Here is a 275515-nt window from a genome sequence, read left to right as displayed (position 1 = left end):
AAAAAAAAAAAATGCCATCTTGCCATGGAAAGACAACACATACAGGGCTGCCAACATTGGAAACTAGTTGAGAGTGGGACTCCCATAAAGGCCAATGCTATTTAGGACAGGAGTCAAAATGAGTGAGATGCAAATGAAATAAAGTTATAGAGTGAGAAAGGACCAAAATGAGTGAGAGTTGGCAGCCCTGCATGCACATGCCATCGTGAAATATTATAACATGAAATTAAGAAAAAATAGGTGAACGATGAAAATTCGTTTGTAAAATCATAAATCAAAGGTGATTTCTTATGAAGCAACCAAGATGTACAACAGCTTTGATAATGAAGCAAGTGAAATCTGAAAACTTTCATGGAAACAATTGATATTGATAAGGAATTTTGACAAAAACTTACTCCATTTCATAATGTTCGAATTTGCCTCTTTTTTTAACGGATAAGATTATAAAATCATAAACGCCACCGATAAAATGGCAGTCACAATTACAGTCTATTAAACATGCAGGGGCTGTAGGTACCGTAGTACCGTAGGCCCATACAACTCGATCCGCAACAGCTGATTACGTAAATGCATCTTATCCATGGGTATAACTGCAAGAAGGCGCATGGAATTTAGACTTGATTCAAGAACTGTACATATTATTATTTTTTTAATCCGAAACAAGATTTCTTAGACTGAAAAAAAACCCACAAAATATATTGTAAATGTATGAAGTGGTTTTATTTGTGATTTTATGAAGAATAAGAATTAAATATGAAATATAGAATATAAAATATAAAATACGAGAAGGGCTTTAATAAAGGCAAATTTCGCCCCAAGAATCTGCAGCACACCGTGGTGCATTCCTAACGTTCTTGCCTCATTTGGTATACTGCATAGATGTAGGTGTATAGGGTAAGGGACCGTTCTTCATGCGTGCAGTATACACACTACTGTTGTATGGGTAGCTATCTCACCGATCACATTCCTTATCTCGTGCGAGGAAAACTTACAAAGTAGAGAATTTCTTCTCAAAACTCGGTCAAACATGAGCTTGGAATATACTCATTACATTAAAGTGTCAATACCATTTCAGTGGTGGAGTTTGATTTCGCCATTTGTTTGTTTTAGCTCTTGAATGTACGACTTCGTATGTCCAATTTGTTTGTGCCTTGGTACCATTAAAAGTCACGTGCTGCGCCGTACATACAGTAGTACACACCGTAGAGCTGAATACTAGTAACATATCGGTAATACAGCTCTATGGTACACACACACCGTACCATCGCGATCGAACTTTTAGTGATAGCGAAAACACGTGCAGAGCAGACAACTTCATGCGGATTACAGTACAGGTTGAATGAGTAGTTAAACGTATCACGATTGAATGTCAAATCTTTTTCTATGTCTCTGCAAATTTAGGTTATCTAAGCATAAATAGATTATGATGCATCATAAAATAGATTAGCCGTAGCAAGAACTTGCTTACACGAGAGTTAATAGTTGACAACGTTGCAAAATAAAAACCCCGTCATTGAATGGAATGTCCCAGAGCCCATTTCCGCTAGAGGACAATGTGGACGCTTCGATTTGCGTGTGGGTAAGATGTGTGAACAAATGGGTTGGAATGAAAAGGATAGCCTGTGAACAACATTTTTGTTTCACTGCTTGCTGCACAAGCATATTGCATGCCAATACTAGTATACAGTTCATAAAACAACAATCACAGCTTTAGTCTCCTGCATTTGTCGAAAGGGAATAAAAAGCTTTTTCAGAAAGTAAATCTTATTTTATTTCCCGAAACTGAACATATTTCGTGTACTATAATGTTATCACTTCGATTTATTTCTGTCATATAAACATACTCCATGATATTCATGATACACATAGTAGCGTTACGTGTTAAGATGCGTACATTTTGTAAAACTGGCTGTGGTGAAGAAGAATGCACTCTACCGCGATTTACCGTATCCTAATTTCGGTACGCGCATCGGATACTAGTATTCTGCTACAAAAAGTCCCCGAGTTCCAATGTGTATAGACGCTCTGGACATAGCGTCCGGAACAATAGAAATTAAAACTAGATAGATCACCTAACACACACACACACACACACACACACACACGAAAAAAAAAAATCACCAACCCCCGAGGAATGAAAGAAACATCAACATGAAGAACAAGCATGCCATAAAAATGAAACTTAAGCTGAAGAAATTCAGCACCGACAGGCAAAAGAAGGGCAAGTCAGCGCCGTGGAAACGTGTTTGTTCGTTACGTTTTTGTGATTTAACGCGGTTGTATGCGTTCGGAATGATAGAAATTAAAACAAAAAAGGTCACCTCACACACACACACACAAAAATCACAAACCCTCAAGGAATGAAAGAAACAACAACATGTAGAATTAGCATGCCATAAAAATGAAACTCAAGCTGAAGAGATTCAGCACCGACTTGTAAAAATGAGCAAGTCAACGCCGAAAATACGTGTTTATTCATTACGTGTTTTTTTTTTTTTTTTTTTTTTTGGGGGGGGGTGATTTTACGCGGTTGTATGCGTTTGGAACGATAATAATTCAAACAAAATACATGTAGGTCACCTCACACCAACAACAAAAAGAATCACCAACCTCCATGGAATGAAAGAAACATCAACATGAAGAACAAGCATACCATAAAAATGAAACTCAAGCTGAAGAAATTCAGCACCGACAGGTAAAAATGAACAAGTCAACGCCGAAAAAAGGTGTTTATTCATTATGGGTTTTTTGGGTGATTTAACGTGGTTGTATGCGTTCGGAACGAGTAGGAATTAAAACAAAAGATGTCACCTCACACGAAAAAAAAAAATCACCAACCCCCAAGGAATGAAAGAAACATCAACATGAAGAACAAGCATACCATAAAAATGAAACTCAAGCTGAAGAAATTCAGCACCGACAGGCAAAATGACTCTGAGCAAGGCAGCGCTGTGAAAACGTGTTTATTCATTACGTTTTTGTGATTTAACGCGGTTGTATGCGTTCGGAACGACAGGCGGAATTAAAACAAAATGGGTCACCTCACACGAAAAAAAAAGAAAATCGCCAACCCCAAAGGAATGAAAGAAACATCAACATGAAGAACAAGCATACCATAAAAATGAAACTCAAGCTAAATAAATTTAGCACCGACAGGCAAAAGAAGGGCAAGTCAGCGCCGTGAAAACGTGTTTGTTCGTTACGTTTTTGTGATTTAACGCGGTTGTATGCGTTCGGAACGATAAGAATTAAAACAAAATAGGTCACCTCACACGAAAAAAAAACAACAACAAAAACAACACGAATCCCCAAGGAATGAAAGAGACATCAACATGAAGAACAAGCATACCATAAAAATGAAATGAAAGCTGAAGAAATTCAGCATCGACAGGCAAAACTGACTCTGAGCAAGGCAGCGCCGTGAAAACGTGTTTATTCATTACGGTTTTTTTTTCTTTTAAATTTAACGCGGTTGTATGCGTTTCGGAACGATAAGAATTAAAACAGAATAGGTCAACTCACACGAAAAGAAAATCACCAATCCCCAAGGAATGAAAGAAACATCAACATGAAGAACAAGCATACCATAAAAATGAAACTCAAGCTGAAGAAATTCAGCACCGACAGGCAAAAGAAGGGCAAGTCAGCGCCGTGAAAACGTGTTTGTTCGTTACGTTTTTGTGATTTAACGCGGTTGTATGCGTTCGGAACGACAGGCGGAATTAAAACAAAATGGGTCACCTCACACGAAAAAAAAAAGAAAAAAAAGAAAGAAAATCGCCAACCCAAAAGGAAAGAAAGAAACATCAACATGAAGAACAAGCATACCATAAAAATGAAACTCAAGCTAAATAAATTCAGCACCGACAGGCAAAAGAAGGGCAAGTCAGCGCCGTGAAAACGTGTTTGTTCGTTACGTTTTTGTGATTTAACGCGGTTGTACGCGTTCGGAAAGATAAGAATTAAAAAAAAAACACGAATCCCCAAGGAATTAAATAGACATCAACATGAAGAACAAGCATACCATAAAAATGAAACTCAAGCTGAAGAAATTCAGCACCGACAGGCAAAATGACTCTGAGCAAGGCAGCGCCGTGAAAACGTGTTTATTCATTACGTTTTTGTGATTTAACGCGGTTGTATGCGTTCGGAACGACAGGCGGAATTAAAACAAAATGGGTCACCTCACACGAAAAAAAAAGAAAATCGCCAACCCCAAAGGAATGAAAGAAACATCAACATGAAGAACAAGCATACCATAAAAATGAAACTCAAGCTAAATAAATTTAGCACCGACAGGCAAAAGAAGGGCAAGTCAGCGCCGTGAAAACGTGTTTGTTCGTTACGTTTTTGTGATTTAACGCGGTTGTATGCGTTCGGAACGATAAGAATTAAAACAAAATAGGTCACCTCACACGAAAAAAAAACAACAACAAAAACAACACGAATCCCCAAGGAATGAAAGAGACATCAACATGAAGAACAAGCATACCATAAAAATGAAATGAAAGCTGAAGAAATTCAGCATCGACAGGCAAAACTGACTCTGAGCAAGGCAGCGCCGTGAAAACGTGTTTATTCATTACGGTTTTTTTTTCTTTTAAATTTAACGCGGTTGTATGCGTTTCGGAACGATAAGAATTAAAACAGAATAGGTCAACTCACACGAAAAGAAAATCACCAATCCCCAAGGAATGAAAGAAACATCAACATGAAGAACAAGCATACCATAAAAATGAAACTCAAGCTGAAGAAATTCAGCACCGACAGGCAAAAGAAGGGCAAGTCAGCGCCGTGAAAACGTGTTTGTTCGTTACGTTTTTGTGATTTAACGCGGTTGTATGCGTTCGGAACGACAGGCGGAATTAAAACAAAATGGGTCACCTCACACGAAAAAAAAAAGAAAAAAAAGAAAGAAAATCGCCAACCCAAAAGGAAAGAAAGAAACATCAACATGAAGAACAAGCATACCATAAAAATGAAACTCAAGCTAAATAAATTCAGCACCGACAGGCAAAAGAAGGGCAAGTCAGCGCCGTGAAAACGTGTTTGTTCGTTACGTTTTTGTGATTTAACGCGGTTGTACGCGTTCGGAAAGATAAGAATTAAAAAAAAAACACGAATCCCCAAGGAATTAAATAGACATCAACATGAAGAACAAGCATACCATAAAAATGAAACTCAAGCTGAAGAAATTCAGCACCGACAGGCAAAATGACTCTGAGCAAGGCAGCGCCGTGAAAACGTGTTTATTCATTACGTTTTTGTGATTTAACGCGGTTGTATGCGTTCGGAACGACAGGCGGAATTAAAACAAAATGGGTCACCTCACACGAAAAAAAAAGAAAATCGCCAACCCCAAAGGAATGAAAGAAACATCAACATGAAGAACAAGCATACCATAAAAATGAAACTCAAGCTAAATAAATTTAGCACCGACAGGCAAAAGAAGGGCAAGTCAGCGCCGTGAAAACGTGTTTGTTCGTTACGTTTTTGTGATTTAACGCGGTTGTATGCGTTCGGAACGATAAGAATTAAAACAAAATAGGTCACCTCACACGAAAAAAAACAACAACAAAAACAACACGAATCCCCAAGGAATGAAAGAGACATCAACATGAAGAACAAGCATACCATAAAAATGAAATGAAAGCTGAAGAAATTCAGCATCGCCAGGCAAAACTGACTCTGAGCAAGGCAGCGCCGTGAAAACGTGTTTATTCATTACGGTTTTTTTTTCTTTTAAATTTAACGCGGTTGTATGCGTTTCGGAACGATAAGAATTAAAACAGAATAGGTCAACTCACACGAAAAGAAAATCACCAATCCCCAAGGAATGAAAGAAACATCAACATGAAGAACAAGCATACCATAAAAATGAAACTCAAGCTGAAGAAATTCAGCACCGACAGGCAAAATTACTCTGAGCAAGGCTGCGCCGTGAAAACGTCTTTATTCATTACGTTTTTGTGATTTAACGCGGTTGTATGCGTTCGGAACGACAGGCGGAATTAAAACAAAATGGGTCGCCTCACACGAAAAAAAAAAAAGAAAAAAAAAGAAAGAAAATCGCCAACCCAAAAGGAATGAAAGAAACATCAACATGAAGAACAAGCATACCATAAAAATGAAACTCAAGCTGAAGAAATTCAGCACCGACAGGCAAAATTACTCTGAGCAAGGCTGCGCCGTGAAAACGTCTTTATTCATTACGTTTTTGTGATTTCATGCGGTTGTATGCGTTCGGAACGACAGGCGGAATTAAAACAAAATGGGTCGCCTCACACGAAAAAAAAAAAGAAAAAAAAGAAAGAAAATCGCCAACCCAAAAGGAATGAAAGAAACATCAACATGAAGAACAAGCATACCATAAAAATGAAACTCAAGCTAAATAAATTCAGCACCGACAGGCAAAAGAAGGGCAAGTCAGCGCCGTGAAAACGTGTTTGTTCGTTACGTTTTTGTGATTTAACGCGGTTGTACGCGTTCGGAAAGATAAGAATTAAAAAAAAAACACGAATCCCCAAGGAATTAAATAGACATCAACATGAAGAACAAGCATGCCATAAAAATGAAACTGAAGCTGAAGAAATTCAGCATCGACAGGCAAAAATGACTCTGATCGTGAGCAAGGCAGCGCCGTGAAAACGTGTTTATTCATTACGTTTCTGTGATTTAACGCGATTGTATGCGTTCGGAACGATAGGAATTACTGTACGAGCTGAAATTTTCGCGTAGATATTTTTGCAAATTGCTATTTGGGGGACGTTTTCGCGTGTTATTAATTTCGCGGTTGCGAGGGTCTAAGTAAACTAAACTTAGTTATTCGCGCGTTGTTATTTTCGCGTGTTGTTATTTTCGCGGTTCAAAGGCGATTCGCGAAATTCGCGGAATTCGCGAAAATAAATCCACCGCGAAAATTTCAGCTCGTACACTAAAACAAAATAGGTCACCTCACAGAAGAAAAAAAAAACTAACACCAACCACCAAGGAATGAAAGAAACATCAATATGAAGAACAAGCATGCCATAAAAATGAAACTCAAGCTAAAGCAATATTCAGTACCGACAGGTAAAAATGAGCAAGTCAACGCCGGAAATACGTGTTTATTCATTTTTGAATACATCACCCCTTCTCAGTGACACATAAAAACTATAAAAGCACATGTGTTTTCTTCTTTTTCTTCAATTTACAGTCAGTTATAAAGCCCTTGAAATCACTTTGAGTCAATATCATGGCGCGGCCCGATGTGGATCGCATTGCGGTGGGAGCGCGGGCGCGAACACAAGTACATCACAGATAATGAAATGTTGCCCGCAAGATGGCGCTATTCCACAATAGTGAAAGGGAGGGGAATATTTTGCTGTACAATGTGTACGCGTTGCGATCGCGTATGGCGAAACGCAACGCGGAAGTACACGTACCGACGCGTTTTTGGGGTAACGCGTAGGTAAGTTTAACGCGATCAGCACTGTACACCTTCATGTCAAATTTGAAGAATCTCTGCGGCGGTAGCGCGGCTGGCTGTGGCGGCTGGCGGCAGCGGACGCGGCCGACGTGGCGCGACGAGGCCAAATCCATAGTATCCGAAGAACTCTGTTCGGGGATACAATTAGCGAGTGTACTTGTGGTTCAAAATTCTCACCCATATAATAACTAAGAACACTACGGGGCTCCCTCCCTCATATGAAAGGAGCCATCCTCCATCTTAAAGTGAAAACATACTTTTCGTATGGCTGCAGGACCGTCGATTTCTGATTGAAGATGCCCTCAAATTATGCATAATAAAAAATGTGTGCAATCATGCCGTAATAACATAATTTCACTTGGGCAACAACGAAAATGTGAAATATTAGCCAAAAAGTTTCACTGGAAGTACTACAATCTTGGATCTTGGTTGCTACGTGTGTTTTTCATATTCCATTACATCAATTAAAATACTGTAAAATGCGGAATGTTCGCATGCACTTTAATTTCGTGAATTTCGCGAGAGCCTAGATTCGCGAAATTAAAATGCACATGAAAGTTTTTGTCTACACTATATGCATTGAATGTTAGAGGCAACTTGCCAAAAATTTCACGCCGCGAAAAAGGCGGTTGGCTCCAATTCTGGAAAATGTTGTGCGGCAAAAATATCATGTTTTACAGCATATTGGGCCACAAAGGTATCCATTGCATGCAAGAGTGCATTGCCTACTGCTTGTTTAGCATGCGATTCAATACTACTGCTTTGACACGCTTTGATCATCACATACTAGCAGCAATCTGCATATCAGCTATAGAGTGGGGAGGTCGCTTCAGGAATAAAAGTTGTTAGACCGGCTTTTATTATTTCACTATTTTGATCTCAAAATACAACAAAAAATGGCTCATAATTTGTAAATCTTTGCAAATTGCATCAGACGGACAAATTTCTTGGTAGAGCTTCCCAATATATTGCCAGCAAATTTAAATCGGTGAAAGATGAATTTTTAGCCCTTACAAGTACAATGTTTCAACTTTAATCTGGGCAAAAAGTGCCCACACGAGATTAATCACATACAATAACACACATACTCATTCACTGCATAACGTCTGTTTATGTGTAAAGACTCTGTATAATGTGTATGCATGTGAAAGGAAGAGAGAAAAAGAAACTGTACGTGTGTGAGAGACTGTAGCCTACATGAGTTATAAATACTGAAGGTAGGGTATATATACAGGGGATATTAAAAAAAAAGGTAATCCAATTTGGAGGGCTACCATTTCACAATTGTGAGCTCTGGAGAGTGCAATGTTGCTTGTGTGGAAAGAGGAACTCTTCCTCTTTCCACTGATACCTAATTATGTTGACAAATGTCATGCATGAATGAGCAAATGAACTTCAAAGACAACAATGCCAAATTACATTTTTTTTCAAGTTTGAGTGTTATCGTGAAGGAACAATGCATGTCTATCTGAATAGATGGGATCTCTCAATGAAAGTGGTAACATTAACAGGCCAGCCTGCATGACTGCAGGTATGTGTTAAGGTTTAGTGTTTAGGGTTTCTTCTAACATTTTATGGTTCATAACTTTAAAGGCAGCCGATCGCCATCTCTAATGGTACGTAAACTCCGAACGACCGAAGTTTGTGCATGCAATTGCGCAATGCCAGACTCGGTGCTATATCCATAAACGTGTGGAACAATGCTGCCACTGAGACACGTGTGTGTGTGTGTGCGTGTGTGTACGCATCATACACAAACATTGTCACCGCGAGCTGCGGTGATTGGAGGAGAGAGGCCAGAAGACGCGCGCGCGCGCGTGTGTGTGTGTGTACGCATCATACACAAATATTGTCACCGCGAGCTGCGGTGATTGGAGGAGAGAGGTCAGAAGCCGCGTGGCTCTTTTGGCCTCTCTTCATGCGCATGCGCACTGTTTTATTGTGCGTTTATTCGGAAGCTCCCGTGGCTCGCTCGGACAGCCATTTTCGGTTAGGAGATTAGCACAGAGAGCTCTCTTGTAGCCCACAGAACTCTTACGTTTTGTTCGCTGACCCATTGAGCCAGCACTATTCTCATTCGGGGTCACTACATTTGATACAGAATGAGGGAGGCAGCGTGTTGCGTTCGTCTCCGTGCTGCACAAACCACTCGCCACGACTGAGTGTCTTTAAAGGACAAGTTCACCTTCATAAACATAAGGATTGAGAAAATGGAACAATATTAGTAGAACACATCAGTGAAAGTTTGAGGAAAATTGGACAATCGATGCAGAAGTTATGAATTTTTTAAATTTTTGTGTTGGAACCGCTGGATGAGGAGACTACTACAGCTTGTGAGTCATATGCGTACAACAGTATAAGGAAAATGTAAAAGAAAATTCAACATATTTTCACTTTTTCGTATAATAAAAGAGCACTTGACTTGCCTCTTTCTAAAGGCAGGGGGAATAATATTACACATAACATTTGTCGGTAGCGAGTCAGGGGAATGTGTACTTTTTTCAAAAGATGGAATTTTGTGAAATTCTCTTTATATTTTCCTTATATTGTTGTACGCATGTGACATCTAAGTTATTCATACACTGCAGTAGTCTTCTCATCCAGCGGGTACTGCACAAAAACTTCAAAAATTCATAACTTTTGAATGGATTGTCTGATTTTCCTCAAACTTTCAATGATGTGTTCTACTAATATTGCTACATTCTCTCAATCCTTATGTTTATGAAGGTGAACTTGTCCTTTAACATGGCCACCTGTCTGATAACGTGGTCACTCCTACTAAGGCAAATCCACACAGTCCTTTTTTTCCCTGTCCATATTCAACACATAGCTCGCAGCGCCAAACGAAGTTTTGAATGCGAAGAGAGAAAATGGATAATGGTTTAGCCTTTGTGGGAGTGACAAAGTTATCAACAAAGGTGGCCATATTGAAGATTACGGACCATAAAAGGTTAGAAGAAGCCCTAAACACAAACCTGCAGTCATGCGGGCTGCCCTGTTAGCGTTACCATTGGTTACTGCTTTCATTGAGAGATTCAATCCATTCAGTGAGACATGCATTGTTTCTTCATGATAACTCTCAAACTTGAAAAAAATGTAATTTGGCATTGTTGTCTTTGAAGTTCATTTGCTCATTCATGCATGACATTTGTCAACATAATTAGGTATCAGTGGAAAGAGGAAGAGTTCCTCTTTCCACACAACCAACATTGCACTCTCCAGAGCTCACAATTATGAAATGGTAGCCCTCCAAATTTGGATTACCTTTTTTTAATATCCTCTGTATATATACCCTACCCTCAGTATTTATAACTCATGTAGGCTACAGTCTCTCACACACATACAGTTTCTTTTTCTCTCTTCCTTTCACATGCATACACATTCTACAGAGTCTTTACAAAATTATATAAAATTATGAAATTTCACTACTGTATATGCTATATATTTCGCGGGGGGTTTATTTTCACAAATTTCGCGAGTCGGGAGCTATTCGTGAAATTAACAACACGCGAAAATATCACCTTCCAAAATGAATCCCTTGCCTTGATGATACGAACATTTCAAGGCCCTATTTTATCAAGATAAAGTTAGCGTTGATTTTGAAATCAACGCTAACTTTATCCAACTTGAAGTCCGCTTTAACTTTAAATCAACTGCAAGTTTCCGTTTTACGAAGAGACTTAACACTCGATTATAGTTATAGGTGATCACCATGACTTAATTATTGATTTAGTCAAAACAAAAAACACGGGACGAGGCTGGTTTCCGGTACTGTCTACTTAAAAACAATACAATACTTTAAGCAAAACAAACCACAAAAACATGATTATTTGCCATGGCCACGGAAGCGTAGTCTGCTAGTGCGACGCAGTAGCGCTACAGCCGCTGAATTAAAAGTATAAAGTTTGCAACAGAACCACAAAATACGCCGTTTTGTGTTGTATTGAAGAAAGTAGGTCGATAGATCTAGCACATCTCGAGCTCAACAAAATCTGCGTACGCGTGTACCGTAAAGATTACGCACACTACGTAGGAATAAACACTCACGTATTCATTGACATGGATCTAAACGTACAGTAACTTAAACGTAACTGACTGTCCAAGGTGAAGGTCGTGTAGGCCTATATGCATTGTTTCAAGTCTTACAATAGGCTGAAGTCCTGTGTGTTTACATGTAGGATTATGGAAACTTGTGAGAGTGTGGTGACTACAGTAGCTTGTTTTTACCTCTACGGCGCAGATCGGCTTTGTAAAGAATAGATCGCGAGTCTACATCAACATACATGTCGAAATTCTAGACTCCAATAGACGCTCTAATCTGCAGTATGTGTTACGGTAAGTACTAACTGCGACCAGCCCCAACACGCAGTGTTGCTGTGTACACGGAGCGTCCCGGGGTTAGGTAAGTACAAACGACTCGCTGAACGTTACTTAGGCCTAACGTTAAGCCTATTACTGGTTAGCCTAACTTAGATCTCAATTTACTGTTGTACTCTGTGCTATAGAATTAAACTCTTTATTTTCTGTAGATCTATAGGCCTACTAAACTCTTAATTAGTATCTATTGACGAACTAGATCTACGTAGGCCTACGCACGTCAGAAATCACTGGTTTCCTTGCATATGGGTTCTTTGGCAAGATATGCATTGCGCACAAACGCGGTTCCAGTTACAGTACCGTACTCGGTTACTTGCCCTTGCTGGCGATGGCTTGATTGGAGGGCGGGCGGGCCGAGGCGCCGGGCGCGCAGGCTGGGATTGAGACTGCTGTCTAGGGTGTTTGCATGCAGCAGTCGCGTTAACTGCGACCAGCGCGGTCTCCGGGCCGGCTACAGTCGCGTAAGCAATGCGTGCCGATCGTGAATTTCATGCCAGGAAAAAACCATAATTACATGAAAGAAACGCAACAAAATGTTAGAGAAAGGTGAGCAGTTAACAGACAAACATTTGTGACAAGACCCGAGCTAGACTAGGAAAGTGTGACAGTCATCTTTCTTCTGTAAATTTCCTTACAATTGAGTCTACCTAGACTGTTTCTACTTAAAGTTGATATTTATCAACTGTTAAGTTAATCATGGATTTGGAGCGGTTGAGAAAACTTATATGTTGATTTTGGAGGAAGTTAAATTTTTTTACAACTGTGGGTGTCTTGATAAAACGGACTTCAAGTTAACTTCGAAGTTAATCATAGATTAAGTGGACTTAGAGTTGATATGAGAGGTTAATCATAGATTATTTTGACTGAACGTTAAATTTATCTTTTGATAAAACAGGGCCCAGTAGTAGTATACCATGTCATGACTTACCCAACAGACCATACTTGCTAAGCTTGTTTACGTACATATAGCACATCCACGTCTACTTACGAATACTGTAGAGAGCCAATCCATTATCGCAAGGGGACCACTCGTCAGATATCTAGCACGATGGACTTAACCACTTCAAAAATGTTGAATTCTAACTTACTAGTTCGCAGAGTTTGGTAAGTTTATTTCATGCAGTGTATAACTAGTATCATTCTTAATTGCTAGTAAGTTGAAATTCACACCTTCTTTGCCACTTCATAGTTTCTCTGGTCCCCAATCGCGAATTTAACACTCGCGAAAATGTTTGACAGCAGCAATTCGCGAAAATTTATGTACACGAAAATTATAGTGCATACAGTAATTTCTGCAGAACAGTCCTCCTACAGTTGATATGATAAGCAAATGAGTGAGTTCATGTCATTGTTTCACAATTTTCTCTCGACTGTGAACAAAAAAGTGATTAAAATTAATTGGAAGTTTCTATTAAAAGATGTTTTCAAGACTCAACAGTGAATTCAGTTCAATTCAATTCAGCAACATTTTTCAGGGACCATTTTCAATTTCAATTCAAATGAATTTATCAAAAATTTTCTGCATTGAATATATATACAAATGAAATACAGTCATTTCTTCTTCTTTTTTCCACACAATTAAGCATACAGTGTGTACATCCGAACATAATTGGAATTTAAGTGTACAGAAGAAGAAAAGAATAAGAAAACATGTAGATAGGGAACTACTTGGGATATAGTGAAACAAATGATCTGACTGAATTATGGCGCATCCATTGCGAGTGTGAATGCAGAAGACTATCATCAAATAAGCATATAGCGTGAAGATACGACAGCCTTAAAAGATAGGGAGAAAAAAAAGGGGGCAAAACATACATTATGTATTTATATTTAAAAAAATAGAAGAGAAGAGATGGAGAGAGAGAGAGAGAGAGAGAGAATAAAAAAGGCCAGAGTGTCATTCTGGCATCACATTGCGACACCAAAAATTGTACAATGTACTAGAAAAAATAGTACAATGTACTAGAAAGTAACCTTAATGAGGCGAGTGCTAGTCCAAGTGAATTTGCCTAGCGGGCACGTGGTACGAGGTGTCTTTTACGATAATAAAGACTTATATATGTTTATTAGATAGTGTGATGTAAAAGACTGGGGAGGGGGATACCAAAACATTCAAAAACTTAACCATTTTATAGTTACAATAATCAGATATCGGCTAATCCCCATAATTTGATATAATGTGCTTTTTCATATATCTTTGCTTTGAAAGAAAAGTGATATACATGATTTGATTCGTTCAGGCAGAGAATTCCATATATCCGGTCTGTGGTGTCAGAAAGATCTATGGGCGACACATACACAGTAACCTCAGGTTATTTAAATAATGTCATTGCAATGACGAGTGGGATAAGAGTGTACTTTACTATATGAGTAAATTTTTGATGTATTTGAACATAAAAATGGCAGATTGATAAGTATGAAAATCATTTGACTTGATGATTTGCCCCTTGAAACATCCCGGAGTACGTCTTTTAAAATGTCTTCAAATGTAAATGAAAGTCCTTCTTAAGTGATTAAAGTACACACTCACTATATGCAGTCATACTGCCCCACTTTGACAGTGGGTGACAAATCATTCAAATCTGAATTATTGATGTTATATACTGGAAAATTATGAAGTAGACATCAATACTTTCGAGATATATGTAAGTTTAGATGATACTATTTCATTGATGCTATTTCAGTTGACAGCATAGCACAAGAAACAAGAGACCCTGGGGTCTTGTGCTCACCTGAGTATTGCAATTTAACTTTCCATGCATTCTTGCAGACAAGTTCCTGACAACATTGAAAATTTGGTAGGGAATGGTGCCCATTTGTACAAATATAATTCTAACACCCAAGGGATTAAACCTGCCTAGTTTGAAGAAAATTTGACTACACATTTTTAAGAAGAAGTTAAAATGTAAAGTTAAGGACTCCAATGGCTCAAGGGGGGGGGGGGGTACCCCTGGATGAGCAACAAACAAATTTGAAACCACAGCCATCCATGCACGTACTCATAGTAGTAACTTAGCTCTATCACTTCTGGTTCCATAGAAGATTTTTCAAGAATCCTTCCCCTTCCTCCCAGGGTGGGGGAGTTGGGATTCCCTTCTAGTGCCCATTTGAACAAATGAGATCCTTGTAATGTCCTGTTGTTTTATGGGTTTTGTTACGGTTAACAGAGACATCAAACTCAGTCCGACACGTTATACTGGATGTGTGTTTCCATTTATTCTCGGGAGTCTTATCGCTCCATGACTGCTCAGAATGGTTCAACGATGGTACAACGAAACAGAGACTAGCGCCCTCATAGTTCAAGACACTACATCCCTCCTCTTCTTTTTAGCCGGAGGCTTCGTTATACATGTAAAACAAATATTTGTCATTTAACCATTTCCAGTTTAACAACAACAGTTTAACCTCCTAGACCACATCCATATTCATAACTCTGTAACTCAAAAAAACCCTTAACACTTACCCTACACTATACGAACAAAGTATGAACATGTAATTATTTTGACCTGTTCACCCCTTCCTTTTTTCAAAAAGTTCAAACAACACTACTTACATAGGAAATGAAAAAAAAAAAACACATTCCAAGATTAGTGAGTCTATGTCCAAACTTTGGTTAATATGTAGAATAATAAACAAATGAATCAAAACCTTAAAACAGGGAAATAAATTATGCAAAAATAACCTGAAGTGGTACATGAATCAATCTACAAGTGTCTTTGTGACAAGGCAAGGAGCGAATAAAACATAATTGTCATTTACACAATAAACGTTCTGTCAAAAAGTTCACTCGCGAAATGAAGAACTTCTCATTTGGTCAAACCCATACCTGCAAATTGCTTGGCATGAAAAATACTATGCGAGTAAGACATAATGTCTTTTGTTGTTGTTGTTGTTTTTTGTCACTGTTATCATTTTTGTTTTGTCCTTTAAAAAAAATAATAACACTTGAGAAAACAAATCTCATTTCAATGCGTCAAAAGCTATTTTATGAAATTTACTAATAAAAAAAAAAGGTTCACCACATAAGTCTAATAAAATCATGTTTGAAGTAATCAGCAGGTATGTACTGTATCAAATAAATCCAGTGAATGTTACACAAAAATGAAAAACAGGCACTTGGAGATATCTATGGTATAATATCATCAATCAACCTAACAACTTTTTTTTAAAAATCCATAAATCATTGAGCAGACTATGAAGCACAATGAACACATGAGAAAAATATCACTTGGCATAAACCTAAAACTGGTACACAGCCTGAACTTAGTATTAAAAATAACTTTGACTTATTATTGAGATGTAGTGTGGGAGAAAATCAGTTTGCATAAGAAATCCTGAAAACTTACAAGTTCAAAAATAATGTGAAATATTACATAAACATGTGACATTAACACCTCTGTAACACTGAATCCTTTAACACCAAAACCTGTTTAAGAAAAGGATGACAATGGAAACAACCATACCATTGCATATCATTCAAAATGTCAGTGAACAACATTCATTTGAACAGTATTAGTTGAAGCCAGCAAAACAGTTTGAGTTGCCTGACATCATTTTATAATAATTTAGTTATCTAAATTTACATCATATTCAATACACGAACAAATGTAAATGTGAAAATGATTAAAAAATGGAGCATGTATCCTATGCCCTTATGGAATAAGAATATTACATGAATCTTTATGGGCTCCTATGTCATTAAATAAAAACATAATAATAAAAGTCTCCTGTTTATATTTTTCTTCTTGGTTATTTTATCATAAAACATTAAAATACTTTTTATCATTATTTTTTTTTTTGGTGTCATAAATACACAAAAATATATCTCAAAATGTTAAAATACATGTACTCATGTGCATTCAAACCACAATAACATTGTGTGTTGAACTCAACAAAATATTCGGCACTTTGTTTCAACACCTTTGATATGCAAAATAATAAAAGTTTACAAACGATTGGGGGGGGGGGCAAACAAACTAATAATGAAAAAAGTTTTGCTTGGGGTCAAATTTAAAGTTTCAAACTTGTGAAAAGTTTGACTGTCACCAATCATAATGTCATACAGTTAATGTTTATTTTGTGACAGTATTGGTGACATAATCTTTGAGATATTTGGGAGGACGATGGTGCCTTTGTGTGCGTCGTGTGGGTGGTGAGTTGCATGCAGCTGTGGGAGGGTTAGGCATCTGCTGCATAGGAGGCATGGCACTGTCGTCGTTGTCGACATCATTAGCTAAGCGATCATCTGTGTCGCGAGAGGTGTCATCGATGGGGACTCACTTGAAGAACGAAATGTTTCGCGTGACAACATGGTTTTTTCCTTTCGCTGTGATCATGTTCCCTTTCCTTGCGACGATCATGGAGAATGGGTGGAATGTCGAGGTCAATTTGTTTGCATGCGAATCGCGGTGAAGCATGACATGGTCACCGATGTCGAGACTGCGAATGCGTGCTTTGTTGTGTTGGTCAGCGTATGACTTCTGCTAATGCATCGCGTTTGGTTGCATGCTCGTGATCGCGATGGTGGTCGACGACTTCGCTCATTTGCGGAAGACGCGTAATGGGATCACGACCAAACAGTAGGCGATGTGGGCTGACGCTAGTTGAAGTGTGTGGCATACATCTGTATTGGTGGAGGAACGCGAATATTTCTTGCTTCCAATTCTTTCCTTCGAGATGGGCTGCGCGAATGGATTTCATCAATGGCTTATTGAACGATTCCGCCTGTGAATTCGCTCTGGGCCAGTGCGATGTGATTCGTCGGTGTACAAATCCACAATGTTTCGCGTATTGTGCAAACTGTGCTGAATTGAATGGGCTGCCATTGTCAGATTTCAAAACTTTTGGAAACCCAAACATGGAAAGCACTTTGTCGAGTACCGGCAAGACTGCTGCAGCTGAAACAGATTTCACGATCTCAACAATTGGATATCGCGAATATTCATCGACTAGGACGAGTAGGTAGTCACCGGATGGTAGAGGACCACAAAAGTTCATACTAACGTGCTGCCATGGGCCAGGAGGCATGGGAGACATGCGTAGTGGTTCTATGGGTGTGGGCGTGTCTTGAACCGCTTGACAAATGACACACCGTTTGATCATGGATTCGACAGCTGCATTGATTCCTGGAAACCAAACCGAACGCAACAGTGCTTTCGTTCGCGCCATACCTTGATGACCTTCGTGGGCCAGTGTTACTACTCGGCCGCATAAACGTGCTGGTATGATGACGAGAGTACCATGGAGCGATACGCCGGCTGTGTGAAATGTCAACTCATCTTTGACATTTTTGTACTCAAGAAGCTCACGTTTATTGATGTCGGGGTCGTCGAGGTTTGCGATTTCATGCCATCTGCCCGATTGCAAGAGGTCTATGGCTTTCATGAGCGTGTGATCTTTGCTCAATTCGTCAGCGATCTCTGTCAGTGACAATGCTTTGGGTGTAGATGTTGTGGCTATGAAATGTACATATTGCTCAGCGAAATCCTGCGATAGCGACTTTGCAGAGTGTGCGATTGGGCGTCGAGACATGTAATCGGCTGGATTGTCGCGACCTGGGCGGTACTTGATCACCATTTTGTAGGGTTGTAGGCGTAGATCCCATCTTTCTATACGTAGTAATGGTGGTGGTTTTGCCCAAATCGTGACTAGGGGCTTGTGATCAGTGATAACGTCGAATAAGGTTGCACCACGAAGGTAAATATCAAAGTGCTCACAGGCCCATACAACCGCGAGTGCCTCGCGTTCGGTCTGGCTGTAGTGCGATTCAACATTACTGAGCGCTCTTCTGGCATATGCTACGACTTTGTTGTTCTGGGCGAGAATCGCTCCTAGTCCAACGGGACTAGCATCTGTCAGGACTTCGATGGGGGCATGCGGATCATAATACCCTATGGTGGTGCGGTCTGTCAATCTGTCCTTCAGTGTATTGAATGTGGTTGACTGCTCAGGACCCCATACCCATTGGGCATCCCTTACAGTGAGTTTGCGTAGTGGTTCACTGATCGTTGCAAAGTCCCGAATAAACCTTGTGCTGTATGTGAGCATGCCAAGAAAGCTGCGGACCTGTGATGCGTTGGTTGGAGGGTCAGTGTTGTGAACTGCCTGTACTTTCGACCAATTCACTGTTAGGTCGCTGTCTTTGAGCTTTGTGAGGGTTTCTTTGACTGCTCTGTCATGATCAGCTGGTGCGTTTGGTCCGCGTCCAAAGCAGATGTCATTGCTGATGTTCTTGGCACCCTTGACATCGCGAATGACCTCGTGGATTGCATATTGGAATATTTCACCAGCTGAACATATTCCAAAGTTGAGCCGCATGTATCTGTAGAGTCCTTTATGCATGGCAAAGGTCGTGACATAGCGTGACTGTGGTGCAAGTTCTAACTGATGGTATCCGGCTCTCAAATCAACCTTGGAAAAGACTGTAGCGCCGTTCAGGTCTTGGATATGTTTGTCAGTTGTTGGCATGCAATGGCGCTCGCATTGGATTGCTTTATTCGGCTCTCGCATATCCACTCATAGTCTGATGGAACCATCTTTTTTGGGGGGGGCGGGACTATGGGTGAAACCCAAGGTGTTGGTTCACCATTGACTTCCTCGATGATGTCCTCTTGCAAAAGCTTAGCAAGCTCGTCTTCCACCTTTTTGCATAGGTGAAAGGGTGTGCGACGGTTTGTAATTGCAACAGGTGGCACATCTTTGTCAATGTGCAATTCGAATGTTCTGCCTTTGAGTTTACCAATGCCTTGTGACAGTTTAGGGAAGGACTTCTGCCAATCACTAATCTCACGAATGACATGTACAAGGCAAAGGGAGTTTGAAGTGTCATATCCCAAGAGGCATCCCTGAGATCCAGCTACGACATGGTAATCGACAAGCACTGATTCATGGTCAGCTAGGCGCGTCGGTAAACAGCAAGATCCAAGGACCTGTATCGGTGTTGACCTGCCATATGGGAACAATGGGGACAGACGTGTATCGCGAAACGGCAGTTTGCCAAGGCGTTCGGATGTGCTTTCGTCAATGATATTGACCGAAGCACCCATGTCGATGAGGAAGTTGACCGGAACATCCTGCACATAGAGTTCAATCTTAGGAGAAACAGCAGCGATAGATGGACCACTGGATACAGGAAAACAATAGTCATCGTTATCATCGGACTGTGTTGGATCGATTGGATCGGTGTCTTCAACAACATTGAGCTGTTGCTTAGCTCTTGCTTTGGAGCGACAAACTGCTTCGAAATAGTTCATTTTGAGACAGGATTTGCATGTTTTCCCTGCTGCTGGGCATGGACCATCATGGGGGTAGCGGCCACCGCAGTTGCTACAAATTTGAGAGCAACAAACTGAAGCAAAATGATTTGGCTTGTGACATGAATTACAAAATTTTCCTGCTGCTGGGCACTGTCCGTTGTGGGGATAACGACCACCACAATTGCCACAAGTAGTAGAGGTAGAGCGAGTGGCTTTGTGTGCTTGAGCTTTTGCATCACTGGAACGGTGGGGAGGCTTAGAATATCCCTTCTCGTGATGTGTTTGTCCCGGTGAAGAGTATGTTTGGCGTGGGAGGGCATTCACCTCGTCCTTCTCCATGGCTCGGGCTTGCTGGTCAGCCTGTTCAAGCATACGACCGATTGTGACGATCTCATTCAAACTCTTGTCTGGTTCGCGTAGGGCTCGTCTACGCAAGCGTTCTGATGAGCAGTGTTGGATGACTTGACTCAGGATTTCTTTTTCAGTGTCCGGAAAAGAACAGGTAAGAGCTAGGTGGAGAAGTTCTGTCACATACGCCTCAAGCGTTTGATCTGGTTTTTGTTTACATGATCGGAAGACATAGATTTCCATCTGAACATTGCGTTTTGGCGCAAAATATGTGTTCAAAATTGTCTTAGCGCCTTCAAAAGTGGAGCAGTCTGGGCTTCGAGATGCAGCAGCAGTTGAGGATGAGCTGCTGGTGTCAGTGGCTGAAGCAGAGGTGGACGTGGTTGGGGTAGAGGTCGTGTAAGCTGAGCTTTCAGCATCAAAAATGTCGTGCACTTGTTCCCAGGCATAGTGGAGAAGCAAAGCACGTTTGCGCTTGTTATTGTCAATGTTCATGGCAATGAATAAGTTCTCTAGTCTGGAGAGCCAGTTTCTGCAACGAGCAGCGACGTCCGCCTTGTCGAGCTCGGGGTCGAAAGGGGGGAACGCAGGTAAGTGTCCATCCATTGTCACTAGCTCACACGTATACGATATCGGATATGGTGATGATGAAAACGGTACGGTGTACCTACCACTGCACGCAAAATCAATATGTGGGACTGTGTTGCTGTGAAGGAATCCCTGGCGGCCAGTGGCGTCACAAAGGTAAGAATAACATCAAAATCAGACCCATCCTTGTAGCCATTATGTAATATCCTGTTATTTTATGGGTTTTGTTACGGTTAACAGAGACATCAAACTCAGTCCGACACGTTATACTGGATGTGTGTTTCCATTTATTCTCGGGAGTCTTATTGCTCCATGACTGCTCAGAATGGTTCAACGATGGTACAACGAAACAGAGACTAGCGCCCTCATAGTTCAAGACACTACAATCCTATTCCTGTAGGGATGCTACCTGCCAAGTTTGGTGAAAATCGGTCATGGGGTTTCTAAGAAGAAGATGAATATGTAAAAAGTTTATGCACAACAAATGCTGGATGATGAGTGATCACAATACCTAGATCTTGATCCTTTGGCCCAGGTGAGCAAATGCAATTATAAGTTGGGGCTGCAGAAGGGGGGGGTTGGGGGTGTACAGCTCCCATCCCCCACTTTTTTTTTTGCTCATTAAAAAAAAAAGAAAAAAAAAAGAGGAAAATCACAACACCCATAAATTTTCAAAGGTCAACATGCCCTTAGATTCTTCCCTTCTGAAAGGTGTGTGTGTGTGTGGGGGGGGGGGGGGTTTCAGGGTGGGTACTATTGACCTTGAACCCCAGATCTGCAGCCCCCTCCCCCTCCCCCCCCCCCCCCCCCCCCAAAAAAAAAAAAATTCTGTGGCCCCTGTAAGTAGTATATCAGTGGCACAAAATATCAGCATACATGTGAATGAAAGCATACATTGTATCTCTTGACAACAATCAATGTGTTTTAATTTAGCCAAAAGTAGTAGATGGGGCTAAAGCCTCTCTGCCCCCAATAAGCCAGTTCAGAGTTCTAATTTGCACATGTGTAGTAAAAGATCACTTGTACTAACAGGCACGATGGTTTTTAAATATACTGAGAAAAGCATCTTTGATATAAAGATTATTCACGGTCCAACTGAGATTCGCAAAAATTAAACCCTCGTGAAAATAACAGCTTATACAGTATAAAATGTACAGAAAAATGGGAAAATATGACAAGATACATAAAAAGAAATATATTGAGAGGCAGAGAGACATAAATAAAGAAGGATAAAGATTAACCATAGCACAACTCTGTGTAGACATTCTGTTTATCTCACTTAGCTCTATAAGATGCAAACAAATAAAAACTTCTCGATAAGATGGAGGAATATTTTATTGGTATTTTGAATCTTACAATTTTCATTCATAGAGGGAGATAAATTGAAGAAAAACACATGGTAACATAATATCGTCGGCGTTTTCACGAACCGACGCTATTTCGTTTTTGAGCGAAAATGCAGTTCTGAGAAAATCGCGTTTAAAGATCTCACAAGTTTTAGACAACGTTATCAATGACTTTTCCTGTCTTGTGTGTGAAAATTTTGACAGGGTGATGAGAGTGGAAGTTGTTCTTCATATCCATAGTGTAATTTTAGTGTGAATTCAAAAAATCTACGAGATTTCTGTCTTCAAACTCACTGCGTCGGTTCGTAAATCCATCGTTTCTTGCGCGCACCATAGGCTATGTACTTAAGCGCGGGTCTCACGAACCGACGTAAGTTGTATTACGCCGGTTCATGAGACCCGCGCTGTAGGGCCCGTACAATAGGTAACGTGCAATACACGTGTATTTACGAACCGTCGCTATTTCATTTTCGTATGTGTTTACATACAAATACTATTGGGGCTACACCTGCTTATCAACAATAACCTTATTAATTGAAATTAATTGCCATGTAATGATTGTTGTGATGATTACAATACATTTAGTGATAATTAAGATGATAATACAAGCCAGTTTCTCTTAATTGTTCTAAAAAGAGTGTTATTGTTTTCATCTTCATTTAGTACACGCATGTATTGTTATTATAGCTGTGGTTGATCGTTCCAAAGATTTCTTTGCCCCCCCCCCCCCCCCCCTTTTTGTGGATATATTATTTAACACTTTTGCACGTGGACATCTATCATTTGGTAATACATGTACTCGGTATACCGTGTTTCATATTTTTTTTACTTTTTACTTTTTTTTAACCTTTTTTAACTTACTTTTTTATTTTTTCACATTATTTTTAATTCAAATTCAGTTCACTTCTTTCATAATAATTATGAATGTTTGTTCTAAGATGAAGGATACCGCTAAATCTTGGGAAAAAGACGTGCCAGTCAGTAATAATTACTTGTATTTACTCATCTTTCATACTCATGCATGCACTCTGTTATTTCTTTCTCTGAAATAATCTATTAATTTCTTTGTTTCTTATTATTCCACATATTTGTGACATTTACTTTGTCACAATTTTTATCAGTGTCATTATTGTCATTTGGCTCGCATGCGAATTCACTCATAATTCCTCATTTTCCATCTTTCTCTTTCCTGCTCAACAGATTCTATGATAGCTGCACCTGATCATATAAAAACATAAAACTCATCCTGCATGCACTCTTCGAAACTGATAAACTCCTAAAAATACATAAATATCAACACTATCAGAATTTCAAGCTTCATTTTAAATATTTAATAATAGTCATGTTTAATTATGCCTTGTGCAGCAATATATTGAAGAGGTACATTATGTAATCGAAGAAACATAGGTCCTCAATAAAATATCAAATTTGAATTATTCAGAAATGAGTAATGACAATGGGAAGGATAACAATTGTGGAAGAGCTCCATAAATCAATACATATCTAATGGCAAATGGAGATGGAATCAAGATTCAAGAATATGTGTAATTCAAGTTCATTATTATGTCAGTTCTTGTGTGTTCACAAAAAGAGGAACACAGTTCAAACATGCACACCAAATCTTACATCGTACATTTACATCTATAGAGTGCGGACGGAACATATACAAGAGAAAGAATAACATTCTCAAATCAATATATCAAGCATAACTATGTATATGAACACAAAAAGATGTTGCTGCGTATGCATGAAGCTTGAGAGTGCTGCAACACCCATATGCTCAGATAAAAACTTGATGTATATCATACAAAAGAGAAGAGGTACTGCATGTACATGTAGTTACACTATTCACAGGACAGTAGAGAAAAAGCACGAGAGAGAGAAGGAAATGGGTGTCTAAAATAGGTCGATGTAAGGAGTGCCAAGCCATTTAAGTCTCTAATAGAAGTCATACATATATAAGGAAACAAATTAATCACAACATAAATGATCGTGCTCATGTTAACCAATAATTAGCATCTAAAAATGTGTGTAGAAAGCCCATAATATCAGCCTTTCGCCCCGTAGGCTTGTCACATATGAGAAAAGAGAAATTTTGGCCGACCCCCCCTCCCTGTGAATCCTTGATCCACCAGTACTACATGTATAAACACATTCTGAGAATGTGTTTTAGTACATGTACTAGCAAATTCACCAGAGGGGTGGGGAAATTCGGCCAAAATTGTGTGTGGCTAAAATAATTAAAAAGAAAGGTCATTAGCAAAACTACGGGGTGGATGCAGACGAATTTTCATGTGATGATGAAAAAAAATGCAGCTAAAGGAAAAAAAAAAGACGGCGGAGAGGGGCCAAGGCTAATTTGACTCCCCTCCCCCCCCCCCACCAAAAAACAAACAAACAAACAATCACCACTGTTTTACAGCACCTTTAAAGGACTCTTAATTTTTTTGTTTGTGAAAAACAAACGTCTCGAAGTAAAGAATTCCATATTGTAGGCAAAATGTAGACCGATACAGTGTATAAAGTGTACATCCCAAGCTATTAAAGAAAAAAAAAAAACAGATTATGAATATCATTTAAAGTAAGAATTTCAGTGTTTAATCATCTTTAGTTGAGTTGCAAATGACATGTACATATTTAATAAGAGCAGTAAACTTCGAAGCGCCCCCAAGCCCTTCTATACTTAATTATTCATGTGTAAAGGTAGCGCCAGGGCACTTCGGTGGTCTAGTGGTTATGACGCTGGTCTAGTAATCCAGAGGTCGTGGGTTCGAATCCTGCTTGGGCTGCCTGTGATTTTTTTTTTCACAGCAGCCTACAAACTGCACACTGCAGTTGCGTGCGTTACTACGGATGGAGACAAATGAATAATCTATTATTTTAATATACAATGTTTGACATCCTTATTGCAATCACTTTCTTTAATTGTAAATTTAGAGACATAATGAATTATTATTAAAAGAAATCATATTTCTGTATTTTGTTGTGAGTTTGCATGGGAACATACACGTATCATAATTTACAATTTTAGTTAAATAAAGAACATCTTATAACAGAACTGTCTAGTGATGGTTGAATAATTATGTCAATTTGTTATAAGTCCTATCAGTTACATGGAGTGCATGTTCCCATGTTTATAAGAATCATACGTGACACATTCAAAGTGGGTTGAAGACAACAAAATAATAAATAAAAGAATAAAGGAGAATAGAACTTAATCTGATTACAGCATCATCTAAATATTGCCAATGTGCACTTAGAAATCTATCAAGATTTATCACAAGGTTATGATTACCACACAAAACCTTCAAGATTTATTATCATGAAATACATACCAATGAACACTTTAAAAAATCTAACATTCCATATCCACATGAAGCTTTCCTTGATATAAATGTCTCTCTGTAGTGTTATTAAAGTGTAGCAAAATTGTAATTACGACATCACAGAATGGAATGCATTGTTTTCACCTTCAATCTTAGGATCTCCTTTCATGTTTCCACTTTACAATCACATTTCACTATAGATATACCGTCCTTATGTTGTCGCCCTTCATCCCAATTTCTCCCTTCTATCCTATCTGTAGATTGTCTTCTTTCCTAAGCCATTGTATTCACATTCCTTGATGATCAGCACGATGCTGTACTTTTTTCTTCTTCTCTGAAACAGTCCAGCTCTTCGCTACTGCATGGCATCAGTCATCTGAAAGAAAAGACAGAAATTAAGAACTTTCGATTAAAATCAAACATCATGATACAAGATACAACTGTCATTTTGAGAAAAAGAAGTCAGCCAACTAAACTGTAGTTGAAATTATTTTGCTCTATTTATATTAAACATAAAACAAAACGGTATACAGGATCAAAGAATGTCAAAAAAATACTGCTGTTCGTCTTTGATGCATATTCAAATTGTCTCGTCTTTTACATATTTTAATGATGCAAGATCTTATGTCTAGCACTTAGTAAGTTTCATGTAGAATTTAAATTATTATTCATATGAATAAATCTACATGTCCTTGTAAACAAAGCATTGCTTTGAAAAAGCTGAATATTACTAACTGCATTTGGGAAACAGTCTACGACAATCAAACTTGTTTATTATCAGAGACTTTAACATCTTAATTAGACCTAGACTCTACATTACCATTGTATTCACATCCGTTGGTGATGTACACGACCCTGTACTTTTCCTTTTCTTTTCTGAGACAGTCCAGTTCTTCGCTACTACATGGCACCAGTCATCTGAAAGAAAAGAAAGAAATTAAGAACTTTTGATTAAAATCAAACATCATGGTACAAGATACAACTTTAATTTTGAGAAGAAAAAAAGAATCAGCCAACAAAACTGAAGTTGAAATGATTTTGCTCTATTTATATTAAACATAAAACAAAATGGTAGGCCTATGCAGGATCAAAGAATGTCAAAAAATGCTGCTGTTCGTATTTGATGCATATTCAAATTGTCTCGTCATTTACACATTTTACTGATGCAAGATATTATGTTTAGCACTTAGTAAGTCTCATGTAGAAATTGAATTATCATTCACATGAATATAAATCTACATGTATTTGTAAACACGGCATTGCATTGAAATAGCTGAATATAACTACATGTACCTGCATTTGGGAAACAGTCTATGACAATCAAACCTGTTTCTTATCAGAGACTGTAACATCTTAATTAGACCTAGACTCTACATTATCATTCAGCTTTTAAAGGTATTAACCATTCACCTATAAAACACTGGCATTGTCATGTGCATCATATTTCTTTGATACTGCACATATTTTCATGAAGTCTGTGCAAGAATGCAAATGAAACACGTCTGCTGTTTGGTATTTATGAAAAAAAAAAATATCACTAACCCGGAAGTCCTTGGCCTTAGGAATAACACGTGGCGAGTTAGTAGGAATTGACGTTAAAATAGAATAAGAATAGATCTACTAAATAGGCCTTTGCCTCATGAATGTCTGGTCTAATTATAGACTAAGTGAAGTCTAGACCTTTCACTTTTAAGTTACCAGTGGCACAGAGAATTTATATTATAGATCTAGACTACATCTAGATTTAGACATCTAATACTATTAGATCTTGGCAACTTTTGTCTTTGTGACACGAAATTAACACGTCACGGATGATATTGCGGCGATATCCAACAGGATGACAGTACCACTATTACTGAATCAGTAAGTTGACATAGATAACTAACATCAACTTGTTAACGTACGTTAGAGATGGCACCATTATACAATAACCGGTGACACTGACACTGACAGATCTAACGACTACGTTTAGACTAACGTTAAAGAGTTAGACTCGCCATCTCAGTAAGTCGGCCAAAGACAAAGTCAATACAGGGCTAAGTCAGTGTTACTGTTATGTTAGGCCTAACAAACGTTAACGGTTGCTCGGTTAGGTTAGGTTTACCAGGACTCAAGAGTCCTGGTTAAATCAGTCGAGGGACATTTCTTAGAAGTCCTTCGATTCCAACAATAAAAAGGGTGAAAGAACAAAGGGAAAAAAGGAAAGAAGAAAGGACAAAAGATTATGTATGGCGGCTGTGGAAATCGACAGCGCTACTGTATCACTATCAATCACGCGTAAATATGTAAACGCCATTTGGTTGGGCCGCATTCACAAGTTTTAGGGAAAAAAAGCCCCACCGCTGTGCTTCAAAGGTACTCCATTCGAACTAACGTTAGACATAATGTCACATATCTACACACAGTACGGTACTAGGGCTGAATTCACAAGTATACTAACACTGCACTGTACAGGAAAGCCACCTAACCTGTAAACTACTCGTAGTGTTTAGGTAGTATCACTAGACCACATACTGTCATAGATGACATCTACACCAACGCTGCACACTGGCACTGGTCCGACGGTCCCTGACCAGGAAAAATCACTGTTGGACACTGACCAGTAACTTTTTCAGGAATGGACCAGTAAAAATTGGGGGGAAAAATGGGTGGACTCTACCTACTATTACCACTAGTCTAGATGTAGATCTAGAGCTAGACTATAGACTCTGTGTTAATTTGACTTGGTCTTAGACTTCAGCTGATCTTAGTTTTAGTAACTGGTATTACAAGTAAAGTCTTAACTTAGACTTAATAGTTAAACTTGAAAGTTAAAGTCTAACATGTCTAACTTTATTCTTTACTCTTCCTTTGAGTTTTACTTTTAGACTTTTTACTTTTTGTTTAGTTTAGTAGGCCTACTTAGTCAATCTCATGATTTCATTTTCAACTCAAGTCAAGGCATAGCCATGAGTGTCTTCGAGACTTTGACATCTTGCATGTCTTGCACACAGACGTTACGACTACAGTACTCAGTAGTCTCAGAAGTAACGACATAAGTTGAAAAGAAACTATAAATACCTGTAATATGATTTGGGATCTAATTTGAAATTGGATGGCGTTTACAGACTAGGCTTCATAAGCATCACGCGATTGAATACATGGGACTACACTCTACCGCAATTAATGGTTATGGTAGTCCAACTGAAACTGTTATTTTGAGCATGATTTTAATAGGATTATAGCTTACCATTCACTTCACTCGTGGACAGTGGGCTGGCTTAGGTCGTCATTCATCTTTCAGAAGGTTTGGTTCTCACTCTGAGATCTGGATTAGGGCCAAAACCTAATTCTAGGCCAGTAAGTTGAACAAAGCTCAAAATAATGCAACTGCGACGGTTCGTAAAACCCGCATTGCTCTTCACCCTAGCAATTCGGGTTTCACGAACCGGCGTATCTTTCCTGCGTCGGTTCGTGAAACCCCTTTTTCTCAATTTCTCGATATTTCGAGTACCGTCGTTTTTTTCTTTCTTTGATAAAATTAAGAATAATTAATTTTGTGATCTAAAATTTTGGGATTTGGTAGAGTTTTGAAAGCACTTTCATTTGGTACCAATATCTCGATTTTGAAAATTTTGACCAAAATCGAAATAGCGTCGGTTCGTGAAAACACCGACGATATGTTGTACAAAAATTGCACTTGAATGCAAATGTAAAACTAATAATAACTTCAATATCAAAAGAAATATCAGAGTTGTCACAAAACACATTTATAAGGAAATGAACAGAGACACTATATTGAGTACAAGAATACAATCAGAAAAGCAGAATGGTAAAAGTAACTAGAAATGTCGCTATGGCAACTGGTATGCTTCTGCCATAATGCATGATTCTCCAAATAGGTCTATGGTATGTCTTGACAATGTGTGAAGACAGTTTCATATAGTTAGCAAAATATCAAAATGACATGTTTGTCACAAATGTGTTGAATGTTCACTTTCTTTGAACTAAGTTTTATTGGATGAATGGCTATAATGTCTGAGAGCAGGTATTTGGGGATTTGAGGGTTTTTACAAGTTTGTGACCCATTTGTAAGTTTATCCGAAATATATTGAGTTTATTTCCAAGGTATGGAGAAAACAGCTAACTTCCGAGATTCAACATATATAGATGTGTAGAGGAAGAAGTGAAATTTAGCATTTTCACTTGACATTTGACCTTTTGGCAAAAAACTTTCCCAGAGAATCTCTATTGGGTAATATACATGTACACTAAGTTTAAAGAAAAATCCCGCAGGCAATGCATAGATATTAGGGAAATAGTGAAGTTTTGAGGAGTTGACCTTGACCTTTGACCCCTGACCTTCAAACCCATGACCCCAAAATTCCCTAGATAATCACTGCCTATCAGTATGCATATGTACTAAGTTCAATGAAGATACCTTGAATCATTTCTGAGATATATGGAGCAAAAGTGAAATTTTAACATTTTTACTTGATATATGACCTCATGGCCCAAAACTCTCTAAAGAATCTCTACTGGGTAGTACATGTATAGACTAAGTTTCAAGAAAATACCATCAGGCATTGCATAAATATGAAGGAAATAGTGAAATTTTGAGCATTTGACCTTGACCTTTGACCTTGAGCATGTGCACCCAAAAGTTGATAAGCACAACTTTGTCCACTCATACATACATGCCACATTTCATGAGGATACCTCAAACAGTTTTTTAGTTATGCTGTCCACAAAATTAATTACGGACAGAAGGAACGGAGGGACAGACCGACCGACGGACGGACAACCCAAAAACATAATTGCCTCCGGTGACACTTCGTGGTAGAGGCATGAAAAAAAAAATAGTCAAAAATGTGGGAAAGAAAGATTATGAATAAATATAACAAATCTCTTGTTATCAACATTTTTTAGATGCAAAGTTTATAATGTACAGCCCCTTTGTTCACTTTGAATCATGATTTTTTATGTCAGCCAGAGGGAAAAAACATTGCATCTTCATAACAGATACGAGTCATTCATGAAGTCTACAAATGGGAATTGGATCTTCATGCGTGACATAACATATCTTTGAAACATCTCTGTCGCATTGCCAAAACAAGGACCCTCATATCATTTGCGACCTTCATCTTAATCTCACAGTTAATGAATTCATTATTTGTGAAATTCATACTCTTTGTTTGAGTGATTCCTCTTGAATTTCCATTTTCTGCTGTTTAATACTTACACCACTTTTCTTTGAATGGGTTAAATCATCTTTCTCCAAAAACATTACCCACGTAATGTTTTGATAAATGGCATATGATCGTAGAAGGCTGGTAATGGATATGGATGCTTTTTTTGAATGTGTTTTCTTGAAGACACCATGAAGCTTTTTTTGGTTATTTTCGGCTCAGCAAGTCGCGCCGCGCCACGCCACGCTGCAACCTGACTGTTTAGCATTCATAAGCCTAACCAACTGACAAAAAGAAAGGTCATTTGTACCAATGTGTACATGATGTAGCAAAAAAAGCTGCTGAAACTGCTTATCCAATAGTGTGTACATGAGCTAACTCTGAACTGGCTTATTCTACTCCCACTCCACAGCATGATCACACCAAACCTATAGTAGCTCACACACATTACTCTCTCACAAAAACACCTAGATATTTTTTCTCTACTCACCACTCTTTCCCACCCATCATGCAACATTTTCTACTCTCATTAAACCAGAACTCACCTGCTGTGTAATCGAGGGTATCCTAAATGGTCACACTCAGAATGGGATGCTGGTCCAAGTCAAAGCGCCTGCTGGATGCTAACTTCAGGACTCTCCTGCTATGCAGAGTATTCTCTGCCCATATCACCATTCCATGAAGCCATGGTAAAAATAGCACTTTCAAATCAGAGAAGAGCATTCAACCGACGCTATTACACTTAAGTGTAATCTATATCCACTGTCACGCTTGAAGTATGGGGTGTTGCATCAGTCCCATTAGTTCCCAGATTTTTCTGATTCCACATCTTTCCCACTGATCTCATCATCGAGGTACAAATTGTACCTTCAGTTTCATCCAATGGAAGCAATATCCTGCAAATGTGAATCCTGTTAAGGAAGAAACAGTCAGGTAGCTGCGTGCTATACAGGGTGGTCCAGAAAGAATGGAACACCTAAGATTTTTAATTTCAGCAATATTGTTGCAAATACAGTGCACTCCCGTTACAACAAACACGGTTATAACGAAATTTCGTTATAACGAAGTAACTCTTCTGGTCCCAAAATTATCACCATTAAAGTCTATGGTACAAAATTCGCTTATAACGAACACGGTTATAGCAAAATTTCCGTTATAACGAAGTCTTTTCCGAGCGCCACAGACAAAGAAAGACAAAAGAAATGTGCTCTGTTATAACGAAATGCGAATTGCTTTCGAAAATACGTAGCGGAACAAGCATTTATAGCGTCTCTGCATGGGTGAACGCTTCACACCACTGTGTGTTCGCTCCTTGTGTCATGCACAGTTTCTGAGGGGAACTTGCGTTTATTATTGTAATACAGTTATTCCATCACATTTTAGATAGCTTTCCAGTGTATGATGAATATTCAGCAAAAATAATATGATATATATACGTGGTTCCTTGTTTTCGTTATATATTGTATTTGTTCGGTTATAACGAAATTTCGTTATAACGAAAGAAAACTGCCGGTCCCGAGCATTTCGTTATAACGGGAGTGCACTGTATGTCATTATTTTGCATACTATTGGAAAGGCCATTCTTTTTCCAATAGAATGACACCAACTTCTTTAATTTTGGTTAATGCATTATGATTTTAGGACCATTTTCATGAAGCGTTGAGATTTTCAAAATGTGATCATTTTGCACTCTCAGAGATAAAGAAACCTGCGAGATTTCGGCTTTCCATAGAACCAGTAGCATTCACAATGTGTGCAATGTGGACAGCAGCCCTTCACTTTGGCAGTGATATGAGTCACTCCCAATTATGCCTTTGAATAAACCTCGCTATTTTCCTGCTAAATTTAGCATCTCAGAGCCCAACGGGTCGTCTCATTCACAATGATAACGGACAATGACAATCACACCATCCCCCCCCCCCACATTCCACACATTGTGAACGCTACTGGTTCTATGGCAAGCCAAATTCTCGCTGGTTTCGGTATCGCTGAGAGTGCAAGATGATCACATTTTGAAAATTGCAAGGGTTTGCAAAAATGGCCCTAAAATCATAACGCATTAACCAAATTAAAGTACTTGGTGTCATTCTCTTGGAAAAAGAATGGTCTTTCCAATAGTATGCAAAATAATGACATATTTGCAACAATATTGCTGAAATTAAAGATCTTAGGTGTTCCGTTCTTTCTGGGCCACCCTGTATAAGCATTTTCTACATTGCTGCAAGAAAGTCTTATCTCAGGCCAATAAGAGTATCACGTAGGTCATAGGTACATGTATTTCAGATGTCACATAGGTAATTCAAATATCTGTTGACTCGAAAACACTGTAAAAATGCCTTTAATACTAATGTAGAATATCACATGCTGTGTATGATAAGCGTTATATTGTGAAGACTATGACATTATCATGCAAAGACAATTTTAAATGACTTTACAAAATACTCAGTCGCCACGTCTGCACTCAAGCATTGCCGCGCCGCCGCGCCTGGCGACACTCGCGCCAGTAATCGCTCGCATTTCAGCATTCGCATGGGTCGTTTGACATCGCATTTAAATCCATGATTTTAGATATGATGCTTCAAACCGATTTTGCTCAAATTTCGTGAGTAACTAGGAAACTTGTGAAGCTTTATGGACATAATCAAGCGAATTGCCGCAGTCCTTTCATTTTCGCGTTGCATTGCAAAAAAGCGTGGAGACTCCTTATAAGGGGTGCCCCGGGGGTTACTTATAAGGGGGACGGGGTTACTTATAAGGGGGACGGGTTACTTATAAGGAGGGGCCCCCCTTGTGAGTGGGTTTCCCGAACTGATATAGTGACGTACCCGCACCTTGTCAGGGGCCTTAATATCATCACTCTGGGTATTCACTGAGCACAAGTGCACTGAACAAAAATTATTTATGCCCTGAATGTGTTCAGTTCAGTAAACTTTGCAGGGTTATTACCATAACCAAGCAAACTGACATGAAAACCGAAGTTTTTCTTGAAAATCTTAAATTCATATCTAGGAATACGTGTTATCAGTATCATCACGGTCGCCAGCACATGTCTTCTGTAACCGTGCTTTGTCTTTCGGGAAAGCGGGGTGGCGAGGTGCGGGCCCCTTCCTTATACTTATAGGCCTAATGCACACCTTATTCCGCATCGTGTACATTTGACACTAGCTGCAAATTTCCAGTATCAATCATTGAGCTTGCAAGTTCCATTGGAATTTTCAGCACTTTCCTTTAGGCCTATGTGAGTGGGATTTCATAGAATTTCAGTGTCGCAGTGACGTAATATTATAAATTTAAACAAGTATAGCCGCAAGGGCCTCCAAGCATTGGATACAACAAGGAGCAGGTCACTCGTGTCAAGAAGATCTATGCTTGCCAGCAAAAGGTTTTGCTGGCAAGTAATTGCTAGTAAATACATATGGCCCAGTGCACAACTCAGTGAATACAGTAATCTGGGGGGTGTTTCATCAACGTTAGTCAGCGCAAAAAGATGTCATCGCTGACAATCACCATAGTACCAGTCAGTGACCAGAGCATCTCATCCAATCAAAACCAAGGATTTTGCTGAAATTGTCAGCGCAATAAACGTTGATGAAACACCCCCCCCCCCCCCGTTCTTTTTAGACACTGTTGGATGACCCGAACTACAGCGCGCCCGGGGTTACAAAACCCTCACCCCCACCCCCCCCCCTCCCCCCCCCCCCCCCCCCCCCCCCTTGACCAACGTAATGTACATTGTATCACCAATCGCGGCAATGATGTTGCTTCTTCGTTGGACTGAATGTCAGCTTCAATTCCACTCACCAAATGTGTGAAAGACGATGTCCAAGCATATTGAACCCTTGCATGCAAACTGAGTGTTAGAGATTTCAGCAGGATATGTCAGTACCCGAAGACTGGCGTAGATTCTTCGAAAGCGGGAAGATTATCCGACCTCATGATTGCTGACGAACGAATGAGAATCAGTACAAGTCGAGTACTAGTAGAGCACCGCACCATCGGTACCTACCTGAGGCTGGCCCGGCCTTCCAGTCCGCCGCCGAACAACAGCTGTGCACTCGCGGAACATCGAACAGGGAGCTGAGCGAGCAAGGTGGTGGTTCGGGCACTGATACCTGCGTACAATACTGCACAGCAATCACTGAGTTGGTTGGGATCCATGTGTGTTTACGTATGAAGGGTATTGTATGTAGAGTACGCATTCAACTCGATGCGCACGCAGAACTAATTCCGGACTCCGCCCCTTCACGAACTTATGTCCAATGAGAGAGCTCTTTTTTTCTTTTTTTTTCTTGGATTACGAATTCTTTGAATCGACCAGCTGGAACCCCTTACGATCTACCGCTATTCATGAAAATATGAAGTTTCAGAGCATCAACTGAATACTGTACTAGACTCTACTGGTACATTTAAAGGGATTATATAGTTTTGGTCAGATGGTTGAGACCTAATTTCAGGTTTCCAACATTTTTTGGTGAGATAATGAGAAACCTCTTATGAAATATGAAAGAGCATGTAATTCTATGAGGAATTCACCGTTTATTCGATGAAAATTGGTTTGATATGGCTGAGATATCCCAAAAAGAGCGATTCTAATAAAGTGTGGGACCCACACTTTATTGCGATCGCTTTGTTTCACTTTGTTTTTTGATGTTTCAGTCATTCCAAACCCGGTTTTCATCAAATAAACTTTGAATTACTCTTAAAATGGTATCTCGCAAAACGTTAAAAGCCCAATTTTCATCTCCACCAATACTGTACCATCCCTTAAGCTTCTTCATCATTGACTACTGATATGTGAATTGTCCACAGTTTCACGATGGCTGAATACGGCCATCACCATATAAATTTTCCACTACGTGACTCAATTGACTGTCGTTTTCAGCATTGATACAGCGCTACAAAAAAGAAGAAGAAAAAAAAAAGAAATCCTTGCTGTGATTAGTCAAACGGAATGGTTTTAGTAGGCCTATTTTCCTTATTGGTGTGCAGGCCTACATATTGTATCACGCCTATAGGCCTATGTAATATCAACCGTAATAACAACCCTAAATGTAATATATTTCAAAGCTAAATGTAATAACCGGAGACAACCCTAAATGTAATACATTTTAACCCTAAATGTAATAATTGGAGACAACCCTAAATGTAATACATGTCAACCCTAAATGTAATGCATGTTAACCCTAAGTGTAATATTGACCCTAAATGTGATAATTTTTAACCCCAAATGTAATATCCACCTTAGATGTAATACATCTTAACCCTAAATGTAATATCCACCCTAAATATGATATATCATAACCACATCTTTTGAGAGCAGCAATATAGTTGCTTAGATTTGTTTTTGTTGTTTACCCAGATAATCACACAAAGTCTTATTGTTCCTTTGATTACTACAAAGTTAATTAGGTCCATGTGACATAGCGGTTAATTCTATTACCTCTATCATACAATCACACAAACATTTTGTGTTTCAAATCAATCGTCATTTTGTGTTCATGATTGTTTACAATTTTTGTTTAAAATGAAAAAAAAATGAAGGGTAAAAATGCTTTCCAAGGACAATCTGAATCTGAATGATACTGAAAAAAACCCAAACACATATGCCTAGTCCTACTGATGAAACGGGATGATAGGTAGAGCGACTAGATCGAGAAAATCAGAAATTAGATTTAGAAAGATTTCGCGAACTCTTTATGAACCATAATTATCTATATCGTGTTTCAATAACGAAATATCTGTCCCACATTGACAGGGCAGCAAATCACTTTCAGAAATATTAGCCTCGTGTTCATTACTCCTCGCAGTCACTTGATTACACTTAGTGACACGATACTGGGGCAATCGGTCGTGGGGAGGGTACATGAAATAAAGGCAACAGTGCCCGTAAAGCAAAAGGAACCATGTCTTTTTATGAACTACAGTATATCAGTAAATCTAGTCAACTGGACTTACTCGTAATTTGGAGTAGCGACGTTTCACGTCTTCTCCGGGACGCTTCAGCAGGCCGACTGATCTTTCGGCCTGATAAAGCATCCTGGAGAGGACGTGAAACGTCGCTATTCCAAATTACAAGTAAGTCCAGTTGACTAGATTTACTGAATACTTTACCTGGATGACTGAGAACATTCACTGATATGTCTTTTTATCTTTGAGTCACCATTTGTATCATTGACTTTCCTATGAGATACGAATGTATGAGTACGGCAAACTGACTTTAAGCGAAGTCTGAATTGTTGACTCGATAATAAAATCAATATTGCAGAACATGAAGCAATAGATACATGTTATGCTGCACCAGTCCTTGGAAGGCCGTACAAGCTGCACGAGAAAACCAAGAATAAATTCCAAACGCTCGTGCCATTGCCTATTGCATGATAAGACTGGCGACTGCTAAAACGTCTTTAATACAAATCATTTAAAAACCTAGAGTCTAATACAAAAAAGGGGTGGATATTAAATTGAGGGGTCAAAAAGTATTACATTTAGGGTTAGCATGCATTACATTTATGGTTGTCTCCGGTTATTACAGTTCACTCGATTATTACACTTAGCATTAGAATGTATTACATTTAGGGGTGTTATGTCATTTTAATAGGGTTAAGGTGTATTACATTTTTGGTCGTAATTACATTCAACGATAAAATGTACAATGTATTACATTTAGGGTCGATATTACATCTAGGGTTGTTATTACATTTAGGGTTAAAGCATATCACATTTAGAGTCGTTATTATATTTAGCGTTAAAATGTATTACATTACATGGGTCGATATTACATTTAGGGTTGAGATAAGTTACATTTAAAGTGGATATTACAATTAGGGCTAAATATTATTACATTTAGGGTCGATATTACATTTAGCGTTGATATTACATTTAGGTGTGATACACATATCACGGCCAGAGACATCGACAAAGGGTATGAGGTTCGAATCATCCTATTAGTAGATTTTATGGTCGGGGTGGGGTGCGTTATTGCTCCCGTCTCACCCCGTCTTTACTAAATCATCGGATACACAAAATGTACAAATAATAGATGAAGACACATTATGTCCTTATGATAGCACTGAACTGTAGGGGCCTACAAAAATTGTGTGATATCATTACAGCTTATATGCAATAGAAATGATAGCAATGATAACGATAACGAGGTTACTTTTAATATAAATATACTAACCTGGACATTATGAGAAAAAAACATAAGAAGATGTATAGATCGTTTAAATTCGCCACTTCGGATACCTTGCTTCCTACAGTAATAAAAAGTTTATCAATTATTCTACATAAAGTTTAGGGACAATTTAATCCCTCTTACTGCCTTCATCCTTGACTATGCATTTAATTGTTGCAGAAAAAGGATTTTTGTAGGTGAAATTATAACTCTTCAAAACATGAACTTGGGGAAGTCCCTGGGGGTAATGTACCCTCTCATTCTCTTTTACTGAATGATAGTGGATTTAATGACTGCAAATGTTTCAATCACACTGACTGCACATTATCAATGTTGCTATCGATTCCCTCTGCACCCCTACCCATCCATTACTTTGTATGGCTCCTCCATCAATCTGAATATCCTCGTGTTCCTGCCTTTCAAGTTCTATACGAAACTTAAAGACAAATTAGATTTAAGTTAAGTATATTGCGATTGCGTGTATGTGAGCATGTATATGTACATGTGTTTATGTTTGTGTTTTTTTATTTGTGTGTTTGAGGTATGAGGTTTGATTTAACATATTATTATGTATTGTTTTTTGATACTGCTTTGTGCATATCAATTAATCAGAAGGTCGTAGGTTCGAATCCTGCTCGAGTATGTATAACCATGATTTCTTTTGTCATGGTTACTACTGATACCAGGAATTCCCACCTCCCTGCTTCCCACCTCCCTGCTACCACTAAACTTTCATCAATTCAGAGCTTATTTACGTCTATATAGGGAAATTTGTTACTCAGTTGCAATAGGACCATATTACTTAACATAACGAGTCCGTACATTAAAAGGTTGTAATTGGTTTTGATTTGTTTGACCCTAAAGCAACAAAACACACATCTTCTAATGCGTGACTAGTAGAACATAAACCTTCCTGAGGGAGACTTTAGACTTCATTGTCGCTACAGAAAGTCCCAGTGCTGCTTTAATACGCTTTGATTAAGTCTTTTGTAATCATCTAGTTCGCTAATAGAAGAAGAATTTCAATTCGTAGAGTTAATCAAGAATACATCGTCGTTGCTCAACTACGAATTCCAGAAAGAAATTTGACGTATCAATGTACGCAGTACACCATGTACTATACAACTTTTTGTTTCATTTCTGGTGGTAGTCGGTAAAGAATGATAATCATTCTTTTGCACGTGAAACTCCCTAAATGAATGTGAATTCGAAGTGGTCCTTACCCGTGCCTGAGTATTCAAAACCACCTAATTTAGGGTCTTATATGATTATAAACAATAACTAAATTGCAGCAACAAAATCAGTCTTTTTTTTCTTTTTTCTTTTTTTTTTACTATTGTGTATTATTATCAGGATGAGTTTAACTCTTAAAACTGCTTATGAAAATCTAATTGATGTGCGCAACATCATACAAGAGCTACCCGGAGCATCAAGGTGGATTATGGGTAGGGTTCAGTCGGATAAGCGATTATGTTCACTTTCTAACCGTTGCAGATTGGATGATCTATGGTTTCATTTCAGTATTAGTTTGATTTCATTCCTGCATTTTCCATGAAACATATATCTAAACGAATGCGATAAATTCAAAGAAGTCGACAATATAATCCATGTATTTCCAGTTCAAGAGAGAAAACTGTAATCAAGTGAAATAATTTCTGGTTAACATATACATACTGTCGTATATCGACATATAATTTATATATGTTTGGAAGTCATGTTTTATTTCAGACACTCTTGAAACTCTGACTTGTTCTCACAAGATCTGAATCTAACATCTGATTTGAGGTTCCATTTTAACAAAGCCTTTCAAGCTATAGGGCGACAACGTCGGGGTAGCGTCCGGGTAATCATTTTCTTTCTTCTCGTTTTTCCTACCCTGCCTTTTAAAAATTTAATTTCTTTAAAGTTAACTCCTTTACTTGGTTTATCGCGCAAAATCTATTATTCCAATCTAATTGAACAAAATAAAGGGCATTTGAATGATATTTAGCAAACAATAATTATCTCGTGATAAAAGAAAAACTTCCCTGATTTTATCGACAAGATGGGATTGGAGTAAAGGACCCATAAGAAATTGTATCTTGAACAATTACTTCACCAATATTGGTCCTGAATTAGCTGCATTAATATGACTCTAACGTTGGCTGTTTCACTGATTATATTTTTTGAACATTTTGAATCATCTTTATTTCTTACTCCAACCAATGAAAATGAAATCTTGAAAACTGTGCAATCCTTTGAGCCCAGTAAATCTTGCATGGTTTCAAGTTTCTTTATTTCACCAAAGCAAAGAAGATATAAAAACAAACAAACACAAACAACAACATTAGAATACATTACAATTGCAAACATACCAGTTAAACAGTGTAAACGGAATTGCTATGGTAGGCAGCAGCCAGAAAGGAAATGTCCCTTATTTTCGGCTGACCTACAAATATTCGTTAAATTTCTGTTACCAAGTAAAACATAAGAACAGGACAAGACTAAGACATGACAATCAACATACAATGACAAATAACAAAATACCTAATGTCTCATAACATAAAGGATAAAAACTGATGCTCTTAACTTAAATGAATTTGGTTGTAATTATTGAGGAGAATTTTTTTTTCAACCAGATTTAAATATATTCAAAAAGTTAGCATTGCGTATTACAAAGGGGAGAGAATTCCACAGAATAGGACCACTGTAAAGAATAGATCGTTGATAAAAAGATGTACGAAATAAAGGTAGGTGAAAATCACTCGCGGTTCGCGTATTGTAATTATGACTTTGATTATTGTATGTGAAAAAAGTCCAAGAGAGTTTTTGGTAATAAAAGATTCTTACATAAATACACAAAAACATAATATCCCCACTTGATATTTATACATATCAGTCAATTGCAATATTTTCAGGGAAAAAACAAGTGGTGGGGCGTGGGCAAGATAAGAGGCATGGGAAATAATTCGCATTGCACGTTTTTGAAGTACTAAAAGTCTATGAATATGACATTCATGAGCATTACCCCAAGGAGTTATTCCATAATACAAAGGAGGTAAAATCATAGCATTATAGATTGATTTCAAATCAGACTTCGGAAGAAAACTAAGTTCGTACATTACACCAATATTTTTTGATAGTTTATTACAAATATAATTAATATGATTAGACCAATTCAACTTATTGTCTACAAAAAGTCAGAGAAATTTCAGTGAAGAAACTTGCATGATTTGAGAACCACACATGTTAATAGATACAGTGTCAATGTTACATATTTTCTTTGTAAATATAAAATTAGTTTTTGATATATTAATTGATAATTTATTCATTCGTAGCCAACTTGTAACATATTGCAATTCCTTATTAAAAACCTCTTGTAAAGAAAGCATATCATCATGAGACAAAAATATGCTTGTGTCATTGGCAAATAAAATGTATTGTAAAATATTAGAAACATTTGGCAAATCATTTATATATAACAGAAATAAAATAAGGCCCAAGGATCGATCCCAGGGGAACTCCACATCTTATGTTTTTATATTCAGAAACATTCTTATCAATTGATACAAACTGCCTACGATTACTCAAATAACTTTTAAACCGATTTGAAATAACTCCACGAATACCATACTGATCTAATTTAGCTAAAAGAATATTATGATCAAGCGTGTCAAATGCTTTGCTCAGGTCTAAAAATAAGCCCAGGTTTAAAAATAAGCCCAGTAAAATTTTCCCGCTGTCTGATTTTTCTTGATAATATTGCACTTTGTCAGAAATTCAATAAGCCTAGTGGAAATACATTTTTCAAAAACTTTGGAGAAAACGGATAAAACTGATATCGGGCGATAATTTGTCATCAAATCAGGGGAACCACTTTTAAAAACTGGTACAACTCTTGCTATCTTCAGTTTATCTGGAAAAATACCAGATTCGATGCACTGATTAAATATTGCACATACAGGTTTACATATCAAATGAATAGCTCTTTTCACAATTCGCATATCAATCTTATCGTATCCAGCACTGACATCATTCTTAAAACTGGTTACAACATCAATTATTTCTTTCCAAGTAATTGGTTTTAAAAATGCAGTTGACTCAACTTTTGTAACATATTGAAGATAATCATACTCATCTGAATCATCAAAAGATGGAATTAACAAATATGTATTCAACAAATTACAAATCTCTTTCTCATTTATAATCGTTTCATTGTTACACTTGATAGATTTAATGGTTGTTTTCTTATTGCATTTTTTCCTGAAGACATTTTTTTATCACATCCCATGTCTTTTTATTATTCCCAGTACTATCAGCTAACTTTTTCTCATATTTCTTTTTAGCTAATTTTGTCATATTAGTCACTTTATTTGGATTCTTCTTATACAATTTATACATTTTAAATTTTTTCCTTATTAATTTACGAATATCATTTGTACACCATACATTATCATTTTTCCTTCGTTTACAACAAGTTGAAATCAACGGAAATGATCATTATATTTGTCAGTGATTAAATCAAAAAAATTATCAAAACTAATATTACCATCGTCTTTATCATATTCCCATGAACGTGGATTCCAGTAACCGTAAAAAATATACATATTATTTTCATTTGTATCTCTCTTCATTTGTCTTTGCTGACTTTTAAACGATGAAATTACACTTTTAAAATACAATATATCGGGAAATGATCTGATATATCAGTTAAAATAATTCCAGAGTGGATCTGACAAGAATCATTAGGAAAAATAATGTAATGAGGCGGAAGAGTCAGTTACACGTGTGGGATAATGAACCAAAGGTAACATAGAATTCATTGACAGCAAAATCCAAAAAAAATCAGTTACATATTGCACACACCCTATTTTAAGCAAATCGATATTAAAATCGCCCATTAAAACATTTCTTTTCGTTTTAACAATATCTAAAATATCATTCAAAGACTCACAAAATTCATTAACTGAACTTATTGGGTGGTCTATACACAACACATATCAAAGTAGAAGTATTGCAATTTGTTATTTCTATGAATATACTCTCAAAAAAAAATCAGTGTTAATATCAAGATCACATCGGCGATTAAAAGAGATATCTTTATGTACATAAAACCCAACACCTCCCCCGCATTTAGTTTTGTGACTGTTACCAACGAACTCATAATTGTTAATATTGCACAGTGATAAAGGTGAATTATCATTTAGCCATGTCTCACTAATACCAACAATTTTGATTTGCATAGACAAGGAAGAGAGAAAAAGCGATAAAGCATCAAAATTGCGACATAAACTTCTCACATTAATATGAATACAGGACAGATATTTACTCAAATCTTCATTGAAATATTCATTTTCTATAAAATCATTGAACTCCTCCGGTGAAAAATTTGTTTGAAGTATATCATTGTTAATTACAGATTCAGGTGGTGGTAAAAAATCATTCAGAGTATTGAAATCAATATCATTGAGACATCCTAGAAATCTATGCTTACACGACATTACATGCACACTATTGCACACAGAACACACATATGACACTGGAACATAATGACTAAGAATCATACTATAATTCGAGCAACGTCTGTCTGTTTGTCTGTCTGTCTGTTTGTTCCTCTACTCCTCCCAGGTCCTTGGTCCGATCTCCATCAAACTTCATGGGCGTCACCGGGGGGGGGGGGGGGGGGGTGCACCCCCTTCAGACCCTAATAAAAAATATAAAAAATCACCATTTCAGTCTGCGAGCGACTTCAACGCTGGACGCTACATAATTATTCTTGTTTTTTTATTGTTTTATTTTTTTCATTTTGCACCAGGGACAAAAATTCGTGGGCAAAAACAATTCGCACCCTGGGTTCTGGCAGCACTGATTTTATACATACTACTAGTATTCTACAGTATTTATTATTTATCGACCGTACGGTACGGAGCACGTACACGTTTGCAAGTATGTAGGGTCTATGTACAGCACGTTACTTCTGACCAATCCATATTGACAATGCGAGCCCAAGTGCGAGCCTTAGCCTCATTAAAAAAAAATGGAGGAGCAAGTATATCATTTTGCCTACCCCCTCCCATGATTCCAGAGACGAGAAGATTTTCTCTTGCTTTTTTTGACAGAAAAAAAAGTTGCCCCCATAAAAACATTGGAGGGGTAAGCATATTATGATTTTGCCCCTCCCCCATAATGAATAATTCCCAAGATGAAAAGATTTTTCTTGCTTTTTGACAGAAAAAAAGTTGCCCCTATAATATTGGAGGGGCAAGTGCACCATTTGCCACACCCCACATAATTATAATTCCCAAGATGAAAAGATTTTCTTGCTTTTTTGTTAGAAATCTGTCCAATATTTTCATCCAAAGTGTGCACCAGGTGGCAGGTTGCTGAATTTCAATTCTACAACAGCAAAGTCTCTCTCGTGTGGGAGGGGACACCCCTGCCCACACCCTCCCCCGTTCGGTCTATTTTCCACGGACTTAATACACCTATAGTAATACACTATACTTTGTACACACACAGAGATGATGCACACTCGGAATAAGAGCCATTAACACCTCAATGAAAAAAAAAGAAAACCTTTTTGTTTAAATTATTATTTTTGGGAGGGGGCTGGAAAGAAAAATCAAGTAATGCACCAAAAGTTTGCACAAGATCGCTGAATTTCAGGTCTGAAAATACAAAATCACCTTCGTGTGAGAGGAGAAATGCCCCTTATGTACAACCCTCGTGTGCATGCTTTTTCTGTTTGATTGCTCTAATAACAGACAGCTTTCATAATATTCATTGTAAGAATTAATACAAGAAGTTTATTTAAATTATACCATTTTATAGGCAAATTGTTCAATAATAATAATTTACCTTAAACAAGTGGGACTGTTTAAAGTCGATAAAACAAGCAAAAACATGCATCAAATTGCACCATTTACAACATCAAAATGCAAAAATGTCTATACCATGGGAGGGGGACACACCCTCCCCCCCCCCCCCCCCCCCCCGCTCACTCCGCTCGCTCTTGCTTGGTCGTGTTCATGATATTCAGTGTAAATATTAAAATAGGAAGTTTATTTGGATGATACTATTTTATACACAAATTGTTCAATAATAATCTACATCAAAATATACTGCTACCTTAAACAAGTGAGACTGTTTCAAGACGATAAAACAAGCAAATACAGGTATCAAATTGCGCCATTTACAACATCAAAATGCAAAAGTTCTCACCGTGGTAGGGGGACAACACCCTCCCCACTCGCTCGCTCCGCTTGCTCGGGCTCGGTCGCGTTCATGACATCAGTGTAAGAATTAATACAAGAAGCTTATTTGAATGATATCATAATGGGCACATTGTTCAATAACAATTTACATCAAAATGTACTCCTACCTTAAACAAGTGGGCCTATTTCAAGTCGATAAAACAAGCAAAAACATGCACCAAATTGCACCATTTACAACATCAAAATGCAAAAAGTTCTCACCATGGGAGGGGGACACCCCCTCCCACACCCACCCCTTCGCTCGCTCCGCTTGCTCCTGCTTGGTCGCGTTCATGATATTCATTATGAATATTAAAACAGGAAGTTTATTTGGATGATAGATACTATTAATTTTTATAGACAAATTGTTCAATAATAATCTACATGAAAATATACTGCTACCTTAAACAAGTGGGACTGTTTCAAGTCGATAAAACAAGCAAAAACATGCATCAAATTGCACCATTTATAACATCAAAATGCAAAAAGTTCTCACCGTGGGAGGGGGACACACCCTCCCCCTCGCTCACTCCGCTCCCTCTTGCTTGGTCGTGTTCATGATATTCAGTATGAATATTAAAACAGGAAGTTTATTTGAATGTTACTATTTCATAGGCAAAATATTCAATAATTACATCAAAGTATAGTGATATCTTAAACAGGTGGGACTGTTTCAAGTCGATAAAACAAGCAAAAACACGCACCAAATTGCACCATTTACAACATCAAAATGCAAAAAGTTCTCACCGTGGGAGGGGGACACACCCTCCCCCTCGCTCACTCCACTCCCTCTTGCTTGGTCGTGTTCATGATATTCAGTATGAATATTAAAAACAGGAAGTTTATTTGAATGTTACTATTTCATAGGCAAATTGTTCAATTACATCAAAGTATACTGATACCTTAAACAGGTGGGACTGTTTCAAGTCGATAAAACAAGCAAAAACACGCACCAAATTGCACCATTTACAACATCAAAATGCAAAAAGTTCTCACCATGGGATGGGGAAACCCCCTCCCCCTCGCTCACTCCACTCGTCCCTGCTTGGTCGCGTTCATGATATTCATTATAAATATTAAAACAGGAAGTTTATTTGAATGATACTATTTTATACACAAATTGTTCAATAATAATCTACATCAAAATATGCTGCTACCGTAAACAAGTGGGACTGTTTCAAGTCGATAAAACAAGCAAAAACATGCATCAAATTGCACCATTTATAACATCAAAATGCAAAAAGTTCTCACCGTGGGAGGGGCACACCCCCTCTCACACCTTCCCCCCTCGCTCACTCCGCTCGCTCTTGCTTGGTCGCGTTCATGATATTCAGTATGAATATTAAAAAAGGAAGTTTATTGGGATGATACTATTTTACAGGCAAAATTGTTCAATAATAATCAACATCAAAATATACTGCTACCTTAAACGACTGGGACTGTTTCAAGTTAATAAAGCAAGCAAAAACATGCACAAAATTGCACCATTTACAACATCAAAATGCAAAAAGTTCTCACCATGGGAGGGGACACCCTCTCCCACACCCTCCCCCTCGTTCACTCCGCTCGCTCTTGCTTGGTCGCGTTCACGATATTCAGTGTAAATATTAAAAACAGGAAGTTTATTTGAAAGATACTATTCCATAGGCAAATTGTTGAATAATTACATCAAAGTATACTGTTACCTTAAACAAGTGGGACTGTTTCAAGTCGATTAAACAAGCAAAAACATGTACCAAATTGCACCATTTACAACATCAAAATGCAAAAGGTTCTCACGTGGGAGGGGGACACCCCCTTCCACACCCTCCCCCCTTGCTCGCTCGGGCTCGGTCGCTTCGCTCCCTTGCATACTAACACCCCCCTCCCCCCACTTGATTTCCCTTAAAACACTAAAAGTCTGGGGATTGAGAACTTCCTGAATTCCAAATGTCTGTCCAAAAAACTCGTTACATTAATGTCAAAGCGCACCCCCCTTGAAAAAAAGCTGGTGACGCCCCTGAACTTAGTGGGTGGATGCAGGTTGACAGCAAAATTGCCCTTGAGGGGTTCATTTTTGGAAAGGTCAAGGTCACTGGGGTCAAAGGTCAAATAACTTCAAATCTTCGTCAGCTGCAATCAGACACCCGATAGAGGACGGTATGTAGGCCTACTCAGAGCGGGTTGATGGGCCTACTTATTTGGGGATTCCAAGGTGTACGCCTACTTATGCTTCCAGCAAGTTTGGCCAAGATCGGACTAAGGAGTAGCGCAAAACAGTTATTTGACCTCCGTTGACCCAGTGACCTTGACCATTTCTGGGGGAATCCCCATAGAGGATTTCTGGCACTCACGGGTACATTGACTAGTTTACAAAATGCAGGTACCAAAATTAATATAAAATGAAGTAAATCTGTAACTCAATACAAAATGATAAACATAAACGGAGAACTGGATTAAGATACAATCATATACTCTACAGCTGTACTTTACTTGTTTGGTGGTCGCAAATTCGTAGATGCAGGACGTTTGACATGTGTTTAAATGACAATCATTTTGTATTTAATTTCTTCAGGTCTTCTTCACATGTAATCAGTTTTTTGATGTTCTTTCCCCCAGATGCACCAAGAAGGGCGATGACACGGCCATCAGATGACCACGCTGTCGACGCTGATATCACCCTGTGGGTATTGCGGGTCAGCGACAGAAATTTTTGGTTTTTCAACGTCAGATCCTCCACGATGACGATTCTGCTTCCTTATAACTTTTTACGATTTTCGATGATCTCTCTTTTCTTCCGGTAGCTGGTCAACTTGACGATGATGGGACGCGGGCGTGACTGGAACGATGAAGCCTCATTGGTCGAACGAGGAGACTGAACAGGCCGCGCAGTCTCACGCGGGCTCCCAGTACGATGAGACCGATCAATGTCCTTGGCCGGGTCCAAGGTCACTCCAAGCTTTGTCTTGATGATGTCTGCTGCTAACATGTTCGTCTTCTCTCCTCTTTTCTCTTGCAGACCAAAGATACTGATGCATGATCGCCGGGAGTACCGTTCTTGATTGTTTATGGAGTTTTCCACTCTTGTGTTGCTTTGTTCAAGTTTGATGACCTTCTGCTGAAGATTCTTCACTTCTTTGTCCTTCTTCTCCAGTCTCTTTGCAGGTCCAACACTTCCCCTTGCAGAACTTCAACATTCTTCATGAAATCTCCAAGTTTCTTTTCAATGGCGTTCCCAACAATTGACTCAAGAAGGCCAACAAATTCCCGATTTTTTAACAGGTCTGTCATCACCTGACTTGCTACTGCAGCTGATTGGTATTCAAGGGAGTTGCCATTATACTGGACGAGGTGATTCGAACAATGGAGCGGTAACAAGGAGCAACGGCGTAAATCCGTACTGAGGAGTGGGGGGATGGTTACCATCACCACGATTACAAGCCCACCGGACCGGCGCAGCCTTGGGGAGGGGGAAGAAGCTTGGTGCCCCCCCCCCCCCCGCACGCACACACACACACACACACATACTTTATACAGGATCGGATGTCCTACTCTTTTGCATGAAATATAAAGTGGGAGGAAAGTGGCAGCAAAAATATGAAGACTTTTTATTCTTGTTGCCTTTTTTTTTTTTTGCTTATCAGATGACTTTCTGCGGAAAATCAGACCTTAAAAGTATGAAAACATTTTTTTTTTTTAAATATATGTGAGAGGGAGCGGAACGACCGAACGGGGGGAGGGTGTGTATGGGGGTGGTAGCCTTCTCCCACACGGGAAGATTTTGCATTTTCAGCCCTGAAATTCAGCGATCTGGTGCACACCTTTGGTGAAAATTTTGTTTTCTTTTCTTTAAAAAAATAAGAAAATGAAATATTCACAATATATTATTGAATGACTAAATCGTGGTATTTCAGCTCTTGCTCCGCATGTGCGACATCACTGTGAAGGCCTACTAAATAGTGGGGCCTATCACCGGCGTAGACAGGATTTGATCTAAGGAGGAGCGGTTATGTGAGAGAGCGAAGCAAGCGAGCTTGAAAATTTTGACATTTTACAGTCTAAAAACTGCCGTTTGTAGCTATACATTTCCGCTTTGGAAATTAAGGGGGACCGCACCGGGCGCAACTGCTGTCAATCACTGGCAGCAACATCAGGAGAATGGCATAGCGGTTAAATGCGAGGGAGCGGAGCGAGCGAGCTTGAAATTTTTGACATTTTACAGTCCAAAGACTGCCATTTGTGGCTGTATTTTTTCGCTTTGGAAATTAAGGGGGGCACATCGGGCGCAACGGCCGGCAATTACTGGCAGCAACAACAGGAGAATGGTATAACGATTAAATGCGAGCGAGCGAAGCGAGTGAGCTTGAAAATTTTGATATTTACAGTCCAAAAAACTGTCCTTTGTGGCTACATTTTTCGCTTTGGAAATTAAGGGGGGCGCACCGGGCAAAAACTGCTGGCAATTGACTGGCAGCAACATCAAGAGAATGGCATAATGATTAAATGCGAGGGAGCGAAGCGAGTGAGTTTGAAAATTTTGACATTTTACAGTCCCAAAAACTGCCGTTTGTAGCTATACTTTTTCGCTTTGGAAATTAAGGGGGGGGGGGCGCACCGAGCGAAAACTGCTGGCAATTACTTGCAGCAAAATCAGGAGAATGGAATAATGATCAAAATAATGCGAGCGAAGCGAGCGAGCTTCAAATTTTTGACATTTTACAGTCCAAAGACTGCCGTTTGTCGCTGTATTTTTTTCGCTTTGGAAATTAAGGGGGGCACACCGGGCGCAGCTGCCGGCAATTACTGGCAGCAACATCAGGAGAATGGCATAACGATTAAATGCCAACGAGCGAAGCGAGTGAGGCTGTATTTTTTTTTTTTCGCTTTGGAAATTAAGGGGGGCGCACCGGGCGAAAATTGCTGGCAATTACTGGCAGCAACATCAGGAGAATGGCATAATGATTAAATGCGAGCGAGCGAAGCGCGTGGGCTTAAAAAATTAACATTTTACAGTCCCAAAAACCGTCGTTTGTGGCTGTTTTTAGCTCACCTGAGCCGAAGGCGCAAGTGAGCTATTGCGATCGCTCTTCGTCCGGCGTCCGTCGTGCGTCGTGCGTCGTCCGTCGTGCGTTGTGCGTCGTGCGTCGTGCGTAAACTTTTTACATTTTCATCTTCTTCTTGAGAACCCCATGACCGATTTTCACCAAACTTGGCAGGTAGCATCCCTAGGGGGATAGGATCTCAATTTGTTCAAATGGGCACCATGGCCCACCTGGGCGCCCGGGGGGGGGGGGGGGGGGCAAACCCCCTAAAATTAAGGAAATTTTAAAAATCTTCTTCTCTAAAATCAGAAGTGATGGGGCTTAGTTAATACTATGAGTTAGTACATTGATGACTGTAGTTTCAAGTTTGTTCATGGGGGAATCAGGGGTGCCCCCCTTGGGACCCAGGGAGGGGGGGTTTGGAGGGGTCCTAATGGGGCCTTAATTGTACATTTTCAACTTCACTTTGAGATCCCCATGTCTGATTTTCACCAAACTTGGTAGGTAGCATACCTAGGGGGATAGGATCTCAATTACTTCAAATGGGCACCATGGCCCACCTGGGGAGCCCCCAGCGGGCCCCAAACCCCCTAAAATTAAGGAATATTTAAAAATCTTCTCTAGAACCAGAAGTGATAGGGCTTAGATAATACTATGAGTTAGTACATTGATGACTGTAATTTCAAGTTTGTTCATGGGATTGGAGGAATCAGGGGTACCCCCCCCCCCCCTTGGGACCCAGGAGAGGGGAGTGGGAGGGGTCCTAATGGGGCCTAAATTGTACATTTTCATCTTCACTTTGAGGTCCCCATGTCTAATTTTCACCAAACTTAGCAGGTAGCATCCCTAGGGGGATAGAATCTCAATTACTTCAAATGGACACCATGTCCCTCTTGGGGCCCCTAGAGGCCCCCCCCCCCCCCCCACATTAAGGAATATTTGAAATCTTCTACTCTAGAACAAGAAATGATAAAGCAAAGTTAATAACATGAGTTTGTACATTGATGACTTTAGTTCCAAGTTTGTTCATTGCAGATCCAGGGCTGCCTGCCCCCCCCCCCCACACACTCCCTGGAGTTGAGGGGAGGGGGGGGGGAAATCCATATGCAGACCTAAGTTTTCAATGTTCTCAGGTAAGAATGTGCAAGAATGCATGGAAGGTGAAATTGCGATACTAAGGTCACTAAGGTGAGCCCGTGACCCCCGGGTCTCTTGTTGTTGTTTTTTTTTCGCTTTGGAAATTAAATTGATTTTCATGCACCGTTGAACTATAAGGCTGTTTTGTGAATGACATTAGAATGTTATTCATACATGCATTTCAACTGCATGTACATTGCATACTGCATTCTTTGTGAGTTTTGATAAACATCTCTCTTGAGAGGCCTACTCCTTTCTTCCCTTTCCCCATTTCTCTTCTTTCCCTCGGATCCTGTGCTCTTTTCTTCATAGTTCATGCTTTTTCTGGGCACTTTTTGAGTGTAATTAATGCAATATTATTATTATAGGATAACACTGTTGTATTGACAGGTTTTCAAGACAGCTCACCATGTATAAGTGTGCAATTCTATGTGCTTTTATTGATATGTCTCATTATGCAAGTTATTTACAGCCCTTTGTGAATTGACTAATGGAATCTTGATATATGTATTTATGTAAAGCATAGCACATTAGGCGTTTTCACACCAGCCCGATAAAAATCCAAGCTCGAGATATTTTTCGCAGAAAATAGCAAAATAGCGCGCTATTTCGAAACATCGGGCTGATGTGAAAACGCCTAATGTATGTGTGCCCACATAGGCAGCTTTTCCCTCCCCCCCCCCCTCCCGTCTATCTTCTGCTTCTTTCCCTCTATCCTTTCTATTTTGCTTCCTGGGCACACATGGACTGTGATTTACATTTACATTATGCAGCATTCATTGTTGCACTCTGCTATTTTATTGGAATGATCACGGAATGTTTTCGCACACGTGTGCATGCATATTTGCATAACAACACTATATTACAATGTGTGCCCATAGAGGCAGCTGTTCTATGGAACCCTCTCCATCCTTTTCCACCTCTATTCTTTTCTTCTTATTCCTGCTCTTCTTGGGCACACATGTGACATGTGATCCCTGGGTTTCTGTATAATGTACATTATGTACATCACACATGTTTCACTCCCAACATATTTTTAGGGCCTGTGCAATTTTATATTTATGACTTCGCATTTTTGATATTATATATTTGTCATAGTCAGACGTCAGCATGTTGAAAGATTCAATGCATCAATAGTATATTTTAATGTTCTATTCTGTAGTCTCAAACATACCTCTTCATTTTATTAGTATTTCAGTTTAATTAGTTACGATGTATCGTTTGATGATGTATCGAATTGTTAATTGATTATCAGTCATTTCTTTTTTTTATGTGATCTGTTTGTTATTCTTGTCGTGTTATGCTCTGTTATCTTGCCAGTGGAGGAAGATTTTCTGTATTTTTAAAATCAGACAATAAATGATTGAATTGAATTGAATTGAATTAAAGAGGCGCACCGGGCGAAAACTGCTGGCAATTACTGGCAGCAACATCAGGAGAATGGCATAATAATTAAATGCAAGCGAGCAAAGCGAGCGAGCTTCAAAATTTTGACATTTTACAGTCCCAAAACTGCCGTTTGTAGCTATATTTTTCGCTTTGGAAATTAGGGGGGACGCACCGGGCGAAAACTGCTGGCAATTACTGGCAGCAAAATCAGGAGAATGGAATAATGATCAAATGCGAGCGAGTGAAGCGAGTGAGCTTGAAACTTTTGATATTTTACAGTCCCAACAAATGTCCTTTGTGGCTGTATTTTTTTTTTTTTTGCTTTGGAAATTAAGGGGGCGCACCGGGCGAAAACTGCTGGCATTTACTGGCAGCAACATCAGGAGAATGGCATAATGATTAAATGCGAGCGAGCGAAGCCAGTGAGCTTAAAAATTTTGACATTTTACAGTCCCAAAAACTGTCGATTGTGGCTGTTTTGTTTTGTTTTTTTCGCTTTGGAAATTAAGGGGGCGCACCGGGCGCAACTGCTGTCAGTCACTGGCAGCAACATTAGGAGAACGGCATAGCGGTTAAATGCGAGCGAGCGGAGCGAGCGAGCTTTTAAATTTTGACATTTGACACTAAAAAAACTGCCGTTTGTAGCTATATTTTTCGCTTTTGTTTGTCCCACTTTTATGGGACGCCTCTGCATATGAGGGTGCTTTTGTTAAGTGAAAGATCTGCTACACACCCTTTGATAAATTAGGGAAATATACGTCAATGTCACAAGTGTACAAAGTTTATCGAAAGGGATCCTGTAAAGCGGAGCTTTTGCATGTTTATGATTGCAATACAACGATCTGGTGCATAGTTCTGTCAATATTTGGACAATTTTCCATTTAGAAAGTTCGAGATTTGTCCTCATCTCGGGAATTGCTTGGGGGATAAATGATTTGTCTGCCTAAACGCTTCCGTAGGGGCGGGGGCAAATGCCCCTTTGCCCCCCCCCCCCCCATAGATTCGACGCCCCTGATCTTCCCTGGGTATGCCCATATGTATCCTGACTGAGTCATCAGTCACTGTCGTTTCTCAGGAATGATTCAGGAAATGGAGGGGGTTCAATTATGGCGATATAGTTTTTTGTTATTGTTTTTTGTTTGTTTTCGTACATATTTTGCAGATGGTCCCCAGTTACTCGCGTCATAGCTTGTTTACATGTAGGCCTATACTATTTGACGTTGTCAACGTCTGAGCCATACCTTACAGTGCATGTCGATGTTACTTTCTTCGCGAGCGAGCGAAGCGAGCGAGCGCTTGAGAAACTACGTCTGTTACCTGTTTGAAGGCCGGCGTACAAACGTCATGCAATATGCCAAAATTGATACAATCACATTTCTGCTTCCTCCATTTTTTCCTCAAAATTCAGGGGGGATGATTGTACAGGCCATCCCCCCCCCTCCTCCATTTCGGGGGGGGGGTATATCCCCCCATCTCCCCCCCCCCCCCGGGACTTACGCCCATGCAAAGGAGTGACAAACGCTGCTCTAGGCCTCTAGGCACAAAAGGGGGTCTTGGCATCCCACCAAGGCAATGAAATGTTACTGAAGATGAGTCACGGCGAAGTACATCAAAAGGTTCAATGTGTGGGACCGGCACAAAAATGGGTTTACAACTTGCAAATGCTCATCTCATTTTCGGAGGGAGAATCTCACATTTCAAAATCCAACATTGCTCCAGGACAGTAGGTGGACAATCCTCACAAAGTTTGGTTATCAGATAGTTGAATCCAGGAGCAGAAATATGAAGAAAAAGCTCGCACACTGAGGGGCATTCACTGACAAGATGATGGATCGCGTTAACTCTAGAATAAGTTGTCATTGAACGTTGATAAGACCTGTTTTATGCATATTTAAGAGCCCTCAACTCCGTACCAATCACAAAATTGATATCTTTATTGATAGTGTACTTATTAGTGAAAAGAAATCCACCAAGTTCTTACGCGTTTTTCTGGATTCAACTTTGACTTGGAATGAACATATTTAAAAAATATGTACTTCGATTTTAAAAGCGATTGGTATACTGTATAGGTTGAAACCAATTTTGACAAAGAACTTTCTTTTAATTTTGTATAATTCTTTTGTTTCACCGCATATCAAGAATTGTAATATTGTATGGGGCAACTGTAATAAATCCAAAAATTATTTGTTATTTCATTTGCAGTAAAAAGCTGTCCGAATTGGTACACATTCACCTTACTTAGCCCATACCAATCCTCTATTTAAACAACTGAAAATATTAAAAGTAAATGATTTTCATATCTATCAATCCGCTATTTCTATGTTCTAATACATCAACAATTTACTACCGTTCTTCCATGATACTTTCATCTCAAATAGTAAAGTACTTATCCCACTCGTCATTGCAATGACATTCATTTAAATAACCCGAAGCTACTTGTCGCCAATAGATCTATTCTCTGTACATATATAGTGTCTACTAAGTATTCAATTTTTGTTGTCACAATGTGATGCCAGAATGACTCTGTTTCTTTTCTTCTCTTTTTTGCTTTTCTTCTTGTTTTCGATAAGTATACATGATGTATGTTTGGCCCAATTTTTCTTCTTATTTTCTCTCTTTTAAGGCTGCCATACTGATCTTCAAGCTATACGCTTATTTGCCGACAGTCTTCTGCATTCACACTCCCAAAACATGCGCCATAGTTTAGTCAGATCGTTTGATTCACTGTATCCCGAGTGGTTCCCAATTGACGTGTTTTCTTACTCTTTTCTTCAGTTTGTACACATATATATCTCAATAATGTTTTGATGAACACATTGTATAATTCATTGTCTTGAAAATAAAAAGAAATGACTGTTTTTCATTTATGATATTCGATGCGAAAAAAAAATCCTAATAAATTCATTTCAATTGAAATTGAAAACAATCCCGCATAATGTTGCTGGGACGTTGTCGCATCAACTTTTGCCAACACTATACCCTAGCCAGCTAGGTATTACCCAACATTACCCCAGCATTACCCCTTCCATTAGAACGCTCCCACCGCGAACTATAGGAGGCGATGGCCGGTGGGCGGGGGAATCGCATCAGTAGACACAGCCCCTGCGTGGAAGCCTACCCGAAGAATATTTTCGGTGTGTGTCTATTAACTCGCTCTCTCCTGCTGTTTTATTGCCCGAGGTGAGGCGAGGAATTTTGTTCTCCGGAAGTTGTCCTGACGTTGTCGGGGTTACGTCTGTCAAATACGGAAGCTTAAAAGTGCCAACCAGATGACGAGATAAGAAGACGAGAAGACAGGTTAAATACCGAGAAGTCGAGTTATTGGAACTCGGCAAGTCGACTTGTTTAGGTCAAGAAGACAAGAAGCCGAGTTGTTGAGTCGATTTGTATTGGACGAGAAGATGAGATGATGAGCTGTCGAAACACGGCAAGTCGAGTTGCTATGGACAAAAATACAAGATGACTAGTTCTTGGAGATCGGCAAGTCGACTTGTGTGGGACAAGAAGACATGATAACGAGTTGTTGAAACTCGGAATATCGACTTGCTTGGGACAAGAAATCAAGCTGACAAGTTGTTGAAACTTGGCAAGTCGACTTGTTTGGGACGAAAAGACATGATAACGAGTTGTTGAAACTCGGCAAGTCGACTTGTTTGGGACAAAAAGACATGATAACGAGTTGTTGAAACTCGGGAAATCGACTTGTTTGGGACAAGAAGGCATGATAAAGAGTTGTTGGAACTCGGAATGTCGACTTGCTTGAGACAAGAAGTCAAGATGACAAGTTGTTGAAACTCGGCAAGTCGACTTGTTTGGGACAAGAAGACATGAGAACGAGTTGTTGAAACTCGGAATATCGACTTGCTTGGGACAAGAAGTCAAGATGACAAGTTGTTGAAACTCGGCAAGTCGACTTGTTTTGGACAAGAAGACATAACGAGTTGTTGAAACTCGGAATGTCGACTTGCTTGGGACAAGAAGTCAAGATGACAAGTTGTTGAAACTCGGCAAGTCGATTTGTTTAGAACAAGAAGATTAGATAATGAGTTGTTGGAACTCGACAAGTCGACTTGTATGGGACAAGAAGACAAAATGACGAGTTGTCAAAACTCGACAAATCGACTTGTTTTGGACACGAAGACAAAGTGACGAGTTGTTGGAACTCGACAAATTGACTTATATGGGACAAGAAGACAAATGCCGAGTTGTCAAAACACGACAAGTCGACATGTTTTGGATAAGAAGGCGAATTGATGAGTTGTTGGAACTTAACTAGTCGACTTGTTTGGGACAAGAAGACAAATTGACGAGTTGTTGGAACATGGAAAGTCGACTTGTTTGGAACAAGACGACATGATAACAAGTTGTTGAAAATCAGAAAGTCAAATTGTTTGGGACATAAAGACAAGATAACGACTTGTTGAAACTCGGAAAGTTGACTTTTGGGGGGATAAGAAGACAAGATGATGAGCTGCTGGAACTCTGCAAGTCGACATGCTTAGGACAAGAAATCAAGATGACAAGTTGTTTTACGACATTTGCAACCTCATTGCGTCGTGAATTTTGCATTCTGAGTTTCTCTGGAGTCTGGAGTACCGAAATCAATTCAGAATGAGGATTGTCATGGTTGTTAGTATGCATTTAACAATATTCATCCATACTGCATGTTCGTCCTTTGTTATTTTAAGCTTAGACTGTCGTGAAGTACTTTGGCCAGCTTAAATCATGTTAATGGTCCTGTTGAGTTCTGGATAAGTGAACTGAAAATAGAAGGGCAATCTTTAGAAAATATCATTTTTCAATTTTCTCTATTATATCTGTTGTTTTATGCATTTGTCATATAAAAACAAAGGAAATAATAAAAAAAAAATCCAGGACCATAATTACTTCAAATTTGTCTCCTTCAACAAATTTCAGCCAAGAAACACCTATTTCATACACTGTAATGCTGTTAAATGAAATGGGAACAGAAAGAAAAATGCAACATCTGACTGACATGGTTGTAAGTTTATGGTTTCCATGGCAACAAGCAACATCAAATATAGCTAAATTATATATCAAAATGTTTGCAATAAGATTTTAGGAAAAGTCACCAAATTTGGTTGAAATTGGATTAAGGGCCAAGGAGTGGCAAATGAAAATCTGGTAGGGGGCACAATGTGCCCCCCCCCCCCCCCGGCCTTGGGCTTTATAGGGTTAAACGCAGAGGGTATCCGTGAGAAAAAAAATGCAGGAAAGTGTAGGGGAGACCGGGAAGAAATGGGACATTTTCGCATCATCATGAAAGATTCCTTGTAACTTTTAAAATATTTTGTCAAATTAGGTCATAATCATAATTATGTAGTATAGGTTCTGAAGTTTATAGTAGAGTATTTAGTGATGCCCCTATCTATATAACACATTTTCGGGTAATTATTGATTTGTTTAACCCCTAATATTGGGGGAAATGTGACATCAAGCGGGGAGAAATGAGAGAACCTGTCATGGAGAGAAATTGGACAACCATAATGACCAAAGTAGGATTTACATGTGCCGCGGGGAGAAATGTATCACTGTCCTACTCAATTTCTCCCAGTGGTAACAAAAACAATAAAAGATCCCTGCCAATTTTTCATACCTGCATGGCTGTTATCAAGCAATCCTATTTTCAGAAGTTTGCACACTTTGATATCAAAATACCTATTAACATAGCATAGGACCTACCAGATCTATAGTTAGTTTGATATTTTACTGACAAGATACCTGTAGAGCCGTATAGTGGTTAATATGTCCATTTTCAGGTGTACCGAGGCTCATCTTTTTACTGATATAATTCTATTGTTGACTGGCCGAGCATTTTTCAAGTTACATGAGTGTATATTTCTCCCCGTGTCCCATTTCTCCCCGGTCTGCCCCGTGTTTCATTTCAGGAGAAGGCACGAAAAGCGCGTATTGCGAGAAAGGTGTCAAAAACATGAAGAAAAAAATCTCTGTCACTTTTACCTCGTCCTCTTGCATTTCTACGACTAGATTTTTATCAATGATATTTTATATCTGGCATTTTGACCACTGACATTTCGACCACTGACAACTTTACCTCTGACATTTTTACCACTGACATAATTATTTACCTCTGACATTTTTACCTCTGCTATTTTTACCTCTGCCATTTTTACCTCTGCAATTTTTACCTCTGACATTATTACACCGAACCGTTTTTTTAGCACTTGACGTGAGATGTGGCACATGTGAACAATATACATTTACAACTGTATTTACTGTTGAACAGTGCATTACCATGGTAACTTTTTTTCCCATGAAAAGGTGAAAAAAAAATCCTGGTTGAGCTTATTGCCTCAATAACTGTAGATGGGGGTACAAATCACAATGTGTGATAGATCTAGTTTTTGATTCATTTACAAATTTTCCATCTGTTTCAACCTTTTTCTTGGTATTTTTGCTGATTTTGCTGCTTGTAACATGTACAACATTTTGTAGCAACCACCAAACCAAGGGGTGTTTTACGAAGATTTCAGTTCGATTTATAGTTGTGCTTAAGCAGAAATATGTACCTGTATGTTACATGTAATTTAACGTGGTTGTTGTTGTTTTTTTTTGGTTTTGCTCAATAGAGCACATTTTCCGATAATTATCTGAACAATGATGGGATACATGTGATACAGCACTCAATAGGAGTTAAAGTGCAATTAGTTACACTTATTTTCTGCATATTAAGCAGGACGTCTCTGTGTACATGTTAGAAGTACACCATAACCTGTATTCATTAAAACCAATTATTTTTCTTAGATTTTCACCCATACATTTGTCAGTTGTTAAAATCTTTATACTTTTGTTGGTTCTTTGCATTGCTTTGTGATGTTTTACTATGAAGCAAATAAAAAGGTGACAAAATATAATTTTTTATGTATACCATTGCAGTTGCAGACCATCATGATTCTTGGCTTGTAATGTAGAGTATGATATTTATTCTAAAGAGTTTGTGTGCATGTGTTTATTGACATATAAAGTTATGGGATTACTTACAATTTGAAAAAAAAAGAAGATATTTATTATTCATAATAGCGGATATGTGAATAATATCATGTATGCAATATACTTGTCTTTCTCGATCACTGCTACATTGTGATTAGTTGAAAACATTTTTCATGTAACGGGGCCCTAGTCTGGTAGATTTGCAATGACTGTAGGCTACCGTGTTGTGCCATTTCATTATTTTTGTAAGAGATATATTCCTGTGCAGTAGAATCTTGGATAGAGCACTGACGTATTCTTCCAGACCTGTTCTATGGAGTGCTATTATAAGAATCAACTTGCTTTACCCTTTTCCATGCCTTTATATTTTTAGGTATCTTGTGGTGCTAGTGTAAAATGTACATGTAGATCTTATGCCTTTATAAATCTTATGATTCACTTATGTCAATGTCACTTCTGCGAACAGTATAATACTTCTTCTCAAATTAAACTTGATTTTTTTTCATTGTAGATATGAATTCAAAATGATTCTTAATGTGCTCATTGAAACTCCATTCCGTCAGATCGATTCAAGGGTTGAGCGCCAGAATGTCAGTACTTGAAAGGCGTAGAACAGTCATAGCCTCTTTCTTCTTGTCACGTGAGTGACTTTTTTTTTCTCTGCTACTCTGACACCGAAATAATGGAAATTCAAACTGTTCGTATACAGTTATGTTCGAGTTTAATCTTTCAAGTCTTTGTAGCTTTCTCGTTCATAACAATACATTGAGCATAAAAGATAGTATGAAACAAATCACAAATAGATAACTTAGGTTATCTTGGATGACCTGAACTGGTGATCCCCTCAGCTTGGCTCAGTCGCCATCAATGCCGGATACACTCGTCGTCGACCTCGGCACAGTCGCTTGACTTGTCTCTCGGAAGCACCCCTTGACTTGGCCACTCAGCTAGACGCTACCCTATCGGCGGTCCTTTCAGCTCCTCGGCCTTCACTAGTCCCTGCTACCACGCAGACTCATGCCTTGACCTGCGATGCCCGAGCTCAAACGACGGCGAGCAGGCAAATGGAGATTGAGCTCCGTTCCAAAGTTCGGATCATAACTGTCCGAGTTCAGTTTTATCGGCAGCTGGAGCTCGCATCTCACCGACGTGGAAAACCCCCAGACGAACGACTGCTGCCTAAGCGGAGATCTATGCTGGATGTCTGATTAAAGTGTTTCTCCCCGATCATCTACATTACTCAGCTCTTTATTAGCTTCCCTAACCATAGACGTTCACACTAAAGTCCCTTACACTCCCATACACTTGCCTTTTCATGCCTTTCCTACACTAAAGAAATCATCCAATCATCATGCTTAAATATAGCCCTATTGAAACTCTACACAATATGTCTAGCCATCGTCTAGACTGCTGTTACATAACATATTTACTCATGAACTTGTGAACAATAAACTACAACCAACACCCTAGTGACACTGACATAGCTGAGTCTCGACTGAGCTAGAGAACATTCCTAGCCACCACCTGGATGGGAGCTATTACATAACACCTCTATTCACTCAATTTCTATAGTCTGAGTTAATACATAATATTGCAAACCGGGGATGCTGTTGCCATGCTATTTCTTTAACTTTTGCTTTGTCTCATTTCATATGACTGCTCTGTCTGAATTTGACTGATCTAGACATGCTATTACTATGCCAGTTTATTCTTTTACTTTTACTTTGTCTCATTTAATGTAAATTTCCAGACAGTCTTTTACAGTTTGACCTAGTGGCTTTCTAGGACAACTTTAAAGCTCTATATCTTTACAAACTCAAACAAATGCGATTTTACTTCACTGGCAAAATCGAAGATAAATTTCTCTCCTGACACTTCTCAATCCTCAATTTAGTTGAAGAAGACATTATAATTTTTCTTTATGGAAAATGGAATTTTAGGCGTAATAGAGATAGTAAAGATTGTGTGTTATGCTGAAGTAAAAATGGAAGGAAAAATTGCCCTGAGAGAATAAATATTTCTGAAAGAGAGAGAGAGAGACACACACACACACACAAAGAAAGAACAAGTGGAAGAGAGAGAGGGGGAAAGAATGTGAGAGAGAGGGATAGTGACGGGAAAGAAAGAATAAACAGAGCTTGTGTTGTACAAATTCAACTTTGCCACATAGAATTCGTAAATGTACTTCTTTTGAGAGAGAAGGGGGGGGGGAGAAAAACAAAATAGAGAACAGAGACTTTTATTATGCTAAAGTAAAAATTCAACTCTTTCTGGAAAGAAGATGGTTTTTGTTTTTGTTTTTAGATAGAGGGAAAGAGAAAGTGGAGGAAAGGAAAATGAGAGAAAAACAAAACAAACAAAAAATATGTTGTGTTATGGTAAATAGAAACAATTTTGCCCTGACTCTGACAGAGGAAAAGGGATAGAAGGAAATCGGGATAGCGATAGGAGAGTCCAGTGTTTACAGTGAAGAAGGGCTTCCACTTTTTCTGATTTTCAGGAATTTCCAGTAAATTTCCAGGAATTTTGAGATTTTCTGGATTTGTAGGGAATTTTCCAGTATTCTAAAGTTGTTTTTTTTTTTTAAATCTGATGACCAAATAACAAATTAGCCCTTACTTGAAGGGAGATCGCAGGACTCTTTCTGTTCATATACGGCACATGCTTGCTTTATTTTCTTTATTTCTCACTCATCTGTGCGACGTGATCGTTACCATAGGCGACCAATCCAGGAAAAGGCACGGGAAGGGGCGGGATGCCCCCTCATTTTTTTTTAATGGGGGATTGCCCCCCCCCCCCTCGATTTTGAAAATTATGTTTTTATTTATTTCAATTATAAATGCCAAATTTAGATCAATCATTTCACTATTTTATAGGTCGAAAGTCTATGTTGATGGCAAATTTTCGCCAAACCTTTCAGCTAGCTCGCTCGCATAATTATCATTCATTATCATGCATTGACCCCCCACCCCGCCCCACTCCCAAGCTCACAATCGCGCCCGCGTAACCTGTTTGAAAAGAAATCCAGGAGTTTTTATTGCTCATTTCAGGGGGATTGACTTTCAAAGAGTAAGCACTGATATGAAGCAATAAGACAGACGCAGGATCTGGCCTGCTTTTGCTAAGAAACTGAATGACTAGACCTAACTCCTGGCGAGTATAATGCCTAAATTCAAGTCTTCATTGATGAAAGACTTAAGTTATTTACCGTACATGTAATTCTTCATTTAATAAAGCAATCTAGAAACTAAAAAAAAAAGTATATATATGTTATTGACCTAGACTAGCTCTGGACCCTTTTTATCGATTCTGTTTTTGCGCCGACTATAAACGTTAAGCCGAGTGAGGGCCCTATCCCGAGAACTGACCTAGCAAGATGGCGACGCAACATGGTGCTCTTTGTTGCCATTCCACATTGTTCGATGGGTCCAACCCAACAACTCATCGTCTTGTCCCAAACTACGGAAGCTTTAAAGTGCCATTCGACTTGGAGACATGGCGAGATAATTTATCTTGTCAAGTCAACATAATAGCTCTATCATGTAGACTTATCAACTTTATAAGTTGACATGGAGACAAAAATTATCATGTCAAGTCGACATCTAAAAAGTTACATGTCGTCATGGTGAGATAAGGTATCTTGCCAAGTCAACATCGAAAAAAGTTACATGTCATCATGGTGACATAATGTATCTTGCCAAGTCGACATCTAAAAAGTTACATGTCATCTGGTGCATAAGGTATCTTGCCAAGTCGACATCTGAAAAAGTTACATGTCGTCATGCCTACATAACGTATCTTGCCAAGTCGACATCTGAAAAGTTACATGTCATCATGGCTACATAAGTTATCTATCCAAGCTGATATCTAAAAAAGTTACATGTCGTCATGATGACATGAGGTATCTTGCCAAGACGACTTCTAAAAAGTTACATGTCGTCATGGTGACATAAGGTATCTTGCCAAGTTGACTTACAAAAAATTACATGTCGTCATGGTGCATGGGTCATCAAGTCTCCATTGCATTCTCTGTACATAAGAATTTCCCATTTTCTAAATTTTCTTGAAAGCTACATTTTTTCTACCCTATACTCTAAGGAGTTGTTTGACAAAGAGTGACAACTGTGCTAAATATACTCAGAGTTTAAGATGTGAAAATACATATTCTGGAAAATGAGAAATTTTGTGTAAAATGTGAATGGAGAACTACTCCTAAAAATACCGTGATTTCATCAGCATTGCCATTTTGCATAACTGACAATGAAGTACTAGATAATGTTAACGAATGTAGTTTCCTTATTCACTCATGATTGGATCAATTTTTTTTTTTTTAAATTCATCGTCTTCCACACTGTATGTTCCTAAAAAGGAAAGGCAATACTGAACAATACATAGGCTTTTTTTTTCTTGTAATTTGTATAATGGAATAAAAAGTAGCTCTCCAGCTTTAATTTGACACCTTGCTTGCGTCAACGTTGACATGCGTTATAGAGTTAGGGTTCTTTGAAACTTAGAAGTAGATGTTGTATCATTTTCCTTCAAAGAAACCTTACTCGATCTGTAACAAAACCCATAACAATGTTGACGCAAGCAAGGTGTCAAATTTAACTTAATGAGCTACTTTTTAATCCAGCACACAAATTACAAAAAAAAAAACCTATGCATTTGTGATATTATTTACCTTTGAGGTTTGGTTTCCCTGTTTTTAGGAACACACTGTAGAAACACTGGACTGACTTGGGTGGAATTCCCCTTTTATCGAGGACTGCCACATAGGCATGAACTGGGAGATCATTATGCATTAATGCACCCCTTTCAGACACAAACTAAGGGTCTAAGGTAGCTAATAATACAAACTGCGAACAGACTGTATTTTCTGCTTGCAAAATGGGCAATCTCTTCCTTCATTCTCTTCAAGGAATGTGCTGCATGGAAGGTAGAGTGTGTGCCCACATGGAAGGAAAAAGCTGTCTTTCTTTCTATTACAGCATATCCCACACAATCCTTGTGATTCTTGCTTGATCATGACCTATAAAAAGGGTGAGAGAAGATGAGGAAGATGATCAAAATTAATACCATTACCATGGTACATATTTTACCCAAAAAAAAAATGAAATCAAAATCATCAAACATAACAAGTGAATGCGTGTGTGTGTGTGTGTCCGTCCATGCGTTCGTGCGTCTGTCCGTGTGTGCTCAAATGTTAGAAAATGCTACTTCTCCGTCATTTCATGGCCGATTTTGATTTTGATTGTTATATCTGATAGGGCTTGGTGAGGGCTTCCAAATTTCACGTAATAGTGAAATTCATTAATTATGCAAATTCATGCAAATTTATTCAGCTTGGATAGATAACATATGTCACCGTGACGACATGTAACTTTTCAGATGTCGACTTGGCAAGATACGTTATGTAGGCATGACGACATGTAACTTTTTCAGATGTCGACTTGGCAAGATACCTTATGCACCATGATGACATGTAACTTTTTAGATGTCGACTTGGCAAGATACATTATGTCACCATGACGACATGTATCTCTTTTCGATGTTGACTTGGCAAGATACCTTATCTCACCATGACGACATGTAACTTTTTAGAAATCGACTTGACATGATAACTTTTGTCTCCATGTCAACTTATAAAGTTGATAAGTCGACATGATATGTTGACTTGACAAGATAAATTATCTCGCCATGTCTCCAAGTCGAATGGCACTTTAAAGCTTCCGTATGTTTTGAACAAGAAGGCAAATTGATGAGTTGTTGGAACTTAGCAAGTCGACTTGTTTGGGACAAGAAGACAAGTTAACGAGTTGTTGGAACTTGGAAAGTCGCAGGCGAAAAAAAAAATGTAAATGTTTGATGCCTTTCAAACTTAGCTGTTGCTCCAAAGTCAGATTCCATTATGTTTAATGTAATACATTTATCAACATGGTGTGTTGCTAAAGATTGGTATATAGATTCGGCCTCCAAAAATGACGTTGTTCCCTCATTATACAACAACAGTACGAAACTTCACTAAAAAGTAATACGAATCTTTCAGCTGAAATTACAAAAGGGGAGAAACAAAAATATACAGGCTCAAGATTCGTTAATATTTGTCAGCAAAAGTATAGATACACTTATAAGCTTCCGTAATATACCCAGGTGTCAAACTAAGAGTTTACCATTCTGATCGTTAAAAACATTTCATGAGATTCAAAAACATATATTTTTTTTTTTCGGGAAGGGTGGGGTAGTTAAGTAGCATGTAGCGCAAAGTGTAGGAACATTTGGGGCTCGTGATTGACTTCCATTTTTTTTTTTTTTTTTTATAATGTATGCATTCAACAACTTTTTTTTTTCAAATTTTGATATTTACGTGACTATACAGATTGCACCATGTCAGTTTAAAGGTGAGAACTAATGCTACTCGTTTTCATGGGAAGTCTCTGAATTTAGCAGAATTTGTACTGTATAGGGCCATACACTTGCTTGGAAAGACCACAATGCTACGAAAACTGTGGCACTTTGATGATTAGATGCAAATAGATAAACGACAATAACAATATTACGGTGAGGTTGCACTATACAGGGTGGCCCCAAAAATGGAACAGCAGGTTTCTAGGATTTTGGTGGGATAAAATGTGATGGTATTTTAGCTTGTTGGGTGAAGCATCCATTCTTCATTGAAATAACATCAGAATCAATTTGGTGGAGAACTCTCTATTTTATTAGCACACAATACTATAAGGTGGGAGATTTGGTCCTTTCCATAGCATTAAACGCAGAGGGTGTCCGTGAGGAAAAAAAAAAGATACAGGAAAGTGTAGGGGAGACCGGGAAGAAATAGGACATTTTTGCATCATCATGAAAGATTCCTTTCTTTCATTCTTTCAAAGTTGATTTAATTTTTCGACAAAAACATATGTTTCACTTCATTTAATAACAGAGAATAAGGTAAGTAGAACATAGTGACATGAAAAAGACTACATCGTATAATAAGAAAGAAACAGAAGTGATCAAAGTGAAGTACATGTATACCGTTGCTTTAAGTGCGAAAAATGGAGGGATCCACTAAAAAGACAGAGCTTGTAGTATGTGGGCCCCTCTGGAGAAGAACATCGATGAAAAGATAAATTGAATCATCGTAGATATAAAAAAATAACAAAGTGGAAGAAGTCTGGAAGCCCACTAAGAATTAGATTAACAAATAAATACATTTACATAGACGCGAACAAACATGAAACAGGACTAGACAACAAGACAACTTCTGAAGAAAAGGTTGTACAGGACAAAACATGATGGACAAGACTGACGAACTGAAGACAAAATAGCAGACAAGAACGCAAAACAGAAACAGAAACAACAGAAACATCGATCTTCGGCAGAAGCATGCCAAGAGAAACAGAAGATAGTTGTGGGGAAAGTAATATTTTGACGCCTGAAAGAAAGACAAGAAAATAGAAAATAGAGGGACATATAAACAGGAGTAACATACGGAAAGTCAACTTCTAGACGCTATGGGCAAAATGGCAAAGATGACAACATTGCAAACATCCAGGGAAAAAAATACAATTAATTCTTCGAAGAGGGGACAAAGTGAGCAGGTCAGTATATAAGAAAAAAGGCCAAAAGGTTAATTCAGTATTGTAGAGTCATACGATTGCAATAAAAAAGACTTCAGTCTCCTCTTGAAAGGATATATGGATGGAGCATTTTTTATGTGGTGATTCAAAGAATTCCATAATTTGGGCCTAATAAATAAGTGTGTTTTTAGCAAAAATCGTTCTTAAAGGGTGTGTACAGTTCTGGTCGAGGTGAGGATTTAGCTTTTAATATTTTGCGTGATATTCAGAAACCACTCTATGAGATGTCAAAGAGCATGCAATTTTAAGGGGTATCAAAAGTTTATTTGATGAAAATCGGTTTTGAAGTGGCCGAGATATCCAAAAACAGGGTGAAACAAAGAATTCCTAATAAAGTTGTGGCCTGTCGTCTTTATTATTATCAATTCTTTGGACATCTCAGCCATTTGAAAACCAATTTTTATCAAATAAATGTTGAATCCTTCTTAAAATTACATGCTCTGTCATATTTCATGAGATGTTTCTCATTATCTCACTTAGGAATGTAAAAAAACATGAATCAGTACCCCACCCAGTACTGTACACCCCCTTTAAAAGAGATAAATGAAATTCACTGGAACGCCTAGTGGAATATTTATGAAATGATTGATCTTTGAGGAACATAGAATCAAAAACAGACGGAAGAAAGTTATTGCAATACTTGTACATAAATTGCGCTAAATTAAACAAAAACAAATCTGTCATTTTTAAGAGCTTGTTAGAGGCAAACAACATACGTGTATTTGTATGAGAACATACAGGGGAATTACAGATAACACGGAGAGCTTTCTTTTGTAAAAGGAACACTTTCCCTAATAGATTCTGATGCGTGTTGCCCCAAACTAATACTCCATAATTGAGATGAGGCAATATCAACGACGAATATAACATAAGTAATGATTTTTTTTTTAGGAATATGACATTTCAATCTATTTATACTGCCTATATTACGTGAAATTATATAGCAAACATTATCAACATGTGATTTCCACATGTGATTTCCTTGTAACTTTTAAAATATTTTGTCAAAATAGGTCATAATCATAATTATGTAGTATAGGTTCTGAAGTTTATAGTAGAGTATTTAGTGATGCCCCTATATATATAAAACATTTTCGTGTAATTAATGCTTTGTTTTACAACTAATTTTTGGGGAAATGGGACATCAAGCGGGGAGAAATGAGACATAGTATAGGACCTACCAGATGTATAGTTAGTTTGATATTTTACTGATAAGATACCTGTAGAGCTGTATAGTGGTTATTATGTCCATTTTCAGGTGTAACGAGGCTCATCTGTTTTCAATTCGATTGTTGACTGGCCGAGCATTTTTCAATTTACATGAGTGTCCCATGTTTCTCCCCGTGTCCCCTCTCCCCGGTCTCTACCGTGCTTCATTTCAGGAGAAGGCACGAAAAGCGCGTATTGTCAGAAAGGTGTCAAAAACATGAAGAAAAAAATCTCTGTCACTTTTACCTCGTCCTCTTGCATTTCTACGACTAAATTTTTATCAATGACATTTTTATCTCTGGCATTTTGACCACTGACATTTCGACCACTGACAACTTTACCTCTGACATTTTTACCACTGACATAATTATTTACCTCTGACATTTTTACCTCTGCTGTTTTTACCTCTGCCATTTTTGCCTCTGCCATTTTAAACTCTGCCGTTTTTATCTCTGCCATTTTTACCTCTGATATATTTACCTCTGCCATTTTTACCTCTGCCATTTTTACCTCTGACATTTTTACCTCTGACATTTTTACCTCTGACATTATTACACCGAACCATTTTTTAGCACTTGACGTGAGATGTGGCACACGTGAACAATATACATTTACAACTGTATTTACTGTTGAACAGTGCATTACCATGGTAACTTTTTACCCATTAAAAGGTAAAAAAAAAATCCTGGTTGAGCTTATTGCCTCAATTGTAGATGGGGGTACAAATCACAATGTGTGATAAATCTAGTTTTTGATTAACTTACAAATTTTCCACCTGTTTCAACCTTTTTGTTGGTATTTTTGCTGCTTTTGCTGCTTGTAATATGTACAACATTCTGTGGCCACCACTAAACCAAGGGGTGTTTTACAAAGATTTCAGTTCGACTTAGAGTTGGGCTTAAGCAGAAATATGTGCCTGTATGATACATGTAATCTAACGTGATTGTTTTTTTTTTCTTTTGGTTTTGCTCAATAGAGCACGTCTACCGATAATTATCTGAACAATGATGGGATACATGTTAAAGTGCAATTACTTAAACTTATTTTCTGCATATCATGTATGACGTCTCTGTGTACATGCTAAAAGTACACCATAACCTGTATTTATTAAAACAAATTATTTTCTTAGATTTTTACTCATACACTTGTCAGTTATTAAAATCTTTATACTTTTGTTGGTTCTTTGCATTGCTTTGTGATGTTTTACTATGAAGCAAATAAAAAGGTGACAAAATATAATTTGTTATGTATACCGTTGCTGTTGCAACCCATCATGATGATTGACTTGTAATGTAGAGTACAGGTGTATGATATGTATTCTAAAGAGTTTGTGTGCATGTATTTATTGACATATAAAGTTCAGGGATTACTTACAATTTGAAAAAAAAAGATACTTCTTATTTATAATAGCGGATATGTGAATAATATCATGCATGCAATAGACTTGTCTTTCTCGACCACTGCTACATTGTGATTAGTTGAAAAAAAAATCATGTAACGGGGCCCTAGTCTGGTAGATTTGCAATGATTGTAGGCTACCGTGTTATGCCATTTCATTATTTTTTTTGAGAGATCTATTCCTGTGCAGTAGAATCTTGTAAAGGGCACTGACATATTCTTCCAGACCTGTTCTATGGAGTGCTATTCAAAGAATCAACTTGCTGTACCCTTTTCCATGCCTTTATATGTTTAGGTATCTTGTGGTGCTATATAGTGTAAAATGTACATGTAGATCTTATGCTTTTATAAATCTTTTGATTCTACTTATGTCAATGTCACTTCTGCGAACAGCATAATACTTCTCAAATTAAACTTGATTTTTTTTTTTCATTGTAGATATGAATTCAAAATTATTCTTAATGTGCTCATTGAAACTCCATTCCGTCAGATCGATTCAAGGGTTTAGCGCCAGAATGTCAGTGCTTGAAAGGCATAGAACAGTCATAGCCTCTTTCTTCTCAACCCTCAATCCAGTTGAAGAAGACATTTTTTTTTTGATGGAAAATGGAATTTTAGGCGTAAGAGAGATAGTAAAGATTGTTTGTTATGCTGAAGTAAAAATGAAAGGAAAATTGCCCTGAGAGAATATATATCTTTCTGAAAGAGAGATAGACACACACACACACACACACACACACACACAAAGAAAGAACAAGGGGAAGAGAGAGGGGGAAAGAATGTGAGAGAGAGAGGGAGAGCGATGGGAAAGAAAGAATCGACAGAGCTTGTGTTGCACAAATTCAACTTTCCCAGATAGAATTCGTAAATGTACTTCTTTTGAGAGAGAAGGGGGGGGGGGGAGAAAAACAAAATAGAGAATAGAGACTTTCATTATGCTAAAGTAGAAATTCAACTATTTCTGGAGAGAAGAGGGGTTTTGTTTTTGTTTTTAGATAGAGGGAAAGAGAAAGTGGAGGAAGGGAAAAGGAGAGAAAAACAAAATAAACAAAAAAGATCCAGTGTTATGGTAAATAGAAACAACTTTGCCCTGACTCTGACAGAGGAAAAGGGATAGCGATAGGAGGGTCCAGTGTTTACAGTGAAGAAGGACTTCCACTTTTTCTGATTTTCAGGAATTTCCAGTAAATTTCCACGAACTTTGAGATTTTCTGGATTTGTAAGGCATTTTCCAGTATTCTAAAGTTCTTTTTAATCTGATGACCAAATAACAAATTAGCCCTTACTTGAAGGGAGACCGCAGGACTCTTTCTGTTCATATACAGTATATGCATGCTTTATTTTCTTTATTTCTCACTCTTCTGTGCGACGTGACTGTTACCATAGGCGTCCAACACAGGAGAAGGCGCGGGAAGGGGCGGGATGCCCTCTCATTTTTTTTTCTGGGGGATTGCCCCCCCCCCCCCTCGATTTCGAATATTTTGTTTTAATTCATTTCAATTATAAATGCCAAATTTAGATCAATCATTTCGCTATTTTATAGGTCGAAAGTCTATGTTGATGGCAAATTTTCGCCACACCTTTCAGCTAGCTCGCTCGCATAATTATCATTCATTAATATGCATTGACCCCCCCCCCCCCCGCCCCACTCACAAGCTCACAATCGCGTCCACGTAACATGTTTGAAAAGAAATCCAGGAGTTTTTATTGCTCATTTCAGGAGGACTGACTTTGAAAGAGTAAGCACTGATATGAAGCAATAAAACAGACGCAGGATCTGGCCTGCTTTTGCTAAATAACTGAATGACTAGGCCTAACTCCTGGCGAGTATAATGCCTAAATTCAAGTGTTCATTGATGAAAGACTTAAGTTATTTACCATATATGTAATTCTTGATTTAATAAAGTAATCTAGAAACTAAAAAAAAAAAACACCATAAATATGTTTAAAGAAATTATTTGAGTCCTCCGCATAGCCGCATCCCCTATGCAAACATTGACCTTGTCTAGCTCTGGACCCTTTTTATCGAGTAATTCTGATGTATTATGTTGTTCTGTAATTCTGTGAGGGCCCTATCCCGAGAACTGACCTAGCAAGATGGCGACGCAACATGGTGCTCTTTGTTGCCATTCCACGTTGTTTGATGTTCGTTGTTCGATGTTCGTTGTTTGATGTTAGTGAAACACTGTTTTCCATCATTGTGATTATTTACTATTTTTGTTGCCATGACAAAGTGCATTGTTTCTTTTTTACGACATCATTCGAGTATAATATACTTTATATTGTATTAAAAAAAATCCTTTATCAGACGAGTGTAAGAGAAATGAAAAAAAAATTGTATCACTTTGGATTATGTCAACTTTTTCTTTTTTTCTTTGTGATGATGGAAATAAATAAACTATTGAATTGAATTGAAAATTGAATTGAATTGAATGTGTCCAACCCAACAACTCATCATCTTGTCCCAAACAAGTTGACTTAACGAGTTTTAACAACTCGGCTTCTTGTCCTCTTGACTTCTTGTCCTTAACAAGTCAACTTGCCGCGTTCCAACAACTCATCATCTTGACTTCTTGTTCCAACCAAGTCCACTTGCCAAGTTCCAAGAAATCGACATCTTTGTCTTCTTGTCCCCAGAAAGTAAACTTTCCAGCCAAACAAGTCGACTTTCTGATCGAGTTCTAACAACTCTTCATCTGTTTCTGAACAAGTCGACTTGCCGAGTTTCAACAACAAATTGTCATCTTGACATCTTGTCCCAAACAAGTTGACCATCTCAGTTTTAACAACTCGGCATCTCGTTTTCTTGTCCCATATAAATCGACTTGCAGAGTTCAAACTACTCGTTATTTTGTCTTCTTGTTCTAAACAAAGCGACTTGCCGAGTTTTAACAACTTGTCATCTTGACTTCTTGTCCCAAACAAGTCGACTTTCCGAGTTTCAACAACTTGTCATCTTGATTTTCGTCCCAAGCAAGTCGACTTGCCAAGTTCCAACACTGAACTCGGCATTTTGTCTTCTTGTCCAAAACAAGTCGACTTGTCGAGTTCCAACAACTCATCATCTTGGCTTCTTGTTCTAAACAAGTCGACTTGCCGAGTTTCAACAACTTGTCATCTTGACTTTTTGTCCTAAGCAAGTCGACTTTCCGAGTTTAAAAAACTTATTATCATGTTTTCTTGTCCCAAACAAGTCGACATTCAGAGTTTCAACAACTCGTTATCATGTCTTCTTGTCCAAAACAAGTCGACTTGCCGAGTTTCAACAACTCGTTATCATGTCTTTTTGTCCCAAACAAGTCGACTTGCCGACCTTCAACAACTAGTCATCTTGACTTCTTGTCCCAGTCAAGTCGATATTCTGAGTTTCAACAACTCGTTATCATGTCTTCTTGTCCCAAACAAGTCGACCTGCCGAGCTCCAAGAACTCGTCATCTTGTATTTTTGTCCATAGCAACTCGACTTGCCGAGTTTCGACAGCTCACCATCTCGTCTTCTCGTCCAATACAAATCGACTTAACAACTTGGCTTCTTGTCTTCTTGACCTAAACAAGTCAACTTGCCGAGCTCCAAGAACTCGTCATCTTGTATTTTTGTCCAAAGCAACTCGACTCGCCGAGTTTCGACAGCTCATCATCTCGTCTTCTCGTCCAATACAAATCGACTTAACAACTTGGCTTCTTGTCTTCTTGACCTAAACAAGTCGACTTGCCGAGTTCCAATAACTCGGCTTCGCGGTATTTCACCTGTCTTCTCGTCTTCTTATCTCGTCATCTGGTTGGCACTTATAAGCTTCCGTAGTTAAAACAGGGCATGAAATGTGTTATTGGATGCTCGAACTTTGGTCGGAGGAAGCGATGTATGTCACAACTCAATGAAGTTTGAAACAACATATTGTTTCTGTGCATGATTATGATGATGACTAATAACCAATATCATAGCAATGATGATGACAAAAATAATGATGATGATAACTCTTACTTCTTCTTCTTTGCTTATTCTTCATATAGCACAATGTGCCTAGTTGAATACACCGTTTGCTGGTTATTGCCAGTCACCAGGGACGAACCACAATGGGTCGGCATGCATTACTAATACTCAACCATTTTCTGATGTGGGTGCTTGGATGGACCACTTCACCGGGTAAGCACTCTGCTCTTTGTGATGAATGTAGTGGGATCTCTTACGTGCGTGAGTCGTGATTTCCTCATGCACACTCAAAAACATGAATGGTGAATCCAACATTTTAAATGCCGTTACTCCAAAATGTTAGATTTTTTAATTCATTTTCTAGTGTGCACATGACCTCCGATTAATGTCGTATCCATCCTAGCGACGTATTTTCTTTTTTTTTCTACTCTGTATAAGATTGAGGGGACGGCATGATTATACACAACATTGTATGTGTGTGTGTGGGGGGGCAAACTAATGATGCACTTTAAACTCCTTTTTGAAAACCCTTTGACAGATTTTCATCAAACTTGGCAGGTAGCATCCCTATAAGTAATAGAATCTCATTTTGTTTGAAGAGACAATAAGGGGGATGGAGAGGGGGGCAAAGGCCCCAATATAAGGGATTGTTTAATAAAAAATCTTATGTGTTGTTTGAAAAAAAAACAAACACTTCTCTACAACCAGGAACCAGGAACAACAGGAATTTTCAGCTTCTTCTCCAAAACCTCACTAGGAATTTTCACCTAGCTTGGCAGATAGCATCCTTAGGTTTATAAGATCTCAATACACTGTGTGATTAAATGAGGACACGAGGTGGGGGATGGATGTGGAGCCTCAAAGTCCCTGTTATGATAATGGTAGAAATGATTTGTATTGCTATATATTAGTAAATTTATTGTATATACGCCTAGTTTGGTGAAAATTCTGTCATCCGTTCTTGAGTTTGGTATTGGGATATTAAGCTTATTATAATGTCTTTTGTGACTCTCTATGACCTTTGACGTTTGACCTCTTGACTCCTAAACTAAATTCTTTCCTTCTTACTTCATTACGAATACAGTCAGCAAAGTGTGGTGAAAATCGGATCATCCGTTCTTGAGTTATTTGGAGATTAAGCGTATTGTTCTTCATGACCCTATAACTTTTCACCTTTGAACTCTTGACTAACAAAGTAAATAGGATAGTTTCTTTCGTACTTCAATCGAATATATCCTTCAGGTTTGGTGAAAATATGATAATTAATTTTTTTTCTTGATTTATTAATCAATTAAGCTAATTTCATGTATACTTTATGACACTTATGAACTTTGACCTCATGACCCCAAAACTTAATGCCCCCCCCCCCCCCCCCCCTTGTAAATACGCGCTGCAAGTTTGGTGAAAATTTGTTCATTCGTTCTTGGGTTAGCCTACCTTGTACATAAACAGACGGACAAAGTTACGGAACCGAAAACATAACCTCCACATGCCGAATGTTTACCTAATGGCGGAGGTAAAATGGTAGAGGTTCATGCGCAGTTTTGATACACAGTTTATATAACCAGTTATTGTTAAAAGTAAAACCAAAGAGATTATACCACGAGAGGGCGTAGTCCAGTAGCGGAGGCCAGTGCTGTATATACGGCACTGGCGGAGGCGGCTCACCGAACTCGGTGAGGCGGCTGCGTAGGGCTCACACGGGTAAATAATTCCCCATAGAAACGTGTGTTAAAATTCAAAATTCAAAAAATTCTGTAAAATAGCTGGGAGAAATGAGGTGTTTCATCTTCACTAACCTGGATAAGTGAGCTATACCCTGTCATCCATCAAATTTCCAAGGCAGTTTGTTCGGCTCAAACTCTTCCACCTCCCTGGTCCAAGGGTCCGCAAGCCAGACTATGAGTTTTCACTCAAAAAATCACCTATTTTCCGTACATGCACCCAATGAAATATATAGTCCCTTCAAATTCCATGAGAAAAGCTTGCATCTTCAAACCAAAATGCAGTTTGTAGAGGAATCCATACTCAATATCTGCAGCTATTCAGTTTTATGCCAAACTGCATCACTTTTTTTTAATCATTTTTTTTTCTTCATTTATTTTGGGTCTGGGACATTCAATTTTATTTACAGGTGTGAGCCCAGTAAACAGGGAGCTGCCATTTCGCATTGTGGGAGCTGCCATTTCGCATTATTGAACAGTAGATGGCAGCATACTGTTAAATGCGCTCGAAGTTAAAGGGACATTCCAGACGATTTTTATAATTTCACATCATCATAAATCGACAACTCCATGTATAGATTTGTGGAATTTATTGTGGTTCTCGAGCAGAGAAACAATACTTTGAAAAGCCTGAAACAAATCACACTGAACAAGGATGATGACATAGGAGGTTCACATATTTTAGAAATGTAGCAGTGTAATTCCATCACAATACCACTTGCTTGCGAGTTCACCTGTGTATAATCTATGCATGCCTTCTTCTTTTGTTCTGCTTCCTTAAGCCCCAACTCATGCATTCTTATGATGACTCTGCCATGTCATCATCCTTGTTCATTGCAATTCGTTCTAAATTTTGAAAATATTCTTATTCTTCATCCCAATTATCACAAATTCTGAAACTCTGTCCTCAGTGTAACTAATTCATGGTTGTTAAATGTAAAAATCTGAAAATCATCCGGAGGTCTTCTTTAATCACATCTCGTGTTTCGATTTGTGGTGTTTCCTGTCTACAGCCACCGCGTCATGATAATGAAATACTTATTGTCCATTGGTTCTTTTTTTTAAAAGCATAACATGAAAGCTCAACGAAGAGCTCAAGGAAGGACAAAAAGAAGGGAAAACTTAAGTAGAAAGAGGAGGGACAATAATAAGAGAAATAAAAGGATTCGTATGGAGAGGACATAATTTGTGCGAAAGAAGTAATGTATGTCTATGAAATTTAATTTGTTCCCATAAATTTATCGACACATACATTATTGTACAGGATATGCTATTTATTTCCTAAAAAGCTCATTTGTATTAAAAAAAATCACATGTTCCCATGCACATTTTGTATATGTTACTACGAGGGAGCTCATAATCAACATCATCTGTGAATAGTGATGCCCATAGGAAAACCGCACGAAAGGAAGTGAAGAAGTACTCGAAGGTGTCGAAACCATGATATAAAGCATAAATACCTACGTATTCATTGTTGTTGTACTTTTTGTGTTGATGCTGAACTATATTCAAAGCAATCTTATTGACCGATTCGGGTTCGTTGAGGGCAGCAGACATTTTACGGCACAGGGCGCAGCCATGGTGTGTATCAGCCGACCCCCCTGCTCTCCCCCACCCCGGGGCAATATGTTTATCACGCACTTGTAACAAAGGTTCGCGCACTAGCAAGCATTCGCGCACTCAGTACGAGACGCCCATTGGCTGAAGCAGTTTTTCATTCTGCGCGCGTGCTAATGTAGGGAGAGGGGTGGGGGAGTGCGGAGGGGGGTCGGCTGATACACCCAGTATGGCGCTGCCCATGCCAAAAATACACATAGCGCGTCACAGAATCGGTCAATAGATAATGCGTAATCAGATGAAAAAGCATTCCAACATAAATTCGGGGAAAGTCTCTGAGGTTACTCAGTAAAGGTTGACGAGAACCACGCAACAATATTCCCATCAGATACTGTACTCGAGAACTGAACTATCCGAGGACAGTAAAGAGCTGGAATTCCCTGTCGCCGGAAACTGTTGCAGCGCCATCTGTGGGAGCATTCCGTAACCGACTAACGGTTGATCACAGTGGCTAGTCTTGCAAGCGCGCCGGAACGCTTCTGTTGTTGTCGTTCATGTTTTGTTTTGTTTTGTTTTTTTGCTTTGTTGTGTTTCTGTTTTTGTTTTGTTGTTGTTGTTGTTGTTGTTTTTTCGGGGGGGGGGGGCAAAATCTCGACGGGGGCACATTGTGACGGTGTGAGATCCTGTCGGCGGGAGAGCAAAGCGACCGACCGGGGGAGGGTGCATGTAATAGGAGGGGGATACCCCCTCCCACTGTAGGGACTTTTTGTAAAAACAGAGTACAAAAGTCGCGTTTATAGAGCATTTAAAGGTAATTTTCAAGGGAATTAAACATAGCGACAAGAAAAGAATCAGTGCGAGGGACTATGATTATGACATACGGGGGTACATTATGTGGCGGGAGGGGGATACCCCCCCCCCCCCCTGCCACGGTAAGGACTTTTTCTAAAAACAGAGTATAAAAATCGCGTTTATAAAGCACATAAAAGCAAATTTCCATGGAATTAAACATAGTAACAACAACAAAAAAATCCATGCGAAGGACTATGATCATAACACACGGGGGGGGGGGGGATTTCTGTGACGGTGTGAGATCTTCGGCGATGGAGGGTGTGGGATACCAACTCCCACGATATATAGGGACTTTTTGTAAAAACAGAGTACAACAGTCGCGTTTATAGAGCATTTTAAATCAATCTTCCGAAGAATTAAACATAGTAAAAAAATCACTGCGGAGGACTATAATTATAACATTCGGGGGCACGTTGTGACGGCGTGAGTTCCTCGGGCGAGGGTGCGGGAGGGGGTATCCCACGATAAGGACTTTTTGTAAAAACAGAGTACAAAAGTCGCATTTATCGAGCATTTTGAATCAAATTTGTAGGGAATTATACCGCCAAAAAAAATCACTGCGAAGTACTATGATCATAACCTATGAAAACTATTTACTATATGCGGGGTGAGCCACCTACACTTTGCCATTCGTCTGAAATGTAGGGTTAATCTATTCATTAAAAGCTTAAACGTGATCGCATTGTTTGAGCAATGAAAATTATTCGTATATTGAAAGAAGACAAAAGAGGGAAAAAAAGATGAAAAGAAAAAATGAAAGGTTACCTAAAGGTATGTTTTCAGGGGCTCACTGGAGGACGCGAGGCTACCATCTATGCACTTAATTTACTTATAAGTAGATATTAGTGTATAGATATAATGATAATTAATAATATGATAATAGAGAGACTCTTATAAAGCGCTCATTCTACCTAAAAAGATACTCATGGCGCTATAGAACAGAGTACATATCGTATCACGTTACAACATTATCACAGAAAATAATAAGAACAATATACAAACAAACAATATATACGTACACATATACATACGGGTAAACAATTATCTATTCAAATAAAAAAGGTAGGTCTTAAGATTCTTTTTAAAACCATCAATAGAAGATGCTTGTCTAAGAGATTTTGGTATGCTATTCCATAGTTTTGGGCCCATGTATGAAAAAGCACGATCCCCCAATTATAAACCATGCTTGATTCGAGGTACCTGTAATTTTAGCGAGTTTGATGAACGGAGATTTCGTGGTGGTTGGTGAAGATGAAGAGTATTTTGAAAGTAGGTAGGGGCAAATTTGTGCAATGTACGGTAAACAAGAAGAAGAATTTTGAAGTTAATACGTTTGATGATATAATAATGTATATCATTAGTGCATTATAATTTTTTTCCCGTTAGGGACAAAAATTTCGCATTTTCTGTTATGAAATTGACAACTTTTAGACAAGAAAAGTGCTTATTGTTCATGTTAGTCTTTAAATAATTGATTAATTATTTGTTACAGGGGCACTTGGGGGGGGGGGGGGGGGGAGGGAAAGAGCCCCCTCTGTCCGTCCCCCCCCCCCCCCCGCTTCCGGCGCCCTTGTTAAGTTATGTTCTTTATATTTGTTTTGTGCTTGTATTATCTGTAAACAAACTGTATATAATGTAAACAACATAGTCTGCAAGTATCTTCAGCTTATTGAAGGAGGCAGACTTAACCAGAAGAAGAAGAAAGTGTGGTGATCACCGGCATAGCCGGGGGGGGGGGGGGGGGGGGAGCGACTGCGGGGAAAAAACAAACAAAAGAAAATTGCGTGTATACTGTATGCACGTGCATAAAGCCGCTCTCTTTTAACCTTTTATCAAGTAAGATTATAATTTTGTCTCTTCGCTCCCTCGCATACTAACCGCCCCCTACGCCGGTGGGGGTAATACAATACGGACCATCCCCTCTAACTGCTATGAGCGGGGCTGATCATTGGTATCCGATGATTGCACATAGTCTTGCAAGGAGGTCCACAAAAGTTTCAACACAGCAGAACGTTGAACTCCGAGAAAAATACAAGCCGTAATAGTTCTACGCACCCCCTAGCTGAAGTAAGGCAAGTAGGGACTAAAATGCACTCCATAAGGGATCATACACATAATTATGTGCAGCCGGAGAAATTGTTTCATTTTATCAGCGTTAATGGGTAGTATTATGAGGTCAAAACATATACACTAAAGAAGATTTCCAAGGCCCTCTAGGTTAAGAACGATGTGCATTTATAGTTGAAGGGGAAATCTAATCCAAATATAAGTTTTTCTGACAAGAAAGAGAAAAATATTCCGAGTTCAACGGTAAAATTTTGATCAAAATCGGGTGAAAAATAAGAAAGTTATGACATTTTGAAGTTTCGCAAAATTTTCAGGAAATAGCTCTTGAACAGTCAATATGAATATGTTAACGAAGTGAGCATGTCATACCCTCACAACTTACCGTATAGTTTGTATATCAAATTGTGGGATTTCCAGTTTTTCATTCAAACGCAATTATGCCCGAGGCTCAAATCCTGATATATCTAACTGATCACTGTTCAGAAGTTATTCAACCAGGAATAACATCATGTTTTAAGCTTCAATGACAGAAACATTGAATTTTCGTCATTTTTTGTACACGATCAATGAAAAATTTTGAGGGTATGACATGGCAGCTCACTCATTTGCATATTCATATCCACTGTACGAGAACTGTTTTGCAGAAATAAGCAAAACCTTAAGATTTCATAACTTCCTTATTTTTCATCCAATTTCAGTTACATTTTACCCTTGAATTCGTAAGATTTTACTCTTTTTTATCAGACAAACTTATTTTTGGACTGGATTTCCCCTTTAAGGGGACCGTCTTAACCCACTTTCACCTACATGTTCGGTGCAACTTCTTTAGACATGCCCTCCTATTCAGATCACTGTTTGTTAGATATCGTGTACTCTGAAAATGTATTGATGTATTTAATTGATCTAAGTGGAATGAGACATCTCGAATTGAAATTGAAAACAAGAGGCCGAATTGAAATTGAAAACAAGAGGAGGTATATGAAATAGTGGGCGCGATGGCGGTCAGATGGATGTGGTGGTTGCAGTCAGGTTGACGCGAAGTGAGAGATGCAGCGATGAAAGTTTGATTGAGTCTGCACTATAATGGAAACAAAATTCCACGGGTAGGGGTCTGTCTTAATACTTATTCATTTCGTCTCTTTGAAAGGGTAAACCAGGACGCCTTTTGATTGCTCAAAAACCACAAACTTCACTTGATGATACGGATTCAAACAAAGAAATATGTTCATTCACTCATACCATTACATCACTGATTATATCAAGCCTGCCTAATATCCAAAGACGTCTTTTCGCCAAGTTCCGAAAGACGAACTTTCATGTAGAGCCTTGACGAAGCGTCATCTTTGATAAGATATTATGCCATATATTCCTATTTAACCTCGTTTGATGCCTTCCAAGTAAACAAGGTCAAGATACAGTTGCTGTCGATAGTGTAAAAATTGTCCTTAAAATAATACTCTCGAAATATTAATAGGAAGGAAATGACGTCTTCTTGCCCGTCCAACAACCTTCTCTTCCTGCCTATATTTCTTCATCCGCTTCCGTTTCTTTTCGCTGTGTTCCTCCCTTCAATTCTCACTGGCGTCATCGTACGCTGACGATCTGATGGCGGAGTTTAAGGATCGTTGATCGTCATGTTGCGTGAGGCGATGCGCGAGTGAGCACCGCATGATGCTGGGAAATAGATTTGCCTCACAAGTCGAGACCCATTTTGAAGGCAGACACCAAGAAACGTTGCTGTTGGGCAGTGTGCTTCCAGAGGTCTTCAGGGAAAGACACATTTATTCGGTGATTCGTCGGACTGTCAGTCATTAGATCTTAGGAGAAAATGCAGACACTCAGTGTTCTCATCCTGGTGATGGCAGCGGCGGTGGCAATGGCGGCTGCTGGCGCGACCAACGAGAAGGAGAAGAGAGTTGGTGGAATTAAACCGGTTCCTGATGCCAGAAACGTTCCGGAGAAGGTGATAGAGGTGGCCATGGACAAATTTGACAGTGTGCGCGACGACCTGGAAAAAGAAAACAAGGAAATGTCGGAGTACTGGCTGAGTGATGCGGCTGTTGGACAAATAAACTATCAGGTATATAATTATGTCATTGAGCAGCATATGCCAACATTCCCTGTAAATGCCCGTAGTCCTCATGTAAAAATATATTCGCAGTTTGTTGGAATCCATTTGTTTTATTATGTATAGCTATCTATGACAGAGAACGATTAATCCATTAATGATATTTCTAACATAATTGGGGGATTTTGGTTTGGTTCAGGCATCGAAAAATTATACCTCTCTAACACGTACAGTGTACATTGTATGCAACATAATATGAACACGCATTATATAAAAATATGTGAGTGTGAGTGTGTATATATTATGTAAATATATGTATCAATTCGATTCAATTTATTTCCACAGGGTAAATATGTAAGAAATACAAGCGTTACAATGAGCGCAACTTACATCATGCAGTATATGCAATAAATATATAAAACGTGGGGGAATCAACAATAAAGGCTGATCCCTGTCAATCAAAAATGGACAATATAAATACCGCACATAATAAAACATTACAGAATACATTGGACTATACAGATGACAATTACATTACGATAAACAAGTGATTAGGCAAGTAATATATCTAACTCGTTCATGCGTGTGTCAAGCGAGATTACTGAATCAAAAGAAAATGTTGATACTTCCTTTTAAAGGACGAAAGACTAATGGTATATTTAATGTTGTCTAGTAAGCTATTCCACAAAAGAGGACCAGCATAACTTATAGAATACGTCTCGAAGCATTGTATTTATAAAATGGACTATATAACTTATTACTTTGACGAGTACTGTATACAACTCTATCATCATACATTTATTACGTGAATTTGAGTTATGACCTTCAAGTAATGATTACTGCTACAAAAATGATTGGCAACCTAAACGTAGAAGTGAAGGAATGTGACCAAATAAAATAGGGGCTACTTGTACAGGACAGTACAGGACTGATACAAAACAAAATCACACCAACTAACGTACGGGATTCATGCTAGTATAAAATGTGCATATTCATTGAAAATATTGTGTATAACAACTGGCAAGTCAAGGGGGGGGGGGCTGTGTACAGTTTAATTTATTTTTACGTTTGTCTGTAGTTTGTCCTTTGCAGTTATGGCCTTGTACGTAAAAGAAACGAGTATTATTGAAGTGATCACTGAATGTCCGCGTACATTACACAATATAGTCACACTTAACAAACATAGTCAGAATTATATAACTTTAAAAAGCACTGTACTCAAACTCGCTCTCTACAGACCCTCCCTTACTTGCTCGTACTTCTTTTAATCGATGGTAATTTTCCTGATTCTTTTCTTAATATTTCTTGTTCGTCGAGCATTTATAAAACGTTGGTACATGTTTCAATTTCCTTTCAGATGTCTCCATTAAGAGCAACCAAAAGCTGAAAATACTAGTTTCCTGCTTATCTTGACTGCCTAGTCAGATTCCTTTCATCGATATTACAATACTATTTCTTTGTATTATTTAAGCGCGAAAATGCACGTTTCAGTCTTCGCACTTTCACAAATTAGATTAATGTATGTTTCAAAAGAATTATCTTTGAATGTAGAATGTAGTGTTGTTATAATTCTATTGAATTTGAGATGCTGACTAATAAATGGTGATTAATCAGTGATGATTACAGTGATCATTATCACATAATGATTGTTTGCAAATTTAAGATAATATGATAAAAACTTCCACACTAAACTTATTGTCTTTATGATATGGATAGAGAAGCAAAATTCATTTTAAAATATAACAGTCGATTTCCCTTGCACAATTTTGTGGGTTTGAATATTACCCGAATAACTGAAAAATGATAATCCAAAATATTTTTTTCTTTAATTGGTACGTGTTGTGTTATTTATTACATCAGTTTACGACTCAACTTAGGCCAATAAAGTGACTGAATGTTTGTCCTTGCACTTTCTTCTTCTTTTTTTTTTCTGGTAAAAGAAATACATGTACATTATCTTTCTACATAATTTCAGTACGTTCTTCAGCTGTACTCAACATGAAATGAAGGCATATCAATTTATTGAATGCAAATGCGAACATCCTCTCTAAAAAAATGGAGTGAAAATATTCACTCTTAAAGGAGTAAATACAAAAAAGAGTGAATTTAGAGTGAAATTGGAGTTAATTTTGAGTGAAAATGTTCATTTTCACTCGTTTTAGAGTGACCTCACGGATCACTCCAAAATCTTCGAGTGATCCTTCAGGTCACTCCAAAATGAGTGAAAATGATCATTTTTCACTCAAAACTAACTCCAATTTCACTCTAAATTCACTCTTTTTCGTATTCACTCCTTTAAGAGTGAATATTTTTACTCGATTTTATTTAGAGAGTGACGTCACGCTAAAAGCCAGTTTTATACTTACAAAGTGTGTCTGAGAACTGCTATGTACTGCCTAATAGTAATTGTTCTGAATAAGATCACAGATTACAGACTTTACTTCATATCTAAAGAATACGAAATCTGACGCTCATTGCAGTTATAACATACCATAACTCTGGTAAATTTCAGGTGAGAAGATTATTATGATACTTTTGGAATTATCCATGAGGAATTTATAACGTTAATAATGATGATGGTGACGTTGGTGGAGGTTACAATGATGATTGTACTGATGACAGTTGGGATGGTGTTGATAATGGTTATGATTCGATCTCTTTATCATCTTCTTAGTTTTTAATTTAAAGGAAACGAATTGATCAATTCTGCAGAAATCACATATCAATTAATACACTTTTAGGCTATGGTTTTGCAATCTTGACTCATTTTCTTAACAGAGTACACTGCCATTCTCATTACCAGAGCATTACCAGGTACCCATTTAAATGGGTCAGGTGGGTCATTGTGTGTAAAACATCTTAGTTCAACTTTTTTATCCACGGTTACAGTTCGTTATTCCAAAGAATCTTAATTAATTTACGAAATAGAAATATTTAATAGGAATATAATATAGGAATATTGAACTTTATCATTATTCTTTTTTGACTAACGTGCCTTCGGAATAACGCCAGAAATGTTTCACTTTCGGATTAACGAACATCTACATAGGCCCAGGTATAAGGATTTTTTGTTTTTGTTTCAGAATGTCAAACTTTTGGAAAAACAAATCTTCTTAATCAAAACTTACTTCATTTTTGGATTAACAAACCTGAATAATAACTAACATCACCCGTGCGGACCGGGTAGGTCTATATGGAATTCGAACTCAGAATCTCCTGTTCGTGGGGTCAAGGAGTTTACCCTTTTACACCATAGTTTCCACACATGCTGCCCACTTTCCTTATGCTTGTTGTTTTGAGCGGCTATAGAGGATTGCACATGAAGCAAAATGCAAGCATGAATATCTGTATAAATTCCTCAACAGATTGTCAGTGGTGTCCTTTACTACGTCACAGTCTTGGTTGGTGAATCTAGCTGTAGCTACAACGCCCCCATCGACCTATCGGAATGCTCACTCTCACCATCTCCTGGCGCCAGGGTTTGTACTTTCGATAATACCACCTATTTATATGTTTGCTTGTCTGTCTATTTATGTTTTTTATATATATATTTATTCGTCACTTACAAAGCGGAAAGCCCTTTTAGCATGTTGCTAAGGTTTTAGGTGTTTTTTCCTTTAAATCGTCTGGTTCCACAAATTGTAGCAAACGACTAAAAGCAACAAGGCCTATTTCTCCACCGTGGTTACAGATGTTAAAGGAATTCTTGTCTATTGCGAATGATTTAAATTGATTTTATGATTGCTATGCTTTATCATAATATGGAACCTTGGGAATAAAACAGACTCTTCGTCGAGAGATTCAAGGAGCGTTCTAAATGTTTATTATTCCACTTTTCCATAATTCATATACAAGTGTTTTTTTTAAATGTAAATCGATAGATTATCCAGTGTATGCCCATGTTTATAGCAATAATCATTTTCTTCATTATATTTGTCACTGCAATTCATTAACCCTAACCAGGCCGGGCTTTTTTGGGTGTTCTGTGGCCGGGGAGGGGTTGATTCAATCCCCCCCCCCCCGAGATCTTGATCGCGCAATCGCCATGAAATGTGGCACGTGCATTACCTGCATCTACCAAGCTATACAAAAAGAAATTGAAATTTTCGTCATAATAATTAATTATGCTAATATATGCAAAAAATCATACATTTTGCTCTAAATCAGAAATTAAAGCTCCAAGAATCCTACTTTTGGTGAAAACATTCTTTGTAGCATTCCTAACAATGTACTTGAAAAACAATTGGTATCAAAATCAATTTCTCATGTATGTTATTGTTTTATGAATTTCTTATGTATTTCATTGTTTTTTCGACCTTTTGTTTTATCATTTTTTTCCACAAAATTTATGACAGAACCTATTTCAAGCATTTTTATGCTAAAATTAATCATTTTCAGCCTATGAAAGTGAAAATAATCATATCTTTATGAATAAGAAGAGAAAACTCCATTTGCATAGACTTTATACACAAAATCACGTTTTTGAGCCATTTTCGGTCTGACAGGCATGTATAAAACATTATGCAGCACCGTAACGGTATGCACGATTTCGCGAAAATAGTGTCAAAAGATGCGCGAGACTTGAAAGTAAAAAGTCAGCGAACGGCGCAGTCAAAAAATTTCGCGCGGCGGAGTAGTCGCGAAAAATGTCGGGGGGGGGGGGTGGGTTGATTCAACCCCCACCCCGGCCTTTTTAGGGTTAAGCCTTCTATATAACAATTAGCATGATTAGAGTTACTTTGAAGTGTTGTGTGTTAGACACCACATACTGTGATGAATATATATAAATATATACATTTATACATGTATATATATATAAACTTTATAATTATTCATTTATTCACAATGTATATTCTATGCATGTCTTCAGCGGATGAACGAAAGAGTACCTTCTCGTGGGTTTAGATTGTCTGAATTTCATTTTTGTTCGAAAGGTTCATAATTTCATCCCCCGTTTCATTTCTATTTGAGTGCAGTGCATTTTTGCTTCATTTGACGTATAGGCCTTACAAGAATTGGGCAACACACAACAAAGATTATATATATATATATATATGGATACTACTATGTAAATGCCATAATTCATGTATTTTTGTGTGTTTGTGACTGGAAGCTTGAACAAATGCATTTGGGGAAAATGATTGTACAACAGTAATGCCATCGTGTCCACAGGCCGTATTTGAGTGCAAAGTGAGGGTGTGGTTCCAGCCATGGGTACCGTTCTTGGAAGCAGTGGACTTAGACAAGGACTGTCAACACTCAGAAATGCGGGTAAGTCAGTGGGCACTCTGATGATGTTGACTAAAATCACAGTTCAAACTACTACCCTCCCGCCTACTCCTTACCCTCCCCCAGACTTGTGACATGCACGATATGCCGTTTCAACATACTACGAATTTATGAGGACAATTGGAATTGTGAGAATCATCTCGAATAAAGTTCTTCATATCAAAGATTCAATTCTTATCACAATAGTATCACGGGTACAGATCTCGATATTAGGATTTGCCATTATGTTAACTAGAAGAAATAATTTCATTAATACATGTAATTCAATGGATATACCATGGTTTGTTGTTATAACGAAATTAACATTTGTATATTTTTGTTATCTTAATATCATTTCTTGGTCAAAAACTTAAATAGAAATGATGTAAAAAATGTCTTCGTACACAGAATTCGATAGGACCTATCTGATGCAGATGATTAAATTTTGGATATCAAAAAAATGGGCGCTTGAATGCTAAAAGCTTATAGCTGGTATCACAATTGGAAATGAACATGTTGAGACAGTGTGACACATGTGACCTCTCCGTAATAAGTAAAGAATTGTTCACATCATAATTTTCGTACAAAGGCCTTGGTTTTACGGCGAAAGTCAAGGTGAGAGTGAAAGGTTGGCAAATCTCAGGTTACCCACAAGTTTTTCGAGTGTCTTTTACATGTCAGTTTTATTGACATACAGTCTTCACTGATATATTATATGTATGTATATATATATATATATATATATATATATATATATAAATATATATATAAAGATAAGTAACAAAGCTGCAACAAAGTTCATGCTGTATTCACCAACGGTTTATTTCTTCACACAAATTTTCGAGCGTCTCGCCGCCCTTTCTCAAGTGTTGATACACTTGAGAAAGGATTAACATGGCCGGAATAAAGTGACAGGCCGATGTGGATGTTATTCCCCAAAAGATGTGTATCGTGTTCTCCTGTGACTGTGTCGCGTGAATGAGAGTGATTGTTGTTGGTATCAACACTTGAGAAAGGGCGGCGAGACGCTCGAAAATTTGTGTGAAGAAATAAACCGTTGGTGAATACAGCATGAACTTTGTTGCAGCTTTGTTACTTATCTTTTTATCTTGCCAACACGTGGACTACCTTATCAACATATATATATATATATACACATACATGCATCTCGCAGGGAGAGAGAAAGAGAGAGCAGACAGAGAGATAGGTACGATGTGTTGTAAGGTAGGTTTGCGTATATTTGGCATAAAACTTGGTTCTTAAGGCAACTTGGAACTGTTTACGATCTGATTTTTTTTAAATTTTTTTGGTGGTGTGTGTGTGATTGTTTTTCATCGTAATTCAATGCCGACGTTCAGATCTCAGCGTTTATATCTTGTGTTAAGAGCATATTTTCTTTCTTTTTATCTTTTCGCAAAATTTACGAATAAATTTTCAAATTAGTTTTGCCGAAAAAAATCACAAATCTAGTGCAACTAGTCAACAAAACTAATTTAAAAACTTAATATTTGTAAGGTCAAAGCAATCTATAAGCTATGAATATCTCAAAAACTGGACATGATTTGTACGTTTAGAGTCTATAATTTAAGTCTATAATGTGTACATGTGTCAAATAACACAACCACACCATAATCGTGACCATTATTACTGTGCACTAAAGATTGCAACGATATATTAGCTCAAATTTGAGTAAATGCTAATTTTGTAATGGAAAATAAGAGAGACATTATACTTCTATGGACCTTTTAGCTAAAAATGCTTGCTCTTCACCATTGATTGCAACGATATATTAGCTCAGTAATTTACGTTGGGTAATATTACAATACTGCCTGGGCTATGGAAGTGCGACATCAATGGTGTAAAAACAAAATTTGAATAAAATACAAAAATTGGCTTTTTCATATAGATTGGCATTAAATAACGTGTATTTGCTGTGAGGGAGAACAAATTTCAAATTTGAGTAAATGCTAATTTTGTAATGGAAAATGAGAGAGACATATACTTCTATGGACCTTTTAGCTAAAAATGCTTGCTGTTCACCATAGAATGTAACACAATCTTTCCCAATAAACATCTTTATGTGATTACTTTCATATAGTGATTGATACTACATATATATTCTTTTTGAAGAAGAAAACAACATAGAGCAATAATTGTTCACATTTTGTATTCATTCTTATTTACGAGAATTCATGAAGTCATGTAACATTCATTCTCCGCTTTTTAATGACACCAAAGATTCTTAAATCGTTTATATTATTTACTGAAATAACGAGTTGAATTTCTCAATGAATTTTAGATACACATTGTGGAAGCTCATCTAATGAAAAATCATAAAGATATCAAATGAAGTTTCCCTAACACCATTGTGTTCATTATGGACGGACAAGGAAGAAATTTTAGAATTTCAAACAATGTGCCCTGTACTTCTTCAGTATTTTTTTTCAACCTTCTCCCTGACTGTACCTTGTTCCATGGATTCCTTTCAAGAAATAAACTTTAAAACAAAAAAAAAAAATCATTTGCATAAATTACATGCACCATGTAGAAGTACCATATGCAACATTTGCATTACGACTTGGACACCAAGGATCATGAATTTCACATATGAAAAGTGAAAAAAAAAACATCCAAAGATTTGTAACTCCATGAACATGTTTTGGATCAGCACATTGGATTTCATAGTCTTGCAAATTTCTAGAATACCCATTCTCAAAATTCATGTTTTTCATATAACATTTTACGTGTCCGTAACATATAATTGGAAACTGCTGGATTTGAAACACAAAATTCATTTCATTTATCTCTACTGCATATTATTTGCAGTATGACAGGATGAAATCATTACCACAGTATGCTCAATTATTCGTATATTTGAATCTGAAATATTCGTGGAGAAATCTTTCTAGTATCATAGTGTACCCATACAGGATATCCCTGTAGGTAGGGCATATATATATATATATATATATATATATAGTTTGTAAAGAAATAGATATATACATATATATATATAGTTTGTAAAGAAAGAGAGGACGGAGAAGAAGAGGCTACGAAAAATGTGAGAAGTAAAGAGGAGGGAGAATGGAGGAGGACGAGGACGATGATGATGATAATGAAGGAGAGGAAATGAAGCGGCGGTCAAACGCAGTGGCCGTGAGCGGTAGTCACGAATGTGTGGGTTTGTTCGGTGGAGCGATCTCCTCGACCGTGACAAGCCAATCAGCGAGTGCTAATTTGAGACTCTTGAAAGATATGGGACATTCATCGCCACTCAATAGAATCTGAAAAATAAGAATATTAATATACGCATGACGAACTCGGTGTTGTCGATGACAACAAAAACAGGAAATCTATTAGCGATTTGTGAGCAATTGTGCTTGAAAAAGAATTGCTTCAATTTCGATTTCAATGTTGAATGTTGCACGCGGATGAACGGTTGGTCAACTATCCCTGGTATTCTGGGGCAATAGAATAAAGGATAAACAATGCGAATGGAGGTAAAATTCATCAATTTCAGAATACGCCTACTCGTAGCATCCAAACTGTTATTCATACACCACTGTACTCGGTATGCTAACGCTTGAAAAAAAAAAAGCCTAGTTATTTTAGGAGGCAACTCGAGCGCCTAGTGCAGGTCCAGATTTTGACTTGATCATACTGAGCTAGCCAGAGAATGAGAAAATGAGAGATTTCCATTTTGGTATTAATTTCAAGCTCGACTTAAGTCCTAACTGATAGATTACTTCACTGAGTCGTAGCACGTGAAATGCGTTTACCAGAAATAGCTTGATAGACAAGGTTGGCGGGTTTTGATCACGCGGGTACTTTTACGTGGTACCCTCAGACAGGAGCCCTAACACAGCGTGGGGTCTAATCAAGTTTAATTATTTTTTTTCCCCCGTGGACGGAAGCTAAGCGTTGTACTTTTGCGAAGTAGTTTGACGCAATAGAATGAACTTTGTTCCTGAATGTCCAGCTTAATGAGCAGCTTTTAATATACAATTCCTATAAAAATAAAGGTTTATATTTATTCTTTCTTAATCTCAAATTTCCTCTAACAAATATACTGCGTTGAACTACGCAACATCCCGCAACCATAAGTCCTCTTGTTACTTAGTCAAACATTCTTATTTAGGAAAAAATAAATTTAGCCTTCAAATGTCTTCGATTTATAATCCGATTGAAAACATTCATTTTTATACAATCTATCACATTTTACATGATGAACACCTTATGCGTTAGTAAATGAATGCAGTAACGTTTGTGTACAGTACTTACATGTACAAATGATTGCTATTATAGAATTGTCATTATCATCTTGCCTTATGTAGCCACATAAAATATATTTTATACACACATCAAAAAGTTTAGAGCAAAATCATTTGGGAGGGATTTTCCTATATGATTCTTCACTAACTTCTGTGTGAAATGAGAATGTTGATTGAGTGAGCATACATAGTTTGGTGAGCACAATTATTAGGGAACAGTGGCTTTGTTCAACCCTCCTATAACCGCAAAATCCATTCACTTCATTAAAATTAATTTACATTAGTTATTGCTATCTGGCCAACATGTCTTACCACATCTTGTGTGACCATACAAGGGAGTCGTTGTGTAGTAGTTGGGTAAGCATGCTGAAAAGATGAAGCAAGAAATGCAATAATGTAGGCCAAAATGTTAATATGTAAGGGGTCCAACTATGGATTATAAAACAACAGCAGCACTTGAAGCTGGGTTCACATAAACGGTCCGACGCGCCGTCGATGGGATTTCGATGGATTTTTTTTTTTCTTTTTGGTGGGGGGGGGGGGGGGGGGTGATCGACAGGGGCACATTCGGCGGCAAGTCTGAGATGCTTCGTCGATCAGTCGGGTTTTCCGCCGACAGAAACGACTACAGTATTTTTGGTGATCGACGGCCTGTCGGTCATTTTTAAATGCGAGTTAAAATTTTGCAATCGATCGGCGAAGAAAGCCCTGGCGGCACCCGTCGCCGACTTTTCGGCGGCTGTCGGCGTGCAATCATACACGAAACGCCGCCGATTAGTCATTGTTCCCCGGCCGATTACAGCATGTCAGCGTACCTGGGCAGTCATTTTTTTCATGTTCATTTATCGCCGACTGATCGCCGACATTTCGGCGGTTGTCGGCGTGCAATCGTAGATTAATCGACGAAACGCCGCCGATTAGTCATTGTTCCCCGGCCGATTATAGCATGTCGGTGACACATCCAAGACTCTACGGTGATTAGTCAACGACTAGCCACCGGCGCGTCGCAGGTATATCGGGGGCATGTCAATGATTATGAAGATGGGGTATATGAGTGAGGAAAATTGTTCAAAATGCAGTTGTACAAAGCACACGTAATCGACGATACATTGGCGACCACCGGCGGCTAGTCTTTTGACTCGGCCGGGGGACCATTGACTAATCGGCGGCGTATCGTTTTATCTTCGATTTCATTGACTCGGCCGGGGACCATTGACTAATCGTTGGCGTATCGTCGTCTTATCTCCGACTGAACGCTGACGTATTACTCCCCCCCCCCCCCTTCCCATCGACGATGTTCAAAGGAAACCGTCGGGGGACGTCGTGTTTGTTTTGTTTTGTTTTTTTGAATGCTCGATGGCACAAGCGTTACTGGATCCCCCGACATCGGATCGCAACGTCAATCTCGTCGACGCCTATGAAATTTAACAAATCGCCGAAGTATCGGTACCGCCGATTTTTATCTGAACCCAGCTTAAGCATTCACCAGGAACAGAATGTTTCACAGACCCAGCCCCCCCCCCCATGATCTACGTGACTTTTGAGAAATGGCCATTTGTCATTAATGTGTGCTTACTCACGCATGACTCAAGATCATTTTCATTTTCACACAGAAGTTAGTCGGTGAGTTTAGGAATACCCCTACTGAATAATTTTGCTAAAGTGTTTGCTATTTTATCCATTTTGATTAAGGAGGCAGTTACTCTTTTTCGTACAGGTACATAATCACATAGCAACAAATGGTTATCATTATAGCTCGCACACACTATAAAATTATGCGTCTCAATTTCTCTTCAGATACCGTCGTAATGTCTGCAACCAAAGAATTTGACGTTTCTTGGCTTTGATTCACCGAATCCATCACCTTTCGTCTACACTTAATGAACAAGAAGTTTTGAGTGATGACTACCAAACTCGTGAAAGAGTGCACCTTCTTACTTGTAGCCAATCATTTCTGGAGTAGGAAATGGCAAATACATATTATGAAGCATTCCCTTATGTATACGTCATTATAAATTTCTGATAGACATGGTGATTTTTTTTTCTCGTCATATGGTATTTTAACGGGGAATTCCGGATTTTTTTTCTAACTTCTACATTAGAACAGGGAGGTGTTAGAAAAGGAGAGACAACTCCTGCTCTCCTTTGAAGTCATGCGCGGCACCACCGAGAAGTTATGCGCTTAAGTACAGGTGGAAATCAGGTGCTTTGACAAAAGAGAGCATCAATAATCGGGACTAGCGCTCTCACATCTAGAAATACTTGCCCCTACTGCATTTCGCTCTCTCTCTCTTTCAATGTAATGGCAACAATGAATTTGTGTACCTTGAATTGGAGAAGCGAATCAAAATGCAGTGTAAAACTGACAATTTTAACAGCAAATAGTTTAAAAGCACGCTGGTGCACGCTTTAGTGGAGTACTTTATTTGAAAGATCAAAATATCCTAGATTAAAGGATAGAAAATTAACATGCGGAAATGTGCACATTATAGAAAAATATTAGGTTTTTAAGATGGCCTAATTTTCATTTCAATTCAATTTGCGCATTGCGAAGAAACTAGAAATACATGTTTACAATATTGAATTCTTTCCTAAGTAATCAATTCGAGTATTTCAGTCAAAATTTTACGGGGAAATAAAGCTTGTAATTCAACGAAAGGTGAAATGCGTTCTTCGTCTCCGAACTTCGCCTTGCAACTTAAGCGGTGCAGCGCATGACTTCAAAGCGTATAGTGGAATGCTAGACATCCCATTGTAACGCTTTGAACCAAAACATGTGTTTGCATGAATTACGAAGAGTTGTCTCTCCTTTTCTAACACCTCCCTGATTATACTGGGTACAGAGTTTCAGAATGTGCAATGATTGGGATTAGGCATAAGAAAGTTTTCAAAGTTTATTACAAATCACAGTGAACAAGGATGATGACATAGCAGCTGCACCAAAGGAATGCATGAGTGGGGGCTCAAGGAAGCAGAACAAAAGAAGAAAGCGTGCATAAAATCTACACAGGTGACCCTGATTGTAATCGAATTGCACTGCTACATTTCTGAAATATGTGAGCCTCCTACTCATGCATTCTTAGATGAGCCCCCAATCATACATTCTTACCGTGAAGCTGCTATGTCATCCTTTTTTAAGTGTAATTTGTTTTGGGTGTTCAGAGTATTGGACCCCGTTTACAGTGCAGGGCTGGGCCGAGCTGCGGCCGAGCCCAGCCTCAACTGCGCGGCCGAGCCCCATAATTTTGTCCGTTTACACTGCCGGGCTCGGCCGCACTTTTAATTCAAACCTTTTAATATTTTGTGGTAGTGGCGCTCTGCTTGTAAACAAACGCAATTTGGTATAGTCTGGTTTTCAGACCATTTGCCAACTGGATTCCGTGGCGACGAAGTCGTCGTTCGGGAAAAGGCCTTTGCCGAAGAAAAAAAATCCTTTGCAGGACAAAATTACCTTAAACTATACTAGTTTTCGACGTTGAGGGAGTTAATATCCTGAATGACAAAATAGTACGGGCAGAGCGTTTGGAAGCCAGACTAAAATTGGCCGCGCATTTAGCCCAGTTTGCGTTTACACTGAGAAAAGGCCGAGACCACCTCCAGAGCGTGGCCAAATGCGCGGCCAATTTTGGCCCCGCATTTGGCCTTTTGCGCGTTTACACCGAAATGAAGGCGGGCTCGGCTGCGGCTCGGCCGCGGCCGAGCCTCGCACTATAAACGGGGTCCTCGATTCTCTGGTTAAGGACTACAATTGATTCCACAATTCTAAACATGGGGCTGTCGATTTATGTAGTAGGGCCCTATATGATGTGAAATTATGCAAATCGCCTTTACTTCCCCGTAAATGTGAAATTCTAAATTTTTCAATGTTGTGATACGCTATAATTTGGCTTTTTATTCACGTACACATATAATTCTCACGATGATGCATGTGACAATCTCGGTTCTCTATCAAATGAAGTAATAAACCATTACCCATTCAACCTTACACTCAACGAGACTTTATTGCCTTTCCAACTCCAAGCAGCGACTGAAAGCAAACAAAAAGACGAATATAAGGTAATCTACTGTCTTGAAAAACAAGGAAAAAAAAACCAACCCTGTAAATTTCAAAGAGACGTCGATAAATCATGGCACCCCTATGAGCTACCGTCTTTGTGTTCTGGAAACATTGATTGAGCGTGTGACGTTAAGGACACTGCTCGGAAAATCAACAACTGTATATGCAGTATAACATAACCCTAACTATTTGCGGTGCCATTGTTGTGCAACATGATGAATGATGTAAAATCAACAAAATTTTACAATTTACAGAAGTCAATGCAAATATTTTTTCACATACTCACAAATAAGACATGGAGACTATCAAACCAATCACTTTTCGATCAGTAGGCCCTATAATATTTTTGATAGGACAATGGTTAATGTTTTGTACAGACTTCACATGGCATGGTGAAGGATGGAAATTGGAGCAGATGTACACGCCGAAGGGCATTATTTTCAATACAATATTACTACATGTATGTTAAACATGATCCCTATCGCTGTGCAGCTACTATACCAAGTAGATGCTTTAACCAACGTTATAGCCATTTATTTTTCGTACCCTTTTACACACCCATTACATGTGAATTATTGTCAAGGTGTTGATACATGATGTTATTTGTCCAGTTATGCTAGGTGTACTGTCTCACGAATTCACTGCCGTTTCATTAAAAATTACTTTGACAGCATCTTTATAGGAGCCTAGGACGTGGCAGTTAGCTACAATATACTACTGTACATTTTATCCCGTTCCGTTATGCCACATCTGGGATCATGCTAAATGCACTTTACAGACAGAAAGACATCGACCATATGTTGTTATTTTTTCAACGATCACAGGACGGAAGGAGTCACCAGGCCGATTTCAGACGGACTGCATGCCCAGACTCCGTTATTGTTGTTGTTGTGGGGTTTTTTTTGGGTTGTTTTTCGTAAAGCAATGACGTCACAGTCTCATTCAAGCTGAAAAGTACATGTATGTACTGAGCAGGAATTAAACCGGAACTACTTAGGTCAGAGTGATTGGCAAATTGTTAAAGATGTATTGCATACAATGTATCATGATTCAGTGTGAAAAGTGAACAATATAATTGGGGTCATGTTACTGATGAATTCTAGTGATTGTTTTATCCTAAGAAGAACAGCAAATCTGAATGACACGTCCAAATAAAGAAAAATCAATGAACTGTGGTGACAGTGTCACAATATACCGCAGCCTTATTTAGTGTGTGCTCGACAATGTTCAGAGAGATCTTGACTTCATTTGGCGGTATTCAAAGGACTGGTGAGAAAACCAGATACGAGTAACTTAAATCATAAAATTATATTACTACAAAAGTTGAGGTGATCATAATGATTCATAAACGTCTTGTTTTATGTAGGAGTTTGTCATTTCCATGTGGTAGAGTTGAAGTCAAGCAAGTGCTATGAATAATAAGGGTCTTCCATTTGACGATACAAAGCAGCTCATAGTTTACCTTTCATCTAAATTTCTTTGTTTTCATTTACCTTTAGCCGTCTTTTCACCGTGATAGCGATTATAAACGCAAGTTCTACTAAGTTATTCTCCGTGATCACTGCATGGTGACTGTGTCGTACTTGATACTCTCAGTATAGGCATCTTTCTTCCTTTCGAGATTCATCTATCAACAGAGTCTTCCTGTGATGTTGCCATATACCAGTAGTATGCGTACATGAATTTTATGTGTTATTAATCAAGTTATGAAATAATTATGTACATCTCTCTTTATAATAGTGTGATAAATAGAGGTTGGTGTTTTTTTTTACATCCATTTCATCACCACAAATTGAAATACAGCGCTACTTCAGCATGTCAATATCAAAGTGTTTTGTCTGTGTCATGTAATTTATCTAAGACGTACGTCTATTATATCGAGATGGCAGAATAAAGCGAACTGGAAAGAACAAGTGTGTTGTTTTTTTTTGTCTTATTTGCCAGTCCGTGTTTCCTATATAGCTAGATACACAGTAGCAAAATGACGGTGAAAATGTCAGGAAAAATTGTGGTTGGTAAATAATTTTTGCTACTCAAAGTTGTCCGATATAATATACAGAGGGAGGTCCCATGCAATTTTTGGTCGTTCTAATTGTCTGACGCATTACAGCACCTTTGTCGTCGTCCAGTTTAAACAGACTATACAGGATCAACTACACTGTAACATCTAAAGGAGGAGTTATCATTTCTGTTCGGTAACTAGTGGAGACTGGATTTCAGTTACAATGCTTTTGTTTGTTCGTTTGATTCTTCAGTATTTAGGGGTTTCAGGTAAACCTATACATGCTTCAAGGGAAAGAGGAGTACAGCTCTTTCTATAGGCGTTTCACATCAGCCCGATGTTTCGAAATAGCGCGCTATTTTCTGACATGGGAAATTAACCCGATCACGAAATAGCGCGCTATTTGATAATGTGAATACAAATTAGCGCGCTAATCTTATCGCTCTGATCAGGCGTGTCTTCATCAGCCCGAAGTTTCAAAATAGCGCGCTATCTTGCGGTTACCAAACTAGTCCGATGTCAAAATAGCGCGCTATCTGTGTAGTGAAGACGCAGATAGCGCGCTATTTGATCGGGAAAATTTCCCCCAAAATCTTGGTCTAGTTCGTCAACTAGAGCGCTAATTCGTGAAATAGCGCGCTATCTTGGGTGCGTCTCCATCAGCCCGAAATGTTCTCGATCCCTCCACGCTTCTGGTTAGCCAGCTGGCAATGGAAAGCGCATGTACAAGCAGCTAGTGATTGTGTCTAGTACATTACACGCACGGTGTATTCAAGGATCACATGTGTGTATACTATAGGCCTACTGTTTTTGTCATCTTTAAAACCAGGGAGGTGATTTCACTCACCTCCCTATTAAAACTCAGTGCCGTGCATGCTAGCTGTTTTTTTGTAAACTTCTTCTTCTGGTCCACTCTACCTTAGCTGAAGATTCTTGCAGATTGTGTGCATTTTGGATTTGTTTAAACATTGCAATTCGTTAATTTCATATAAGATGCCTCACTGGACAGAAGAAAGAGTAGCGTTATCAATATCCCTTTGGAGAGAATTTGCTGTACTGCTCACCTCTCTGGTTGTAGAATCGTACATACGGTGATATAGGAGATTTTGAGCGGGGGAATCCACTTTCGAACCGCGAGCCAGGCAGAGTAATATTGTAAAGTGCGCATGCGTCAATTTTCGGACTAATTTCCCGAAGCAGGCTGTTCGAGCTGATGAAGACGCACATTTGCTGTATCGGGCTATTTTCTAAGACCGCAAAATGTCCCGCTAGTTTGAACTTCGGGCTGATGAAGACACGCCTAATGAGAAAATTTCTGAAATAGCGGGATAATTTGCGAACTAGCTCGCTATTTGACAATGTGAAATCGCCTCAAGAAATAGCGCGATGCATCCCATCATGCCTAGCGAGCCTAGTGAGACGGGGGAATCGCAGTTCTCCCGCTGGAAACAACGTGAACACCATGGCAGTGAGCAGAAGAAATGAACGGTTCCTTCTCTTCACAAATTCGAAGAATCGTTCACGATTCCTCTCCTCAGGCGTCTTCTCTTTCGCGTCATAATATTAAGCAGGGTTTCGTCAACTTCCATGACCGATGAATGAATACAATAAAACACAAAACTGAACAAATCTAGAGCAGGAAATCAGCGAGATCGGAACAACTAATAAACAAAACGTGCGTGTAGTGTAATCGATCAATCGGTTGAGGCAACCCGCACACAAAAATGGCGATCACGCGGGTAATTTTTTTTGAAAGAGCGCGCTCTACTGGTATACCCGACACTGTTTGCGCATGCTCAGCTGTCGAATTAGCTCGGGAAAAAAAAACAATTCGGGCTGATGTGAATAGGAAATGAAATAGCGCGCTAATTTGCGATCGCGAAGAATATCTCGAGCTTGGATTTTTATCTGGCTGATGTGAAAACGCCTTTTGTAACAAGTCTTGCTCGCTTAATCACCTGCGACTATACATAAGGAGATCCACTTCAGCTTCAAGGTTTGTCTCTATGCTGCGATGGGGTCAGCACATATCGTCTCCTTGCACAAAGCACCATGTTTTAAAAATACGCTACCAGCTAGTCAGCATTCGTCTTCCTCATCGTCTTCATAAACCAAGCTCCAAACATCACTAGAAGATATCATATACTCGGCTCTGTGTCCCCGAAGCAACAACGGACTCTTACAAATTCTCCCTTTACCCCTGAAAAACTCGCACCTGGAACCAGCAGCCATGCATGAAAAAAAAAAAAGAGAGAAGAAAGTAAGCACTTTTTCGAGTTCATATTTTTCATAGATTTTGATGAAAATCAATGTATTATATACAATATTTACGGTAATGTAATTGGCTCTCTACCTAGTTGGTCAACATAAAAGGGAAACTTTACGCATGAGTGAACTCATTCGTTTTTGTCCTCCAAGGCACAAAAGTAACTAGAAATGTCGCTAAGGCGACTGGTATGCCTCCGCCATAATGCATGATTCTCCTAATAGGTCTATAGTACATGTGGACAATGTGTGATTACATTTTCACAAAATTGGCAAAATATTAAAATGACAAGTTTGTCACAAATGTGTTGAATGTTCACCTTCCTTGACCTAGATTTAACTGGATGAAAAGGAGAGCATGTATTTGGGAATTTAAGGACTTTAACTTGACTTTGCCCATTCATAAGTTTATGCATTGAGTAGTTTTCAAGGTATGAAGAAAAAGTGCAATTTCTGTATTGAAAAGTACATTGTTACCATTTCATCTGACCTTTGACCCTAAAATTCATACGATAATCATAGTCAGGCAGAACATGCATAAATATGTAGAAAGTTTCAAGATAACTTGAGCCAATTCTGAGATATGGAGGAAAAGGTTTGTTCAGCACTTTCCCTTGATCTTTGACCTTTTGACCTTTAGGCAAAAAACAAAAAACAAACAAACGAAAAAAAAAAAGTTTCCAGACAATCTCTATTAGGTTAGACATGCATACACCAAGTGTAAAAAAAAATAATCCTGCTGGCAATAGTGGCATTGCATAAATATGAGGGAAATAGTAAAATGTTAAAGTGTTGCCCTTGACCTTTGACCCCATGAACCCTAAATTCTCTAGATAATCACTGCCGGTCAGTACATGTATATATACTATATGAAGATACCCTGTACCTTGAACAATTTCCAAGTTACGGAGAAGAAAGTGAAGTTTTAATAATATTGTTATTTGACCTTTTGACCTTTGACCTCATGACCACAAACTTTCACCAGAGAATCTTAATTGGGTAATACATGTATACACTAAGTTTTAAGAAAATATCTTCAGGCATTGCATAGATATGGTGGAAATAGAGAAATTTTACGTATTTGACCTTGACCTTTGACCTTGATCATGTGCAACTAAAAGTTGATAGGCACAACTTCACTCCCTAATACACATACATGCCAAGTTTCATTAGGATACCTCAAAAGGTTTTTTAGTTATGCTGTCCACAAAATTCATTACGGATGGAAGGACGGACGGACGGACAACCCGAAAACATAATGCCTCCGGCACCACTTCGTGGCGGAGGCATAAAAACTGTAAAAATTGACATGCTATCTTTCATTCGCAAATGCCCTTAAATATAACAAAAGACCAGTTTAACACAATGAGAGACATGAATGAATTACAGTAGCAAAAGTAAGTTTTCATTGTCTTTATCTCTTTATAACCTAAAAAAAAGTGGAGAATCTTCTGTGAACTCAAACTTCAAATGACATAGGGAGTGAGGGTACAAATATGACTAAATGAAGCAGAATATCTTTATTTTATTCTTTTAATTTAGTAATTCAAGAATTCGTGAGACAAATTCAAGAACCAAATATAATTTACAAGTTTCCTAATTTGAGAAATAAATTCAAATTCCTGCCACTTTTTGTTAATATTGCTTCTCTCATGTCATTTGAATTTAGATTTGAGGGAAGATTCTTCATTTTCCTCCATTATTTTTGGTCTTTATTGATCTTTTAGGCTTCGAAGATATTATCGTGATCATACATTTATTTTTGCAATTCATGTTTTCCATTGTGTTGAATTTGTCTTTTGTTCTTATTGTTACATGAGCACTTACGCATGGATGACAACTTGTTCATTTTTGAAATTTTTACTTTTGTGCCTTTTAAGGGAAAAATATAGATGTTCACTCATGTGTAAAGTTTCCCTTTTTATTGACCTAATAGGTTGATACGAATCAAACTACGATTCATATGGAATATAGATAAATACATTAACTTTTAGCAAAATATTCTATGAGAAACTTGAAAAAGTGTTTACTTCCTTTTTTTGCTTAGTGTATATGTGATTTAAATCATTACACACTGAAACACTGGAAATTGACCGTGACTTTAACGCTTTTGTCATTCCTTTTCATTGGCCTGATTACCTGTCCTACTTATATCCCTGTAGCATGCCTAATGTAAATTTGGTTAAAAAATGTTTGAGGCCTAGCACCAATGAAAATCCACAAAGACTGACAAGCATGAATATCGCACCACATAGGAATTTGTGGTTAAAGTACATGTACATGACTTTAAATATCACAAATACAATTAATGTCATATGACCCCCATCCAAGCAATCACAAATCACAAATCAAAAGAAAAACAAAAACATGACATACAGACATACAAGACGAAGGTGTCTCCCCTCAAACCGAAAACAACAAAAATTACTGTGACTGCTTATCCCTACGGTAAGGTCTGCTGGCCTTGGGATTGATAAACAGTATATGTATTACACATCATGAAGCAAAACCACATGATTTGTCAAACAGCAATTAGAAAAGTATGTAAAAAGGATTTTATTGAATACAGGTACATGAAACATACATTGCATATATATATATATATATATATACTTTTTCTTCTTTTTAAGTGACATTATAATACATTCTTCCTATGCCATTATTTTACACATTAAATGTCATCTACACATCAAGTGTTGCCATACTGTAAAAATAAAACATAACTTTATACTCGTAAATTTTCTTACCACAATGGCTTGAATTGTAAAGGACAATGCACTAAAATTCCTTTGTTACAAAAATCACATACATTATTACATGCCTGGTTTGCAACAGGGATTACATTGTATTTCATACTATAAAGGAGAAATATTTGAGCTAGTAATTTTTTTGTGCTTGGCTGGGTAAGAAGATTTTCACGTGTTTGTAATTCCACAGAATCCAAACATTCAGTAGTGGTTAATATAACAAGCAAAAATATTTGCATGCTTTTAGTTCTGTGCTGGTTTGTAAATGCGTTTTTCCAACATTAAAATTTCCACTTTTACAGAAGTTCAGTTCAATTCAATTCAATTGTGTATTTATTTCCATCATCAAAAAGAAAAGAAAAAGTTGACATAATCCAAAGTGATAAAATTTTTTCATTTTTCTTACACTCGTCTGATAAAGGATTTTTTTTTCAAATACAATATAAAGTATATGCATGAATGATGTCATAAAAAAGAAACAATGCACTTTGCCATGGCAACAAAAATAGTAAATAATCACAATGATGGAAAACAGTGTTCCACTACGAAAGCCAAGCTTGTAAGACGTGGAACACTGGAACAAAACAACAACAGCACCAATTTGTTATACCAATTCTTCTATATACTATTGTACATTTACTCATTGATATATGATGCTGATAGTATGAACATTACTTACTAAAATTTTAGAATGCAAACATATAAACTATATAACATATCACAATTGTGGCACAGACACTATGGGGCCAGGTATACCAGGAAAATTGAACGGAAAGGAAGATATGCAATCGGCCACAAAAAACATAACGACAACAATAACAACACAAAACACAGAAATAACAGAACTTGAGGAAACGCACTCAGACAGATACTGGACAACGAAGAATGAGGAAAGAGGAGCAGGGAAGAATAGGCAAGGAAAAGGAGAGGGAAAAGGAGAGGGATGGAAAAGGTCTGTGGACACGCTACAAAATCTCAAGTTGTGTCACACATGTTTGTCAATTTTGTTATTGTACTTAGAAATCAATTTGAATTAAATCAAATGATAGGCTGTACATGTATTCATTATTTCATCATTTTATAAATGATATCTTGGAACTACATGTACCTTGTGTGACTTCTGTTTTCTCATAATAATCACATTTGACTTGACTTGCTTGATTTCATTATGTTTTTACTATTTAATTATTTTATGAAATGATATCTTGGTACTACAATACTACATGTACCTTGTTTGATTTCTGTTTTCTCAAAATACTCACATTTTACTTGACTTGCTTGATCTTATTTCTACATTCATTACAACAATATTCATTGTACACACATGCAAACACAAAAACACCCTTGGTCACCTAATTCACTAACCTTTCTCTCGTGAAATCAGCAGTTGCTGGTAACAATCTCATTACAATGTTTATACTAATTTCTCACTAATCACACACTATCCTTGATTAGAAGGTACATGTTGTAACAAATTATATATAGTGAAATTTTGTACATACTCCCAAGTCCTGATTGAAATTATCTGTATCTGCATAGAATGGAAATCTTTGTTTGTTACAACAAATTATCAAAACATTTTAAGAACAAGGTACTGCTTCATCACACATTGTCATGATCACTAAAATGAAAATTGGTCGATAATGGCACAAGTGCATATAATAGTGCAGCTATACCACAAATCAATGTCAGCAAGCTTTATTTTATGTTGGTGGACTTGTCTCTATTTGCCTGAGTCTGATAGAATTTCCCTTGTCTACACACTTGTTAAGCAAGAGTATGCACTGCAGCTTTAATGGGTATGACAGCTTTGGCTAAATGACACTCTTTAAGTCACAAGGTATAATGTAACTTCAAAGTAGATGCTGGTACAACGTATAGTCAAAATCATTTTCAGTAGGTGTGAGGTATGTTTGGGGTGAAAGTTGCAGGATCCTGGCTGCCAACAAACACATCATACTTTGGCTGACAGTGGTTATCTATCACACCAATGTAAATGTTAAGGGAACTATATCCATGATGCTGATTTGTTTGTTTGTTTTTATTTAATCATCTTTCATAACTTTTAAAAGAATGACATTCAAGCATTAAAGGAAATCAAAGCCCATGTATTAATGTTGACTTAGTGAAAGCAGCAATATTAGTCCAACACATCAATGAAAGTTAAAAAAAAAAATATGGACAATCCATTCCAGAAGTTAAGAATTTTTAAAGTTTCAGAGCTGTCATTGCTTGTCAAGAAGTCTACTACAGCTCATGACATCATTTTGGACATCAAAATAATATAATAAGGCTTCCACAAAATTTCATTTACTATGAAAAGCATACAATCCATTGACTTGTAACTGACATTTGATTAGGGTACATTCCCCCCCCCCTGCTTCCTGAAAGAGGTATAAAGTCAAAGTGTTCTTTAATCATTCTAGAAAAGTGTAAATACTTCGAATTTTCTTAAAGGGGAAATCCAGTCCAACTATAAGTTAGACTGATCAAAAAAAAAGAGTAAAATCTTATGAGTTCAGCCGTAAAGATTTCACTGAAATCGGATGAAAAATAAGGAAGTTATGACATTTTGAAGCTGTGCTAATCTCTGCAAAACAGTTCTTGTACAGTGGATATGAATATGCAAATGAGTGAGCTACCCATGTCATACCCTCACAATTTTCCATTGATCGTGTACATAAAAATGACGAAAACTCAATGTGTTTGTCATTGAAGTCTGAAACATGATGTTATTCCTGATTGAATAACTTCAGAATAGTGATGAGTTAGATATACCAGGATTTGAGCGTCGGGCATAATTGCATTTGAATGAAAAACTGGAAATTTCATAATTTTATGTTCAAACTATATGGCAAGTTGTGAGGGAATGACATGCTCACTTTGCCATTTGCATATTCATATTGACTGTTCAAGAATTGTTCCCCACCCCCCAATAACAAAACTTCAAAATGTCATAACTTTCTTATTTTTCATCAGATTTCGAACAAAATTATACCGTTGAACTCGTATATTTTACTCTTTCTTATCAGACTAAGTTATATTTGAACTGGATTTGCCCTTTAATTCAATGGTCTCTTAATATGATATCCTGGCAGTGCCTACAGTGTGTGCTCCCTGCTGCCTCCCAGCCTCTAGGGTTCAAACAAACACTTCACTGTGTGGTCCTTCTTATGACACAATACATGATGTGTTATCCAAGTTGAGGCCGCACGTTCCATCTCCACGGTACACAAGATAGTAACCCTGGCATCAAATGATGTTAGAAAAATGTGTGTAAAGAACTCTCGCAATTAATGCTTGATTCTATACGTTAATCTAGTAAAACTATATATCAACTGATGTTATGGCACCCATGAAATTTGCCAATTAAAACATAAGGAGAAGAATCAGATCATTCAAATGTGCACTACTACCTCTTAAACTCTAGCAACTGCAATGTATGCACTGTACAAAATTCTCTAAACATGGTTTACAAGTTATAATGGCTTACATTGCAGTCTAACTGTGAAAGACATTGTAATTTCCAAACTACATATCAGTTTCTGTCTTGTTCTTTTAAGCACTGCTAAACGAATTACTCGAGGCACACTTAAATGGCTATTACCATATGAACCACAGATGGAAGAGCTTACAAAGAAACTCTCGTATGCAGTCAAAGCAAAGTCACTTTACAAGAAGAGGACAGCTGTACAAAAAGAAGACTGACAATTTGAGTACACTTGGATAACAAAAAGACAGCTATGGAATTTTAGGTATGCTAGTTTTCTTTACAGACCAATCATATTGATCACAAGGCAAGTGTCGTAATGTGTCTTGCCCACAAACGTACAACACCTTTCTTTTTTTTGTTTGTTCACAAATAGACCTATGGATCATAAGTTAGGAGTCATAATTAAATCAAATGCACAGTACATTGGTCCCTAAAAGTTCATTGACTGCTGACTGTGACCTTTGACCTTGTGGTGACCATCAACTCCCCAAGGTACATCTACCATCCAAGTTTGGTCACAAATAGACTTACGGATCAAAAGTTATGACCCATAATAAAAATGTGCCCTAAAAACTTAACATTGGGCCCTAAAAGTTCATTGACCCCAGTCTGTGACCTTTGACCTTGTGGTGACCATCTACTCCCCAAGGTATATCTACCATCCAAGTTTGGTCACAAATAGACTTACGGATCAAAAGTTATGACCTATAATTAAAACGCGCCCTAAAAACTTAACATTGGGCCCAAAAGGTTCATTGACCCCGGTCTGTGACCTTTGACCTTGTGGTGACCATCAACTCCCCAAGGTACATCTACCATCCAAGTTTGGTCACAAATAGACTTACAGATCAAAAGTTATGGTCCATAATCAAAATGCACCCTAAAAACTTAACATTGGGCCCTAAAAGTTCATTGACCTCTGCCTGTGACCTTTGACTTTGTGGTGACCATCAACTCCCCAAGGGACATCTACCACCCAAGTATAGTCACAAACGGACTTATGGATCACAAGTTATGACCTATAATCGAAACGCGCCCTAAAAACTTGACATTGGGCCCTAAAAGCTCATTAACCCCTGCCTGTGACCTTTGACCTTGTGGTGACCATCAACTTCCCATGGTACATCTACCATCCAAGTTTGGTCACATATACACTTACGGATCAAAAGTTATGGCCCATAATCGAAACGCGCCCTACAAACTTAACATTGGGCCCTAAAAGTTCATTGACCCCTATCTGTGACCTTTAACCTTGAGATGACCTTCATACTTGGTAAAAGGTAAAAACTTTGTATGACCTCTCTTCCCTCCAAGTTTGATTCAAAATGAAGCCCAGAGTACAGAGTTATTCAAGTTTTTATAGCGTTACGGACAGACGACGGACGGACAGACGCCGCAGGCGATCCCTTAAGGTGCGATCACACATCGCCGTTTAAATGGCGGTTCATGGCGTTTCTCAAACCACCGTGAACCGTGTCCCAATGATGGCGGAAAGCACTTTGACTACGTTTTCAACACGTTTTGAACACGTTTTGAACACGGAGCAAACGCGGATTGATGCGGGTAGTAACACGGATTGACGCGGTAGTAACACGGATCGCCCCGGCAGGTGGAGGAGTCCTACCAAGCCCATGTAGTTGGATGCAATCATAGCCCTTTACTTGTCCTCAATAGGTTTCAACAAGGAGCGTTTTGCTTTGTTAGGTGAACACAATTTTAAAGAAATTATGAAATGTTGTAGCCCCCTGTGTTTTACAGATTGATATAAGTGATGCAACAATTTATCTTCAAGTTTCAACATGCTTTTTCTCTTTCTCTTTCAATTTTCAGAATATCTATATTAACTGTCATTAAAAAGACATACATATCAAAGCAGAATCCAACATAGTTTCCAAAGTCTCCTGTTCATTTGCAGGTTTATTTATCAAGTGATGTACAAGTACTTGCTTGTTTCAACAATTCTCTTTTTTTATTAAGTTTTCACATTATCATTTCGCGTATTGAATTTAAGATCTTGTTGCTTGTTTATCCATGTTTTCACAAAATTGCTCCTTCTTACCTTTCACAGCTCCTTGTGAAATAATTATGAGCCTATGAGAGTTCCTAAATCGTAAGGGGAATCTGTATGTGATGCCCTCGATCCATTACAACAAACTGCTCTGGCAAACATGGTTTATGCCGTCCCAGAACTGTGGAACAGCACCCCAAGTGATAAAACATGCAAGTGGGCCATCAATAAGTCTAAAATGTTTTTAAAAACCTATCTGTTAAAATAGTTACATAGTGATTGTAGATGATGATTTATGCAGCATGTTGATGTTTCTGAAATTACCTTTTCCTGTTTATTTTTTTGTTCCCCCTCTAAAGCGCATAGAGACCTTGCCCAAGGTATTATGCGCTACATAAGAACGGCAATGATGATAATATAATAATATCTTTAACAACAGTCAATAAAAAGACATAGCACATTAATCAATGTATTATCAAAGAAGCATTATATACAGTATGTGTGCATAGTTTCCTCTTTACTTACAGGTTCACGTAACATAATAACGGTGGGGTTTTTTTTTTTCAAGTTTCAACATTGCTTTTTCCCTCTACTCTCTTAAGTTTCAACATATCTGTATCAAAAAAGGCATACATATAATCACGGAAGCAGAACCCAACATATTTACATAAGTTTTCTGTGTATAACTTATCAGGTTCACGTTGCTGGCCATCTTAAAAGCTGTTAAGCTTTAATAAAATTATGAACTTACCTTTTAATGTAAATAATGTAGTATTCAACATACGTAACAACTTTTTGAACATGAAACTTTATTTGTTACTGTATATGTGTTAAAGAAATAAGGAAACTATAGCATTCAATATATTTACCCGATCTTGCATTATGGGTTCATCTTTGCTTTTTTTTCTCCATTCTTTATTGCTCCGCCACGAAGTGTCGCCGGAGCCATTATTCTCTGTTAAGTTCATTGTTTCTTTTCGCTTGAAAATTATGACAGTGTTAACACGGTATTATCACGGATCTTGCCGTGCAAACACGGAGGATGCCGTTCTGTACACGATGAACGGCGATGTGAACACGGTCCATTTCAAACCGCCAAGACCGCCACGAAAAATTAAACATGTTTAATTTTTCTGGCAGTTCCCCGCGGTTTCCCGCAGTTCTCAGGGTTCATGGCGGATGAGTGACGGATGACCAGGGTTTGTGTACGGTGTAAACACGGTCTTTGGCGGAGCACGGCGATTTGCTGAACCGCCATGAACCGCCATGTGTGATTGCACCTTTAGTCTCCCCTCACCTCCGGTGGGCTTGACAAAAACTACATATTCTATGCATATTAGATTAGGTGAAGAGATCACTGCCTCGCCGCTCTCCCATTGGTATGTAAATGCACAATATAACAATTCTAGTTTCTGTCAAGACATTTTCACATCAGCCCGATGAAAATCCAGGCTTGAGATTTACTTTGTAATCACAAATTAGTGCACTATTTCATTTCCTATTCACATCAGCCAGAAGAGAATTAACCCGAAATTTTTTTTGAGCTAATTTGATAGCTGAGCATGCACACACAACATTGGTAGAGCGCACGTCTTCAAAATTTTATCCACGATTTGTGTCCAGGTTGCCTTGATTGATTGGGTCACACACGCTAGGCATGATGGGATGCATCACGATAATTTCTTGAGGTGGATTCACATTATGATAATAGCACACTAGTTTGCTAATCATCCCGCTTTTTCAGAAATTTCCCAAGTTAGGGTCGAGAAATTTTCTCAAGCTAAGCTTTCATATTTGTGCGCTAATTTAAATTAACGTTATCAGGTAGCACGCTATTTTGTCATCTGGTTACGAAAATCCAAGCTCAAGATTCTGAAAATAGCGTGCTATTTCAAAACATTGGGCTGAGGTAAAAATGCCTAATGATTTGGAAACCTTCTAAAACGTCATCAATGCTAAAGCATGAAAGTTATAGAATACCTTTATGTTGAAGACTGATATCTCCTCTCTAAATCAATTTGTGAAGATTTGTGAAAAAGCAAATGAACTCTGATTGCTTCTTTTATGTAAATGTAATTTCTGCGCATTTCACTTGTTTTAAAGAAACTTTTATTGTTCAGAATGTTTGATTTCACTCTCATAGAAAAGTTAATTACACATACTCTGGTTTTGTCTCAGGATGGAAAGAAAGTAGAAATTATGAGGATACTGCCTATTTTCATGGTATCATTTAAATCAATGGACAGGACAATTGAATATCATGCTACTGAAAGACAATACTGTAAAAGTGGAAATTTTCATGGTGCTGAAATTTTTGCGCATTTCGCGCAACCAGAAACTAGCGCAAAAATAAAAGCACGCAATTACTTTTGCTTGCCATATGTTCCTTTTCTTACTGTCTTGATTCTGCAGAATTAAAAACACGCAAAACTCTTCTTACCGGATCAAGTGCAAAAAATTAGTCGTGCGAAAATATCCACTTTTACAGTAGATATAATGCCTTTGCTTGCCATAATAGACATCAATACTTTGTTTCAATGTATTAGTTAGAACATCATACTGGATCATTTATTCAATGCTTTGATCGAATATTATAGCAAAAGCAATTCATGTACAGCTATCAGATACCCATATTTCCTATGACTTAAATGGAAATTTGAACTTTGTTGAACTGTGTTGGACATGTAATACTTAAAATCTTTTTAATCAAAAAACCCACTATATATATATATATATATATATATATATACATCTTTTTTGATTTTTTTTTTTATTAAATTTTTTTATTAATTAGTATTATTTTTTCAAAACATGTAACCTTACATCTAGTAGTTTAAAAAAATGCTTCCTCCAGTTATGGCATGGAAGGAAATTTGTAACAAATCGTCAGGCAGCTAAGGATGGTGACCAAAAACAACAAAAAGTTGATGTCATCTTACCTCTTCACCCCAGTTTTTGCCCCAGCTGTTTTTGACAATCCAGAATGGCTCTCCATCTGCTTTCATCCCACACACCACACACAGAAATGAAGGCAGAAGAAACAAAGAAATATAAAATTATGTCTGTGGGTTGTGTGGTGCACTTCATTACTAGCATATTCATATTTCACACATACCTCTGACAAAAACAAAACAAAACAAACAAACAAACAAACAAACAAAACTCCCCAAACTAGACTAGACTAGGTGATCCAATTTGTGATCAGGGGCAATTGGCCATGCAATTTCTGATTTATATGTTTATTAGAGAAGAGATATTAAAGCTTGGCATCTTGTGGATGATCATCTTGTGGACAATTAGCTTCATGATCTGCTCATTCACAAAAAGTATTGCACAAAATCCTGTAATTTGAAACCTGAGTTTCAAATTCAATCACATTCTAAAGGCATTGTCACACCTTTCCGGGCGAGCCTTGCGTGTGCGACTTGCGAAGAACAATTTTTGCTACCCAGAGGTCCCCGCAGATGACCCGCACATGACAGTACCTAACACGTATCTCACCTGTAGACTTGGAGTTGCGCATAGCAAGTCCTCTTTACCCACAGCCAAGTTTTGGTCCTGTCACACCTTTCCAGCAAGATACGCAGGCTTGATGTGTGTAGTGGATTTTCCAGCACTCAGGACAATTTTTGCAGGTGGACAAGGATTTGGGCGAGTTTCACATGTGTCTTACTTGCTTACGTGCTAGTTATGTTCTACTTACGTCCATTCCTTTTTGACCTGCGCGTAGGTGCATGGGTGGTGAGTGAGGGCTGACAACTTGGTGAAGAAATTCCTCTGAAGGAATTTGAAATGGCAGATGTCCCACAGAATGTCATGCAGATGACACGCGCTCCAGTGCAAAAGCATAAATCCATGGGCAATGTACGTACTTCAAGCGGGTCAACTGCCTGTGACTTGCGGCAGCTACAGGCCTCCTACTGTGTGGACCTCTGCAGGTAATCCCCGCGACTCACCCGGAAAAGTTTTGGTCATGCTCAAACCTTGGCTGCTGGTAAATCGGACTTGCGTGCACACCTCCGGGCAACTACGGGCGAGATGCGCGCTATGTACTGTCAGGTGCGGGCCAACTGCTGGGAGGTCCGGGTAGCAAAAATGTTTTCCTGCAAATCAACCCGCAATGCCCTCCCAGACATGGTGTGACAAGGCCTTGAGCATGCTCAAATCTCATTCCAGGTAAGTCGCGGGGGTTTGCCCGCAGAGGTACACGTAGAACACCAGTAGGAGGCCCATAGCGGCAGCACCTCGCAGGCAACTCATACGAGGGTACTTCGCGGCTGTAACGCAGGTACTTCACAGCCTCTGTATGTCGCTCATAACAGAAAATGGATTGGTTTCAAAGCTCTTACGCAGGTCACTAAGAATACACACTAAGTAGCAGGTAAGTAGCACACATCTAGCACGTAAGACGCAAGCACGGAAATCACCAACATCCTTGTCTGCCCACAGAAAATTTCCCTATGTGCTGGAAACACCCTACTTACAACAAGCCCGCGTAGCTTACCTGGAAAGGTGTGACAGGGCCTTTAGAAATGATTGCAACATGTGATTAACAAGCAATGGCCACATGATGATATCCCAGAGCATTGAAATCTGGCAGAAATCCAACCAGGAATAAGTGAGCTATTGCTATATGAATAAAGTCATGTCAACTTGTGTTCCATTAAAAAAACAAGAGCCCCAGGGGTCTCGCCCTCACCTGAGTATCGCAAGTTCACCTTTCACGCAGTCACTAATCTAAATTACACACAGCTCTACTAAAATTTGACCAGGCATTCTCAAGTAGAAGATGAAATTGTACAATGAAGGCCCAAATTAAGACTTGATCCAGACATTTACTCAAATATCAAAACAATTATCACAAATACCCAAAGTGTAAGCTACAACACATCAAAGTGTGGGAGATATTCACGGAAGGATAAGTGAGCTAATGCTAGATGAACACAGGTCATGGCAATTGGCATTTCGAGAAAAAAAGGACTGTAATACAGATAACACGTAAAAAAGTCAAATTTTGCAAAAGGTAACTTCAATCAATTTTTTCACAATGATGTTGTCACAACACTGAATAATAATTACAATTTCAGCTACAACATGCTGAATTTGGGTACAAAATTGACAAAGGATAAGAGAGATGAGCTTGAATGAATTGGAAATCTGATGACATCATTATGAAATTTTATAATTTTCATTTCATGCAGAAAATTCAAAAGCTTTAATCATTTTGCCAACCTTCAAGTCCAATTAGCTCACATCTACCACTCATCAGCTTTCAGAATGTGTAAAAAATTGTTGAAGGTCACTGTCCATCCTAACGAGCTACAATGGATTTAATATTTACATTTTCCCACATATTTGCACTGTAAATCCAATTGACGAATGCACAAAATTTTAAATTTGATAGGCATGTGTGACTTCATGTCAAGTCTGATAGACTTGATAGACCTGAAATTTAATGAAAATATTCTTTATCAAATTAAAAACCGATTCCATGCAAGAATATTCATTTTTGCCTTATGGATGCGCAAATACACATAACTTACGCGCCTGCAGATGAGTACACATGTAATTTGGAAATGCTCAAAATGGTCTGAAACGTATGCAAAATGATTTCTAGCTTGATGGAACATTTTGAAATTTTTACGTATTGAAAATATAGATCACTACATGAATTATACATCTGCCAATTTTTATTGAAAAATAAAGTTTAGAAATGGAGCTTGAAACATTTAGAAAATGATGTCATAATGACTTCACAGTTGAGCAATCACACAGAAAAAAAAAAAATGTTATAGCGTCCTGAGCTCATAGCTGTGGGACGAGAGGCTGAAAATAGTTTATTTTCAAGTTTTGTTGCAACGCCATGATGCATTATAATAATAATAATAATAATAATAATAGAGAGACTCTTATAAAGCGCTCATTCTACCTAAAAAGATACTCATGGCGCTATAGAACAGAGTGATATCGTATCACGTTACAACAGTATCACAGAAAATAATAAGAATATACAAACAAACAATATATACGTACACATATACATACGGGGTAAACAATTATCAATTCAAATTAAAAAGGTAGGTCTTAAGATTCTTTTTAAAACCATCAATAGAAGATGCTTGTCTAAGAAATTTTGGTAGGCTATTTAATAGTTTTGGGCCCATGTATGAAAAAGCACATTATACAATATTACCGTAAATATACATTCTTTCCAAATCTATTTTCATTCAACTTGCACATGATATATGAGAAATTTGTGGATAAATCTGTCCCTTCACTGCTCGTAAAGCTATGGAGACATGTGGAACAAACTGGCAGCTCTACCAGCGGCACATGATTTCCCAAGCACTTATCTCTGTGTTACTCACGCGTACGCTTACATGTTATATCCACTGCATACCTGCACGCATGCATACCAACAGCATGCTGATGCTGTATTGCCGTTTGAACGTACGCATACTGATTGCAATGGCATGCTGAGGTATGGCTATGTGTTTATCAATACTCCACTGCACTGAGATCGCACAATAGGATAGAGGTCTAATGAATTTTACAGCTGGGCTGTAATGGCTGATGACACATTGATTAAAAACAACACAATTACATACCATTTTAGGCCTACTTATTTGCAACCAAATAAGCAATATAAAACAAACTTGTTGGTGAATAAAGACTCACAAGAAATAGACATATCTGAGTGTGGATATGTTCTATGGGTCTATATGCATTTGTTTGTCCGAGTGTGTGCATACAAAACAAATTAAAGGAAATACATTTCATCCCATTTGTTTTTCTTTACATTAAAATGTAAGTGTGCCTGTGAGCTGTATGTATGTGTGTGTGTGTGTGTGTTTGTGTGAAAAAAAAGAGATCTTGTTTCACTCCAGATTCAAAAGGTTTTATGTAAAAGCCTTTGCTGAATCTCATGCCACAAGAGAACACGGGTGGTTACACCAAGGAGATTGAAGAGATGGAGTAACAACAGAGTTATTCCCTTTGATCTATGTTTGAAGCCGCCGCTCAAAAATATTTGAAGCATGTGACAAACAGGATCTGCAGCACCGATACGAAGACAATTGACTTGTGTCTCATTGCATAATCACCAGCCACTTTCAAAGGAAGATATGTCTTTGTGATGTTAATTACTTTTCGCTATTCCTTCTTATAAAAGCTGGGTGGTACAGACAAGAGGATGCGTGAACAGAAATTGAGGAAAAAATGCTAAAATGAAAATGAAAATTACTCGACTGGGCATACGCGGGCACTAATCTGATATATCTATCAATAAAGAATAATACTTGAAGATTATTACATGTTAGTTTCATTTGGGGGAAATTAAGTCGAAAAGTGATAAAACCAGCTTTCCAGGATGGTACAGTTTTAAACATTTTCACATAATACAGCTCTGATTTACACTTTTGCGCAAATTTCTGAACGAAATTGACTTTTCTTTTACATGCTTTATTATTAAGTGAAATTTCATTTCATTTAAAAAATAGATAAGCTTAGCAAAATATGGCCAACATTATGATAACGTTCAAAATTAATCTTCAGATTGCTCAGCAAGAAGGCGGCTTGGAACATCAATCATCAAAGGCACAAGTGCACCTGTGGAATTCTTTTGTACATCAATAGAAATCTGACAACTGTTTGAATAAGTTACAGCCAGTTGGAACTCCATGTATAAAACCTCCTTGGTTACACATTCTGTATAATTCCTACTACATGTACTGATAATTTCACTATTTACTGGTATGTATATGTGTTCATGACAATGTGAACATACATATGGTTACACACACACACACACACACTGCCACAAAAACATACACATTGATTTCTTTAGATCAATGGCATGATGAAAATCATAACACACATATATATAGCAATGTTGCACACTGGCACTGGTCCAACGGTCCAAAACCAATAACAAGGCAAGTGCCAAAATGTGTCTCGCCCATTCGTGTAGAAGAAATTAATGTTTTTCTATATCCTGGAAGTTCACTGACCCCACCTATGACATTTGACCTTGTGGTAACCTTCAACTCCCAAAGGGACATTTACCAGCCAAGTTTGGTCACAAACGGACATATATGGATCAAAAGTTATAACCATACTCAAAATGCCCCATAAAATGTAACATTGGGTCCTAAAAGTTTGTTGACCCATGTCTGTGACCTTTGACCTTGTGGTAACCTTCAACTCCTCAAGGGACATCTACCATCCAAGTTTGGTCACAAATGGAAATAGGGATCAAAAGTTATGAGCCATAATCGAAACGCACCGTAAAAACATTGGGCCCTAAGAGTTCGTTGACCCCTGTCTGTGACCTGTAACCTTGTGGTGACCTTCAACTCCCCAAGGGACATCTACCATCCAAGTTTGGTCACAAATGGACATATACATCAAAAGTTATGAGCCATAATCAAAACGCGTCATAAAAACTTAACATTGGGCCCTAAAGTTCATTGACCCTGCCTGTGACCTTTGACCTTGAGGTGAACTTCATGTTTGGTAAATTGAGTAACTTTGTATAACCATTCTTCTCTCCAAGTTTGATTGAAATTAAAGTCCTCATCACCAGTAGAGAGTTATTCAAGTTTTTGTAGTGTTATGGATGGACGACGGACAACGGACGGACAGACGTCGCAGGCGACTCCTTAGTCTCCCTGCACCTCTGGTGGGCTCGACAAAAATCACTGTCGGACCAGTAACTTTTGCAGGAATGGACCAGTAGTGAAAAAGGGTTTGTGTACAGCCCTGCATATAGTATTTCAACTCATAATTGGAGTTTCACAACTGTTTCGCATTCATTCTCCACCTCTGAGATATTGACTGCCTTGCCAGATACAAACTAGAAATGTTGCTACGGCGACTGGTATGCCTCCGCCATGATGCATGGTTCTCCTAATAGGTGTATAGTATAATGTCTTCACAATGTGTGATGACAGTTTCACTTAACTGGGAAAATATTGATATGACAGGTTTGTCACAAATGACCTATGACCTTTTGGCAAGAAACTTCCCACAGAATATATATTGGGTTATACATGCATACATCAAGTTTTTAAAAAAATCCTTCAGGCATTGCATAAATATACGGAAAGTAGTGATATTTTGAGGAGTTGACCTTGACCTTTGACCCCCTGACCTTTGACCCATGACCCCCAACTTCCCTAGATAATCACTGCCCATCCGTACATGCATATATACTAAGTTCCATGAAGATACCTTGAACCATTTGCGAGATATGGAGAAAAACATGAAATTTCAACCTTTTTTTCACAAAATAATCTATGACCTTTGACCTTTGACCCCATGACCCTAAAATCCAAACAAAGTATTATCCCCCCAGGATATACCCTCATACCAAGTTTGATGCAAAACCACCTCACGGTTCTTGAGATATCGACAAAACAAAACGGGACGGACGTACGGACGTACGGACGGACGGACGACGACCGAAAACATAATGCCTCCGGCCACTTCGTTGGCACAGGCATAAAAAAATGCCAGTGTGAAATGAAGCCCTGTGCATACACATTTACTACACACATACAGTGTACACATGCACAAGCACATGTTTGCATCCTGGTAACTGTCTTATCACAATCAGATGAAGCAAGCGTTACCCACCTTTCACTCCATAGCCAACTATGAGGACACCATGATCCAGTGATTCTGGGTCACAGAAGATCTTCCAGGGGTGTGAAATGCCTCCCATGTAGAACTGCATGGCAAAAGCATTGATACCTATGGAGATTGGGCCATTGACTGCTAACCAGGATGCCATTTCTGTTGGGAACACAGGAAATCGGTAACAACTATAACCATCTTTCCCTTTTTGTGTTAGTTTTGTACAAGCTTTGTGAACTACAATGCATGTGATGACTCCCAAGAGCAAAAATATAAAGATTCAAATCTATTGATATCACTCATTACAAAAACAACCACAGCAAACAAACAATACACAAGAGACCTGGGGGTCTCGCGCTCACGTGAGTATTGCAAGTTCACCTTCCATGCATTCTGGCAGACTCTTACCTAAGAGCATTGGAAACTTGTGATGGGGTAGCTTTGAGAGCTGGGGGCATGGTGTCCATTTGCATCCATCACACTGGTAAAAACACCTGCAAGGTACACTGTACTTAGAATGTTGGACTATGCAGTTTTGAAAAAAAAAAAAAGACTTAAGGCCTTATCACTTTTGATTCTAGAGAACAATATCATTGAATATTCCTTATTTCGGAGGTGCGTTTGCCTCCCCCCCCCCCCCAAGTTTTTTTTTTTTTTTTTTGGGGGGGGGGGCACTGCACTGAACAAACTTGGAACTACAGTCATCAACGTACAATTACAAAGTAACTTTGCTTTATCAAGTCTGGTTCTAGAGAAGAATTGTAAATATTCCTTAATGTTGGGGGCGGGGGATTAGCTCCCCTAGGGTCCCCAAAGGGGAGCATGGTGCCCTGTTGAACAAATTGAGATCTTAACTCCCTGGCATGCAACCTGTCAATTTTGGTGAGTATTCATCAAGGGGTTTTTCAACGATTATGAACATGTGCAATTTACACCACTATTTGGACCCATTCCACCCCACTCCCTTGGGTCTCGGGAGGGGGGGGGGGTCCCAAGGGGGGAAGGTGATTCCCCCATGACCAACTTGAAACAACAGTCATCAATATACTGACTCATTGTATTAACGTATCCTTCTGGTTCTAGAGAAAATCTTTAAAGATTCCTTACTGCGGGGGGGGGGGGGGGGGGGGGGGGAGGGTGGGGGCCCCCAGGTGGGGCATGGTGCCCATTTGATGGAATTGAGATTCTTTCTCCCCTAGGGATGCTACCTGCCAAGCTTGGTGAAAATTCATAAAGGGGTTTTCAAGAAAAAGATGAAAAAATACAATTTAGGCCCCAATTTAGACCCCCTGGGGCCCCCCAGGTGGGGCATGGTGCCCATTTGATGGAATTGCGATTCTATCCCCCTAGGGATGCTACCTACCAAGTTTGGTGAAAATTCATAAAGGGGTTTTCAAGAATAAAGATGAAAAATTACAATTTAGGCCCCAATTTGGGCCCCCTGGGGCCCCCCAGGTGGGGCATGGTGCCCATTTGATGGGAATGATATTCTATCCCCCTAGGGATGCTACCTGCCAAGCTTGGTGAAAATTCATGATGGCATTTTCGAGAAAAGATGAAAATGTACAATTTGGGCCCCATTAGGACCCCTCCCCATCCCCATCCCCTGGGTCCCAAGGGGGACACCCCTGATTTTGCCATGAACAAACTTGAAACTACAGTCATCAATGTACTATAAACTCATAATACTAACTTAGCTCTATCACTTCTGGTTCTAGAGAATAAGATTTTTAAAGATTTCTTAATTTTGGGGAGTTTGGACCCCCCCCCCTCTGGGGGCCCCCCAGGTGGGGCATGGAGCCCATTTGAACAAATTGAGATCCTATCCCCCTAGGGATGCTACCTGCCAAGTTTGGTGAAAATCGGTCTTGGATTCTCAAGAAGGAGATGAAAATGTAAAAAGTTTACGCACAACGGACGACGAACGACGCACGCTGGATGAAGAGCAATCGCAATAGCTCCAGGTGAGCTAATAATCATACACCTCCATAAAAATGTATTGTTAAACCAACTACCTGTTGAAATTTCTGAAATACGGCAAATCATACATCAATAGAAAGCTAAGAGCATGAGCGATGTCATTATATCAGTTTGGATACCTGAAGACTAACTGTAATACAATCAGACGGAATCAAAAAACTGTATTCTTTTTGCTTTCCTGAGCAAAAGACAGCTACGATTTCAGCTCTCTTTTGGATGACGTCAGCTTTTGAACGAAGAACAGTAGCACTGACAGCCAAGTGGCTGGGCAAACTGTGAAACAAAGTTGACAGTGCGTCGCAGAGCGTTGCGAAGCTCTGCTCTAAACCATCTTTGCTGTGAAATATCTTGCACGGCGTGCCTGCAATTTGGTTTTTGTGCAGAAATCAACCCAAAGATCAGGCGGCATATCGCTAGACAATATCAATAGTATCTGTAAAGGCCATGTCATACCTTTCTGGGCAAGCCTTGCATGTGACTTGCGAAGAACTTTTTTTACTACCTGGAGGTTCCCGCAGATGACCTGCACATGACATTACCTAGCATGTATCTCATCCGTAGTCGCCCGGAGGTGCGCACACAATCTTTTTACCCGCAACCATGTTTAGGCCCTGTCACACCTTTCCGGGCAAGCTACGCAGGCTTGTTGCATGTGGGGATTTTCCAGCATACTGGACAATTTCTGAGGGCGGACAAGGATTTGGGCGAGTCAGTGCATGTGTCTTACTTGCTGGACGCATTCTACTTAAGTTCTACTTGCGGGCATTCTGTGTGACCTGCGTGGCAGGCGCATGGGGGCTGACAACTCAGAGAAGGAATTCCTCCGAAGGAATGGGAGAAGTAACACAGAATGTCATTATCTTGGCTGCTTGCAGGAACTGCGAAATACCTGCATGGGAGTTGCCTGCGAGGTGCTGCCGCTAAGGGCATCCTACTGGCGTTCTGCATGGACCTCTGCAGGAAATCCCCACAACTCCCCTGGAAAAAGTTTTGGTCACGCTCAAAACTTGGCTGCAGGTAAATCAGACTTGTGCGCGCACCTCTGGGCAACTACGGGCGAGATAAGCGATAAGTACTGTCAGGTGCGGACCAACTGCGGACAGCTCCTGGTAGCAAATTTGTTTCCCTGCAAGTCAACCCGTAAAACATCCCAAGATACGGTATGACAAGGCCTTGAGCATGCTCAAAACTTGTTCCTAGTGAGTCGCGGGGCTTCACCCGCAGAGGTACACGCAGAACACCAGTAGGAGACCCTTACCGGCAGCACCTTGCAGGCAACTCCAACACTGGTACTTCGCAGTACCCATAAGTCTCTTGTGACCGAACGCTCTCGCGCAGGTCACACGGAATACATGCAGGTAGAAGGTAAGTAGCACGTGTCTAGCGGGTAAGACACAAGTGCGAAACTGGCAAACATTCTTGTCTGCCCACAGAAAATTCTCCTGCGTGCTGGAAAATCCCTACTCGCAACAAGCCCGCGTAGCTTGCCCGGTAAGGTGTGACACGGCCTTAAGTGTTTTGCCTCTGTGATATTGAGCGTTGCCAGAATTTGTCAATTATTGCCATCTACAATATGTGCTGACTGCAACTAGAAGTATCACCAAAGGTGATTAATACCCCCACTCCCGCAGTCAAAATTCCTATGAAAAAGAATTGAACCAGGGTTTGATAAAAGGTTATGTGTGTGTGTGTGTGTATGTGAGTAGTACCTTGTGAGTACCTAGTGAGTTTGACTGCTTCACAATTGTATTAATTCACTCCACAAGATTTTCAAGAATCTAATATGTCATTACCATGGCAACACCCTTGTCAGGTACAAACACAAAAAGTGTCTTGCATAACTCTACCTATAGATCATTATAGGCCCTACATACCAAATTTGAAATAATTTGTTAAATACTGTGGAAGTAGCTCACTCCACAAGGTTTTGGAAAATTTGTGGTTACCATGGCAACACTTCCTCTGACAAACACACAAAAAAACATGTCTTGCACATCTTCACCTCAATGTCATCATGTACCCCTAGTTTCAACAACATTGATGTAGAAGGAGTTTGCAATGCAAGATTTGCAACGGACCGCCCAACTGCCTGACCGACCACATGCTGATTCCTGTATATTCCTATAATAGGGAGTTTTCGATTGGGTGAACGAGAAGGTTGTGATGCCGAGCGCAAGCGTATGTCAAGGCGTCACGTCTGTATGTTGACCTGCTGCTGAAATACATTTCGATTTCGGGCGTCGCGTCTCGTGGCGTGTGCAGGAGGCTATCTGTGCCTTGAGTGCATAGTTATGTGGAATTTGTGACTTGTTTTTTTTACCTGTAATATATATTTTGTCTTTGACTAGATGCCAAATAAGTATCCTGGGATGAATTATGTGGATTTTAAAACATGATGCATGGTAAGGCTGCAAAGTAAAATGCGCTGCACTAGGCAAAGCACTGAGATGTGATTGTTTACCGCATTACGTGCAAATGCATGTGTGGGACTACGGTATGTAGTTGCAAATTGCGAAACAGTGAAAGCGGGCAAATAAAGTAGGTAGCAAAGGCTGTAGTTTGTATGTCAGCGCTGCTGCTGTGACGTATCAAGATCATAAGCTTTCATGTAATCAAATTATTAATATTTTCTCGAAAGAAATAGCAAAACAGGTGAACTGAGCACAGATTTCCTGAGAAGTCATCATGCTTTCTCGCACAATTTTGTCTATTGCGCGAGAGAGTGTGACGTCATAGATAAGGCGGCTTGAGCGCGGCGCGAGTGAAGTGGGTGGACGGTGATAACCGGGGTGAACGCGTTCGAAAATTTGGTGATGAGCTGAGGGTCGACACTCACGCATGCGCAGTGCGTAAAAAATATGTCATAGCATGGTGACGCCGGGCTCAACGTGCAAATTGAAAAGTGCCTTATGATGCATTTGTTGACACCGGCAATGTCAAAGACATAACGCAAGGTGGGACGGAGGTGTATGGTGTTTGAGTATATTGTGCACGCTATGCCGGAGAAGATCGGGACAAAAAGGTTCATGCCGAACCAACGGGCATGGGTGAATTTCAATGGAACATGTCGTAAGTTTGATGTCATAATTGCAAGGTTTGTTTCTCTTTACTATAGGCCCTACGAATGGTTTTAAAAACATGGCGTAGGTCTATCTGTTTCTACTCGTTGGGCTTCTCATGTAACGTTAGTAGATGTAACAGAGCCATGGTCAGCCCCGAGTAGGCCCCTTACACTAGAGATAACGTTAGTACAGTAATGTTAGAGAGATCTTCTTGTATCGCGTTGCTATCGTGTACTTATCAGCCCCGATCCGTAAAATTGTCAGCTAAAACATCCTTACAAGGGCATTTTATCCTCACTGAATCAGCTCTAGTGGAATGTCTAAGCCTCATTTACTGTTTAGCTTACCAATTTTACGAGATAATCCGAAAAAAATCCTGTTTTCTTTTCTTGCACAGATCCCGCATCTGCCTTCCAAATCAGCACTGTTCCAATCAACTAGTGTGGTCGCCGACGTGCATGGACCTACGCATAGCCTATGCTGTGCTCTTTAGCTTCCTCTATACTCTAGGCTTGACACTAGCAGGTTGTAAGCATGGTAAGCAGTTGATTTGAACAGCACTGTTTTTTTTTTTAAATAATTCATAAAATCGGTAAGCCAAACATCAATTAGGTAGGCTTAGATGTTCAACTAGAGCTGATTCAGTGAGGCTGAAGTGCTTTTTTTAGGGTGTTTTGGCTAGGTAGTTCTGCATGGCAATAAATACTAGAAGATCTGTCTCTACTCTAGTTACCTTCTTATCTGACGTTGGGAAATCTATGGTCAGGTATATACTTTTGCTACTCGGATATGACCATGTTTACTCTATTGTTAGGCCTACCATCGTTAGATAAAGAAGCCAAACGAGAAAAGACAGATAAGGCCTACCATTCGTCTATCTACTAAGATGACAAATTAATTTTGTATTTCAACCAACAGTCGCGGTATCACTCACACAGTCAGCAGAACAGGCGTAATATTAGAGATAGTGGGGGCGCTGTGGCACAGTGGATGAGACTCCCGATCGGGGGACCCGAGTTCGAATCCCGCCCAGTGCTTTCGTCCTTGGACAAGATGTTTTTACCCGCTATGTCCCTCTCGACCCAGGTATATAAATGGGTACCTGGCAATGCTAGGGTAATAATAATAGCAGGGCCCTCTGGTAGAGCAGTGGCAACACTGAAGAGGCTACCCTGGGTAAATAAGACCTTATTAGGTGATACGCTATCAGCGTATCACCTATTGTGATTGTCAAAATCTCTCTTTATTAGGTGATATGCTATCAGCGTATTACCTATTGTGATTGTCAAAATTTCTCTTTTTTTTTTATTCTTCTTTCTTTCTGCCACATTTTGTGTCGTGAATATCTCGAAAATGACATTACGGAATGACATGACATTTTCAGTCAACATGTCTCATAACAATATCTAGCCACAATAAGGTTTTCATGACAGTAACATATCTATGACGTCATCTAGGCGCCATTTTGTGATTTTCGGACCTTGTCACATGATCGATCATAACTTCATAACTAGATGTCATTTCTGTATCATTTTCGGTGGACATAAAGTTCAGGTCACGGTCTATCTTACTTTTTAACGCTAGTTACCCAGGTCATCATTACGCGCGCGCGTAAGCGCGCGTTAAAAGTTTTTTAAGTCTCAAAACGACTTCCCAATGGGAAATCTCGAAGTTTCAGACAATTTCAAGCGTTTCAAACATTTTCTCGCGTGCGCTTCCGTCCACGCAATTTCGCGCAAAGAGCGCGTAAGCAACATGAAAATGCAATTTTTTTGACTGATTTGGATTCCTGATACTTTGAGTAATAATATCCATTGATTTCCGATCGATTTTGACCTATAACAAAGGAAGGCACTGGCGTCAAAGTTGAAATTCTGCGCATCATATCGTCATTTTAAATAAAAAAAGTGGAATTGATTTTTTGAGGTACTGTTCATTCATTTGCTCGTATCTCTGTTGTTTAAGCTCAATATTATCCCAAATTCAGATATGTTGTACTTTGAACATTTGCCTTTCAAGTCCATGTCATGGTTTTGAAATTTGATGACATCATCATACTTTAAATTGTGATTAAATATAAAGACACAAAATCGGACAAGTTTACGTGTTATGTCTATGGGAGGTGATTTTTTTTTTTAAGACCATGCATTGACTTGACAACGTTTAAGCACCTTTATCTCAGCTGATTTTGCTCATTTCCTCTGAAACTTAAGTATGTTGTAGCTCAGACAATAAGCTGCAGTCATCATGCATTTTATATTTTCAAATCTCCTCATCAGGTCGACAATTTTGTAGTTAAAAACTGAAAATGAGAATGCAATCTGTACGGAACGATTGCCGATTGTTCTTTGCAACTGTATATTGGTCGAATCCACGCAGCCACTTGTGGGAAGTTGAATAGCGCCATCTCAGTTAACAGAGTCATGATAGTATTATTATACATTTAAGTTTCGCATTCGATCTTCAGGACAGCCGTGTGGCGTAATCGATTAGCTTGCTGGGTGTTCATAACGCCATACCGGAAGGCGAGAAGTTCGACTCCCGCAGGACTTTTCCCTTTCTTTCTTTTTCTTGTTTTTTTCGGCAGTTCAGCTTTACTCTGTCATTTATCATATTATTTTATCAAGTATACGTAACCCGTGAACACGGCTGCTCTATTTCCCTTGTTTTGTATTGGAGTTTGGAGATTGGGTTTGCTTCATTAATTTTGTCACACTTAATGTTGTAAATTGCCCCTTGTTACAGTGTCCCGCTTGCCCCCTTTCGTTTGCTCTTTCCTTTTCTCTTCATTGGTTATTGTTATACTGTAACAGGATAGGTAGGAACATGTACGTTTAGATAACTGGCAGGAATGGGAGCTGAATTGATTAACTCTAGTCCAGGTGTATAGCGTCTCGCTCATCTCTTTGAAATTCCAGGTTGTTATTGTTTGACCCAATATCGGAGTTGTAGACAGGTTTTATGTTGCTATAGAGGTATCTTGTGCCACATGAGTGGAAGGCATCACTGTTTAGTAGTAGTAATGAACTTTTTCATGTTGTAAATGATATAAAGATATGAATTTCACATCCAATCTTCGGGACAGCCGTGTGGCTTTATAGTCGCTTAGCGCGCTGCATGGTCCTTATGCACTACCTTAGGACGAGATGTTCGCGACCCGCAGGACGCTATTATTTTTTTTTCTCTCTCTTTCTTTGTTTTTCTTTGGGCAGTTCAGCTTCATTCCGATGTCATTTATCGTATTATCTTATCAAGTTTACTACCCCACGACACACAGTCACTCAAGTTCCCTTTTTTTTCGGAGGCTGGAGGTTGGATTTGCTTCATTTATCCTACGAAATGTTATAAATTGCCCTTGGTATACAGTGCCCTGCTTGCCACCTTTCGTTTTCTCTTTCCTTTTCTCCAGGTTTGTTCCTGTTACACTGCACAAGACAGGTCGGAAAATAATTTACATAACTAAACTGGAGCAGGAATGGCAACTGAATGAATTAACTCTAGGCCAGGTGTATGGCGTCTCGCTCATCTCTTTGAAATTCCAGGTTGTTATTGTTTGACCCAATAAAGGAATTGTAGACAGGTTTTATGTTGCTATAGAGGTATCTTGTGCCACATGAGTAGTAGGCATCACTGTTTAGTAGTAGTAATGAACTTTTTCATGTCCCTCCATATCAATTATAGTGTGTTTAAAGGGGTTGTGTGTCCATCTGCCAAAGAAAAGGAAAAATTTATTTTCGTCATGGCTGTTTCTCTATACGTAGCCGTAGGTGATGAGTGTTGTTGGTATCTGAGCAGTGAATAACAGAGCATCAGGCTAAAATCCCCCTTAGTTATACGCGCTAAGCGTTCAATTTGATATACCTTTATTTATGTTGTCAATCACTGCTAATGGAGTTACAGTATTATGTTATGACACGTTTCACTGAAAGTTTGTAAAGCAAAGTTTATGGACAAGGCAAGCAATTGTACATGAAAAATACCATTGATTTCAGAGGGAAATTATGGTATACCTAAATGTAAGGGTATCATTGCTTTGGAATTGCTGAGACAATATGTCTGGCACGAGGGCTTCCACTTCTAATAACTGATCCCTTTGAAGATGAGTCGGTCACGGGTGATCGTCATGATTCATCTTTCACGTAGAAGCTTACGTTCCACACTTTTAGTTCGAGAAGACTTACCATCATACTTCAAATTGTGATTAAAGGTAAAGACTCAAAATCAGACAAGTTGACGTGATATGTCTATGGGAGGTGATTTTTTTTAAAACCATGCATTGACTTGACAACGTTTAAGCACCTTTATCTCAGCTGATTTTGCTCCATTTCCTCTGACACTTAAGTATGTGGCAACTGAGACAATAAGCTGCAGTAATCATGCATTCTATTTTTTTCAAATCTCCTCATCAGGTTGATAATTTTGCAGCTAAAAACTGAAAATGAGAATGGAATGTGGACCAAACGATTCCTGAATCATCTTTCACATACCTTTAAGCTTACGTTCCTCACATTTTCTCGTCAAGACGTACATGGCCGAGAGGATAAAGGCGACGTCACAAGAGACGTGAAGTTGCACACGTACGGATTCAAACCCCATAAGAGCACGAAACAAAATACTTTATCTTTTGCTTTTTTTCTTTTATGGAGTATTCACCTTCGTCCATGTAGAAATCACGTTTTCGTGTAAACGTACACACACACAGGCACACACACACACACACACACACACAATATCCCTTTGTTTTGTGTTGGAGACCACATTGCTTTGACTGGCAACTTGGACTTGAAATTACAAATGTTAAAGTGAAGATGACTCTTAAAAGACCGCATGGCCATGTTTGATTTTTTTTTTTTACAATATAAAGACCTATTGGTAAATATTCATTCACATATCCTTTCCAATCAACTTACTTGGACACGCCGACACCACACGAAATTTTCAATTAGTTGCATGACAGAAACAATTTCATCTGAATTATGTAGGACTGTATAAAGAATTGGACTTCACGAATATTTCTCAATATTACTTCAAGTCGCTACTTAACATTATTTTCGTTGTCGATCACTGAAAATGAAAATGGAATCTGGTCAAAACGATTCCCGATTTATCTTTGTAACTGTATTTGATCGAATCCACGCGGCCACTCGTGGGAAGTTGAAAAGCGCTATCAGTCACTTTACGTATATAGCCAAAAAACTGAATATCAATGTAAATTTGTGTTGTGTATAGCATACATAGATAGATTTAAGTTTCGCACAAGATCTTCGGATCTTCCGTGTGGCAGAATCGCTTAGCACGCTGCATGTTTATAATGCCCGACCGGAAGGAGAGAAGTTAATCGAGTCCCGCAGGACTTTTTCCTTTTATTTCTTTTTTCTTTTTTTTTCTGCAGTTCAGCTTCACTCTGATGTCATGAACACAGCTACTCTATTTCCCTTGTTTTGTATTAGAGTTTGGAGGTTGGGTTTGCTTCATTAATTTTGTCACACGTAATGTTGTAAATTGCCCCTTGAAACAGTACCCCGCTTGCCACCATTCGTTTTCTCTTTCCTTTTCTCTTCATTTGTTCTTGTTATACTGTAGCAGGATATTTAGGAACGTGTACGTTTACATAACTAACAGGAATGGGAACTGAATTAATTAACTCTAGTCCAGGTGCATGGCGTCTCGCTTATCTCTTTGGAATTCCAGGTTATTGTTTGACCAAATAACGGAGTTAAAGACAGGCAGGGAAGGAAGTGACTTGATATTGCTTCATAATGAGGAATTTCGGGCAACACCTTTCCAAGTGTAGTGATTATGACGGGGTTCTCTGTCGTTTATTTTCGTCATGGCTGTTTCACTAGTTTAGCCATAGGCGATATATGTTGTTGGCATCTGGGAGAATAGAACAGATCAGTACCAAACAGGAATAGCCCTATAAGCAATGTGGTAAGCGTTCAATTTTTTGCTTTATCTTTCTTCTTTAAAGTCAATCACTACTGATCGAAATACACAATGTAATATGACACGTTCCACTGGTAGTTTAGGAAAAGGGAGTTAATGCACGATGCAATGATAAATGTGCTACCATTGATTTTAGAGACGTCATTGTGGTGTGGTACTGGTGATGGTAATGCTAGGAGTCCACTGGGCCGGCGCCAGTTGGTGCCAGTTCGCGCCAAAGATTATGTGATTGGCGCGTAGTGGCTCGCTGTGGCGCCGAATTAATGTTCGCTCGGAATGTATGTCGCCAAGTGGAATAAACTGGGTGTTATATGGCGTGCGCCAAAAGCCACCTGCCTTGCTTCAAAATGGTGCGCCAGTTCGCGCCATTACACGGCTATTTGATTCCAAATTTCACCATGTTGGCGCCATTTGCGCCGATGGACGGCTACTTTGCGCCACTTAGTGATTAGTTTGTGCCAAACGGTCGCAAAATTGGTTTAAACTTGCCGCCACTTTGCGCTACTTGCCGACTATATAAAATATCGGCCATCGACTACCTGGTTCAGAACCTCCTCAGCTGCTGTATTAACAAATTCTCTACTAAATATTTACAATTTCGATATGTCCGAGGCTTTTGATAATGTTGGAGTGATGATGCTGCTCCATCAGAAGATCATGAGCGATGTTGACGTGGCCACGCCTATCAACTTATGGTGGCCAATCCTGAAAAAGAAGAGCCTCGTAAGAAGAAAAGGAAGCACAAGTGGCGGTTTAGACTCATGCTCCACCCTCAGCTGAGGGCCGAACGTGGACAGTACCATACCCTCATGAATGAGCTGAGGGAGAATGACAAGAGGAAGTTCAAGAACTACACCAGGTTGTCCCCAGAGATGTTTGATGAGCTGTTGATCAGGCTTGCACTCCATCTGCAGAAGAAGGACACCCACTGTGCGTCTTCCTGCGCCATCTCGCCACTGGGGCCACCTATGCCGAGCTGGGTTACAACTTCCGAGTGGGCAAGGAAACCATCCAGAAGTTTGTCCCTGACATAGCCAGAGCAATAGCTATGGATGAGTATGCTGCAGAAGTCATCTCCATCCCCACAACCAATGAAATCATTCTTTTATTGCTCATGTCACATAAAATGACATTATGTTACACATTGATGTTGTTTAGAACTGGAGAACATGTTGAATTTAAAGAAATTTCAAAATATATAACCATGTTGGCAAAGTAGCAACACAGAAAAGCATATATGGGACTGTAATGAAAGAATAATATTTGCCGAGTGCCGAACACAAAAAATACGCCATCTTTTAACTTCGAATTCTACAAATATTCAGCACATTTTAGTTGAATTATTTTCATGTAACAACATTAACATAAGATGCTTTTAGGAGGGAAGCAAACAGATGGGAACTCTTTTGAAAGATTTTTCACCCATTACCGATACTCCAGATTACCTGTAACATAGTGCTCTTTGTCATATAGTATTGTTGTATGAATATTTATGTCATATTAAATTGTGTTATGAAAAACTTAACTTTATTACATTGCAATAAAGCTCAACACTCATGACAATTATTTCTTGTGTCAATATGTCCTATAAATGATAAAGGTCTAGTACTGACATGTTATTTGTAGAAAGTAAAATTTATTCATGTTTACCAGTTAAAAAATAGAATGTATATCAAATATTCCTAAACTACTAAAGTACTTTTGCTGTTTTGGTAAATTATTAAATAGCAAAAGTAAATAGTAATTTAAGGAAAAAACACATGCATTAATACTTGGCAGTATTTATTATTTCACAGTTAAACATTGAAACCATTCTACCAATTGGCCCCAAACAATATATCATTCACAACCACTTTGTAACAAGACAATATGTATCACAAATGACATTTTTATGGAACTTTAATGACATAAGGAAAATATGAATACATCACAAACAAAAGCAATCATCCAACTGTCCAATGATATCCATAGATATATTAAAGCTCCATGAAAAAGTGTCAACCATAGTAAAAACGCAATGCTCATTAAGTGTCAAAAATAGTGACAAACGCAATGCTCCATAACCGTCAATAAAAACACTGCTATCCCTGTTCTATAAGTCCCTACCGGAAGGATCTGCCTGTGTGGCTGTGTACTCTATTATTCACAACACCTTTGCAACAAGACAACTATAAATCACAAATGGCATTTTTATGGAATTTTAATGACATAGGGAAAATATGCATACTGGCATCACACACTTACAAAAACAATCACCCAACTATCCAATCACATCCATGAACACATTAAAGCTCCATGAATAAGTGTCAGTCATAGTAAGAAACACAATGCTCTTTAAGTGTCAAAAATAGTGACAAACGCAATGCTCCACAGCCGTCAATAAAAACACTGGTCGGCCAGCCTCTTCCAGGCCTAATCTTTCTTGTCAGGTTCGGCCCACATGGCATCCCGCTTGTTGTAGAGGCCCGGGCACCCCAGCAAGTACTCTTTTGCCTCTTCCTCCCGAGCATCACTGAGCTTAACGGTCCTCCGCCTCGCTCCAGAACCGCCCCTATTCCTCTGCCTCCTGTTTGTGGGTTCTTCCTCATTCTCCTCGGGAGAGGAAGGCCCAGCTATACATAGAAAACAAATACCCATATTTGAAATAACATAAATTATATGGTACTGCCGTAAGAAATAAGTAATAACATATTACCGAGACCACTCTAAATAGTACATTTTTATCAACAAAACCATCAACCAAGATGCACCGATGAAAAAAAAGACCATTTATGCTCCCACTAAGTTTTTGACATAACAAATGACAACACAGTATAGCGCAAACACAATACAATTACAGTCCACAACTTAAGTCTATAAAGTTACACATAGGAGGCAGTGGATAATCTGGACCTATATGATTACTTACCAGGACTTGCTTGTGCAACCTCCTCTTCAGCTTCACTTGCATGGAGACTGGGAGGGGATGTAGGTGAAGCTGGGGAGGGCTGGTCTTGTTCTTGGGCCTGGGGTGGAAGGTCTGGAGCAACATCTTGGACAGGGGTAGCAGGTCTTGGAGCGGAGCCTCTATCAGCTTGAGCCAGCGCCACCACGCGAAGATCTTCATCCTCTTCGTCATCTTTGCTGCTTGCAGGGGGCCTGGAGCTCAATTTGAGCTTCTTGGGTTGGGGGTCCTTCTTCTTGGACTGCTCAAGTTTGTCATTCTTCCCCTTGCTACTGCCTTTGTTGCCTTTTGGGGGCATCTTCTTTGAAAATTATGTGAAATCTTGTAGAAATTGTGAAGGCAAAAGTGCGTCTACAGAGGTGTTGTCGAGTCGAATACTGAAAGTTGTGTGAGAAAGTCCTGCGATGCAGTCATGCTTCCATAGGCGGCAAGTGGCGCCGAATGGCGGAAACAAAGTGGTATTTGGCGGAAACCAAGTGGTATTTGGCGCGAAATAGTCACCAATCAGGTGCCGTTTGGCTCGTGCCACTGTTGATTTGGAGCGCTTTGGCGCGGACTATCCGCCTTTGCAGCGCCAAGTGGCGCCACGTGGTGCAAAATCTCATTGGCGCAACGTGGCGCGCGCCATTACATTCCAGTGGATTCCAATAGGCGGATTGTTTGCGACATTTGGTGCCACTTGGTGGACGCTGAAAGTGGCGCGACGAAGATTTCAAACATTTTGAAATTTTCTTGCCGCCAAACTCAATTTATGCCGCCGTTACGGGCCACCGCGCGCCAGTTGGGAGGCAGTTTGAGCCACTGCACGCCACTAAGCACCTTATTGGCGACACTAGGCGCCACAGCAAATTGCATTGGCGCGAACTGGTGCGAACTGGCGCCGGCCCAGTGGACTCCTAGCATAAGGGAACCATAGATTGCTTTTAAAGTAATGAGACAATTATTGGACCTTTGCATCAAGACCGTATTACCATCTAGAATATAATGCATGTTTGTGCGGCGTTTTTTAAAAATCCTGACGTGGACATTTTCTTTTTCTTGTTTTTAATTTAAGAATGTTATATCTAAATTTGTTTCTTTCCCCTAACATTTTTTTTGTTGTTGTTGAATATAAAGTTGGACGTTCCGTGACCGAGTAGAAGAGCAGCGATTTAGTTATTTCAATGCATCTTGTTTACCATCTTCTCTGACATTAAATTGATGGTTTTTATATTTCACATTGTCTGTCTATTTGCCTGTTTATGCTCATAAAACACTGCTATAACAACTAATACATTTGCTTCACTTGTCACACGCAATGATATGGATTGCAGTTGTGCATGCAGTTTTCCTTTTGCCACCTCTCATTTTTCTCTCCCCTTTTCCCTCACTTTGGTTTTGTTATACTGCAGATGGGAATGATTACAATAACATAACCCAACTTGAAGTAGGAATGAGAACTGAATAAATTAACTCTAGGCCAGGTGTATATAGCGTCTCGCTCATCTCTTTGAAATTTCAGGTTGTCATTGTTCGACCAACGGAGTTGAAGACAGGCTTTATGTTGCTATAGAGGCAGCGTCCTCGCCAGAAAATGAAGTACGCGTGGCGGAAAAGGGCCGTCAGGTAGTTTGAAATATTTACGCGTGGTGGCTCAAACTGAACACGTGGTCGGGTCGTCGGGAGAAGAAACGGCGCTTACACACCGACATGCGCGTGCGCGAGAAGCATGCAAAAACAAAACAAAACAGAAAGAGAGAAAAAAGGACAAAATTGGTGCGATATCGCACTGTCGACTCTGCGTTATAACGTTACAGCTTCGTAGCTAAAAAAATGGTACTAAAAGTGTCCGAAATCATCCCTCCGTTTGTAACAGATTTTATATAATATGCTGGGCTCGACACTAACGGTTCCCCGGGGTCACCAAAAAAGTCGGATGTTTGCCTTTGCTTTTGGAAATGAAAAGCGGTAACAATCGGCTCCATACGATGCCAAGATAACTGTCGGATGTTTGCTTTTAAATTTCGAAATGAATAACAGTAACATTTAGTTGCGTTCGATGGTAAATTTTATGTTTGATGTTTGCTTTGACATTCGGAAATGAATAGCAATAGTATTCAACTCCGTACGATGATAAAATGAATGCCGGAAGTTTGTTCTTACGTTCGAAAGTAAATAACAATAAAATTTAGCTCCGGAAGATACTAAAATAAATATCGAATGATCCCTTTGACGTTCGGAAATGAATAACAATTCTATTCAACTCCGTACGATGATGAAATAAACGTCTGATGTTTGCTTTTATGTTCGAAAGTAAATAACACTAACTTTCAGCTCCGGAAGATGGTAAAATAAATGTCAGATGAGTGCTTTTACGTTCGGAAATGAACAGCGGTAACAATCGGCTCCATACAATGCAAAGATAACTGTCGGATGTTTGCTTTTAAATTTCGAAACGAATACAGTAATATTTAGTTGCGTTCGGTGGTAAATTTAATGTTTGATGTTTGCTTTGACGTTCGGAAATGAATAACAATAGTATTCAACTCTGTACGATGATAAAATGAATGCCGGAAATTTGTTTTTACGTTCGAAGGTATAAATAACAATAAAATTTAGCTCCGGAAGAAGCTAAAATATATGTCAGATGAGTGTTTTACGTTCGGAAGTGAATAGCAGTAATATTCTGCTCCATACGATGCTAAAATAACTGTCGGATGTTTGCTTTTAAATTTCGAAATGAATAACAGTAACGTTCAGCTGCGTTTGATGATAAAGTAAATATCTGATGTCTGCCTTGACATTGATAAATCAAAAACAGTATAACATTCGGCTCCGTACGATAATAAGATAAATGTCGGATGTTTGCCTTTGCTTTTGGAAATGAACAGCGGTAACAATCGGCTCCATACGATGCTAAGATAACTGTTGGATGTTTGCTTTTAAATTTCGAAATGAATAACAGTAACATTTTAGTTGCGTTCGATGGTAAATTTAATGTTTGATGTTTGCTTTGAAATTCGGAAATGAATTACAATACACTTTTGCAGTATTCAACTCCGTACGATGATAAAATGAATGCTGGAAGTTTGTTTTTACGTTCGAAAGTAAATAACAATAACATTTAGCTCCGGAAGATACTAAAATAAATATCGAATGATCCCTTTGACGTTCGGAAATGAATAACAATTCTATTCAACTCCGTACGATGATGAAATAAACGTCTGATGTTTGCTTTTATGTTCGAAAGTAAATAACAATAACTTTCAGCTCCGGAAGATGGTAAAATAAATGTCAGATGAGTGCTTTTACGTTCCGAAATGAACAGCGGTAACAATCGGCTCCATACGATGCAAAGATAACTGTCGGATGTTTGCTTTTAAATTTCGAAACGAATACAGTAATATTTAGTTGCGTTCGGTGGTAAATTTAATGTTTGATGTTTGCTTTGACGTTCGGAAATGAATAACAATAGTATTCAACTCCGTACGATGATAAAATGAATGCCGGAAATTTGTTTTTACGTTCGAAGGTATAAATAACAATAAAATTTAGCTCCGGAAGAAGCTAAAATAAATGTCAGATGAGTGTTTTACGTTCGGAAGTGAATAGCAGTAATATTCTGCTCCATACGATGCTAAAATAACTGTCGGATGTTTGCTTTTAAATTTCGAAATGAATAACAGTAACGTTCAGCTGCGTTTGATGATAAAGTAAATATCTGATATCTGCCTTGACGTTCAAAAATAAAAAATAGTGTAACATTCGGCTCCGTACGATAATAAAATAATTTCCAGATGATTCATTTCACTTTTGGAAATGGACAGCAGTAACATTCGGCTCAGTACGATAATAAAATAATGTCGGATGTTTGCTTTTAAATTTGGAAATGAAAAACGTTAATATTCTGCTCCGTACGATGCTAAAATAAATAACAGATTGTAATTGCTTTTACACTTGGAAATGATTAACGGTATCAATCGGCTCAGTTAGATGCTAAAATAAATAGCGGATGTGTTTTTGCTTTCACGTTCGGAACTGAATAGATAAGGATTTAACATTCATGAAGCTCCGTAAGATGCTAAAATGAATGTCGGTTGTTTGCTTTTAAATGTAAAAATCATTTACGGTATTATTCGGCTCCGTAAGGTGCTAAAATATTAGTAAATGTTGGATGATTGCTTCTACAATCACAAATGAATAACAGTAACTTTCGGCTCTTTACAATGCTAAAAGAAATGTCGGATGTTTACAAAGGTCTGCAAATGATCCCAATTTCTCATTTCAAACGTAAGTTTTGATCACCTAAATATAGGCATTAACTTTTATAGTAATCTATAAGCCTATTTGCTAAATCTTAGAACTCTGAATAACGGTAAGATGATTGATTTTTTTATTCATTTATTTCAGACATGGTATACCTGTATCACTTCAGTCATACTTTCTTTTTATTTGTCTAACGGACCGGTATCACACTGCAACGCTGCGTTAAGCTTAGCTCCGCGTCGCTGAAAATGTGACTTATAGTCTGCGAAATCATCTTTTCTTTTATGACAATAGTGGATACGTATATAACTTAGTAAAGTATCGGTTTGCATCATTTTTTTACACTTTATTTTGCGTTTCTTTTTCATTTTAAGGATTGCACTGATTTGAAGAAAAAAAGAAAAAGGAAGAAAATATTGGTGCTACTAGTCTATAACGAAGCGTCAACCCACCATAAAAGCTGCGTTTACGTTAACTTTGCGTTGCTGAAAATGTGACTAAAAGTCTTCGTAATTATCTTTCCTTTAATGCAATATTGTTGATACTTGTCACGTAATAAAGTGCAAGTTTGCATCGCTTTCATCCTTTATTTTGGTGCGTTTCTTTCTCTATTTCAAGTTTTACACGATTAAGAAGAAAAAATGAGCAAAGGAAGAAGTTTTGAAAAAGAAAAGAAAAAGAAGAAAATATTGATGCAAGTATAACAAAACGGCATCGCGGTATCAAAGCTGCGTTAGCTTAACTTTGCGGTGCTGAAAATGTGACTTCCAGTGTCCGAAATTATGTTTTCTTTTATCATACAATGACATAATTGTTGTTATTCATCATGTAACTAAAGTGAAGGTTTGCATCTTTTCACTATTTCCTTTCGTCTCATTTTTTTTGTTCTGTTCTTAAAAAATCACGCTATTTAGAAGAATGTGGAAAGAAAACGAAGATGATGAAGAAGAAAAAAATAGTGCAACTGTCGTAACGAAGCAGCATCCATGCTCTATCAACTCTGCATTTAGTTTAACTAAACGTCTCTGTGAAGTGACTTAAGTGTCCGAAATTCTTTTCTTTCATGACATGATTGTTGATATTTATTACGTGACTAAGAAAAGATTAAAAGAAGAAAGTATTAGTGGAACAAACTGAGCGCAGAGTCAGCGTCCTCGCACTAAATGTGACTTCAAAAAATCTCCGAAATTATCTATTCTTTTATGACAATATTGTAGATACTTATCACTTAATGAAGTGAGAGTTTGCATTGCTTTCATACTTTCTTTTGCGCTATATTAAGTTCTTTTTTTTTATTTCAAGGATTACACTGATTTGAAGAAAAATGGAATAAGAAGAAAATATCGGTGCAACAAGATAACAGAAGCCCGGCATCCCGCCATCTGAAAGCTGCGTTTTATCAAAGCTTTCTTGCGTCGCTGAGAATGTGACTTATCTAGAGTTCATTTTATTTTATCATTCAAGAATCGCGAAATTTAAGAGAAAAAAAAAAGAGAAAATAATTTAAAAGAAGAAAGGATGAATGGAACGAACTGATCGCAGAGTCCGTGACATCACACTATATCAACGCTTTATGTCACTAAAATGTGGCATTTATAGAGTCCGAACGAAATCATGATTTCGTTTATAATTGTTAGTACTTATCAAGTAATACAGTGAAGGTTTGCATCACATTTTATTCTTTCGTCTATTTTTCCATTATATTATAATATACTTCAAAGATCACGCAATTTAGGAGAACATGCATACGTCTTCGTCTTATTTCATGTCTCCCTCTTTTGCTGTATTTCCCCTCCAATGAATGATGAAAATAAAAATTATGTACATGTCTCCCTCACAACAAAAAGAACCACGTGCTAGCAACCTTCGTAAAGTTGAATCTAACTGCTAATTGCTAGCAAAGAATAGCCACCGTGGGGAAATACGACAACAAATAGAAGCGAAAGATAAGCATGCATTCTCTTGGGATCGAAGACGCTTGACATCCTCCCACCCCCATCCCCCTTTTGCAGAAATTTCCACAAAACCAGGGGGGCGTTTCATCAACGAGTTCGTCGGAGTTTTCACTGACAAATTTACTATCAGCCAATCAGGCCAAGGATTTCATTAGCTTTTAACAGTTGTCAGTGTAAATCCTTGCGTCTGATTGGCTGATAGCAAATTTGTCGGTGAAAACTCTGACGAACTCGTTGATGAAACGCCCCCCAGGTGCCAGACGCAGGTGCCAGACGAAAGAATGCGCGCACTAGAATTCTGTTAATAAACAGAGTGTAAATAGCCTGGAAATATCGATCGAAGAACTAGCTTGAGAATAGAATTAAAGGAATCATTACAAGGATCATGATTCTATTAATTTAGTCTTTCTTTTGGCCTATAGTAGAAACATCGAACAGTCGATCATAATCCGGGATAATAGTGTATACTTGATTATTTTAGATGTTCCTGAACTATAGAAAGGGATTGATTAATCACTCGATTTATTGAATCACAGAAAGACAGTAATTATGAAAGGACACGTCTCGATTGCAGACAGAAATTCACTACGAGTATGTGATATGCAGCCACTACCCGATTAGACAATTTCAGGCTCATTAAGACTGCGTATTACTTTTCAAAGCTTGAAAGAATTTCACCTGTGAACTGTGACGGTCCACTATATACGGAGATGATTTGGCTATCAACATTCGTTTGTTTCTCGTTTTGTTATGTCTTGTCTGTTTGTTTGCTTGCTTGCTTTTGTTTGGTTTTGTTTTTGCTCGTACAAGACATGACGATTTCTTCGTATCGAATGTAAACTGTTACCGCAATCAAGCCATAAAGCGCAGCTGCGGCGCATTCGATTCATTGAACTTGAAGTAGCCTCAAACAAGGCAAGAGCACATGGCACGTGTTTCGCACATCGGCACATCGACACACAGCGAGACATTTAGCAATCATCGTTATGGCAGACAATCTGATTTCAATCATGGGAAAAGAAACTGGAATACTTGGGAAAATGATGATGTTTAAAATCAAATCAAATAAAAAAAAGCCTATATATAAAAACACATGGCTTATTCTGAGTTCTAAGATTCAACATAGGTTTATAGATTGTTATAAAAGTTGATGCCTATTTAGGTGGTCAAAACTTACGTTTGAAATGAGAAAGTGGGAGCATTATTTTGTAGACATTAAAATGTAAACATCCGACATTTGTTTTAGCATTGTAAATAGCCGAAAGTTACCGTTATTCATTTCTGATTGTAAAAGCAATCATCCAACATTTACAAGTATTTTAGCACCTTACAGAGCCGAATGTTATACCGTTAATCATTTTCAAATGTAAAAGCAAACAACCGACATTCATTTTAGCATCTTACAGAGCAGAATGTTATCCCTATTCAGTTCCAAACGTGAAAGGAAACATCCGTTATTTATTTTAGTGTCTAACTGAGCAGATTGATACGGTTAATCATTTCCAAATGTAAAAGCAACAATCTGTTATTTATCTTTGTACGGAGCAGAATATTTCCGTTATATTCATTTCCAAATTTAAAAGTAAACATCCGACATTATTTTATTTCATCATCGTACGGAGCCGAATGTTACTGTTGCCCGCATCCGAAAGTGAAATGAATCATCTGACAATTATTTCAGCATCCTACAGAGCCAAATGTTACTGCTATTCACTTCCAAACGTAAAAGCAGTCATCTGACATTTATTTTGGCATCATATCCGGATCCGAATGTTATTGCTATTTACTTTCGAAAGTAAAAGCAAACATCCGACATTTATTTAATCATCATACGGAGTTAAATATTATTGCTATTCATTTCCGAACGTCAAATGGATCATTCAACATTTATTTTAGCATCTTCCGGAGCTGAATGTTATTGCTATTTACTTTCGAACGTAAAAGCAAACATCCGGCATTTATTTTATCATCGTACGGAGTTGAATATTATTGTTATTCATTTCCGAACGTCAAAGCAAACATGCGACATTCATTTTAGCATCTTCCGGAGCTGAATGTTATTGCTATCTACTTTCGAACATGAGAGCAAACATCATACATGTGTTTTATTATCGTACGGAGTTGAATATTATTGTTATTCATTTCTGAACGACAAAGAGGTCATCCGACATTGATTTTAGCATCTTACGGAGCCGATTGTTTGATAACGCTGTTCATTTCCAAAAGTAAAGGCAAATAACCGAAAAAAAGGAGGTTGAAATGTATGAAATAAAAAAAAAATACAAATTTTAGAGCTGCTGAGTACAACACTAGTTTGTGCTTCCAAACATTGGCAGCTTTGCTTGCTGGATCACTCGCACATGGCTCGATCTGCGATCTGCTGCTCCGGGGATTGCGCGCGTTCACGTGTAGTAACAGTGGCATGCAACTCACAGTGATCGGAGAGAAGCGCCGGTAAATTTTCTGCACCGGAATCTCGGTGAACGTGGTGCGCTCACTTGTGCACCTGCGTATGCTGGCAAGCAAAGTGGAATCGGTAGTAGGTCGACCGCGTGCGATGCGGGTACATCGCACACGATCGACGATCTTGCCGCTAAAGCGAGCGCCGAGCAAGTAACTGTCGAGCATGCGTTCGAAGGAAACTGCAAAAGATTTATTTTTTTTTTAAATGGGTAACATGAAAAAATGGGAAAGGAAGATTACAAAAACTCTGAAGATTACGCGTGGTAGTCCAAATTTACGCGTGGCGCAAAATTGGTCGCCACAATTTACGCGTGGCGCAAAATTGGTCGCCACAATTCACGCGTGGCGCAAAATTGGCTGCCACAATTCACGCGTGGCGCACCCGCCACGCGTAAAACGCCTGGCGAGGTGGCGAGGACGTTGTATAGAGGTATCTCGCGCCACATGAATGAAATGCATACGCTGTTTAGTATTAGTACTGAACTTGAAATTTCATGTCCATCCCTACCAATAAAAGTGTGTTTGACGGGGTTCTGTGTCATTCTGCCTATGAGAAAGCAAAGTTTTATTTTCGCCATGGTTGTTTCTCTATGCGCAGCCGTGGGTGATGGGTGTTGTTGGCATCTGGGCAGTAAAGAACCGAGTATCGTGCTATAATCCCCCCCCCCCCCCCCCGTTAGGTTCTAAGTGTTCAATACGGTGATATATCTTTCTTCTTTATTATGTCAATCACTGCTGATGGAATTACAGAATTATGTTATGACACGTTTCACTCAAAGCTTAAAAAATGCAGTTTATGCACGATACAAGTAATGGTGCATGAGTCCTATAGGCTATTGATTTTAGATGAGAAATTATGATATGCCTATAGTAGGGGTGTCATTGATTAGGAATTAATGACACGATTAAGCACTCCTTCCACTTCTAACTGTCCCCTTTGAATGTGTGTCGATCACGTGAGATCGTCATAAATTATCATTCACGTATAAGCTTACGTTCAAAGTGTATTCTTAGTTGGAGGAGACCTATAGTTACATGGTTAAAGGTGATGTCTCTTTCGCTGGAGCCGTACGTTTGGCCCGTTTTTCTTTTGCCCTTTTCTCTTTAATTGAGGTATCACTTTCGTCCAGGATGAATCACATTCTCATGTAAACAGACTCACTTGCTCTATATCCCTTGTTTTGTATCGGAGGCTTCATTGGTTTTACTGCTGGTAAATCTCACAGGCTTGTATATAGCTGTAAGAGCTCTATGAACTGATCATTGTGATAGCAAGATTAGAGGGAGTCATATTGGTTATTAATATGTAAATAATGGTCAAAGTTCATGTTTTAAAAGGCCACTGTTAAAGCCAGGATGGTTATAAACACTTAATTGTCATGTTTTATTTGTACGTGCCGAGGATCACTTGGACCCTTTTACAGTGTGAGGCTCGGCCGCGGCTTGGCCGCGCCGAGCCCACCTTCATTTCGGTGTAAACGCGCAAAAGGCCAAATGCAAGGCCAACGCATTAGGCCATGCTCTGGAGGTGGTCTCGGCCGCGCCCGGCCTTTTTCTCAGTGTAAACGCAAACTGGGCTAAATGCGCGACCAATTTTAGTCTGGCTTCCAAACCCTCGCAGTGCGCGTAAGCAACATGAAAATGCACATTTTTTGACAGATGTGGATTCCTGATACATTAAGTAACACTATCCATTGATTTCCGATCAATTTTGACCCATAACAAAGGAATGCACTGGCGTCAAAGTTGAAATTTCGTTTGCGCCTCTATGTGCAAAAATAGCGAAAAACATGTCTTTGTTTATTTCGTCATAGCTCTTTAAAACGTCCGGTGACCCTATGTTTTTATAGCATATTAAAAAAGCATATGAATTGGAAATAACATTTCAAGTACCAATATTTCCATAAATACATTATGATGTCATCATATCATCTGAAATAAAAAAAGTGGAATTAATTTTTTGAGGTACTGTTTCTGACATTCATTTGCACGTATCTCTATAGTTTAAGCTTAATATTATCCCAAATTCAGATATGTTGTACTTTGAACATTTGCCTCTCAAGTCCATGTGATGGTTTTGAAATTTGATGACGTCATCATACTTTAAATTGTGATTAAAAGTAAAGACACAAAATCAGACAAGTTTACGTGTTATGTCTACGGGAGGTGATTTTTTTTAAAACCATGCATTGACTTGACAACGTTTAAGCACCTTTATCTCAGCTGATTTTGCTCCATTTCCTCTGTAACTTAAGTATGTTGTAGCTCAAACAATAAGCTGCAGTCATCATGCATTTTATATTTTCAAATCTCCTCATCAGGTCGACAATTTTGTAGTTAAAAACTGAAAATGACAATGCACTCTGTACGGAACGATTGCCGATTGTTCTTTGCAACTGTATATTGGTCGAGTCAACGCGGCCACTAAGTGGGAAGTTGAATAGCGCCATCACAGTCAACACAGTTACGACACTATTATTATACATTTAAGTTTCGCATACGATCTTCAGGACAGCCGTGTGGCGTAATCGCTTAGCGAGCTAGGTGTCCATAACGCCATACCGGAAGGCCAGAAGTTTGACTCCCGCAGGACTTTTCCCGTTCTTTCTTTTTCTTTTTTTTTCGGCAGTTCAGCTTTGCTCCAATGTCATTTATCGTATTATTTTATCATGTGTACATAATCCGTGAACACGGCTGCTCTATTTCCCTTGTTTTGTATTGGAGTTTGGAGATTGGGTTTGCCTCATTAATTTTGTCACACTTAAAGGGACGCAGTCCTCACGAAATTAAAAAAAATATGTTGTTGTTGGTACCTCCAATGAACTACTTTCATCAAAAACAAACTTTCAAATCACCAAATAAGCTCGAACATTTCGGTTAAAAAAAGTGTGACTCTGCAAATGAGCAAGTCTTGGCGGAGAGTCATACGTCATTGAAGCACAACTCTTTCCAGCGGTGTTTTGCTCGTCATCCCTAGTTATTTATAAATACATGTTTACTATTTATTTTTATATTAATTGTATATATAAATAAGCTTGAAATATTTTGTTTGAAATAATAAAACCACATATTGTCACATTTTATGAAAAAATCAGATATGATCATTTTGAACACTTAAATTGGTTTTCTGAGGCACGGCTGTCAACTTGAGAGTAGGGCATCAATGACGTTGCACCTTTTGGCAGGCTCTTACACGATCACTTGCTGGAATTATTTTTTTAAAATCGCGTATGGAGACAATTTTTGATGTCCACGCGTAGAAATTGGTGAAAGGTTATATTTTTTACTCTTCTTAATTATCAGTACAGTGAAAATCTCAGGACTGCTTCCCTTTAATGTAAATTGCCCCTTGTTACAGTGTCCCGCTTGCCACCTTTTGTTTGCTCTTTCCTTTTCTCTTCATTGGTTATTGTTATACTGTAAAAGGATAGGCAGGAACATGTACGTTTAGATAACTGGCAGGAATGGGAGCTGAATTGATTAACTCTAGTCCAGGTGTACGGCGTCTCGCTCATCTCTTTGAAATTCCAGGTTGTTATTGTTTGACCCAATAACAGAGTTGTAGACAGGTTTGATGTTGCTATAGAGGTATCTTGTGCCACATGAGTGGAAGGCATCACTGTTTAGTAGTAGTAATGAACTTACAGTAAATGGGATAAAGATATAAATTTCACATCCAATCTTCGGGACAGCCGTGTGGCTTTATAGTCGCTTAGCGCGCTGCATGGTCATTATGCACTACCTTAGGACGAGATGTTCGAGACCCCGCAGGACGCTATTATTTTTTGCTCTCTCTCTTTCTTTGTTTTTCTTTGGGCAGTTCAGCTTCATTCCGATGTCATTTATCGTATTATCTTATCAAGTATACACACCTCACGACACACAGTCACTCAAGTTCCCTTTTTTTTTTTGTCGGAGGCTGGAGGTTGGATTTGCTTCATTTATCATACGTAATGTTGTAAATTGCCCTTGGTACAGTGCCCCGCTTGCCACCTTTCCTTTTCTCTACGTTTGTTCCTGTTACACTGTTACAAGACAGGTCGGAAAATAATTTACATAACTAAACTGGAGCAGGAATGGCAACTGAATGAATTAACTCTACGCCAGGTGTATGGCGTCTCGCTCATCTCTTTGAAATTCCAGGTTGTTATTGTTTGACCCAATAACGGAATTGTAGACAGGTTTTATGTTGCTATAGAGGTATCTTGTGCCACATGAGTATAGGCATCACTGTTTAGTAGTAGCAATGAACTTTTTCATGTCCCTCCATGTCAATTATAATGTGTTTAAAGGGTTTGTGTGTCTATCTGCCAAAGAAAAGGAAAAACTTTTATTTTCGTCATGGCTGTTTCTCTATACGTAGCCATAGGTGATGAGTGTTGTTGGTATCTGAGCAGTCAAGAACAGAGCATCATGCTACAATCCCCCTTAGTTATACGCGCTACGCGTTCAATTTGATATATCTTTATTTATGTACTCAATCACTGCTAATGGAGTTACAGAATTATGATATGACACGTTTCACTGAAAGTTTGTAAAGCAAAGTTTATGGACAAGTCAAGCAATTGTACATGAATAATACCATTGATTTCAGAGGGAAATTATGGTATGCCTAAATGTAAGGGTATCATTGCTTTGGAATTGCTGAGACAATTATGCTTGGCACGAGGGCTTCTACTTCTAATAACTGATCCCTTTGAAGATGTGTCGGTCACGGGTGATCGTCATGATTAATCTTTTACGCAGAAGCTTACGTTCCACACTCTTAGTTCGAGAAGACTTACCATCATACTTCAAATTGTGATTAAAGGTAAAGACTCAAAATCAGACAAGTTGACGTGTTATGTCTATGGGAGAGGATTTTTTTAAACCATGCATTGACTTGACAACGTTCAAGCACCTTTATCTCAGCTGATTTTGCTCCATTTCCTACGTAACCTAAGTATGTGGTAACTGAGACAATAAGCTGCAGTAACCATGCATTTTATTTTTTCAAATCTCCTCATCAGGTTGATAATTTTGCAGCTAAAAACTGAAAATGAGAATGGAATGTGGACCAAACGATTCCTGAATCATCTTTCACATATAAGCTTATGTTCCTCATATTTTCTCGTCAAGACGTACATGGCCGAGAGGATAAAGGTGACGTCACCAGGGACGTGAGGTTGCACACGTATGGGTTCGAACCCCATAAGAGCACGAAACAAAATACTTACATCTTTTACTTTTTTTCTTCTATGGAGTACATGTATTACACCTTCATCCTAGTAGAAATCACGTTCTCATGTAAATGTACACACACACAGGCACACACAAACACACATACACACACACAATATCCCTTTGTTTTGTGTTGGAGACAACATTGCTTTGACTGGCAACTTGGACTTGAAATTACAAACGTTAAAGTGAAGATGACTCTTAAAAGACCACATGTTCATGTTTGTTTGTTTTTTTACAATATAAAGACCTATTTGTTAATATTCATTTACATATCCTGTCCAATCGACTTACTTGCACACGCCGACACACGCACGAAATTTTCACTTGGTTGCATGACAGAAACAATTTCATCTGAATTATGTGGGACTGTATATAGTATTGGACTTCACGAATGTTTCTCAATATTACTTCAAGTCGCTACTTAACATTATTTTCGTTGTCGATCACTGAAAATGAGAATGAAATCTGGTCGAAACGATTCCCGATTTATCTTTGCAACTGTATATTGATCGAATCCTCGCGGCCACTTGTGGGAAGTTGAATAGCGCTATCAGTCACTTGACGTATATCGCCAAAAAATTGAATATCAAAGTAAATTTGTGCTGTGTATAGTAGATAGATTTAAGTTTCGCACAAGATCTTCGGGAGAGCCGTGTGGCAGAATCGCTTAGCGCGCTGCGTGTTTATAATGCCCGACGGGAAGGAGAGAAGTAAATCGAGTCCCGCAGGACTTCTCCTTTTATTTCTTTTTTTTTCTGCAGTTCAGCTTCACTCCGATGTCATGAACACAGCTACTCTATTTCCCTTGTTTTGTATTGGAGTTTGAAGGTTGGGTTTGCTTCATTAATTTTGTCACACGTAATGTTGTAAATTGCCCCTTGAAACAGTGCCCCGTTCCCTACCATTCGTTTTCTCTTTCCTTTTCTCTTCATTTTTTTCTTGTTAAACTGGAGCAGGATAGGTAGGAACGTGTACGTTTACATAACTAACAGGAATGGGAACTGAATTAATTAACTCTAGTCCTGGTGGCGTCTCGCTTATCTCTTTGGAATTCCAGGGTGTTATTGTTTGACCAAATAACTGAGTTAAAGACAGGCAGGGAAGGAAGTGACTTGATATTGCTTCATATTACATGAGGAATTTCGGGCAACACCTTTCCAATTAGTGTAGTGATTATGACAGGGTTCTCTGTCGTTTATTTTCGTCATGGCTGTTCCACTAGTTTAGCCATAGGTGATATGTGTTGTTGGCATCTGGGAAAAGAGATCAGATCAGTACCAAACTGGAATGGCCCTATAAGCAATGTGGTAAGCATTCAATTTGTTGCATTATCTTTCTTCTTTAAAGTCAATCACTACTGATCGAATTACACAATAAAATTATAATATGGTACGCTCCACTGGTAGTTTAGGAAAAGGGAGTTAATTCAATGCACGATGCAATGATATGTGCTACCATTGATTTTAGAGACGTCATTGTGTTGTGGTACTGGTGGTGGTAAGGGAATCATTGCTTTTAAATTAATGAGACAATCCTTTGCATGAATACCATATTCCCATCTAGAATATAATGCATGTTCGTGCGGCATTTTTTTTTTATCCTGACGTGGACATTTTATTTTCTTGTTTTTAATTCAAGAATGTTAGATTTAAATTTGTTTCTTTCCCCCAACACTCTTTTGTTAGATAGAAAGTTGGACGTTCCGTGGGCGAGTATCAAGAGCAGCGATTTAGTTACGGTTTAAATGCATCTTCTTTACCATCTTCTCTGACATTAAATTTATGGTTTTTAAATTTGACATTATCTCTCTATTTGTCTGTAAGAAATACTGCTATAACATGGAATACCTTTGCTATCCACTTGTAACAGGTAGGGTTATAGATTGCAGTTGTCAAGTTTTCCTCTTGTCACCTCTCGTTTTCTCTTCCCTTTTCACTCCATTTGTTTTTGTTATACTGCAGATGGGAATGATTACATTAACATAATCCAACTTGAAGTAGGAATGAAAATTGAATTAATGAACTCTACGCCTGGTGTATAGCGTCTCGCTCATCTCTTTGAAATTTTAGGTTGTCATTGTTCGACCAACGGAGTTGTAGACAGGCTTTATGTTGCTATAGAGGTATCTCACGCCATATGAGTGGAATGCATATGCTGCTTAGTATTAGTAATGAACTTTTTCTTGTCACTCCCTGCCAATTATAGTGTGTTTGAAGGGGTTGTGTGTCGTTCTGCCAAAGAAAAGGCAAAACTTTTATTTTCAGCATGGCTGTTTCTCTATACGTAGCCGTAGGTGATGAGTGCTGTTGGTATCTGGGCAGTGAAGAACAGAATATCAGGCTAAAATTTCCCTGGGTTATACGTGCTAAGCGTTCAATTTGATATATCTTTCTTTATGTAGTCAATCACTGCAAACGGAGTTACAGAATTATTTTTTGAAAAGTTTTACTGAAAGTTTGTAAAGCAAAGTTTATGGAATATGAAGCAATGGTGCATGATTCATACCATTGATTTCAGAGGCGAAATTATGGTATGCCTAAATGTAAGGGTGACATTGCTTGGAATTGCTGAGACAATATGCTTGGCACTCCTTCCACTTCTAATTATCCCCTTTGAAGATGTGTCGGTCACGGGTGATCGTCATGATTCATCTTTCACGTAGAAGCTTGCGTTCCACAATCTTGGTTCGAGGAGACTTACCATTTAGTTATGTGGTTAGAAGCAATGTCTCTTTCTTTATTTTAATAGAGGTAATACCGCTTTTGTCCAGGTACAATTCACATTGTCATGTAAACAAACACACACTCTACTTGCCTTTGTTTTGTATTGAACGCTTCATCGCTTTTACTGCTGGAAAATTTCACAGGCTTGTAGCTGTAAGGGCTTTCATTATTTTTCTTTATTCTTAGGTAGTTCAGCTTCACTCCGATGTCATTTATTTTACTATTTCATCAAGTATACGCACCCCACGAACATAAACACGCAATTTTCCCTTGTTTTGTATCAGCGGTTAGAGTGTTTCTATTGCTCTTGGGAATTTTGGGTTATCGCCAAATAACAATTCATTTAGCTGAACATAGATATTCAAGCAGCAGAGCCCTTAAAATGGGTCAGTAAGTAGTTACAATATATATAGCACCATATTTCGTCCAGGTATAAACCTCATTGTCATGTAAAGACACACATACTGTACTGTAATATGATGTAACAGGATAGGTAGGTATGTGAACGTTTACATGACTAGCAGGAATCGGTACTCAATTACTGAACTCTATATATAGTCCAGGTGTATGGCGTCTCGCTCATCTCTTTAAGTTGTTATTGTTTGACCTAATAACAGAGTTGTAGACAGGTAGGAAAGGAATGGGCTTTATATTGCTTCATTACGAGGTATTTCGTGCTACAATATGCCAAGTTTGGTGCGTATGACGGGGGTCTATGTCCTTTATTTTCGTCATGGCTGTTTTCATTAGTATCCGTAGGTGATAATTATGTATTGTTGACATCTGGGGCAGTAGAACAGATCAGTATCAAACTGGAATCACCCTGAGTAATGAGGTAAGCATTCAATTTGATACATTATAATTTCTTCTTTAAAGTCAATCACTACTGATCGAAATACACAATATTATGATATGGCACGTTCGACTGGTAGTTTAGGAAAACGAAAGTTAATGCACCATGAAATCACATGTGCATGAGTGCTGCCATTGATTTCAAAGACGTCATTGTTGCGTGGTAATGGTGGTGGTGGTAAAGGAATCATTGCTTTTAAATCAATGAGACAATCATCAATACCATGCATGTTCTTGCGGACACGTTTGTTATCCTGATGCGAACATTTTTCCTTTTTCTTTTCCTTTTTTGAATTGAATTGAATTGAACAGGTTTTATTAAAAATCATGTCTGGCAGCCAAAGGCTGAATTGCACATGTTTTACAATCATAGTTATAAAAACAGACAGATTATTTCGGTGCTCTGTAAAAACAATGATATAGCGACATGACATAAAAAAGAACAAATATTACAGTGGTCACATGTGGTAAATCACAAGAAGTGATCAATCTATGAGGGTACCAGCCCAATCAATTCTGAAATTGCTTTTACAAAAACAAAAAGAAAAAGGAGATAAAAAATATCCTGTCCACATGGCAACACTGCTCAACACTGAATAAAAAAAATCATTACTATTACAACTGATAATGAATCATTACTATTACAACTGATAATGAGATCAGTGAGGGTACCAGCCCATCAATACTCAGATTACTTTTTTCAAAAAGAAAAGAAAAAAGAAAAGAAAAAAGAAATGAGAAAAAAGGGAAAAAAATTCACTGTCAACATATCATTACACAACTAGTCATTAAAAAAAAATCCATTACTATTTCATCCACATATATTAATTTTGTTTAAAAAAAAATCACACCTACACATCACATTAATCATGTGATTATCAAAAAATGGTTATATCTAAAGTTGTTTCTTTCCCTTAACATGTGTGTGTGTCTGTGTGTCTTGTGCATGTGTTTGTGTGGATGTTCCTAGGCAGAGTGGTAGACCAGCGATTTATGCTACGGTTTACTGCATTTTTAATTGTAAGTTAGTTTCTTCTCTGACATTAAGTGTATGGTTTTTAAATTTGACATTGCCTATTTGTCAGTTTATGCTTAAGATTATGCCATGACATCTGAAACATTTCCTTCACTTGTATCACGCAAGGATATAAATTGCAGTTGTGCAGTTTTCCTCTTCCCACTTCTTTTTTCCCTTTCCTCTACGTTTATATAAGTTATACTGCAGATGTGAATGTTTCTACTAACATAATCCAACTTGAGTATTTGGAATGAAAACTGAAATTAATTAACTCTTGGCCAGGTGTATAGCGTCTCGCTCATCTCTTTGAAATTTCAGGTTGTTATTGCTCGTCTATTGGAGTTGTAGACTGGCTTTCTGTGCCACATGAGTGGAAGGTATACACTGTTTAGTATTAGTTAAAGAGCTCTTTCATGACACACACAGCCAAGTACAGTGTGTTTGAAGGGGTTGTGTGTCATTCTGCCTATAAAAAAGCAAATCTTTATTTTCACCATGGCTGCTTCTCTGTTCGTAGCCATGGGTGATGGGTGTTGTTGGCATCTGGGCAGTAAAGAATCGAGTATGATGCTATAATCCCCCTGGTTAGGTTCTAGGCGTTCAATTTGATATATCTTTCTTCTTTATTATGTTAATCATTGCTGATGGAATTACAGAATTATGTTACGACACGTTTTACTCAAAGCTTAAAAAGCAAAGTTTATGTACTATACAAGTAATGGTGCATGAGGCCTATACCATTGATTTTAGATGCGAAATTATGGTATGCCTGTATGTAGGGGTGTCATTGATTAGGAATTAATGAGATGATTAAGCACTCCTTCCACTTCTAATTGTCCCCTTTGAATGTGTGTCGATCACGTGGGATCGTCAAATAAATTATCATTAACGTATTAGCTTACGTTCACTAATCTTGGTTGAAGGAGATCTACAGTTACATGGTTAAAGGCGCTGTCTCTTTCGCAGGAGCCGTACGTTTTGGCACGTGAAAATTAAAATAACCTCATAGGATGATAAGCAAGAATAGTTGAAGAGTTTGTTTTGCAAAAAACCGATAAGTCCATATTTGCCAAATGGAGATATTTACGATTAAAGGTAAAGAAAAATAAGGATAATAAAGTTTTTTACTTCTTCTGACCATTACTTCAAAAATGTACCTTTATTATGCAGTGACCAATGTATCATTCAAAAGGTATTATTTTGTACTCTATGACAGAGACCGCACTTCAAAATCGTCAAAAAATGGACTTATCGGTTTTTGCGAACAAAACTCTTCAGTTTTTTCTTTTTGCCCTTTTTACTTCAATTGAGGTAATGCCATTTGATTTTCGTCCAGGTATAAATCACATTCTCATGTAAAACAGACACACTTGCTCTACATGCCTTTGTTTTTGTATGGGAGGCTTCATTGCTTGTACTGCTGGTAAAATCTCACAGGCTTGTATATAGCTGTAAGAGCTCTCTGAACTGATCATATTAAAATTATGGTAACAAGATTAGAGGGAATCATATTGGTTATGTGAATAAGTGTCAAAGGTGATGTTTTAAAAAGGCCAATGTTAAAAACACTTACTTTCATGTTTGTTCGTGTCATTTTGTTCGTGTCGAGGATCACTGGGTAAATGCACTGTATGTACTAAAAAAGCCTGTAAATCGACTTAGTCGCACACGCACAGAATTTCTAATTAGTTTGTGTGACAGAAAAAAAAATGTGATCTGAATAATGTAGGTCCAATAAAAGTTCAACTAAATATCTCAATATAAATTCAAGGTGCTATATCACATTCGTTTTCTTTGTTGATCACAGATGACCGACGTCTGATGACCCCAAGCGTATCACCTAACTCGTCCTCACGGTGACGAGTTTCATATCTCGTTATTATTATCATAGTCCGTGCAAATCGCTGAGATAGTCAGTGCAAATCGCTGTGTAGGCCTATGTTACAGCTTACATATTATTTATTAGATCATAGTAAAATTACAATACACAGCAGGAACTACCCATGTGGATATCTTAAAATTCCAGAAACCTGTATTTCACCATAATCACAGGATATCCATAGTTAATCACTCATGTAAATTTGTAGCATATCCTTCATTGGGGAGCATCAATATCCATGTGACTCTCATGTCGTCGCTCAATTTTCCCCTAAAACAACTTGTTCTTCCCAAGCGATTGCGACGCATACATACGTTGCATGCAAAATATGAAACTGAAGTTAGCTGATACAGCCGGGCTGCAACACCACCACCTACTTCTGCCACTTGCGCGCCGTCTTCCACATCCCCTAACTCCCCCAAATCTCCATCATATTTGTCGCTGTCATCACTCATGGTTTCAAGATCACTCTTGTCTTCATCCTCATCGACTTCAAAACTGAGGTCAAGACTGTCTTAGGCCACTTTTGGTCAATAAAAGTATCAGACTGCTTGAACTTCATTCATCGTGACTAAAAAAAATGCACGCAAACTCATATGCAAGGCACGGCGCATTTACGGCAGCAGAATGCGTCGACATTCAAAGGATGACGTCATCAAGTCAGTAGCGAAATTCTAGACAAATTCTGAGGCCACAAGTGAGGGGAAATTTACACATTTTGCAGCCTTTCTAGAACAATTTTTGTTAGATGTAAGACTAAAAAACATAAAAATTCCTATTCAGTATAACTTCTTGTCTTGATTCATTAAAAAATTGGTCTGGTAAAAAGTCAAGTTTGAATGAAACATGTGTACATTGTGGATGGGAATAAGAGACAGGGTCATCTAGTCAGCTGGAATTGATATCACAAACTGGTACATAGTGATGTCATGTGAAATGTGCTATAAGATCATGTACAATTCCTCACATACCACTTTCATTTTTGGAGATGCTCACTGAGCCGCTGATGTTTACACAGATGTCTGAAGTGTTCAACTTGCACTTCTCATCACGTCCAACATAAGGGTATTTAGCCTCAGGCACAGCTCCCCCTGCATAATGATATTGTTAGAGGAACATTTTTTGGATGTGTAAGATTCTCTGCAAATTTCATTTAAAGCATATTTCCCTGTTTACATATGAACACAACAGTGAATTTTTACTGCTGAATAATTTGCAGATTTGTGTACATAGTATGCTTCAATAGTATATATAAATATATATATGTACTAAGGTGATATTTGTATTTAGGTACTATGATCATGGGTTGGTTACACAGAGTTCAAGACTTCGTAAACTGTTCTGTTAACAAAACCATAAAAATGTAACAGTTAGATATCTCCTTCAGCCCTCTATCAAAACTATATGTGAACATTTTCCATCACTGCATGAACAGGGCATGGCCAGCATGAAGATTATAAACAGTACATTCAAGGATATTAAACATGAATAATATTTCATGATAACGCAAATAGAGTTTAAGTCAGCCCCAGTTGTTACAATTATCAACCTCATGGAAAGGTTTGTGAAACATAAAGGAGAATACCATTCTCCTTCCTACGTCAAAAATGTAAAGAAACTCCCCAAACATGCCTGATATTTGTGATGTCACTGACTGGAATCAGCAAGCAATAGCAGACTACGTCCCATGGACAATACATAGGTTCAAAGGTGCAGCTGTTTTCCTATGTGAGCATTTTATTGACCGTATTTAGCCATGATTAGTGTCATACCAATGTAAAGTGAGTCTAAAGCTTTCATTATGTCACTTTAATGATCTGCTTTTAATAAAAACATCAACAATCTTTCAAAGAGAAGGTAAAATTCTATGTCTCTCATGCACTTGCCCGCCCCGAAAACTTTGGCAAAAGTCATTGTCAGCATTTGCTTGGCCTTGCTACTGTTTTGAGTTATGCATGCAGCCACACTGCCTGGTTTGCTGTTCATTAACATTCACAATTGTTAGACAGGCTTTTCTAACTTAAAAATGAGATGGCCCTTGCATTCTAAAATCTTTAAAAATTAAAAAATCTTTCTATTGATGGTTTCTAAAAGCTGGGCACTGGTATAGTAGTGTTCTGCGCCACCTTTTCTTGCGAAGAATATCACAATTAGCTTATGATTCGAAGTAATTTAACGTCTTCTTCAGTAGCAATGAATGTATTTATGATTTGCGTTTAAACTGTGACACATTGTCTCCTGGTGTTAGATTGGTCCATTATATGACACAGCAAAATCCTTGTCCAAATTTTCCAAAATTCATCCGGAGTGCTTGCATTGCCTTTTCTTTGAATGTTCACTCTAAACTGATTTGGTCACTGGTTGAAATAACCACACAAAACAGAAATCTAGGAAACTCTCTTCCTCATTATTTGAACACTTAGAGAATCTTCCAGGGTTTCATTCATCAGTACTATACTGTACGTGATTGTTACATTGTGAGTTTAAATGGTTCACTGACATAATTTCTATGATGCCAAAACTTGTCAATTACATGAGTTAGCATGATGATATTATTTGAAATTCCCAATGAGGTTACGGTAGGAATGGTTTACTTTTTTGTGTGAATTTTTGATTTCCTATTTGCTTTGCAATGGAAGTAGTAGGTGGTTTTTCAATGCACTATATAGACTCACCCATCTTCATGATGGCCTTGTATGCATCTGACATTTCACCTCCATTACAGCCATCATCAACTTTGTCACAGTCCACAAGTTCTGAAGGATGAGGAACCGACATATGATGATATGAACACATAAAGAACAACAACCTTGTGCCCAGACATCTGCAGAAATGGCTCTCCAAATCGCACCAAATGCAATATAGATTTATGGAAAATTTGCACATTACATGCCAACTGTTGCTATTCTTCATTCTATTCAGACCTCAAGAGCTACAAGGTGCCAACAAATTTGACATCTTGTAGTTCCTCTCCAATTTCAAGTCGTGATTTTGCTGGTCTACACGGCCAATTTCATAAATTTGCCATTCATTTTCACTTTATGTGCATTCATTATTTGAATGGTTGAAGCAGTGGAGTGACTTTGATCAAACAATTTCATGTTTAGTGCCTTCAAATTCATTTTCAGGCACCCAATCAATGGTCACGAGTTCAAATTTATATGTAAGTAATCAATTTGTGTTTGGGCATGAATTTCCAAATTTGTGCATTCAAATTAGTGCAACGGGCTGGGTAAGCACTTTCAATTTTGTTTATAAGTCATCAATTTTCAAAGCTGAGTATTCAATTTTGTAATACAAATTATACACGTATAGAGGCCTAAGCAAGAGTGATTTTGTCCAGTTATTCATTGAATGTGACTTTCACTTTTTAAATACATAATATCATCATGATCAGCATTTATTTACTTGAACATCCAGATTTTTTCTTTTGCTCAAAGCTTAATGTGAACATGGCCATTACATGTGGGTTTTTTTTTAATTATCTTTAATTTACATCTTTATTTTCATGATATATTGCTTTTGTGGTCACCCTTTTACATATTTATTTTCATCACCATGCAAGATCCATATAAAGACGTTTTTGATATTCAATCTAAAATACAGTACAAGTCATATACCGGTACTTTATAATGATTATGGTGCAGGTTTAATTTGAATGCTCCTTTTATGAACTTGTTTGCCAAAATGCAAATGAAGAGGAAAATGGGTTTCCCTTGATGATTTAAGTTAGAACTATTTTCAGTTCCAACAATCAAAGCACCAACAATTTCACGTTCTACACAACAAACTCTTTCCATCGCCAAGCAGTGTCGCGGTGAGCCCTGGTATTGCTTCAAGCTCAACTGTAGCTGAGCCAGATGAAGCCGACTAAGGATCGAGGTCTTGCGGTCGGTTGTAAACGTGCCAGTTCCACAGGAGCATATCTCAAAAGAGAAAAAGCAAGGGTATGTACAATGTATACACAGATAGTATCTGTCTACTCTTGTTTGGTTTCTTATCTCATATATTCTGATCTCATATAGCTGCTTTTTCTCTTTTGAGATATGCTTCTTTGGAATTGGACCGTTTATGACCGCAAAACCTCAATCTTGAGTCACCCTCATCAGGGTCAGCTGCAGTTGAGCACCAAGCAGTACCAGGGCGTACGGCTTCACTGATAGTAGTACCTCCTTGGTAGAACCGAGCTCGGCAATGGAAAGAGTTAGTTGTGTAGAACGTGAAATTGTTGGTGCTTTGATTGTTGGAACTGAAAATGCAGTGGACTCCCATTACAACAAAGTCCTCAGGACCGGCAGTTTTCTTTCGTTATATCGAAATTTCGATATAACTGAACAAATAAACAATAAAAAAAAAAGAGTCGATAATTTTGCGACCTGGATTTTTATTTCATTGTAACCATGTTTGTTATAAGGGGAGTGCACTGTAGTTCTAACTTAAATTGACAAGGGAAACCTCTTTCCTTCTTTATGGCCACAGATTCATCAATACATTCATCTTTGATATGTGAAGAGCATACCTAAGAATACTTCAGTAGTTCTATCACCTCTGCTTCTAAAGAAGATTTTAAAATATTCTTTAATTTGGAGGGCATGGTGCCAATTTGAATAAATTGAGATCCTACCCCCCTAGGGATGCTACTTGCCAAATTTGGTGAAAATCCATCATGGGGTTTACAAGCAGAATGAAAATGTAAAAAGTTTATGCATGAGGCATGATGCGCAAAGGACGCCGGACACTGTTTGATGAGTGATCACAATAGCTCACCTGAGCTAAAAATGACAATAAGAGAAGAAAGCCTACATCGAGCTTTCCCCTCCCTCAGACAGACAACCATAGTCTGTTGATACTCACGTTGCTCAGAGAGAGAGATGAGCTCTCCCTTCTCGATCTGCCACTGGCCCTCGATGTTCCCGATGGCAGAGAAGGCCCAGCACGACCCACACATACCCTGGTCCTTGACCTTCGTGACTGCTCCATGAGTACGCCAGTCAAATTCCTCAGGAGGAGGAGTGGTGGGGATGGGAGCCTGCTTGGCAGGGGTTGTAGCTGCCATGGGTCCACTCAAATAACGCTTGAACTCTTCTCCTTTGGATTTCAGACATACATAGCACCAAAAAAGCAAGTCTTAGTGATGGTCAAGCATTATACAGTTGTCTCCTCATAATTGGGCAACACTTATTCGGTTGCTCCGTTTCATGACTGTACAGACTGAAGAAACAGTTCATATGTGTTCTATACAGTGTAGTTACTGGATAAATGGGTGGCATTTCGGTTAAACGGGTGAACATATTCTAGATTTCAATTTCAATTTCAATGTCGATGTCAATTTCAATATTATTCTCATATTTATTGATGGAAAATACACAAAATATAACAAAATATGACAATACAGAATGTTCAGCTTGGATATATACCCCAAAAATCAACAACAAACAAACATAGTAAATAGCTGTCAATGTGCCATTTTCAATCGACGAGTGTTGCGTCGATCTCCCAAGCACTTTACACTAGAGATCAACGGTAAGAGGGAGACCGTCACTATCGACCGCCTAAAGGCCGCCTTCTTAGAGGCCGCACCGGTCCAGCAACCTCCACCTGTCCCCGCCAGAACTCCGGCGACCACACCGAGCACCCCGCTCACTACACCACGGCGGCAGCAGCAGCAGCAGCAGCCTACGCCAACACAGCCAACGCAACCGCAGCAGCCGACACGGACGACTCGCATCAGTAGGCAAGTACGTTGGCCGGCACGCTACGTTCAATACATGTATTTTGATATCTGAAATTTTCAACCTCTACTTTGTTTACCTTTCATTCATATCGATCGCTTGTTTTTAGTCTTCACTTAATTGACCTTTCTACTAGCGATCTGGAAGGGGGCTAAATGTAGCGGTTTTCTATATCTATGTATCATATTGTCTAGCATTCTGGCTGTTGTAAATTATGCAGTCTGGCGACCCCAGTATTTTGTCAACATCCACGCGAACTTTCTTTGTGCGCCGACACATGACAGGTGCGCACTACATTCTCCGTCTTTGTCATCGTGCCGAGGTACGCGTATTTCACATTCCAACAGTAGTCGGATTTTCATAAACACACCTCTTGTTTTGCTGTCACGGAAACAAGCTACCAATTAGTGGCGAGCTGCACATCTTCATCAGCCAATTACCACTTTCAAAGCTCCTGTCCTTGACAAGTTTTCTCCGACCACGCTGTTTCATTTTCCACGCTTCCTCACTTCACGATTAGCTTTCATCCTGAGAGCACGTCCTAATCGTTGGAGTCACTCACGTCCGTATATCACGTCCGTACATTACATTACTTTCCACGTCTTTTCTCGCGGACGAGACCTCGCGCCGTGGACTGTCACTTCTTACGGATTTATATACTCAATGCGGAATATTACACTTCCTCGGACTTTATACCACGCGATATTCGCTCCTTTTTGTATCACGACTCGCCCTTTCTTCAGGCTCTACGCTCCAACCTGGGGATTTTCTACATCGCTGCATTCAACGCGATTCGCGTCCCGTTACATCGCTGCATCGGTCCTGCTAGCGTGCTGCCGGTGGTGTGCAGACTCTATCAGGGACCTCGCAGTTCTTCGACCCAGCGCTCCAGCGGTGGATTCTACCCTCGCTTGTGCTAGCCGCAGCATCCGGAGGCTACTCCACGCTGCCGCTGGATCTTTTGTACATATTTATATGGGACACTGTCGTCTTCGGACACCCAAAGTGCATTCGGAGTAAGTCCATATTATTTCATATTAGTTCGGGAAGTGCAATACCCATTACAAGGACACTGTTCACCTCTTCTGGTGCCCTGGTGCATTCTACACTACTGTCATAAGGTCGGCTACCATTCCTGCTGGTGGTGCCTTCAGCCCCGTTGTCCTGTTTGCCATTCGGTGAGTTGTTAGGTATTACAATATAGGCCCGTACCATAATACCTACAAAAGTAAAAGAATGCTATAGACAAATACGATGGAACCTACTAAAAAGCAAAGCTTGTCGAAAGACGGAACACTGGGGCGGCACATCCAAAATCTTTCGACTTGTAGTTCATATCATGGTAGACCTTCCAGCCAAATTTGAAGAAAATCTGTTAAGAAATGTAGCCTATTGACCGATTTGGGTTCGTTGAGGGCAGCAGACAGTTTACGGCACAGGGCGCAGCCATAGTGGGTGTATCAGCGACCCCCCCCCTGCTCTCCCCCACCCCGGGGCAACATGTTTATCACGCACTTGTAACAAAGGTTCGCGCACTAAGCAAGCATTCGCGCACTCAGTACGAGACGCCCATTGGCTAAAGCAGTTTTTCATTGTGCGCGCGTGCTAATATAGGGAGAGGGGTGGGGGAGTGCGGAGGGGGGGTGCGGAGGGGGGGTCTGCTGATACACCCACCATGGCTGCGCCTATGCTAAAAATACACATAGCGCGTCACAGAATCGGTCAATAGAGCGCACACAAACCATCTAACAATATGACCTTTGACCCTATAAAAGACCGAACACAGGGGTAGCAGATCCAAAATCCATAGGCTTGTAGATAATATCAGGGTAGACCTTCATACCAAATCTGAACAAAATCTGTTCAGAATTGTAGCCTATAGAGTGCACACAAACCATCTACCAACAACGTGACCTATGACCTTTGACTCTATAAAAGACGGAACACTGGGGGCAGCACAATGTAGCCTATAGAGTGCAAACAAATCATCCATCAACAATATGACCTTTGACCCTATAAAAATCGGAACACTGGGGGCGGCACATCCAAAATCTTTTGACTTGTAGCTCATCTCATGGTAGACCTTCATACCAAATTTGAACAAAATCCTTTCACAAATGTAGCCTATACAGCGCATACAAACCATCCATCAACAATATGACCTTTAACCCTATGAAAAAACAGAACACTGGGGGCGGCACATCCAAAATCTTTCGACTTGTAGCTCATATCATGTGAGACCTTCATACCAAATTTGAACAGAATTCGTTGAGAAATTTGTAGCCTATAGAGCGCACACAACCATCCACCAACAATATGACCTTTGACCCTATAAAAGATGGAACACCGGGGGCAGCACATCCAAAATCCATAAGCTTGTAGATTATATCATGGTAGACCTTCATACCAAATTTGAACAAAATCTGTTGAGAAATGTAGCCTATAGAGCACAAAAATCCCCATCAACAATATGACCTTTGACCCTATAAGAAAAACAGAACACTGGGGGCGGCACATACAAAATCTTTCGACTTGTAGCTCAAATCATGGTAGACCTTCATAACAAATTTGAACAAAATCTGTTAAGAAATGTAGCCTAAAGAGCGCACATAAACCACCCACCAACAATATGCCCTTTGATCCTATTAAAGACAGAACACTGGCGGCAGCACATCCAAAATCTACAGGCTCGTAGATTACAACATGATAAACCTCTGTACCAAATTTGAACAAATCCATTAACAAATGTGACCTCTAGAGCGCACAGAAACTATGCACAAAAATATGGCATTTTACCCTATAAAAGACAGAACACTGGGGGCAGCATCACCCAAAGTTATAGGTGTGGAGATATTACCAATATGAACCTCCATACAAAATTTCAAATAAATCCGTCAAGGTTTGTGGCCGCTAGAGTGCACACAAGAATGTGATGCAGCAGCGGTGGAGACGGCGGCATAACGCTGCTGAATCCAAAGTATCTTCCGGCATACATGCTGGGGAATACAATGAGAGAGTAGTTCGATCCAAAACATTTGGTGTAATTTTTTTCTTTTAATGTACTGTTGTCATGGCAATGCATTATGCAATACTAACAAAAAAAGGTATTATGCACATTTTCCTTTGATAGCAGTCACACATGCCAAATTTGGGGAAAATAGCTCAAAAAATGAGAAAGTAGTTCGATTCACAATACTTGGTAAGATTTTTTTTTTTTAATTTGCTATTGCCATAGCAACACATCATCCAATATGAACCAAAAAAAAGGTATCTTGCACATTTTCCCTTGCTAGTGGTCACAAATGCCAAATTTGGGGTTAATTGCTCAAAAAATGAGAGTAGTTCGAGTCACAGTTTTTAATAAAAATTTGCCGTTGCCATGGCAATGTATTATTTGATACTGATGAAAAAGGTGTCTTGCACATCTACCTTTCATAGCAGTCACACACGCCAAATTTGGGGTCAATTGCTCAAAAAATGAGAGAGTAGTTCAATCCACAAGATTGTTTGCACACTATGTGTGGATGGGGGTATAACTAAATAACTTGTTCAGAAAATTCAAGAAATCCGACTTGTGGCTGCTTTTGACTTGACAGGCCACATATGTGACCGTGCACCTCAAAACGAACATAAAGTCGCACACACTGATTTTGCGTGAGGACTGAAAATAAATGAAATGGGTCAACCTAGCTGAACTTGACTTTTTCATATTTTCTGAAAGAGCGGGTCTTCTTTTACATTATGCTAAAATTTTATATCATAAAACGGGCAGGAAAGTGTGTTTTTTTGCAGTTTATCTCGAACAGTTTTGGTAGAATAGTGTGATTAGGTGTGCCTTTAGAATCCCTTTTTCATTTCTGAAAAACCTTGTCCACACTCTTCACTTTCAACTCTAATAACTTTTGAAAGGATAGTGCTACTGCTTTGAAAGTTGGCACTGATTATGGACAGAATGTGTTAATGAGGCATGCTTAATTTCAGTTTAATCTGATAATCCCTTCATTGTTGTTACTCTGGTGGTTTACTTCCTGTTTTTTGTCCCATTCATCGCACAGCCAGCACGGTTTGGTAAAAGATTAAGCGCTTGAATAGACACTGTACTTCAGAGCCTCTTTTCTCAGTTCACACTTTTCCCGAGTTTGTGCTTTCTTTCCAATATTTAGATAGGTTAGGAGAGTCCATTTGATTTGAGTTATACATCATTTTAAAGCTTAAAGTCTGTTCTTTCAGAATGTGGTCTTAACTAAAAATTCATGTCTGGCGACTTTTTGTTTGTTTTGAGGTGCAGGGTCACATATGTGAAAAAGAAATCAAGAATTATTTCATCTGGATTCCATTTGCATTTTCACTTTTAAACTGCAAAATTAGGACATATGAAAACAATAAAACGCAAGATTACTAAAGTTTATTGTCTCAGCTACAACATACTTTAAGTAACAAGAACAAGAAAAATAGCTCGATATTCATTAATACGGTGAATTATACATTTCTGGGAAGTTTAGGTCTCTAGGAATATGAATAATTAAGTTTCACAACGTGAAAACGTCTCTAGAACCATGGAGAGATGGTGTTTTGAGACCCTTTTCTGACCACCAGAACCTGATCTGGCGGCAAAATTTTGGGGACCGAAATTATGACATCACGCAAGTAACGAATCAGCCCTGTGCTGATGCGCTGTTGCTGTAGAGCGCCGTGGTTCAAAGCGTGAATTCTTAGTATTTCAGCATGATCCATAGGCACATTTCAGGGAGGTATCTTCCTAAAAAAAGGAGGTATGCGAACTTTGTTATATACCGGTATAATTTTCATAGATTTTTACTTATTAAATCTATCTTGCTTAGAACTAAAAATACAGCTGCTGTCTTTTTAGACCATTACTTGTGCTTTCGTGCCTTAATCTCGACTCTCGAACAGTCGGTACCTGGGCCCCATTTTATCAAAAGATAAATTTAGCATTAAGTCGAGATAATCTATGATTAACTTCTCATATCAACTCTAAGTCCACTTAATCTATGATTAACTTCCAAATTAACTTGAAGTCCGTTTTATCAAGACACCCACAGTTGGAAAAAACTTTAACTTCCTCCAAAATCAAAATAAAAGTTTTCTCAACCGCTCCAAATCCATGATAACTTAATAGTTGATAAAATATTAACTTTAAGTAGAGACAGTCTAGGTAGACTCGATTGTAATTCAATTTACAGAAGAAAGATGACTGTCACACTTTCCTAGTCTAGCTGGGGTCTTGTCACAAATGTTTGTCTGTTAGCTGCTCACTTTCTCTAATATTTACTTGCATTTCTTTCACGTAATTATGGTCTTTTCCTTGCATGAAATTCACGATCGGCACGCATTGCTTACGCGACTGCTGCACGTAAACACCCTAGACAGCAGTCTCAATCCCAGCCTGCGCGCCCGGCGCCTCGGCCCGCCCGCCAATCAAGCCATCGCCATCAAGGGCAAGTAACTGAGTAACTGGAACCGCGTCTGTGTGCAATGCATAACTTGCCAAAGAACCCATATGCGAGGAAAACAGTGATTTCTGACGTGCGTAGGCCTACATAGAGCTAGTTCGTCAATATACGAATAATTTATGAGTTGTGAGTACATCAGGGCACGAATATTGCACGAGGCGCGAGATAAGCCACTGGTCTATTCAACAAGGCGCGTAGCGCCGCGTTGAATAGACCAGTGGCGAATCTCGCGCCAAGTGCGATATTACGTGCCCCGATGCACGAACAAAATCATAAATTATTCGTTTTATACAACACCTTGTCCACAATCACAGTACTAAATTAGAGACCGCCAACTCAGGAAGGCCCAAAAATAAATGTAACAATTAGGCTGAGAATTGTAAACCACCTAGTGTACTGCTTTCAAACACTCGTCATGATTCGACCACACAGTCACAGGAATCACAAACTCTGCAGGGTCTATACCCATTCTACACTAATGTTAGATCGAGTCAGGCCTGACTGTTAGGCTGATCTGAGATGTCGGTAGATCTAGTAGTAGGTCTAGACTTTGTCTATTTCCGAAATTGATTCTGTATAAAAACACAGAAAAATAATCAAATTACGATTTCTCAACTTGAAATGAAGTCTTGATTTTGGGATCACTGTCGTCCACATAGCAGATCAGAGTCAAAAGTAAAAACACAGCAGTAGGTAAGGCCGCAATACATGCAACTAGCTAGGTAAAGTAGCTGCGCGTACATGTTAACGTTGCAGTACTCCGCTGGTAAGGTCTGTGAACTTACCGGCAGCGCAGCCTAGCCGGCCATGCGCCAGCACGTAGTTTGCTGGCGCTTTGCTAGTGTGAGCGGCCGTGCATTAGTAGCCCCCCGCGAAGCCGTGCTATAGTACCTTCGAGCCGTGCAATAGGCCCATGTTATTGAACAGTTACTTCAGACACATAAAGCAACAGTAGTTCTTCTACAGGAAACTCATGCTAAGGACAGCTCTTATCTCAATATCCCTGGTTTCACTCTGGCCGCACATACAGTAAGCGAAATTCATGGGATTGCAACTTTTGTCATTGGCATTGGTTTCATGTCCATCAGACTCACCAGTGGAGTGGACGGCAACGTTAGTTGAAGAGGTTACCATTATAAATATCTACAAGCCACCCTCATTTTGACTCCAGCCAAGTACCCTTCCTATCTTCAGTGCTCCTTGCATCTATGCTGGAGATTTCAACAGTCACAGTACTTCATGGGGCTACTCATCCACTAATCCAGATGGTTTTGCACTAGAAGATTGGTCCTCAACAGCTGGTGTCCAATTACTGTTTGACCCAAAACAGCCAGACAGCTTCCACTCTTGCAGATGGAATACAACGTCAAATCCTGACTTAGCCTTTGTCAACTTTCAAGGCCCATCACCTCACCGGATTATCTTAGACCCCTTTCCCAAGTCACAATACAGGCCATCACTGCTCATACCAGTAAAACCCAGTCTGACCAGTCACAACGAAGCCTGTTAAGCGTTGGAATTTCCGCAAGGCCGACTGGAAAAAATTCTCGAACTTGGTAGATGAAGCCGTATGCAATCTCCCTCCACCAACTCCCCGTGGCATCGACCAAGCCTACTCAGACTTCTGCAATATACTTATCAAGGCAGCAACGAATTCCATCCCGCATGGTTTTCGCCGACACTACATCCCCACCTGGGACGAAGAATGTGATGCTATCTACAACCAGTTCTTGCGATCTGAACCTAAAGACTTGGCTTCCACCAAAGCCTCAGAACTGACTGATTGTCTAGACAGGAAGCGTCGTAAAAGTTGGGAAGAAACCGTGCAAGGGATAGACTTCACTCACTCTAGCAGAGTTGCTTGGAAGACTCTCAAACGCCTCACTGGAAACAGTACCAAACCTAGAACATGTCCTGTGTCAGCCAACTCCATCGCGGAACAACTTGCTAGCAATGGGCGATTCAAGGACTGTGACAAGGCCCACACTCGATCTGTGAAACAGGAGACTACCAACCTATGGCAGGCCCCGGGAGTGGATGGATGGTTGTCGGCCCCCTTCTCTCAGGAGGAGTTAGCTAATGCTTTAGCCCTACTTAGGAGTGGAAAGGCCCAAGGTCCGGACAACATCCCACCGGAATTCCTTATTCATTGCGGGGTCAAATGTCAGAAGTGGTTAACAGATTTCTATTCTTGCTGTTTCACCAACCACGTCATCCCTAAGATATGGAGAAAAGCCACTGTAATTGCTCTCCCAAAACCAAACAAACCAGTCGATGACCCCAAGAGCTACAGACCAATCTCCCTTCTCTGTGTCCCTTACAAGCTTCTGGAACGTCTCCTTCTGGCGAGGATAGAACCTGTGGTTGACCCACAATTACCAGATGAACAAGCGGGCTTCCGCCATGGTTGGAGTACAGTCCACCAAATTGTCAAGCTGACCAATGACATCGAAGACAGCTTTGAGAAGAATCACAAAGCTGGCGCCATCTTTGTCGACTTCACTGCAGCCTACGACACTGTGTGGCACCAGGGTCTGACTCTGAAATTATTAAAGACAATCCCTGATCGCCACATGGTGAGGTTCCTCTGCAACATTCTAGCCAACAGGAGGTTTGTTCTGAAGACTAGTGATGGACAGTCCAGCAGACCACGCCAACTGCGGAATGGAGTTCCTCAAGGCTCTGTACTATCCCCCTTGCTCTTCAACATATACATCAGTGACATCCCCTCCACAACCTCACGACAGTATGGCTATGCAGATGACCTTGCCCTTCTTCACTCTGACAGAGCCTGGTCAAATGTAGAGAATACCCTCATGCAGATATGTCGCAAATCGCGAAGTACTTCAGGATCTGGAGACTCAAGATTAGCATGTCCAAGACAACGGTAACAGCCTTCCACCTGAACACCAAGGAGGCTAATCGGCACCTCAGTGTCATTCTTGATGGAACACCTCTTCCATACAATGCTACACCAACCTACCTTGGAGTGAAGTTGGATAGGCAGCTGACCTACAAGGAACAACTCAAGGCCATAAGTGCAAAAGTGTCTTCAAGGAACAACCTCCTTCACCGACTTGCAGGCTCAAAATGGGGTGCCAGTGCAACCACTCTCCGCACTAGTGCGCTAGCACTGGTATACAGTGCCGCGGAATACGCCTCCCCTGCGTGGTGTAGGAGCTCTCACACCAAGAAACTTGACTCAGTTCTGAATGACACCATGAGATTAATAACAGGATGTCTCCGGCCTACACCAACAGAATTCCTACCTGTTCTCTCAGGCATCGCTCCTGCCCCCATGCGCCGAGAACATCACACACATAGGCTGGTAACCAAGGCCTCCAGCAACCCGGACGACCTCCTCCACGACGTAGTTGAGGGCTCTGTAACTCTGGGTCAGTGGCATCAGTGACTGAAGTCTCGCCGCCCTTTCTCCCGCCATGCAGCAACGCTGAGAGGATCAGACTTCAACATCTGCCAGACATGGAGAACAAGCTGGGAAGACACCCAACGACCTGCCCAACTCGTTGTCATGCCCAATACATCTGTCCCCCCAGGAGCAAACCTTCCAAGGAGTGAGTGGGTGTCTCTAAATCGGATTCGAACGGGAGTTGGGCGTTTCAATGCAGCCATGCATCGTTGGGGGCTACGCCCGTCAGCAGCTTGCCAGTGTGGTGCACCAGAACAGACTGCTCAACACATCTTGAGTGAGTGCCCTGATCTCCGCCCTCCTGACAACATGGACCTGACACACCCTACTCCACAGACTGTAACTTGGCTACAACAATTGAGGGATATTATTTAGCTGCTGCTGCCTCATAAGCAAGCAAGAAGAAGGCCCATGCCAGGGGCCTATTGCATGGCTGTCACTCTCAATGAGTTTGATAGGTATTTTCTATTGAATGTCATGTGACATGTTCTTGGCCAATCACAATTCGACATCATTCTGAGGTGTTGTATAATAGATACTAATTAAGAGTTTAGTAGGCCTATACAGAAAATAAAGAGTTTAATTCTATAGCACCGAGTACGATAGTAAGATCTAACGTTAGGCCTAAGTAACGTTACAGCGAGTCGTTTGTACTTACCGTATTTACACTGCAGACTAACGTAGAGCATCTACTAGGTCTAGAATTTCGACATGTAGACTCGCGATCTATTCTTTACAAAGCTGATTTGCGTCGTAGAGGTAAAAACAAGCTACTGTAGTCACCACACTCTCACAAGTTTCCATAATCCTACACGTAAACACACAAGACTTGAAACAATGCATACACGACCTTCACCTTGGACAGTCGGTTACTGTACGTTTCATGTCAATGAATACTGTTAACGTTAGATTTACTGAGATCCTCTATGTAGTGTGCGGGATCTTTAAGGTACGCGCGTACGCAGATTTTCATTGAGCTCGAGATGTGCTAGATCTATCGACCTACTTTCTTCAATACAGCGCAAAAAGGCGTATTTTGCGGTTCTGTTACAAACATACTTCTAATTTGAACAGCAGCTGTAGCGCTAATAATACTGCGTCACACTAGCAGACTACGCTTCCGTGGCCGTGGCAAACAATCATGTACATATGTGTTTTTGTTGTTTGTTTTGCTTTACATATTGTATTGTTTTTAAGCAGACAGTAACGGAAACCAGCCTCGTCCAGTGTTTTTTCTTTTGACTAAATCAATAATTAAGTCATGTTGATCAGCCATAACTATAATCGACTATTAAGTCTCTTCGTAAAACGGAAACTTACAGTTGATTTAAAGTTATAGCGGACTTCAAGTTGGATAAAGTTAGCTTTGATTTCACAATCAACGCTAACTTTATCTTGATAAAACGGGGCCCTGGTAACTCGTGCTAGAACTAGAAGCTTGTAACAGAGTCCTAGGTACCTATTCATAAATAAGACGTTCAGATTCTAAACTGAAATTGGGTAGGCCTGCATTGAATACAGACCTAATGTTAGATCTAGGTGAATGTTTCAGTTTCATTTTTGTAGTTTCACATTTCCTTTAAAAAAAAAAAAAATTCAGATGAAGACAACTAGAATCTCTAGTGGGGCTCTAGACCTATCAATTACACATAGGCCAACGAGTATGTGAGCTCTAACATTAGCTTTATTTAGCGTAAAAGCGAAGGCGTTTAGCGTACGTGAATGAAATATGTGAGAGGCTGTGGCATGACAGAACCAACCATTCTTTGTTGTAATTCTTCAATAGAATTGTTTTTGAAACTGATTGACAAATTGCCCTACATCGATGTAAATAAGCACTGCGAGTATGTACACCCATGATTTCTTTTATCATGGCTATTAAAACACTGATCTATTCAGTGCTTATTTTTACGTTGAAGTAGGGCAGTTTGTCAATCAGTCTCAAAAACAATTCTATTGACAAATTACAACAAAGAATGGTTGATTCTGCCACAACGCAGCCTCTCCTTTCAATGGAAACATCTCGATGGAAGAATTTCATGAATTTGAAGAGTTGTTTTTGGTTATCAGAAATGTAAAAATGAACCATGTCTTACGGTAGCATAGAATTTTAAGAAGTAAATTACAGAGGTTGAATGGATAATTTCCTCTCAAAAGTGCTAGACCCTAGATCTACGTGGTGACCTGAGTTTGTTTTAATTCACTCCATTGTCGCCAGCCACCAGTCACATTTATAATTACACAAATATCTGCCCACGAGAATAGAAAACATTACAGAATTGCATCAGCTTTATGCAACCATATGTTATAAGGGACATAAACAAAGTGTTCACAGTTTTTATGTAAGCTTATGAACTGGACAGCCTAGATCTAATTTTTGTTAGATAGATCTAGTCTAGTTCTAGGTCCCAATAACATGTAACGTTAGGCCTATCAGGTAATTCCCTTAAAATTTTGCACATCCATCTTCATCTGTAGATCTTTACATAGAGCTAAAGTTAGAGAATTACACTAACATTAGTTCTAGTAAACTCCTACTCCTAAGAGTCTTAAAAAAAAAAGTGCTCATAAAACACCCTCTGAACCGTGGAAATTTCAGGAATCTAGCTAAATATAGATCTATTGCAGATTCGGATCCCAGATACGGCGAATAACTTACCTTGGGTTTGGCTTTAGTCCGTAATGTGTCTGTATGGAGGTCTGTAGGTTTAAATTACCTACTGCAGAGTTCTGCAGTAAACAGTTCCGATACTTTTGCGAGACGTAGGCCCTGCATCTAAAACTCACTTTGTGTTCTAGCGGCTTCTGCTGCTAGCTTGCTGCTGGCGACCGACCAGCTAGAATGCATCCAATGCACTAGCTTTATATGAGCTAGTACTGTGCTCATAACCCTAGCTGCTCGTGTACAATGTATCAGTACTGTAACCAAAGAGATGATAGTGAGAGCACGTTTACACCGAGCACGGTAATGGCAACCATCATGAATTTTGCTATGGTGCGCCAAAGGGAATCATGTCTGGTTCTGTAGAGAAAAATAGTATTTCGGCACAAAATCACCCAAAATGTTATTCTTATGTCAACATCAACAGCAACAATTAATCACCAATAGAAGTTTAATTTTGTAACAAAATTATTAGCGTGGAAGTGATATTGGAAAAGAACCAGACATGGTTCCTTTTCGCACACCATAGCAAAAACCCGGCCCGATGCCCGTACCGTGCTCGGTGTAAACGTGCCATAACAGTTCAATGCGCGCTGCAGCTGCGAAGCACGCAGATATCAACATGAACATAAAAGCAAAACAAAACTCGAAAAGCACTCGGAGAGCACAGACCTCCGCCAAGCCAGCAATTCATTTCCACCCTTACAGGCATGCAATTTTCCAAAATAGAAGCCCTTTGTTTATATCATTGCACGGTGCCTTGCCCGAGCAGAGCGCGCACTTTAGTGCGCGTATGTAAACCTCCAGTACGGGCAGCTTGAGCCCTACGTTCATTAATCTTATATGCCAAAAGATGAAAAATCCTTCAAAAATCCATAAAAATTTCCAGTTCACAACCAAAATTGAATGAGGTGTTCCTTGTGTCAATATAGACTTTTTATGCAAATTTCATTTTAATCCGTATACAACTTTTTGAGTTATTTTGCAAACAGACAAACTACTGCCGATGATCATTTAACCTCCTTCCCTTGGCAGAGGTAAAAATCTAATCACTGTGCTTTGTGTCATCGCATTGCCTTGCTTCCTCTACCTACCCGACTTCGTCGCTGTCGCTCTCAGTGTCATTTGTTACTGCCATCACTCAATTCACCCTCGACATCAAACTCAAAGTCTTTCCGTACAATATAAGGTAAGAATTGGACGTTTTAATGGCTCAGCCGAGAAAGCCGATGCAAAGAAAGACAGGCCAGATATTTTACATCTGCTCGTCTGGAAATACGTGCTTTATGAATGACGGCTTTAATGTCCCGCTGCACTCGTAAAGGGTTTTGAGCCTTTCGTGACGTCATAATTCAGGGCTTGAAAAAGACAGCTGTTTCGGGGCGAAAATCGGTGAAGTGAATTGATCAGTTTTAACTCATGATTTCTCAGTGGTGTGAATATCTTTTAATAAGTCACATTAAAAATCTGTTTCAGGAGACATTTCCCTGTGGTTTGACATCTTTTTATACAATGAATTTCTTGATTTAAATCTTGTGTTCTTTGTCCTTTAAGTTGCAGGGGAATTGGAGCAAAATCAACTGAGATACTGCTTTCAGAATATTATCAAGTCAATGTATGATTGGGGAAAATATCACTCCCATAGACATAACTTGTAACCTCAGCAGATTTTGAAACTTTGCAGATAATCACAATTTTCAATATGATGACGTCATCAAATTAAAAATCAAAGATATTGACTCAAAAGACAATTGTCCAAAATACAACATAGGGTATCCAAATTTTAGAGAATATTGAGTAAAACTGACCGAGATATGAGAAATGAATATCAAAAACATTAGGCCAAGTAAAAAAAGAAAGTAGTTTCTTGTCCGGGTTTTTTTGAGCAAGGCGATGTCCTTACTATTTGATATCTTACTATACATATATATCTTACTAAGTAATATGTGTTTCTCGTCCGGTAATTCTGAGAAAGGTAACAAGAGAGGGCTTTACTATTTTCTATATCCAATTTACGAAATGAAATATCACTCTGACCAGTAGCTGTGTTATGAGAGATCAGGTCCCAAGTGTATGTCTTGCCTGCACTCTGTGCATTTTCAAACAAATAGATATATGTACTTGAAATGAAACTTCATGCATGCAGAAATACATTTGCTTTTTCTTTCCACTACAGATGTCAAAGGGAAAATGGCCATCTTAATACTGGTATTTAGTGTTGTAATGGCATTTCTGATACCAGTGTACTTGCAATTCTGATGTATTGTGCTATTAATTGAAACAGGTATAAAACACGTCTTTCAACAAATGTATGACTGAAATAAATTCCATGATATTCAAAACACTGCTTTATCTATCATTTGTGTTTGTGACTTTTTGTGTCCACACAGCTGATATGTATCTGCATTTCTTCACAGTACAATTGAAGCACATTCAACTGGAAACTGGCTTGTACAATAATTGCAGACGGATGTCGAAATGATACTGATATGGCATTATAGCATTAAACATTTAAAGATGTTTCTTCATGTTCTAAAAAGACATTTGATAATCACTCATCATTTGGATGATGAATGATTGTATACCAAAACTACATATGTTGTAAAACATGTACCTGTGAAGGTAAGTCACATTCTCCCTTCATTTCTTCCATGGCCATCATTACAGTGCTACCAAGAAGCAGCAGTGATATAAACCACTTATCATTTGAGTGATGCACAATTTAATACCAAATCTGCGTAGGCCGTATATTGCTGTTTATGCATGACAAGTATACCAATTTAACTACACTGTGACTGTATTCATTCAGTCATAATAATCGAGGGTATGGAAAAAAAAATGTTTTTTTTTAACATAAAACATACACATTTATGCATCACTTGTTGAACCTATGAATCCAACCATAATCTCTGGAAATGCATAGCATTATTTTTGCCTTTCAACACAACACAAACTTACTGAGTTAAATCTTTTCTCATATGAAAACTTATTCGCTCAAGGATTTAAAATGCCGCAGACACTACTGCCAATTGTCAACCCTGTGAAACAACCACCTGATTTCCTTTTTACTGAAAGACAGAATACGAACCGTTTGAATACTATATTCACTATTTAAAGCCGTTCGCTGTGCACACGTGCGCTTGAGATCGGTTCTCTCCATCACTCCACAATTTTTTTTTCCAGCTCCAGAACGCATGCTATGCTGGCTGGCTGGTCTCCTCTACTACAGTGAAACCCCGTTATAACGAGTTCGGTTTATAACGAGGAACCGCTTATAACAAGGTGATCACGTCGGTCCCATTTTCCTTTGCGTGTAATGGCAGAACGAATCGGTTATAAGGTGTTCGGTTGTAACGAGATTTCGGTTATAACGAGGACAATTTCGGTAAATCATGATAAAGAAAAACATAAGCAATTTGATCGGATATAACGAGGTTCCATTTCTTGACCAAATTGCCGCTTTTCAAATACGCGACAAATGAAACATTGGAAACCGAAATCTCGCTATCCACGTCTTTTCTAGTTTTGCAGAGAACCGTTCCTTCCATGTTTTCTTCTTAATCACGCGATAAGACACAGGAACACCTTCCGATGTTCCTACTTAATTATTAAACATAATCATTCGATTTTCTCTTTCGCGAGAAACGCGTTCGTGATAAATATGAGGTCAGACCACAGCGCAACGAGAGAAAAATAGATAACGCATTCAAAAACTTTTCATGTAGCGACAATAAAATTGTGACCAAAAAATGGACAATTGGAATGCGTGTGCAACTCATCATTATATCCTTTCCAATTTTAGTTCCGACTTCCAGTTCTTTTGCTGGTTTTGAGCAAATATGAGTTTGGATGATTAAAGCCGAAATAATAAAATCATCGCCCCCGATCCCGCTGGGTGACAGTAGCGTTAAAATAGTTGAGTAACGCATGTTAACCTATACTTAATCGGTGTTCAGAAAAAGAAGCAAACGCATTTATTAGTTTGAATAGATCTGGATTTGTTCATTATCATTTAACAAATGATAATTTAAATATGAGTGTATATGATCAAAGCAGAAATAATTAGTGAAATCATCGCGATCCTGCCAGGTGACAGTAGAGTAAAAATAGTTGAATAACGCATGTTAATCTACTTAATCGGTGCTCGGAAAAAGAAACAAACGCATGTATTAGTTTGAATATATCTGGGCCCTGTTGCATAAAAACCCTTACCGCTAGACTTACCCGCTCTTTTCTAGCGGTAAGTCTTCAAATTAGCGGTAAATTTTATAATCCTTGATGCTGATTGGCTGTGATGCCTAATTTTGACGGTAGTTACCATTGAAATTCAATGGTAAGCTTTATGCAGCGGGCCCCTGGATTTGTTCATTATCATTTAACAAATGATAATTTAAATATGAGTGTGTATGATTAAAGCCGAAATAATTAATGAAATCATCGCGATCTCGCCGGTGACAGTAGCGTAAAAATTGTTGAATAACGCATGTTAACCCTACTTAATCGGTGCTCGGAAATAGAAACAAACGCATTCAACAGTTCAAGAACGGATGTACAAAACGCGAAGAGATTTTTGGAAGAAAATAAAGAACGCATTTTTAATCCCTTCGAGCGCAACGATCATACATTGTATAAAATTACAGCCAAATGATTCATGAAATTATCGAATTCCAGCTGGGCACCAACAGCGTAAAATACCTCGCAAGTTAGCGGTAAACAACGCACGTATGTTACTCTGAAATCATCGCGATCTCGCCAGGTGACAGTAGCATAAAAAAAAAGTTGAATGACGCATGTTAACCTAAATCAGAAAAGAAACAAACGCATTTATTAGTTTGAATAGATCTGGTACAGATTTGCGTAAACAGGATGACAACCTCCCACATTCAATCCTGTCACATATTTTCAAGAACGGTCGTACAAAACGCGAAGAGATTTTCGGAAGAAAATAAAGAACGCATTTTTAATCCATTTGGGCGCAACGATCATACATTGTACATGTGTGCAAGATTACAGCCGAAATGATTCATGAAATCATCGCATTCCCGCTGGGCACTCAACAGCGTAAAAATACCTAGCAAGTTACGGTAAAGGCCTGTATGTTACTTTATATATTTGCCCCCATATTTGCGCTGGTGTTTAGAAAAAGCTTAACAAACAAGAATTACAACAAAGAATTAACTTATCATTTCAACCTCTATTTCTTCGTCTAATTCACAAATAATCTCCCTTTATTCTCTCAATGATAATGCTCAATAATTGTGTAATAACAACGCAAAGGATATGTTTAAGTTTCATTGATGGGTATATGATGTCATGCTTATGTTTTTCTTTGTTTTTGATGAGTATGGTTATAACGAGGTACCGGTTATAACGAGGTAATATCGCCGGTCCCACGGACCTCGTTATAACGGGGTTTGTGGTTACATTGCGCAATCAATCTAGCAGCACATGAAGCGGGCAACAGCACGAGAGATGTGTACAGAAGGTGCTCAACGCCCTGTCTACATCACGACGTACCGAGTGCGCTGTACATCACAGCCCAGGCCCGCCCGGCCCGCGTGTTTTTTTTAGACGGCGCAGACTGGGGACCCTAAAAATCTATTGGGGACCCTATCCCTAAACCTAACCCTAATCCTAATCCTAACCCTAACCATCAAACCCTAACCCTAACCCTAACCCCAACCCTAACCCTAACCCTACCTAACCCTAACCCTAACCAAAAACCCTAACCCAACGTTTTTCCCATAGGCTTAACACGCGCCATGCCCCAATCTGTGCCGTCTTAAAAAAAGAACGCCCCCGGCCCATCCAACTACAGTTCAACTGCTTTGTGGATCATTCCTTCTTGTCGAGCTCGCAGTGTGAAATGCATGCGTTATTACATACGTTCTACAGAAGCTACAGCTGTACTACAGCTATAATAAGTAGAGGACGCAAGGCGTAATAAGAAATAAGACATCACGATTGGTAGGTGAATTGTCGATTTGTTTTTTTCGGCGGCCGAAAAAATAGTAAATATCAAAAAAGTCGATGCAGCAACTGAAAATCGATGTGGGCGGGGAGCGGGCTGGGACGAGAATTATGAATTTCTTGGTATTTTCAGCGCCATTTTGAAAATAGTAAATAGTAAAAAAATCGATGCGGCGGTCAAAATCGATGCGCGCGAGGACGAGAAACTGGTTTCTTTTTTTACTTGGCCTTACGTCATGAAATAACATTCCACTTTTTTTTTATATTTCAGATGACAATATAATGACATCATGGTACCTTGATTGAAATATTTTCTTGAAATCAAGCGTTAAGTGTCTTTATGAAACAGAACTTACGCGCAATATTGAACTTACGCTCGATTCAACGAGTTATGCCTAAAAAATAGAGCGTAAGATCAATCGCAACTCTTTATGAAACAGGTCCCAGATATGGTAATCATTAATGACGATATTAAGTCACAATCATCACTTTAGTATTATCCACAATAAAAAAAATATAGCACTCAGAGAGAACAAACCTCCACAAAGGCCATAAGGCCACGAATGCCACAGAACTATGACCATGTACCAGTATCATTAAAGAAGTCCTGGATAGGGATCATGATTTACACTGACAAAACCTGAAAAGCACTAGGAGAGTGCAGACCTCCACCAAGCAGCTTATTTCCACCAATACACACATGCTGAAATTTGCTCTTATTTCCCCATGATATTAAAAATAAAAGAAGCCTTTCTAATGTCTCAGAGTTGATCTCATCAGCTTCCTGCTGAGCCTTGAGCATGTGCTCATAGTCTGGTTTCCAGACCCTTTGCCAACTGTACTCCTTTTACAGAAAGCGCCCTCTGCAGCGAAGAAGTCGCTGCCTTTGCCAAAGGAACGTCTGCAGGACCATCCAGCTGAACCTGCTACTTTCTTTATTCCTTAGAGGGCATTAAAATACATGCACTCACAGTCCCACACACATTTTGCAAGTGATGGTGCATGAGTGGCCGGGGAAGCAATTTTTTTTTTCCCCGTAACCCTATTGCGTCGAAATTGCCAATTGTGTCACTTGAGCAAAGACTATCAGTGTACTAGCTGGTTTTTGTACGCATGCATGTAGACTTTGCTCTGGCATGCACACAGTACAGTGGCATGGTCGTCTGCTAACACAGAATCAGATTTGAATGTGAATGGCACGCCTTTTAAACATAACGGTTGTGTGTGTGTGTGTGTGTTTCCACTCTACTCCGGTGCCATCGGCATCGCGTTAGGCTTTGCCGTCTGCTGACACTTTTCTCGTGTCTCTCGCTTAATCCCACAAGACTTACATGATTAGGATGTAAACTCAACGTCTTCATCAATATCTTGCAAAGTAAATTGAAAATCCAAGACACACATTTTTGTGTGTAGAGTAGAAATTGCTAGTCCCATCTACTAGATTTATAATGGACTAATCAATTCTCAAGACAAGTCTGAATATTCAGTAGCTCTTTTAGTGATGAAAGATGTGTGTGTGTGTGTGTGTGTGTGTTTGGTGTACTGTTCGGTTTCGCACTGCAAGTATACTCTCAACAGTAATACTTTCCCAATAATCGAAGTCAGAGGAAAAGGAGACATCAGAGCTTATTCGAAGATGTTTCACATGAGCAAGTCGTTGAGCAAGTCATCATTTTACTAAACTCAGCAGTCAGTATTTGTATGTGTACAGGAGGTGACTCACCTCTCTGGTATTAGTCAGTTTAAAACGAAAGGGTGTCTTTGTCAATCAAACACAGGCAAAAACGCAGAAAGTTACAAATCACTAGTCACTCATCTGCTGACAGCAATCACCTTGATTTCAGATTATTTATGGGCTGCCTTATTGATTATACATTACCCTGGCAGCCTCAGAAGTTAAGTGAGCGTCAGGTGGTGTCCATTGAAGCCATGAGAGAAAATTTGTTGGAATGTTAGGAAGTAGGATTAGTCCTGATGTGAGGGAGAAAGAAACAGAATTTACATCCATCCATATAATTGTTTTGTTTTTATTTTACAATAGCTAAGATATAATAGTACAGTCAACCTCTCGCCTAAGTCGAATCTATTGGGACTGACGAAAAACACTTCGACTTACGCAAAATTCGACTTCTGCGAAAGTTGAATTCTTTTTCGCCTTGTATTTCCTGACAAATTTTCATAATGCAATGTCTTTTTATGTTTTTCTTGGCCGTGAAATTACAGTAGACGGAAGTAATATGTTTGTAATTAGTGTGTTTGTTTTGTCTAAGTTTTAAAAAAGAATCCTGAAGCTCAATAATTGGACTGCGATAAGTCGAAATGCGTTGCAGTAATGTCTGCCAAAGATCGCCAAATGAACGCGGAAGTTCGGGGCGTTGTCATTTGTTTGGGGATGTCGTTTTTACTTCGGCAACTAAATTTCAAAAACAATTAGATCTTTTTGTGAACCTTTCCCACATAATGAGTCATGATTTGGTCGTGATTTGTTTAAAAAAATGTCTTGCAATGTCTCGTCATAGTGCCAGACCTTTGCCAGACGTGCGCGATGTTCGCAAAATCTTCGTGAAACCCCGAACAGACCGCGAAGCTTCGGAGAATATCTCGCGCATGTTTCGCGATACTTTCTGATGAATTTTTACATCAAAGCGTCTTTTTATGTTTTTACTGGCCGTTAAATTACAGTAGAACGGTAGCAGTGTGTTATTTGTTTTTGCTTTATTTAAGTTGAAAAAATCGTGAAGCTCAATCACTGGACTAAGATAATCGAAATACGTTGCATGTAATGTGTGTTTTTTGCGTGGTCACGTCGTGAGTGGCAAAATCTAACATTCACATTTTAGCCTGCAAAAATCGGCAAACGAATGCAGGAGTTCGGAGGCGTCAATTGTTTGGGGATGGCGTTACTTCAGCCAAAATTTCAAACTATTCGATTTTTTTTTTGCGAACCTTTTCTGGACAATGAGTCATGATTTGGTCGTGATTCGGTCGTGATTTGGTCTCGAAATTGTCTTTAAAGTCTCAAATATGTGCCAGACCTTCGTCAGACGTGCGCGATGATCGCAAAAATCTTTGTGATACCCCCAAACAGACCTCGAAACTTTGGAAAATGTCTCGTGTATGTTTCACGAAATCCGCGAAGCTCTTCCGATCATTTTACGACATAATTGCAATACCTGTTCATGTACCTTTTGAAACATTCTCACAAATGTTTGGAGCTTGTTTGATGTATGAACGTTTGGCGCTTGTTTGATGTATGACCTTTTTAACGCTCTACGTTTTTGCAAAACAAAATCATAGCATACTATAGTAGTACATCCACCCAACAAGCAACTATATACCAGGGCTCGACACTATCCAAAAAATGCACGTCGGGCCACCAAAAAAAGTTGGATGTTTTGCCTTTACTTTTGGAAATGAACAACGGTAACAATCGGCTCCGTAGATGCTAAAGTAAATGTCAGATGTTTGCTTTTAATTTTGAAATGAATAACGGTAATAGTCGACTACCATATGATACTAAAATAAATGTTGGATGTTTGCTTATACTTTTTGGGGTAAGATTCAGCTCCGTACGGTGCTAAAATTAATGTCAGATATTTCATTTTTGCCACTGGAAATGAATAAGGATAACATTCGGCATTGGAAGATGCTGAAATAAATGTGGAATGTTTGCTTATGACGTTTGGAAATGTACAATACGGTCAACCTCGGATACCTTGAATTCGTCGGGACTGAAAAAAATGGTTCGACGTACGCGTACGTTGAATTTTCTTCGACTTATCCGATGTTTATCGATGTTCGAACGACTTTATCGATGCTCAACATGGTGTCTGTTATAGTGCCTACTGATTGTTTGCATGCTTGTCAATTGGAACTGAATCAACTTTTATATGAATGAATTGAGTGAAAATCGGAAATGAAATCAAAATTTCAGAAATAAAGATTTTGGTGGGCCCGATCGCGCCACCAAAAAAAAAAAGAAAAAAGTCGGATGTTTGCCTTTACTTTTGAAAATGAACAGCGGTAACATTCGGCTCTGTAAGATGCTAAAATAAATGTCAGAGGTTTGCGTTTAATTGTGGAAATGCATGACGGTAATATTCGACTGGGTATGATACTGAAATAAATGTCGGATGTTTGCTCATACTTTTGGAAATGAATAACGATAAGACTCAGCTCCGTATGGTCGCTAAAACTAATGTCAGATATTTGATTTTGCGTTCGGAAATGAATAAGGATAACATTCGGCTCCGGAAGACGCTGAAATAAAATGTCAAATTTTTGCTATGACGTTTCGGAAGTGAAAAACAATAACATTCAACTCCGTACCATGGTTAAATAAATGTCGGATGTTTCCTTATACTTTGGAAAGGAAATAGCAATAGCATTCGGCCCCGGAAGATGCTAAAAAAAGATGTCAGATGATCGTTTTTATGTTCGGAAAAGAGTGAATAGCAGTAATATTCTGCTCCATCATGTCCATACGATGCTAAAACAACTGTCTGACGTTTGCTTTTTAAATTTCAAAATGAATAACAGTAACATTCAGCTGCGTTTAATGGTAAAATTAATGTTTGATGTTTGCTTTGACGTTCGGAAAAGAGTTGCAATAATATTCAACTCCTTACGATGATAAAATAAATGCTGGATGTTTGCTTTTACGTTCGAAGGTAAATTGCAATAACATTTAGCTCCGGAAGAGGCTAAAATAAATGTCGAATGTTTGCTTTGATGTTTTGAAATGAATAACAATAATATTCAACTACGTACGCTGATAATTAAATGCCGGATGTGTGCTTTTACGTTCGAAAGTAAATGTCAATAACATTCAGCTCTGGAAGATGCTAAAATACATGTCGAATGATTGCTTTTATGTTTGGCATGTTTGGAAGTGAATAGCAGTAACATTCTGCCCCATACGATGATAAAAAAATATTGGATATTTGCTATGGTACATTTCGAAATAAATATCAGTAACATTCAGCTATACATTTGATGGTCCAAAATGTCTGATGTTTGCCATGACGTTCAAAAATGAAAAACAGTAACATTCGGTTCTGTGCGATGATAAAATAATTGTCAGATGATTCATTTCACTTCCGGAAGTGGACAGCAGTAACATTCGGCTCCGTTCGATAATAAAATAAATGTTGGATGTTTGAAATGAATAACGGTAATATTCTGCTCCATACGATGCAAAAATAAATAACAGATTGTTGCTTTAACATTTGGAAATGATTAATGGTATTAATCTGCTCAGTTAGATGCTAAAACAAATAGCGGATGTTTGCTTTCACGTTTGGAAATGGATTAGGATAACATTCAGCTCCGTAAGATTCTAAAATGAATGTCGGTTGTTTGCTTTTACATTTAAAAATGAATAATGGTAACTTTCGGCTTTCTACAATGCTAAAACAAATGTCGGATGCTAACAAATGTCAGCAAATGCTCCCATTTTCTCATTTCAAACGTAAGTTTTGACCTCCTAAATATAAAGGCATCAACTTTTGTAATAATCTCTACGCCAATTTGGCAAATCTTAAAAACACAGAGTAAGATGATTGAATTTTCTATTCATTTGTTTTAGACATGGGCATCTGTATCACTTCAATAATGCTTGATATTAATTTTTCTATGTTTAGTAGGGACCGATTTAATTTTTCTGTTTTTCCTGATTTTTTTTTTTTGTGTCACCAGATTTTACTTTTCGACCAACCAGAAAATAAAAATCAATGATATTGGTGGCCCTATAAAAGTTAGTGCGGAGCCCTGTCTATTCTATTCTTCATTGTGATCGGCCTATACTTCCAGATTTTCATAATCGCATTGCTGGAAAAAAAGTTTCAGTGCTTGGGTTCTCGGGGAAGAATAGATGAAACAAACTTTGTGAAAGGCAAAAAAAAATAGTTTAAAAAAAGGCACTACGCAGGAGATTGATGTTTTGACAGTGGAGCGTGATTAATGGCAAAGACATAACTGTCAACATAAGTAGGTGCGCCACAACGGTTGAGAAATCTAACGCGCACGGTATGACTATCTCGATCAAAAATCAGAACACAGTGGTTAAAGACAAGCAGATGATGGGGCAGCGCGTAGTGCTATTGTAAGCACTCCCATTGGCACGGGTGCTATGTGCATACCATGTACGTGTGTTGGTAGGTGTTGGGGGATTTTTCTTGTCGGCTGTGTATCGGGGTATTTCTTAATTGGGGCGCGCGATTGTTCTGGTCTCAGAATATTTACAATCGAATGTGAAAACATTTGTGACCTGTCTTCGCTGTCCACGGCGCGCTTAATCGGAGATGCTGAGTGATGTTTGCAATTTTGATTCGAGCAACATGCAGGGAAAAACAATAAGTTAATTAAGATCGGCACATTAGATTTCCCTTCAAGGTAACCGAACTTCGAGTTATCTTTTTCGAGCTACGCGAATTTTAATACACGAAAAACTCCATAGGAGCAATTGGGACTTTCTTTTTGCCCCCGAGGTAAGTGATATTTGGCTTATCCGATCGTCTAGGTATCCGAATTTGACTGTAATAATACTCAACTCCGTACGATGATAAAATAAATGCCGGATGTTTGCTTTTACGTTCGAAAGTAAATAGCAAAAACATTCAGCTCCGGAAGATACTAAAAGAAATGTCGAATGATCCCTTTGACGTTCGGAAATGAATAACAATAACATTCAACTCCGTACGATGATTAAATAATATGTCGGATGTTTGTTTTCACATTTCGAAAGTAGATAAATAGCAATAACATTCGTCTCCGGAAGATGCCAAAATGAATGTCAGGTGATTGCTATTACGTTTGGAAGTGAATAGCAGTAACATTCAGCTGCGTTTGATGGTAAATGATGTCTGCCTTGACGGTCAAAAATGAAAAATAGTAACATTCGGCTCCGTGCGATGCTTAAACAATTGTCAGATGATTCATTTCACTTTCGGAAGTGGACAGCAGTAAAATTAGGCTCTGTACGATGATAAAATAAATGTCGGGTGTTTGCTTTTAAATTTGAAATGAATAACGGTAATATTCTGCTCCGTACAATGATAAAATAAATAACAGATCGGTGCTTTTACATTGTGAAATGATTAACGGTATCAATCGGCTCAGTTAGATGCTAAAATAAATAAGCGGATGTTTGCTTTCACGTTCGGAAATGAATAAGGATAACATTCAGCTCCTTAAGATGCTGAAATGAATGTCGGTTGTTTGCTTTTACATTTGAAAATGATTATTGGTAACATTCAGCTCCATAAGGTGTTAAGATACAAGTAAATGCTGGATGATTGCTTTTACAATCAGATATGAATAACGGTAACTTTCGGTTCTTTACAGTCCTAAAACAAATGTCGGCTGTTTACAAATGTCTGCAAATGCTCCCACTTTCTCATTTCAAACTAAGTTTTGACAACCTAAATCGTCGGGTAGCCCAGGTCATTAGAAAAAAAAAAAAATCTAACGGTCTGCACACACATACGCAACGGAGAAATGAAAGGGAAAGAAAGGAGAAATATACGAAAGAGAATTCTTCAACTTAAGAACATTATTCTCCAATGATTATTGAAAAATTTGCATGGTTGTTTTTCCATCGCCTGTTTTTCGTTTACATAACTGACTGTAATTTAGCAAAAGTACACGCGACATTCACACATTATACATCATGAGAACTTGGCACAAACTTGCGCAAAAAGGCGTGTTTTGTTTTGTTTTTTGCTTCATTGTCCAAACACATTCGGATCAAAAACTTTCTAATTTTGGATTTTGCCATTCGTGTCCTTTCGCAAATCGTTCGCCTGCTCAGCGAAAATCTCACTGAGCTGCGAATATTTGCGAGCGTAGTGTATATTAGGGAATTTGCAAGCAAATTCGTAAACAAATGCACTCAAACTCGCAGAATGTTTTTATTGTCGCAAAGAAATTTTCAACACACGCTACGATCGCAAACAGTGAGATTGGTGGCTTGTGCGAGGATTTTTTTTTCTTCTTTTTTCCCCACAAACCCTGCTGCACCGGCCCCGCACATGGCTCACCTCTAACCTGGTACATGTGATTTATGTTCTTCTCAGCTGGACATCAAGGATACAAGGAATATTAGGATTAACTTGTAATTCGACCCTTGGGGGTATTTTATTACAAGAGCAGTGTGTTTTTTCCTTCGTTTGTTTATTAAAGAATGAAAGAATGCTTACTTTGATGTTTGAATGACATACGGGGGAAAAAACTTCGACTTGTGCAAGGGAAATAACATGTACTTAGACAAATGTGGACCCGAAATTATCTCCGACATAGGCGAATTCGACTTGTAAAACTTCGACTTGTGAAAGACTATTTCAAAGAAATAAGTAAAGAGAAAATCGGGACTTTTCTGGAGCTTCGACTTGTGCGAGGTCGACTTAGGCGAGGTTGACTGTAATTTGCTATTCAAATGTTAGGATGCTGTTGACAGGTATCTGTGAAGGGTTGGGGCAACATTAGGCTCATATCAAAGTGACTGCTTAAACGTTTGATCTACATTATTAAGATGTTAAAAGGAATGAAAAGTGAAACATTGTGCCAACATCCATGTGACGTTTACATGAATGGTTGGTCCGCCGTGGCACAACGTAACTATTACATACAAGGTTGAGCCAACATTAGTCCAAAACCAAGAAGATACTGACTCCACTAGAAATTGATCATCTACACAGTGTTCAAAAATTCATTCTGATCCACCCCCTCTGCAGAAAAAACGTTTTCATCGCGTAATTTAAACCATGCATTTAAGGTTATTTTGACAGTTTTCTCTGTCATAGGAATTAGAGATGTCATTGAGAAATTTATTTTAAATTTATTTTTCAAGATTTTTTTTTGAAGTTTTGATGTGGTAAATAATAAAGCTGTTTCCACAGAGGTTGCTTGTGAAATACTTGGAGTGATTCCTATAGAGGGTGCATTTGAAATGAAATTCATATACATTTTTCGTTCAAAATGTGATATTTTGTATACTTTCTTTTCTATTCTGATGTATAGGAGGTCGCTGAAAACGTCTTTTCTGATTTTCTTGAATAATCATAATTTGTTGAAAATTTTACAGTGATACCTTTCCTATTTCTTTTTCCTCAAACTTTTACCAATCATGTTTTTCTTATTTGTCTATTTTTTTTTTAAATTAAGAACAAGTTATCTTTTAGGGTGGACTTCCCCTCTTCTAATCATATGGGCCCGAATTCACAAGGTGGTACAATTAAGACCATGGTTTAAACCATGGTTTCAATTGTACCACCTTCGTGAATTAAAACCATGGTTTCAATTGTATGTCCTTCGTGAATTCAGGCCATGAGGTTTACAGACCTGTAAATTCCTCTATTTCAATGTTTGATGTTGTATCTCAGCCAAGCAAAAGTTGCTGTCAATTTCTACAGCCTATGGGATGCATCAGGACGCACACAGAAAATGTACATTTGGTTGTGAAAAAAATAGCACTAAAACTACTAAAGTAGTCATATGAGCAGTTATGCATTGGCAGAAAGGGATGGAACAAAATTTATGAACATGGTACACTTGTCTAATTTTCTTACCAGAATGTTAGCGTAATTAATTTCCATGTTTCTTTCTTTTTAATGTCATGTGCCTGAAAACTTAGTTCAGGAATTCTTGTGTCTTATGTTTATTTCTTGTGATATAGGTATGTTTGATAAGTGCAACTGAAAGACTTCATGACTGGTCAGGGGATGGTTTTGAAAGTTTGAACATCTTGATTCCCTGCTTCTGTTAGTGTTCTTACAAATAAAGAAACAAGGAAAAGTAGAAATTACGCAGTGCGTAATATATGTCCTCGCCGGAAGTAGCATTTAGTAGCAAAATGTACAATATAGGTAAAAAATCAAGGTCAAAGGTCAAACACGTCAAAATTCTGTGTAGAAGTTTTGAAGCCCTCACCTAGTGCCATCACATAAAGAAAACGGAATCAAAATCGGGTTAGAAATGGCGGAGTAGCATTTTGTAGCCCATGTACAATATAGGTCAAAAATCAAGGTCAAAGGTCAAAGAAGTCAAAGGTCAAAATTCTGTGTAGAAGTTTGAAGCCCTCACCTAGTGGCATCACATAAAGCAAACGGAAGTGAAATTGGTTTAGAAATGGCGAAGGAGTAGCATTTTGTAGCAAAATGTACAATACAGGTCAAAAATCAAGGTCAAAGGTCAAAGAAGTCAAAGGTCAAAATTCTGTGTAGAAGTTTTGAAGCACTCACCTAGTGCCATCACATAAAGCAAACGGAAGTGAAATTGGGTTAGAAATGGCGAAGGAGTAGCATTTTGTAGCCAATGTACAATACAGGTCAAAAATCAAGGTCAAAGGTCAAAGAAGTCAAAGGTCAAAATTCTGTGTAGAAGTTTTGAAGCCCTCACCTAGTGCCATCACATAAAGCAAACGGAATCGAAATCAGGTTAGAAATGGCGAAGGAGTAGCAATTTTGTAGCAAAATGTACAATATAGGTCAAAAATCAAGGTCAAAGGTCAAAGAAGTCAAAGGTCAAAATTCTGTGTAGAAGTTTTGAAGCCCCCACTTACAGACTGTAGTGCCATCACATAAAGCAAACGGAAATGAAATTGGGTTAGAAATGGCAAAGGAGTAGCATTTTGTAGCCAATGTACAATATAGGTCAAAAATCAAGGTCAAAGGTCAAAGAAGTCAAAGGTCAAAATTCTGTGTAGAAGTTTTGAAGCCCTCACCTAGGTGCCATCACATAAAGCAAACGGAATCGAAATCGGGTTAGAAATGGCGAAGGAGTAGCATTTTGAAGGAAAATGTACAATATAGGTCAAAGGTCACGGTCAAAGGTCACGATTGAAATTCTGTGTACAAGTTTCAAAGCTCCCATGTAGTGCTATCATATAAAGCAAACAGAATCAAAATTGGCTCATAAAAGACAGAGAAGTAGCAAATTGAACATTTTGATCACACACGGACACACAGACAGACGGAACGGACGGACACATGGACACAAACACGTACGGAGCCCGTTGCATAGTCCCCTGCTCGAACTCTTTCGGCGGGGACAAAAAACCCAAAAGAAGTCAATGTCTAAATATTCAATTGTTTCTCTTCTTCATTTTATTGCATTGACTTACTCTAAGGGTAAGAGTCAATGTGGGCATTGAAGGGAGGGATCGAGTAGGAATATATTAACCCGTTGAGGACGGTTTGATTTTGCTACAACACACATTTCCCATAGACGCTTGCCCGAGTATACTCGGGACTCGTCCTCAACGGGTTAAAAGACGCAAATCTTATTTAGACTGATGATGACGATGATGATGAAGAAAAAAAAAAAGTAAGATATTTTGTGAAGTTGTTGTTGATGGACTAGTAATATGAAGAAAGTATTGATAGTGGTGGTGATAAGAGGATAGATCACTTGTTATATGATACAAATTATAATTATGGTAATGACGATAAGATGATGGTGGTGAAATGATAGTAATGATTTTTACGGTCATGCATGGTAATGTAATAGAAATAACAAGGAAAAGTAGAAATTACGCGATGCGTAAAATATGTCCCCGCCGGAAGTAGCATTTAGTAGCAAAATGTACAATATCGGTAAAAAATCAAGGTCAAAGGTCAAAGAAGTCAAAGGTCAAAATTCCGTTTAGAAGTTTTGAAGCCCTCACCTAGTGCCATCACAAAAAGCAAACGGAATCGAAATCGGGTTAGAAATGGCGAAGGAGTAGCATTTTGTAGCCAATGTACAATATAGGTAAAAAATCAAGGTCAAAGGTCAAAGAAGTCAAAGGTCAAAATTCTGTGTAAAGTTTTGAAGCCCTCACCTAGTGCCATCACAAAAAGCAAATGGAATCGAAATCGGGTAAGAAATGGCGAAGGAGTAGCGTTTTGTAGCCAATGTACAATATAGGTCAAAAATCAAGGTCAAAGGTCAAAGAAGTCAAAGGTCAAAATTCTGTGTAGAAGTTTTGAAGCCCCCACCTACAGACTGTAGTGCCATCACATAAAGCAAACGGAAATGAAATTGGGTTAGAAATGGCAAAGGAGTAGCATTTTGTAGCCAATGTACAATATAGGTCAAAAATCAAGGTCAAAGGTCAAAGAAGTCAAAGGTCAAAATTCTGTGTAGAAGTTTTGAAGCCCTCACCTAGTGCCATCACATAAAGCAAACGGAATCGAAATCGGGTTAGAAATGGCGAAGGAGTAGCATTTTGTAGCCAATGTACAATATAGGTCAAAAATCAAGGTCAAAGGTCAAGAAGTCAAAGGTCAAAATTCTGTGTAGAAGTTTCGAAGCCCTCACCTAGTGCCATCACATAAAGCAAACGGAATCGAAATCGGGTTAGAAATGGCGAAGGAGTAGCATTTGCCAATGTACAATATAGGTCAAAAATCAAGGTCAAAGGTCAAAGAAGTCAAAGGTCAAAATTCTGTGTAGAAGTTTTGAAGCCCTCACCTAGTGCCATCACATAAAGCAAACGGAATCGAAATCGGGTTAGAAATGGCGAAGGAGTAGCATTTTGAAGCAAAATGTACAATATAGGTCAAAGGTCAAGGTCAAAGGTCACAACTGAAATTCTGTGTAGAACTTTCAAAGCTCCCATGTAGTGCTATCATATAAAGCAAACAGAATCAAAATTGGCTCATAAATGACAGAGAAGTAGCAAATTAAACATTTTGATCACACACGGACGCACAGACAGACAGACAGACGGACGGACGGACAGACAGACGGACGGACACACGGAAACACACACGTACGGAGCCCGTTTCATAGTCCCCTGCTCGAACTCGTTCGGCGGGGACAATAATTGTAGTGATGATTGTTGATATTAGTTTTGGTAGTGGTGGTGGTACATGATGATCGAAGAAGACATATGGCTGGCAATGATAAAGTAAACATCATGTTTGAATAATAAATCAATTTAAACAATACGAAACCAATTTTGTACAATCATGGACTGGGAGAATGAATTGCCATTTGATTTAAACAGCACATAATTAGATTTTTTGTTTTAATGCCGATTCAAAATACCTCTATAAAGCTAATTAAATTAATCTATAATACAGACATTTTATCAATCAAAATTGATGATTACTCTCCCCTTTCTCTTCCCTCCCCCATCTCTCTCTCTCTCTCTGAGGATTTGGACTAATACATCATTCATTTGCTTTTTATGCACTGTGAATGTAATATCATTGCATATTGGCAATTGTTTGTTTGAAATATAGGCCTGTTTGTCATACTGTATTTCATATACTGTAAAACGAGGAGTGTTCGTGTGCATTTTAATTTTGTGAATTTTGCAAAAGCTAAGATTTGCAAATCTAAAACGCACGTGAAAGTTCTTGTCTACACTATACACACTGAATATTAGAGGCAACTCACAAAAATTTCATGCCGCGAAAATATCGTTTCTATAGTAGCCCAGTGGCATACAATCGACAGTAAACCATGAATGAATGAAAAAACGAATAGATTAGTACATCAATATTCCAGACAAAATACATAAATGTATGTATATTGAGATAACATCTGGATTCTTTCTGTATCTATGATGCTAGTGCATGAAAATAATCAATATAATCATGTGAAGATCTTAATCTACACAGACTTCAACTAAAAAGGAGCCCACAGTATGCCTTTCTGAATCATTTTTATAATCTGATATTTAGTATACAAGGCCGAAGCAGTCATTCATTCATTCATTTATTTTTTTTCCATCTACAACAAAACTTGTAAATACATTTCATTTTTAATGTTAAGATACAAGTATATGTACATGCATATGTCAACATTACAAAATATGACAAATGAAATTTATGGATATGCCACTGATATGATGAAAAAGAAAAACCACAAAGAACATTCTAAAGTTTAGAAAATGCAGGAGATGGGGAGGAATGCTAAAAAAGGCAATGCTTTTAGGGTGCATTCCTCCCAAACATACAGTACCTTAGTAAAACAATCATAATAACGATTATTATTATTAGCGCTTATTATAACTACTATTAGCGCTCAGAGACATTTCATGTGATAATGCGCTATATAAATATTGTGAATCATTATTAAACATATAACATTGATCTTCTATTTTTGTACATGAAGCCCTAAACAAACACCCAGACAAATCCCAACACTAAGTCACTGTCATGCAGAAAATAGAATAGGAAAGAGAGAGAGAGAGAGAGAGAGAGAGAGAGAAGAAGAAGACCTGATAACATTGTTTGAAAAAATAAAATAAAACAATGATGATAGTGAAGACAAAAAGTGATGGATGAAAGGAGCCACTAAGATATCTATACGCATAATGTTGAAGGAATATTCAAATCAAATGTTCCGGTACTTCAACAATCATTGAGAAATCAGCAGAAATTTGTTCTTTTTTAATATGAATATATATATTTAAAAAAGAATCATATTTAATGATGAAGTTCAAATGAAGTAAATATCTAAAAAAAAAAAAAAAGATTCTTTAACTTAATTTTGAAACGATTCAAACTCGGGGCCATTTTCAAATTATTACTCAGGCTATTCCAAAAGTTTGGTCCAACAACAGTAAATGTGGTATGAGTAAATATAGTCCTGGTTAAAGGCAAATAAAATTCATTAGAATGACGAGTTGGGTATAGCTGTGGAAAGAGTTGTTTTTCACAAACGTGCCACTGAAAGTGGGAGATAATAAATTGTTACTGAATTTGTACATGAGTTGACAAAGATGATAATGATAAAGAGCAGTCAATTTTAAAATCTTATTCTTAAAGGACAAGTTCACCTTCATAAACATAAGGATTGAGAGAATGCAACAATATTAATAGAACACATCAGTGAAAGTTTGAGGAAAATTGAACAATCGATGCAAAAGTTATGAATTTTTGAAATTTTTGTGTTGGAACGGCTGGATGAGGAGACTACTACAGCTTATGAGTCATATGCGTACAACAGTATAAAGAAAAAGTAAAGAAAATTCAACATATTTTCACTTTTTTTCGCATAATAATAGAGCACTTGACTTGCCTCTTTCTAAAGGCAGGGGGAATAATATTACCCATAACATTTGTCGGTAACGAGTCGGGGGAATGCGTACTTTTTCCAAAAAATGAAATTTTGTGAAATTCTCTTTATATTTTCCTTATATTGTTGTACGCATGTGACATCTAAGTTATTCACGCACTGCAGTAGTCTTCTCATCCAGCGGTTACTGCACAAAAACTTCAAAAATTCATAACTTTTGAACGGATTGTCCGATTTCCCTCAAACTTTCAATGATGTGTTCTACTAATATTGCTACATTCTCTCAATCCTTATGTTTATGAAGGTGAACTTGTCCTTTAAGAAACAAAACGTCAGCATGAGATCTCTAAGGTACATCGCAAACTAAACAGGGAATAATTTTCCTGGTATCGCATCGCAATTTGCTATGCATTTTTACACCACTGCTATGCAAACTAACTTTTGTGTAGCAGTTTTCTTACATAGAAGTGTACAGGATATCATTGAAGATATTTTTCACTAGCTGAAATCGCTAATCAAATTTGAGTTTGGAAATTATTCCCTGCTAGATATATCGCTACGGCGACTGATATGCCTCTGCCATAATGCATGGTTCTCCTAATAGGTCTATAGTACAATGTCTTGACAATGTGTGATGACACTTTCACACAATTGGCAAAATATCAAAATGACAGGTTTGACACAAATGTGCTGAATGTTCACTTTCCTATAACTAGGTTCAATTGGATGAATGATTAAAATGTCAGAGTGCAGGTACTTGGGGAACTGATGATTTTTACTTGACTTTTGACCCTTTTATAAGTTTATGCATTGAGTAATTTTCAAGGTATTGAGAAAAAGTATAATTTCAGTATCAAATGGGAAAATAGCATTATCTAAACCTGGCCTTTGACCTTTGACCTCACAGTTCCAAAGAGAATCACTGTTAGGTTGAACATGCATAAATATGTAAGTTTCATGATGACACCTTGAGTTACTTTTGAGATATGGAGGAAAAAGTGCAAAAAAAAAGTAGTGATATTTTGAGGAGTTGACCTTGACCTTTGACCCCTGACCTTTGAACTATGACCCCTAACTTCCCTAGATAATCACAGCCCATTGGAACAAGCATATATACTAAGTTCCATGAAGATACCTTGAACCATTTGCGAGATATGGAGAAAAACATGAATTTTCAACCTTTTTTTCACAAAATAATCTGTGACCTTTGACCTTTGACCCCGTGACCCTAAAATCCAAACAAAGTATTATCCCCCCAGGATATACCCTCATACCAAGTTTGATGTAAAACCACCACACGGTTCTTGAGATATCGACAAAAACCAAACGGGACGGACGTACGTACGGACGGACAGACGGACGGACGGATGAACGGACGGACGGACGACCCGAAAACATAATGCCTCCGGCCACTTCGTTGGTGGAGGCATAATTATACGAAGGCCTTGTTTTTAGAGACATAACAGTCTATCAAGATACATTGAATGAGTGTTTCCCCTAGGTATGATACCGTAATTAAAGGACAAGTTCACCTTCATAAACATAAGGATTGAGAGAATGTAGCAATATTAGTAGAACACATCATTGAAAGTTTGAGGAAAATCAGACAATCCGTTCAAAAGTTATGAATTTTTGAAGTTTTTGTGCAGTACCCGCTGGATGAGAAGACTACTGCAGTGTATGAATAACTTAGATGTCACATGCGTACAACAATATAAGGAAAATATAAAGAGAATTTCACAAAATTCCATCTTTTGAAAAAAGTACACATTCCCCTGACTCGTTACCGACAAATGTTATGGGTAATATTATTCCCCCTGCCTTTATAGAAAGAGGCAAGTCAAGTGCTCTTTTATTATGCGAAAAAAGTGAAAATATGTTGAATTTTCTTGTGCATTTTCTTTATACTGTTGTACGCATATGACTCACAGGCTGTAGTAGTCTCCTCATCCAGCGGTTCCAACACAAAAATTTAAAAAATTCATAACTTTTGCATCGATTGTCCAATTTTCCTCAAACTTTCACTGATGTGTTCTACTAATATTGTTGCATTTTCTCAATCCTTATGTTTATGAAGGTGAACTTGTCCTTTAAGATAAGACAGAATCAAAGTTGCCTAAAATATAAGGAGGGTGGTTGTGGGAAAATACAACTGAACTTTATTCATTACACAATGTTGCAAGATATTGTATTCAATGCTATCAATATGTGTCTTTCACGAAAGTTTATTGTCAATTGCCAATCCTATGAACTTCGTTGATGAAACAGTCATCGTGAAGTTGAAGAAGGATTAACCCAAACTAACCCAGTAGTGTATCCACATTACCCAAGACCCAATAAACAATATTTTAATTTCAGTAAGAGTCATCCACTTTGAATCCGATTCTGTGAAAACTGATGACCGTGCCAACGTACTGTGTGCATGTCCACACAAAATCCACGCGTATGCGTACAAAAACCATCTAGTACACTGATAGTCTTTGCTCATTTGACACAATTAGCAATTTCGACGTGTTAGGGTTATGGAAAAAAAAAAATCACGCCTGGGAAGGGGGGGGGGGGGGGGACATAAGGAAGTCTTGTTGCTAGTGTATTTCAAACAAAGACCAAAGCCTGTGTAAACAACACATGTGGAATCAGTTACCTCTTCAGTTAAGGGAACTGTCATCTACAGAGTCATTCAAATCCAAACTTAAAACTTATCTGTTCCTTTCATACTGAGGACTGTAATTGCTGTATGTCATTAATATTGGATCAATATTGTATTTTTAATTGGTATATGTTGTATTCTTTATTTGGTATATATTTGTTTTTGTTTACCCTTTTCTTATTTGTTGAAATGTTTGAATATGTATATGCATGTAAATATATATCTTTTCATTTTTGAAGCGCCATGAGCGCTGAAAAGTGGACCTGTGCGCTATACAAGTAGCCACTATTATTATTATTATTATATGAAAAGTAAGTCTGATGCACTTCAGTTTATGTCTGATGAAGGATTCTTGATGATATACTAATACCTACTGGTCAGATCAGCAAACTTCGTAGGCCCATACTTGGCTGTGGATTGCTCCAAGTGGTTTAGCATCTCTGCAGTACCCATGTTTTGGAGAAACACGGAGAAGCGATAGTTGTATTCTACAGTGTTTACATAAATGATGCAGCAAGAGGAAAAATGAAAAGCATGGAAAACAGGTTAATGGGCACACACTGATAAATTGTCACTTGCTTATAGACACATTGACTGTGAAACTTTCTTTGGCAGTCTATGGGGTCGGGGCATATGAAAATGAACATGTTAAGGCATCCCGGTTGTTGCTTGTTTTTCTTCCCTTTGTACATATTCTTATAGCATAACAAAATTTGAGGCAGGCATCATTGAAAAAGAAGTTTAAAGCACATTGATGTCTAGAGTGGAAGCATAAAAGGATAGTATAGTTTTGGTTGAGACCTAACTTCAGGTTTCTGTCATTTTTCGGTGAGATGATGAGACACCTCTTATAAAATATGACAGAGAGTATAATTTCAAGAGGAATTCAATATTTGATGAAAATTGGTTTTAGAATGGCTGAGATATCCAAAAAGAGTGATCCTAATAAAAGGTGGGACGCACCTTTTATTACAATCGCTTTGTTTTACTGTGTTTTTGAATGTTTCAGCCATTCCAAACCAATTTCCATCAAATAAACTTTGGAGTCCTTTAAGAATAGTACAGTATAAGTGGTTTCTTGGAATCTCACAAAAGGTTTAAAGACCAATCCTTGTCTCCACCATTATTATACCATCTCTCTAACATAGGAAACAATATCTGGTTGTCTCTTTTTTTTTTTACAACACTCATTACCAACATAATTATCTTATATTTTACTTGCTTTGAATTCCATAAGACTGGCAAAACAAAAAAACAGAATTGCTTGTTTTACCTTTTGCATTATTATCTTTCCTGTACGCCCTGCCATACTTCTGGATGAAGTCATCAAACAGTTCTTGATATCGCAACTGCTGTTGATTGGGGTTTTCCTGTAAGAGCATCATAAAAAGAAACAGTTGATGAAAATTTGTGATTGTGATAGGCCTGTATAATGCTACGTTTACACCATGTTCCCCGCGGCAACAGCAGTCACGTTTCAGGCCACCGTGGACATGAACGGGATGGATGTGAGACAATGCGGGGGGACGGGAAGGGCAAACATGACAGGCTGTGATTGCCATGGATGCCGTGTCAGATTTTTAAACTGTCAAAAAATTTGCCACAGCAGTCATGGTGCTAAAGAGAAACCCAGAAAGGCATAATAAAATGGGACACCAACTAAAGTAACTAAAGCTACGAAGTTGTAACGTTATAACGCAGCGTAGACAGTGCAGTGTCGCACCAATTTTGTCCCTTTTTTTGCATGCTTCTCGCACACGCACATGTCGGTGTGTAAGCGCCATTTCTTCCCCCGACCACGTGTTCAGTTTGAGCCACCACGCGTAAATATTTCAAACTACCTGACGGCACTTTTCCGCCAGCGTACTTCATTTTTTGGCGAGGACACTGTGTACACCTATCTCATCTATAGAATCATTCCAAGAGAATTGACCTTTTTTGTGTGTGAATTACAGTGTAAAAATGATACTGAGCAAAATCAAATTGTACATGTGTTTGTTACTTTTTCTAAACATTGGCGCAAGTAGAGCAACTTGCGTATTTCGCGCTCTTGGTGCTCAGCGGAATATCGATGATTTCATGAATTATTTTGGCTGTAATCTTTTACGACGCCCACGCCAGAAGGGGTTGAAAATGCATTCTTTAATTAAAAAGTAAGAATGCCTTTTTCAACCCCTTCCGGCGCGTGGATCACAAAAGGTTTCAGTCAAAATAATTTATGAAATCGCAATCCCGCTGATATTTGAGGTAGAAATAGGTGCAAAATTGATCATGAATTTGGCTGTGTCGTGACGTACCTTTCAAATATGCAGTCATGATCCTTTTTGCGCTTTTGTGAAATGTGCAAAATGAAAATGAATGAAATTAGATCTATTCAACACTGGTAAATGTGTTTTTACTTTCTCTAAACATCGGCACAAGTAAATTAACATGACAACTGCTGCAAAGCCGGGGTTGGATCTTGTGTTTCAAAGTCATGACCACAGAGTACAAAATGCGTGCATGCGCTTCGATACTCCTTCGCTGGCATGACCGCAAACAAACAAACGAACGAACGGAGGTCGTGGAATTATGCACTTGTCAATTGTAGTCCCGGCCCCTGGGTACCCGGGGATGGCCGGGACTTGCATCGCACTTGCAATTTTGGGATGTTACACCACCCGGCCAAGTCCCGGCCAAGTCTCCGACCGGTCGGGCAAAATTTTCACGGAAATCCCCCACCAAGTCCCCGGCAGACCGGGCAAAATTGAAGTTGAAATCCCCGGCCAATTCCCCGACAGTCCGGGCAATATTTGTGCAGAAATCCCCGGCCAAGTCCCCGACAAGCCGGGTATATTTGCATAGAAATCCCCGGCCAAGTCCCGACCCTCAAGGCCCGGTCACACTGCCCAAAAGTTGCGTAAGTTTGCATGAATCACGCAAGAAATTTGGTTGTGCGTGCTTGTCCGTTGAGAATTTTCGCTGATTTACGCGATGAAAATCACCGATGAATTGCGCAAGAACTACGGAAATATCACTCAAAAATCACTAAACCACACACTTTCAGCGCATAGGCACGCAAAGGCCCCATATAGGGCGAATTCGTGGTTGTGCGTGACGACTGAGGTCCACGGAAAATCACGCATCATTAATCTGCGCTTTATCACAATTGCGTATGAATCGCGCATGATTTGCACATGAACGTGACAGTGGCAACATTTTGGCAAACGATCACTGATATTCCACGCATATTTCACGCGTTTTTCGTGTAAGAACAACGCAAACTACACAAAAATTACGTAAAACTGCGCAATACTGCCTAAACTTTTACGCGAAGCCGAATTTTTAGCTGCTCAAAAACCTGGCCTTTGAGGACCTGTCACACTGCCCAAAAGTCACGTAAACGCATGAATCACGTAAGAAATTTGAGCCTTATTTACGCGATACATGCGCAATCCAGTGCGCATTTCATGAGTTTGTCTGGGGTCTACAACGTGGAACCTTCGTAGTTGTCAGCCGATGTGCGCCGGATCGGCGCTTTACGTAATTCCGGGTTTTGGGGAGCTCAAAACTCGGCTTCGCGTAAAAGTTTATGCGTTATTGCGCTGTTTTACGTAATTTTTGCACAGTTTGCGTGGTTCTTACGCGAACAATGCGTGGAATATCAGCGATTGTTCGCAAAAATGTTGCCGCTATCGCGTTCACCAACGACTCTCCACTGACGATTAGCAGACATAAATAATGACGCATGTTTCACGCTTGTAACACCTCGTACACTGGGCGTAGGCCTATGTATCTCTAACAGCACGCAAAAAGCGCATGTATTTTACTGATACACTAATGTATCACTAACAACTCACGTATGATTGTGGCGCTATGCGTGATTTTTCTGTAGTTCTTGCGTGATCTTTCCGTAGTTCTTGCGCAATTCATCGGTGATTTTTCATTGCGTAAATCAGCGAAAATGGTCAAATTCTCGACGGATAAGCACGCAAAACCAATTTTCTTACGTGATTTATGCGATTGATTACGCAACTTTTGGGCAGTGTGACCGAGCCCGCATGGAATCGCGTAAAGCGGCGCACATCCGCGGACAATACGATCGAAGGTTCCACGTCAGAAAAATTCATGAAATTCAATCGCGCATGTTTCACGCTAGGCTCTATTTTCTTACGTGATAAATTGAATGCGTTTACGCGACTTTGGGGCAATGTTACCGAGTCCTCAATAGCTGGGAATTGCTAGTCAAGCGAAATAATTTATGGTCACATTACCGTACTGGAAATGGTACAAGTCATGGTCAACTCTCAAGCAAAATCTGGCTCAATCCCGGCCAAATTCCTGCCCCAAATGCCTGCCATTTGGTTGGAGCGAATTTCCCCCGACAAGCCCCGGTTTATTCCCCACCCACCGGGGCAAAATAAGTGAATCTCCCCCGACAAAGCCCAGCCCATTCCCGACCCACCCAGGCAAAATAATTGAATTTCCCCCCACAACACCCCGGTACATCCCCGGCCCACCGGGGCAAATTAAGTGAATTTCCCCCTACAAAGCCCGGTCTATTCCCGACCCACCCGGGCGAAAAAAATGCTGAAATCCCCGCCCAACTTGGTTGCAAGTCCCGGCCATCCCCGGGTAACCATGGGCCGGGACTACAATTGACAAGTGCATTACATATGCATATCGCCAATGCATGGGGCTATGAATGATGAAGCGAGTGCAAATACCTGAATGATGAATGAAGCGAGCGCGAATAGCAACCATCTTGTGGGCTGCTAATGACCAAAACTATCATGGTACAAGCTGCACTGGTACACATAAACGAAAGCTTGCATAAAACTTAATGAATAATAATAATAATAATAATAATAATAATACAGGGTACTTATAATGCGCAAGTTCCACATAGTTAACGATGCGATTGCATTCTATTTCTCTCTGATCGGGGCTGCTCTTTTTCTTTCTACTGACCCCGCCAATGCTATTTTTTACCGGTCATGTCGGACCAGTACCTTTGGCAATTCCTGAAAAGTTACTGGCCCGACAGTGACTTTTACCAGTCTGGGACTGTCGGACCACGCCAGTGTGCAGCCCTGCTTTATTGCTATATCTCTGTATGTGAGTAACATTGCACTCTTATATTTCATAGGGATACTACCAATACAATAGCCTACAATGTCAGAAAACTAAATTTCTGTGTACAGATACACTTTTAAAGTTTTCCACTTTTCTAGCCCAACACTAGTGGAACCACAAAGTCTGAATGGCAAGTTATAATGACTACAAATTAGGGTTTCTCAACTAATCAAAATGCAAATGAGGGACGTGCCAAAATTGGTATGTCCCACAAGTTACTTTATTGGTCATTATTTCTCTATTTGCATAAAAACCTTTGACCTTATTCAAGAAGGAACACTGGGGACAGCAAATCCAAAATCTATAGGCTTGTAGATTATATCATGGTAGACCTTTATACAAAATTTGAACAAAATCCATCGAGGAAAGTAGCCTATAGAGTGCACACAAACCATCCACTTACAACATGACCTTTGACCCTATAAAAGATGGAACACTGGGGGCAGCACATCCAAAATCTACAGGCTTGTAGAGTACATCATGATAAACCTCCATACCAATTTGAACAAAATCTATCAAGAAATGTAGCCTATAGAGCGCACACAAACCATCCATCAACAATATGACCTTTGACCCTATAAAAGACGGAACACTGGGGGCGGCACAACCAAAATCTTTCAACTTATAGCTCACATCATGGTAGACCTTCATACCAAATTTGAACAAAATCTGTTGAGAAATGCAGCCTATAGAGCGCACACAAACCATCCACCAATGATATGACCTTTGACCCTATAAAAGATGGAACACTGGGGGAGCACATCCTATATCTATAGGCTTGTAGATTACATCATGATAAATCTTCATACCAAATTTGAACAAAATCCGTTAAAAAAGGTGACCTCTAGAGCACAAAAACTATGCACAAAAATATGGCATTTTACCCTATAAAAGACGGAACACTAGGGGCAGCATAACCTAAAGTTATAGGTGTGGAGATATTACCAATTTGAACCTCCATACAAAATTTCAAAGAAATCCGTCAAGGTTTGTGGCCGCTAGAGTGCACACAAGAATGTGACGCGGTGGCTGCGGCGTAACGCTGCTGAATCCAAAGTATCCTCTGGCATTACATGCCGGGGAAACAATGAATGTATTGTACATGTTGTGTTTGTACAATGTATGTTTGGTGTCGTATTCTATTTAACTACTCAAGATTCATTGTCACAGTATCTTGCTTGATAAAAAAGTTGTTCAAGGTTTGTGTTTGATCTTGATATGCGACTATGAGTGTTGTGTCTTACACTAAACAAACGATCACAGTCACTCAACAATAATAGGTATGACACAAATTACACAACAGACTTTCATCATAGTAATAAATGAACAACTTTGCATTAAGGACGTTCCTCAGTAATGTTAGTACGCATCCTAGCTGCGCAGGTTGGTCAATGAGAAAGAGTGTAGAATTAAGAAGCGCATGCACAAGTGATGAGCTGAGCTAGCTGAGCTGAGCTACGGATACCCAACAGCTCCCCACCACAGCCGCGCTTGGCGGCCTGCCCGAGTGCCAACTGTATGCATTACGTATTTCAGCGGTCTGAGCCACATTTATGTACATGGTCTTGGTAGCACAGCACTGATCGACGGAATCAGGAAGCTTGGAAGTGGAATTGAGCTGTTTCCATTTTCATTCCGTATTATCTGTTTTGTGACATGCAGTTCATTACTAGTATCTGTTCATCAACATGATCAAGTCGAGTACTAAGGTACCTAGTCAGGGACTATTAGTCTACTAGTAATAGTCTATAAGTGTTTAAAAAACACAAAAAAACCCCCAAAAAACCATAGGCCTATGGCACACATTTCATCTTTAGTTTAACAACTAAAAACTATCTGAGTATCTCTGTTAAAATCTGAGTTAGATCTAAACTTGTCATTGATAATAAAAAATATTATTTTTAAATTGTTGGTTACAAAACCTTGTAGGTCACGAAAGTATTACCAGGCATGTATTTAGGACTTTTACATTCAGATATCAATTTTGATTACCAAATCTAGTGTAACAAAAGGAGATTCAAATAATTATAACTTTTTTAGGGGGGAAGGTTGCTCAAGGTACATCGCCATAATTTACAACATACACTGTACCAACCACCGCAACAACCAACGAATGCAATCTACAATCAACGCTATCATATTACAATTTTTTTTTCCTTCGGAGGGCAGACTAGTGTCAAAACTCCCATTCCTTATATTATTTCGTCTTCTTCCTCCAGTATCACTTTCTGCACAGTTACAGCAAGTGGGTAAAACAAACAAACAAATATGTCAGTGTGGAGTTTTCCACACTTCCATTCACATAACCCTCATTACGGGCTGTGCAAGGGAAATATAAAATATAAGGATTTCAGAATACCACCCTAGAATACCAACTTCTTCCAAAGTCACAAATTTGCATATCTCATCCTCATTTGCATATCTTCCTAAGTTTCTTCCTAAGTTTAGGAAAAAACTTAGGAAGACACTTAGGAAGAAACTGAGGAAGAATTTCAGAATACCACTTAGGAAAAAATCTTGACTTGGGAAGAAATTTCTTCCTAGGGTGTTTTACGAAGTCGAACTTAAAGGCACATAGACCCGGTGGTTTAGTCGAAAGTGTATGCGGGCGCACGGCGCAAGTTTCCTACAGAGACCTATGCTATTGACTCCTCTTTAGGGCTTACCCTTTGACCCATTTCCATGAGTCCACAAAAGTCCGATCCACTGTAGTCAGTGGTCCGATCACAGTGCGGCTCATGATTCGGCTAAGGGGGATGACAACTTTAGCAAACTTAATTTATGATGTCATACTAAGAAGCACGTAAGCACTCACCCTGGCATCACTACAGACTGTGTAATGCGCAGAGAAGACAATGAAGGCAACGTTACCTAGCAAAACCTATGCGCTTTACTCCTGATGGCAGCTCAACTTAATCTTCGTATCAATGCTAACGGTGATCGGCACTATCATCCAACAGCGCCCCCGCAACTACCGGGTCTATGTGCCTTTAATCTAAGATTGACTAAAAATTATGGTATCCCACTGGTTTCCCTGTTCAATTTCATTAGCCCAATCACAATCCACTTCAAATTATCATTAATGTTTACAGAATGATTCCATTGTTATTTATTTCATCTTGTTTTATCAATGGCTACATGAAGAAAAGTCTCCAAAATCTTCATTTTCATTAGAAAGTTGAGCAACATTTAAGACACACACAGCATACCATAATTTTTAGTCAATCTTAGATATAGTGTGTGTAACAAAAAATCACCGTGCAAAAATGCGACAATTTATATGTCAGATGTGAGATGAATGAAAAGTGAACAGGGAGCCTCATGAGTCGCTCTCCCCGGGGGCTTCATGAGGTCTGCCGAGAGCCTCATGAGGCGGAGGGGTGCTCGTGAAGGAGAGCGGGCCTCATGAGCGGGTTTCCCGGACTGATCATGTAGCCATTGATAATACAGGATAAAATAAATAACAATGGATTTATTCTGTAAACATTAATGACATTCTGAAGTGCATGGTGATTAGGCTAATGAAAGTGAACAGGGAAACAAGTGGCATACCATGACTTTTAGTCAATCTTAAATTAAGTTTGACTTCGTGAAACCAAGGACCTATTATACAGTACGTGCAATAGAAAATGCCCGACGAAAGTTCGTCCAAATTTCGTCCCAACGTTTTTAGCGTTGCTAATCCGTCGGCGAAATCTCCAACGCTTTTTGCGTCCAGACTTCACGGACGGATTTTGGACGAATTCAATGAAATTCCTGAACGCTATTCCGAAGCTTCCCGAAGGCTGCAATTCCCTCGAGCGTGCCCGACCATGTGGACGCTTTCAATGCTCTCAACCCTTTCACACATCACTCACACACAGTGCAGTGTACAGAGTTAATAATCGCTAGCTTTTCTCCGGCGAATTTCTCTAGGTTTCCCGTCCATTTCTCTCATTTTCTCTCTTCTGTTTTCGTATCATTGTATCAGAGTACAATCGTACTCCTGAGAATGTTTTTTTTTCTCCTATTTGTTAAGTTGCAACAATTTGGAGGTGAGTTTTTGTTCCAAGTGTTTGTTGAGTTTTTCGATTGAACGATGCGTAGATTATCCACGGGTGTGCAGCTCTAATTGCGAATAGCTAGCTCTTCCTTCGCCGAAGTTCTCTAGATTTCCTGTCCATTTCTCTCATTTTCTCTCTTTTGCTTTTGTATCATTGTATCCTTTTATTTTCAGAGTACAATCGTACTTCTGAGAGTGTTTTATCTAATTTTTGTTCAGTGATTACCCCGTTTGCAACAATTTGGAAGTGAGTTTTTGTTCGAATGTTTGAGTTTTTCGATTGAACGATGTGTCCATTATCTTCGTGTGTGCGAGAACATTGTACTTTGTATGGTACCCACTCATTTGTTTTTGTGTAAGTATTTTTATCGTAAAGTGTCTTCATCGTTCGTCTTCACGCATCGGGTTTTCACCCTCGTTTTCCTCATCGTAGTTTTCCACCTCCATTTTTTTTTTCCGGTGCAAGATACTCTGTGTATTTTTTGCTACGGTAAAATGCCATCGTCGATAGTTTTTGTGTATTCATCATAGTTTTCCACCTCCATTTCATTTTTGTGTGCAAGATGTGTTTACTGCAATCGTCTGCGATGTCTGAATCGTTTGCAGATGTGTTTTGTGAGAGTAACCATGATGACAGGGATTTTGAGGGTTTTGCGGTGGATGAGATTGACTGGAATGATAGTGACGATAATGATGATTCTAGTGGTGTTGATATACAAGTTCTTATGATGATGCAATTTATTTTGTGTGACCGACCATGACATTGGCGATGACGAGTACGAAACGAGTAGTCTATGCATGTTGTAGGCCTGCAAGACGAGAGTGACACTGACATGGGGGCTGAATAGTGTTGCTCGCTTGTGCACGGATGTGGTCTAGAGACCTGCATTTTATTGTGTTTTTTTTTTTCATTTAATTGTTTCCTTTTGCTTGTTCACTCTGGTTTACTGCTACCAAAATTTATGTCTCTGAAGAAATTCAACCAGAAGCTAGACAATATGTTTGCATCAGATCCAAGTCTGTGATTGCGATGCTAACTTAATAGTTTCTATTGAACTTGAAATCCCATTTTCGTTGCTCATTTTTCCACTGATAAATTATTTAGAACTGTAAGTACTGCAATTCTGATGTATTGCTTTTGTGTAACATCAAGAGCCTGCTGAGCAGGTGTTTCATTCTATCCTTTCAATTTCCTTCCTATCACTTTCTACTTTGACCCTGGATGGAAAAAAACAAACAACTATCTTACCATGTAAAGACAGAACACATAGCATCATGAAATATCATGACATTAAAGTAATAAAAGAAATAGGTAAGCGATGAAAATTCCTTTTTGTAAAATCATAAATCAAAGGTGATTTCTTATGAAGCAGCTCTTTGAAATGTATTATGCCTATTGATACTTGCTTTGCAACATATACATTTTCCCTCCTATGGATTTTGTGTACCCCCTTTTTTTCTTATGCGCTTTAATGATTATTCTAATTTCCTGAATCAATATCATTATTGCTGTATTATTATTACCATTACCATACTTGGATATGGTTAATTGCATTTGTTGATTTACTCTCACTTTCATTTTGTTGCCTCCTCTTGGTACAGTACCTGTGTAGGGCTTGCTGTTTGCTCAGCCCCCCCCCCCCCTTGCTGTTGCTATTTCACTCTTTTCCTTTCTTTATCTCTGTTGTTCCTTATCTTGTTTGATGTTGCCTCCCTATTCATCCTTTTCCTTCGATGGTTGCCCCCTGGCCCTCACGACCATTACTAGCCCTCTCCTGCCTTTTGTCTGTCCACCCTCCTGCTCTAATCACCCTCCCTTTACCTGTTGGGCTCCTTGCCCATGACATCCTACCCTCTCCTTTTGTTTTCTTTATTCCATGTCCCTTGCCTGTCAGTTCCTGACTGTTCTTGTGTGAAGTCGTTATACATGTATGTGGTTGCTTTCTCTACCTGTTTGCCATTTTGCTTCTGACGAAGATTCTGCTAGGATCGAAAGCTTAGATCCCTTTTGACTCCATCCTAAAAACATTCATGTACACTCCAAAAACTTGCTGGGATAGTAATGGAAACTTCCACTATCTAGCAGGGGAGGGTGAATGCTTTCATTTTATCAAGAGAGCTTTTGTGTGAGCGAATGCAAAACTTGGTTGAGCGTTGCCAATTATATTGTTTACTATATAATATAGGCATGCGTTGTTTTCAGGCTTCTTCATTTTATTTGATCTTAAACATAATCATTTTCGTAAGTACATGTTACGATTTCTTCTTCCCTGACTGGAATCGGAAAGTTTGCCATAGCGATGATCGCTAATGTTTCGCTGTGTTTGGATGTGCCGATATGCGAAACATGTGGTTCAAAGGAGTGCACCATGTGCTACTGCCTTAGAGGTTACTGCAAGTTGAATGGATCGAATGCGCCATTGGCTTAGTTACGGTAAACAGTTTACGTTTGATGCGAATAAATTATTACGTCTTTCAGGATCGAGGAAAAAAACACACAAAACATGCAAACAAACAAATCCACGAACGACTGATGATAACCAAAATTCATATGAAAAGTAATAGGCAGTTTTGATGGGCATGAAATTGATTGTCATGATTTTGCTGTCTAATCGGGTGGTGGCTGCATCACATAGGACATCGCAGTGAATTTGTCTAGGCATATGAGACCTTTCATATATTTCTGTGATTGCATTTTTGAGTGATTAAGCAATTCCTTTTTATAGTTCAGGGAACATATAAATACAATGTACTTAGATCAAGTACACAATAATCGATTGTTCAATGTATGCACCTAAAGAAAGGGGAAAGAATCATAATCTTTGCAATGATTCCTCAACTCAACTCACCAGCGTGTTCTTCGATCGATATTACACCAGTGCGCGCATTCTTTCGTCTGGCACCTGGGGTCTGGCACGCACCTGATTTTGTGGAAATTTCCACAAGGAAAGAGGGTGGGGTTAAGTTTTTCCAATCCCAAGAGACCGCACACACAAGAAGACAATCTCTTCGCTTCTATTATTTTCCGTTACTCGTGTTTTCCCCTTATTCTTTGCTAGTAATGAACATTTAAGTTCACACGTGGTTCCTTTTGTTGTGAGGTGTAGGTATTTTCTTTTTTTTTTATCATTCTTGGGAGGGGAAAGAAGGTAAAAGAGGGAAAAATTAAATAAATGAAGGGCATGTACGCTCAGCATCCACAGCAAGCCGTCTTTTACATCAGCATCGTTAATTATCATCACCATCACCAGGCATCACTCAGATAATTTTGTCCTTTTCTTATAAACATTTAGAAACACGATCTGATCACCATCACTCGAGATAAACACGTAGCAGTGGCAGATCCAGAGATGGCGCAAGAGGCGCACGCCCCCTTTATTTATCGTTAAAAACAAAAGAAATGAAAAGAAAAAATGAAGTGGAACCCGAAAGTGGCACCAGAAATATTAGTTGCGCCCCCCCCTTCAGAATTCCTGAATCCGCCCCTGCCTGTACGAAAATAAATGACAAAGTATCAACAACCTCGACAACTACATATAAAATTAGGAAAGATATAACACAAAGCACACCGAAGCGGATGGGATCAAACACTCTTCGAAATACTGCAGCAAAGCGGGAAATCGCCGTTACGCCAAAATGCACGTACACAGTGCGAGACAATTGAAAGAATTACCTTTAAATATTTCAAAATATGAACGGAACAAATAAAGTGATATAAAACGAAAGAAATCGTATACCAAACGAGAGGTATGAGAAACGACAGAAATAAAACAATATTAGGCCCTTAGCCGCATTATCAACAAACATGTATAGGCACACGGAATATGCGCATTTCGGATTCCTCCCTTCTATATTTCTTTCCTGAATTATTCCCAATGCCCGAATAAAATAATGACTATATGTTGTTACTCTGAAAGTTTGTTGTTCTGAGGTAAGGAAGTTCGTTCATCCAAAAACAAAAGGATTGACACTCCGAAGGTTTGCTAATCGGACAGTGGCCAGAAAACAAAAAACCAAACCCAACAAAAACAAGGCAATCGCCAAATTGTATCTCGCCCATTCGCGTACAAGGAATTAATATTTTTTTTAAACTCCCAGAAGTTAATTGACCTGCTTATGACCTTTGACCTTGTGGTGACCTTCAACACCCTAAGGGACATTTACCATCCAAGTTTGGTCACAAACGGACAAAGGGATCAAAAGTAATGAGCCATAATCGAAACGCGCCATAAAAACTTAACATTGGGCCCTAAAAATTCGTTGACCCCTTTCTGTGACCTTTGACCCTGTGATGACCTTCAAATCCCCAAGGAACATCTACCGTCCAAGTTTGGTCACAAACGGACATAGGGATCAAAAGTTATGAGCCACAATCAAAACGCGCCCTAAAAACATAACATTGGGCCCTAAAAGTTTGTTGACCCCTGTCTGTGACCTTTGACCTTGTGACGACCTTCACCTGCCCAAGGGACATCTTCCATCCAAGTTTGGTCACAAACGGACAAAGGGATCAAAAGTTATGAGCCATAAACGAAATGTGCCCTAAAAGTTCGTTGACCCGTCTGTAACCTTTGACCTTGTGGTTACCTTCAACTTCCCAAGAGACATCTACCATCACCCAAGTTTGATTGCCATTGTAGCAACATGTGCTGAGTTACGTGTGATAAGAGTCTTGCAAGTAAACTTTAACGTATGACCTCAAATGACCTTTGACCTTATCATGTGACCTCTTACGGCACCATAACATGAAGGTACCCCCAGTGCATCCATCACCCAAGTTTGATTGCCATTGTAGCAACATGTGTCTAGTTACATGTGATAAGAGAGTCTTGCAAGTAAACTTTAACATATGACCTCAAATGACCTTTGACCTTATCCTGTGACCTCCAACGGCACCATAACATGAAGGTACCCCCAGTGCATCTATGACCCAAGTTAGGTTGTAATCCAAGCAACTTATGTGAAGTTATTTGTCAAAAGAGTCTTGCAGGTAAACTTTAACATGGAAAAGAGTCTTGCACATACTCTTTAATATATGACCTCAAATGACCTTTGACATCATCACATGACCTCTGACAACACCATAAGATGAAGATACCCCTAGTGCTTCTATCACCCAAGTGTGGCTGCCATTGCTGTAAAAGTTGCCAAGTTATGTATCATAAGAGAGTCTTGTAGGTAAACTTTAACATTTGTGACGGACGACGGACGGACGACGGACGGACGCCATTTGGATCCCTTAGTCTCGCCTTCACCTCCGGTGGGCGAGACAAAAAAAAAACACACACACAAATGTTCGTTAATCAAATTATTGATTAATAATAAAAATAATAATACTAAACGGAAATAGAACAATATTCGGCCCTTAGCCGCAGCATGATTACATTTTCGAATCAACAAACATGTTTTGTATATTTTGTATGGCTTTGCTTTGCGAACGAAGATTTAAGGAAGTCCACGTCTGCTGCAGGCTCGAAAGTGACTGATGAGTCCGATGCGGGACAGGCAGGCACGGTTGCAGCGGTTGCACGGGAAAGTTGGTTGGTTGATGTTGGGTGTTGGGTTTTTCCTCTGTTGTCTTTTTCTGTTGAGTCGGGCCCTGCGATCATCTTCGAAGGCGGCTGTTGCTCGTCGAACAGTAAGGCGCCAAGATGTGCGATCAGAGGCGATAGCAGCCCACCGTCGGTGATCGATGTTGCAGGTGCTCAAGGTTTTTTTTCAAGCAGTCCTTGTATCTCTTCCTGGGTCCACCTCTGTCTCGGTGTCCAGAAGAGAGCTCACCATACAGCATGACCTTCGGAAGGCGATGGTCTTCCATTCTCGAGACATGACCAGCCCAGCGCAGTTGAGTTTTCATCAGTGTGGCTTCGATGCTAGTAGTCTCTGCCAGCTCAAGAACTTTGATGTTGGTGACAAAGTCATTCCAGTGGATGTTTAGGATGAAGCGGAGACATCGCTGGTGGAAGCGCTCAAGAAGGCGTAGCTGATGCCGGTAGAGGGTTCATGACTCGGCTCCGTACAGGAGAGTTGGTAAGACAACGGCTCTGTACACGCTGATCTTTGTCTGCTTTTTCAGGTGGTTGTTTTTCCAGACTCTGTCGTGCAGTCTACCAAAGGCGCTGCTTACTTTAGCAAGTCTGTTGTCAATATCTTTGTCGACTCTTGCGTTTGATGTGATGGTGCCGCCGAGATAAGTAAATTTATCAACTGTTTTGAGTTCTGTTTGCCCTATGGTGATGTGGGGGGACTGGTAATCCTGTCGAGGAGCCGGCTGATGAAGAACCTCGGTTTTCTTCAGGCTTACTTCAAGGCTAAATGCTTTAGCAGTAACTGCGAAGCAAGACGTTAAGCGCTAGAGAGCAGACTCTGAATGAGCAACAAGAGCGGCATCATCTGCGAAGAGTAGCTCACGGACGAGTAGCTCATGCGTCTTGGTGTGAGCTTGCAGACGTCTCAGATTAAATAGACTGCCATCTGTGCGGTACCGGATGTGAACAGCATCTTCATTATTGAACTCTTCCATGGCTTGTTTGAGCATCATACTGAAGAAGATGGTAAACAGGGTCGGTGCAAAAACACAACCTTGCTTTACACCGTTGTCAATTGGGAAGGGTTCGGAGAAATCACTGTTATACCTAACCCGGCCTTGCTGGTTTTCATGCAGTTGGATGATCATATTGAGGAACTTCGGGGGACAACCAAGGCGCTCCAGAATTTGCCAGAGTCCTTTCCTACTCACTGTGTCAAAGGCTTTGGTTAGGTCAACAAAGGTAATGTAAAGTCCCTTGTTTTGTTCCTTGCACTTTTCCTAGCGCTGTCTGAGGGCAAAGACCATGTCAACAGTTCCTCTGTTTGCGCGAAAACCACACTGAGATTCTGGGAGAACACTTTCTGCGACACTAGGCGTTAGTCTATTGAGAAGAATTCGAGCAAGGATTTTGCCCGCAATGGAAAGCAGCGTGATTCCTCTGTAGTTGGTGCACTCTGATTTCTCTCCTCTGTTTTTGTACAGGGTGATGATAATTGCATCCCGAAGATCTTGAGGTAGTTGGCCTTGGTTCCAGCAAAGCGTGAAGAACTCGTGAAGCTTGATGTGTAGGGCTTTTCCACCAGCCTTCCATACCTCTAGGGGAATTCCATCCACACCTGCTGCTTTGCCAATTTTCATTTGTTCAATCGCTTTAAGTGTCTCCTCGAGGGTAGGGAATTCATCCAGCTCAGGTTTAAAGAGCTGTTGGGGAATCTGGAGCAGGGCAGATTCTTGTACTATGCGGTTGGCACTGAAGAGCGACTGAAAGTGCTCTGACCATCGGGTGAGGATGGAGGTCTTGTCGTTGAGGAGAACTTCGCTGTCTGCACTACGAAGAGGACTTTGAACTTGGTGTGAGGGACCATAGACACTCTTCAGTGCCTCATAAAAACCCTTCAGGTCGCCAGTGTCGGCACAAAGTTGAGTTTGTTTGGCAAGGTTTGTCCACCACTCATTCTTGATCTCTCGAAGTTTGCGCTGGAGGTGACTGCATGCAAGACGGAAGGCACTTTTTTTCACTGGACAGGATGGATTCCTGAGATGAGCCTGGTGGGCAGATCGCTTCTTATCAAGTAGCTTTTTGATTTCCTGATTGCTTTCGTCAAACCAATCCTTGTTCTTCCTGGAGGAGAGTCCCAATACCTCTTTGGAGGATTGTTGTATGGCTGATTTCATCCTAGCCCAAAAGACTTCAGGAGAAATATCCTTGAATTGGTTTTCATCTTCAAGCCTTGTTTGGAGATTCGTCTGAAAATTACATCTCACTTCAGCTGACTGCAGGTAAGCAACATTGAATTTCTTCTGATGGGCTCCTCTGTATTTCAGCTTAGGCTTGAAATGAAGGTTTAACTTGCAGCGAACAAGCCGATGATCAGTGTGGCATTCAGCACTGGGCATAACTCTGGTGTGAAACACGTCACGTTGGTCTCTCCTGCAAACCAGAATGTAGTCCAGTAGATGCCAGTGCTTGGACCGGGGGTGCATCCAGGTAGTCTTTAAACTGTCCCTCTGCTGGAAAAGGGTGTTTGTGATGACTAGCTGTTCTGTACAGAACTCCAGCAGGAGGCGTCCGTTGTCGTTGCACTTTCCGACGCCATGTTTACCAAGGATTCCTGACCAGGTTTCTGAGTCTTTCCCAACGCGGGCGTTGAAGTCACCAAGGATGATAACCTTGTCGTCTTCCCGAACTTGTTGGGAGAAGGTGCGCAAATCAGTGTAGAACTTATCCTTTTCGGCTGGTTCCGCCTGAAGGGTTGGGGCATAGACACTGAACAGAGCGATATATTGACCGTTGCGAAGGGAGAGACGCATGGACATAATCCGGTCAGAGTGGCCTGTAGGAAGGTTTTCGAGCCTGGAGGCGATGGAATTCTTGACCATAAAACCAACTCCTGACAGACGTCGTTCACACCGAGGTTTCCCAGACCAGTAGAGTGTGTAGCCCGCACCATGTTCTTTGAGATTACCTTCATCTGCAAGGCGGACTTCGCTGAGAGCAGCTATGTCTATGTCAAGTCTGGAGAGCTCATGAGCGATGAGGGCAGACCGCCGTTCATGTCTGTGGCCGTCCGTGTCCAACATTGTTCTGACGTTCCAACATGCTAACTTCAGTTTGTGTACACCTTTTGAAGGAGGTGTGACCTTTTTGTTCTGTTTTGTTTGACCGCTTGGAAGATGCCCATTGGCCGCGGTTAACCAACTAGGTCAGAGCAGTGCCGTATATAAAGAGAGTCTGGCCAACTCGGTTTTTGGCTGACGTGTTTTGAAGCCTGTGATTGGTCAAAAGCTGGTCCCGTGATCTACAGGCGCCATGTCGTCACTGAAGTGCGCTCATACGCAATGCCCATTGTTAACTGCCCCTTATTTGGCTTGGTTATTTTGTTACGTCTGAGCGTACACGCTAATCCTGTGACGCGTAATACGCGCGGTAACGACATGGCGTCCAAATTAGCAGTTGGCCAGACTCTCTTAATATACGGCACTGGGTCAGAGGAGACGAGCTTTGGTTAGGCCACCTTTTCTAGGCCCCTCTCCATGCGGAGCAAGCAGTGCTATCCCTAAAAAGGGCTGCTTGGTCGTTCAAGGTGCTGCCGAATGATGCTGTCGTCTCCAGGTCAGCATTAAGCGACCAATATCCTGAACCGCCTGAATGTAGGATTGGAGCTGCGGCTGCCAGTGACATCTTTCACCTGCCGTTTTCGCCCCTTTCCCATCGCTGTAGGACTTTAAGGGGGAGGAGGACGTGGACATGTCCTCGGGCCTGCGCAAAGGAGCTTTTAAGTGGAGTGCAGTGTGCGCAGTACTGACCCCACTCTTTACACCAAGGTTCGTGTGCTGTAGCCAAGCAAGCTAGGACGTAGCAGCGAGGTTCTTGAGTCGTAGGTTTTACATCGGAGTGTCCTTCTCGTATGCAGGTTGCTTAACTGGACTGAAGAGGCCTGCCTCCCCTGATATATGGATTATAGCTGTAACCTTCGACCGCTGTCCACAGAATATGGAGTGGCGCGACCTGAAGAGTCTAACAACTACTGGTCGTTGAATCCGACTTGGTCTCTTTCACCATGGCCGTTGGCTGCCTGGCAGCTCATCCGCCCATAATTAACCAAGCAGACAGATAAAAAAATAATAGAGAGGAAGATAAAAGTCAAAAGAATAACATTTTCATTTGGCACCATATAAACTTTACTCAGTGACGATTTCATACTAGTACAGTATAATACATTCAATTTTGTATTACACTTCACAGCTTGTATTTCTTACAAAATGTTTAATAATATCAGTAGACAGATGTATGCCATGTACTGCCAGACTTGAAATTATACAGAACAAAGTTTGTACTACGTATTACGTACCGTACCAGATGAGGAGCAACTTATTATGTGTGTGACGTCATGAGCGTAAGCAATACAGGGCGCCTGCTAACCAGCGTTTATTTCTAATTGAGGAGATCTATGTTAAGATGTCACAATAGATTGCATTCATTACGTAAAAATTTGTGCATCTCTATTCAGCGTATTTTAATTTATTTCCTACTTAATATCGTTGAACGCAACGTTCAAAGTACTTATCCAATAAAACTGAACAGAAACGAGTTAGAACCCGGACAGAAAAAGAAGACAAAATAAGACAGTGAAAGGAATAGAAGAATGAAGAGTTAACCTGTCTACTCCTGTACCGCAGTACAGGGTTACGCCTTTCCCGTCAACAAGAGGGTGAAAAACCCTCCCATTAACACCGGTGAAGTCTTGGCCTTTCCTGGGGGCGGGCGCCTTTACCCTACCTACCCACGTATAACTAGCCTAGCAGACAGGAAACTCATCGAAAAGAGGAAGATATAGAACTAGGAAGACTGCAGCGTTAACCTTGGACACCGTACATTGTACTCAATCATTTAATCTTTGTTTAATGCATCTATATTATTTTGTATATAATGATGTATAACTTAAACCAAGATTATTTATTTCAAGTATTCATCCATGCTTTATAATATAAATAAATAAACGGATGTATGTTGTATACAATAAAAAAAATTCTTTGTTAGATTAAGAAAAAAAAAACCACTAAACCTAAAGTTGAATTGAAAAAGGTAAGGCAGAAATGTTGGTAAGGAGCGAGACAGCTTACAGGAAGCCTGTTACCAGTGGAGACAGTTTGCGTGCTGAGTTACCATGCTAACCAAATTTGAAATGATTTCTAGTACATGATGCGTTTAGCGTAAGTGCATTTGACATCATAATCACAAGCAGTACTACAGGCGCCTGCTAACCAGCGCCTAGCTGCATGTACGCGGTACTAGTACTGATGTTGATATCTATAGTGACATAATAGTACGCTGAAATCCTCGCGTAGGATTATTTGCGCGTCTATTTAGCGTATTTTTGTTTATACTTGTTATTGTTGGACGCTAAGTTTATTATACTTCTTCGACAAAAACGGCCAGAAACAAATAAAAAAAAACGGAAAAACTCGGAAACACTTAAGTTACGTACTACATACCAGACATCAGCGGAATCAGCGTGATGAATGCAATCTAGGCATATGAAAAAGTTTTTCTGATGAGGTGAAGAGGCGCTGAAAGCAGAGCATAAGATGGAGCTCCGCTCCGGCACGTTCGTCCTCCAGCACGTCCGCCCATACATAGGTACATGGAATATGCGTGTATCGGATTTGGAATAACGACCCATCGGAGTAGCGCACCGTTTTCTTTTTCGGAATAATGAACACCACGAAAACAAATAAATGATTTCAAACTAAGAATACAACATAGTTCTTGCCATAAAGATTTTCCTCCCTTCTATATTGCTTTCCTGAACTATTCCCAATGCCTGAATTAAGTAATGACAAGTTTGTTACTCTGGAAGTTCTGAGGTAAGGAAGTTCGTTTATCCGCCAAAAACAAAAGGATTGACACTTCGAAGGTTTGCTAATCGGACAATGGCAAAAAACAACAACAACAACCCACAAATGTTCGTAAATCAAATTATTGGTTAATAATGTTAAAGATTATGTGATGATAATAATAATAATAATGATAATAATAATAATAATAATAATAATAATCAAATAATAACCATAATTAGTTTCGTAATCCGTTTCGAGACTAATTAACTCAATTTCACGTCCGGATGATCGCAATTCACAACATTCATGCTTTTTCGGATTTTGAATTATAATAAATCTTATTTTCACACGAACATCTACAAGGTGTAGGGAATTTGCGTGTTACGGAACATTTTATCACTTTCGCATCAGCGAACTTTACGTGGGTACTACAAAAATGACCCCCCCCTAAAAAAAATATATATAATTACACCAACAACATAACAACAAACAAGCAAGCAAACAAACAAATAAACATACTAAGATTTAATCTCATTTAGTTGCTTTGAATATTATCACGTTCCTTCTGTGTTTCTTTTCAGAATTATCTCTCGCTTCCCAACTAGGAAATAAACGATGTCAAACTACAAGTGTATAAGAAATAAACGATGTCAAACTACAAGTGTATAAGAATGAAACTTATTGTCTTGTTCTGAATATAAAATTCGTTATTCCAACAGTTCGTTTATCCGTGAATAAAACTGGCTCGATACTACAGTACTCTGAACGTTTGCTATTCCGACAATAACGCACCTATCCAATCACAAACAATCGTGCATTTTCAGATTATGAATCATAATATAATTTGACTATCACATTTACGAACATCTATATTTCTTGTACGGAAGTCGCGTGTAAGGATCTGAATGTTTCATTTTCGTACTAACGAACCTTAGGTGCATGGGTAAAACGAACATGACCCCCACCCCCCCAAAAAAAAAAAAGAGAAAGAAAGAGCCAAGTCAATCTAAGAATCAGTCTGAATTAGTCGCTTTGAAAATTCCACTACCGTTTAAATTATCTCTCTCTGTCCAATAATGAAATAAACGATGTCAAACTAAGAATAAACTTATTATCTTGTTTTGATTTTTTTTTTTGCTTTTCTGATTCAGTAAAAAAATGGGCAATGTGATGCGCAATTGCTGAAGAAAGAAAATATATTCCAAGACGAAATAACGGAGAACAAATCCTTCTTATTTCTTTTTTCCTCTTTTGGGGGTTAATTTTCTTTTTAATACTTGGTCGTTTATGTACACGCAATTTGGGTGAAACCATTTTCTTTTTGGTCGGCATTCTACGATAAGGTTCCTGTGGGTTCCTGTGGGTTCACGCTCGCCAAAATTGCGTGATTTCTCTCAAATACTATGAACCCGAATGATCTCTGATTGATAATTTAGTCTATTTCATGATCAACAGTTGTTTATTTTCTGCTTGTAAAAGACCACATAAACTACATCGTACATCTCTGTTTCGTTCAGCCGAGCGAGCCATGCCATAGCAATCTGGCGACGCACACACGGCGCACTCGCCTTTCCCACACATTCCCTGGTTACATTCAGCCCGCAATGCATGTGATGTATGGATTACAGGTAACTCATTAATGCAGTGAATAATCTGATAACGGTACCGTACTTACAGCTAGGGTAAGGGAAACTGAAACTTTTACAAATTGCTTCAATGAAAACAGCATCGATATATGTATACATGTTACCATTTTAATATTATCATGTGTATCATGTGAATTCCACGCCTGTCTACTGTTCTCATTCCGACCGCTGTGCTACTTGTTGAGTCTTGCATGCAGTGATTCTTGCCGGCGGCTGTGGCCGCACGTGTGCAACGTGTGCGCCTTGCTGCTGGACGCTTGTTATGAAATTTGGACGAAACTGCCGAGCTCCGAACACGCATTTTCCGAACGAGCAACGCATTTGCTGAACGGAATTGAGCGGGCGGTCGTGCGTGAAATTGCGTCCACAAAGCGTAAGAATCGTTGCTACTGGATCGATAACGAATTTTCGTCCAAATTTCGTCCAGATTTCGTTGCTACTGGATCGATAACGAACTTTCGTTGGAAAATGAAATTGACGGAGGCGTTTCTTATTGCGCGTACTGTACATGGACTGTTCACGGCAGTCTTTCTTTGATCCTCGTCGCCGACACATGATTATGTGCATCTTAATGAGTACATTCAGGTGTATGAACAATAATGATTGTGTGATCATATATCGTCACTAACAAAAGAATTGTTTCCCTCATTTCAGTCTTGTTTTGCTGATGTGCCTTTTTCAGACGGAAATGTCTTTGAATAAATACAGATGATGAGGAGCAGCAAAACCTGAGATTATAACAAATTTTGTGTCAAAGGATGGGTAATTGCTGATTCGCACACACATAAGACCTTACCTAATGGCAAGAAATATCCTTAACCCCGAGGCGCTCCTTGTGCACAGTTAATGAGTTATACTGAGGGAACCCGAACGCTTCGCATTCAGGCTGGTCGCAGTTAGCTAGTTCTCTACCATTACTGTCCCTTTTTGCTCTGGAATAAGTTGCGGAGAAGTGAAAGACAAATGACAATCACTCTGCCAAAATGTTAGCTTTCTTTTAAAACTGTCTGCTTCTCCCAAGTGAAATTGCTTGAGGCATGATTTCCTAACATAAGGCCTACACCATGTTCTGCAGATTCACTTTTATTTAAGCTCCAACTTGATTTTTGTGAGTTTTCTTCTGCGCATTATAGTTTTAAGTTTCTTAAATCTCCGTCCTGTTCTTCTTCCGGCTTGCTGGCGGTGACGCTGATGGGATCAAAGCAGTGAAGCATGCTAAAAATGTCTTTGTGGCGCTTTTGTTGTACAGGTGCATGAATTAATGAATGATATGATGAATGTCCTTTAGGTCCATGGTGAAACACCCCTGTTACGGCACATTTGGTAAATCGGCAAATTTTGGTAAATTACGAAAATGTGCCGATAGTGCACCTACATACCTAAACGGATCAACTGTTACCAAAATGTGCAGTTAAAAGTGGATTTGCACATTTTGGACAATCTGCACATTTTGGTAACTTAACTAAAAACCCATGGATGGGCTTGAGATTTATAATAAGGTCAAGGAGTTAAGGTGATATGGTCCTGCAGTAAAAAAAGCCAAGACACTTATTTAGCTCACCCGAGCTGAAGGCTCAAGTGAGCTATTGCGATTGCTTTTCGTGCGGGTATGCTGTGTGACCTGCGTGCCAGGTGCGTGGGGTTGACAACTCAGTAAAGGAATTCCTCTGAAGGAATGGCAGAAGTACCACAGAATGTCATTAATTTGGCTGCATACGGGGACTGCGAAATACCTGCATGGGAGCTGCCTGCGAGGTGCTGCCACTAAGGGCCTCCTACTGGCGTTCTGCATGTACCTCTGCGGGCAATTCCCACGACTCACCCGGAAAAAGTTTTGGTCATGCTGTAAACTTAGCTGCGGGTAAATCGGACTTGCGTGCGCACCTCCGGGCAATTATGGGCGAGATACGCGCTAGGTACTGTCAGGTGCGGACCAACTGCGGAGAGCTCTGGGTAGCAAATTAGCTTCCCCGCAAGTCAAACTTCCCCAGATACGGTATGTCAAGGCCTTGAGCATGTTCAAAATATGTTCCGAGTGAGTAGCGGGGGTACACGCAGAACACCAGTAGGAGACCCTTACCGGCAGCACCTTGCAGACAACTCCAACGCAGGTACTTCGCAGTACCCGTAAGTTGCTCGTAACAGAAAACGGATCGGTTTCAAAGTTCTCACACAGGTCAAACGGAATACACGCAAGTAGAAGGTAAGTAGCATGCGTCTAGCAAATAAGAAACAAGTGCGAAACTCGTAAACATCCTTGTCCGCCCGCAGAAAATTTTCCTGCGTGCTGAAAAATCCCTACTGGCAACAAGCCCACGTAGCTTGCCCGGAAAGGTGTGACACGGCCTTACAGGCCTTGTCACACCTTTCCGGGCAAGCTACGCGGGCTTGTTGCCTGTGAGGATTTTCCAGCATACCGGACAATTTCTGAGGGCGGACAAGGATTTGGGCGAGTTGTGCATGTGTCTTACTTGCTGGATGTGTGCTACTTATGTTCTTCTTGCGGGTATTCTGTGTGACCTGCATGCCAGGCGCGTGGGGGCTGACAAAATTCATCTGAAGGAATGGCAGAAGTCCAACATAAATGACAGAACGCTCAAAACTTGGCTGCGGGTAAATTGGACTTGTGTGCGAAGCTCCGGGCAACTACGGGTGAGATAATTTTCCTGCGTGCTGGAAAAACCTTACTCATAACAGGCCCGCATAGCTTGCCTGGAAAGGTGTGACACGGCCTTTTTAGGCTACCGAACTCATTCGGTGGGGACAAAAAGCAACTGCACTTACAATTTGTTTTTGTGATGATTGTGGGGCAGATTGTGGAGGAGAAGAAAGTTACCAAAATGTGCCTTCAATGTCCTGCACATTTTGGTAAATTTACCAAAATGTGCAGTTACCAAAATGTGCCGCAACAACCCCTCCCCCCCCCACTCCTACGTGTAGATGGTTTATTGCCACTTGGTTTATTCCCACTTGGTCTAATCACCAGTTGGGTTAACACCATTCGGGCTAAACCCATTTGGTCCACTTCGCACTTGGTCTACTTGCCACATGGTCTAATAAGACCATAACCAGTTGGTGTAATGACCACTAGGGCTAATCGTCACTTTGTCTAATTCCCATTTCGTCTAATTGCCGGTTGGTCTATATATTTTTTTGCCACTAGGTCTAATTGCACTTGGTCCAATATCAGTTCGTCTAATGTGCAGTTGGTCTAACACCAGTTGGTCTATTGCCAGTTGGTCTTTTTCCACGTGGTCTAATAACCAGTTGGTCTAATAACCACTTAGGCTAATTCTCACTTGGTCTAATTTACACTTAGTCTATTTTCAGTTAGTCTGATAGCCACTTGGTCTAATTGCCACTTCGTCTAGTCATCATTTGGTCTAATTCTCACTTTGGCTAATGACCAGTTGGTCTAATGACCAGTTGGGCTACCACAGACTCTAGGCTACTGAGTCTAGGTGTCGATTAATATGGTAATTAAGTTGGCTCAAAAACTGATTTAAATCTTCAATTCAATATTGCATAATTAGGTGGAATGGTTAATTATTTTTTGTTGTTGAAAGGGTCCGGGTGAAAGCCCACAAATTAATTGCGTGTATCAATTGGGCTTGAATTATTTACTTTTATTCATTCATTTTTTTTTTTTTAATATTTAGTAGTAGGCCCTATAGCAACGGAGTAAATCTGTACTGAGGAGTGGGGGGGGGGGATGATCGGCGATAGTCACCATCACCACAATTACAAGCGCGTAACCGGACCGGTGCAGCCACATACTCTACAGGGATCGAATGTCCCACTCTTTTGCATGAAATGTAAAGTGGGAGGAAAGTGGCAGCAAAAAAAAAATGAAATATGAAATATGTTGCTTTTTTTTTCTTTTTTGCTTGTCAGATGACTTTCAGTGGAAAATCAGACCTTATAAGTATGAAGACCTATTTTTTGTTTTTGAAATATCTGTGCGAGGGAGCGGAGCGACCGAGCGGGGCGGGGAGGGGGGGGGGGAAGATTGTTGGAGGGGGGTATCCCCCCTCCCACACAAGGAAGATTTTGCATTTCCAGACCTGAAATTCAGCGATCTGGTGCACACTTTTGGTGAAATTTTGGATTATTTTCCTGAAAAAAAAAAAGTAAGAAAATGAAATATTAATATATCATTGAATGACTAAATCGTGGTATTTCCAGCTCTTGCTCCGCCTGTGCGACATTACTGTGAAGGCCTACTAATCAGTGGGGCCTATCACTGGCGTAGCAAGGATTTGATCTTGGGGGAGCGGTTAGATGCGAGGGAGCGAAGCAAGCGAGGGGGGGTGTGAGAACTTTTTGCATTTTGATGTTGTAAATGGTGCAATTTGATGCATTTTTTGCGTGTTTTATCGACTTGAAACAGTCCCACATGATTAAGGTAGCAGTTGATGTAGATTATTATTGATTATACAACACCTCAGAATGATGTCGAATTGTGATTGGCCAAGAACATGTCACATGACATTCAATAGAAAATACCTATCAAACTCATTGAGAGTGACAGCCATACAATAGGCCCCTGGCATGGGCCTATAGCACGGCTCGAAGGTACTATAGCACGGCTTCGCGGGGGGCTACTAATGCATGGCCGCTCACAGAGTTCTGTGGCTCACACCCGTAGCAAAGCGCCAGCAAACTACATTGTACAGTGTACGTGCTGGCCGGCTGCGCTGCGCTGCCGGTAAGTCTCACAGACCAGGCGCGGTGGAGTACTGCAACGTTAACGTGTACGCGCAGTAATTACTTTACCTAGCTAGTTGCATGTATCGCGGCCTGTACACACCTAGCGGTACTGCTGTGTTTTTACTTTTGACTCTGATCTGCTACGTGGACCACAGTGATCCCAACATCAAGACTTCATTTCAAGTTGAGAAACCGTAATTTGATTATTTTTCTGTGTTTTTATATAAAACCATTTTCGGAAATAGACAAAGTCTAGACCTACTACTAGATCTACCGACATCTCAGATCGACCTAACAGTCAGGCCTAACTCGATCTAACGTTAGCGTAGAATGGATATAGACCCTGCGGAGTTCGTGATTCCTGTGACTGTGTGGTCGAATCATGACGAGTGTTTGAAAGCAGTACACAGGGTGGTTTACAATTCTCTGCCTAATTGTTACATTTATTTTTGGGCCTTCCTGAGTTGGCGGTCACTAATTTTGTATTGTGATTGTGGACAAGGTGTTGTATAAAACGAATAATTTATGATTTTGTTCGTGCATTGGGGCACGTAATACCGCACTCGGCACGAGATTCGCCACTGGTCTATTCAACGCGGCGCTACGCGCCTTGTTGAATAGACCAGTGGCTCATCTCGCGCCTTGTGCGATATTCGTGCCCTATGCACTCACAACTGATAAATTATTCGTATAACAATTTTGCCTATAAAATTGTATGATTTAAATAAACTTCTTGTACTAATTATTACACTGAATATCATGAACACGACCGAGCCCGAGCGAGCGAAGGGAGCGAGGGGGCGGGGGTGGGAGGGAGGGGAGTATCCCCCCTCCCATACGAGGAAGATTTTGCATTTTTAGACCTGAAATTCAGCGATCTGGTGCACACTTTTGGTGAAATTTTGGATTTATTTTTCCTTAAAAGAAAATAAGAAAATGAAATATCAGTATATCATTGAATGACTAAATCGTGGTATTTCAGCTCTTGCTCCGCCTGTGCGACATTACTGTGAAGGCCTACTAATCAGTGGGCCCTATCACCAGAATAGCAGGGATTTGATATTAGGGGGGAGCGGTTAGATGCGAGGGAGCGAAGCAAGGGGGGGGGGTGTGGGAAGGGAGAATTCCCCCTCCCAAAGGTGAGAACTTTTTGCATTTTGATATTGTAAATGGTGCAATTTGATGCTTTTTTGCGTGTGTTTTATCGACTTGAATCAGTCCCACATGTTTAAGTTAGCAGCACATTTTGATGTGGGTTATTATTGAACAATTTTGCCTATAAAACTGTATCATTTGAATAAATTTTTAGTATTAATTATATTACACTGAACATCATGAACGTGACCGAGCGCGAGCGAGCTGAGGGAGCGAGAGGTGGGGGGTTGGAGGGGGATGTCCCCCCTCCCAAGGTGAGAATATTTTGCATTTTGATGTTGAACATGGTGCAATTTGATGCATGTTTTTGCGCGTTTTGTCGACTTGAAACGGTCCCACTAAGTCTTGTTATGGTAGCAATATATTTTGATGACGATTATTATTGAACAATTTGGCTATTAAATGGTATCATATAAATAAACTTCTATTCTTACACTGAATATCATGAACGCGACTGAACCCGAGCTAGCAGAGCAAGCGAGGGAGGGGGATGTTCCCCCTCCCACGGTGAGAACTTTTTGCATTTTGATGTTGTAAATGGTGCAATTTGATATATGTTTTTGCGTGTTTTATCGACTTCCAACAGTCCCAATTGTTTTAGGTATCAGAATATTTTGATGTAGATAATTATTGAACAATTTCCCTTAATTGGTATCACTTAAATAAACTTCTTGTATTAATTCTTCCACTGAATGTCATTCCCACGGTGAGAACTTTTCGCATTTTGATGTTGTAAATGGTGCAATTTTATGTATATTTGCGTGTTTTATCGACTTGAAAGAGTCCCACTTGTTTAAGGTAGTAGAATATTTTGATGTAGATTACGATGAACAATTTGCCTATAAAATGGTATTATTCAAATAAACTCATTGTATTAATTTCTATGATGAATAATTATAATAACGCTGTCTGTTAAGCAATTTAAACAGAAAAAGCAAGCACAAAAGGGTGTAGATAAGGGGCATTTCTCCACCCACACGAAGGTGATTTTGCATTTTCAGACCTGGAATTCAGCGATCTGGTGCAAACTTTTGGTGCAATACCCCCCCCCCCCAAAAAAAAAAATAAAAATAAAAATAAATAAAAATAAATAAAATAATAATAAAAATAAATAAATAAATAAATAAACAATTGAAGAAACAAATAGGGCTTTTTCAAGGAAGTGTTAAAATCATGGAACTTAGCTCTTATTCCGAGTGTGCATCATCTGTGTGTATGTACAAAGTCTAGTGAGGTAGAGCTTAGGGGGAGGGTGTGGGAGGTCGATTTCCCTCCCACTCGATGGAGCTTTTGCATTATTAAAATTGAAATAGAGCGATCTGAAGCACACTTTTGGGGGGAAAATTTGGAAATTGTCATTCCCCAAAGTGTACTAAGTCTATAGAGGTTACCAAGCAATAGGAGGGTGGCAAGATACCTCTCCCATATTCGAGGGAGCTTTTTTTCAGTTTTAGAACTGAAATTAAACAATCTGGTGCACATTTTTGTTGAAATATCTGGAAAGTTGTCAATCAGAGAAGGTGGGAGGGAATAAGCCCTATTCCCCTCTCCTACACGAGGGAGATTCTGTATTTTCTGATTGCATTTAAACATTTTGGTGCACTTATTTTGAGGCATATTTGGAAAACTGTCTATGTTATTAGTGTAGCCACAGTCTACTTGTATGCACATGGGGCGGGGACGGGCGAGCAGGGAGAAGGCGTGGGCGAGTGCTATCACCACCCTTCCAGTACGAGGGAGCTTTTGCCTTTTTAAAGATGAAATTGAGATATCTCATATATACGCATATTTGATGGAATATGTGGGAAATTAAAGAAAACTGATCTGTGATGGGGGAAGTGAGCGAGGAAAGGATTGATTAAAAGGGGATATTCCCTTGTAATACATGAAGGAACTTTCAAGTGCTATCACCACCCTTCCAGTACAAGGGAGCTTATTTGCCTTTTTAAAGTTGAAATTCAGATATCTCGTATACGTATATAATTGATGGAATATGTGGGAAATTTAAAACAAAAACAAACTGATCTATGATGAGGGAAGTGAGCGAGAAAAGGATTGATTAAAAGGGGATTCCCTTGTACATGAAAGAACTTTCGAGTTTTCGGAATAAAAGTGACAAATCTTGTGCACTCAGAATTATTCAGTATTCTTTGTAAGTCTGAAAGGTGCACTAAGGCTCGGGAAAGGGGCACAGGCGGGGGGAGGGGGGTTAATTGGGAGGGGGTATCCCCCTCCCAATCACGAGATTTATAGATTTATAAAGCAATTTATAAAGCGCAATAATATACCATTTTGGATGCTCTGAAATACAAGTTTTATAGACAGATTTTTGAAAAAGTCCCTGGTGTGGGAGGGGGATACCCCCCTCCCGCACCTCCCCCCGCTCAACTCTGCAATGATCAGGGGGGACGTTTCATCAATGAGTTCGTCGGAGGTTTTCACCGACAAATTTGCTATCAGCCAATCAGACACAAGGATTTCAGTAGCTTTTAACAGTTGTCGGTGTAAATCACCGACAAAAAGTTTTATGAAACACCCCCCAATTGTGCATTAGGTTGCTGTAAGATGGCTGTAAGATAAAAACAAACGCATTATGTGTGTGTATCATAGAGTTGTATAACGATTGTTAACACTTCCTTATTTAAATCCATGGTTATGTTTCTTATTTAGACCAAGTGGCATTAGACTAAGTGAGAATTAGACAAAATGGAAATTAGACCAAGTGACGATTAGCCCAAGTGGTCATTAGACTAGTGGTGTAACCGATCATCCGATCCAATGCCGATCCGATACCGATCAGGCATGATCGGCAATTTTTTACCGATCGCCGATCTTCGAAAAAAATCGGCATATTGGTGACCAATAAAACGCAAAAAAAAAAAAAAAATCAGGAAAAAAAAAAACAAAATCGGGAAAAAAAAACAGCATATGCCACGCCGTCGCCACATCATTCACGTACGTATTGTTCTCCTTTCTATAGTATTGACTCTCACAAATAGTGTAAGAACTTGACCAAAAGATCGGTCTGTATTTGGTCGTCGGGGATATGTTCCGTGGAGACTGCGTGTGGCTTAACGGAATCCCTGGCCCTCTTACGGAGAATGGAGCAATAACGTAAAAAAAAAAATAATAGAATACATTGTACTCTTGCGGACGAACGGATCTTTCTGTCTATGTAAGAACATAATCAGCATTTCGCACAGCTTCTCAGGTAACTAATTAGAATAGAAAGAAAGATCCGTCTGTCCGGAGGAGCCTTTTTTTTCTTCTTTTTTTTTTTTTACGTTATCCCTCTCCTCCGGAGACTTGACCGATCTTTCGGTCAAGTATGAGAATGTTTGTATCGGATTTTATCTTTCTGGGGATTTTGTTTTCATGGAGCATACACGCGATTAAGAAGGAAGAGAACAAAGAAAAATCGGAGGAAGAAGAAAAATAGTGCAACTAACGGAGCGGTATCGCACTGTCAAGAAAAAACAAACAAACAAACAAAACAAAAATGCTGGAGTCTATTATAGCTTAACTTGCTCGCTGAAATGAATGTGACTTCCAGTATCCGGCATTGTCTTTTCTACGATATTGATTATTTATCACGTATTGTAATTACGATATAAAATGTATGTTTGCGTCGCATTTTGTTCTTTCGTTTGTTGTTTGCTTGTTTACTTCAAGGATCACGCAATTTATGAAGAAAAAAAGAACGAAAAAGGAAGGAGAAAACAACAATAACGAAGCGGCATCGATGCCCTGAAATTATCTTTTCTTTTAGGGAATGGCATATTGTTGATACTCATCACGTAACTTCAAGTGTTCAATATGTTTGCATCGTGTTTTATCCTTTCGTTTTTAATTTTCTTTATTTTACTTCAAAATAACGTTTTGTATATATTGAAGAAACAACATGGAAAGAAAATGAAGAAGAAGGAGAGGAAAATAAAAAAGTGCAACTAAATAATGAAGCAGCATCGCATTACACAAAATATAACGTCGTGGGGATGAAAGACAACACAACATGTACCGCAATGTAACTACAAGATCCATGATGAAAAAGTGGTAACTAATGATCATCATCCTTGGACCTTATTCACTATATTTCGAAGATCCGTCAATCCTGTAATGAAATTAGGTTCGCTGTTTCGAAGGTTCGATTAATCCGAACAATCACATGAAAACAAGGTTAGTCATTCCAATGTTTTGTTCGTCCGAAACGAAACAAAGTTCGTAATTTTGAAAGTTCGCTCGATCCGAAAACAAAATTCGAAAACAAAGTTCTGTATTCCAATGTTTCTTTTATAGTCCAAAGTGAAACAAGGTTGGTGGAGGTTGTTGTTCCTGCAGGAAAAAAAAAGGGTTTGAAGGTCTGCTTATCCGAAAACGAAATACAGTTTGTTATTTCTTAATCCGTAAATGAAATAAGGTTAGTTTTGCCGAAGGTTTGTTTGTCCAAATTGAAAAACAAACAAACAAACAAACAAAATAATATATATAATAATAACCTATAACAAAAAATACGGCCTACGTGATAATGTATCAACAATTATATCATAAAAGAAAATATGATTTGGAAGACTTTACGTCACATTTTCAGCAATTAATGCACCGTTGATTGTGCAATGTCGCTCCTCGTAAGTTCCACCTGTATCGTAAGTATTTTTTCCTTACCTTTGATGTCTTTTTCTTACCTTTTTTCTTCTTAAAAAGATAAAATGCGATGCAAACATATACTTTAGTTACGTGATAAATATCAACGATCATGTAATAATAAAAGATGATTTCGTACACTTCAGGTCAAATTTCACAGCAATGCAAAAATGCAGCGTCTACAACCTCTTCATTTTCTTTCCATGTTGTTTCTTCATTTTAGAATAGCGTGATCTTTGCAGTATAAAAAAAAAACAACAACAAAAGGACAAAATGCGATGCAAACATTCACTAAGTTACGTGATGAGTATCAACACTAACAGAGACTTTAACTTTCCTGTTTTCGACGGGAGATCTCCCGCCGAAAGCCCCATTTTTGCAAAATCCTCCCGTTCTCTCCCGCTTGAGATTCAATTTCTCCTGCCCTGGCTCTGTGTCTCCTGCTTGAAATAATTTCTTACTTATTACCATCGTACAATGTATGTTGAAAAATAAGCCTTAGATAGCATGAGAGAGCATCTGGGGTAAAAATATGCAAAACATGCGAAAATACGGTGTAGATCATTTTGCCGATCATTTTGCCGATTTCCCGATCCGATACCGATTTTTCGGCAAATTTGCCGATCCGATTTTCCGATCCGATCATAGCTCCGGGTTACACCACTACATTAGACTAAGTGAATTAGACTAAATGACAATTAGACGAAATGGAAATTGGACTACACTGCAAGTGATATGTAGACCAAGTGCTAATAGCCGAAATGGGTGTAGCCCAAATGAACATTAGACCAAGTGGCATGTGGACGAAGTGAATATTAGACGGTAATCGTGTAGAAATGCACACCATGCACACCTACCATTTCCTTCCTTAATTTGTCAATGAAAACTTCTTGTGGCTATCAGAAATGTCAAGATGGACCATATCTGACGGTTTCATGAAATTTCATAGTCAATTGCAAAAGAAAAGTAGCTAATTTTGACTCAAAAGTACGCCGATCGACGGCCGTGTCAGCGTAGCATGATGGATGATCGATTATGTGGAAGAGCGATATAACGATGATAATCGATTGTTGTAGTCTGTAATACAGCCGCTTGTTTGCTGTTTAAACCACAATAATTATGTCGGCTCGACAGTAAAATGTGGAAGAAAGAAAGTGATCTTGATGCGTCTGTTTTTTATCGTTTTATGTAATTTTCTCCTGCGTGTGACTGTACCAATATATCTGTCAACAGTTTTTGCTGACTAAATGTTGGACAGATAATATGTGTACAAAACAGTAAAAGATATATGAAAAAATGGGAATTATCCATCATGAATATTGCACAATAAAATTGATTTTTACCACAAAACAAAAGCAAATACTGGGGTTGCAGTTTTTGTATACATAACTAAGAAAATGAAATGGAAAAATAAATACTATCATAAACACAATTACTTTCTACTATAAGTTGAACTTATCAATCAAAAACATATTATCATTTCAATTAATATTCTGTTTCTTTTTAGGAAAAATGAGCACTTTAAGAAGTCCACAATATTAATATATGATTGTATAACATACACTTTTTGTAATACTATTCTCATTAATTTATTAATTTAATTAGGCCTATAAATTATGAAGATACTAGAAACAAACCCCCTTTGAATTCAACTTCCTTCTTCTTCTTCTTCTTCTGATTAAGTCTGCCTCCTTCAATAGACTGAAGATTCTTGCAGACTGGTGCTATTTACATTATAATTAATACAATTTATTTACAGATATTTACAAGCACATAGAAAATTTGACGAAAATACTAGCCACTGTGATCAACCGCTAGACGGTTTCGAAATGATCCCACAGATGGCGTTGAAACAATTTCTGACGACAGGGAATTCCAGTTCCTTACAGTTCTTGGGAAGAACGAATGGCGATGCGATTCAGTTCTCGAATATGGTACCTGATAGGAGTGTGGTTGCGAGGCTCTCGTTAACTGAGTAGCCTGTTTGATGATATAGTCCTGTGCTGAAAGAGGAGTGAGATTATTGTGTATTTTGCACATCATAATTAGCCTGTCATTTTCTCTGCGCTGTTCCAGAGTGGTCCAATTAAGTTCTTGTAGCATTTTGGTGACACTCGAGGTGTTATGGTAGCAATTTAAAGTGAATCGCGCAGCTCTTCTCTGGACCATTTCCACTTGGTGGATTAGGTTCTTGGTAGATGGGTCCCAAACTGTGGAAGCATACTCAACAATTGGTCGAACCAACGTATTGTAAGCTGTGGCTTTAACATCAGATTTTTGACCTGTATTGTACATTTTGCTACAAAATGCTACTCCTTCGCCATTTCTAACCCCATTTCACTTCCGTTTGCTTTATGTGATGCCACTAGGTGAGGGCTTCAAAACTTCTACACAGAATTTTGACCTTTGACTTCTTTGACCTTTGACCTTGATTTTTGACCTATATTGTACATGGGCTACAAAATGCTACTCCTTCACCATTTCTAACCCGATTTTGATTCCGTTTTCTTTATGTGATGGCACTAGGTGAGGGCTTCAAAACTTCTACACAGAATTTTGACGTGTTTGACCTTTGACCTTGATTTTTTACCTATATTGTACATTTTGCTACTAAATGCTACTTCCGGCGAGGACATATATTACGCACTGCGTAATTTCTACTTTTCCTTGTTTCTTTATTTGTAAGAACACTAACAGAAGCAGGGAATCAAGATGTTCAAACTTTCAAAACCATCCCCTGACCAGTCATGAAGTCTTTCAGTTGCACTTATCAAACATACCTATATCACAAGAAATAAACATAAGACACAAGAATTCCTGAACTAAGTTTTCAGGCACATGACATTAAAAAGAAAGAAACATGGAAATTAATTACGCTAACATTCTGGTAAGAAAATTAGACAAGTGTACCATGTTCATAAATTTTGTTCCATCCCTTTCTGCCAATGCATAACTGCTCATATGACTACTTTAGTAGTTTTAGTGCTATTTTTTTCACAACCAAATGTACATTTTCTGTGTGCGTCCTGATGCATCCCATAGGCTGTAGAAATTGACAGCAACTTTTGCTTGGCTGAGATACAACATCAAACATTGAAATAGAGGAATTTACAGGTCTGAAAACCTCATGGCCTGAATTCACGAAGGACGTACAATTGAAACCATGGTTTTAATTCACGAAGGTGGTACAATTGAAACCATGGTTTAAACCATGGTCTTAATTGTACCACCTTGTGAATTTGGGCCCATATGATTAGAAGAGGGGAAGTCCACCCTAAAAGATAACTTGTTCTTAATTTAAAAAAAAAATAGACAAATAAGAAAACATGATTGGTAAAAGTTTGAGGAAAAAGAAATAGGAAAGGTATCACTGTAAAATTTTCAACAAATTATGATTATTCAAGAAAATCAGAAAAGACGTTTTCAGCGACCTCCTATACATCAGAATAGAAAAGAAAGTATGCAAAATATCACATTTTGAATGAAAAATGTATATGAATTTCATTTCAAATGCACCCTCTATAGTAATCACTCCAAATATTTCACAAGCAACCTCTGTGGAAACAGCTTTATTATTTACCACATCAAAACTTCAAAAAAAAATCTTGAAAAATAAATTTAAAATAAATTTCTCAATGACATCTCTAATTCCTATGACAGAGAAAACTGTCAAAATAACCTTAAATGCATGGTTTAAATTACGCGATGAAAACGTTTTTCTGCAGAGGGGTGCAGAGGGGTACACTGCAAGTGATATGTAGACCAAGTGCTAATAGCCGAAATGGGTGTAGCCCAAATGAACATTAGACCAAGTGGCATGTAGACAAAGTGAATATTAGACGGTAATCGTGTAGAAATGCACACCATGCACACCTACCATTTCCTTCCTTAATTTGTCAATGAAAACTTCTTGTGGCTATCAGAAATGTCAAGATGGACCATATCTGACGGTTTCATGAAATTTCATAGTCAATTGCAAAAGAAAAGTAGCTAATTTTGACTCAAAAGTACGCCGATCGACGGCCGTGTCAGCGTAGCATGATGGATGATCGATTATGTGGAAGAGCGACATAACGATGATAATCGATTGTTGTAGTCTGTAATACAGCCGCTTGTTTGCTGTTTAACCACAATAATTATGTCGGCTCGACAGTAAAATGTGGAAGAAAGAAAGTGATCTTGATGCGTCTGTTTTTTATCGTTTTATGTAATTTTCTCCTGCGTGTGACTGTACCAATATATCTGTCAACAGTTTTTGCTGACTAAATGTTGGACAGATATGTGTACAAAACAGTAAAAGATATATGAAAAAATGGGAATTATCCATCATGAATATTGCACAATAAAATTGATTTTTACCACAAAACAAAAGCAAATACTGGGGTTGCAGTTTTTGTATACATAACTAAGAAAATGAAATGGAAAAATAAATACTATCATAAACACAATTACTTTCTACTATAAGTTGAACTTAATAATCAAAAACATATTATCATTTCAATTAATATTCTGTTTCTTTTTAGGAAAAATGAGCACTTTAAGAAGTCCACAATATTAATATATGATTGTATAACATACACTTTTTGTAATACTATTCTCATTAATTTATTAATTTAATTAGGCCTATAAATTATGAAGATACTAGAAACAAACCCCCTTTGAATTCAACTTCCTTCTTCTTCTTCTTCTTCTGATTAAGTCTGCCTCCTTCAATAGACTGAAGATTCTTGCAGACTGGTGCTATTTACATTATAATTAATACAATTTATTTACAGATATTTACAAGCACATAGAAAATTTGACGAAAATACTAGCCACTGTGATCAACCGCTAGACGGTTTCGAAATGATCCCACAGATGGCGTTGAAACAATTTCTGACGACAGGGAATTCCAGTTCCTTACAGTTCTTGGGAAGAACGAATGGCGATGCGATTCAGTTCTCGAATATGGTACCTGATAGGAGTGTGGTTGCGAGGCTCTCGTTAACTGAGTAGCCTGTTTGATGATATAGTCCTGTGCTGAAAGAGGAGTGATTTTTCCCCCTGATACCGTAGTAGTCCAGTTTACGTAAAAGCCGCTCATGCCCAACCTTGTCAAAAGCTTTTGAAAAATCCATGACTATAACATCCGTTTGACGTCCTGCATCCAAGTTCCTATGTAAATCGCTTGTGAAACCAAGTAATTGTTGTTCACATGACATGTTCTTACGGAAGCCATATTGCAGGGGAAAAATGATGTTATTTTCGTCCCCGTGCTTCATAATTTTGCTGGCTAAAACGTGCTCCATTAGTTTACAGCAAATACATGTCAGCGAAATGGGGCGGTAGTTTACAGGAGTAGATCGATTACCTTTCTTGTAGACTGGTACAACATTTGCTTCACGCCAATCATTTGGTATTTCACTTAATTCATATGACAACCGCAATATATTGCAAAGAATTGGAGCCAGAATTTTTGCCAGCTGCTTCAAGACTCGTGGAGTTATACCATCCGGTCCAGGGGCCTTACATGTCTTCAAACCACAAAGCAACTTCTCTACACCCTTTGATGTAAACAAAATATCCTCCATTTCTTCAAAGTCTGAGGTTTCCGGTAGTAAGTCATTCGGTATGGGAGTTTCCTTGGTGAAAACACTTTTGAACTGTTGGTTCAATGCTTCAGCTTTTGCAATTGGATCAGTGATCGTAATACCATCACTTTTCAGTTCTCTTATTCCTGTATTATCAGTTCTGTTGTGTTTGATGAAGCCCCAAAATCTCTTCATACTCTCAAATTCTGTGGTATCTTCATCGATAGAAAAAAGAGATTCCACATAATTCCAATAAGCCCTCCTTAGCTCCTGTTGCAGTGATTTCTTAACTGCTTTCAACTCTTCCTCCAATTGAAAAGGGACTACCCCGTGGTTTCTCAATTTCATGTTCCGACTTTTTTTGTTCAACCTATCTCTCCTTTTGATCAACCTTTTAATCTTCTTTGAAATCCAAGGTATGTCATTCTTTTTGGATGTCATCTTATGTGGAACAAACTCTGTCATTCCCTTCTCTATTCCATTCTTGAACATAACCCAAGCCTCATTCACTGAGCAAAAGTCAAGCTTATCTTCAATTTCCTTGCCTACACCCTGCATGAAATCAGCAAATTTCTCCCAATCCGCTTTGCTGTAGATGTTAATTTTCCTTCTTACTAGCTTCTGGCGAGTTGGACAACCAGCAATCGTGAGAATTGGGCAATCATGATCTGAAATGCCTGGTACAACTGAGACATCAGTGACTAACGTTGGATTATTTACTAGGAATAGATCAAGGACGTTTTCTTTCCTGGTTGTTTCCGTAACTACCTGCGTTAACCCATGGTCATCAAGCATAGAACCAAAAGCATGATGAAGCGTTGGGTGATGACATGCTTTCACCTGTCTTGTTTCCCAATCCCATCCAGGTAGGTTAAAATCACCTCCTATGACTACCATATGATCGCGATTCAATTTACAAAGGGATCGTTGAAGCTCTGCAAGACTCTCTTCGTCATCTTCTTTTCTCTCTCTTTCTCTCTCCCTCGTAATAGCCTAACCTTTTTCTTCCACTTTTCCTTCAACCTCATTCTACTCCCTTCAACACTATTCAATTTGAATTATTATCAACTTTTGTCATGATAAAATCAATACATTTGTACTTGCCACAATTTTTAAAGAAAGGATCGATGCTTAATCCTGGTATGAATAATCGTATCAATAATTTGAATAGTGATAATCATGATAATGGCAATGAAAACAAACAACTATCACAATAGCTCACTTGAGCCTTCGACTCAGGTGAGCTAACAATAAGGAAAAAAATACGAAAAAGAAAGTAGGGGCTACACGTAGTGCACGAGTCAAGTTCGATACTGTTAGTAAGCGGCTGATTAGAGACTACCAGAATCGATTAATCGTTGACATCGTTCTCTGCGAAATCGGTGCACTACTTACGTTGGAGACTATGTTCGCGACCGACGTACTTTTCAACTCCGATTTCTCATTTTTCTTACCTTTTCGGCTTTCTAATTCCATGGAAACTCTCTGATATGGTTCAATTTAGCATCTCCAATAGCTGCACAAAATTTGATTGACAAACAGCGAAGCCAACGGTAGGTGTGCATTTCTACATGATTACCATGGTACCTATTAGACCATGTGGAAATTTAGACGAAGTGGAAATTAGACGTAGTGGCAATTAGCCAAAGTGGAAAGTGGAAATTAGACCAAAAGTGGTGTAGAGTCTAAACGTTAGACTAACTGAGAATTAGACTAGTCTAAGTGGTATTAGCCGAACTGGTCATTAGACGAACTGGATATTAGACCAAGTGGAAATTAGACAAAATGGTAAATAGACGAAGAGGTTGTAGCCCAATTGGGTTTAGCCCGAATGGTGTTAGCCCACCTGGTGATTAAACCAAGTGCGGAAGTGGTAATAGCCCAAGTGATATCACCGTGTAGATTACCGGTTAATACCCCGACCTCGACGGCGCCGTGCGGATTCGGAGCGGAGGCCGGAGCACGGCTAACAATAGACAGAAAGATCCGTCTGTCCGGAGGACTCTTTTGTATTTTGCCATTAACGCTGTCCTCCGTATACGGAGGGGATCCGTGAAGCCAGACGCAGTCTCCGCGGAACATTCCCCGACGGACAGATACAGACCGATCTTTCGGTCAAGGCTAACAATAGTTTTTACAGCGACTATAACTGCGACAGCCGCCACTGCGTGTGGCGGCTGCGCCGTGCTCCCATAAAAGATCTTCATGTTGAACAAACGGGTGCCTTTGCGGCGCTATATTTCCTTAATTTTTCAACAGAAACTACTAGGAATACTTACATGGGTCGATGAAACCTAAATGACTATCATCGGCGACTGTTTGATGCATTTCATTGCTTGTGATGCACAAAATGATGTCTTATATGCAGCTCACCGATGTTCACAGAATTCACAATCACTTGCACAAGCGCACAGAATACTTAGGAACTAACATAAGCGAAACTGCGGGGAAGCCGCCAGGACCGCGCCTGGCGGCGCGGTCTCCGGGGCTACAGCGACTAGAGACAGGGCTGTGTAGATAGAGGTTTTCTAGTTGTATAGTTACGACGTGTAGATCCAGTTTTTCGCACCTGGCAGGTTTTAGATCTACACTGCAGAGTTCAGCGTTTCCTAGGATTGTACACGAACATCAAAATTACCTGGTTGAATCCACTAGTACTTGCTTCGCTCTTCAACCTCCCTGTCCATGCTCTGTCAAAAATTGTGCCTTTCGAGGGTGCTGCCGATATCGATAGGCGGCGGATGGTATCCGCGGTGATTTCTGAGGTGACTCCAAGATCATCGCGACGTTTGTCGTTGATTCCTTCCTTATTAAAAAAAGGTGAAAAATAACCTGTGCACATGGTCCACAGCTAGCAAAGGCAAAAGCACAATACAAGTTTTAATGTGCATCGCCATGTTGACTTTCAGTATGATAATATAGGTACGGTATCTAAATCACGATTTCCGTACCGTACCGGTGGTCTCTTCAGGTTGGCAGTCTTTCTCTAAAGATTGTATCTTTAGTAAGTATAACTTCGAAACTCTTTGATTTCTGAGAAGCGCACGCACTGCGCTAAGAGGGAACACTCTCACGATTTTGCGTGGTATGCTAATGGACGGGTGCGGTCGTCATTTTAGGATGCAAACCGCCGGGTGATCGATAGAGGGCGTATTTCTGCCTCCGTTTCATTTTCTCTTTTTCAGGGGACAATACAGGGGCCCGTTGCATAAAACTTACCGTTGAATTTCAATGGTAACTACCGTCAAAATTAGGCGTCACAGCCAATCAGCATCAAGGATTATAAAATTTACCGCTAATTTGAAGACTTACCGCTAGAAAGGAGCGGTAAGTCCAGCGGTAAGGGTTTTATGCAACAGGGCCCAGGATAAAAGATGTACTACGTATTCAGGACCTTTATGGCATAAAGAAGTAGCATTCCTGCCTAATCATGAAATAGAATTAAAGAATAATGTTGTTTTTTTTACTTTCCAATCTGTAGTCCCTCAATGTTCGCCAGCTAATTTTTGATCGTATGCAAGCCTACTTGTGTCCAAAGCCAAGTGGTGCTTATGTACAGAATGACGTGCCATGGGATGCTCATAATCATATTTATTTATTTATTTATTTACTTACTTACTTATTTCTAATCTTTTGTCAGGGTAGCCCATTCACCAATAAATAGTGGTCTTCCGTGGAGCCCTGAATAATATTGATGAACATATGTACATTAAATAGCAAAACGTATATACAGAAGATAACATATAGATACATACCAGCATATAATTGTACATTGCAAAGTAACATAAAAAATACATGCCACAGCAAGAGGTTACCAGAATGCTGATTAAAACTCTCTTATACAGGAACGATAAACTAGCCCAGAATAAATTTGGTGTGTTACTTACAAATAACAACTTTGCTCAAACAATCTCTTAAATGAATATATGGAAGAAGCTGATCTAATTGAATAATCCAGCCTGTTCCATTCAAGTAGAGAAGATACGATTGGGCTGCACTTGTGACAATCAGAGCGAAATCTTGGCACACGTAGATTTCCACTGTCTACCTTGTATGATGTTCATGTACATCACTAGGCTTAACTAAGTGCACCTGAAGGTACGAAGGTGCTATAAGTTATGGACGCATTTAATTATATATCATCATAACGCGACTGAACTCAAAACGTTTGTCTAGTGTCATCCATTTAAGACTTTTGAATAAATCAGCCGACGGTGTGTCATATGTTTTGTCCAACATTATTCGTGCTGCCTTCTTTTGAATTTTTTCTAGTTTAGTTGTATGGGATTGAAATCTGTTTGACCAAACAACAGAACATATATCAAATTGTGGTAACACTAGACTGTTATAAAGTAATTTTAAGGATTGTTGGGGCAAAAAGGCCTTCGCTCTCTTTATCATGCAGACACTTTTCTGGGTACGTTTACATACATTTTCGATTTGTTTAGACCATTTCAGTTCTTCATCTATTAAAACATCTAAACATTTGGTGAACTGAACTCTTTTAATCAGACTACCATCTAATGAAATACTGAAATTTTCAATTTTCCCGAGATTAGCACGGGAACCGATAATCATAACAGAAGTTTTGTTAGTGTTAAGGACGAGACGATTTTCCTTAATCCATCCCATTACTTTGTTTAGTGCAACAGTTATCTTTTCTTCTAAAACTGCTGCGTCATTGGCACTGACAGTGAGGGTCGTATCGTCAGCGTACATTGAACACCTTCTGAAGTACACTCTGGTAGACTGTGGACATTAATTGAAAATAGAAGGGGACCAAGAATTGACCCTTGAGGTACACCTACTTTAATAGTTGAAGGGTGGGACTTGGCTCCTTTGAATTGCGTCACTTGCTGTCTGTCACTTAAATAGGATTTGAACCAATCTACAGTCGTCCTGCTACACCCTATACACTTTAATTTATGTAAAAGTAGGTCATGATCTACAGTGTCAAATGCCTTCCGAAGATCTATGAAGGCAACTACAGAAATTTGATTATCATCTATATTCAAAGACCACCGATTCACAAGTTTTGCAAGGGCAGTTGAAATGGTCTAAAACCAGATTGATTAGGGTGTATTAAATCATTCGCATTCATGAATTCGCTCAGTTGTTCATGTACTGCCCTTTCGATAATTTTTACTCACGGTTGGTAAGATTGAGATGGGGCGGTAGTTATTCAACGAAGAAATATCTCCTGCTTTAAATATTGGTATACTACGCGAGCCTTTTCCCATTCACGTGGAACAACTCCCGTAGACAGGGATTTGTTAATGATATCGCAAAGAGATTCTGCAATAACATTCTTTGTCATCTTTAAAAGTTTGCAGCTGATGTGATCTTCTCCGGTTGCTTTATCTATGCCAAGAAGTTCGATCTGTCTCAATACAAAATCTCTCGTTATCATACTTAAGTTAAATTGAGAATGAGATGGAACAAAACCTTTGTCCTCATCTAATATCATTTGAGAAGTATTCCTCTGCAGATCTTTTGTAATTTTGGTACCATTAGATATGAAAAAAAATGGTTGAATGCTTCAGCAATAAACTTGCGTTGTCCGATACTTCTGCATCATCAACCTTTATGGTATTGGGAGAAATGGGTGATGATTTAGGCGTAAGTTCTGTCAAGCTCTTCCACATTTTACTGTTGTTACGATTTTGTAAAATTTGGTCAGTGTTATACTGGTTTTTTTTTCTTATTCTCATGAGATGAGTAACTTATTTTTATAGATATTTATAGGTATTCCAAAGATCATCACTATTGTTAGCTTTAGCAGCTTTGAGAACTTTATCACGTTCCGTCATGAGCTTAACAACCTCATCAGATATCCATGGACATACATGTTTTCTTATCCGCTTTTTGCGCAGAGGTATGTGCTTGTTGATAACATTATTGAAAAAAGTCAACCACATATCCCACGCCTCATCAACGTCGTCTATATCTTTTATGACCTGCCACGGAGCACTTCTCAAATCACTATAAAATTCTTCCTCATTAAGATTTTTGAATGAGCGAAATTCTGCACATTCAGATTTTTGATGGCTCTTTGCACTGAAATCCCGAATAGCATAATTTATACCAAATAATGATCACTAATGCTATAGTCTCAAATATTCCCCATTCAGTGTGAAGTTCTTTGTCTGATACAAATATCAAGTCAATTAAAGCAGAAGCAGTATTTGTAACTCTTGTGGCAGTATCAATCAACTGACGTAGTCCGTACATATTTGTATAAAACATAACTTTTTCGGCATTCGCATCATGTTGGTGTGGCATATAATCGAAATCACCTAATATAATACAACTCATGTTCCGAGAGAGCAGAGTCCAAATTCTTGTCTAATTCGTCAAAGAAATCAACGTGAGAATTCGGAGGTCTGTGAAATTCCTCTACAAGGATGGAAGGCTTATTTGGATAATGCAATTCAAACCAAAGGCATTCTAAAGTAGATGAATTCAAGACGTATCTTATTCTATAGTTGAATCTTTTGGAAATATATACAGCCACACCGCCACCATTGTCTTTTACGGTCTCTGCGTACAAATAGGACATAATCATCGATATGCAATTCAGAATCATCAATCATGGAATCACAAAATGTCTCATTCAAACCAATAACATCAAGTGATGTATGTCTCAGAAGTAATCTAAGTTCATCAGTTTTAGAAACCAAACTACGAATATTCAAGTGGGCAAATTTTAGACCCCTCTTTCTGAGCGGAGGAACTGAACCATTCATCAAATTATTAATTTCACTTTTGATTAGTTCATGTGGTCGCTCCTGAAGAGCTTTGCCAGTGTTAACATTATCATTGCAATTCAAATTTTTGGTACCAACTTTCAAAGCAATGTTAAATTGGTTGTGATTTTGACTTCGATAAACGAGAACCCGCACAATGTCCACCGAAGTAAGAGCGAGAGGTTAGCAGCATGTTGCCGTCACGAGACGTAGATGCTCGTGCCACCCCTGCTGAGCTTTTGTCAGTGGAAGCCACGGGTGGGTGGGGGTCGATTTCAGCCGCCCTCGAGGTGGAATCATCCCGAAATTCTGTGTTGAGGATCCCACCACTTCAGCATACGAGCTCTGTTGAGTAGATGCAGTGGGTTGCTCTCTGGGTCGCCTGATGAAATTACGCATATTCGAAGCAAGAACAGCTTGCCCAGCCTTGTTGATGTGAACCCCATCTCGCCCAAGATGCCTATCACCGATGCTGCTGTTGTCAATGAAACCCCAGCTCCGTTTCAGGGCAGCGGTTTTCAGGCGCTCATCCACCCCATCGACGAGGCGCCTCTGATGAACTGATTCCCATCTACGATGCACAATACTGGATAAGGCAACTTCACATCCTTTAGTTGAAATCCCGTCTGCCAAGGCTATGATGTCATCTGCGGTGGATGTACTTCCATTGCCATGCGAAACGTTGTTTGACCCGATATGTACTTATATAGAATGACGTCTCCTTTTGCCTTTACACCCTCGGTAACCTTCTTAGCGGAGATATCTGCCACCTTCGCACCCGGGTGTGGATGGCAGATCACTTTGCGTCTTCGGCTCTGAAGACGACCGTCGATGTGCTTTTATAGAGTCCCCTTGATGACAACATCTGGTAGCTCAGTGACACGGCGTTGTCTCTTGTCTTCCGGGCACTCACTTACCTCTGGCCGCTATTTGGTATTGATGCCGAGGTAGGAGCCTCAGGAAGCACAGAGACATCCAAGCGTCTTTGGCGATGACTTTCTCGGTACTGCTTTAGTTGTTCGCTTGTCGACAATTCGTTAGAAGACTTACTAGCCTTCGTACTTCCAAGGATGACTTCAGGTCACTTAGATAGATAGCGGAGGCGGTGTTCACGATACTCTTTAATTTGGTCGCTTGTTGACATCACAGGAGAAGGCCCAGGTAGATCGTCGTGCTCATCTGCGAGGACATCGAATGGATTCTGCGTCGGGATGGTGTATAGGTAGTTTTGTGTCCCTCATCATGCCCTGGGAGACGCACTTTGGAGACAGTTCCCACTATTTCGTGGAGATTTGCTTTCTCCTTTATCAGCTCCTGATTATTGACTCTAGCTTCGAGTTTGTTGAGTTGGATGGACAGTTCGCTAACAGCAGAGAGTATATGACTGAAAAGTTCGTAGAGATCCCTATTGTCCGTACTTGTCTCCTGGTCAATTTGACTGCCATTCACTATTGGCATTTGTTTGGCTGAGATCGTCGTTTACTTCATTGTCTATTGAACTTTGCAGCCCTTTCACCAAGGTATCTTTTACACCGTTTTTATTAAGACCGCGTTTCTGGAGTTCCGCTTTCTCCCTCTCTCTCTTTCTTCTTCTTCTTCTTCTCCTCCTCCTCCTCCTCCCCCTCCTTCTTTTTCTTCCACCTTTTAGTTTGGGCCGTGAAGAGAATTTTAGTTCCATCATTCATGTTTTCAAGTCATCCTGTTTTGTTTGTTTTTTTCACGTATAGACTAATATATTGTATCCCCATGATGAAATAAATTTCTTGGAAAAAAGTAAAACAGATCCGTAATAAAATCTTTGTGAATGGTTAAAAACTGGTAAGAGCAGAGTTTTTTCACTTTTGTAATTTTTGCCCAGTCGACGTAGGTATCAGCCATCAGCATAGGACTTATTGTCTTTTGATCGTCCTCGTGCCTATATACGACTGACTTGTTCTGACCTATAGAATACCGAGTTCAACATCATCCTTCTTGGATTTGTGTTGCTGAATTTGTCAATCATGTCTTTTAGGATGTACTCTTCTCTCTAAAAAAAAAAAATCGAGTGAAAATGTTTACTCTTTCGGAAGGAGTGAATAACAGAAAAGAGTGAAATATTCAGAGTGAAATTGGAGTTAATTTTGAGTGAAAATGTCCATTTTCACTCATTTTGGAGTGACCTCAGGGAGTCACTCCAAAATCTTCGAGTGATCCCTGAGGTCACTCCAAAATGAGCGAAAATGGGCATTTTCACTCAAAATTCACTCCAATTTCATTCTAAATATTTCACTCTTTTCTGTTATTCACTCCTTCAAGAGTGAACATTTTCACTCTTTTTTTTAACACAAGAAAGCTTTTGCATTTTTTCACTGAAATTCAAATCTTGGTACACACTTTTGATTCTCGAAGCACACACTCAAAAATTTCCATCAAAAAATGAGAAAAAAAATAATCTTTGACAAAATCTGAAGAGGTAAATCATCGTATATCACTGTCATGCACCTCTTGTCCGCTTATGCGTTTTCACCATATTCAGTCTATGGGGTTGGATGTAAATACTAGTAGCGCTCACCGGTAATTTAAAAACCAGCAGTTTGAATGGAGTATGGTGATAGATACCACGATCTCACATGTATATTCTCACAATTTGATCATCTGATTCTTGAAAAAGAGGATTTGAAAACCATTCCAGACCTCCCGGCTGCGTATACGCCAGTAAATGATACGTCCCTGGTGGAGTTTGGGTCATGGCGCCTGATATACTGACTCGTTCTCATGAAACTATCTCTCTCTCAGCCGTTTCTCAGAGTCAAAAATTTTATTGGGGGAATCAACCTGTCACGGTTATAGAGACTAGATTTGTTGTTGTTGTTGTTGTTGTTGTGGTTTATATAATTTTAAAACATTTATATTTAAGATATCAACAACAAAAAAATCAGAAACTCTTCTGTTGCATTTGGAGATTTGAGAAGTTTTAACTTTTATTTTCCTTTCCTTGTTCAAGCGGACCCTGCTCGCCAGCGGGGGGGGGGGGGGGGGGGCACCCCTGAAACCCTCATCCCTACAATCAATAGCACAGATCAAATCTTTTCTATCATTGCAGCTTTTAGGTTGCGGAAACATTTTTTTTTTTTTTTTGGGGGGGGGGGAGGCTATCACCCAAACAATCAACACCTCTTCAAGTGTGCAGATTGACCATGAAACATATGAATATGAAAATAACTCTTTCTTATGACTAAAATATGATAAGGAACATTTAATTTGTTATATTAGGAAATTGCGTTCCTGAAATAAATTCTCTGGGGAGAAGGCTGCCCTACTTTGGCAAAAGGAAGCAAGTGACATACCATCCGAATTTGAGTTATTGATGTTTTCATAGTTCACATAATGAGCTCTTCTTCCAGGCCAAATTTCATGCAGAAACACTCATCCTACTAAGAGATATGTTAAGACATCATAATAGTCCATTGACGTCAGTGTAAATGACAGACAAATTTTGCTCATTTACGAGAAATGTCACTTTTGTCACTTGCTTCCTTTTTGCCAAAGTAGGGCAGAAGTATGGTACGGTAGATTTACCAATGGTATATACCAGTGGCGGATCCAGGGAGGACCGCAACCGGCGCACGCCCCCCCCCTCCTTTATTTTTTGTTGAAACAAAAGAAATAAAAAGAAAAAAAATGGGGGAGGGCAGAGCGGGTTCAACCCGCTCTGGGGGAGGGGTGCGTGCGCCCCCCCCCCATTTAATTTTGTAAACGCGCCCCCTCTTTACGGAATTCCTGGATCCGCCCCTGTATACCATAATAATATACATTATCAAAAGAGAACGACCTAAAAATATGAATGATGGGATCAGTATTCATATCATTCGAATAATATTACATAGGGGTCTACAGCCAACAGGACCCGGTAAGAGAGAGAGAGAGAGAGACTAGAGGAAGAAAGGGAAGGAGGGAAAGAACTCTCCGACACGTTTTAGTTAGGCCTGCATACTTTCATTAGTTAGCTCGAACTTTGAGGGACAGCAATTTGGAACAAACATTAAGGCATTTCTTCAATTTTATATCATACTTCAGTAGAAATGATGCTGCTGTATGATATAACAAGGTCCTAAATACATCTGAAACCTATAAGGGTGGCAGAATTCACTCTGTGTACGGCCACGTGATACAATGTATTGACCGATTCGGGTTCGTTGAGGGCAGCAGACATTTCATGGCACTGGGCGCAGCCATAGCGGGTGTCTCAGCCGACCCCCCCCCCCTGCTCTCCCCCACCCCGGGCAACATGTTTATCACGCCCTTGTAACAAAGGTTCGCGCACTAAGCAAGCATTCGCGCACTCAGTACGAGACGCCCATTGGCTAAAGCAGTTTTTCGTTCTGCGCGCGTGCTAATGTAGGGAGAGGGGTGGGGAATGGGAAGGGGGGGGGGGGGGGGGGGGGGTCGGCTGAGACACTCACTATGGCTGCGCCCAGTGCCAAAAATACACATAGCGCGTCACAGAATCGGTCCATATAGTCCATGGGCCAAGACCCGAAAAATGGGTTATAGGTACCACCTGAGGTGGCAAAACCTTTTTGGTGTCATTTTGTTTGTCGGACATAGATATGCTTATCAAGCTATGATAGCATTTCCAAATGAGTAGCTTAGTCATAATAAATGAATTTGTAACCAATTTGGTCTCGTTTTTATATTCCTATACTTCTGAATCGAAACTAAACCGCTATACAAAGAAGAGCACTGCCTTCTGTATGTCCACAAGTGTTCTGTTGTAAACGCGGTGCGCTTAGTCTTTATTCAAGGCAGCGAAGGGAATATCCAAAGGGTTATGATGTCCACAGCTGTCACGCGGTGCACTTAATAATAATAATAATAATAATAATAATAATAATAATAATAATAATAATAGTGGCTACTTGTATAGCGCACAGGTCCACTTTTCAGTGCTCATGGTGCTTCAAAATGAAAAGATATATATTTACATGCATATACATATTCAAACATTTCAACAAATAAGAAAAAGGTAAACAAAAACAAATATATACCAAATAAAGAATACAACATATACCAATTAAGAATACAATATTGATCCAATATTAATGACATACAGCAATTACAGTCCTCAGTATGAAAGGAACAGATAAGTTTTAAGTTTGGATTTGAATGACTCTGTAGATGACAGTTCCCTTAACTGAAGAGGTAACTGATTCCACAATTTTGGTCCCATAACGGAAAAAGCACGATCACCATACCCATGTTTTACTCTGGGTGTTTGGAGTAAGAATGCATCTGATGATGAACGTATCCTTCGTGCCGGAATGTATTTTTGAACAGAATTACTTATGTATATTGGGGGAAAAGAATGAACTGAATGATGTACTAATAACAGAATCTTGAAAATAATCCTTTTTTCTACAGGTAACCAATGTAAGGAACGGAGAACTGGTGACATGGAATCAAACTTATTAGTAAAAGTTAACAATCGGGCAGCAGAATTTTGCAACCGTTGAAGTTTTGTGACATCTTTTTTTGAAAGATTACACAACAATGAATTCGAAAAGTCCAACCGAGAAGAAATCAAAGCATGAATAAATATCTCAGCTGCAGATTTAGACAAATACTTACACTGTTAGAAAAAAATCAACAAGGTTGTTTAAAATTTTAAACAACCACAAGTTAACCGGTGAATCGCTCAACTGTTGTTTAAAAATTAAACAACACGTAGTTGTTTAAACTTTTAACCCTTTGTTGTTTAAAAATTCTAAACAACTGTTGTTTAAAAGAAATTTAAACAACTGGGTTGTTTAAAAAAGTTGTTTAAAAATTTAAACAACTGTTGTTTAAAAGTCATTTTATACAACTGGGTTGTTTAAAAAAAGTTGTTTAAAAGTCTAAACAACTGTTGTTTAAATGTAATTTTATACAACTGAGTTGTTTAAAAAAAGTTGTTTAAAACTCTAAACAACTGTTGTTTAAAAGTCATTTTATACAACCGGGTTGTTTAAAAGTAATTTTATACAACTGGGTTGTTTAAAGCAAATATTAAATATTCATGTTTAGAATTTATACAGTTCTTAATCCCATATTACTGTACAACTCACATGTATATAAGCACAATAACACAAATGTTTATTTTTTTGGCCAATTATATATTTCAGCACATTTTCACTGTCTACATCACTGACATCGTATCATTAGAAAACCTTCAATCGGTCAATATGTCCATCGATGTGCAAACTTATTACAAATAACAAATTGAGCCAATCAAGAATTGTCTCATCCATTTTCAGAATATATACAGAGTAACAATTCTTCTTATACAGTTAACCTTTGATAAGTCGAAGTTCTCGAGAACCGAGAAAAATGTGTTGACTTGCGCGGATTTAGTAAAAATATGCAGTTTGACTGCAAAGGAAAAATCACGAGCTTTTGTTATGCTTGAGTTAAGTGATTTCCCAGCTGAATTGACCTCGACTCATCTAAAGCTTAGTGTATTGTCAAATGTACATTTTGATTCCACTTACATACAAATGGGGCGCTTGACGCCTAAAAAATCACATTTCACAATATTTCAACTAAACTGCAATGGCAAATTGAATTTGAAACATGCAATAATTAAAGAATTAATTATTATGCATAACATGGATGTGTTCAGCTTGAGATTATCTATACCTGTGCCACATTGAATATTTTGTTGCTTCATTTCTCATATTGTGTGGGTGCATGGGGACCATCAGTTGCCCTCAGATGGGTCCAAAAGGGCTAACTGAATGAACAGTACACAGAGAATGTAATTTTTCAGAATGCTTTTACAGTCCAATGCACACCTTACAGACACATTATCCAGTTTTATAGTGATCATACCCTGACAAGACAAGATAAATCTTGAATGAGTCTTATTTCCTGGAATAATTATCTGATTTTCTTAGAACCACTGACTTTGTTCTTGAAGTGTTTGTCACTATTACATGCGCTTGGAAATCTCATAAGCGAAGCATAAGGGAATGGCCCTCTAAGGATTTGCTTTTCTGTCCCAATACTGTACTTTGTTGTCCCACTAAGAAAATATTACTGAAGGTATTGCACTACACAGCTTCTCTATTAACTAGATCATTTTTAACAATGTTCAATTTGATGTAACAACATTTTGAATCATTTCAGTTGCAATGCTTTTGGGGAACATCTGCAATAGTAAGTCACGGGTTATTAGATTATAATTTCCTTGACAGTACAATGATGACTGTAAATATACTGCAGATGGAGAAACCATTCAGATTAAGAAATAAGTTTTATCTCTTGTGAAAATTCTACTCCATACCTATATTCAGCATATCTGAACAGACCAAATAACATATACAGTACATTGTAATCATAATGAAATTTACTCCTGTTTACTGGTGTAATTTGAGAAGTCATACCTGCTACCAACACATACAGTTTTTTTTTCTTCATAACTGGGATGTGCCAAGTACAGCACATCTGTCCAGCAAAGATCATCTCTGTCACTCCTGTGATAGAGATGGCAGTAATGAAGATTACTCTATATACAATGAAATAAATTCATAATGGAAATATACATTCTATGAAACAGTTCATCTTGAATTTTACGAAGGCCACATTCAGTACAGAGTGTCACCTCCATTATGCTCAACAGATATGAGGTTTTAATTTCACAATTGCTATATTTCTGAAAATTGACTGTCATGCTTCAGTATAAACCTGTGAAGATCTTGCCCAATATTTCATTAAGTCACTACTATGCAAAATACCCTTTTTAATTCATTTCTAGCCCATCTTTATCACAAGTTTTCAAGGGCCAACATTACCCACTAATAGAACAATCTTCTCATGACCTTTGATCTTTCCATGTGACATGTATCCATTACTTATTGAGTTATAAACAAATAAAACATAGATACCAAACCTTTGCTTTGACGAATGACCTAAAAATCAACTTTGTCAATTAAACTTCTGATGACCATGAAAATCTCATTCTACGCATCTAATCTTCCTGATTTGAAGAGTTCAGGTATGTCCTGATCTCTCTCACAGAATTGGACGTCACTTTACCAGGCATTTTGTACACAACTGTCAGCAAAACAGCAAAGGCAGCAAAACATTGAGCCTGGTAATCTACATCCAGGACATAATGCACTTTGAATGTACAGTCCACAGCCTTTGTCAAAGTTGGAAACAAGAATCCCTGTCTCTCTACAATAGGGAGTTTTCGCAAGCACAACGCGGCCGGGAGTTAAGCGTGTCGTGTGCAAAATTTGCTTCTGCACATGATCAAATCTGAGGAACGTCCCGTCCGGGGGAAAACGAGTACGGTACTTGGCCAAAATAGCGTTCGGTCCCGATGCTGGGCAGGAGTGAGCCAGCCAGTCAGCCATCCAATCAGCGATCTTGTCCCCACGCCTCCGTCCTGTACAGGAAAGCGAAACTGCATAGATATGGGGACGGGAGTCAGAGTACGGGGACTGTCACAAGTGATCGCTTCCTCGTATTCTCGGTCTTCGCGTCGTGTAGCAAAAACTTCCTAATGACAAAGGTTTGCAGTGGCTTCTTCCAGGATCCTCCCATCAGCAAGATGAAGGGCTGTGGTCTCTGCTTCCTGTCAATTTGTCCAATGTAGAAAGCCAGGTCTGTGCCCTCCTGTAAAATGAAATGGAAGTGGAAAAGAAATATGCATATACATCTCGATAAAATCTTGAAATAATCTACGCAGAAGTGTTGGGTTGAGGCATTGGTATAATGAAGTCCATCAGAACAGATATATTTCCCACACCTCTCCACTGTTCAAGGTAGAGTTCATAATAAAGTGCCTGGCCAAATTCTGCAACATTTCATTTGCAAACATATACCCTAAATTGGGTATTTTATGTAGTATATAAGATCCATGTATTACATTTTCTATTCTTGCAAGGGCTAACCATGACCTGGCTGAATGAATTTTCAACTGTGTTGCCTATGGGAACTTCTGAAAGGCAATTAATTTTATTGCTGGCAAGCCCAGGCAAAAAGTATTATCAAACAAAAACTACTTCTGAATTGCATTTCATTATTTTGGGTAAGTTACTCTTTCCAATACTAGTAGTATAACAATTTTGTCCACTTACATTGTAGGAACATTAAGGAGTATGCGAGGTCTTTTTTCTTTTTGGTATGGGGGGGGGGGGGGGGGGGGGGAGACACCCTGTATCACATTGGATGTATATGAGTGGTATGTGATATATTTCCAGCATCTTGCTGAATATAATGATACCATAGGTCAAGTGCAATATTTATTAATGAATGGAATATTCCTTACTGGCGACATTTGGGACCAATTTTGCATTTCATGCGAATTTTTTCCCCTTTCTATCAAAATGAAAAGGACATAATGATATTGGACAAGTGTGTGATTGAGCAGTCAGGCACAAAATAAAGTAAATATGTATGTTGACTATGTAATATAAGATTTTTTTTTCATTAAAAAAAATTATTGTGATTCACAGCATACATTAGCAACATAGTAAATTTGCATAAATATGTAGAATCCATGGACTAAACTAACAAATGAAACAGCATAAACTGGAAATTTCTGTAACTATGGACCACAGCTTGATGATTTCTATATTTTGTATTGCAATGTCAAAGTCCATCTCATCATTTTAATAAGAGGGCAACACATCACTTGTTTTAGAAGATTAGCCTCCGAACAGTTAGGTACTTACAGGTTGAAAGTCGTAGAATAACTCCAATGACTCCTGAAAGGAGCACTTGCCCCACACCCTCGCAGTCCAGCCTCGGCAAACTAGCGGCAACATGCTGAATGCAAGCGTCTCTTTTTCCTCTGTGGAGCAAAATGTATGACACAGGGGGAGTATTCTGAATGATAAGTACAAATATACCCTTTAAAAATATTAACACAATCAAGGCTGATAAAGAGAAATGCTGACAAGTATCAGCTCATATTCAGATGCTAGCTTATGTACTTATATTGTACTTGATTGCAACCAGGATTACTAACTGTGTGTATGTGTGTGTGTGTGTGGGGGGGGGGGGGGCTGTTTTAAAGTTGTTTGGAGGGTATTGTAGAAAATACTACACATTTTGAATGAGGGACTGATTCTGGCAACGGCATTTACTACCAAGACGGGCAAGTAATTGTGGATAAGTAGAGCCAAACTTGTAAGGCCAAGCATTAGAATTATAATGCTGTAATAATCATCATGCTATTCTACAAAGCAGCAATCAGAGTTACCATGAACTTGGATGAAAGAAAGTTGAATGGTGTTGACAGCCAGTGCCTTAATAAGAATAATCTTGCACTACTGTTAAGTGCTTAACAAAGACTATTGCAATATGAATGACATTTGGGCTTTTGCAGGAGGTTCATGTCATATTCTGGCATTGCATAAAGCAAGATCAGTTAATATGCATATATCTTAATTAGATTAGCAAGAGCAAGGGATGTTCAAGGTCCAGTGATTTTTATTCCAAGTAGTAGGAAAAAGAATGCAAAAACTTTAATAGTTCATAAAAGACTTCTCTGTTAATGTTATCCTATAATGACAAAAGCTTGATTATCATGTGAGTTGATCAGGCAGCGGAGAAGAAAAGGGGAATGGTAGATGAAGGAGGCAAGGACAAACCGTCAAGAAGTTTCAGTGTACATGAACTGTGTGGCCGTGGGGTGCTATAATGTGAGAGAGGGGAAGGTGACAGCCTCTCCCAAATAATTGTCCAAGCTGTAGTTACAGTCATGAAAGCTGCACTACTGTACCGCATGTGATACAAGGAGCGAAAGAAGCTTGTATGAGCACAATTAAAGATGTTCTGAATCCACATGTCATCTCTTGAGGATTCAGTTCCAGCAGGACGAGGTCCAACATGAGCTAAGGAGGGACAATCTCTGCCTGACTGGCCTGCCAAAGGGGGCTGAGGAGACAGAGGAAGAGCTTACTGAGGGGGAGTCAAATGTTGCCAAGGAAGTTGGCTTAGACATTTGGAAAGAGGACATCTCATCTTCATGATCTTGTCATCATCTTGGGGAAAAGGCAAGAAGGAAAGAGCAGGCAGATCAAAGTCCACTTTATTGCAAACAAAAGGAACAAAATGTATTCTGGGCATTCTAGTCTGAAAGGAAAAGAGAACATGAAAAGTGTGTACATCAATGAAGATCTAAAGGCATGCAATGTGTCACTCGATCAGTGCATGATAAATGCCAAGGAAGCTCATGATGTCGAATCGGCAACAAAACCAAATACGGGAACATGACATGCAAGTTGAATGATGGACAAAGCAGAGTCATCAAGAGCCCGGATGATCTCTTTGATATTGGCTTTGAAATTACAGATCCACTTCAGTTTTTGCAGGTTTTTGCGAAAGTCTTAGAAATTAATTAATAAGCATTGAATGAATTTCTCGGTCTAACAATTTTTTTTTTTTTTAGTCATGTACATACTGTAAGTATTTTGTTAATGTTGTTAATAAATTCACCTCAACTCAAATGCAAAAAAGGAAAGGGTGGTACTGGGGCTGTAGATTAGAATCTCTACACAGAGCAATACTATTTAAAATGTACCTTGGGAAAGGCCATCGGTGTCACCCGTGTGACGAATAAGCAGCGTTTGCTACGATGGACATCTTGATTCCCCATACTAGAGTACTTTGTCAGCATACATGGCCATGCTGCAAACATCCTGTCTTCAGCCATGATCTCCTGGCTGAAGTCTTGCTTGATCTGTACAAATTAGGGAACAAGATTGCATTTGTAATCATATTAAGGGTGGCCCAGAAAGAATGCTATAAACCAAATGGAAAAAAAATATAATACTCAAGTTAATAACAAAAACATAAATGATGGAGTGACTTATGCATGATCATTAGCTTCTGCAAAAATGTTCATTATAAACATTTTTCTAACAAGTTTGTGTGAATTTGCACAATGTGCTTCGTTTGGCATGGGAATCTTGACAGACTGAGAAGAAAGCTCCTAATCTTTGCATAGAAACTTATTCGAAAGTGACAAAAGTGCCAAAAATTGGTTCCAAACCACCTACCAACACGAAACAAATAGAACTCTACTAAGGTGGTATATTATTACTACAGGCATTAAGTTTACGTGTGGTGCATAGACTATATTGTGCGTTAAAAACACCACAATCTGTCTTTATCTTTATTTTCTATAGGGGTTCTAGGCCTTTTTTTCTACTGGAAGCTTACGTAGACCTTAATTCATCGAGCATCATTGATGGCAATGATGCTAAGTAAAGAATGAATTGCTCCAGCAAAAGTAGCAGACTAACTTGCACTTTAGTATATGGATTTTAGGGGGTTCGTTATGTTTACAGTAGATTTTAATAGTACAGTTGGACCTACTACTCATCGACCGCCTAATGTTTATTTGCTTGATAAGAATATTTAACACTGAAATTCATGCAAAAAACTTGACCTACGTGATTGAGAAAATCCAGAGCTATATAGGCTATCAAATGCCTTTGTTCCCTTTTCGATTCGAAGTTTCAGTGCAAAAATATCGCCATCGAACTTGCGTGGCCTCGTTTCAGCTCCCCACGGTAACGCTCCTTAGCTAATATTGAGATCGACCGCTGTTTTTGCATTGACAATGCACGCAAACCGAGTTGTATTGAACACCGTGTTGTACGAAGCTTTTTAGAAACTTCCATAGACATTACATTACGATTCGGTGAAAATATTCATTCGAAGTTTTGTCCGGATAGATTAAAACCATTAACTTTGTTAATGAACGGTGAATTTTCACGTTTTCCCACACCATCCTCATCAACAGTCAAAGCCAATCCATTTTTATGTGCTTTGCGTGCAGTGAAGTGCGTACTATGCATTCAGTGCGCCAATTAATACACGGTCGGTTTATTACAAGAGGATGGTCGTAGGGCTATCATACAGCCGACCATGTTAAGTTCTAAATTATGAGGTAGGAAATGATCGAGACAGGTCATTGTGTAATTGAACTTAGATAGCACTAGCAGTCTAAAATATAGGCCCTAGCCCTTGACTAGGCCCTACTAGGCAGCATTACCTAGCTAGGCCCTAACCGTCACGTTAGACCCTATGCCTAACTAACTTGTTAGATTTCTACATCATCGAACTCGGACACTGCGCCTATAATTGTGCATGATGTGATACGGTGCCTGTTCACAACTTAGAATACTGTACAACGAATAGGCTACTGTACTACTAGTGTCAACAATGGGAATATTTCCTTACGCTGATTTAGATGATTAGTTTTTGTAAAAGAAATTCGTATTTTATGTGAAGTTTTGAAAATGTAAGTAAGGATTGAATTATGCAAGTGTTTATACAAGCACGAGTTGGTTGAAAAACATAATGTACGTACCGGTACAGACGACCTAACTTAACGTTAACGTTTAATAACGTAGTAACAGTTTGTTAGATCTAACGTTACGTACATGCATGAAGGCGAGGCGTAGCGCAGCTAGCCCAGGGCGGCCAAGAACCCAAAGCGTGAGCCGTGACAAGCTTCATACATCATGCAAATTACAGATGGGCATGAAGCGATGTAACTATCAGTTAAATAAATAAATACCTTGGAATGACTGGCAAAGTTCTTCTGTAGCTAGACCCCATTTGCTGAGAATGTTCGTGACTCCATATAGCTGCATTGCAGTCATCGTCACCGCCGTCCATCATGATGAATAGCCGCGCTACTGTATTGTCTATAGCTATACGTACGTACATAAACGTGTGGTGTACGTGTGTAGTGTGTGTGAGGCGCGGTGGCCGCCCGGCGGCGATCGATTGCGACGAATAAGGATACATGCAGGCCCGCTGATTGGTTCATGACTATCACATGACTTTTGCCCATCAATTTCTAAACAACGTTGTTTAATTGTTTGGACAATCATTCCGAATTGTTTTTAAACAACCGCTGTTTAAAGCAATCAAGCTCCAATTTTCTATATTTAAACAACATTGTTTAGAATTTTAAACAACAATATTTTAAACAACGAAATTTTACACAGCGTTCTAACAGTGTAGTCTTTATCTAGACCATGTGTACCTGTATCATACCTAAAGTTCCTAATAAAAGGGATTATCTATACTGTTTTTATACCACCCTCTCAACAAATACATCCGTTTTAAACAAAAATCACTCTGTTCATTTACAACATTATTTATTATAATGTATTGTAGTCTACCGGTACATTGTTTTTGCATTATCTTTCATTGTTGGATGGAAATAAAGCGACATTGGCGTGGTATTAGCGTTTTCACCGTAACGTTTTCACCGGAAAATGACAAATAATTGAAAAATACGGTAAAATACACGAGGAATTGCTTTGTTGTTGTTGCTGTTTTTAGATAAAGGGATATACACTGTATTATAAGCTTTGGATATTCCCTTCGCCGTCTTGAATATTAGACTAAGCGCTGTGGACATCATTGTAACAAACCATTGTACAGGCCATTGTACAGGCACAAATTCACAGAAATCCAGAACCATTGTACAGGCTGTGGACATCATTGTAACAAACCATTGTATACAGGCCATTGTACATGCACAAATTCACAGAAATCCAGAACCATTGTACAGGCACAAATTCACAGAAATCCAGAACCCAACCCATCAGCTGCCGAACACAACCCCGCCAAGTCTCGACAACTCCCACAAATACCTATGTCCAAACAGCCAATTCCACCAAAAACCTCGCACAATGAAACAACAATGGAAGAAAAGGCTTCACCCCAACCCTGCTGAAAGAGAACTTCCTAACAACAGCCACCAACGAGCAATTGATTCTTTTCCTCGTCAAGATCCTGGTTATCTTCGTTAAAGACCGGTCAGAGGCAGAAATACTCTCTTTCATTACCACCGCCGCTGACCAGTTCTCACTGCTATCTCACCAGGTACAAGCAAGTTAATGAACCTTATCGTACCCACCCTCTTCATACTACACTGGAATGCGCAGGGCATGCACGGACATGGGGATGAACTGGTAAAGTACTTAGATTCTAAAAGAGAAGAAATTATTCATGTGATATGTATACAGGAAACGTGGTATACAGAAAATCAAATAACACACATCCCTAATTATACCTGTCTTTCAAAATCAGGGACGCCCGTCTTAGAGGTGGATGCGCTATCTACGTACATAATTCCCTGAATTATGATTACCCGAGCTTGAAAATAGATTGTGAAATGCAGTTGATAAATATTTATTTAGATGATTGTATCATCTCGATTATTAACTATTATAATCCATGTAACAAATTGAGAGAAGAAAATTTGAACGAATTGTTGAATTGTGTAAAAGATGTATCATATTTATTAATACTTGGAGACTTTAATTCCCATAATAAGTTATGGGGAAGTGTAAGAACAGATGGTAACGGTCGCATAATTGAAAACTTTCTTATGCAGAATGACTTGGTCATTCTTAACGATGGATCTGGAACTAGAATCGACCCACATACCGGCAAGATATCTTGCCTTGACCTATCCATCACTTCACCGTTCCTATAGCAAATAAATGTGAATGGCGAGTTTTATCTGATAGATTCGGAAGTGACCATTTTCCCATTAGAATAGATCTGTATCTCAGCAATAAACAATTTACATGTGATTCAAGTTATCATCCCACAAGGAAATGGTCCTTTAAGAGAATGAACTGGAATGAATTTGAGTGTATTAGTGACAAACATTTTCGAAAATTTAATTCAGAAACATATAACAGATTAGATGTAATGGAAATTTATGAATTATTTATGAAGTCTCTTACAGTTGTACTCGATGAGTGTGCGCCACAGTATAAGAAATGTAAAAGGAATCCTGTCCCTTGGTGGACAAAAGATTGTTCGATAAAGATTAAAGAAAGAAACAGAGCAAAAAGTAAGTTAAGAAAGTGTCTCTGTGAAGAAAATGTGAAACTTTACAGGCAAAAGAAAGCAGAAGCCCAAAGAACAATAAGACAAGCAAAACAAAAATACTGGCAGGCCTACTGTGCAAAACTAGATAGATTTACCCCAACCTCGCAAATTTGGCGTTTTGTTAAAAGACTAAACGGTTTATCAGTGAAAAGACCTAATAAGCTTCCTGTTTTGATCATAAATGACAGATTCATAATCAAAGATGAAGAAAAGGCAGATGAATTTTCAAAAAGTTTTATTTCCATGGGGAGAAACAATACTCATAATAGAACGGATAGAGAAATTGATGAAGAAATTAACAGCCTCCCTTTTAAGGAAACAGGTCATTATGATGCTTTCAATCAATGAAAATTTCCAAATGAAGGAATTAGAGAAGGCCCTGCAGATGAAAATAATCTTCTACAACACCTGGGGAAGATCAGATAGGATATCAGGTATATAAGAACCTTCCAAAAATAGGCAAAGACATGATGCTTTCTATAATGAACAAAATATGGGTGACCGGTGAAATTCCAGCACCGTGTAAACACTCAGTGCTGATTCCAATTTTGAAGCAAAACAAAGACCCGACAAAAACACTTTCATACCGCCCTATTGCTTTAACATCGTGTTTTATGAAAACAATGGAAAGTATGGTAAAAAAGCGACTCCAGTTTTATTTAGAAAAGTATACTTTTTTGCCTCCAATACAGAATGGATTCAGAAAGGGACGCTGTGTAGTAGATAACATTGTTCACCTGGAAAATGATATACAGAAGAATTTAGAAACAGGAATAAAGACAATAGCAGTATTCATAGATTTAGAGAAGGCTTTTGATTCCCTGTGGGTCAAAGGACTTTTATTCAAACTGAGTAAACTTGGACTGAGGGGTAACATACTTCTCTAGGGCGGACGTCCACTTTGGCGCGGACAAGCTCCGGAAGGGTTGCGGAAGCAAATTTTGTCATTTCGGCATCCTGTCCGCGACAGACGAGGAATAACTTTGTGAATCGGCTTGTAATGGGACATTCCTAGGATTGTCCGCGGACTGTCCGCGGACTGTCCGCGGACTGACTGCGGACATTCCTAGGAATCACTCCGGAAGAGCGCGAAATACCTCGGAATATGCTAATCGCAGCCGGGCAGCGCGGAAACATCTAAGATTACACCAGGAATGAACGCGGACAATCAGGATGCCTTCCGGACAACACAAGTTAGGCATGCGGACAAACTGCGGACAATACCAGGAAAATGGAAAGGTATAAATTTGGCGCTGACTTTGACTTTTCCTCATTTGACTGCTAGCCGTCATTGATGCTCCTTGTTGTGATTCCGCAGGATAGCTGCTGATATTATATTGATATGATTGGTCAATATTATTTTATAAATGTGACCACCAAAAGTCGAAGAATAGGATTGTCTGCATGTCGGCTGACGACTCATTCTATTTTTTCTCATCTGTGATGGGAGGACAATCTTTTCTCTGCCTACAGTCACATGGATGATATTCGCAAACTTTTTGAACCATATATATATATATATATATATATGTCACCGACGGGACAAATAGGCGTCCACTCGGTATTTAAGTAAATACAAAAGAAATATAAATATCAAAGTGGGAGAGCAATTTTCTAAATCTGTTGTTCAAATAAGAAGACTGAGGGAGAAAGAACGACGCATTATTAGCAATTCTTTTAAATTGAATGGTAAATTTATTTATTCATTTATTTTTTAGATCTGAATAACAATTACAAAACAATATATTTTTTTGGAATACAAGAATACAAAGAATGAAATTAAAATTTAAACCTAAAACAACGCAACACTGTGTTCAAGGTAGAGAGCTAAACCATCTCCATCGTGATCCAGGCTGTGCACTTCGAGGAAATAAGAAGATGAAGTAAAAAAGAAGAAGAAGAAGTAGAAGACGAAGAAGAAAAAGAGGGAGAAGAAGATAGCGATGAAGTAAATAATACTTTCACTTATTTTAGCAAAAGAAATCAATAATAATATAAATGATATCAATTATTACAATGAAACACATTATGGTACAACTGGTATTACTTCTACGAATACAAATTGTACATCCATACGAAGATTATCGACCTGCATGACATACATTTTCATTTGAACTCTAAAAACCAAGCTTTAAATATTATCTTCACTATTCAAAACCTGACGTAATAGTGTGTCGATAATAAGATACATCTAACAACCTGCAAAACCTCTCACATCAGGTGACAAACTATTGGCGACCTATGCAAAACAAGGGTACAAATATTCATAAAAACATATTGGATATAAGCCTCGCCAACGTAGTATTGTATTAAAAATATTTACAATTTACAAAGGTTATAATTACCGTCAAAACAGGAGACAGACAACAAAGTCCTGACAACCTCCGTGATGGAGAGAGTATGCCTCAGCCACCTGCAAAACATATCCATTTCATCATTACTCACTGTCAAGTAGATGACATGTAAATAATGCAATGTAAACAGAAGGAATTTCATTACACAGCATATGCTAATTAGATCATTGTTAACATAATAATAACAGTATTGTTGACGTCATAATGGCCATTATTTCGTCATATTCCCATCCAGGGTAGCAAGCAGGGGTACGCGCGTGCACCTACAAGGATGCGCGCATCAAGAAAGCGCTACCCCGCGCGTGCCCCAAAAGTAATCTACATAGCGCATTTGAACACCGGCACACCGCACACGAAAATGGCAAAATCCACAAATTTCTTATTCTTTACGTTAGATAAATCTATATTTACAACAATTCAATCCTTCGCATTGACAATGCAACATCAAATAAATCATATCATCAGAGAGGCAGGAAAGATTTGAACAAGATGCACTTACTCAAAGAATGTCAACAAAATTCTTTATCTTAAATTAAATGACACACATTTAGCCTTGTAAATGAATAATCTATTACGGCGAGAATTCGACAAAGTATAATCTATCAATATTCAATGACTCTCCTTTACTTCAGCATCCGAGTGCCTAATAAATTTCAATGAAATTACTTCAAATAACTCTGTAAATAATCAATATTTGCATACATTGTCACACAATGAATAAAATGATATTTACTTAACATTTGTTCAAACTTACCGATATTAACTGGTGTTAAATGTGGATAAATTATCCACAAAACAAGCGAGAGTGCGGGGGGTGTCCGGTAACGTTGGACTCGGATCAGCTCAGTGGATGAAAGCGTTCTTTTGTTATGATTTCTTCTATGACAACAACAAACAATTGCGCATGCGCATTAACAAAAATACACAGAAATAAGCAGTAGTAAAGGGGGCATACGTGTTGAAATATTTTGTATCATAACACTCACCCGCGCTTTAAAATTATTGTTGTCCTCAACAATAAGTGAAATTAGACCAATATGAATTAGATGAACAAAGTTATTACATTAATGTGACAAACATACTAGCCTGCATTAGACACTGAGGTGGAGTGCTCGCTTCCATAGCGTTGTGGTTTCCTCCTCGTTCTTGTTGAGCCTCGACATTTTTCTAGAGTCTGTGCCGCTTCCTCGACCACAAGTTCCTCTTCCTCGTCATCACTTGAGAACGTGCAGGCAGTAAGTAGATTTCGATGGACCGTTTTGCAATTGCCTTCGTCGTTACGTATGACATAAACGTCCTGTTGTGGCATTCTACTTTCTACAGTCCATGGAGTTGCCAGCCACCTGTCTGCGAGTTTCTGCCTACCAATAATGGCTTTATTGGCTAATAAAACTCTGTCGCCTTTGCAAAACGGTGCTTCTCTCGCTGCAGTGTCGTAGATCCCTTTCATTTTCTTGCGGGCAGTGTCCGCTTGTTTCTCGGCAGTGCGATAAGCTTCCCGTAGCGTGTTGTGTAGATCGCCAACATAGGCTGATACTTCCTGGGGCTCGTCTTCATCAACATCGTCGTTTCCAGCCATGAGATCGAGAGGAATGCGAGGCTCACGCCCAAACATCAGGAAGAATGGCGAGTAACCGGTACATGAATGCCTTGTGGAATTGTAGGCATGTGTCATTGACTCCACATATTCTTTCCAGTTAGGCTTCTGTGAAGGTTCTAGTGTTCCAAGCATGTTTAGGAGAGTTCCGTTGAACCTCTCAGTCATTCCATTCCCCTGGGGATGATATGGAGTGGTTCTGCTCTTCTCCATGCCAAGGACTTCGCAAAGTTCCTTAATTACAGCTGCCTCGAAACACCTGCCCTGGTCGCTGTGAATGCGTTCTGGTATGCCATAATGTACAATGTATCTACTCCAAAGTGTCTTTGCAACAGTTGATGCCGTCTGATCCCTGGTGGGGAAGGCTTGTGCGTGTCGGGTGAAGTGATCAGTTATCACCAAGATGTTTTCTAGTCCACCTCTTGACGACTCCACGCTTAGGAAATCAAGGCAAACCAGTTCAAGTGGTCTCGTACTCTTGATCGGCATCAGCGGGGCTCTCGATTTGCATTCCTTAGTCTTCCTGACAGTGCATCTTCGACATCGTGAGATATATTGTTGGACAACAGATTTCATACCTGGATAGAAGAATCTGTCTTGCATGAGAGCCAGTGTCCGCTCAACACCAAGGTGGCCCATATCTCGATGTGCTCTATGCAGTGTCTTCTTCTCATGCCCTTCGGCAGAACCAACAGCTTGTGGTCATCCGGCCTGACATACCATAGAACTCCCTCTTCACAAATCTCTAGACGATTCCAATGACGAACCAGCATCCTCACAGGGACCTTTTCCTCCTTCAGTTCCCGTGATTTGGGTTTGTTGCGCGTCTGAAGCAGCTCAATGACGCGCTGTAAAGTCGTATCTTGTCTTTGACATTGGGCGATTTCACAGAGGGACATGCCTGGAACCACCGTTGAAGCCTCTTCCTCTGCATCACGCACTTCCATGGCATTGACTTGAACAACTTTTACTGGCGACGGGTCCTCTTCTGTGCGAGTGGTTCCTGAACAAGAGAGATCCAGCGTCCTTCTAACATCCTCTGACGAGAGTCTTGAAAGACTGTCAGCATTATCATTTGACTTTCCTGGTCGGTACTTGATATCGAGGTTACATTGAGCCAGATCATTCACCCAGCGTTGACCGTGCGCATCGAGGCGTGCCTTTCCGAGCACATACGTTAGAGGATTATTGTCTGTCACTGCAGTCACCTTCCTACCAAGAACGTAGTCTCGAAACTTCACGGTTGCCGCCCAATGTAGCGCTTTGAATTCCAGCTTGTGTGCTGGATACCTTGCCTCTCCGGGTGATAAGCTTCTGCTGGCGTAAGCAATCACTCGCTCCTTCCCGTCCTGTTCCTGCGCTAAGACTGCTCCTAGACCAGATATGGATGCATCAGTCTGTAGAATAAAAGGCAGTTCAAAGTCAGGATATGCAAGAATTGGAGCCGATATCAAAGTCTCCTTCAGACATTGAAACGCTTCTTGACATTGCGGTGTCCAGACATCTGCTACGGCTGATCGTTTGCCTGGTTTCACCTTGCTTCCAACCAGAGCGAACAATGGATTAGCCTTCTTAGCATAGTCTCGAATGAAGCGTCTATAGTATCCTGTAAAGCCGAGGAAACTTCTGACTTCCTTCTTCGTCTTGGGAATAGGCCAGTCTTTCACGGCTGCGATCTTTTCCGGGTCGGTAGCTACGCCTTCCTCTGAAACGACATGCCCGAGGTACTTCACTTCTTTCCTTAGAAAGTGACATTTACTTGGTTTCAGTTTGAGGCCATGCTGCCGCAACCGGGTGAAGACGTGCTCCAGTCTTTTCAAATGTTCCTCCAGAGTAGAACTAAAGATGATTACATCATCTAGGTAGATCAATAACTCGCTGAGATGCATGTCACCGAATACCGTATTCATCAAGCGCTGAAAAGTCGCTGGGGCGTTCATCAGTCCAAAAGGCATTCTTGTGTATTCATACAGTCCCATTGGAGTAGTAAAGGCCGTCTTCTGCCGGTCCTTTTGTGCCACTTGGACTTGGAGATATCCTGACATCAGATCAAGGCTTGTGAAGTATTTAGCTTTGTGCAGCGCATCCAGAGATTCATCAATTCTGGGGAGGGGAAAGGCATCGCGAACTGTACGGGTATTCAACTTCCTGTAATCCACACAGAGCCGAATTCTACCGTCTTTCTTCCTGACGATAACGATCGGCGATGCAAAGGGACTTTTACTTGGTTTGATGATCCCGGCTGCTTGAAGCTCCTTCAAATGGTCCTTCACTTCACTGAAGTCAGATGGGGAAATTCGTCTGTAAGGCATACGAAAGGGGGTCGGGTCAATAAGAGGGATGTCATGGACTATTGTGTCAGTACATCCAAAGTCTTCCGGGCCCTTGGAAAAGACATCTTCGTTTCTCTGCAACAGTTCCTCCAGTGCCTTCATTTCGGGAGGCGTCAGTTCACCAGTCGGTAGGTTCAAATCAGGAATCTGTGTCTTGACATCTTGACTGAAAATATTCACCAATATCTCTTGAGGGGAGGCATAGTCTTCCAACTCAATTTCTTTGCCATCAGCTTCATTTTGGATCTCCGGCATTTGAGTTACAATTTCTAACTTCCCAAGTGGTGTATTTCTGTTCAAAGTCATTGTGTTTGCAGACATGTTAGACACTGTTACCGTCACCTTCTCGTTTTCGACAGGAGAGAATGTAGCATCTACTTTGATACCGTGCGAATCATAGCCTTCGACCAGAGCCATAAAACTGCGCCCACGTGTGCACTCTGGAGTACTGGCCCTGATTTCCATGCGCTGTCCTGGATTTATTGTTAGCGGTTTCTTTCCCTCAAACCGTATATCTCCAACGTATCCAGTCTCGTCAGCAAGATCAAGGCCATCACAGTTCAATACCTGGAACGCCAAGAAGTAGGGAGTCGACATCTCCTTTACTTTTCCCATGAAGTCCTTTCCGTACATCGTGTGAATTCTGTCACGGGATGCACGTAGAGCATTGGTGCCTAACAAGCAAGATACTTGTCCATCCTGTCCAATTCCTGGGACTACCAAAGCCGGCACTGATTTCAATTCAGTCCCGAGCATTTGAATGTCCAATAGGATGATACCGTCATGAGGAATGTCTTGACCTCCGGCTCCTTCTATTCTCACAGGACTTAACTGGATTTCTTGCTTCTGAAGGTGGGGGTTGCTTAAGACAAAGTCTTTTGTGATCGTCGTTACCTGAGAACCAGTGTCTAAGATAGCCGTACACGGTTGACCACAAATCATCACCGTAGTGCTGTTCACTGGTCCTATTAACGATTCACCATGGCCATGCTTCACCTCTCCTCCTTTAGGGCTGCGTTGCTCATATACTCCTACACCCACAGATTGCCCTTCATCTGCGGGTCGTCCTAGTTTGACTGCGTACGAAGGGTTGGGCAGGAGCTGGCGATGTGCCCAGGTTGTCTGCATCGGTAACAGATCAACAGTTGTCGGCGGGTCTGTCTTTCTCCTTTGTTAACTTGTTCCTTTTCTTGAAGCCGCTGTTCAAGACTCTTGATGTGACGGTGCTGTTCCTCTATCGTTTGATGGAACAGGTCCATCTGTCTCTCCTGAGTAACGGCCAGCTCGTTCACCATCTTCAAAATTGTATCCAGATCTTGGGTGTTTCCTTCTTTCCCTTCCTTCGGCCTGGTCTGCTGTCTGTACACTTGGGCAGAGGCAAGTTTCTCTTCCGCACCGATGACCCGTAATTCTTTCCGAAGCTCCCGGAATGACATGTCTCTTGGCCTCATTGGTGCCAGACGGGCTCTCACCTTCTGATCGCGTAAGCCGTACATGAACTGTGTGGTCAGCATAGCGTCACGGACCGACTCTCCACAGAGGGCTGCCTGGTCACCACGATCTCGTGCAGCCCTTAGTTTAGCCTCTAAAGCTACTGCGTACTCCGACGGCGTCTCATTGGCTTGTTGCGTGCGTGAGTAGAAGTTTGCCATGGGTGATGATGTGACATCACTATCCCCATACTCATCGAGCAGTTCTCTGAATGCCCTCTCGGCCGACAGTTCTCCTCCCTGAAGCTCTAGATTCAGGACCAGGTCACGAGCCCTACCACCTGTGTGTCTGACGACTTCGTTAAAACTCGCGCGGGAAGAAATGTTTCCTCTAGAATCAAGGAGGTAACGCATGTCACGCACCCAGTCATCAACACTCATACCCCCTTTACCTGTGAACACATTAACACTTTTCAACTGCTGTGATACAAGGAGCGTCGGGGTAGAGCTGGAGTAGCGTCCATGATGAACTTCTGGGGCAGGCATCGGGTCGAATCCGGCTAGCTGTAGGGGTGATAGACTTGCTGTCGTCATGCTGGGTGTACGTTGAGAAACGGGGGTGTCACATGGTGATCCATTCGGCGTGATGGGAGACAGATGCGGTGGTCCTGGTGTATCCATCGTGGTCAGGTAGTCCTCGGTCCACAGTCCACAGTGTTGCGTTGGTTTTGTTTAAATCTTTATGAATTTAATTATAATATCGCTAAAACACAAATTGCAATGATCGTTCTTTCATTCAATCTTCCCGGGTTTCGGCACCAAAAATTATGTCACCGACGGGACAAATAGGCGTCCACTCGGTATTTAAGTAAATACAAAAGAAATATAAATATCAAAGTGGGAGAGCAATTTTCTAAATCTGTTGTTCAAATAAGAAGACTGAGGGAGAAAGAACGACGCATTATTAGCAATTCTTTTAAATTGAATGGTAAATTTATTTATTCATTTATTTTTTAGATCTGAATAACAATTACAAAACAATATATTTTTTTGGAATACAAGAATACAAAGAATGAAATTAAAATTTAAACCTAAAACAACGCAACACTGTGTTCAAGGTAGAGAGCTAAACCATCTCCATCGTGATCCAGGCTGTGCACTTCGAGGAAATAAGAAGATGAAGTAAAAAAGAAGAAGAAGAAGTAGAAGACGAAGAAGAAAAAGAGGGAGAAGAAGATAGCGATGAAGTAAATAATACTTTCACTTATTTTAGCAAAAGAAATCAATAATAATATAAATGATATCAATTATTACAATGAAACACATTATGGTACAACTGGTATTACTTCTACGAATACAAATTGTACATCCATACGAAGATTATCGACCTGCATGACATACACTTTCATTTGAACTCTAAAAACCAAGCTTTAAATATTATCTTCACTATTCAAAACCTGACGTAATAGTGTGTCGATAATAAGATACATCTAACAACCTGCAAAACCTCTCACATCAGGTGACAAACTATTGGCGACCTATGCAAAACAAGGGTACAAATATTCATAAAAACATATTGGATATAAGCCTCGCCAACGTAGTATTGTATTAAAAATATTTACAATTTACAAAGGTTATAATTACCGTCAAAACAGGAGACAGACAACAAAGTCCTGACAACCTCCGTGATGGAGAGAGTATGCCTCAGCCACCTGCAAAACATATCCATTTCATCATTACTCACTGTCAAGTAGATGACATGTAAATAATGCAATGTAAACAGAAGGAATTTCATTACACAGCATATGCTAATTAGATCATTGTTAACATAATAATAACAGTATTGTTGACGTCATAATGGCCATTATTTCGTCATATTCCCATCCAGGGTAGCAAGCAGGGGTACGCGCGTGCACCTACAAGGATGCGCGCATCAAGAAAGCGCTACCCCGCGCGTGCCCCAAAAGTAATCTACATAGCGCATTTGAACACCGGCACACTGCACACGAAAATGGCAAAATCCACAAATTTCTTATTCTTTACGTTAGATAAATCTATATTTACAACAATTCAATCCTTCGCATTGACAATGCAACATCAAATAAATCATATCATCAGAGAGGCAGGAAAGATTTGAACAAGATGCACTTACTCAAAGAATGTCAACAAAATTCTTTATCTTAAATTAAATGACACACATTTAGCCTTGTAAATGAATAATCTATTACGGCGAGAATTCGACAAAGTATAATCTATCAATATTCAATGACTCTCCTTTACTTCAGCATCCGAGTGCCTAATAAATTTCAATGAAATTACTTCAAATAACTCTGTAAATAATCAATATTTGCATACATTGTCACACAATGAATAAAATGATATTTACTTAACATTTGTTCAAACTTACCGATATTAACTGGTGTTAAATGTGGATAAATTATCCACAAAACAAGCGAGAGTGCGGGGGGTGTCCGGTAACGTTGGACTCGGATCAGCTCAGTGGATGAAAGCGTTCTTTTGTTATGATTTCTTCTATGACAACAACAAACAATTGCGCATGCGCATTAACAAAAATACACAGAAATAAGCAGTAGTAAAGGGGGCATACGTGTTGAAATATTTTGTATCATAACATATTGTTCCACTCGGTTATCGAAACTCTCGCGCGTGACAGCTGTCGGTTACTATGGTCACACGGAATGCTTGGTTTTAGGACCCATGCTGGAATGTTACTCCTGAGCTTTCGGTATTGTTTACATTCACGACAAATCTCATTATCCCACCTTCTACTTATGTATTTATGACATACAGTTACGCCATTTTCTATACTCTGCAACACACCCCTTGAATCTCTGCAGTTGTTGCTCACTGCTGCAACATGTGACCTTTCAGCTTTCTGTTTTTCTGTATTTTTATTTAGTGATATATATTTAATTGGATTTTTTGTTTTGTTTGTTTTAATCGGTTTCCCCAGATATAGTTGGTCTTAAAAAACATCCGTACTTTAAACTTCCCCTAATCTGATTACTCACGGGACCTGCGGCTGTACAAGCTAATGCTTTTACGCAGGCCCCATCATATTTTTTTTTTCGCATTATGACCACAGTGTAATTCGCATGCATACAGACCTCATGTTTATACCAAATCAAACTTCTGTACATTCTGATGAAGTCTCATCTGAATTATGTTTTGTATAATTTTCGTATTTATATACTTTATTGTGATATATGTGAGAAATATGAAAATAAATTGAAATGAAATGAAATATATTATACATAAAAATGTAAATGTATATACATATATATGTATATATATATATATATATATATATATAGATAGATATAAGTGTTGATTAGGTAGTCCACGTGTTGGCAAGATAAAAAGATAAGTAACAAAACTGCAACAAAGTTCATGCTGTATTCACCAACGGTTTATTTCTTCGCAAGAAATAAACCGTTGGTGAATACAGCATGAACTTTGTTGCATTTTTGTTACTTATACATATATATATATATATATATATATATATATATTCTTTATTCCCTTTTTCTAGACCTGTGCTTTATCCATCGTGAAGTATATACATGTTTTGTCTGATACTTCTGCAGAGCATGCCAAAATGATCCTAATCATTAAATTTGTTTTTCTTTCTCTCATGTTTACCCTTGTGCATCTCTAACTCTCTCTTATTTTAATCACTTTTGAACATTTTGCAATGATTCAAGTCCGAGATTTTTTTTTCATGCTTAGAGCTTACTAGCCTATTGTCAATGAAGTGTAAAAATGGGGAAATATTTTCAGCCTACTTTAATTTACTTGGGGGGGGGGGGTCAGCTGGGCTGTCAAATTGGACAATCGAGTTTATTTGCAACTAAAACAAAAAGAGAAGATAAAATTATTAGGTAATAACAACTACGAAAATCATTCAGGTAAAGAATATTTTTGTGAAATGATTTGTGATGCTTAGTGTGTACTTTAATATATACACTCAGCAAAAAAAAAAGAAAAGAAAAGAAAAGAAAGACAGAAATTTAACACTTTTTCGAGTTCATAATTCATTGCTTTTTCTCTCATTTCGCTTGAATTTTGAATTGACAGAAAATTCTTCATTTTCCTCCATCATCTTTAGCCTTCATTGTTATTTTGGGCTTCAAAGATATTACATTGTAATGAGACAACAGGTATATCTTTGCAATTGAATTCATGCTTTTTAGTGTGATGAATTTGTCTTTTGTTCTAATATGTTGTATCATTAACAAGCATTTACGTATGAATAACAACTTGTTCATGTTTATATAATACATTTACATTTAGCCAAAAAAATATGCTTTTTTTTTCTGAGTGTACTTCCACCTACTTTGGTGATTTTTCAGCTGGGCTGTCACATAGGACAACCTAGTTTGTTTGCAAATAAAATACGAAAACAACATAAAGGAAAATGTACCTTAGTAAGAAATAGGAACCAGGAAAGTCACTCAGATGAAAAATAATTTCTGAAAAGAAAAAAAAAACAACATAAACTTACTAGGAAGTTAGGGGGCTGATTTCACTTCTTTCTGGTTGCTTTTTGCACAGTCTCTACTACCTTCTTCTTTGCCTTCTGGGACGGGAAATTCCTTAGATTTACCTGTTCTTCATAACTAGACGAAAGGTGTGCCTGTGATGGGGATATTTGCATGGGGGCCTTGCCTCCCTTCTTGCTCATTTTGCGCTTCATTGGCATGACGCTCGCGGAAAGTGTCGACATTTTCGTGTCTGGATCGCAAAATTTCCGCATCGGTTCCGGACACTTGGAGATATAGATCCGCATCGGCTCCGCGCTGTCCTAAAACATTCCTGGTGTCTTCCGCTTTCATTCGCGAAGCTTCCCCACACCGCGGGATTCTTTCCGGATCGTGTGCGGAAGGAGCGGAAGGGTTCCGGACAAGCGGGACATCCTCAGGACATCGTCAGGACAAGTCGCCGAAGGTGTCAGGAAGTTTATTTCCGCGTCCAAATTTTGGTCTCGATCAAAATTTGGACGCGGAAATTTTTCTCTCTCCCGAAGGTGCGGAAACGCCCGGACATGTTTAGGACAGTGAGCGGACACGTTCAGGAACGTGCGGACAGGTTGCCGAAGGAGTGCGGAATACCAAATTTGCATTCCGGGTCTTGTCCGCGTCTTGTCCGCGCCCTAGTGGACGCCTGGGGGGTGTTTCATCAACGAGTTCGTCGGAGATTTCACCGACAAATTTGCTATCAGCCAATCAGACCGAGGATTTCATTACCTTTTAACAGTTGTCAGTGTAAATCCTTGCGTCTGATTGGCTGATAGCAAATTTGTCGGTGAAAACCTCCGACGAACTCGTTGATGAAACGCCCCCCTGGTCTTACTTACGTAATTTATTGTTACGTCGTACATTTCAGGTACGTGTAGGAGATCAGTTATCTCCCGCGAAGGAAATCAGTCATGGTCTTCCACAGGGTAGTCCACTCAGTCCAGTGTTGTTTAATGTAATGCTTCATGATATCCCCACTTCACCCACTGTGCATAGTCTGTTATATGCAGACGACTGTGTAATTTGGAAACCTGGAAGTGATTTTAGAGAATCCAGCAAAAAATCTATATGTCCAAGAATATTTGAATACGCTGAATGATTGGTTTTCATCATGGGGTTTAAACATATCATATGAGAAAACTGTTCCAATGTTGTTTTCTCGCTCAAATAGAGAAGAGCACCTTGAGATAACGCTTGATGGAAACAAACTCATCCCTCAGAAAGAACACAAATACTTAGGTGCCATAATTATTTGATAGTAGACTAACTTGGAAACCGTATATAGATGATATAGCCCAGAGATGCAAGAAAAAAATCAGCATATTGAAATGTATAACTGTCTTACTCTCATATATGCACCCAGGTTCAAGAAATTTTACAGGTGTATAGAGCCATTATACGTTCCCTCATGGACCATGCTTGTGAGGCATACGACTCCGCATCAACAAACGTAAAGAATGTTTTGAATTCCATTCAGTATCAGTCTGTGCTAGGGCAAAAAAGGGAACCTCTCTCAGAACCTTACAGGTAGAGTTAGGGGAAATGCCTTTAGATTTACGTCGTGAAATGTTTAGTGTATAAAGATTAAAAAAACGTGTTGTTAGTATCCCGAATCACCCTCTCGCAGAACAGTTGGAAGATTGCTGGCAATTCAACGTTCATAAAGGTGAAAACACACGAGAACCTTTCGCACAGAGAGTATTGAATTTGTCGGAAGATTTGAATTATAATGTAGAACAACTATTTATGACAACTCCAATGCCGTTGTGGCACTATGAAACGGCGGTAGTATCCACGGAGTTAGCTGATTATATTTCAAAGAGTGATCATATTTTGTATCAAAGACAGCGAAGTTTAGAACTGATTAATCAAAAATGGGCGAATTATCTCCATATATACACGGACGGTTCCAAGTCTCCAGACAAAGGAAAAGTATAGCTGCGGCTTTTTATGTCCCACATTATAATCACGTAGAATCTAAAAGACTCCAAGACAATACTTCTTACAGAGCTGAATTAATAGCTATTGTGCTCACTCTACACTGGCTAAACCAACTGCCATGTTTGCATACGGGAGCAGTGATATTCTCCGATTCTCTTAGTGCTATGCAAGCAATAAAAAATGATCGGGAAGAACAGATCATCTACGAAATATTGATGTTGTATACAAATCTACGCCATGAAGGAACTCAGGTATATTTCGAGTGGATCCCAGGTGACTGCGAGATCCATCCAAATGAGGTGGTAGATAGAGCGGCTACTCTCTTAATTTCTAGGATTTATTTTTAAGTCCTAAGGATTTATTTTTTTAAGTCCTAGCGGACTGTAAATACAGACAAAACCTTAGGACTTAAAAGTAAGTCTTAGCTAGGATTTAAAAATTTAAGTCTATGTTCGACTTAAATTTCAAGTCTATAGGATTTATTTTTTAAGTCTTATTAGATTACATTTAAATCTTTCTTAGACTTGTTTTTAAAATAAATCCAGCTTGGATTTAAACGACGAAAGACTTATTTTAAGCCTTCCTTGGATTTATTTCAAATAAATCCATCATGGATTTAAACTCAGACTACTGAAAATGACAGCCAATTGATGCACTTTCTTCACATGTAAAGGTCTATTTATTTTAACAAAATCAAACTGATGCATTTTTCACAAACATCGATAAGTTACAAAATATACAGATGATTGTCATACACATGTAGGCTCCAGAAAAAATGAAATACGACATGATGAAAACAGAGCATATTTTGCAATAGTCTCAGATGGTCACATCTTCACATTCATGTTACTGATGCTTCTTTCACTGTGTTCTGTAAACAAGTTACTAGACGACTGGAACCTTCATTGCCAAATAGATTACTTTTTTTCACTTAGTAAGATGGAAACTATGAACAAATATAAGATTATATAAAAATTCTAATAACTTAAATTTTAGAAATGATGCTGTGTAATAAACAATACAGCCTCCATTAAGTTGACGTTTAGATTTACACGCTTTGTACGTCCCATGCATGCAATTTAAAGAATTATTTGATTTTTTGTGCATAGTATAAATTTAATCAAGAGGGAAGTAAAGGCCAAAATTAGTGTAATCAAATTAGAAAAGAGAAGAAATTTCCCTACACAGAATGGTGTAAAGACTATGAAAATCAGGTACGAAATAAGGAAGATATGCCTCTTTTCACTTTCACACATTTCCAGAAAACAGATCTTGTCCAGTCTTTATGAACGTCCAAATGAGGGAATTGATGATGTCATTCCTTCAAAATATTTTTACACTTTTCACCTGCATGTATTTGCATATTCATACGGACTAGTCAAGAAATGTTTTCTGAAAACGTGTTACATTTTCTTATTTCTTACCAGACTTCCCTAATTTTTCCACTATTCCGTAGGGAAAATTTACAATTGAATCCAAACTGTATTACATACAATAGGGAGCAAGATCTATGTAAACTCTGAAGTAAATTCACCTTAAAACATTAAGAAGCTCAAATAACAATTAACATTCTAAACTTACTTCTAAAATTCCTTGAATATCGATTGTCTGAAATGGATTTACATAAGTACATTTCCATACTGCATTTTGGTAGACAAAATGTTTGACAAAAGAATATACAAATTCCTGCTTAATCTATTGATATTTAAGAATCCATCTCAACTGATGACAGGGAACCATCTCAAGAGACTGTTCAAGTGAGATGGACCACTAGTTTCTTAATTACTTTGATGTCATATCTCGTAACAAAGCACTATGTTGAAGTGATGCAATCTGAATTTTTAACTAGAATTATCACTCATTGTGATTAATATACCCCCACCCACAATTGAGGGAATTAGCTCAACCAGGATAATTTTTTCTTACTTTTTAATAAAGAAAAAAATTACCATGGCAATGCACTGTTCCACCTCTCAAATCAAGTGCTCAAAATCTGAGTGAGCAAGATAAATAAACTGACGATTTCTATGGTTTTTACTAAAAATTGTGTAACCATGGCAACACAATGTTGGACATTAAGAAAAAAATGAAGTTTGCACAACTACAGGCCCTATATCATAGCCGTCATATGTGCCAAATTTCAAGCTAAATGCTAAAAGGGTGAGGGGCTTAGTTGAATTCACATTAGTGTATCATTTTCATGCAAAATATACTGTTACCATGGCAACACATTTTCCACACTGACAAAAGATTTTTTGCACATCTAGGTAATGTAGAGGTAACATGTGCCAAATTTGAAGCCAAAATGCTCTACATTTAACAGAGACAGGAGAATCGAAATGTTTGTATGATTTTCATTGAAAATGCACCGTTACCATGGCAACACATTGCTTAACAATGATGGAATATGAAGTTTGCATATTTCTGAACTACAATGGTTGCATGTGCCAAATTTCAAGCCAAATGCTCAAAGACTGAGGGAGTTACCTGAATCCAAAATATTTTTGTATGATTTTCATTCAAACTATGTTGTTACCATGGCAACACAATGATCAACAATGACGAAAGGTTAAGTTTGCACATGTACGTACCATAGTGGTCAGGTGTGCCAAATTTCAAGCTAAATGCTCAAAGACTGAGGTTGTTACATGAATCCACAATATCTTTGTATGCATTTTAGTGAAAAGATGCTGTTACCATGGCAACGCATTGTTCACCATTGATGAAAGATTAAGTTTGCACATCTATATGCTAAAGTTGTTGCATGTGTCAAATGTCCAGCCAATTACTCAAAGAGTGAGGGAGTTAACTGAATCCACAATATTTTTGTATGATTTTCATTCAAAATATGCCGTTGCCATGGCAACACATTGATCGACACTTACGAAAGAATACGTTTACACATCTACATACCACAGTGGTCTTTTGTGCCAAATTTCTAGCTAAATGCTCGAAGACTAACGGAAGTTAGCTGAATCGACAATATTTTTGTATTTTTTTGGTTTAAAAAAAGCTGTTACCATGGCAACGCATTGCTCACCACATTGTTTCCATATCTATATACCATAGTGGTCATGTGTGCCAAATTTCAAGTCAAATGCTCTAAATTTGTTTAAGGTGCCCATCTGCGCTGAATCTATCCTTCCTCGTGGGTTCAAGCACATACTTCGGCTGGAAAACCAAAGTTTATTTCTTTATAAATAGAGAGTTTCATATTAAAGTGTTTAGCCACAACGTCATAATGAAAATAGCAACAAATCAGCGCTCAATAAATGTGATGGACAATGGCTCAACAACACTGTGGGAGTGATGAAAAATAGGTAATCGTTGAATAATTACAAAAGTGTTCAGGGGAACTTAAACTTTCTTCTTTCAATTTAAATCAATGCGGATCTGGCATTACTTTTTTTTTTCATCATCAACTAGACATAATATACAGAAAACAAGCCAAAGATGAATAAATAAATTGAAACTGGACATGTATAAAAACTTGAAATATTGTTTAAATGTTCACGTAGCAATGCAAATGCAAAAGTGAGGCACACACATACATGATAGCACCTCTAAAGGAAACATTGCGGCATTAACTTTCCTTATTGTGTTATTTTCATTTAAAAATGCACACAAAAAAAATTACAAGGAAACTTTACTACAACCAGGGCATGACAGACACGCTTCTTGTGTGCATGGATTTGTAGCTCAATATAAATGGAAAAGTGAGGCACACATAACATAACTCAATATCCATGAGTCAAACATTATGCATGATAGTATCTTCAAAGGAAACATTGCAGCATTTTACCTGTGTTACTTTGATTTAAGAATTCACCGAAAATTAAGAAAACTTTGCTGCACATCAGGGCAAGTCAGATATGCTTCTTGTGTGCATGGGTTTGTGGCACAATGTCGGAAAATCTTACTAGCATCATACACTGACGTGTTCTTGAAGTTCGTGGCTAATGCCCAGAACGAAGCCCTCACTTGGGATTGTAGCAGTACATGAATATGCCGCCACAAAATCAAAGAATGCTTCAAGCACCCAAGCATATTTGACGATGAAGACACAGTGGGCTTTAAAGAGTCTGTCAAATTCTTACTTCCGGTCATCTCCAGCCTGGACTTAGTATGGTCTTGTCCAGGATGAGAAAATACTGGATGTACGTCTAGTCACTCCCTTATCTGACTAAGCAGGGCTGGCTGAAGGTGGCATCTTTAGCATCACTGAACTTCGCGCTTCTCGCTCGTGATGTATACGTTTCGCGCGGATCAACTTGGCGTTTCCCGTTTGCTAGGGCTTTAAGGTGGGAGAATCTCCAGATCAGAAGATGCTTGGGGCTGGGGTTGGAGTCTCTGCATCAGCAATGCCATGAACATTGGTTCCTACCTGAAAAGAGATTAAACATTTATAGCACTACTGATATTTCGAACTAAATTTCACTTGAATCGTTTGAGCAAATGACAAAGGCTACAATTATTATCAAATAAACTTTGCATCACATAGAGGGAAGTTAAGTTCTCAGTGAGAGGGCACTCTGGAGGGAAAAAATATTAAAATATAATTTTACATATTGATCTTAAATACAATGTACTAATAACATATTCATCACATAACTTTTAGTTTGTGATGTACAAGTAAATATTTCTGATATATTTCGGAACATATTATTTTAAAACATTTTGTCTCATCTGGTAAACCTCAAAGCCTTGAAAAAAATTCCCAGAAATCAGATTACTTTTTGCCATCATCGGGGTGGGGCCTACTTGACATTTACATGTTCCAGACTCATAAGATATTTGATGTACATATTATTACAAGTCAATAGAAGTCAGCATGCATTTTTAATCCGTAATTTAATGAATTTAAAAGAAGACTGTCAAAACACGGTAGATACCCCTACACAATACTCATTGCTGAATGTTCTAAAGTTTGTTTGAGAAGAATCGCTTCAAAAACACTGATATATCAGAGAAGAAAACTTTGCATTTCTCACGACAGCATGAGAAATTCAGATTTTTAAATTCTACCTGTTACTGAGTACATGCAGATTCTACACGAGTCTTGCTTTGTAAGATACGAAGCTCAAATATTCTTCTCTAAACATGAGCTGGTACTTAAAAGCCCAATGAAACATGCATATTGATAATTCTCAAAATTGGAAGCTCAATGATTTGATCATAAACTGATTTCAAGTCTATAAGCATTAAGCATATACTGTACTTACAGGCACATAGTCATTCTGCACCATGTACTGCTGGGCATCCCTCGGGAGCACGAGAGGTCCTCTCCCTTTCTTCTACATGGGGATGTTGGGTCTGTGAAGCATCGCTGCATGTAGTGACATTCCACAAAATTCCTATAGAATGGAACACAATACAATTTTTTTTTTTCAACTTTAAGTATTTCACCCATTCTCTTTAACATATTAGATATGACGTATTGTATCAGCTCTGACAATCCCAACATTCAGTACGTTTTCGACTTATTATCAATATCAGTCTATGAAGAGCAAATTCATACACATTCACTTTCCTGAAAGGTGTAATAGCAATGAAGCATAAACAAATGAGTAAGTTTTACTCTTACACTTTGGACAGAAATTGTTCCAGTAATTATAATCAATGCCACAAGATCTATGAGGATTGGCGGAAGGACTTACTGTCTCCATCCATGTCTTCACATCTTCTTACGATGTCTTGCAACTAAGGGTGGTTTCGCTTGGCAAGTGCAAGATTCTATTGACGTAAAATGGCCCCCATCTGTTCACCATCTCCTGCACTTTTCTCGGTACAACTGGGCAAAGTCCGCATTGATCTGAAAATAAACACAAAAACTGTGAAATATCAGTGATAAGGAAGTGGAAAATGAAAAACAGAAACGCTTGACAAAAAAAAAGGAAGAAAACAAATATGCTTCGGGGGTATAAACGGTCGCCATAGCCACATTTCTAGATTTTTATGTAATTAATTATTTCTTATTGGTCTCGAGGGTTGTATTTCATGCTGGAGGAAAAAATGAGACCGATATCTCTGATTTTTGTTTCAGATGTTATCGTTAAAATCAATTTTTAGAAATACCAGGGATGTCTTGCATATCTAAACACCAAGAAGGGATAGTCCTGACAGAGTACTCCTTGGAGTACAAATTATACAAATAACAGATAATTTGCATTCCCTTTATCTTAAAAAATATTAAAAGTAAAAAATAAAAAAAGGCCTCATATATTGTAAAACTTCACTACATTCTCTCACTGGTGTATGTGATGCTTAATGCATACATCTCAGCCCGAAGTGTAGATCTGTAGAATTTTTAAGTCTAGATCCTTCTACTCAAACACAGATCACCACATTGATTATGCTACAAAGAGAAAGACTGGAGTAGAATACCTTTATCCAGGTGCGAAATCTTGTTCCATTGCACGAGTTAATCCCATACATTATTTGTTTCATACAGCGCCTTCAACAATAAACACTAACAGACTTACTAGTTCAAGAAAGAGTCTTGAATTCAGTGCAGAAATGGCAACCATAAGGCCTAGGTGTCCAGGCCTACTACTGAGTGGTAGTAATAATAGTAGAAGTATTTTCATGGAATGCAAATCAGTAGCACATTCACATTACATACACATGTACGCAGCCGAGTGCAAGTAGCATTGAAGTTGATTATTCCAGTAAAATGAGTGACATGATGCACGCTTGATAGTAAGAGTGTTGAGTGCACACGCCAAAGGTAATTGTTTATTGTGACATCAGACTCAGTAGACCTAGTCATGCAATGGAACAGAAACTGTTTATTAATTGTAGACCCCCTATTTTAATATGGGAGTCCATGGAAATTGGTGATGTCAGCCAATATGGCCCATGCGATAGAAGTATTTACAGTTCAGAGCTTGACGCCACTGCACTGGCATTGCAACATTGGCGCCCTAAACCCTGGGGCGCTCATCACACAGGGGGCTTCGTGTTTGGGCTGGTCGCAGTTCTATTGTAGCGCCCATAGGGTCTACGTACTATTGGTGGCCTAAACCAGGGAGCACCTCCCTGCCTAAACACAACGTTAAAAATAAAACCCATCTAACAGCATATGCCCTACATTTTATCACAGCATAGTGGGGCATGATAAGGCCTAGAACTGTGCCTTTCTACGTAGAAATTGATAAATTAAACCTTACAAGAGTGTAGGAAGGGGTGAACTGACACTAACTTGTTACTGTTACTCAGTGTTAG

The 275515-nt window shown here is 39.0% G+C and overlaps 2 protein-coding genes across 2 annotated transcripts; one reads left to right on the top strand and one right to left on the bottom strand.

The window, feature by feature from the left end:
* The first annotated feature begins 81937 nt into the window (after positions 1-81937).
* On the top strand, positions 81938-95104 carry LOC139737659 (cystatin-C-like). The gene is made up of 4 exons (XM_071648336.1): positions 81938-82250; positions 85604-85717; positions 87411-87509; positions 93575-95104. The coding sequence occupies exons 1-4, from the start codon at positions 81999-82001 to the stop codon at positions 93584-93586; spliced, it is 477 nt and encodes a 158-aa protein (XP_071504437.1). The 5' UTR covers positions 81938-81998; the 3' UTR covers positions 93587-95104.
* A 10915-nt stretch (positions 95105-106019) lies between these two features.
* LOC139737644 (cathepsin L-like) lies at positions 106020-234428 on the bottom strand. The gene is made up of 9 exons (XM_071648320.1): positions 234091-234428; positions 194476-194572; positions 193577-193690; positions 157130-157363; positions 154951-155031; positions 153247-153366; positions 117986-118144; positions 111289-111344; positions 106020-106094 (listed from the first exon to the last, which is right to left on the bottom strand). Exons 1-9 carry the CDS (start codon positions 234292-234294, stop codon positions 106020-106022), a joined length of 1140 nt encoding a protein of 379 aa, XP_071504421.1. The 5' UTR covers positions 234295-234428.
* Positions 234429-275515: the final 41087 nt, after the last annotated feature.

The sequence above is a fragment of the Diadema antillarum genome, unplaced genomic scaffold, assembly GCF_040938485.1.
Source record: "Diadema antillarum isolate AM-2024a unplaced genomic scaffold, OU_Dant_1.0 seq00000697_RagTag, whole genome shotgun sequence".
NCBI lineage: Eukaryota > Metazoa > Echinodermata > Echinoidea > Diadematoida > Diadematidae > Diadema > Diadema antillarum.
This window is presented reverse-complemented; position numbering and strand designations above follow the sequence as displayed.

Coding starts and splice junctions, on each gene's coding strand:
- LOC139737659 (XM_071648336.1), top strand. CDS start 81,999: ATGCAGACACTCAGTGTTCTCATCCTGGTGATGGCAGCGGCGGTGGCA. Junction 82,251..85,603: donor TTGGACAAATAAACTATCAG/GTATATAATTAT, acceptor ATTCCTCAACAG/ATTGTCAGTGGTGTCCTTTA. Junction 85,718..87,410: donor CACCATCTCCTGGCGCCAGG/GTTTGTACTTTC, acceptor TCGTGTCCACAG/GCCGTATTTGAGTGCAAAGT.
- LOC139737644 (XM_071648320.1), bottom strand. CDS start 234,294: ATGTGCACAGGTTATTTTTCACCTTTTTTTAATAAGGAAGGAATCAAC. Junction 193,691..194,475: donor GAAAGATAATAATGCAAAAG/GTAAAACAAGCA, acceptor TAAACACTGTAG/AATACAACTATCGCTTCTCC. Junction 106,095..111,288: donor GCAAAAACTGGGGTGAAGAG/GTAAGATGACAT, acceptor ATTTGATGCCAG/GGTTACTATCTTGTGTACCG.